Source organism: Leptonotus elevatus, chromosome 5 (assembly GCF_054856555.1).
Source record: "Leptonotus elevatus isolate MCC_2025b chromosome 5, RoL_Lele_1.0, whole genome shotgun sequence".
Lineage (NCBI taxonomy): Eukaryota > Metazoa > Chordata > Actinopteri > Syngnathiformes > Syngnathidae > Leptonotus > Leptonotus elevatus.
Genome location: NC_141243.1, coordinates 858,227 through 1,137,500, shown reverse-complemented (window position 1 = coordinate 1,137,500; position 279,274 = coordinate 858,227). Strand labels below are relative to the sequence as shown.

At 41.4% G+C, this 279,274-nt stretch overlaps 7 protein-coding genes and 1 long non-coding RNA gene across 10 annotated transcripts; 3 read left to right on the top strand and 5 right to left on the bottom strand.

Moving 5' to 3' along the window:
- Positions 1-35,831: 35,831 nt before the first annotated feature.
- LOC147173186 (transmembrane protein 132B) lies at positions 35,832-162,434 on the bottom strand. Of its 2 annotated transcripts, none has more exons than XM_086076949.1 (16): positions 161,839-162,434; positions 114,963-115,378; positions 113,839-114,407; positions 91,925-92,068; positions 63,745-63,940; positions 55,281-55,424; positions 45,190-45,407; positions 43,815-43,878; positions 43,313-43,444; positions 42,684-42,761; positions 42,409-42,471; positions 41,030-41,167; positions 38,580-38,708; positions 37,874-38,170; positions 37,379-37,656; positions 35,832-36,433 (listed from the first exon to the last, which is right to left on the bottom strand). In XM_086076949.1, exons 1-16 carry the CDS (start codon positions 161,921-161,923, stop codon positions 35,833-35,835), a joined length of 3,552 nt encoding a protein of 1,183 aa, XP_085933075.1. In that variant the 5' UTR covers positions 161,924-162,434; the 3' UTR covers position 35,832. The 2 variants fall into 2 exon arrangements, with proteins under 2 accessions (XP_085933075.1, XP_085933076.1); XM_086076950.1 differs by having other exon boundaries at positions 37,874-38,167.
- An 18,243-nt stretch (positions 162,435-180,677) lies between these two features.
- On the bottom strand, positions 180,678-210,730 carry aacs (acetoacetyl-CoA synthetase). Its single transcript, XM_086077073.1, has 18 exons — positions 210,461-210,730; positions 209,340-209,443; positions 208,978-209,098; positions 207,740-207,853; positions 205,827-205,924; positions 204,642-204,756; positions 204,402-204,483; positions 203,374-203,527; positions 202,604-202,684; positions 202,410-202,534; positions 196,611-196,675; positions 193,366-193,488; positions 186,271-186,384; positions 185,793-185,918; positions 184,552-184,621; positions 183,493-183,551; positions 182,976-183,178; positions 180,678-182,248 (listed from the first exon to the last, which is right to left on the bottom strand). Exons 1-18 carry the CDS (start codon positions 210,585-210,587, stop codon positions 182,111-182,113), a joined length of 2,019 nt encoding a protein of 672 aa, XP_085933199.1. The 5' UTR covers positions 210,588-210,730; the 3' UTR covers positions 180,678-182,110.
- A 3,640-nt stretch (positions 210,731-214,370) lies between these two features.
- gak (cyclin G associated kinase) lies at positions 214,371-241,964 on the top strand. The gene is made up of 29 exons (XM_086075829.1): positions 214,371-214,874; positions 216,427-216,488; positions 216,590-216,649; positions 216,739-216,853; positions 217,509-217,651; positions 218,267-218,392; positions 219,853-219,942; positions 221,693-221,828; positions 221,904-222,016; positions 223,866-223,980; positions 224,432-224,549; positions 228,084-228,133; positions 228,223-228,371; positions 229,225-229,347; positions 229,432-229,565; positions 229,665-229,859; positions 230,682-230,799; positions 231,073-231,152; positions 231,748-231,941; positions 232,081-232,248; positions 232,839-232,999; positions 233,620-233,818; positions 235,144-235,317; positions 235,391-235,528; positions 235,612-235,698; positions 237,609-237,881; positions 237,966-238,114; positions 239,005-239,181; positions 239,971-241,964. Exons 1-29 carry the CDS (start codon positions 214,733-214,735, stop codon positions 240,070-240,072), a joined length of 3,891 nt encoding a protein of 1,296 aa, XP_085931955.1. The 5' UTR covers positions 214,371-214,732; the 3' UTR covers positions 240,073-241,964.
- Positions 214,597-220,265, bottom strand: LOC147173184 (uncharacterized). Its single transcript, XR_015094823.1, has 2 exons — positions 220,144-220,265; positions 214,597-217,609 (listed from the first exon to the last, which is right to left on the bottom strand). It is a non-coding gene; the product is annotated as an uncharacterized LOC147173184 (long non-coding RNA).
- A 261-nt stretch (positions 241,965-242,225) lies between the features above and the next one.
- On the bottom strand, positions 242,226-248,859 carry LOC147173182 (uncharacterized). Of its 2 annotated transcripts, none has more exons than XM_086075832.1 (6): positions 248,685-248,859; positions 245,389-245,562; positions 243,304-244,293; positions 243,149-243,229; positions 242,981-243,065; positions 242,226-242,828 (listed from the first exon to the last, which is right to left on the bottom strand). In XM_086075832.1, exons 1-5 carry the CDS (start codon positions 248,727-248,729, stop codon positions 243,003-243,005), a joined length of 1,353 nt encoding a protein of 450 aa, XP_085931958.1. In that variant the 5' UTR covers positions 248,730-248,859; the 3' UTR covers positions 242,226-242,828; positions 242,981-243,002. The 2 variants fall into 2 exon arrangements, with proteins under 2 accessions (XP_085931958.1, XP_085931957.1); XM_086075831.1 differs by having other exon boundaries at positions 245,389-245,565; positions 248,685-248,857.
- Positions 248,860-251,512: 2,653 nt separating this feature from the next.
- Positions 251,513-253,212, top strand: selenoe (selenoprotein e). The gene is made up of 4 exons (XM_086076652.1): positions 251,513-251,651; positions 252,196-252,272; positions 252,694-252,772; positions 252,890-253,212. Exons 1-4 carry the CDS (start codon positions 251,535-251,537, stop codon positions 253,031-253,033), a joined length of 417 nt encoding a protein of 138 aa, XP_085932778.1. The 5' UTR covers positions 251,513-251,534; the 3' UTR covers positions 253,034-253,212.
- A 190-nt stretch (positions 253,213-253,402) lies between these two features.
- On the top strand, positions 253,403-256,705 carry LOC147173180 (transmembrane protein 17A). The gene is made up of 4 exons (XM_086076626.1): positions 253,403-253,880; positions 254,782-254,894; positions 254,977-255,090; positions 256,259-256,705. Exons 1-4 carry the CDS (start codon positions 253,760-253,762, stop codon positions 256,565-256,567), a joined length of 657 nt encoding a protein of 218 aa, XP_085932752.1. The 5' UTR covers positions 253,403-253,759; the 3' UTR covers positions 256,568-256,705.
- Positions 256,706-258,546: 1,841 nt separating this feature from the next.
- On the bottom strand, positions 258,547-271,234 carry cabp7a (calcium binding protein 7a). Its single transcript, XM_086076973.1, has 5 exons — positions 270,800-271,234; positions 262,144-262,287; positions 261,879-261,991; positions 261,605-261,755; positions 258,547-260,566 (listed from the first exon to the last, which is right to left on the bottom strand). The coding sequence occupies exons 1-5, from the start codon at positions 270,903-270,905 to the stop codon at positions 260,436-260,438; spliced, it is 645 nt and encodes a 214-aa protein (XP_085933099.1). The 5' UTR covers positions 270,906-271,234; the 3' UTR covers positions 258,547-260,435.
- Between the last annotated feature and the right edge of the window lie 8,040 nt (positions 271,235-279,274).

The following is a 279,274-nucleotide window of genomic DNA, read 5'->3' as shown; positions in this document are numbered from 1 at the left end:
ATGGAGGCCCACAAGAGAGAATGACAAAAGCGTGTTCAACGCAACAAATTCTTCCCATGGAAAACATTTTTTTTTCCATTCTCGGCTTCATTTGTTGCCCGTGTAAAAGCATCTGGCGGAATGGGAAGCTGTTTTCGCCAAGGGATGGACATTTGCAATTTTTTGATTGCTACATATTTCTTAATCACCAGTTCCTGTTATTAGCTTTGTTTTTGCCTTTTATTCTGTTTTCTTTCAGCTTTTAACTGTTTTTAATAACATGGCCCTGGTTGATCTCTTATACTCTGCTTGCCACCCGCTGGCCGTTTTTTGTAATAACTGCCATAGCTTCACCGGTTCTCTGCAGTTGAGAGGCTGCATCAAAGCCTTCTGTATGCTCTAGCGTAAATAAATAAAAAAACATGAAAACAAAATTGTGTTTTTGGGACACAAACATTTAAAATGCAACGTATTTATACGTAAAAAAGAAAAAAACAGGTTTATTGTGAAAAAAATATTAGTTTTTTTCACATGAAAATTTTTGATTATGTTTTAATAAGTTGCAGTTATGGGGGAAAAAAATAAGTGATTTGTTTATGGAAAAACTATTTAATTTTTGAAAAAGGTTATGATTCATTTTTTGAGATTTTTTTTCCAAGTAAAATATTGCCTGAAAAAAGATGTCTTTGTTAGATCACGTTTTTTTTTTTTTTTTGCACAGATTTGGTCTCATTTCACCTTGCTTGTGTAGTTGTGGGAAAATGAAGCTTCATGAAGCACTTGCAATATTTTTTTCTCCTCTAGATGGTGCTCTTGACTTCAAGATGCTGGAAATTTAATCGGTTTCCATGACACAAGCCTTAAGCTTTAAACCAAGAGCACCTTCCAGAGGAGTCAAATTTGTCACAAGTGCTTCATGAAGCTTCATTTTCCCATCACTGTTCGCTTCTCTGATTACAGCCCAAACTTGCGTTTTTCTTTGCAATTTTTTGTGGCGTTGTAAAGGTGCAGCTGTTGACTTTTTGGGTTGGGCAAATTGCGCAAAGGCGTTTGGTAGCGACGCAAGCGCGGGAAAAGGCAACAAGCCGCGAGATGTAAAGGCGGAGTCTGCTCGACTGCCGTCTTTTCATCAGCGCGGCGAGCGTGGGCGCCGGCGACGACGCCGGCGATGTCGACGCCGTTATTATTAATACAGTCACGCTTTTATTTATTTATTAGCACGCTCATATTTTATTCATCCTCTCTTGCCTTTTTTTTACGTTTATTTACGGCGAAGGATGCAAAGCTGAAAAAGTCGACACTGTCAATGACGGAGTTTGATCAAACCACGGAGATGGTTGGCGTGTGTGTTTGTGTGCGTGCGTGTGTGTGTGCGTGCGTGCGTGCGTACGTGCGAGCGTGCGTAGCAGTTGAAGGGATAAAACGAAAAGAGCAGTGACGAGAAATGTAAGCAAAAATCCTCCTTATTATGGACAAGTTGAGAGAAAAATCAGTGATACTTTAATTTATGAAGACCAAATGCATTCATACGCCGGAATAAATGAAAATAAAATATGACACGGATACATAAATGATGAAGGAAATGGATAAGATTACAAGAATATATATTCAGTAAATAACATTCATGAAACTAAATTGTGTAATTTTAAGTAGTACACTCACAATACATACGCTGGAATAAATGACTGTAAAATTTGACAAATGCTCGAGTAATTATACAAATACATGACAAATAAATGAATACAATTATGTAAAGGAGTGTAAAATACATAACCCGACGAAAATAAATTGTCTCGTAGCCTATGTCTATTATATGCAAAAGTTAAAATTTGTGAAGATAACATACTAAGTAAAATACATTATTAATGATAATGAATGAATATAATTATACATAAGGATAATACAATACGAAAAATAATACAAAGTAACTCCCACCTCATGTCAAATATGAACATAAACAATAATAATAATAAAAAATAAAATGAAGTGCTTAACTCCAACAGATACTAAAATAATTCTAAATCAATTTGAAGCCATTTTGACCCAAAAAATGCCAATAATCTCTTTAGGAACAACCAGAAAGTGACAAAAGCAAAGTCATGCGAGACCCCGTTTGCCATCATAGCGTCCCCAAATCACGTGACGTGGATTCAACCAATCAAAGGCTTTCCAGACTTTTTCTACAAATTTCTCAAACTGCCGAAAGGTGCTGTCGATTCCCCCCCCCCCATCTTTTACTCAAATAATACTCTATTTATTTATTTATTTAAAAAATAATAATAATAATTCTTTAACAATTTTTTTTTAAATGAACCATTTTGATTTTTTTTTAACTAATTAAAACATTTTTTTTTTTTTAAAGTCAAAACAAAATAAAAAGTATAACGAACAATCCCAAATGAATCGAACCCTGATTGGCACTGATACCAACACTACTTTGGTTATCTGCAACCCGACTCGTAGGAGACCCGCGACCACATCCCGTACACGTTACATGCACACGTACGTTCACATGTCCGAACCAACAACCACATGAACTTGTGTGAACCCGTTTCCACTTGATTACATTTGCACTTTTTCCTCCATTTGGACTCATTTTGGATGCACTCAATGAAAATGAGTAATGACTCCGCCGATAAAACATGAGCATTGATTGGATAAAGCGCGCGCGCACGCACTGACACACGCGCGCACGCACACGCGCAGATCAATGGCGTGCGAGCTAATGGGCTGTCATGACCCGTTCATCGAGCCGAGACCGCGAAGGCCTTGATGTGCGCCGAAAGCCTCGAGGGATCAAACCTTTGAGCAAAAGCCCAAGCGCGCATCGTTTGAGTCTCAACATTCCTGCTTCACGATTCCTGAGGAGTCTTAAAAATGGTGGCCATAAACCAAAATGGTCGACTTCCTCGGACCTTGGTTGAACAGCGCTATTTAATATGAACTTATTTACTTTAAAAAAAAAAAGTGTTTGGTTTTTATCAGTTTTAGTATTAGTCTTAGTTTTTTTTATTTTTTTTATTATTTTTTTTATTTTTTTTATTATTTTTTTTAATTATAAAAAATTAAGAAAAGTCGAGATGAAAACCTCAAAAGCTCTTCTATGAAATGAATTGACCAAGATGAACACTTTTTCATTTCTGTAATTTTAGTTAGTTCATTTTGTCAACAATGTAGTTTCAGTTATTGTTTTTTTTTTAATCATTCATTTGCTTTCATTCATGTAAATTTTGTTGGTTTTCATTAACTGAAATCAACTTTGTCCAAACAAGATGAGTGCTGTAGCTGTTCAATTTGATCAAGATCCTACAATCATTAGCTTTTCTAACTTTCTAGAGGGCGCTAGTGAGTGCGTTTTTGGGGGGCGTCATGTTCAGGACTCCTAAAGTGTCAACCGCAAAATTGGAGTTTTCAGCCATCACGAAATCCACAACTGTGACTTCCATTCACGAGAAGAAAAGCATCACTTGTTGCCAGGCAGAATTCATGGGGCTGAAGCGTATTTGCCCCGTCGGCCAATAGAAGAATAGAAATGTTCCATTTTCGGCATCCTTGCTGCTTGAATGACAAAAATGGGCTGAGAAAGAAGTGAAAAATAGGAATCACAACTCTGTATGAAATATGGAAGACATATCGGAAATAGGGGCCACGATTAAAATGTTTCCATTTCCTTTACTGGAAGCTTCCTTTTTTTTTCGTCTTTTTTTTTTACCTGCTTTGCACACGGCGCCGATTAAATTTAGTAGCCGTCAACAATCCGGATGAATAATGCAGTGTCATAATTGAGCTGCGGTGGTTGAAAAGCCCCCAAAATGCTGCTTGTGCCCTTTGGGAGGTTGCCCTTCTCCAGATAATTACCTCCACCAAGGAGCTTCTGTTTTTGTCACCTTGGCTTCAGGATCATCTTGGTGATTATTGTTGTACTTTTGGGGGAACGCAACGCGATGCCCGCTTAACCACCGAGTTGTGACGAGACGCTGGTGGTCTTTGCTTGAAAGGCGAGCGCCCCAGAAAAAAAAATATATAAATTAAAAATAAAAAAACAGCTGCATCTCATCTCTATTTTCTTTCAAAATTGTGCATCTGATGACTTTGGCCTTTTATTTAAAAAAGAAAACAACATTTCAAAAAAAGTTAGGCAAAGGTCACTGAAATTCTCCCATACTTTTATAAACACTTCTAATTAGGGCTGGGGTTATGTAATATTTTTTTAATCAGTTATTCTAACAATCGTTCCATCACTTATTCGAGTCATCGTATTCAAAAATGACTGCATAATAACAATGCAATGTCGCTGGAGGTCTCGTTTTTCAAAAGGGGGCCTTTTTCAGGTTTTGCACTGCAGCATCGGCGACTTTGATGATGTGCCACTTTAAAAAGGCGTGGCCCGACCTGGTGAGTGACATGGGTGTCAGCGAATGACAGTGCGGCGTTGGCTGGTCGAGTTGGTTAACGAGCTAACTCGTTAGCCAATTTTGTGTGTTGAGTGCACGTCGTTTGCGATCGTTGCAACGAGTGTAGGAACGAGCTTTCATTTATTAGCGCTTGTTCATGAAGAACTTTGGACATTCTGTCTTTAATAAGCAGTTCTGAAATGGACGGACGGATGAAATGATGTACAAAATTCGAATCTGAGGTGAGTAACGAATGTATCGGATTTCTTGTCAGTTTGTTGAAATTGGTGTTAGGAGTCCAATTTTTTTTTATTTTTGTTAACCTTCCGAGGAGCACTTGAGTAAATTTCTTCAAACTTGCATCCGAGACGCATTTAAAACAATTTTGCAATTATCATGTCGTGTGAAAATCAGGGGGGAATTTTTTTTTTTAATGAAACGTTTTTATTCATCTTAAGGGGCAGCCATTTTGCTCTGCTGTCTGCTGGCAACTGACATTGCAAACATTCCAAACCCAAACCCAGAATCGCAATGCGAGCCCGAGGACACTGATGCCAATTCCAGTCGACAGTAGGGGGCGGTAAACCCCAACCCACAAAATGGCAGCGTTCTGAAATGAATACAAACTAATGGACCAGCACAACGAAGACTATTTTAGGTGGGGTGCGGGTGTTTTGAACTACGGAGCCTCGAAGGTGACATTGTAGGTTGGGGGGGGGGGGATAATTAGTGTTCCCTCGCACTTTGCATTCTCTCACAAAGATTGTGTTCTCTTGCAAAGATCGCGAGATAACGCAAATGTTTTGTTTTTTTTGGGCGAGGGGACGCAATTTTTATATATATTTTTTTAAACAAGTTGATGTACTTCCGGGTCAACTTCTGTCAGACCGAAAGCGACGAGTGTGGAGCATCCACAGCAGTGGGAAAGCTTCATTGAATTTTATTTTGAAAAGCTACTGCCGTTAGCCATCTATGGTGCCGCTGCCTCTCACCCGAGGCAGTATCCAAACTGACCCGGAAGTACATAAACGCGCAAAAATAAATACATGTAAAAAAATAAAATAAAATAAAATAAAATAAATAAAATAAATAAAATAAATAAAATAAATAAAATAAATAAAATAAAATAAAATAAAATAAATAAAATAAATAAAATAAATAAATAAAAAGGCGTCCACTCACGGTAAACTTTGATTTACTTATCTCGCATTTATTGCGAAGGAATGCAAACTTTTTTTTGCAAAATAACGCAATCTTTGCGAGGGAACGCAAATTATTATTTTTCCCTACCGTGTCACCTTAGCGGCTTCGTATCTGAACCCATCTCAAGGCGCTGCCATTTTGTCCGCTATCGCCCCCTCTGCTGTGCAATGCGAACCCGAGGGCACGTTGATGTCACTTTTAGTCGACAGCAGCGTGCGCCCCCTACTGTAAGTGGACAAAATGGCGGCATCAGGAGATGAATGAAAACGGATGGATTGTTTACAATGTTAGCCTCGAGTTCCCCTAATAAAGGCTCAAAAGCAAGAATTTAACCGGCACAAGAACCTAAGACTATTTATTCCACGTGGGGGCGGGGCTGCTTTCCGAAATTGGAGATCATTTGATGTCCTGCTAATTGCAACGAGATCCCCGCGCAGGCCTCACTTAATGAAAATACGCGTCGCTTCACCGCCGTTCATGATGCCAAACATTGGACGACGGCTGCCCCATGTCAAAGGACGTTCGAGCGCCGCCGCGAGAATTAGGGACGGTTCGAGAGACACAAAAATAAAAAAATAAATCCTGAGCGCTCCTTTCTTTCTTTCTTCCTTTCTTTTCATTAGACGCGCTCGCCTCCGCCGCGCGTCTTCCTCCCGCCCACGTTTGTTACATCTCGCCAAGCAGGTGTGGAAACAATGAATAGAAAAAGCCAAGATGAAGAAACTCGCCGACATCCTGCAGCCGACCATGAAGACGCCTCTCAGCGCTTCTTCCCCATCCCGATCCAATTTAGCTTTGCGACGCCGTCCCCCCGCCCCTCCATTTTTTTCCTCTCTTTCTTATGACTTCCTCCCTTACCTCCATCTTCCCCTCACCTGCTATCTTTGGCTAGCAACATGAAAGGCGAAGCTTCGCGCCCATCGCCAGGGGAGGCGCGGGGGCGGAGAGTTAATTAACTTGCTATCCAGCGCTCGCTCTTAGTGCGAAATTGGAACGCTTAATATGAGTACACCAATATATTAGGGCACCGGTTATCAAACTGGGGGTCCTCGAACCCCCCCGGGGCTGTAAAAATAATTTGCGATATAGTGAAACCCTGCGAGTTATTGCCGCCCACCCAAGAAGGTTTGTAATTGCCTACACTTGTACTTTATTTCTGTGGCGCAACAAAATGAAACTCCTCCCCTCACTTAGCATATCTCCTCGGCCACAAGATGGCGGCGAAGAGATTTTTTTATATTAGAAACGCCTCTTCAGAGACTCGTAAGCGAGTTGCCAGAATATTATTTTCTCAAAAAGATAAGAGAGAATCAAAGAAATAAACTGCTTTTATAAATCGTAATGACTGTACGTTTACATGTTGCGGGTGTGCCTTTAAGGGGTGTGGCCTAATGCACGATGTCAGGAGTTTAAGGCAGTATGATTGGTAGCTTAATTATTTGAGTGGAAGCCTTTCACTTGTTCACTATTAGGCGAGTCTGTGGCCTGACTAAACAAAATTCCACAAGACGGCGCCAAAGTACTACATTTATTGCTTCGGCCCGAGTTATATACACACACACCGAAGCTACCAAATTAACGACGAGACTCTCTCCTTTTTACAATCAGCAGTACAACAACGTCAACCGTGGACTGACAAAGTGTGCTGATCTCGTATCTAAAACGGGGCAACGATGCCATCTACTGGTGGTTGTGCGTCCGTAAAGTCGTTTTAAGTTTGACATTTACAGTGGAGCAGGATCAGATGCTCATCCCTGTTGAAAAATGTGTAATTGACGAGTAAACTCGTCAGTGGCAGTGAATGTTAATGGTGTAAATTAAATATGATTTCATTAAATTTATCGTAATATTGACTTTTTTTCAAAATGGGGTAACGTTCGAATTCATACATACGTTTACGATTAACTGGTGTTATATGAAGACCCAAAGTTTGTGAAGCCCTTTATTAGGGAGCGCTTGCATTCAATAATCCTCTTGTTGGGGCTCGGTTAGAAAAAAGAAATGTGTGTTGGCGGGGGGGGGGGGGGCGGGGGGGGGCGGGGGGGGTGACAGCGGTAGCGCATCGGCAAGGTGTCAGGTGTAATTTCACGCGTTAGAAGCCGGAGCCCACCTCGTTCCGTCTGCCGTCCCTCTGGCCGTTTTCCTCCCCGCGCCGCCCAAACCCTTTGAAGCCAACTTTTTCTTATTAGCCTGGCACAAAAGGGAAGCGAGGGACGCGCTTTGGCGAACGCTCGCCGCCTCGCTTGTTCCTCCCGCAGGGGGGGCGGCGAAGGCGGAGGCTCGAATGGAAAAATCGTCAGATGCTTTTTTTGCGCCCCAACCTCGCTTAGCTTTTTCCGCTGACGAGAGGGCGCGCTCGATTCATCTCCGACTGTTTACATCTTGACGTCTCGTTCGGGAGGCCTGACAGACGCCCGGGAAGCGTTTGCCCTTTGAAGCGAAATTGGACGCCGGTAGGGGGGCTTGGCGTCGTAGTCGGGGGTGACCACGAGTGGCGGGGAAGCGCTCGAACGGAGGAAAAAGAGCGGCGGCGGCAACAAACAGCTGGCGAGAGCGCGGTTAAGCTGCTCGCGCCACGTTCCATTTGCGTTCCTCCACTTCATTAGAGCGGACGAGATGCATTTTTTTGCACCCACAATTTCCAACGGTTCCCAGGTGGCGTGGAGTGGCAGCCATTTTCAAGCATTGTGACTCATCTTTCATGTATGCACTGAAAGAAAGCCGACTTTTTATTATTTTCAGTAATCAGCGCACTCATTGGAAGGATTCTCCGATAACACTAGATTTGGACCTTTATTTATTCTTTTTATTTTTATTTTTATTTTTTACATATCATATTACAGCCAAAGGCAAAGATAAACTAGAGCCGTCAAAATGGAATTAATTGACAATTAATCGATCATTAAAATATATAAATCGGCAACTATCACGTCATCATTTTCAGCCATCGTTTAACCTGAATTTGTCCATATTGTCTGATTTCAGCCTCTCAACAGCAATGATCTGATTTCTGCAGTCCTTCATGAAAGCAGACTGATTATGTTTTGTGTTGAATCAAAATAAGACATTTGCAAACATCAGTTTCAAAAAGGCTGGTAACATCAAAACGTTTGATATTGCTGTCCGTCCATCTGTTTCCATTCTGCATTAACGAGCATGACACTATTGCTAACTTTAATCATTATTCACAAATCTGTTTACAACAGTGAAGAAAAGAGCTTTTTGCCACATGGCCCTGGTCGATCTCTTATACTCTGCTGCCACCTGATGGCCTGTTTTGTAATAACTACCACTGCTTCAAGCATTCTCTTCAGTTCAGAGGCTGCTTCAAAGCCTTCTGTATGCTCAAGCATAAAATTAAAAAAAAAAGAAAAAAAAGTTCTTTGGGAGTGTGGTAATATTTAAAATAGAACGTATTTATATGTTTTTGGGAGCAAATTAGTAAATTTTTTTTTTTTTTTTTTACATGCCCAAGTAATAACTAATAAATAATATATAGGGCCCTAATTCAACCATGCTCCCACAAAAAAAGGAAAGAAAAAAAACAAGGAGAAAAAAAAAGATTTATCTTTGTTTAGAACAAATAGACAGTAAAGGACAACGTAATGTCAAATAGTCAAACTTCCTAATTTTTTCATATCATTATTGGGACCAAATAAGTTGTTGTTCATATTATTGAAATTAATCATCAGATTGATTGGCTATCAGAATTTTATTCCGTCAAATATTGTAATCAGCATCGGCCTCAAAACAATCCATCTCAAACTTCACATTTGTATTATTGTAGTTTTGGTGATAGGTGAAGGAAAGACTTAAGATTCGAACCGAGAACCTGTGACGGCGAAGCAAACCGCTAGCGTGCAAATCCACTTTCCGGCTCCAGCCGAGGTACGAAGATTCGGTTCCCCGGCGCTCCTCGGTGGAGGAATTTCTTTTTCTATTTTCTCGCTGCTCCCACAGGAAGCGTGACCATAATCTGGTGTCGTCAGCTAGGAATTTGCCCCTCGTCGTGGTTTGGTTCGTGGCCCTCGTCCCACCCTTTGTCCTTTGCACTCCAATTGGATGATTTGTAATTGAGTCTCGACTCCCCAAGATGGCAAGACGAGGCAAGCCAGATAAAAGCAGCTCGGCTAAACGTTAACTTCATTTGCCAACAGAACTTGAGGATGTGGAATTACACGGAAAAAAGATCAGCCTACAAATCCCGGAATACGATTTCCAAGCGTTCCCCGGAAGAAGCGTTACATGAAAATTGGTGATTCATTGATTCTCGGATTCATTTGTATTTGAGTCATTTGACTCTCAAAAATACAAATATGAGTCAAGGGAGCTCAAAAGGAAAACATTGAAACGTTCAGGAAAAGAAAGCGGTCGGATGAATATGTGCAATAGGGGTGGGACCTTTGACTGTCTCGCGATTCGATTCCGATTCCGATTTTTGGGTCTGCGATTCAGAATCCAGAATCAATTTTTGATTCAGAACGATTTTTGATTCAAAATGATTTGATTGACAATAATTTCTGCTTCAATTTATAGATGTGCAAAGAATCGCCATGATCTACTTCCAGTCTGACTCGCCAATGACCTCAAAAGAACGGCTATTCACACAAAACGCTTCAGGAACGTATACCGAGAAGCATCTTAACATTACTCACCGGCATATTTTCTTCCTACGCTGCAAAAAAACAACTTTTATTGGGATAACTTGATCGTGACTTTTTCCTTCTACTTTCTAATTTGGCTACAACTTCGTGTATGAATGCACATGTATATAACCGACCATATGGTGCTCCACAGGGTTCAATTCTGGGGTCTCTGCTGTTTTCATTGTCTCTGCTGCCCCTGATGGTACGTAAAAGCGGAACCATTTAAAGTTGGAACGGTTTCAATCGGTGAAACAATGTAGAAATTAGAGTAGAAAAACAAGAAAGAAATTGGTCAATTTTGTTATGTGGGTATTTTAATGTTGATTTTTGCATTTTATTTTTTTTGTTAAGTGGGAATTTTTGGAATGTTGACCATCCTTCCCAAGTTGAATTGAATAAGCGGAATGTTTTAAATTTCTAATGGGAACAATGTAAATGTGTAATGTTGAATTTGCCATTGGGAATGAATGGGGAAATTTGGGGTTCAAACCAGGGAATTGTGGGTAAACCGTGACTTTCCGGAATGAGAAAAATGCAAGCCCTGTGAGCGTGAATTTTTGGAATATGTGGAAATTGGAATGGTGAGAATCGGACAAAAAAGGTGGACGAAGTAGCAGGAAAAGAAAAGGAGGAGTAAAACGGAAGAAAAAGAAGAAGAAATTGAATTGAATAACGTGGGAAGGCTTTCGCCTTCAGACAAAGAAGAAAAGGCCGAGCGGCACTTGTCATGACAGCAGCGTCGTCAGGGTGCGACACCATAAGGAAGAGGGCAACGCATTCGTTCCTCCATCAGCAGATTTGAGAAGCTCGGGGCGACCGAGGTCCATGTCCGCATCGATCGGCGATCAATGCTCCGGTGTCATCCATTACACGTTCCGTTTTCAACCTCACGCGCCCAACTTTCTTTTTTGCACTCGAAAAAACGACCCGCCGCCGTATATTTGATCTCGGAGAACTTTCCGCAATGGATGCGTAATGAGCCAGCGGGAAAAAGTCATCGAAAACACAGTCCTGCTCTCCAGTGCCGATGCGACATGATTTTGCGACATGATTTCCTCGGTGACTGCAAACGTAATCGCTGCTTTGGATCGGACGTTTTCTTAATGAAATATTTGCTTAGCGAGGACGATCAACGCAAAACCGCAGCGATCGGGAACGTAACATTCAACAGCAAGCGGGAAAGTCGGTCCAATCGACCAATCATCCGAGACGGGTCACCAACATGGGGACGGCGGACACCGCGTGGCTCCCCGAGGACCACACGAGGAGCCCGCACGCCTCTTCCAAAAATATAATATTTTTCTCAGAAAATTGTAAATAATCATTTGAAAATGCAAACAATGATAGTTGAAATTTCTACAAAAACTAAAATTGTTTCTACAATTTTTGACCAATTCATTCCAACATGTTCATGCTCATTGTATATCATTCAATATTATTCCACAATTTTTTATTCAGCCTTCACACGTAATTCGACACCATTCACCTTTTGAAAATATAAACACTGATAGTTTTTATAGTTTTACTTGTTGCATATTGATATTTGTTTCCTAGTCATCAACATAATTTGTGTCATCACACACATGAATATTATTAATCTGATGCAATGCAACTCCAACAATTACAACAAATGAGTTATTTCACATTTCTGTGGCCGTGGGTTTGAATCCGGGATTTCTCCTCTTTGTATGTTTTCCGCTAATATTGCCTTGCAACACAAAGCAAAAATTAAATAAATAAATAAATCAACTGAGCAATGGCTTTCAAATTTGCCAGAAAGTTGAAATGATAACAAAATGCATTTCTTGCATATTTAATATCTGGATTTAATCAGATCGATTTTCTGTGTGTGTTTTACGTTTTCACTTTCAAGGTGCTTCTGCATCAGCTGCCTTTCAACTACAAAAAAAATATATATCTATAATCTAATATCTATTCTGTTGAATCTCCTTGGAAGCAAAACTTCAGATAGCGGCGCTGTTCTCCTAATTCTACAACCGGGCGCCATTGTTACCGCCGCCCATCAAATATTCGCCGCTTTTGTCTTTGTGATGCGTCGTCAGCGTTTGAGGCAGACGGCGTGATGAATGAGAGTGATTAATGCGGACGACGGCGGCGACGGCGGCGACGACGGCGGCGACGACCCCCCCCCCCACCCTCAAAAAGACTTTTGTTCCTGTTAATTATTCAAGCAGCTCCTTGAATAACGATAATGTCATCAATTCTTTATCTTTGTGCTAGAAAAGTGAAAAAAAAAAAAGACAAATGCAAGGTGAACGTGCGGACAGAAACTTGGAAAGAAGCGCTCGTAAACTTTCTTGCCGGCAGTTCCCATCTTGGCAAATCCTTGGGTTTGGGGTTGTTGGTTACAATTATTGGGTTAGTATTAGCTGTGGGGTTTGGGTTATTGTGTTGGGTTATGAACGCACGTTTTCAAATGAGACCTCCCCAATCCCCACCAGCAAACACGTAGGATTCCAGACACATGCTGTCACTTTTTGGGGGGGGGGGGGGGGGGGGGGGGGCGTGGGGGGGGGCGCGGAAATCCATCCATGAAAAAAAAAAAAATCACATTATTAGGGCCACATACATATAAATACATTTCTTTTAGTGGGCGGGGGCAATATGCCGAGAAAAAAATAGCCAAATTTCCACTTTATAAAGTGGCAAATTTGCAAGAAAAAACTAATAAATTTGCCACTTTATAAAGGGGCAAATTTGGCAATTTTTTCCTCATTTTCAGCGTGATATTAAAGCAACGGGTTGAGGTGAGGACAGCGACTGTAAAGAGGAAAGTCAGGCCTCAAGCGCCGATTGATTCTGGCACGCCGGCCCGACGTCTTTGTTTAATGTCACCGTACTTTTTTGGAACGGCTCGCATCCTCTCTTGGCTCAGCACCGGTCCGCGGATCACAAGTTGGCAGGCGAGCGGAAAGAAGGATCTGAAAAGTGGGAAGCTGGTTGGCCGCGCTCGTCTTTCTCAACAAACTTTTGATTTGAGCTGTGATTGAACTACGATGGATGCTAAAAGCACTTCGACACAAGACACAAGCAATGATGATTGTTATTCTTTGTTTTGAAAGTTCTTAATCATGTTCAGTACGCATGAATTTTCCTTGTTCATTCATTGGTTAGCTCATTAGCGCCTTAAATGGACTTATTAGCTCATCCATTTAGCAGTTAAATACCATTAGTTGGTTAGTTTACTATTTTTTTAAGTCGTTCGAACAGAGAACTTCCTAACAAAATAGCGTTTAAAGTTAACAACCATAGTTTGTTAGATTGCTAGTTTATTTGTTATTTTTCTTAGCTAGTTCATGAGTTACAGTATTTAGCTAGTTTGTTAGTGGATCTTCATTTATTGGTTTTGATTAGCTAGTTTTTCAGTTTCATAAGTTTACTAAATTGGTTTAATAGTTCATTATTAAGTTTTTACAGTTCGTTAGCTATCTGGTTAGTCAGCTACTAGATAGGAAGTTCGCCAGTTTGTTAGCTAGCGACTGAGTAGCTGGCTTGTCCATTCGTCTCCACCTCCATCTCGTTCGATTGTTTGCACATTATTCATCGACTAGTTAGCTGCTTCACTTGTTAGCTTGTCAATTAGTTAAATGTATGTCTTGTTTGTATATTAGTTAACTCCTTAGGTTGTCAGTTGGCTAATTTCTCTTTTTTTACGACTACCATCATTTGTTAGATATATATATATATATATATATATATATATATATATATATATATATATATATATATATATATATATATATATATATATATATATATATATATATATATATATATATATATATATATCTTTGTTAGTGGAATGTTCATTTGTTATTTTAATTTGTCAGGTCATTTAATAGCCAGTTGATTTGTTAGATTCGTAAGCTATGCATTTATTGTTTTATTAGTTCATTAATTAACTGGTTTTGTAGTTCTTTGGTAGCATTGTCACGTCTTAGCAAGCTAGCTTGTTAGATTAGTTCATGAGCTAGCTGGTTGGACAGTTAGCGAGTTGTTCGTTATCTGCTTTGTTTGTTAGCCATTTCTTTTGCTTGTTAGTTAACTATTTCACAAGCTTGTGAGTTAGCTGGCTACTTGGTAGTTAGACCATAAATTAATGTCTATAATTTAGGTTAGTCACTTTTGTTAATTTGTTCGTTAGATAGATAATTAACTAACATGTTACTTCAAGTTAGCTAGTTCATTGGGTAGAACCACATGGCATGCGCTTTTATTGTTTGGCCTTGTTGAGTTTTATTTTTTGTCGTTTGAAATAGCAGACATACACATTAAATGATTAAGCTAAAAAATATATAATCTTCAAACAAAACTTGAACTTTTTCTGTCCTTTGTGTTGTTTGTTTTTACATAGAGGGACTTTTTTTTTTGGAATTTCCAAACAAACGCTAACGCTGTGAAGCTTAGAGTTATTCTCCTGAAGCAATGTCATAAAAAGCCGTCCCAAACTCTTACTGGAGTGATAAATGTAATCCTCCGTGTGCCTCCTAAGTGCTTTATCACAGATTACAGCAATTAACACTCAACAAGTCTTACATTCTCTAAGGCTTGATAATTATGTTTCAAGACAAATGACTGTTTTATGATGTGCGTGTGTTGGGGGGGGGGGGGGGGATGAGGTGAGAGAAAAAAAAGGAGTTGGTCTATTTATGAAATAGTAAATTTCATATTTTTGTTGACTTGGACAGTTAGTTTTTGTTGTAATTTTTTTTAAAGTATTTTGATGTATTTTTATAATTGTTATAGTATATTTTTCTATTAAGTTTGGTGCCACGTTTTCTGTTTTGTGATTTATTTTTTATTTTTTTTGTAATATTTTTTTAATTTGTGTTTTATTATTTATATATGTCTTCATACGTTTTTTTTATTTTATTTTTTTTTAATTGAGACTATAAAGCATCGTGATTAGTTGCTTCCAAGGTAATGCGCGTGCTGAAGTGAGCTTGCATCAAAGCCATAACGGAGCACATTTCTTCTTGGGGTCTAAAAATAAAAGCACTCAGTGCGCCGCGCGGAGTCGTTTTGGATCAAATTGTCTGCTAAATAGCATTTAGCATATTGTATGGCCGCCATTAGCGCCCAGCCTGCCATCTATCTGTCCGTTGAGCGCCATTTAGGCCCCAAGTCGTCAGGCCCGATGACGTTCGGACACTCAGCGGCTCGTTAGCCGGGCCAAGGGTGAGACGGCTGTGAAGGGGACACCAGCTTTGTGCTTTTACTTTGAAAGTATTGGAAAACTGCAAAAATCCAAATCGCATTGAACGCAACTGGCGGACAAAAAAAAACAACAAGAAAAGAGAAGTGAAAGGGCCGCTTCGACTTACTGCCCCCTTAAGGAGGCCCATTTTATCCAAGAGGAGACTGAGGGCAGAGTGCAGTAAAGTGGAGATTGTGGAGTACAAAATTGCATCTGAATATTTTTGTACTTTTGCACAAAAGGCAGTATTATCTTGCAAAAAAATAGGAAGAAATATTACAAGAAATGATATGCACATAATGGTAAAAACAATTGAAATACTTTTTACAATAGTAGGTATGTAATGATATCACAATATGAACATCACGATATGATAATTATCACGATATTGTGGTGAGGTCACAATATTGTAAAAAAAAAAAAAAAAAAAACACACACAATATTGTAGCTTTTGTACATATCAGCAATGCATATAAACCCACAATCTCTAATAACACTTAATATTAAGACACTTGCTAATCCACGCACACATTGAGTTCCTCCACAAATGGACTCAAAAGCAGATTACGTTCCCTTTCATCTCACCACTAGGGTGGATTTTAAACATAGTAGGGCCAAAACATGTCTTGTGAAAATTAAGCTACACAAAAAATAATAACCACCAGAGGGTGCTAGAACTGCACAAACGTAAATCGACTTGATGTTCTGCTTTTAAAATCGTGACGCACGCACGCACGCACATACACATACTCACCCACACACACACAAAACAAAACAAAACAAACAAAAAAAAAATATATATATATATATATATATATAAAAAAAGAATAATAAAAGAGCAATGATGATGACATTTTCGAATGAACAATACTGAGCTCTTAAAGAAAATAAAAAAAAATAAAAAAATTGTGACGATATTTCGCGATATCACCATATTGCCGTTATCGTTACATCCCTACAAAATAGACAGGTGTAAGTGAAAAGCAAACATATTGGAAGAAATAGTAGGGAAAAAAACAAGGATAAGAAAAAAACAACTTCTAAAAGTAAAATAAATTTGCTGCCATTGTTTAAACAGAAGGAATAGAAGAAACTGTTCAACTATAAAGTTTTTTCATTAAGAAGTGGATGTTGAGCTTTCTTAATCCTGACTGTCGCTTTTGAAGTTGTTGAAACGTTCAGGTGTCTCAGTCAAGTGGCCAAAAGCGCTGAAAGCATTTTTGATCATACTTTCTTTTCTTTCTTTCTCTTTTATATATACAAAGAGATGACAATCCAACACGGCTCACTGGCGATGGCGGAAAGTGCAGGTGAAAAACACACACGCACGCACACACGCACACGCACACACAGCCCGCAGGCACCTTAACACACGCACGTAGAAAATTGTCAAAAGATAAAATAATCAGCGGAATTTCACGTCTGGAGATGACTTGAGCTCCCCTTGTTTGATGTCTGCCTGCCTTGCAGCGGGTGCGCCTTCAAACTTTTGAATTGGGAAAAGATTTCAAAACGTCAGGAGACGTAGAAAATGGAAATCATATTTTGTTTCATTATTACTCGAATATTTACATTTTCTGCCGTGTTTGTTGTTGTCTTCGTTTAGCCACTTGAGGTGCTGAACATGCGCAGCAGCAGAAGAAGAAGCAGAAGAAGAAGAAGCAGCAGAAGAAGAAGAAGAAGCAGAAGAAGAAGAAGCAGAAGAAGAAGAAGCAGAAGAAGAAGAAGCAGCAGAAGAAGAAGCTTGAGTCGCGGGTGGCGACTCAAGCCTCCTCCCGCCCATTTGAGCGCCATCAGCATCAATTGACTGTCAGCTCCTCCCGCGGGACAATAAATCATCCAATTAACACTCAGCTAATGGGCAGCAATGTAATTAGAGCTGTCAGCGCCCCCTCATGGCCCGCCCACCCCCTTTTCATTATTCCAACGCGCGGACTCAACTTCTCGTTTAGCGCGACTCATTCCGTCCTGCTGATTGCAACTCCTCCGGGACGTGTGGAAACGCGCGCGCACACACTTTTGTGGGATTAGCATAAAGGAAGTAGCGACGGGGGAACACGGCGTTTAATGACCGCCGCTTGTAAACACGGCCATGTTGGCGTGTGTCTGACAGACAAGACACTTTACATGTCACGGGATTGCGTTTCTATTAAAAGAGAAACGACCATGAAAATATACTAACCAAAAAGGAGGGGAGGGTATGAAGGGGGGGGGGGGTGTTAAGAATGCTGAGGCTCAGCTGATTACAGGTGTGGTGACTCTCCCGAACGGCCGGTCAAACCCCGCCCAACCCCCCTGAAGAATAGTAATCGGCATTTCCAAGCCAAATTTTTGTCCCCGACTGATAATCGCGAGAAAAGCTGAATATGAAAAAATATATATATCCCTATCACGTACTATTATATAACATTTTGGTGTGCGTTTGGCTATTTTGGCTAGCATTTTTATAACAATATGTTGAAAACATTTTTAGACATGTGTGTACAGATTTTTCTAATACTTTTATATTTTTAAATAATTTTTTTAAGATGTATTTTTTTTTACATTTTCATATCAGTTTTTCCAATATTTTTGTTGTATTTTCAAATATTTTTGTTGAATTATACTCGTGTTTTAGATTTTTTTTCCTTTGCATTTTTTGTAATCCCTCCATTTGTCATAGCATTCTTTAGCTGTATTTGATTGACTTTAGCTGCTTTGTGATGCAGATGAGAATTCACCGATGTTGCACTATAGCGCCAACTACTGCCGAGGAGGACTTCCACAATGTTAGATTAGTTTTTTGCCTTAAGTATCGTAATACTTTTTTTTTTTTTATATATATATATATATATATATATATAATTTTGTGTATTTTTTTGTGTATCTTTTCCCTTTTGTCTGCGTTTACACCGAATGGAATCGCATTTGTACAAAAAGATTTGCGTCGTTTGTGGAGGTGCCACAATGCAAAAAGCCACCCAGGCGCTAACAACGATTAGCTGATAATCATCGAAGAAGAAAAAAAAACGAAGCCCCGGGTGAGAAAACTCAATTAACTGCATCGTGACTTTTTTTTAATCTCTTGATGTTACAAGCCTGAAACGTGTTGGAGGTGCTGCCAATCAATCTTAAACACTTCACATAAACCAAGAAACACATTTAACTCCTGTTTAGGAGTTGCTCGAGTTCCACCAAGGCCACAGAGCAAAAAAAGATCATGAAGTGTTTGTTGCTTAAATACTTTGTCGATAGTTTAGATTTTATTTACAGGTAGTCCACTATAAACATAATTTTTTTTTTTTGCTGGAAAATGTTCCCTCTTTTTAAAGTCTTCTTTTTTTTTTTTTTACATGAAAACCATTATTTTTTCCATGACACAAAAATGTATTGCTTCTTAATAAAAAAAAGTGTTTCATAAAAAAAATTACATTAAAAAGCTTTACTTTTTAATTTTCAGAGGGAAAAAAAATCTAGAATTTAATAATTTGTTTAATTTTTAAAATGAGATTTTTTTTAATTATAATTTTTTATTTTATTTTAAGGAAATTGGCTCTAAGAGTTTAATGTTTTTTGATTCCAGTGGAAGAGAGAATTTAAATGAAACATTGAATAATGAATATTTGAGTTATGATATTTATTTTAAATATGCCTTTTCTTTAAATTTTTTAATAAAACTATTTTTTCCCCAAGATATATTTAAAAAAGGGAGGGGGGGGGGGTTTCAAGCGGACTGGACTGTGACAACTGAATTGAATTGCTTGATATGTACTTTTATCCAAAGAGGCATGAACATTTGACGACTTCATCCCGAACATAAGAATATATACTTTTGAGTTTGTTTTTTTGCCTTGGTGGAGGCCTTGCGCTCGCCAGATTGTCCTGACAGTTCATTTCGGAGCCCGCACGAACCGCCGCCGTCGGAATCAACATTTGCGGCGAGTTGGGCCTCATTGTTTTGACAAAAACACACACCAGCAAAGATGTTTTATTCATCAAGTCGACTCACTTAAGCAAAACAAAAAAGTCATGAGAGCAATCGCTTGTGTCAGTCGCGCATGACAACATTTGGGCTGCGTAGAAAAACATACTCCCGCAAAATTAACAAGCGACACACGCCTGGGCTGGCGGCTGCACAAAAATGGCTTTTAAAAAAATACATAGAAATTCTGAGAAAAACAGTCGAATGATTTTTAAGATTTATTTTAGGGTGGGCAATTTTTAAAGATTTGTTCCTTTTTTTTTGTACAGAAAATATAACTATTTAGTGATGAAGCTTCATGGACCACTTTAGTTTATAATTATTATTATTTTTTTTACTCTTCTAGATGGTGCTCTTGGTGTAAAGATGCAATGGAAATGGATTCAATTTGGAAATTGATCCCATTTCTATTGCGTTTTTTAAGCCAAGAGCTCCCAAAAACAAATTCAAATGGTTCACGAAGCTTCATTTTCTCATCACTCGTCTGCATCGTGAATAATGAATTGTCATAAATGTTCTCGTTAAAAAACGTTTTTTTATAAACAAATGAGTAATTATTTAAAAGTGAAATAAGTTTTTTATTAAATTAAGTTAACAACAAGTCCGAATTGTGTCATTTGGCCTGCAGTCTTGCTTTAGCAAGCAAAAAGCTGTCATTTTTTTTATGTCTCAGCTTAAAGTCAGAACCAAAAAAATAAATAAATAAATAAATAAGAGTGTTATTCACGGGATTTTACACCGTCTTTTTTTTTTTTGTAATGAGATGTCTCCACCTAATATCTGATCAATTATCAGTGCTATTCTTCAAATAACTTCACTATTAACTCATTCACTGCCATTGACGGCTATAGACGTCAAAAGTACGAAATTTGAACTATTTCTATTAAACATTTTTTTCCACAATTTGTTAACACGAGTATGAAAACCTAGATTTTTTTTATTGTACTGTATTAGAACAGATATACAATTTGTGATTAATCGTGAGTTAACTAGTGAAGTCATGCAATTGAATTACGATTAAAAAAAATTAACGTCTGACGCCCCTAATTTTTTGTATTTACATTTTTTATTTGTAATTAATTGCATGACTTCAATAGTTAACTCATGATTAATCACAAATTGTATATCTGTTCTAATACAGTACAATAAAAAAAAAATCTAGGTTTTCATACTCTTGTTAACAAATTGTGGTAAAAAATGTTTAATAGAAATAGTTCAAATCTCGTACGTGACGTTTTTTAATTTTATATCTGTTCTAATTGCACAATATTTGTTTCTAGGTTTTCATATTCTTGTTAAGAAAAGTGGGGGGAAAAAATTGTTCAAATGAATTTTTTACGTCTATAGCCGTCAATGGCAGTGAATGAGTTAATGTAAGGTTGCGGTGAAGAATTTCAGCCATAAATATTTGCCGTTCCCTTTTAATAGGACACGCATGACTTTTTCCTTCACTGATATCCAAACGAAAGGCAATTTCTCATTTTCCTCTCACATCTGCTCGCTTGATTATGTTTGATCGTATGACGCAGGTGTTCAATTACGACGATCAATGTTGCAGCTTTTACCAGATCAAAAGAGTCGGGGGAAGTTTTTTTTTTTTCCCCCACAGACGTCGGCAATGAAACGAAAGGAAATGAGAGCTTTTGTGAACGCCAAAATCCTCATCAGTAAAGCCAAATACGAACTGAGTGTCAAAATAAAACGATAATCTCATCCATGCCAACATGAGCCAGGCTGGAAATGAGCTTTACTTTGAAAGAGCAATTCAGCAGGAAGTGATTGATTTCATGTTGCGTTTGTTCCCCAAATGCCACATTGATTTTTCTACACCTCATTATTCACAATTACGCTTGACGGCACTCGTTTTTCTCTCTCTCTCTCCCTCCAACACATTTTAATCGTAACGACTGATGAACTGCCGATACATATGAAGCAAAGATTACAGAAAATATATATATACACAAAGTGAAAAAAAGAAAATGTTGACTTTTATTTTGAAAACGGGAAGTGAGAAAATTCTTAATTTTGCGCTTTCATTTTGAAAATTTAAACACTAATATTTTGGAATAGTCAACAATGTTTGGAACTCCGAGATGAGATGCCCCGCAGCCTCGTCAGGGAAAAAGTATCCGCAATGGAATTCTTGTCATGTTTCGAGGTGATGTTGTATCCAATGAGCATTCGGATGCGCTCAACTTGTCTTTGAGGATTTAATATAAGAACAACAACGATCGTGTAGAAACAGCAGCACTGGGTCGTACATCCGTCTGCTGGGGGCTTGTACGGGAAATTGATCAATTGGTTGAAAGGGTTTGAAATGCAAGTTAAATTTGAATACCTTATTCAGTAAAAAGTATTTGGGCAATTTATTGGGTTTATTTGTATTTTTTTTTAAGACAAACCAGCTGAACAGAATAAAGTTGAAATGGGTTGAATCGGTCAAGCAATGCGGACATTTGAATGTATTTTTTATGAAAAAAATGGAGAGCTTTTATTTTGAAATTTTTGACAATTTCCAAAAGATGTATACCGTAAACTGAACAGGTTGAGGTTGGAATGGTCTGGATTGGTAAAATAAATAAATAAGTAAATAAGGAAGTGTGCGATGTGACGGTATATGAAAATAATTAATGGGGGGGGGGGGGGGGTGCTTTTATTTTAATTTTTGGGGAAAATTTTTTGGACTGAACTGAACAGTTTGAAGTTGGAAAACAGCTGAAACAAAATCTTTCATGCATACAAAATAAGGCTCTTTAATTGCAGTCGTGCCTCAAAAGCGCCTTTTGCTGCCACTATCACAAAATGCAAATAAAGAAAGAAATATTTCTTGATGACTTGATAGCATGACTGTATTTTCTTCTTGTGTATATATTTGTATAAGAATACATATTTGTTGTTCATTTGTGCAAATGCAAATACTCAGCTAAAAAATCTTGGAGTTGACGGATGATTTTTCATGTGCTGCTTTTAAAAGAAAATGATAACAATTATGAATATGGACCAGCTAAAAGCTTTTTCTTGAACATCTTCTGTATTTTTATTTGTATTTTTTTATGGAAAAAACAACAAAAGTTCGCTTTTTTTTCCACCGTCTGTCATGTTTTATTGGGCTCACTTTTGTTAACGAGAGACATAAATGATAAATGAAGGACTTGAAATGCACTTTTCTGCTCGCTCTCTTTTGCTGGCCCGACATTTTAGCGATGGCGGCAAACGATTTTGGCATGTCGGTGATAATTGATCAGCCGGGATTGGATTCACTTGAAAAAGGACAAAGCAGGATTTGGAGGATTTTGCATTGAAGCGGCCAGTTGACGCCAATAACTGCGCCCCTGGAAATGTTGTCCAACGGGTACCGATTTTAAACCGCAAGCACTCGACGACGCTAAATTGCGAAGAACTTGAACGTACGTTTTTTGCGTTTGTGGGCGGAGCATGACGGCAACGTTTGATCCCTCGTCATAAAAAGAAAAGAAACAAACCTCAGTTTCAGAGTAAAGTTCAAACCCCAAACGCTGGCTCAGCTTTGTAGCATGACATTTAATTCGCATGCATTAAAAGTTGTGCTACAAAAATCCAAAACGCCATTTTGGTCCGTGGCGCCATTTTAGGCTGATGACGAGACAAACTCTTCCTTGAGAGCTTTTGAATATTCAGCCCCCCGAATCCAGTTTCATTTTAGCAACAAATGAAATTTGGTTTGCGCGTCTATCAAGAGTAGAAACACAAACAAGTCATGCTGAGAAAGTCGACTATTTTGGTCCGAGGCAGCCATTTTGCAGTCGGTCGGTGCGACCATTTCAAGGGCTCCGTCAACGATAAACACTTTTTGACAGTTTTTGAAAATTCAGCCCGCAAAGCACCAATCACTGATCAAGATGAAATTTGGGAGACATGTCTATCATGAGCTGAGCATCGAATGGTCGCCGGAAGTCTGTCATTTTGGTTGAAAGTGGCCATTTAAAGGCTTATTTCTTGGGGTCATAACCAATTTGAAACAAAACAAAAAAAGCTCCTAAACCAAAATTTGACTTGGCAGGGCTGAAGTTTGGGTTTTTGGTGGACGACTTGTCAATGAAGAAAAGTCCCACAAAAAGTCTGAAGAAGCCGCCATGCCCCGAGAAGGCACAGGAAGTTTGAGGCAGCCATTTTGTAGGGGGTCATTTCCGGAGGTCCGACAACCAAGAACTCTTTTGGTTTTTGAAAAATAAATAAAATTCTAGTTTTTTTTCTTGAAAAAAAAAAAAAGCAACAATTTCGCTAATAGAGGCCGTTTAAAAATTTCTTCTTCAAAATGTTTTTCACAACAATTATGTAGCAGCAAAAAAATCCTTTCCTTCAATAATACTTTTGTAGGATTTTTCGTTTTGTTTTATTTGCACTGCATTGAGGTTCCCCCAAAAACGCCTCTCGGTACTTTCGGATTTCGCTTTTCCATCCAAAAATACATATGTATATACTGTACATACATATATGTAAATATATATTATTTATCAAACACTTTCTCGGCAAAGAATTACAATTTGATTATTTGCATGTTCCATATGTCGTTTGGAATCCTGGAATTTCACCTCTGGACAACAAAAAAGCCAGCAAAGCCAAGGAGTTCTTTTTTTCTTTTATTAAACTTACGTGTCCGCATGCTAAGCAACGATCGTGCTCGTAATTGTTGATACCAACGCAAGCGTTGCGAGAATGTCACCGGATGGTACGCGGACCTCTGCCAAGGCTTAATGATAATGTACATCGGAGGCGAGATATTTGACAGAAATAGTCAAACGCGAGACCATCGCGTAAGATGGAGAAACAACAAGATGAGCAAAAGGCAGTGAGACCATAAAGCGAGTACGCAACAACCAACAAACAACATCGCAATGAGACTTTGCTGTTTTGGGGGGAATAAAAAAAATCTTGATAAAATGTAACTTTTTATTTAATTAAAAAAATTTTTTTTTAAAGAAAATACAGGCTGAGTGGGGGTTTGAGTTTGCGTGAGGTGCTATTAAAAAAAATTGCGACTATCCAGATTTGACGTTACTTTTTAGCATTAACATATGAAGTCGGGATCGACCGAAAATCGGCATTGGGCTTTTTATTTTTTTTTTTTTTTTTAGAAAGAGCTCAGTATTGTTCATTCGGAAATGTCATCATCATTGCTCTTTATTATTTTTTATTTTTTATTTTTTATTTTTTATTTTATTTTTATTTTTTTTTGTGTGTGGGTGAGTATGTGTATGTGCGTGCGTGCGTGCGTGCGTGCGTGCGTGTATTTGTTAGCTCACCAAAAACCTATTAGAAAAAATCTCATACCGTTCACCTAAACCGAACATCGCCGTCAGGAGCCCCGAGGGGGCATCGGGCATTTTGTCGAATATCGGAATCTGCCTCTTTTTTTTTTTTTTTTAAGTTTGACGTCCGATAAAAGGTCAATCTAAAACCATTTTTGTCTCAGAGAACTATTTATTTAGATTTTCAGTTAACTTGATCCTACTGACCCTGGGAACAAACAAAAAACAATTAAACGAAAGAAATGTGAACGTTTAAGATTTCAGGTATTTTGAAGTTTTGGGAAAAAATATTTTCTGTAGAAGACTAAAGAGAAGTTTGGTTTTTACTTGTTTAAGTTTCCATTTAACTTTTTAAGATGTGCCTAACCTTGGAAGCTCCCTGAACATTTTGTTGGTAATTTTGCAATTCTATTGCCTAAGATAAAAAAAAAACTGGATTTTTTTATTTTTTTTTAAGTCTGAACAATTGCTCACTAAACTTTACAAAGTAAAGATTGGCATTTATATTTGAAAAAATGCTGATGCCAATATTTTTTTCCTTCTTTTTGCTGAAAAAGAAAATCGGCTCCAAATATTAGTTTTCGGTCTCATTGACTACAAATAGTCGGTATCGGTATCGGCCCTGAAAAAAACATTTTGGTCTATCTCTAATTGATAGCTATTGAAATGTGTTGGGAAAATTGGTCAAACCCTTTTTTTTTTTTTTTTTTGCCACTCAGCGCGGCCGCAGGCCATATGTGGCCCACGGGCCGTCGATTGGCCAACCATGAATTTTGGAAGATCCGACCCGACGTATTCATTTTGTGTTTAAACAGCAAAATGAAAGCGAGAACAACACATGACGGAATCTCCTGTAAGGGAAAAAGCCAATTAGCGATGCTTCCTTTCTTCTGCGAATACCAAGATTTTCTAGGTCAGGAATGAACTTAAAAAAAAAGAAAAAAGGTATTGAATATTTCTTGCGCTATTGTATAGCTCGGCAGTGCAGGATGATGCGATTTCAAGGTGACTGCGCGGTGATATGGAAAGCAACCTTTGAGTGGCTCAACCTTCCCTCCTCCGACCGCGTGCGTGCGTGTGCGCGCGCGCGCGCGTGCGTGCGTGCGTGGGCCTAAAAATAGGTGCCACCATAATCCAATAGAAAAGACACAAACACACCTCTCACTGTGTGTGAGAGAGAGAGAATGAAAGCAGCGACATACTGTAAACGCGGAGGAGGGAAAAAGTACAACGGGAGTCGCAAAGCAAACATTTGACCTCCTTCAAGGTCTCATCGCGGTCTTGACGGACAAAAAAAAGAGACCGGCGTGCAAAACGAGCGGGACAATTATTCATCTTATCGTTATTGGCGTTTTTATTTTACTAACGGCACCTGGATTTTCTGACGGTATTTACAAAGTATTTAAAAGCTACGGCGGCGTATAAGGGACACATATTATTATTATAATTTTTTTTTTTGAGGGGCAATATTCGGAGAAAAAAAACTTGCCACTTTAGAAAGAGAAAAAACTGGTAAATTAGCGATTTTTATTAAGTGATAAATAGAGTTTATAAAGTAGCAGATTTGCGAGAAAAAAAAAAAACTAAGGAGAAATACACGTAGCGTACGACTCGGATGTTTGTGCCAATGCTTTTCGGTCGGGTTCAAGGCTTTTTTATTTTTTTATTATTATTATTATTTTTAGAGCTCAGTATTGTTCATTCGGAAATGTCATCATCATTGCTCTTTATTTTTATTTTTATTATTTTTATTATTTTTTAACCATATGACGTTAAACATTCGCACGTTGAAGCGTTGGGTACGGCCTGCGACGAAGACGCCTCGCTTTGCGAAGGTCCACACACCCTGAGGATCAAGCATTCAACTTCATTCGTTCAAATGCATATTTACTCGTACATTTATGTTTCCAGAATTCTTATTTACACATTCATACATTTTGGTATTTTTTTTTTTGTACAAGTCGCTAAAAGTTGATGCGTCGAATCGGCTGCTCTCCGCCATTCACTTGCATTGACCGAAAGTATGCTCGCTTCTGATTGGTTAGTGTTTAGTCAGCTGATCAGGAAGTGTTGTCGCTCCAGCTGTCGCGGCTGACGAGCAAAGTTTATGCTTTGAAATTTCAGCCCTCAGAACCAATTGCACGTAGCAACATAAAATGTGTATGTTCATGATGAGCAGACACACAAAAATGTCTCAAGAAACCGTGGCTTAAAAGACGCGGGAAGTCGGCCATTTTGGCTTGAATCGGCCCGGAAATTTCCCTTCCAAGATTTCCATTTCTTTCTTATTTTTGGTGATTTATCCTTGTAAAGTTTTTTTTTCTTTTCTTGAGTGCAGCAGAATGTGCCACGATCGTAGAATGTTCTGTCTTCATTTGACGCTGTAAAGACGTTATGGTGGACATGCTGTCTTTTTGAGGAAGTTGAACTTCAGGAATTTGAGCCGCCATCTTTTGGGTTATTATCCTCAGAACCGTCATTTTGATAGCAAAAGTTTTCACACTCATCTGGTGGTGTAAGTTTCAATAAAGCTTCAGGATATGAAACCCATCAAACGTTATAAATTGTCTCTTTGAGACTTTCGCCGTCCCTTTGTCATCAGCATTTTCTTTACCTTTGCCGCGCTTCGTCATTTTAACAGAGACTTTTATGGCGGAGGGATGTTTCCTATGGAGGTAAATATGGTGCAAAACTAACTTGTGCAAAAAATTTGTACCTGTAGAAAAAAGTCTAAATTTGTATCTGTAAAAGTCGTGATTTGTATCTGTAAAAAAAATGTGTGCCTGTAAAAAAAAAAATTGTGTCTGTAAAATAAATTTGTACCTGTAAAAAAAAAATGTGTGTGTAAAACAAATTTGTATCTGCAAAAACAAATTTGTACCTGTAAAAGTCATGATTTGTATCGGTACAAAAATTTTTTTGTACCTGTACAAAAACTATAAATTTGTATCTGTAAAAGTTGTGATTTGTACCTGTAGAAATGACAACTTGTAGTCAAAGAAGTCGCCACTAGGAGTCACAAGTGGGTTTTCTGCTGCTGTTCAGTGACGTGAGTTTTGCCCCATTTGTCGCGCTACAAATGGAGCAAAACTCATTTGTACTTGTAGAGCGCCGTGATTTGTACTCGTAGAAGAAGGGGGCGGGCTCTGGTGTAATGAAGGGTTGTTTTGACCAATCAAGTGAGAAGGATTTGAGCGGATTGGAGCGCAACCTCATTGGTTTAGCGAACGACGGTGGCGGGACTCGCGGAAGGATACAAGCAGGACACATCGTCGCCAACCAACATACATATTAAGAATACTTCAGTCGACTGAAATTTGTTTTTACAGGTACAAATTTCTTTTACAGACAATTATTTATTTATTTTTTTACAGGCACAAATTTCTTTTACAGGTACAAATTTCTTTTACAGACAAATTTTTTTTTTTACAGGTACAAATTTCTTTTACAGACAAATTTTTTTTTTTACAGGTACAAATTTCTTTTACAGACAAATTTTTTTTTTTACAGGTACAAATTTCTTTTACAGACAATTTTTTTTTTTACAGGCACCCATTTTTTTACAGATACAAATCACGACTTTTACAGATACAAATTTAGACTTTTTTTCTACAGGTACAAATTTTTTGCACAAGTTAGTTTTGCACCATATTTACCTCCATAGTTTCCTCCTTTCCTCCTAAATCAACCTGTTTGACTGTCTCGGTTAAGTCCGTCCTCATCCCCGCTCAGTCTTTAAGTCAACCTTCCGCAATTTGCAAACACGTTCCGTTCAGTCGCTCGACACCATTTTGGATTTTACGCGCGCAGCTGTCGCGTTGCGCATACCTCGTTGGCCGGCGTCCGCGCGTCTTGATGTTCCAGTTCCAAACGGCAACAACATCCAACGCTGTCCTCAAGACGGCCGCAAAAACCGTCCGATCCGTTTTTGTCCTCAAGTGGTAGTGACCCCCTTGCCTTTTCCAAAGCGGGTCACCAGGAGTGGCGCGGTTCAGTGTGGTCATCTTGCAAGCCTGGAGGTTGTCGGTTCGATCCCGGGCTATTGCGATGCCGTTGAAATGTCCTCGAGCGTGATAGGAGGCGAGTGAGCAGTCAAAATGTAAAGCGCAATATAAAGAATAGCATTTAGCCTGCTTTGGTCTATTTTGACGCTAAATGTCCACTCGACTGGTTTCGACTTTACAATGGAGATTTATTTACTTCCGACTCATTTCACTTTTTGTTCACCGCTTCAAAATAAATGTTTCCGGTATAGACAAAAGAGCTGATTCCACAAACTCATCCCATGAGGTCCAAGACCACATTCGAAAACTATTGGCCTCCCCCCCCCACTGACAACAGCTGAGACTCATCATCTCATTGATTAGGTAGACTTTAGGGCAAATTGGCGCCATTGCTCCCCCAAGTGGTGGGAGGTTTAAATACACAACAATAACAAAATTCATTTGAATGCTTTGAAATTTCATCACTCGAAAAAAAACAGTTTCACATATCAACATTAAATTTGCTAAGTTTGGTCATCACGTGTAGACCCACAAAAAAGTGTCAAGAACAAGAAATTATTTTGGTTTGAAGTGGCAATGTTAGGCTAATTTTTGGCAAATGGCAAAAAAAAACATCTCCAGGTTTTGAAAATTCAGCCCTAGAAACCTATTTCTGTTAAGAACGTGACATTTTGCAGACATATCTACAGACGCACAAAAAGTCTCAAAAAAGACGTGTCTGAAAAGACAGGAAGTCTGCCATTTTGGCTGAAAGCGGCCATTTTAGGCTCCTTTCAGAGGTTTTGGAGACAATAATCTTTTTTTCGAGATGACTTGGCAATTTAGCCCCTGCAGCCAATTCCATTTAGCATCACGAAATTTGCCATCCATGTAGCTCACAAAAAAAAAGTCACCAAATGCTTGAAAACACACATGCAGTCTGCAATTTTGGCTTGAAGTGGCCATTTTAGGCTTTTTTTCCAGAGCGTAGAAAAACAAAACGATTACAGTTTTTCTTTATTTTCCTTTTTTTAAAATTTTGTCCAGCAAATGTCACTTAGCAATATGACATTTTTGTTGGCATGTTTATCACGAATTGACCCACAAAAAGTGTCAAGAAACTACGTTTGAAAAGTGGACCTTTTTTGTGCCATTCCAGTTCTTTCTGAGCCGTTTTCACCTTGACCTTTGCCATATTTTCTGTTGACGTAGTTGGAACGACTCACCATCAAACCGGAAACTTTAACAAGTCATCCCCGCAAGGTCAGATCTTGAGCGAGCGCAACGCGCAACAAATCTGCCAGGTTGCGGGTTAGCAACAGTTGGCGGCGGGCCCGTTTTGAAAACGGAGCCGTAAAAGCAAACCAGTGAAAGGATCGAGCCGATGGGTCCAATTCAAAGGAAGATGCCAATGGATTCAAATTAAAAAAAAGGTGGGATATAAAGGTAACAAATAGACGGGGGGCACGCAGAGGATGACTTGCTGTGACGATAAAAATCGGCGACAGGCGCACAAATCGACACACAAAAGCCGTGGCGACAATCCGCCCCATAAACCGCACACGCGAGTCCACTTTTTAACGCTAACCAGGCGGGAAAAAAACCAAAACACAACATTTCACCTCTTTCAGGAAAAAGTCTTAAATACAACCAAGACCCAACAGGATTTGTATTTGCAAAATGAAAAATGTAAATCAACAAAATGTCTGCATTCCTAACGTATTTCCTTGTCGTTTCTCTGCGATGTGGAAACTTCTGCGAGATATAAAAATTTTAACAATGAAATTGTTAAAATTTACAAGAATCCAATTCAAATGTATTTTTAGAAGTTGCAATATTGCTAAACAAACAACAAAAAACGTGACAAGAATCAACAAGATCAGATTTTTTTTTAATTATTTTTGGAAAAAAGTAGCAAAGAAATAAAAAGTCACATTTTGGGATTAAAAGGGATTATTTGGTCGTGGAAATAAAAATGTCTTGGTTCTTAATTTTTTTTTTGCACTTTAAGGGAAAATACTGAGTGGTTTATGAATTTTAACAATGAAATTGTTAAAATTTACAAGAATCCAATTCAAATGTATTTTTAGAAGTTGCAATATTACTAAACAAACAACAAAAAACGTGACAAGAATCAACAAGATCAGATTTTTTTTTAATTATTTTTGGAAAAAAGTAGCAAAGAAATAAAAAGTCACATTTTGGGATTAAAAGGGATTATTTGGTCGTGGAAATAAAAATGTCTTGGTTCTTAATTTTTTTTTTGCACTTTAAGGGAAAATACTGAGTGGTTTATGAATTTTAACAATGAAATTGTTAAAATTTACAAGAATCCAATTCAAATGTATTTTTAGAAGTTGCAATATTACTAAACAAACAACAAAAAACGTGACAAGAATCAACAAGATCAGAATTTTTTTAAATTATTTTTGGAAAAAAGTAGCAAAGAAATAAAAAGTCACATTTTGGGATTAAAAGGGATTATTTGGTCGTGGAAATAAAAATGTCTTGGTTCTTAATTTTTTTTTTGCACTTTAAGGGAAAATACTGAGTAGTTTATGAATTTTTTTAAAAAAAAAAATACTGTAAAAGCAGTGTGCCACATCCTTGATATCAATTTTAACCCTTTTTTTTTTCTTTTAAAGATGTCGTCGGATTATTTTGTGAGAAAAAAAGTTTTTGGGTGCATTTGTGATTTTTGGGGGAGATTCTTAATAGCATTTTATCAAGGAATCTTTTTTTGGGGGGTTGGTAAAAAAGTCATATTTTACGGAATCATATTTGTGTTCAATTTTTGATGCATTTACAAAAAAACGTCGTCCGTGGAGTGTTTCGTACTCCGAGGTTTGTAAAGTCCGTCATCGGCGTAAGCACGTTGCGCGCATGAGTAATTGGCCGCCTGCAATGTTAGCGCGCCCTTGGCGCCCTGACCCCGATCAATCTCAGCAGGAAGTGTTGGCTTTAGCCCCGCCCACCTGCCAGGGCCAAAGGAATAAATATTAATCAAGCATCGATTCCGCCCTGAAACACTGACCGCACGTTACTCACCATCTATTCATCCTTTTATGTGCTCCTCTTCCTCCTCTTTCCCATCCGCCGCAATTTCGCCCGTTTTTTCCCTCCTTTCTTTTAGCGCCATTATCCCATTATCCGTCATCAGCCGCCTCGCTTCTTCTTGTTCTGCATTTACCCTCTTTTCATTACGCTCCCGCGCTCCGTCGTTCGCTCCCTGCTTCATCCATTCGTCGGGCCTTCTTTACAGCCCGGCGCAGGAAAAAAGAGAGAGAATAAAGAAGGGAGGCGGATGAGGAGAAAGGCTCAATAAAGCACAATGGCCCATTGTTGTTGTGTCGTTCCATTAGTCACCTGGACGCCACCGTGGAGAGTGCCGGGACTTTGGGACTGAATCGGAACAAGAGTGAAAGAAAGAAAGAAAGAAAGAAAGAAAGAAGGAAAGAAAGAAAGAAAGAAAGAAAGAAAGAAAGAAAGAAAGAAAGAAAGAAAGAAAGAAAGAAAGAAAGAAAAAAAGAAAGAAAGAAAGAAAGAAAGAAAGAAAGATTTTGTCTTCTTTAAAAGCTGACCCGCCCGCTATGTTAGCGACGTGCTAATATCGCCAATTATGACTGGTGACAAACACGCTTGCGTGATATAAAAAACGATCATGTTCAGATTAGCGATGATCATCAACAGTCGACCTTCAACAAGGTCAAACGTAACCGCTAGTAGTTTTTTTTCCGGAATGGAAATAGAACGCACTTGTTAGCATCATGTAGCTTTTCATTCATTTTTTTTATATTTCGGAACGGACTCGGGGAAAAAAATGGGCTTATATCTCACGAAATAATCAGCTTTTAAATATTTGTGCGTGTTAAGTCGAAGTTACCAGCTACATAACAATGCTGCCTTTTTATAGTACTGTAAGTCAATAAAACCAAGTCAATGTGGAAGTCATACTTTTCACGTTTTAGTGTTAAAATGTGAAATTGATCACAAAATATTCAATTGATCGCATAACGTAAAACACACATATATATATTACGATATGAAACGTATCACGTTAAAATGTGAAACTTATCCAAGCCCGTTTATTCTTTTGCTTTTGACTCAACATTTTTCATTATTTTATTTACTTGATATTAATTGTATTTACTTATTCACTTACCTACTGCTTTATTAGTCTTAACTGCCTTCAAAAATCGGACTCACCCCAAAAAAATAATATTTTGTGGAAATGAGCAAGAATCGAAAAGCCTCCGCAGCGTAAAAGTACGTTTGTGTGTGTTGAACTGCAACTTGTTGTTCAGACAGACAAACACTTGACTCCATTTTGTTCCTGGTGGGTTGAACGCAACACGTCGGGTCACTTTGACCCGAACCGCGGCGGGCGAGTGCTCGCGTAAGGCGGCCCCCACCTGCGCACTTGTGCTGCAATTAGGTGCAAAAACAGCCGCAGTCCAAATGTCGCGTCTACAAAACAAAACGCGGTCGATGGCGCTGGTGTAGAAAGTCAAACAACTGAAGGGTGGGGGGGGGGGGGGGTGATGTCTCGTTGTGGGAGGGGGGGGGGGTTCCCATCAGTTCCAGTGCTTGCATCCAGAAAAGTACTTTGGCTGCTTTGAGACTGATTTTTTTCCTTCTTTTTCCAGGGACCGACACCAGCACAGCGGCAATTACCGGAACATCATTGCGCTGTCAGGCGGGGGTCTAAGGGTGCTCTTAAAGCGCCACGGCACTACTTTTTCACATTTTCTCTACCGCAGTTGGTGTACAGTCAACCACTATGTCGCACATTTAAAAAAAATAAAAGAATCATTTCAAGGCTTTTCAGGAGAATATGAAGTTTTGTTTTGAATGAAAAAAAAAGTCATTTTTGTCACACTAAAAAAAAATGTTTTCATACAGTTTTTTTTAATGGATGGGGAGGGAGAAACATAAATTTGGTGAAAAATAATCAGGTGGCAAAAATGTATCACATTTTCTTGTGATGTAATATTGATGGATATTATATATATATATATATATATATAAAAAAATAAATAAAAAAATAAAAAAAAATATATATAAAAAAATATATATATATATATACACACACACACGTGTGTATGCTTGTGTGTAAAAAGTAATGATGCTATTGCCAGTGGTACAAAATCCAATTCCAGCGTGTGTATGTATCGTTATCTAAAAGACATTACTGATAAACACATGCCAGAAAAAGGGAGTGAAAAAAAAAAAATCAAGTCTACATGTCCCTATGTCGGTCTTTACATTTAAATAATGTCAACAAAAAAGATGGGGGGGGGGGGGTATTTGTTGTCTTCAGGAAAAAGTGGAAAAATGATTAAATAGAAACGTTTTTCTTCGATAAAATTCTTATTCAATCAAAAAAATGAAGCATTACTTTATTTTTGTTAGAGAAAATGTTTTTGGTTAAAGAAGAAAATTATTTTTGAAGGTGTATTTAAAAAAACAAATATGAACAAAAAGTTTAAGAAAAGCTTTTAAGATCAAAACATTTACTAGAAGAAAAGTAACTGGGGGTGGGGCGGGGGGGGGGGGTCGATACTCAAGAGGACATTTTATTTTTTATCAACAAAACAAGTTCAGGGAGAAAAAGCGTTGGAGGAAAAAATATTTCATCTTTGTGAAAAAGTCCAGAGCCGAGATCCCTTGTTGTAGATGTTTATTTATTTACAATATTTGATTACATGGCACTCTGACTCACTAACGTTTACAAATAATAAATATTGTCGTCCTAACAATGTGGTCGTCTCTCTTCATCGTCGTCGTGCTCCGCGTCCTCACCTGAGCTTTTAACACAAAACAACGAAGGCGAGCCCCCCCCCCCAACCCCTTCGTGTGCCCCCCCCACCCCCAACCTCACCCCACTTCAGTGCTTAATTTAAATAAATAATCATAAATCGATTCTAAAATAAAAATCGATCACACTTGCAAAGAATACAGGAAAAAGCAGACTATATTTCAAAATAAAAGTGAAAGAATTGAATTTACTTTCCGTAAATGGTCCATTGTCTCCCTTGAGGAAGCGGAAAGTCATTTCACCCAATGGGAGGAGGGGGGAGGAGTCAACAGAGAGCCATCATTGGCTGGAAGTATTTTTTTGTTTCAAACAACAGGAAGTGACCTCACTTCCTGTTGTTGATTGTGCAAGTTTGAGTCCAGGCTCATTTCCTTCCGACTTCTGATGCCAAAGTCTTTTACTTTGTAGACAAAAGTGACTCCATTAAACAATTTCGCAGACAGGAAATGGCAAAAGCAACACTTTGAGATTATTAAAAATAGATCCTAAACCCAACCTCGTCTGTAACTGTAAATACAATTACAAAATAAGACATTTGAATGCGAGTGGCAACTCTTTTTCTGCCGACAAACTCGCCAACACTTCCCAGCACGCCCTACAAAGCGCTTAATGATTTTGTTTTATTTTCACTTCCTGTCACTACTTGTGCAAGTTTGTGTGCCTGTTGTGTCGCAATCTCCCAATTTTGACGCCAAAGGCTTTCACCTTCTAGACAGGAAATTACTATATTAAACAATTTTGTAGACAGAAATGGCAAAAAAAAAAGAGAATATTAAAAAATAGATCCCAAAAGTGACCTTTTGTATGTGAGAATAAATAAATCTACAACTTTTTTTTTTTTTAATGCAAATGACAACTCTTATTGTGAAAAGCACAATGGTTTCCTGGTAACGGCAACAAACGTGCCAACTTGGTCGCTTTGTACACTCATCTCGGCACGGCCTACAAATGACAAGCGCCAAATGTTTTTTTGTTTTTCTCCCTCATTTGGAATTCTTGTCTTTTATTGCATTAACTTCCTGTTAGTGTTGCGCAACATTCTTGGCCAGTGCTCGCCGTGCTTCCCTTTGCGTCCGTGCTCGCCACGCTGCCTACCATCCAAAAGGCATCACAGGTGAATTGTCTTCATGGGTTCACCCAGACCCACATGCCTGGTTCCAACCTCGGACCCCCACAACCGGACACCACTAAAGTAGTCTTCTCTCTGGCCACCGTGCGACTTTCTCTGATTTGGCCCACGTTCCAAATGGTGGCAGTCTTTCTTGGGCGAGCCCCTCCCCCCCGGCCCGCCCCGCCCCGCCCCGCCCCGCCCCGCCCCGCCCCGCCCCGCCCCGCCCCAAAGTCACAAATTGTCTTGCAGCCTCTCCATGTAGCTCCTGATTTCCGACTGGCCCATGTCCACGTCGTGGCAGACCCACTTGATGTCGTCCTCGCCACCTTTACCCAGCAGGACCGAGGGGTTGACGTAGGGCCCGCCGCCCCCGGCACCGCCCTGCTGATGGTCGTCGGGCAGCACAGTGGCAAACGAGGTGAATTTGACTCGCTTGCGTTTGGCGGACGCCCTGGGGGAGTTGTTGAGATGCTCGGCGTCACGTCGGGCGGCGGTGATGGCGGAAAGGCACTGGTGGGGGTCCGAGAGGGCCCGGGGTAAGGTCTGGCTGTGGGAGACCCCCCGGTGCCCGCCGCCGCCCCCGCCGGCCCTGTTGTTGGCGGCCACGGTCACGGTGGTACCCGCCCCGTTCAGGAGGTACTTGCTCTCCTCGTAGGCGTCCTCGCCGCGGTCGATGATGGTGGTGCACTCGTCGTGCAGCGCCCCCGGACACGGGTCGGCGTGCTCCGGGTGGTCCGCCAGCAGGTCGGCCTCGTTGCCCAGCCAAACCCAGTCGTGGGCGTGGTTCATGTTGCCGCCCGTCTCCAGCACGGGCACCTGCTTGTGGCGGTACCTGAGGATTACATGCAACACTTTGTCTTCTTGGACACCTTTAAGCAGGAATGACGTCGTTTTTAGCACCTTAACCACAACTTATTTTGTCTTTGGTACCTAAACAATGAGATGTGCATTCTATGGTACCCTGAACTGCAGAAGTGGCAAATCCAGGTCCAGAAAGAAAAAACCCTGCTGCAGTTTGGCTTTAGCCTCTAATGCTAGCTAGCTAGCTAGCTCCCTAGCAGGTAAACAAGCACCATGGGAGCTAGCTAGTGAGCTAGCTAACTAGCACCTGAGGCGAAAGCGAAAACTGTGGCAGAGTTTTTATTTTCTGGACCTGGATTTGGCACCTCTGCTGAAACGTTTTGGGTACCTTAAAGTTGTCTGGATTTTGGTAAATTCTCATCTTTGTTTTATGAAACAAACCTAGTTTAAACTCTACTTTGAAACGCTAATCCTAGTTTGAAAACCTGACCCTTGTTTCAAACCCTGCTTTGAACCCCTAGTCCGAGTTTGAAACCCTAGTTTGAAACACTAATCTTAGTTTGATTCCCTAATTGAACCTAAACTTTAATTTGAAACCCTACTTTGAAATACTACTACTTACCTACTTTCCAACCTTTGTTGAAAACCCTACTTTGAAATCCTAACCCTGGTTTTAAAGTCCCCAATTAAAACCTAACATTTGTTTCAAACCTCATTTTGAAACCGTAACCCCAATTTTTAAGCAGTACATCGTAAAACCTTAACCCTCGTTTCAAACCCTTTGAAACCCTAACGATAGTTTCGAACCCTGATTTGAAACCCAAACCATTGTTTAACACCTGAATTCAGTCTCAGAAATTGATTTGATAATTAATTCATCTCAGGAACCTTTTACAGTGAGTCGTGTCACCTTAGGAACGATCTTGTGTACCTCAACACCGACTTTTGTTTGGTTTTTGCTCGTGGAAAAAGTTACCTGAAGGCAAAGCTGACGCAGTTGATGAGGAAGACGAGGATGGCCAGACAGAAGACTCCCAGGAGGGCGTACATTCCGATCTCCAGGTCCGACAGTCCCCTGGCGCTTTGGGTCAGCTCGCCGTCCGAGGGTTCGGGCACCTCCACTTGCGCAGGGTAGCCGGCGTAGTCCCCCGCCCGGTTCGGACCCCCGCCGCCGACCCGGCCGCCGCCGCCGCCGCCGCCTGCTTTCCCGCCCGCCGCCCGATGGGTCACGGTGCTCTTGGTCGTTAAGCTCACCTGACGATTGGACGGATAATCGGCAAGTCCGCATTGATTATCGTTATTCAATACTACGACTCTTTGAGGTTGTTTTGACATTGTTGGCCATGTTGAGACATTTTCACGATTTTTTTTCCCCCCTTTTACTAACATCAAATCTGGTTCTTTCATTATTTCCCGCAAGCCTAAAATCCCATTTCATGTAAGGAGATTTGTGTTGTTCCCGTTGTCCCACCTTCCTCATGGCGCCTTCCTCGCGGTCCGCAGCCACCGCCACACTTTTGGACTCCCAATTATCTCCGTCTCCGGCTCTGAGCTGCTCGGTGTCGTTGTTTGCCCCGCCTCCTTCCTCGGGGACTCCGCCTCCGTCGCTCCGGGCCACGCCAAACTTGACGGCCACGTTGCCGACGCCTGATGCCAACACGCTCTTCCTCTTGGACTTCTGGCACGTCTCGGAGATGACCATCTCCACGCGCACTAGCGCCCCCTGGCCTTCACCTTCTGCCACTACCACGGGCCATTGTTGCTCCTGCTGGAGCAAACCAACAATCAGAGAACACACTCAGAATTGATTAACTTACTGACTAAACTGATAATTGACTGTTTGACTGACTAGCTAACTAACTATATGACTTGTTTTCTAACTAAGTGAATGACTAATATCGACTTGCTAACTAAATAATTAATTGGTTGACTTACTCCTTGACTAAGGAACTAGCCAGCTGCTAACGTAATACCCCGCAGACTGAACAAATTAACTAATGACCAAACAGCTAACTAACTAGTTAGCTTTCTAACTACCTCACTGACCTACTAATTAACTTGTGTGACTACCTCACTAAGTAACTCACTAACTAACTCGGCCACCCCATGTTGCTGCTGATTGCAACAATCATTCCAAGAGGAGGACAAAGTGCAAAAACGCAAATGGAAGCTCCCACCTGATTGGTTACCGAGATGACATTGTCGTCCAATGACACGGCAGACAGCAGAAAGTCTTTGGGGTTGTAGATGTCGAGCGGCGTAACGGAGCCGTCACTGTAGTGGATCCAGGCGCTGATGGCCGCTTCCTGAAACGGAATCACAAGCACTTTAAACACATTGACCTTTTTATCTCCTGGAGGTACCACTTCATGGCGCCACTTGGACCCAATGCAAGCAGACTGTAACAGTTCCAAGTGGACCACTATGCCACAAGTGTGTGTGGAAATTGGTCTTGTAGTTTAACTCTGACTAGTTACTAACTTAAAAATATCCCTGACTAACATATGGACTAAGTTACTAAGTCATTGACCAACTAACTGGCTGGTGGCATGATTAACCTCATAATTAAATGCCTAAATTAATGACCAGCCAATCCACTAACTAAAGAGCTGGCTGATGTTTTTAGTGTAACTAACTAACTAACTAACTAACTAACTAACTAACTAACTAACTAACTAACTAACTAACTAACTAATTAGTAATAACTGACCATCCAACTAATTCCATTTACAATTCTGAATGACTGACCAGTTAACTGAGAGACAAACTCATGGATGCAACTGTCAAACTATCAAACTAACTAACCAGCTCATTAACCAACTTACTGAGTAACTAACCAACCAACTGACTGACTATGAAACTAACTAGATAACCAACTAACTAACTGACTGACTAACCTACTGAGTGACTAACTAATTGGGCAATTGGCCAACTGGATGTCTAACTGTATGACTGACAGATTAAAGTAAAAAACAACAACTCAGTAACTCATTGACTGACTGCCTGACTATCTAACTATTGAACTAACTAATAGATAACTGACCGAGTCACTAACAGACCGACTATATGAGAAACAAACTAGATTAAGATAGATAAACACTGACTGACTAATTAATTGGATAACTAACTAATTAGCTGACTAACCATGTGACTGATGAAACAGCCAATTTAGTAACTCATTGACTGACTGACGGGCCATCTGAGTGCCTGATTGACGAGCAACTGACTTACCTACCAACACAATAAGTGCTTGACTGAGTAACAAACCTACCAAAATACTGACAAATCGTGACAAACTAAATAATTAACTAATTTAGCAGTAATAACCAAAACGTGTGTTTTGTCATGTCAACAAGTTCATCCCTGCCTCTAATTAAGGTAAGCGCACTTGCAGCCTCAAATCACAGCACAGGTGGGAACAAGATAGCAGCGCATATCTGGCTTTGCGTAAACACACACACACACGCGCGCGCACACACACACACACGAAATATGTACATACACGTTAGCGGAGTGTGTTAGCGGCTGCAGCTAATTAGGAAGTGATTATCATGTAAGGCAGATAAGCAGCGTGAGACGTTCACAGCCGGGGATTACTATTACGACCTCGGGCCTTCTTCATTCCACGCCGACCTGCCGTCGACTCGCGTGTGTGCGCGTGTGTGTGTGCGCGTGTGTGTGTGTGTTTCTCAAGTTTCCTTGGAAAGATATGAAGAGCCCCGCAGGACAAAGTCAACTCTCCCATTTCCGACTCGTCCCCACGTATGAAATCGCCGAAATAAAGCAATAAAGCCATCATGAGAATTTTAGCGAAGTGTACGCGCCACGTGCGGAGTCACATTTGGAAACGTTCGCGGTCGCGCCGATGGAAGTCCAACTTTTAAAAAGAATACGGCTAGCTTACTTTTTAAAAAGTGCTCAAATTATTTGACTTGTGATTGCCATGAAGACAATCCGTTTTTTTCATTTTACATAAAAGTGGTTCTATTTAAAAAAAAAAAAAAAATAAAAAAAAAATTGAAAAGAAACTCACTTTACATTTTTTACAGTCGGACTACTTTCTCGTTCTTGTCTTGATGAGAACATTTCTCATTTCATTTTCCTTGCATAAATACGTGACTGTGTTGCAATAAATACATACATAAATAAATAAATAAATAAATTATATATATATATATATATATATATATATATATATATATATAATTTGCCTTTCCAGAGAAATACACATTTCATTGCATGGGGAAAAAAAATATTGTTTTTGGTAAAAAAAAAAAATTATAAAAAAAAAAGATGAGGACATTTCTCATTTCACTTTCCTTGCATAAATACGTGACTGTGTTGCAATAAATACATAAATACATACATAAATAAATAAATAAATAATATATATAATTTGCCTTTCCAGAGAAATACACATTTCATTGCATGGGGAAAAAAAATGTTGTTTTTGGTAAAAAAAAAAAAAGTATAAAAAAAAAAAGATGAGAGCATTTCTCATTTCCCTTTCCTTGCATAAATACGTGACTGTTTTGCAATAAATAAATACATAAATCAACATTTGAAACGAATGTAAAAGAATAGCAGTGATGAAAAGGAAGTGATTGTGTGGTTTGTGTCCTGCTACCTGTTTGGCCGCGCGCAGGAGTTCGCTGGCGGTGGCGGTCATCAGGGCAGCTTGGTAATTTCCGGCAGTGCTTGCGGCGGGCGCCACGCTGAGCGACAGCGAGGCGACCAGCTGGACCCCCATGTCGACGATGGTCACCTGCGCACAGGAGGACCCGCCGCTTATTCGGACCGCCCTAAACAAAGCCTTCTATTTTTATTTCTGTCGACTGGAAGGTCACGCAGACGACTGGAAGGTCACGCAGGCGACTGGCCCGGCGCCGTTCTGACGGTGGCGTCCAGTTGACTTGTTGAGCACACCGCCGGCTTTTCCGCTGTCAATTAGTGGCAGACGGACGCCAGACCAGAAGTCGGTACGAGGTGAGGCATCGCGGCATATAATTTCTATTTCAACAATTAGAAAAATCGGATTATTAACTCATTGACTGGCAGCCATTTTCACTGAAGCGACCCCCTTCGCTTCCGGCTGTTTTACTGGATTTTGACTAATTTTGCAAGGCCCACAAAATATGGTGTTTTAGTGCTATAAAAACATAAAAACCTACCAAAAGAAAGATTAGAGTCTTTGTATCTGTTTCCGTTTTGCAGCAATTAGCATTAGAACATATTTAAGTTTCATCATAATTCACAAATCTGTTGAAAAAAAAAAAGCAGATCTCTTATACTCTGCTGTCACCTGCTGGCCGTTTTTTTGTAATAAATACAATTGCTTTAAACGATCTCAGAGGCTGCATCAAAGCCTTCTGTATGCGCTAGCATATAAAAACGTAGAACTACATTTTTGGGACAATGGCACTATTTAAAATTGAACGTTTTTATACGTTTTTGAGAGCAAATTAGTTAATAGTAATTTTGAGTTGTTTATAAATTTTAAATTTGGTTTCATCCAAAAGGGACTTGCATGATTATGGTTTCAAATAATTGTATTTGTCTGAATAAAATAAACTTTCTTGTTTTGTTCTCAAAAATATTTGGTTTGATTTGCACTGAATATAATTGACAACAAAATTCACGGCAGCAATGATTTGATATGAAATACAATTCACTATCACGATAACACTCCCATTACAACATGATTCAAGGAAGTTATAATTGAATCTGTAACGCAAATTACAATATGATTTATGGTAGTCACGATTCATTCTGATTCCAATAAGATTCACTGCAACTGCAATATAAATCACGATAGTTATGATTCAATATGATTCCACTCAATCTTCAATTTGGACATACCGCTAACGATACCATACATTCATGATGCGAGTGAGTTTTTTTTTTTTTTCAAAATTGAAATTGTTACTCAATATCAGAGATCCTGACCGATCACGGCTCATCGTGAACATTTCCGTTGCGATAAACGGCTTCGACTGTTTTCGTTACCTTGTCGTCCAACACGGTCACCGTCTTCTCCGCGAGGATGGAGTCGGACAGAGGCGACAACACCTGCCGAGCAAAAGACAGGAAAACTTTTTGGGGGGGGGGGGGGGACAGACGGGTGGCCTTTCCATTCACTTCCATTCAATCCCAAACGCCAAACGTCGACGAGCAACGAGTGACAGAAGAGCCGACGTGTGAATGGAAAAATTCACACAAACGCCGACCGGGACGTCCACAAGAAATACTTTTTGGTGTGTTTGTGCGCGTGTGTCACGTACTTGTATGGTGGTGATGCCGAGGTCACGTCCAATCAGAATGCGTCCGTCGACCAGCCTGGCGATGCGTTCATCTTCCACCTGTGTTCAACAATGGCCACTTTATTAGGTACATCCTGATGAGATAATAATAATTAATCAAGTGGGCAGTGAGTGTACGTTGACAGATTTTTATAAAAAAAAAAAAATATTCTCAGAAAGAAATTGTCGTTTAATAGCTACAATCTGTAAAATATATAATAAAATAATTTTTTGTAAATATCAATAAAAAATGCTACTTTTCATCATTAAAAATAAATAAACAAATTACGAAAAGGACACCAAAATAATACCAAACAATCTTACAAAACAAACATAATTTTAAAAAATCAACAATTAAATCAATAATTTTTCACAGTTTTTATGATGTTGACATATCGTATGTATACTGTATACTATATATATTGTGAAAATAAAATTACTTTTAAATCAAAAAATCGATTTGAAACTTTTTTTTCTGAATGAAACATAAAACTACACACAAATAAAGAATTAAAGAAAATATTATTAAATGTTTACGTGTGAATAAAAAAGTCAAATAGCAAAAAAAAAAGTGAACATTCATTAATACAATATTCAAAAGTGTCAGATACCTTCAGCTGATCCAAGACCAGGTGAGTGATGTCGGCCTGCCAGTCGGCGCCCAGCATGCGGACCACCTCCCCACCCGGGTCAGATGGCTCAGCCACAAAGTGCGTGAGGACCCTCACCAAGGCGTACTGGTACTGAGGGAGAAAAACGCACGCGTTAGCGCTTCACAAAGTTCAGAGGTGGCAAATCCAAGTCCAGAAAGTAAAAACCCTGCCACAGTTTGGCTTTAGCCCCTTGTGCTAGCTAGCTAGCTCGCGCCCTAGCAGGTAAACGAGCACCATGGGAGCTAGCTAGGGAGCTATCTAGCTAGGGAGCTATCTAGCTAGGGAGCTATCTAGCTAGGGAGCTAGCTAGGGAGCTAGCTAGGGAGCTATCTAGCTAGCACAAGGGGCTAAAGCCAAACTGTGGCAGGGTTTTTACTTTCTGGACTTGGATTTGCCACTTCTGTCAAAGTTCAAATTCTGTTCTCTTCATGTAACGCCAAACCCAAGCAAACAAAAGAACCTGCAGGGTGCAGCCTTTGCCCTTCTTCTCGTCGTCCTCGTCGTCTTCGCTGTCTCTCGTCGGTCTGACCAAAAACGACGCAGATGGAGTTCATGTTAAAAAATAAAAATAAAAAAATCATTGCAATTTCTGCGGTCCTGTAAGCTAACATGCTAACATACTTAATGGTTCAGCGATCAGTGACTGTTTTTAGCAACACTTAACGAATTTTATGTTAAGTGTTAAATTGTTCTCACATTTTTTTATGACAACTTGTAAAAAAAAATAAAAAATAAAAAATAAAAAGCAAAACGAATATTTTCGTTCAAACATTTATTGATGTGCAAAGATTGTGGGGAAAAAAAATTGACATGGATATTTTTTTCATTAAAGTTTTTTTTTATTGTATTTTTTTCAACAAAATAGTTTGCATTAATTATTTTTTAATGAAAAAATGTATTACAATTATGAACCAAAATTTAAGATTTTGTGTTGTGTTGCATTTTTCTCTCTCTCAGTAACATAATTTATTCTCATGAGCAAATTGTGGGGGAAAACAAATTACAAAAAAACGCCATTTCACTTTTTGGGAGAATATTACTTGGATAGTTAAAAAAATAATAATTCTTTCCAAAAATATTATTTTCTAAAGACATGAGATTTTTAACAAAACAGTTTGTAAAAAAAACAAAAATCAGGAGAAAAACATTTTTGCAAATATAGAAAAAACTATTTGTCATTATTTAAGATTTGGTGTTTAATTAGCAAGACTTTTTTTTAAAGAAACATAATATATTTCCATGAACAAATTATGAAGAAAATAAAGATGTTTCTCTGCTGTCTTAAGCGTCTTAGAATGTCTAAATAAGTGCTATACAAATTCAATGAATTATTATTGTTATTATTATTATTGAAGAGCCAATTTTGGGAGAAAAAAAAGTTGAATGAAAAACAAACAAAAAGGAATAAATAAATAAATAATAAATAAGCAATGTATTAATTCTTCACGAGTATAGGAAGAATATTTTTCCCACCCAGAAATATTTTTCACAAAAAAACTTTAGATTTTTCATGAAGACGAGGATTTTATTTTTTCCCCTCAAAGATCAAATTTTATTATAAACGACAAATGCATTTGTTGTCCATATACAAGTTGCTTCTGAAAAAAACCATGAAAAAAAAAATATTCTCACAAAACGGCAACTTTTATTTTTCCAGATTTGTTTCTCATGAAAATTGCAACTTTTAAAAACTGAGATTTGTATGAGCTTTGGACCAAAGTCAGAATTGGAATATTTTGACATTAAAAACAGCATCCACGGACCAGCCATTTTCGAATATTAAACATCTCCAGACGTGGACGTGCGCCGGCGAGGCGTGGTGGGCGGGCCCTCACCTCTTGCTGTTGGCGACGTTGGGGGCGATGGGCACGCGCCAGCCTTTGACCTGGCTGAGCTCGGTGTCGGACACGTGGATCTGCAGCGGCAGCTTGGGCACCCAAACGTTGATTGACAGGCTGGCCGTCAGGTGCATGTACGCGAAGGTCACCGACGCCTGCTGACGTCCGCGCATCTCCTTGCCGTTCACCAGGACCTCGTCGCAGTCCCGAGACACCTGAGACACCCGGGAAAGAAAAGAAAAGGCATTCATATTGTGTTTATGGAATGTGAATTCAGCAGAGTTTGGTTTGGGTTAAAAAGAAGTCGACTTTTAAAAAGTGAGCTAACAAATACACGCACGCACGCACGCACGCACGCACACACAAATTTTTTAAAAATAAATAAATAAATAAATAAAAAATAAAGAGCAATGATGATGACATTTCCGAATGAACAATACTGAGCTCTTTATAGAAAAAAAAGAAAAGAAAAGGCATTCATATTGTGTTTATGGAATGTGAATTCAGCAGAATTTGGTTTGGGTTAAAAAGAAGTCGACTTTTAAAAAGTGAGCTAACAAATACACGCACGCACGCACGCACGCACGCACGCACACACAAATTTTTTAAAAATAAATAAATAAATAAATAAAAAATAAAGAGCAATGATGATGACATTTCCGAATGAACAATACTGAGCTCTTTATAGAAAAAAAAAAAAGAAAAGGCATTCATATTGTGTTTATGGAATGTGAATTCAGCAGAATTTGGTTTGGGTTAAAAAGAAGTCGACTTTTAAAAAGTGAGCTAACAAATACACGCACGCACGAACGCACGCACACGCACGCACATACACATACTCACCCACACCCACACAAAAAATAAAAAAATAAATAAAATAAATAAATAAAAAATAAAGAGCAATGAACAATACTGAGCTCTTAAAAAAAAAAAAAAAAGGCCGACTGAAGATGATAAACATATACAAAGATAGTTACGAACAGACATACAAGACGATTGCTACCTAAACTCGTATCAGTACTTTTATACCAAGCAGGTGGAGTGACTTTTTTTGCTGAGTCAGCGTTAACAAAGTGAAAAGAAATCAACTTAAAACATCCGTCCAATAATAAACACGCACACACACACACACACAAAGTGAACAAGTGTATTGTGTGTGCGCGTGCGTGCGTGCGTGCGTGTGTGCGTGCGTTGCTGAGTGTGAGCTTTGAGGACACTGAAGAATGGATTTAATCTGGGTTGCTTTGCCACACCGACCACGACGACAAAAGCGAGACGCGAGGAATTGGGAGGCGAAAAGCGGCGGCCTCAGCACTTCAACAAGTGTGCGGCGGAGGAAGAAAGAAAAAAAAAAACACACACACAAAACTGTCAAACAAAAGCAATCACGGGAAACTTTCACCAAACTTTCTCAACCGCTCCAAAACAGCAACAATAGCTTTTGCTTCGTTCTCATTATTATTATTATTATTATTACTTTTATAGAAATGTTAATTTACTGTTATTGAGTTGAAATAGAAACGTCCAATCACGCGTGTGGGTTGGTCTTGAGGCACACTATACAATTAGCGCTAGATGCTAATTACACAGCTAATTCGGGCTAAATATGCTTACTGGGCGGGGGAGCCACTTCATTAGGCACACACGCACCACATCATAACACGTTAAAATGTACCTGATGACCAGTTTTCATAAGAACAATAATTCAACTAAATTTGAAAAAAAATAAGACTTTTATATATTTTTAAACATAGTATATAGGAATACAAGAAAAAAGTATAAAACATTTTTTTTTAATGAATCAAACTTATCGAAAAAAGAAAGTAAATAGGAAAACATCTGTCAAATACAACCAATTTGATTTATTAAATTTTTAAATTATGTTTCAAATGTGCATTTTGAGTTTCTTTTTGTTGTATTTATTTTTCCGTAAATTATATTTTCACATTTCTTCTTCTGTTCTTAGTTGTTGGTTTACGGGTTTTGCCTCGAGTTAAAGGTGATAAATCTTTTAACGTGAAAAGCTTCACGTTTTTTATAAAAACATGCTTGTTAAAAAAGCTTCTACATTTTATGTTTATGTTGTGTATCGTGTGACGATTTTCACATCGTCACACGATGTTTCGTGTTTAACGATACGGTAACGATACGGTAACGATACCGCATTCTAACCTGATAATGCATCATCTTAAAATGGGAACACATTTCAATTCAAAATGCGACATTATTACATGATCATTCATTTTCATGCTTCAACATGATCGTCTTCACATTTTACGTAAAGTTTCACGTTTAAACGTTTTCACGTTTTAACGCGATATCAGGTTAGGATTTGAGATTTGTGCAGAGCAAATCGTCAGTTTGACTTTCGGTGACCTGAAAATAGGTCAAAGTAAAAAACATGGAACTTAAGTTATTTGGTGAAATGTTTGATGTTAATTTCTAAAACTAGATATTGAACTTTTGTTTCTTTCTTTATGGTATGGCAACAACACGCTTCCGTTCGAGTCAAACATTGGTTGACTTTTCCCCGTGAAATGTTTCCAAAAAGTCGGCAAAAGCCGCTAAGGCAAAATCGGGCCGGCCCATTTCACCTCAACGTGGGCGTTTTATTGAAAAAAAAAATGGTTTGAAACCCCCACTTCTTTGACTCCGGTCCCCCCCACGAGGCCGCGCATCCGTCTGCATTTGCGCCGATGCATTTGGCTGCCGCTGGCGGGAAAGCCCATCCATCAGACTTTGGGGAGGCTCTCATCCAATCAGGGGGCTCCGTCGCTCGGCGGGGCGGTCCCCGAGGGGGCCGGATAACGGATCCCGCTAATGGGATTACGCCTCCCACCTGCCCGTCATTTGAGAGGGGCCTCGCCGGGGCCAATCGCCTCCGAGCCGTTGTGTCGTATTCAAAGAGAAGAATAGATCAGTCCTACTTCTGATACCAGATAGCTTGACCCTTGAGGCATGCACCACAAAATTGTCTTTTCTCACTCTGTTTTTCACATTAAAAACAGAACAAAACCGTGGTGTAAAATTTGAAACCCACTTCTGACACCAAATATCATTGAGGCAGCCATCACAAAAATGCCAAAACGTAATTGCTTTTTCATCGTTACACATTTAAAATTCAAACTGTGTGTGAAGTTTCAATCCCTCTTCTTACACCAAATTATTTCCTAAAACAAAACAAAAAGCACACACACAGAAAGAGAGCAATTTTTTTCTTTAATCGGTGGGCAAAACAGGACTAAATTATGATTCACACTTCTGACACCAAAGTTTGTAATATAAATGCTTAAAATTATAAATATCCCCCCCCCTCCCCCTTCCCCCTTCAGACACACAGGATTTTTTCCATGTGTTTTGTGTTTAGAAAATAAATAAATAAAAAGGTGTTGTGTAACTCCCACTTCTGTCACCAAAAATGTTTCCCTTTAGGACACCAGTCATGAAAGTGTGACTTTTCCATGAGCAAAATAAATGTTTTACAATAACAGAGTGTGGCTTTCAAGTGCCAAATGCCAAATTTTACCAAACTTTTTTTTCCAACAATAAATAAACAAACAAATAAATAAATAATTAACCCACTTCTCAAACAATGCATTTTTGTGTATTAACTAAAATGTAATATTTTATTATTTTTAATTATTTTATTATTTATTGTCATCATTATTATTAAACTTACTTACATTTTTCTGTGTCTCTTCTAAAAGGCTGTGTGGGGTTTGGAGCCCCACTTCTGACACAAAACACATATACCAGAATGCTCAAAACTAACTTTTTTTTTCAGAATAACAAAAAGGAAAAAAACACTGTTTTTATATTTGCATTGCATTAAAAAAAATATGGGACATGAATCCCATTTCTGACACCAGATGACAATGGCAATGCTTTAAAAAGGCCTTATATATATATATATTTATGTTCTTTGTTTCCAGAGCAACAAGAACCCAAAATTGTGTCATTAGTTTTGTATTTAGTTATATTATTTATGAGGTAGCAAAATCCCACTTCTGACACCAACCATTTCTGAGAAAGTTTTGGCCTGGAACATCAACTCTCATCCAAAGTTGACTGTGAGTGTGCTTGGTGGACTTGCTTGGGGATTGTGATGCACTGTTGCATTTTGGGAGAAAAAAAAAAAAAGAATCGCCTTCAACTCTCCTTCTTTTGTGTTGAAGTCGGCGAAAATACAATCTTCTTCTTGGTATTAGCTTCAAACACTTCCTCTCTTTTGGCTCTTTGTCAGGCCCGTCTGTTGGGCTTAAATAAAAAGGTGTGTGCGTGCGTGCGTGCGTGTGTGTGTGTGTGAATTAGCAGCCTTATTAGCATAGGGATATAAGTCAACGCTGGCCCCAATATGTCTGCTTGCGTGGCCTCAGAGTGTGTGTGCGTGTTCAATTTTAACTTTACACATTTGAGCGCGTGTGTGTGTGTGTGTTGATTTGTCACGCGGCGTTATTCAAATGAGACAAAGAGATCAAAGAATACCAAATATTATTTGGAGTTAAAGCGGACTTTCTCGTCGCACAAGTTGGGAAAGTTGAAGCGCGCGCTCTTGCGTGCACGGCGACTTGCTCGGGTAACACTCGCTCCCGCTTCCGATTCAAACTATGATTCACTTCAAATATGGTTTATGTATATATATATATATATATAAATATATGTCAAATGGTAACAAGTTCGACTGATCAACTCTACCAGCAAATGGAGTCCACTGTTATAGATGACAACGAGCTCGCCGCTAGCTTGAAGTGGGAAGCCGTTGTGCATCCTCACCTTATTAAATAATGGGGGGGGGGGGGGGGGAATAAGTAAAACACGAGGTGAGGCGAAATGTAAGAAAATCAAGTTCAATTAAAAACAAATTAGTGTAGGAAATGAAATGTAGAAAATTGAAAGAAAAACCCCCAAAACAAAGTTCCTTTCTAACGCCCGTGCTAGTCGTTGAAGTCACAGGGCGGCCATCTTGCTCCTCCCATCTCGCCAGCAGACTATAGTATAAACTATACGGTATACGTACAGATGAGACATATGAAGCTCGTAGGCAGTTAGTATTGGGGGGTGGGGGGGGGGGGTGGGGGGGGGTTTCAAGGTGGTCACTATTTTTTAACAGGTAAAAATAAAAATACTAAATTAACAAGTGGACGGTATGTGCTGCTTTGAAGACCCCCTTTTTCTTTTTATCACTCAGTTCCTTAGACCACAATATTAGATTAGGCAGAAGCATCGTTTGTTGAATTACAGTTATAATTGCTTAAAAAAATTAAGATACAAGTTTCCTTTAAGCGTATAATTTATACATGTATTTAAGGCAAGTTGTAAAATGTCTGAAGTCTTCTTGTTTACGTTGAACAAATTTCAAACATTATACAACATGCTGTTTCCATGAAGTACTGTCTGAAATATTCTCCAATTTCGATACTGTAAATGTATCGTATGCCGAGAAACGTTTCTTGGGAGGAGCAATATGGCGGCATCCAGTCACATACAGTAAGCTCTGGACTACAAGCCGCTACTTTTTTCACTTGCATTCCACCCCTGCAGCTAATACATCAGATCACAAGGGGGCGCACTATAACGGAAGCGTAAGAGCGCCAGGCAGAGCAAAACAAACCAAGTGAGCCCAAATACAGTCGACAGAACGGCAGCCAGACGATGTGCGCCCTCATTATGGAAAAGAAAGTCGCGGGAACCCGGTGCGCTAATTTTAAAACGCCTGCGGCTTATAGTCGGGTGCGGCTTATATGTGTAACAAATTCGAGTGCTGCCCAAATTTAGCTAGCGCGCCTTGTAGTCCAGAAATTACTGTCTTCAGATCAGTGAACACGATGCACTTGACTCGGTAAAATGTTGGCGTAAAATGACAATTTATACCAATTTTAAAGTACGGTAGTTCACATAAAAAGTGAAGAAAATATGTCTGAACTTAAAAATCTAAAGTAGAACAAATAAATTGTTGCATACATTAAAATAAGAAACAGTTAAAAGACTATTTCATTGTCCTTATGAATATTGAAACAGACAAAGTGGCTCGATGGAAGAAAATGTGCGCTCGTGTGTGTTCCAACGACTGCTGGTTGCGTATGTTAGCTTGCTAATTAGCGGCTAATTAGTTATCGACCCGCGCGGCCATGTTTTATGAAGGTATGACACGGGTCACACCCCGTGGCCAGAACTTCCTTCACACTCTCACACATTTACGGACATTGAAAACCTGTGATGTGCCGTGTTCACATCAATTTCATGGATGATCGGCGCAAACGTCGCGCAGACAGACATCGAGATTCACGATGGCTTGATCACTTCACGGTGCCTTATCGCTGGCTCTGAGTGCTCGCAAAAATGTTTTAAATAAATGCAAGGAAATACCAAAGAGTGACGGGAATCATTTTTCTTTGGAAGTCTGACTTGACAGCCATTTCCTATTGGCATCGCTGCTTTAGAGCGCCTCGTTGTAAGCTGCGAGTGTACGCATGTCATGAAGAGAGGGCAGAAGAGTGAGGAGGGGGGGTGGGGGGGGGGGAATCAATGTGAAAGCCAGCATGTTGGCGTCATGGTCACTTTAGAGCACCTCATCGTATGCCGCAAGTGCATGCACGTCACAGGAGAGGCCGCAGTATTTTGTGCCTCATTGTTTGCTCATACCAAAAAAGATGAAAGAGAAAAAAAATGGAGACTTTTTTTTGACAGCCAGCGTAAGAAATGAGGCTTCGCAATGGCGTGACCGCTTTAGAGCGCCTCGTTGTTGCGGTGTATGAAAGCCTTTGCGGCCCGTGTAGACGTAAAAAAGATGCGACGTGGGCGTGGTTTCAACGCGTCTTTGAGGACGGAGAAAACGGCGGGATTTTTTGCAAGCATCATCTTACTACAGTAAAAATACTTGATCATTTTGTTCATCATTCCAAAAAAGACATTTATTTTCATTTCAAATGGTCCCGTATAATGTTTATTATATTTTGTATTTCTATTCCACTGTGAGAACGGTGTGTGCGTGTGCGCGCACACGACAGCGCGGGACCATCGGGAGTGAAACTTTTGGGTCGCGGTGACAGTCGGCGACCAGCCTGACATTGCGTCCGTCCGCTCGGCGGCCTTAAAAGCCACGTTTGATGTGCGTTCTAAAAAGCTGTCAGCACGCACGCACGCACGCACGCACGCTCGCACGCTCGCTGAGGAGTTACGAGTTCAGACGGCGGCAGACAAAACAAAGTCAAAATGTTCAATTGGGGGACGGGCTGCAAAAGTCACGCGGGAACTTTTAGCCGGAGACGAAGGCGGGCCTAAGGCTGTGCTCACCTTGCGCAATAGAAAATATAACATCGGCATCTAGATTTGATCAGATTTTTTTTTTTCTTTCTTCTTTCTTTCTTAAGAGCTCAGTATTGTTCATTCGGAAATGTCATCATCATTGCTCTTTTATTTTTATTCTTTTTATTTTTTTATTTTTTTTGTGTGTGTGTGTGGGTGAGTATGTGTATGTGCGTGCGTGCGTGCGTGCGTGCGTGCGTGCGTGCGTGCGTGCGTGTATTTGTTAGCTCACCAGAAACTGGAAATTTTCATTAACCTCTCATGTAACGGAGTCTTTTACGACCCGCGCACAAAACAAAATGAAGTCAAAGATTCAGCAAAAACACACAAAAAGTGCAAGTCATAAAGGGATTATGATCAAGCTTCCTTTCAACTTCTACTTCACCTTTTTTTTTTTGGGGGGGGGGGGGTGGACATGCATATCAAATGATTAATACTGGACTAGTCAGCAAAGGTGTGCACACGCACACACTTCCCAAGGACGCTGCGCGTGCGTGTGTGTAAAGATCCCGCGTGTCAAAGCGGGCGAGTGCTTTATTAAATGTCGCTCAGATCAATTCTTAATCGGCCTTGCGTCCATCCGTGTACAAACAGCGCTCCCAAAACACGCACCAACTTCAGCCAATCAAATTAGTGGCCACGACGTGAGAGGAAGTACGAGTCAGCGAGTAATTAGCACAAGGACGCCCAAATGTCGCCGTGTTCGCGGCACAATTCAGTTTGACTTGCAAATAAACGAACCTGAGCGCCGTTTTTTTTAAAAATGCAAACGTCACACATTTTTGAAGAGCCCAAAAAACGAATGTGTAGATTTTTATTTTAAAAAACACACACAAATTAGAGCTTTCAGGGAAAAATGTACATGTTTTTGTATAAATCAAATATTTTCGAGTCTTAAAAAAATACTAGACTTTAAACCGATCTGATTGGTTGTATTGAGATCGATCGATATTTTGCATTGTACACAAAATTGGTGATGTAATGTCTTAATTTGCCTGATCAATCAATGACGTCATTGATCGGCTCAATGAAATATAACATTTTCATGTTATATTTAGCACTTTAACTGCCAAACATTATACAAAAAAACAACTCCGACAGTGCCAGCTGATTTTTCACTCATATTTCAAAGCAAATATTGTGTGCTATGACGACATAAACATGGTGGATACCATATGAAAGATTAGATATTAGATTTAGTAATAACCATTTGAAAACACAAAGATATACAATGCTGCCATCTGCTGGCCATAGTTAGTGGCTGTTTTTGATTTTTCAGCTTATTCATGAAACCAGAGCTGCTCATTGAAAAAAACAAAAAAAAAACGTAGTTGACGTCAATTAATGTTGATGGCGGTATTCGTTGGGATTTCCAATCACGTTATTTAACGTTGATGGCAGGAAAAGAGTTCATGTTTATTCACATTTTTTGATGATTTTTTTTTTCATGCATTTCAATTGATGTCAATGATATGAACGTGTGTTTTATTTTTCTCTATTTGTGAGCCAGGCCAGGCCTTCCCTGTCGCTTGCCAATTGCAGCCGTCAACTGTAAAGTAGAATTTTGAAAATTGATATTTGATCAAATTGGCGATCGGTTATCGTTTTCGTCAAACTTGATCGCTGATCAGTGATCGGCCAAATAATCCTGATCATGTAAAGCCTAAAAAAAAAAAAAGAGCAATGATGATGACATTTCCGAATGAACAATACTGAGCTCTTTATAGAAAAAAAATAAATAAATAAAAATAAAATAAAAAAAAATAAAAAAAATAAAAATAAAAATGCGTGTATGAAGGAAAAATTACAGGCATGTATATCTGTGACGGTTTGTCAAAATGAAAGACTATTTTGTTCCTTCAAATAAGCCGCCATCTAATTGGATTGGATGGATTTAGAGCGTGAGAAATGTTTTTGTGAGTGTTGAAAATGACGACACATTCTTGGGGCGACAAACACACCCTGAAAGACACGCTCAAAGACACGCACGCACACGCACGCGCACACATTAAAATGAGTACCCTCCGTTGTTGGTGTTATTGATCACGCTTAAGCAGCGTGGCTCCTGTCGGCCGGCGAAAGGAAATTGTTTCCGTATGGAAAGTGTCACAGCGAGGGTGCGTTTCATTTGCGCTTCCCGAGGATAAAGGCGACGCCGCGCCGGAGGAAATCAATCTTGCATCTTTGGCCGCGTGAGCACATTCCTCCGCTTGATTCATTTAGCGTTTCGGCAGCGGTGACGGCTAGCGCGCGCGTTAGCGTCGCACGCCGCTACTTTAAAAGTTTTTACAGCCGTCTGAATTTGCCACATTTGTGCGTCATAAACATTACGGCTTTATAGCCCGAATAGATTTAACTTTGTTGCACTTGTGCACGCTCTAATTCTTCATCTGATTTGTCATTAAATGGGGGACGGTGGGGAGCCACCGGCAAACAAAAATGAGCTGAAAACAAAACAACGCTGCTCGTAAATTTACAGCGTGTTTAAAAGTGACAACATATCAAAAGAGGCCGTTTTTTTTACTTGAGCCATCAATAAACTTAGCATAACTACCAAAGAAAATGTAGTCATCAAACGTAAAAGAAAATGTAGTGTTTGATGATCCTATCGTGGATTTTGGAAATCATCAAAGACCATTTGGAATATCAAAGAACCCAATATTCATTTTGTAAACATCACACAATTCATAATCAAAGAACTTTGTGCATCTTGCAAATATCATGAGATTTTTTTTTTTTTTACAAAGCTCATGTGCATATTGGTCGTCATCAAAGACACTTACTTTAAGCACGTGGACGTCGGCTGAGGTGCAGCTGAGCGAGTCGTCCACTTCCCTCACCTGGCCGTCCGTCCCCACCGTCACCAGCTTGACGGGCAGAGACACCCGGCGACCGGTCAGGATGGCCGTGTTCAGCACCTCCGTGTCCTGTCCGACACACACGACGAAACATCGCAATGACACGTTGCTCCTTGAGAGTGCGCTCATTTTGCACATTCGTGCTCCATATTTTTTTTCCACTCAACTCGAGCTGAAGCTGGGAAATTTAAAGCTCTGAATTTGGTTAGTGATCGCTCGTTAAGTCAAGGCACGACCCAAACTGACAACATTTCAAATAAATCAAAGACTAAATGAATAAATGAATAAATATAAATGGAAATAAAAACAAATATAAAACATACAATTCAAAAATGTAATACAAAAAAATAAATATAAATGGAAATATAAACAATATATATATATATATATATATATATATATATATATATCCCTAAATAAAAAAATAAAAGTAAAAAAAATAATAATAATAAAAAACGAGATTTAAAAAAATAAAAATAAATGTCGAAATAAATACAAAAATAAATACATAGATACAATTAAATATCAATCAAAAAATGAAAACGTTTTGCTTTTATTTATTTCATGCTGCAGACTTTCCGTCAGGTTGAAATGTTATTCAAATGAGGGGGCGGTCCTAAGCGTGTCTTGGGTTGGGCTCGAGTGAGCGGGTCGGCGAACAAGGAAGTCTCGCCGGCTTGCGTGGCGGACTTAATTCGAGCTGCAGCTAACTTTTTCTTCTTTTTTTCTATCTATTTTGCCCATTTGTTGTTGAATAGGGTGTTAAAGAAAATGGATTATGATTCAATTATCAAATTGGTGTAATATGTTCGCATTAATCAGCAAAAATGTTGCTATTTTTTTTCAGAGTAAAAGCAAATGTTTGCAAATGTTTTATTATGAAAAACAAAAGCTACAGAGAAAAAACCTGCTGACGTCCATCTTGATGAGATGGCGTGACGCTTGCAAAAGGGGGCATTTATCCACGCACGCACGCACGCACGCACGCACGCACGCACTTGTGATTATGGCTTATTGTTTGTGGATGGCAGCTTGGTGAGTGTTATTAGGCCCACCAGGCCAATTCAGGCATCATAAATAACCGTAACAATAAACAGAAAATTGACTGCGTTGCGCCCACAAAACGGGCCTGCTTCATTTCGTTTCGGGAGCAACAAGAACGTAGAAATCAAAGACCCCAAAGCATAGCATAGATATTTTTGAATTTTTTTTACAATTTTTGTATTCAAAGACCATGGAATTTTTTTTCCAACATTAAAAACAATTTAGTCTTCAAACACACTCGAGTATGTAAAGAACAACTCAAAGACCCCCCACATGTGTTTTTGTGGACTTCAAAGAGAATGCAGTCATTCAAAGACCCCAAAGTACACGACGGAAGACGTTTCCTGCATATCTGGAACGTCGAGGCAAGAAGCAGGTGGAGGGTGAGAAACAGGTGAGGAGGACGAGGAGGACGAGGAGGAGGAGGAGGACGAGGAGGAGGAAGAGGAGGAGGAGGAGGAGGACGAGGAGGAGGAGGAGGCGGCCAGGAGGGAATCCAGAGGATTAAAAGCATGACAAAGACAATAAAAAAAGCACACGGTGATGAAAGAAGATATCAAGGAAAAGATTCTGCCTGCAGGCCGAGTGGGAAGCGAGATGTTTACCCGCCTCGTGCGTGTGCGTGTGCATATATGTGTGTGTGTGTGTGTGTGTGTGTGTGTTTGCCATGTGATGAAATGTGTACAGTAGATAAGATCACATCCACATCGTCGCTATCTTGACTGCAGGCTGCAAGTGGATGTGACGTCAGACAGCGGCCACTAAAGTCTTCTTGTTGTTGTTGTCGTCGTCGTGTCCACGCACACACGCACACGCATGCACACGCACGCACACACAATTCTGCATTGTTGTATTGGGACAAAATCGCTGCTTGAAGTTGATATGATCTTTTTTTAAATATGCAAATCTCTCAACAGGTTTTCTCTGCCAGAACAGAATAAATGCAAAAGTATTGGGACACATTCCACTGGCAGGGAGTTGAAATCATCAAAATGGAGGATTAATGAACAGTATCACATAGACAAAAGTATTGGGACACCCGCACGGGAAGTTGTACCACTTCAAGATGTCAACTTCTTCCACAATATCACTTTTGTTTCTTCAGGAGAAACTCAAACAGGAAAAAGTATTGACACACATAAACAGGAAGTGGAACTCACTATTGTTTGCGTCCACAATGTCAACATTTCAGCCAATATTTTGTTTGTTTTTGGGGGGAAAATTGCAAGATAAGTTTGATATTGTGCCCAAAGAACAGATCAGACAAGATGCTTGGTCACCATGACGACCGAGGTTTGTTTATCAAGTATTTCAAGTATGAATGAACGAGTCGGTGTGTGTGTGCGCGTGTAGTGTGTGTGTGTGTGTGTGTGTGTGTACTTGAGTGAATCATAGAGAATGAAGACAGACAGCACACACACACGCATTAGCATGCACCGGTGTGTGTGCTCTGCTAGTAATGAGTGGAGCTTGATCGGTTGAGGGTAAAAATCTAAATGAATTTACTTCCAATTAAAAGACTTTCAAGGTCTCTCGTTAAGTGTACAAACCTCAGTCCGAATGGAAAGCAATTATTGGACGAAAGGTTCGATTGACCGCAGCTAAATTGGTCAAACAAAGAAAAACAAATGTTTAAAATACAATAACACCAAATAAAATGCTTTAAATATAAAATGAAGCCAATAAAATATTTTAATCAAAGTTTATAAAAATTGAAAACAAAACAAAAAACACAAACTTGGGTGAGGAAAATAAAAAACATTTTAAAGATAAAGATGTAACTAAACTAAAAATGTAACTTACAAATATTAGAAAATACTCAATAAAACAACAAAATGTTTTAAAATACATGACAATGAAAAATAAAAGAACTAAAAAGATTGAATCACAAAATACTATTTTGATTTTTAGCATGAGTCTACATTTTATTATAAAATTGTTTTTTGAACTGTTCATAATTTCCCCATTTATTACTGTCAGATTATTTTTTATTTTATTTTTTTAGCAGAGGACTGACAGTTTTGCACCAGCTGCTATTTGAACTTGTTCATAATTCCCCCTATTATTTATTTATTTATAGAAAAAAAAATTTTGCTTTCTAGCAGAAGCTTTGAGCTAACGCTGACTTCTATTTTGAACTGGTCATAATTTAAAAAATGTTTTCCAACAGAACAAACTTTTTTTTTTTTAACCATCTTGCACAAGCCTGAAGGTTTTTGCTAACCCTGACTGCTGTTTAGAACTGTTCATAATTCCCTTGTTATTTTCTTTTTCAGTCTCGATGTAAATCACAATACAAGTCACACGATCACGATTGGTCTCATTTTTTTTTCCTAATTAAAATTTTAAAAACCTGGAATTCGAACAGGGGTGTGTAGACTTTTGATATGCATAAACATTTAACTGCTTGGTCTTCCAGTAGTCCACATACAAAAGCATCTTATTAAACATTGTTTTATCACACAACCGTGAGACATTTCGCACCCGTCACGTCTCGCGGCCTTTTATCCCGTCGATTGGTTTGCGTGATTTACCGTCAATTTGCCGTACCGCGCTCTCTCGCTCCTCCTCTCTCATATTCGCCACTCAAACAAGTCGAGTCGCTCGTAAAAAGGACAATAATAAGAATCAAATCAAAAAGGCTTTAATTTGTGTGCGGCCATGCGGAGAGATGTGAAGCCATCTGAACATATGGCGCCTCACGCCTCCTCTTTCCGTGTGTGTGCGTGCGTGCGTGTGTTGTTTATGGCATGACACGGCATTAATAAGCAGTAAAGTCAGTGGAGGTGCACGCGTGTGCAAATCTGATGTGCAGCTTGTTAAAGGAGCAATTTTTTTATGAGCACGGAAATGTTGAGACGTCAAACAAGTGATTCATGTGCAGACACGCACACACACACACATTCGGCGGCCGCTTCATTAGGTACACCCGTTCAAGAGCTGTTCCCAAGAATGTTTTTCAGAGAGGTTAATTAACAGTATATTTTATGACCAGTGTGACCCCGATGCAGAAAGTAGCCAATCAACATGGAGGATTGTTATGTTCCTCATCTGACAGTTCTTGCGCTGGATTGGATCACATTTGGGTGAGAAAAATCGATTAAATAGGCTTGCTTTTTCTTTATGTGTACGATCTAATGTCATTTTATTGCTGGATGAAATGTCCTATTAACTAGAGCTTACATTGTTTTGTTAAAAAAAAAAAAAAAAGGTTAACAGTTCAAATCAATTTGTTAAATAGAAATTCATGCATCTAAATGAATTGATTTGGTCAAATAAAGGTTTCAAAAGAGTGATTTGACATTGATAAAGTGTTCAAGTAATGGCAGGCAATTATTTTTTAATGGGTTTTTAGGCTATATGAAAATTTAGGCAATTTATACACTTGCGGGCCTTCAGTGTAATACCACATTTTGCCACAACATGACCGGCAGTACTGAGCTCTACCGGAAGAGATGGAATATAATTAAGCACAAGAAGAAGATGCAGAGTCTTAGTCCAACAGAAGAAAATGAGCCTAATGGTGAAGTTTCCTAAGTCATGTTTGAACATTTACAGAAAACAAAGCAAAACAAACAAAAAACAGCAGACATCGCTAATGCTAAATGCTATCTTGTTGGAATCTTCAATCGTGCTAAACAAGTCAATGCAGTGCACTTACCATTAGCCAACCTTTTCTACAGTCATTTATGGACTATAAGCCGCACTAACTCGATTTGGGGAATACTGGAGTTTGTTCCTCATATAAGCCGCACCCGACTACGTTTTTAATGTTACCGCATCGGGTTCCCGCTACTTTTTTTTCCTTAATGAGGGCGCAAATTGTCTCGCTCCCGTTCTGTGTCTCGCTCCTGTATTTGGGCTCACGTGGTTTGTTTTGCGCTCTGCCTTGACGCTCTTGCGCTTCCTTTATAGTGCGCCCCCTTGTGATCTGATGTATAAGCCGCACCTTTGTATTAGCCGCAGGGTCGAATGCAAGTGAAAAAAGGAGCGGCTTGTCGTCCAGAAATGACTGTAATCAGTCCCAACTCTGTGATTTTACGCCCATGTGGTCAAATACGGAGACGTGCGTCACAGTGGGACAAAATGAGGTTGGCCAAATCTGCCAGGAAACCGAAACGGGATGTTGGAAACATGAAACTTCGGACTTGTCTGTGACTTAAAAAAAATAGTTTTTATATTGGTTAAAATTCGACAAAACAGCAGGATGATGAACGATAAACCACCCAAGAAACTGAAAATTGACATTTTGCGCAATTTCTTTGTTGGATTTTACATACACAACAACGACATAGCAGGAAAATGCCAGAAAATTCACAGCGTGCGTGCGTGCGTGCGTGCGTGCGTGATATGTCAGGGATAAATGCCTATTATCACGATGACAATGTTCATTACAGTCAGATTAATAAGCCCCGGGTTTGTTGAGTTGCCAGCGGTGCGTGCGTGCGTGCGTGCGTGTGTGAGCGTGTGTGCGCGCGCTGTCAACAAGTGTGTTGTCGGACAGAGTAATTACTTGGAGCAAACAGTGACACGCTGCCTGCTTGTGATCTGTCACACGCCAGATGAATCATCGCCACTTGGGCAAAAGTAATGGGACACTCACGAAGCCAAAAACGACTGGGAGGCGTTCGAGAACTTTTGTTGACAGTGTCACTCGAAGACATTGAGCGACCTTTTGTAAACAAATGATTTTGATCTCGTGGGACGAAGGTGGTGGCGGCGCATTGGCTACGTTAGCTTTGCGAGCTCGCCACTGATTTTCAATTGTGAACAAAAAGCTAGGCTGTAAGATGCGTGTGTTTTTTTATACATTGTAGTGGACGTTAGTAATTGATTTTATTGAGTGGCAACATTCCCAACACAATGTTTGTTACACCGTATTCAGCAATTTTTTTTGTAAGCAAAGTGCATGTTTGTGAGCGGTTGCTAGCTTCTCGCGGTCGCTACCGGGTACTTGACACTTGCTAAATGACCTTTTCGCACGAGTTAGCTAACGTTAACTAACCCACTTTTTGTGAACTCAGCTAATCTGAGACTTGTGAGTCCACCCGGCAGGTCAAAAAATGTCATGTCTCATTTGATAAATAAATCCAAAGCGGGACAAACGCTTCCCACTGTTTGATCCTCGGTCACTAGCGAACATCACCCACTCGGTTAACACTCCACACTACTTCTTCTGTGGTGCTGTTCTCCGGGACTAATTGGCGGCGGACATACGCCGGCGATGGAAATGAACGTGAGCAAGCGCATCTCCTTGACCCACATAGTCGCCCATGTGGATTAATTGGTAAAGGGGTCAGTGACGGGTAGCAAAGAAAAAGATGAAAAAAACAAGCATACTGAAATTAGCTAGCGGCTAGCATAAGAAACCCACGTCGAAGTCAAGTATCCCACGTAAATGGTAATGTATGGCGGCTAACAACGAGAGTCAAATGGAAATCCGAGTACAAGCTCTTTGTTGTAGCTAGCGCAAAAACAATAATAATGCTGTGGGCAACATTTTACCGCTACGTTCTGTGCTACGTCTCAACAGACATCACAAACAGATGGACTCGATTTCGCTACACGCGGTGCAGAAGACAAAGTCATTTCACAAAAAAAAAATTTTTTGTGCTAAATGCTAAATAACAAACATCTGAATCAAAGCGTTTTGCTCACAAAAAGTTGGATAAATGCCCTTACAAAACTTTTGTGGACAAAGACATGTTCGCATAATTCTAGCATGAAGTCAACCACGGATGTCTCGTAAAATGTTGAAACTACTTTTTGCTCACAAGTGACGAGCACATAGCGGCTAGCCAGACTCGTGCAAGAAGCTAATGAACCCGTCTTGACTTTGCGCTCCTTTTTTGTCATTCAGGACGTGTAAATTCCAGGCAAAAGCCCAATTTCACAAACTTGTGTATTAAGACAAAATTAGACTCCAACTTTTTGCGAGGGCACTTTTGTTTGAAGCGCAGCAAAGAAGCACGAACAAGTGCTAGATGACGTTGAATAAATAAAAGATGGCCGACAAGAACAGCATTTTATTCCTTCCCCCCTCAGACCCTGTGGGACGCTTGGGCTTTTACTCTTAGCGGCGGGGAGCGAGCGAGGACGCGTAATGGCGGCGGTCACAGACATCACAGAACATTATTACTGATCCAATTTATGCGCTGAAACATCGGCACATCCTTTTTCCTGACCTCCCTTGGCTTTGATGTAGCATAGCCCCCCCCCCCATCCCCCTCCTAACAAGCTAACAAGTGGGGAGCTCTTTATCTTGTTTTAGCTGTTTTAGCTTCAGTCACTGAGAGCGACCGTTGCTTTTACAGAAGATTTCCATTAGGCTAGTCTTATTTTGGCGATCTATTTCCTGTGGGGAAATGACGTCAAACCCCAAAATGGAAGACATATGGCGCTAAGATGAGACTAAACCGACAGACTGATCGACTGACGGAGAGGCCGACAAACCCGACCAACAGTCTGACCCGGCTGACCTGCAGATCGGCAGACAACCCTACTGACGGATCAGACTGACCGACAGCTCGGTCAAGAGACAGATGGACAAAATGAGGCAAACCAACGGACTGAACTCGTTTTTTTTTTTTTTACCAGCTGAAAAAAAACTCTCCAGATTGAAGACTCCCTCAAACAAGCTCTTTTGTTCTGAATGTTTAGCATATTAATCTACAGATGGATGATTCTTTTAATGACATAAAAAAGTAATAATGAATGATGAATGAGGGTGGGAGGACGGTCAGACGTTTGGACGGACGGCTGGACGAGTACCGTGATGAACATGATGATGATGATGATGATGTACGAATATACTTCCATTGTCGTTTGAAGTGGGATCACATTTTGGTATTCACATTTAAACAATAACTTTCAAAAAATAATGACATAAATAAATAAATAAATAAATAAATAGCAGCAAAACTGAGATGGATGTTCAGACGGCGGTCATGTTTTTGTTTGTCTGGTGTTTGGCGAAGGCAGAGATGCCCGACCACGCCAAATTGGCTTTTCTCACCAGGGCTTTTGCTTTCTGAAGGAGGGGCTATCAGACCAGATTAGCTCGCCGCTAATGGAGGCGAGAGAGCTTTCGAAAGCATCTGGAGCAGCTGGATGCTCCATTTTTTTTTTATTTTTTTTTTAGCTCTCCGTAACAATTTTTGCTTTGGGCAGACGGGAAACGTCTGTTTTAATTCATGAGAACTTAACGATGCATTTGATATGATTACAAATGTCACATCTTGTCATTTATTGAAATGCTGTTGCCAGATAACGAGGAAGAAGGGGATAACTAGCTATGGAAGAAGAAGGGAAAGGAAGAGCGAGGATGAGATGAGAATGATTTCACCTGCGCGAGTGGGACGATGCCCTGGATGTCGGTGTTGCTGACGTAGAGGTGCGACACCCTCTCGGCCGAGGCCGGCGACCCCGGCGACCCCGACGCGTACTCCATGCTCCAGTGGAAAGTTTGGGTGGGGGCCAAGGTGATCACGTTGTCCACCTCAAAGTCCAACTGCATCACCTCATAAGACGGACTCTCCAGCCTGGAGGACGGAAAATGGTATTGGTCCGATGAGCAATTAGCAACAACCTGGAAGCTAAAATCGCGATATTAATGCTGCCACAATATTGTCGTCTTCATGTCCCCATATAAAAACCAGTGCATCTATTTAAAAAAAAAAATAATAAGCCAGGGTGATTTTCATTTGTGTACTTCCAGCACCCTCTAGTGGCTAGTTTATTAATGCAGTTTACATTGAATTAGGCATGTTTTGGCCACCTATGTTTAAGACTCATCGCCATCATTATTGTATCATGAGTTTCATATCGTGCAAGCGTTAATCCTGCCCAATAATTAAGAAAAATACATTTAGAAATGAATAATAATTTTTTTTAAATCCAAACAACCAGGAAGTAGCCTACTAACAAACATATGAACAAACAAACACTAAGACACCTTCAGATCCAGGAAGTAGCCTGTTAGCTAACATCAAAACTAGCTAACAAGCCGTTAAACAGTTAAAGGTACAAACACAATTGCAATGTTCTACAATATGTCTTTTCACTTTTTCTCTTTGAAAGCATCAAAAATGCTGCAGTCAGTCCTGTCAATCAAAGTGACATCTTCCCCGACTTTTAACACTTTTTAGACATCTTGCAAACACTTTGCTCGACTTTTTCTCTTCTTGAGTCATTAAATCTGAGGAGGAAAATAAGGACAGTAAACTCTTTCATTGATTTGTTCTCGCAGCTGTGCCTCGGTGCGCCGCCGCCTCAAGTCAACTCAACTTATTCATAAAGTGACAAGAACATTGATGATAACACAGCTGGATATCCATATAGTGTGTGTGTGTGTGTGTGTGTGCGTGCGTGTGCGTGCGTGCACATGGCAGGAGTAGGAGTCCAATAACTTAACGGCACATTTTAACAGCTTCACGAGCGTAATCACAGCCTTTATTGTTACATCGATAGCACAAAACAAGCGGGATTGAAACATTCCGCTTTAACTGTCACTTTACGTCTTATTATTATCAGCTAAAATCCATGCCATAAATAGAGATGACTGCAATGCGAGACGCCGTGCCTGCCGCCAAACCACACAACCAACATATGTCCTTATCGTACTTTCATTAAAAAAAAAATTAAAAGTCTAATTTTAAAAAGTATATCCTATATTGGCTAGATTTTTAGACACGATGCCTAATTATAAGGAAATGTATAACATTAGTGAACATTTTTATGAATTCAATGCGGTTAAGAGGATGGATGGAAGAAGTATTATACAACCCCCCCCAATTTTTTTTTTTATATTTGATGCCGTAAGCTGCATTCATTTAGGCCCGATTATAAAAATAAGTCAGAATAGTATATTGCACCAATAGATAATTATGTATTCTAATAGTAATAAACTTAATTTAAAAAAATGCTCTGCCTACGCATAATAAAGAAAATTATATTACACAATTACAAATTATTTTGAATAAAATTACTTAAAAATACATATATTAAAAAATATATATATATAAAATAAAAAAATAAAATAAAATAAATATATATATATATATATATATATATATATATATATATATTTAAATAAACAGTTTAAAAAAACAAAAAAATTTTTTAAAAAATCCATCCATTTTGGCTTGAATATAAGAAGAAAATGACTGCACTTAAATGAAAGAAGGAAAATATATGACAAATGATCAAAAGAATAATACATGTATAGTTAAATAAAACGAAACAAAGGAAGATGGCTGATATTTGTCCCTGTCATTTCCACACAAACAGAGAGCCAGAGTGTTAAACGTGCATCTGAGGGAGGGGGGGGGGGGGGGGGGTGTAACCGCTGGAGCTGAAAAAGGAATGTGTCCACACTGACAGCTGCATCCAGGTGTTAGCCGTGTCTACAAAACAACACTTTTGCAAAAGAACAAAACCATTTCTTCAAGGAAACAACAGCTTTGTACACGGCTGTTAGCATAGCATCGTTAGCCCGCAGTTGCATCAAATGTAATGAGAAACGGAGTCTCGTACTTCATTGTTAGCATAGCATCGTTAGCCCGCAGTTGCATCAAATGTAATGAGAAACGGAGTCTCGTACTTCGTTGTTAGCATAGCATTGCTAGCTCACAGGTGGGCATACAATCCGCACTAATTGTATAGTACAGTTGTCCTTCGCTATATTTCACTTCACTTCACTTATTGCGGGCTCATTGCGTCACAGATTTTGTCTTTAGTAAAGTAAATGTTGGATAACGAAATAAAGCCTAGTTAGAAAAAAATACATAAACCATAACAAGCGATGTGGAGGGATGTGCTCTTTCTATTGCTTTATTAAACAATCTGCAACAAAATGCTGTACACCAAAGTCAAAAGTACATCATTAGCACACCTGCCAGTACTTTAATGTGATACCGTCAATGTTCAGCACAGCGGCTAACTAAGCTTTAGCTAGGAAATAGTCGGCCAATAGAATGTCATTACCTGAGCGATTACTGTCATCTGGTTTGGAAGCTAAATGTGTTGTTTACTAGACTGCGTGACAAAAGTGTGTTTGGCTCTAAGCTAAGCATGCTATGCTAACGTCTGTGTACTAGACCGCGAGCTAACAGTGCTACAACAAAAGTAATAGGGCTGCGTGCGCACTGTACGCCTGCAACGTTGCTATCAATGCTATGCTAACAACAGCGTACTAGCCTGTCTGCTCATAACTGTCAGTAGCGTACAATTGTTAGCACACGGTCCAGCATAGCATGCACATCTAAGCTTGTTATTCAGAAACAAAAATGATTGGCGTTTGTGCCCACGCGTTATGATAATTTGTGATTGAAAGCTCCGACGGCGGATGACAATTTACATTTTAATACCTTTTTCATGCCTTTAATTTACCTTTCCATCTCCATAATAACAAACGCGGCAGAATATATATATATTTGTTTAGCACGCAGAAACGTCACATTCCGACATAACGGCAACAAATATGCTCCATTAGCACGAATTTATATTTTTTGTAAGATGATTACGGCTCACATTGATGGAGGCAATTAGCCTTGACGATTAGGACTTTCCTCCCAAATGATCAGATGGCAGAAATATTCACTTTAATGTCAAATAAAATGTTGTTTTAATATATTGTCACGATAATGAGCAAAGGGCCTGATGGCATTTAGAAAACGTTAATTTTAATAGTTTTTCAGCATTTCCATCACTTGTTTAATGACTCAGAAAAGCATCCCGATGATTAAAAACTCACAAAATGGACTCTCAGAGGATAATGCTAGCTATTAAAAAACAAACAACAACAAAACTAGAAACTAAATGCACTCCTTCCCAATTTATGAGCATTTAATTAGCACGAACATTTAAATTATATTTATTGTTATTGTAATACAATACAAATAAGATATAGGAACACAAATAAAACTACATATGTATGCAACATTTGGCAAATACAGAAAACAAAAAGTAAAATTGAGAATTGTAAATAGATCAAAGTACCAATAAATAGTCAAATCTGAACAAGAAGAATGGAAATAAAAAATTAAATAGCAATCTGACAAGAAAAAAAAAAGATTTCAGAAACATAAAATTTGAAAATGAAATCTTAACAGATGATTTAAAATGATGTGGCACGCAAATAAAAAGATACAAGAATCACTACAAAAGAGCCGACACACACACACAAGCTCATATGCACACTGAGTAGCCTTGGGCGAGCAGGAGTTCGAACCAAGGACTTGTCCCTCTACCTGTCGCGCACACGCTTGCACACACACACGAGAACACACACGCGCACACACACGCACACACACGCACACACGCACGAGAACACACACACGCACACACACCGGGGCTGTCAGAAGTGTGTTGGTGACAAGAAAAAGACAAGAAGGTAAAACGACATCAAGCGGGACCACAAGTTGACACAACAATGTGCGTGTATGTGTGTGTTTGAGCGTGTGTGCGTGTGTTTGAGCGTGTGTGTGTGTGTGCGCGACACAGCTGGTTGCAGCCACGCCGGGCCTCCTGTCAGTTTGCGCTAACACAAGCGTGTCAGAGTGGAAGGACTCACATACAAAGTTGTGCGTTCTGCAACAACAGAATGGCTGACGTCATGTTGTGTTACTTCATACAGAGCGGAACGTCACAGGAAATGAAATGTATGGAAAACATATACATGCATACAGTACATTATTACACTGTGTACGAATGTAAGGGTGTGTGTGTGGGGGGGTGGGGGGGGGGCTAAGCTGTCAGTCAGCTCGGACATAAAGGACAATGTGGACGTGGACTTGGAATGATCTTGCAGAAAATGAAGGACACACACACACACACACACACCCACACACTAGAATATCACTGAGTAGAGCAAAACGACTCAGCAACTAGCTCATGACTTACTTTGCTACCGATCAGCGTAACTAATCAACTAACCTACTAACAGGCTACTGGCCGACCTAATTATCTACTAAATAATATACAAACCTACTAACCAAGTAATGTACGAAGCAATTTGGCACCCACCTACTTACCAACCTAACTAACCAACTACCCCATTAATCAACTCACACATTAACCACCTACCTTGTCAACCAGTTGAATAACCAGTTACCTACTATCAATCTAGCATGTACTAACCTACTAAGCAATTAATATTGGCTACTAACCTGTTTGCCACCCACCTACCAACCTAGCAAGAACTGCTCATCCACTAGCTAAGCAACTAACCAACTGGCTGCCTGCCTGCCTACCTTACCTATACCTGCCAACTAACCTCCTAACCAACTAATGTACTGAGCATCTTGTCACCTATCTACATGATTACCTATCTCATTGACCAACTAGCTAATCAACATAACTATCAACTACCCCATTAATCAACTCACACATTAACCACCTACCTTGTCAACTAGTTGAATAACCAATTACCTACTATCAATCTAGCATGTACTAACCTACTAAGCAATTAATATTGGCGACTAACCTGTTTGCCACCCACCTACCAACCTAGTAAGAACTGCTCATCCACTAGCTAAGCAACTAACCAACTGGCTGCCTGCCTACCTACCTTACCTGCACCTGCCAACTAACCTCCTAACCAAGTAATGTACTGAGCATCTAGTCACCTATCTACATGATTACCTATCTCATTGACCAACTAGCTAATCAACATAACTATCAACCTACCTGCCTACCATCGTATTAATGAACTATCGGGAAAAAAAAATGAAACAAATGTCTCGCAATTGCACTGGTTTGCAACGTGTGTTGTGTCGCCTTTGTTGCGTTTGCCGGCCTCCGCTCGCTGCTTCTTCTTCTTCTTCTTTTGTTGTTTGCGACGCACAAGAGGATGAGCGAGTCAATGTAGTAGCGGGAGGCCAACTAATGTCCTATTCAGCATCCACGCATGCACTTATTGCACATCAGACATGCTACGACATGCGCGCCCCCCCCGCGCCCCGCAGAGACCCCCAAACGCACGCACGCACGCACACACGCACGCGCGCGTTGTCTACTTGCATCATCCACCCCATGTACAAGCACCCCCCCCCCCCCTCACTCAATCACACATGAACACGCGCACACAGCCCCCCCGACATGCAACATGTAAATGCTTTTAGGGGGAGGCCGCTGTGTGCGTGCGTGCGTGCGTGCGTGCGCATGCATCAAACATCTCCCACTGCGGGGTTTTTTTTTTTATTCTTTTTCTTTAAATGCAGCCGAAAGCTTTCGCAGGCACGGCGGGGTGCCGGCATAGCTAAGATGAAAATGTCGGAGAAAAAAATGGCAGACAAAACAATGAAAGGAAATGGAGGACGCGTAAAAAAAAAAAAAAACATGCACGGGTTTACGTGTTAGGATTTCGAGCGGTGAAGAGAAAGGCAAGTTTTGTTCTGGAATTTTTTTAAACTTTTTTCATGACTTTTTCCTCTAAAGAAACGATTTGAATTACATTTTGAAAAAAGAAGAAGAAAAAAGATCTATTTCCAAGAAAATCGGAACTATTTCACTCTGACCTCCACTACAATTATTTTATTCTCAGAATTTTTGTCCTCATGGGGGGGGGGGGGGGGGGGCATTTATGGGAACAAAAATTAAGAATTATCTTCAATATTGTTTTAAACTGTATTTTTTCTTTGAATGTTGAAAATAATTCCCTAACATATTTTGACTTTAAAAATAAGAAACCATGCCTCGTTTTAAAATAAAATAAGTCTTTGTCTTGAAAAGAGGAAATTTCTTTTTTGGGGGGGATCTTTAAAAAAAAAAAAATCAGATTTTTATTCTTCCCTACCCCCTTCAAATCTTGAACATGTCAAGATTCTTTTTACAAGACCTTTTGAAAAAAAAAAAAAAACTTCAAAAACTTTTTTTCCCTTGTGCCTTTTCGATGCAATTTTTCCTTCATTTTTTTCCAAATGAAATAAAACCTAATACGGATTTGTGGCGTTTGTATTTGGAGGCAGTCTTGATGCTACATTAATTTCCTACAGAATAAAATTTGCAACGCGTCTTCGCAAGCGCGCTTCAGCGAGCCTACTTCCACACGCGACCTTTGGAACGCGAGGGTCAAAAGCCGCGGCGCTGGGCGAGTCGGGTCGGCTGCGAACTGGATATGACACCGCAGCGAGGCGGCGCGATGGCCCGGCCCGCCTCCCCGCGCGCCTTCTCGCCCGCCTCCAATAGACAAGCATTTTCCTTCCAGGAGAAACGGCCTTTGTTCAAATAAATTAAAGAAAGAAATCCCATTTTTGTCCCGACCAGAAGCCCATATCTCACGCTCTGCGTGTTTGTGTGTTTGTGTGTGTGTGTGTGTGTGTGTGTGCGTGCGTGCGCGTGCGCGTGCATGTAATATCATAAAAGCAGGGATGCATCAGAGAAGATGGAGGAAAAGCAGAGATGGATGTCACAGCGAATGGCGCATTAAATCAATATCTGATTACACGCACTGAGACGAGCTGGAAGGGGGTGCTGCAGTTTACCTGTGTGCGTGTGCGGGGGTGTGTGTGTGTGTGTGTGTGTGTGTGTGTGCTGGGGGATGCTAATGTGGATTTGCAATATATTTGCGCCACCACAGACAAGTTGCAGTGACGGCAAAGAGGAAAAGTCCCAAGGAGAGCGCAAGCGCTTCAAAAGGAACTTGCGCGGCAGAGGCGAGCGGATTTGGCTAGCAAACTGCGCCGTACGATGGACGTCGCTAAGTCATGTTTTTGCGACGATAGCGTCAGAATGTACACAAGTGTGGAACTGGTCCACATTTTTGACTGGGCTCGTACGTTCAAGCCAGTTGGGAAAGTTGTGTTGACAAAGTCGTTCCAAAAAAAATAGCGTTAAGCATACATTTTTCAAATTATTATAAGAAATAAAGTTGGTAATTGATCCAAATAAAGATGATTAATTCAACATTTTTGGAAAATAAAATGAACTTTTTTTTTTATCTAGGCAAAAATGTAAAACGATTATTTTATTTTTTTACAATATCAGATATTTTCTAGAAAACCATGCCTTATTGTTTGAAAAAGGTCATGAAGAAAAGTTTGATGCTTTTGTTGAAAATATTTTTTTTCTTCCTTCCTCAATTTTTGCTTAATGAAAAAGTCATGTGTTATATGTTATTTCCACAATATTGTTTTTAAATAGTCTAAAATCATTCTAGATTGAAGTATGCCCAGCCCCCCCCCCCCCCTCGCTGTTTCCGATTAATGTTCGTGTCCCAATCCACGCACTTCCGGCGAAAGTGACGTGGACACTACAGACCAGTTTCGCCGGAAGGACGTGGAATTTAGCCCGAGGGGCACACGGGTGGAAGTGCGAGTATTGGGACAGGCCCTATTTGATGCAAACAGCGTCGGTCGGTGTGTGACTTACGGAAGTCAAAAGTCCGTGGCTACATGACTAAATCTTTTCCCAGAGCACACGCTGACAAATAGCGTGGAGCTAAAAGCGTAATGGCTGAGGCTAGCATGAAAACGAACAAAAAAGGTTGCACCAAATGGCCGTGACGAACGCACCAAATCATTTCTCATGGAAAACATTTTTTTTCCCCGGTAGACTTTGGACGACAGGCGAGTTTTGTGTTTCAAAAGTTGTAAACAAATCAAAAAGTTGTGCGAGCTGTCTTTCCACTCCACCCAGTTCTCGTCTCTCCTTTTTTTTTGTTGAAATCTATTTTGGAGTGAGCGTCACAGATTCACGGCTACCGTCTGGAAAAAGAACAACAAAACAAGAAGACGCTTTCCAGGCCCTTTTTTTTTTTGTGTGTTTTGCCGTCTTTATCAACGTGTTCTTTCCAAGACACACACGGCGGGGACAGCGGGGACGGCGGGGACGGCGACACCTGCGAGCGGGGAAAAGGTCATTACGGTGAGATGAGAGCCAGCTTTTTACTGCTGCGCTTGTTCTCAGATGATTCCATTTCATTTTTATCATTTTTTTGTTTGCCTTGCTGCTGGGAAGACATTTACTTACCCTACCATTCCCTGTGAATGTACATTTTTTATTATCACCAATGTCCTCCAGCACCGGCACTGTCACGGATAGCTACACCGACTATTATTATATACAAGTTGAGTTTAGATCAAATTGGAGGCTCAGGACTCGGGTTCAAACGGTACCCGTGGAAATGGACAAACTCATCCCAGAATGTCTGCTTCAAACCAAAATGGCAGACTTCTTGTGTCTTTTTGAGAATAGCTTCTTGAGACTTTTTCGTTGGATTACTCATGATTGACATGTCTACCAAATATTGTGCTCCTGAGTCAAACTGGCATTGGGGGCGGGATTTTCAAAGAATTCAAACAACCCCTGCAAATGGCCAAATTGGACCCAAAATGTCCACCAAAATGGCTGACTTCCTGGGGGTTTTTAGGCAGTCTTTTGTGACTTTTTTGTTGGATTACTCAGGACGGCCATGTCTACCAAATCTTGTGCTTCTGAATCTAGAATTGGGGGCGGGATTTTCAAAGAATTCAAACAACCCCTGAAAATGGCCAAACAGATCCAAAAATGTCCACCAAAATGGCTGACTTCCTGGGGCTTTTTAGGCACAGACTCTTGAGACTTTTTTGTTGGATTACTCATGATTGACATGTCTACCAAATATTGTGCTCCTGAATCAAACTGGCATTGGGGGCGGGATTTTCAAAGAATTCAAACAACCCCTGCAAATGGCCAAATTGGACCCAAAATGTCCACCAAAATGGCTGACTTCCTGGGGTTTTTTAGGCACAGACTCTTGAGACTTTTTTGTTGGATTACTCAGGACGGACATGTCCTGAATGAAACTTGGATTGGGGGCGGGATTTTCAACGAATTCAAACAACCCCTGCAAATGGCCAAACTGGACCCAAAATGTCCACCAAAATGGCTGACTTCCTGGGGCTTTTTAGGCAGTCTTTTGTGACTTTTTTGTTGGATTACTCAGGACGGACATGTCTACCAAATCTTGTGCTTCTGAATCTAGAATTGGGGGCGGGATTTTCAAAGAATTCAAACAACCCCTGCAAATGGCCAAACTGGACCCAAAATGTCCACTTAAAACCAAAATGGCTGACTTCCTGTGTCCTTTAAGGCACAACCACTTGAAACTTTGTTGTTGGTCTACGCATGATGTTTACATTTGCTTCAAATCAAAATGGCAGACTTCCTTTATCTACTTCTTGAGACTTTTTTTTGTTGGTTTACTCCTTATGACACACGTCTACCAAATATTATTCTCCAAAATTAAAATTTTCAAACAAAACAAACATTTCTTTCAAATGGTCAAACTAATACCAAAATGTCCAAATGTTTTTTTTCTTTTTCCGTCTTGCCTCTTGAGACGTTTTCATGTCGCTGGCTTGGGACGCTCAATTTCCTTTAATTTTGAGCCAACCAACCCAGCAAATGTTGATTTTCACCAGGATGGACAACCTACAAAATTGTAAATTCGTCTCATTAGCATAATCAATTATTTGAGTTTTTCACTTTACTTTTGACCCGAGTTTACTATTGGATATATGCTTGGGGGGGGGGGGGGGGGGGGGATCACTTTCAGTATTTTTTTCTACCCCCACACACAGAATGATTCCAAAGGCGTCAAAAAAAGAAGGTAATAATGAATTATTAATCAGGCAGTCTAATTATGGTGTGTTTGGTGTGTGTGCGTGCGCGCGCGCGTGCGCGCTTCCCTGAGAGAGAGACGATCCTGGGGAAATTACATCTAACAGTCATTTATCACAACAAATAGAGTGAAAAACAGCAGTTAGCCAAGAAGCGGTTTGCACACAAAAGAGTCGACGGCAGCACATTATTGGAATAGAATTCAAATATGCTAAAGATGTGAAGACGAGCATCCACGGGAGACAATTAGGAGCTTCTCAAGGGGCCGCCTAACCGCTTTTAAGGCACCCTTCAAAAGCAACGAAAGGACACCATTATACGCTACACATATACGTGCGTAGGTGCAATTCCTACAACTTTAACTTTTGAAGCAAGATCATTTTTCATGCATCTGTAGATTTTTAATATCAATTAGACTTTCTTTTTTATTTTTTTATTTTTTTTTATTTTTTTTTAAGAGCTCAGTATTGTTCATTCGGAAATGTCATCATCATTGCTCTTTTTATTTTTTTTTATTTTTTTTAATATATATATATATATATATATATATATATATATTTTTTTTTTGTGTGTGTGTGTGTGGGTGAGTATGTGTATGTGCGTGCGTGCGTGCGTGCGTGCGTGCGTGCGTGTATTTGTTAGCTCACCAGAAAACCTATTAGAAAAAATCTCATACCGTTCACCTAAACCGAACACCAGGAGACCCGAGGGGACCGAAGAAAACCAAGGAAGGTTAGACTTTTAGACAATTAGACTTTCTTATGCAGGACATGTTTTGTCCCAACTTTACGATATATCCGGATCAATTTTTTTTTACGAGTGATGCAACGGATCATCATCCATCCGTGATCGGTTCCGACCAGGACCGATTGTTCAGATTGCGAAAAGATCCGCTGATTGGTTTTGGGAAAAAGGAAAAAAAAAAAAAATAATGTGCATTCACAGTCGACACCATGTCAAGGAAGCTGAAACGTACGCAACGTAAACGTCTACGCTGAGGCTAACTTCAAAATCAAAAATTTTTCTTTTCTTTTTTTTCTAATAAAGAGCTCAGTATTGTTCATTCGGAAATGTCATCATCATTGCTCTTTTTTTTTTTTTTTTTTTTTTTTTGTGTGGGTGAGTACGTGTATGTGCGTGCGTGCGTGCGTGCGTGTGTGCGTGCGTGCGTGCGTGTATTTGTTAGCTCACCAAAAAAACCTATTAGAAAAAATCTCATACCGTTCACCTAAACTGTGAACTTCAAAATCAATTTGACCAAATGATACATTGACGACAATGCAAATAGCCTTCGAGGACTTTTATTTGGAAGTTGCAGTCGTTGCGTGACGGCGAGCGTGACGGCGAGCGTGACGGCGAGCTTGACTTTGACGTTAAAGTTGCGCCCAACCTCAACACAACGTCATCCCAAACTCATTTAGGATGCTAAGAAAACGCTATTTAACGACGCCCTCGTTGTATGATACGGCAGAAGTATGCGACGCAAGTGGCTAGCGACGCAAGTGGCTAGCGGCTAGGTGTTAGCATTACCAACGAGTGCCCGACTGGTCGCTCGAAATGAGTTTGACAGCCGGCTTGAATTCTTTTTTTTCAATATTCTGGACCAAGGCTGCTTTGCAATTCGCTCGCCTTGTTTAAAAGAAGGGAATGTGCATTCAATTGCACTTTGAGGTCTTTTCAGTATTAAAAATAAATAAATAAACAAAAAATAAATAGAACTTTGTCTTCATTTATTTTATAAAACCCTTTTTGTCCATTCAAAAAGAAAAACATTCAACTCCAATTGTCAAAAGTAGCCGTTTTAGGAGCACAACTGGAAGCCATCAATAGTTATTTTACACATGGACCACAAAAAAAGAATCTTTCTGCCTCATATTGCGCTTCAAGTTGTGTTCCTAAATCCTACACGGCTTTATTAGACATTTTCAATGGATTTTTTTCCCCTTTAATTAAATGGGGGAAAACGTTTTACAAAAGAAATGAAGACACTAAATCGGCTATAATTGACTTTTTTAAAAATGTTATTGTTATTTAATGGGGAAAAGCGTTTTACAAAATAAACGAAAACAAAGTACTATTTATCTTCTTTTTTTTTTTGCTGATCCAAAACACGATCCAATCCGTGACTCAAACCCGTGATCCGATCCGAACCGTGACTTTTTGTGACCCGTTGCACCGGCAGTACGACGCTTCTGTAATATATCGACAGAATGTGAAAGTACAAACTTGTAAGTTGGGACACTTGTAAGTCAAGGTACCACTGTACATAGTTTTTGGTCTTTTGGATGTTTATAATATTCAAGTTTCATCGCCCGCGTAGCAACCTTTGAAGCGCCGGGACTCGGCCCGGCGTATATTTAGCCACTAATAGCGCAGTGCGCCGCGCTGGGCCGGGTCGGAGTGACTGAATCAGGCCAGGTATCAAGACCGGCCTGTCAGCCACACCGACCGACCGCCCGCCCGCCCGCCGTTAAAAAAGATAAATAAATCAAGTCCAACTCCCGCAAGGCTCGGCGCCGCCCGCCTCGATCGCTCGTTCGCTCGCCGGTCGACAGCGAGGAGGGAGGCGGAGTTTGGTACCTTTATGCTAATGCCTGGCTCCGGGGAGCTCGGGAGGAAAACATGGCAAGCTGGGAACACGCCCCCAAGATTCCCCCCCGCAAAGCCCCTCAAGAAGCGCTCGTGTCAAATGGTAAGTGGAGCGGTCGCGGCGTGAAGCGCCAGTGACCCCGTCAATCATGGCTATCGGGGGCGCGCGGCAAGAGGATTCAGACCAGAAAGAGCAAAAAAAAGAAGCAAAAAAAAGAAGCAAAAAAAAGAAAGAAAAAGAAAGTCCAAGTCAGTTTGAGGGCAAAACTTTAGCTGAGCGATGCAAAAGATGACAAAGACAAAAAACATGCATTTGTCAAATGGTAACAAAGTTTGTTGATTGAAAATCGTCAGAGACTTGAAACGATCGCGCGACTTTCATCTCAATCTTGTCAAATATCGATTTGAGCCGATCTCCCTTTGCGTCCGCCCGCCGGCTCCTTCCCTTTCGCTGAGGTCATAAACGTTACATTCGCCCGCCGCCGTAATGTCCCGCCATTTGCCCCGTTGTTGCCGATCCACAACATGACTCGTTTGCGCTTCCCTGAATGACGTCTTAAAGGGAGGAGTCGCCCTTCAACAACAACAACACGTCTGTTCTGCGGATCTCACGCGGCTTCGTCGATCCTTCCTTCCTTTTCTCGGTCTCTCCTTCGGTCTCTTGAGGCCTCCCTGATTTTATGTTTTTTGGATTTGTTGGGGTCTGGATGTTTCTTGGGCTGGGGAGGAGTTCTGGTGGGGGGGGTGTCTGGTCGGTGCTGGATTTCACCTTCCTTGGTTTTCTTTGGTCCTTCCTCGGGTCTCCTGACGGCGGTGTTCGGTTTAGGTGAACGGTATGAGATTTTTTCTAATAGGTTTTCTGGTGAGCTAACAAATACACGCACGCACGCACGCACGCACGCACGCACGCACGCACGCACGCACACACGCATAATCACCCACACACACACACACAAAAAAAATAATAATTAAAAAAAATAAAAAAAATAAAAAATAATAGAGCAATGATGATGACATTTCCGAATGAACAATACTGAGCTCTTAGAAAAAAAAAAACAACAACATTATTTTCCCAGTCTTTAAAAATGCAAAGAATCCCGGCGGCTAATGAATGCGTGCTCGCCGCATGTCCATAAAACTTTACTGTACGTCCTTTTACGAGGGCCAGCCGAGACCGTAAACGGGCTTTTAATACTGCCCGCCGCGGCCCGCCGGGATGTTTTCTACAACAAGACTGGAATTGTGATATGTGGGGGGGGTCGTGCCACGCGAGAGCGGCAGAAAGTGACGGGAATCCAAGATGAGAAACGACGCCAGGAGGACGGTGACGGCCAACCAGCGGACATCTTTTTGTTGTTTTTGTTTTGAAAAGGTGTTTACGAGTACAGCATGTGTTGCCGTTTTTGGAAAGTTTATAATCTCAAGTCTCTATAAGTGTACTTTTTTTTTTCTTTTTTTTTTACATAATGAGAATTAAAAATAATGTAAAGAATTGGTGCAGTTATTGCTATATTTTTTTGCTTCATTTCAACGGCCATTATGCTGCTCCTTGTGGTGTGTGCACTTTGGCCACCTGGGGGCAGTCTAACACACACAACACGGAACGTCACGACGGACTCCGTAAACTGAACGTTGAACGACTTTTCAAATATCCGTTGCCTAAAGCGTGATAAACTTTTACTGTCCGTAAACACGCCTCAGCGTTCCGCATTGTGTTAGCATTATGCTAGCCGATTATGCTAGCCGATTATGCTAGCCGATTATGCTAGCCGATTATGCTAGCCGATTAAGGCAAACATGTATGTTGTTTTGAATAAACAATGTCAACTTTTGTTAAATTGAGAGTAAGGCACCAAAATTCTAATCACTGATTTATCGACGATTATACATATTTATTCATCGTTTTAGGGAAAACATTCTTTTGCATTTTAAAAATGAATGGATTAGAATAAATGATAAGAAAAAAAAAAAAGCATTTCCAAGGGCTAACTGAATGAATCTGCTCGCATCTCACTCAGGCAGTAAGCACTTGTTCGCCCCCTGCTGTTTGGCTGACCACGTGTTGAGAAAGTGGTTGCATTTGAGATAAATAAGTAAATATCAGTGGCCAGCAGGTCAACTTCTGGAACATGTTGTTTCTATTTCGTGTAATTGCACAACTTATTTTTGATGTCACGCCAGGTGAGTCCAGGCTAATTCTTACATAATGTTCGCGCATCCCGGCTCGTCTGCGTTCCCAGAAAGTCGGAATGACGCCGCCGGCAATCACCAACGAAACGGGAACATTGGCACCGCTAATCACTTTGATTGAATTTTGACGACTCACAAAGATTAACTGCTTTAATTTTTTGAATAAAAATTGTTTAAAGACACATTACCAAGAAAATCAACTGTGTGTCATCTGACTCATCTGACTCATTGGGGAGGGAGAGGGGGGGGGGGGGGGCAAAAATGTTTTAGTTTGGAATGAAATAAAAAGACACACACACACGCACGCACGCACGCACGCACGCACGCACGCACGCACGCACGCACGCAGGCTATTAGTCGGTGATGAGAAATGAATGTCGGCGGGAAGCCAAAGCGGGGATGACGGCAAGAGAAAAATAAGTAGAAAAGGTCGAATGAGTTGCAGAAATTGCAAGGGATGCACCTGCTGCCCCACCGTTTGGCGCACCCCCCAACAGCAAACGCACCGTAAAAAAATATATATATTTTTTAGCCAGAAACCTTTTAATTTGGTGCAAATTGGTGGAAACTTTGATTCACGTAAAGATGAAATAAAGCAAAATGCCACATTTGAGTTTATTTTACTCACCCGGAGGTGTGCTCACTTTTGTACATTTTCACGACTTTATATTTTGTGAACACGATCCGATTAGTCACACACCGCCACCGTCTTCCTCGGTGAAGGGTTGACAGGTTGGCACGCCCCCCTCTCTCCCACACATATAGCCTAAAAAAAAATACATCTAATTGTAGCCATTTAAAGCCAATAAAAGCTTCACGTTGAGGCATGTCAAGATGCTAATTCAGATCACACGTCGTAAAAGTTTCACTGACGCGCCACGGTCATCAACAACACAGTTTACAAGGCAAAAAAGTGAAAAGTGGTGCAAATGCGAAGGTCATCCCCAGCCCGCGCACCCGTGACCTGGTCCCGTGCACTTCCTGTCCGACCTCGGGGCGCGCCTTGCTAAAAGCACATTATCGGCCACTTAGCAACGCTTAGCATCGCATTGATTTACGATGAGGCGGCACAAAGTGTCGCCAAGTGGCCCCCCCCCCCCCGCTCGATGGCCTTCTTCCGTTAGCTCCCATGCTAATGTCCCCGGCCGTTTGTCGGGACATGCTAATTTGCTAATCAGAGCGTAAGCAACGTTGAGCCTCGGGGTCTCGCTTTTTTGGCCCCGCGCTGACTAGCGGCAAGCTAGCACTGGTCGTACATTTTAATGGCCCTTCACACTCACAATGTCATCAAGGGGGAGGGGAGGGGCGGAGGGGGGAGGGGGGAGGGGGAGGCGGCTACAGTGAAGAACTCGACACCTCAAATTACACCAGGGTACAAAAATTGTCTTTGGATTTTGGGGGGAAATTCGACCCGGAAGCCAGAGTCACTTAGCAACATGAGATTGGGTAGACGGACCAAAAAGTCTCAAAGAGACATACCTGAAAAGGTACAAAAAGTCAGCCATTTTGGTGTGAAAGGGCCATGTCCAGTGCTTTGGAAAATGGAGCCCCTTTAGCACATTTATTTAGCAACGTGCAATTTTGTAGGCACAAACAAAAAAAATGTGTCATGACGCCTTGTTGAAAAGCCAGCAAATTTAGAAATAAGCATTTGAGCTTTATTTTCAGGCGTCCTACAAGGATAAAATTGTATTTAAAAAAAATAAATAATAATAATAATCAATTCAGCCCCTAAAGCCCATTTTGCTTTAGCATGAAAAAAAAGTCTCCATTTTAGGGGTCCAGAATGACAAATTCAGATTTCTTGAAAATTGAATTCCATTTCACTTACAATGTGAAAAACAACAACATTTTTGCTATTTTGATTGAAAACCATTTTAGGGTCATTTCCAAAGTGCTCCTTGAAAGGTTTTCTAAAAGCCTGAAAAACACAGTTTTGTTTTGAAGAGGCCAATTTCGAGTCAATTTGTCCATTTCCAGGTGAATGCCTCCTGTGGATGTTCTCCCATTTCGACCAAATTTAAATAAGCACACTCGACAGATGGTCAGAGCTTAATTGTGAGGAATATGATTTTCCATCAATTGAGCTGGGCGGGGAAATGGCGGCGAAGTTTGACGCCTCGCCATGAAACGCGAATCTCTAATAAGTCCATTTCATCAGGTCAGATCTTTGCCCGACATGTCGGCTGCGTTGATGGTTCGTCTTTGCAAAAATGATTCACGCGTATGTACGTGCACATCTGTGCACCAGAACATCTCGTGGGTCGCGTGCCTACACGCGCACGCACACGCACACGCACACGCACGCGCTGTGTTGCGACACGGAAGCGATGTGGACACCGGAGGGTTAACAATAAATGACCTCGTTGTTAAGATACTTGCGTTGCACATCTGGTTGCTCTCACGTAAACATTTGCGCGCAAGCAAAAATCAATGGAGCGCATGAAGTTTGATGGATGCGCGTTGTCATGCAAACAGGAAGCAGGAAATGCTTTATGTTCCCAGAGCACAACGCGAGGGCCGTCTGTGAACAAAATGATTCGGAAAGGTACCAAAAATATTGCAATATTAATTATATTATATATATATATATATTATATTAATAAAAACAAAATTAATTTAAAAAATAGTTAAGACACATGTATGAAAATAATTTCAAAAAGGAATGCAAAAATGATAACAGAAATATATAATAATAATGAATGCAAAATTAATTTAAAAAAAATGGAAAAAGACTAAACTGAAATAGATTATACGATGTATAAAATTGTAAATAGATATGTAAAATGTATTACAAAATCCTCATACGACGGCGTATTATGGCCAGGTATAAATATATTTATTAGAAGGTGAGGGTAATATTCAGAGGGAAAAAAACTCGCAAATGTGCCACAAAAAAACGTGTAAATTTGCTACTTTATAAAGTGGCAAATTTTTGAGAAAAACAAAAATCAGAAATTTACGGGAAATACTACTCGGATGTCTGCGCCATTGCTTTTTGGTCAGGTTTTCAAATAAGGAGATTGGAATGGCTGTTAAAAAACAAAAAAAAAGGAAAAAAACACACACACAAAATAGAAATTTACAATTAAAATACAAACTATAATAATAATGTTGAAGTGAAGAAAAAAATGATTAAAATGTGATTTTTAAAAAAAAATCGACCCAAAAAAACCTATAGGAAACAATTACAAAAACGTTAAGAAGAAGAGAATAAGACGAAGCTCACACGCGAGTTTGTCAGATGACGCGGTCGCCTAGCAACAAGCCGGGCCACGCGCGGCTTGTGGCGACTAAATCAAACGTTGAGGAGAAAGCCGCTTGACGCGGAACTTGTTGCTTATTCATGTTCCTCACGCCGCCCCTCGGCCTCTTTTTGTTTGCCGCAAACAAAACACCACCTTTGTGCCCTCCTCATCGGAATGCGCCGCGCCACCTCTTTGCAACTTGGCCACCCTCGGCCAGACGCTCCGCTCGATCGCTCGATCGCTCGATTGCTCGCACTTGCTCATCCGACGCCGTCGCCACACAAAAAAGATGGCAGACAGATGGCAAAACACAGAAAGGGGGGAAAAAAGAAAAGAAAAAAAAAGGCAGCGGAAACGCTTGTTAGCGCCCTAGCGGCCCAAATAAACGCAAGATGACACACCTGACGGATAATTAGTCTCGCGAGCATTTTGGCTGTCAACACACGCGCATGCAAAGTGCCACCTGTGTGTGTGTGTGTGTGTGTGTGTGTGTGTGTGCGTGCGCGCGTGTAAGCTAATGGGCATCCTGGCACACATAATCACGCCGTTAATCACCGACGGTTCGCGCCGCGCCCGCTTTAAAAAAAAAAAAGTCAATAGCGGTCCAAAAGGCTAAAATGGGACGCATCAGTCAGCGTGTTTAATGAGCGACCCACATGAACGCACCTCCCACACACACACACACACGCACACACACACACACACACACACGATGAGCCTCCTTGCCTCACACAAGACTTAAAAAAAAAAAAAAAAAAGAAAGAAGAGAAAAAAAAAGCTGGATTTTACGCGTCGTCAGCCGACATCACGTGGAATCTGCTTCTGGATGCTTTTGCCAATTTTTACACGCGGCTCCCAAGATCAATTTTATGACACCTTAAAGCCGCTCAAAGAAAAAAGATGCTAAAAGCCACAATGAGCTTGTTTTAAGAGCGCGGAAGAGCAAACAGCATAAAGTGCAAACTTTACAACACGGATGATTTTTCTTTAGCTTTTCGGCGTCACAAAACAACGAGCGATGGCAAACAGGGAAGACGTGAAAATAAAAGAACAAAGAAAGAAAAAGTGACTTTAGGGCTGCAAGTATCGATTCTAATTTCCTCAATCGATTCGATTTCGATTCACAAGAGTTCCGTTTCGATTCGATTTAGAGCTTCCCGATTCAATTTGATTCACTTCATTTCAATCCGAATCCGAGATTAATTATGGAACATCAATTATTTTTAAATGTCAAAGACATGATAAAAAAAATCTCCAAATATTAAGTTCCAATGTAAATTTTGCAGAGGCACTAATTGGTTGATTTAGTTTATTCATGAAAGTAACGTGTTACACAAATGTTGACATGAGATGAAAATAGTTTCCTAATTCTAATTTAATAATTGTAAATATAAACTTAAAATATTCTGAATTATCTTATGGCGCTATAAATCAGATCTTTCATACATTTAAGAAAATACTTTGAAATTCGTGTAAACAGTCAATTTCAAGACTGAGAAAAAATTGGCCTTTAAAATTCAAATTTCTTAGGAATTTATTGGGGGGTGGTGATTTAAATAATCGATTCATGGTTTTATGAATCGATATTGGACTCGAAAAGGAAAATCGATTCAATATCGATTATTCGATTCTTTAAACCCAGCCCTATTTCTTTGTATTTCGGTTAGCAAAAGTGTGACAACGACCAAACAGGAGTTAAAGCGACACCTCATGAGAGAATGATTTTTTTTCACTCGCATAAAATAGATATTAATACGATGGCACATCATAGCAGGCGACCGACTGCAAACAGTAGATATGCGACGAAGCCTCATCCATCTTGTTGCGCGTGCGCGCGCGCGTTTGTGAGGTAATTAGGTAATCAACAGATGCGGCAGACAGACACACAGGAAGCGGCTTGTTAGGAGAGCCAAGCGGAGATGGAAATAGATAATGAGAGAGACGGCGTATAAACGGCAAGAAATGAAATGGAAATGGAGGCATGGCGTCCTGGGAGGGGGGGGGGCGGAGGGGCGGCGACCAGGAGACGGCAGGAGAATCAGACATGAGCGCAGGTGTTGCCGACAGCCTCCGACGCCACATTTTACTGACGCCAGCCACCGACGAGTGACAGTTGCACGGGGCGGGCTTTTGTAGGCGGAGAAATAAGCGGCTGTAGTCAAGAAAGTGCATGAAATGCTGCCACTCTACTCAGGAAGACAAAAAAACAGACCGAAAATGCTTACAAATTTGCTGATAATGTGCTGGTGAGTGTGCATGATATGCTGCTGCTGCTGCTGCTGCTGCTGCTGCTGCTAAACCTCTAATAATACCAGTGTTCGTACGGGTTCGAGCAAACTGTCACTGAAATAATCATAAAAACTATTATAATAAAAATTGATATATATTTGTTTTAGTCAGGACAGTGCATGACATGCTGCACTGAAAAACAGGCAATATCCGGTGATATATCGCAAAAATGCGACCCGATACTGCTCTGATAGAGCAAATCATACTTGGATGCGACAAAAATGATCAAAGAAATAAATTTATGATAGTGCATGATATGCTGCTTGCAGCCATGGCAAGCTCATCTAAACAACATTGTACACAAAATGAGGTGATCGTATTATTAAAAAAATAAAATAAAAAAAAAATAAAAAAAGAAGAAAAAAAATGAGGTGATCGTGCATGATATGCTGCTATGCCTCCATTTGTTTTTTGTTTTTTTGCACTTCAGATTTGACCTGAAATTGTCAAGAGGTCGTCAAGAGAGTACATGATATGCTGCTCGTTGTCATGTGTCGATCAACAGCGGAGAGACAAAAATCTACATCATGCTCAAAATTTTCACAAATCTGCTAACAAACCGGGACGAGTGAAAGTGCATGTTATGCTTCTATGTAAACCACGACTGCTGTAATGGATCAAATCATCGATTTGTTGCTGCAGGAACAATCAGAGAAACAAGTTTTCATTGAGACCGATGCAATATGATTGTGCATGACATGCTGCTGCTACGGCGCCTTAAAAAAAAATGAGTTGGATACACTTTGTTGTCATGGAAATGACAACGCTGCAGTCACGATAGTGCGTGATATGCTGCTGTGCTTCACTCAACAGATTCATAAGAAATGAAACAATCACACATGAAACCAATTTTGCTGAATCGGGAGTGTTTTTTACTTGAAAATCAAACGATTGTGCATGGCATGCAAGATTGGGTAAAAAAAAAAGATGTATTCTCAGTCAAGACTGTTGTGCCTCACGAGACTTTGAAAGTTCAAAACAAAGAAAACTAAACAATGCAAATCTCACTTATGTGAATGTGCATGATATGCTGCTACTGATCGATTTCTTCTTCCTGTGACTCAGGAAAACGCCCAAAAAACATAAACATTTGCATAAGTGTGCCTACAAACACAGTCAGTGACGGCGCATGACATGAAAACCGGAATGGTCGCCGCACCCGCCGTCGCCGCCCTCTAGCCGCCCTCGAGTTTGCTTTTTCCGCTCTTTTTAACAGCGTTTCCCCTTTTTGCAGCCTTTTAGGCGGCCACCGTCCCGGGAGAGAACCCGGCCGGCTTGTTTGCCGCCGCTCATGCGTGTCGAGGCGCGCTCCACTCAAGGACGGACGAGCTCGGCTTTTTGATTAGCGCGATGAAAAGAATCAATTAAACAGCACTTGCGGGACTTCGCCGGCGAGAAAAGCCGGAGAACACAAAAAAAAGCACAAAAGAAGGATGAGCAAAAAAAGTGCTACGGGAAAACAGAAGAGGGGAATTTATTTGAGGGAGGCGTTGGTTTTAATAGTCCCGATGCACACGAGGGAAGACATTTGCATATTCTTTTGTTCTGGGTTCAGATCAACGTGGTCCGGTCAAAGGCGCAACGGATTACCCCCCTTTTCCATCCACGTTTTGATATTTGTGAGAGGCATTTATTTGAACAGCACAAAACGTGCAATTGAGACTATTTGAGTATCATTTTCTTCTCAGTTGTGATTATTAACGTTATCCAGTTATAAAGCATAACGCCTTTAATTTCTCACGGCAGCGTTTTGATATTTGAGGGAGACGCTGACATTAATAGAGACCGCCTGAGTACGATTTTATTCTTTGATTCCGTTTCTTTTAAAGGCGGCGTTTGTTTCCTTGTCATAAGGTTTGGATATTTGAGGGAGGCGTTTAGACGAATAGCGTAAATGCATGTGCGGGTTCGAGACTCATTTGAGTAGCGTTTTGTTCTCGGACCTTATCAGTTATGCCCGAGCACATCCAATGGACCCGTTTCTTTCCTTGTCATAAGGTTTGGATATTTGAGGGAGGCGTTTAGACGAATAGCGTAAATGCATGTGCGGGTTCGAGACTCATTTGAGTAGCGTTTTGTTCTCGGATCTTATCAGTTATGCCCGAGCACATCCAATGGACCCGTTTCTTTCCTTGTCATAAGGTTTGGATATTTGAGGGAGGCGTTTAGACGAATAGCGTAAATGCATGTGCGGGTTCGAGACTCATTTGAGTAGAGTTTTGTTCTCGGACCTTATCAGTTATGCCCGAGTACATCCAATGGACCGTTTCTTTCCTTGTCATAAGGTTTGGATATTTGAGGGAGGCGTTTAGACGAATAGCGTAAATGCATGTGCGGGTTCGAGACTCATTTGAGTAGCGTTTTGTTCTCGGACCTTATCAGTTATGCCCGAGCACATCCAATGGACCCGTTTCTTTCCTTGTCATAAGGTTTGGATATTTGAGGGAGGCGTTTAGACGAATAGCGTAAATGCATGTGCGGGTTCGAGACTCATTTGAGTAGCGTTTTGTTCTCGGACCTTATCAGTTATGCCCGAGTACATCCAATGGGACCCGTTTCTTTCCTTGTCGTAATACTTTGATATTTGAGGGAGGCATTTATTGTGATAGTTTGAATCCACATGTAAGCGTAACATTTGGTATTTCAAAGTGGAAGTCATTGACCGCAATAGAATTGGATAATTGAGGAGAGGCTTTCGGTCTGTATGAGGAAATAGGGACATATATTGTATATTCATATTTCATTCATACATTTCCAGGCTTACCAGGATTTCATTTGCTAACCCGGAAATGTACTCAGTCGGCATCCATTTGAACGAAGGTGCCTTATTGAAGGAGGCATTTATGACGCGCCTAAAATGACAACAAGGATATTGAATTCATTTCGTTAACGACGGCATCAGTCATGTGACGGCGTGACACAGCACAACTAATGACCTGCTGCTTCCCATGATTAGGTTTTGATACTTGGAGAGAGGCTTTTTTTTTTTTTTTTTCAACGTAGAAAATTGAAACATTACTAGCGTACATTTGGATATTTGGAGAGACGTGTCCCTCGGGAAGATGGCTGCTGTGTGAAAATGATGAAATAGACTTAAGCAACTACTCGAATACAAATGTCCTCTTGAGAGAAGTGTTTATTATGAGTACAACTTTATATATTTGGGGCGAGGCATTTATTGAAGTAAATGATTTCAACATGGCTGCCATTTGTCGACGTGAACATTTGCAGTAAATTGTTAGAAATTCCAAGCGTCTACTGAAAGGAGGTATTTAACATTGGCACGTTTGAATATTTAAGGAGAGGTGTTTATTTGTTTAAGTGGACGTGACCAAAAGGAAATATGAAAATAAGTACTCAATTTCCAAGCACAACCAAATGAATACATTTATTTAATGGAGGTATTTAATGATAGTACAAAAGCGCACAGTATGACGGTGCAATATAAAAGGAGGGCAGGCAAGGAGTGGAATCTCATTTTGACACCTTAAGCCCGCGCTGGGGGAGGGTCATATGGGGGGGGGGGGGCAAGAAATAGCGTTAGCTCGCTAGTCCTGTGAGGATGGTGGCGGCAACATGGCGGGTCCCGCGCAGGTCGCTTAATTACCCGCCACATGCTGCGACGCCTCGCTCCCGGGGGGTGTTTAACAGGGTGATGGACGTTGGGGGCGAGGCGTTGAGGAATGGGGCATTAGCGCCACGGGACCGGCCGGGGCATGAGGCTTATTTAAAGTGTGACCTAGAAAAAAAAAAAGACGAGTATGTTCGCCGTGTGGATATTTGCGTAGTGACTTTATCCCACGCGTGTGATGGAGTGCGCGCAGGTGGCCGAGGTCATTGCACGGAGCGACAGAATGATGCTAAGCTAGCGAACGCCTCGCCGACCGGAGAGCGGTAATTAGCCGGCGCGGGTCAGAGCGCGGGGCTAGCTTGGAGGGGGATCGGCTTGTATGGGGGAGGGGAGGGTGCGACTGTGACTTTGTATGTCGTGTATTCATTGACATAAATGTGTACATCGTTTAGTTGAGGGAGGCGTTTATTATTAGTAAAGCTTGAGAAAGACTGCTGAATGTATACTAGTAAGTAATAATATTAATGTGTCACAGTTGAAGGGGAACAAATTGCCCACGTTTCCGTGCCATTCAAATTTTTATATTTGGGGAGAGGCATTAAAAAAAAAAAATTGTGAAATAAAAAAAGTGAAATAAACCCAATAGTTCTACCGTAATGCCTGGTAGAACAAGACTATTGGGTTTATTTCATCTTTTAATAGTGCATGCAGCACAGTCATTGGCGGAACAAATGACCCGCTTGTTTCCTCACTGCCACATTTTGATATTTAGGCAGAGGCATTTATTTTTGCTCTAGTGAACAACGTACGTAGTTACTTATTGAGACATGGGAAATGCGAATGAATATATGTAGCAATTTTGGGGGAATTCCTGGCGGATGTCTCCTTAAATAAAGGTGTCCTCTTGAGGGAGGTGTTTTTTTTTTTCTTATTCTCATTTTGATCCTTAGGGAGAGGCATTAATTTATTCCGTCGGATGACACACTCCAACCGATTCAGACACAGCAACAATTTGAGGAACTACAGAAATATTGAATATGTTGCGTGTGAAGCTAGAACTCAAATATCGGGTTTATTTGATTAACTATCAATAATATGGCACATATTATAGTGGATCAAATGAGTCGATTGTTTCCTCACTGTCACATTTAGATATTTGCAGAGGAGTTTATTTTTTTCAATTGGACGACGGAACATGGTTACTAATTGAGACAAAGGTAATATTTCCCTACATGATGAAACATCAAAATGTGCACTTGATATGTTTTAAGTCATACCAGAATGAATTAAGGTATTTATTGGAGGGAGGCACTTTTCACACGATTGGGCAGATACGATTTGTGCAATCACTTCTTGTTGTTTCCTATCAATAATCGGATTTGTTAAAGGCTTAGCTAACTGCCCATTTGTTTCCTGGCAGACACATTTCGATATACGTGGAGAGGCATTTATTTGTTTAAATAGACGATGAATTGAGACTTTGTGGCTTTATGCGGAAATAAGGAGCTATTTGCTCAATCGGGAACTAATTCCCCCCCACGTTTCTCTGCCTCCACATTTGTATTTTTATTTGAATCGACGCCTGGGCGAATCTATTGGAGGGCGAGGCATTTATCGCATATCCCACAAAGTGGAGTGAACTTGAAACGAGGTGAAGGATGTCACTTAGAATGACAGGAAGTTGAAGGTGACGCGTCCCCGAAGAGGAATGTGTTTCCGGCCTCAGCATTTTTACTTCTTGGAGTCGAAGGCATTAACGCCGCACTCCCAAGAAATGCGCATTGGAACGCCTGGCGTACGTTGAGACAGAGGGATCAAGTGCTGCCTTCAAGGACCCTCCGGTCTGTCCCATTAGAATGACTTGATCAGTGCGTGGGTCTGAAAAAGTGCCGTCCACGTTTTCATAAAACGCGAAAAGTTGACGTGATCAAGCCACAGATTTGTTTGCGTTCTTTTTGTAAACCTGAATTAAAACATTATACGAGACATGTTTGGTAGCATTTTTTGAAATTGTTGGAGTGAACGCTTAAAAGAATGCGTGTCAAGTGTTAAGAATTAATCGGCATTGATTTAAAAAAAAAAAACTGTCTTTCATATTAATTAATGGTTCATTTATTTTAACTGAAAAGAACAAAACTTTTATCTATAGTACATCTAATATTGTTTATTGTAATACAGATGAATTTATTGCTTGTGCTTGTAAACGGCAAAAGAGGACCATGAAAAAAATGTAAATAAATTGCAACAAGATTTTTTTAAAGTTCATAAAATGTTACAATTAACAAAATAGAATACATTACATCCATACATTTTACAAGCACAAACAAATATTTTTCTAACACCAACATGACGTCTTCGGCTTACTCGTCACGTCCTCGTCAAACGAAATCTTGCGCGGATTTATCAGAACTAATTCACGTGACGGGAAAAACAAAAACTGTGGGTTTGCTTTATGTACATTTGTCAACTTTAAAGCAAATATTCATTCAATGTTGACAACATTTTGGTGACAAAAACAAAATCAATCAAGTTCACTTCAAACAATATCTTATCGTGTATATATTTATATATATATATATAAATATATAAATATATCTACATATATATATACATATATATATATATACATATATAAATATATATATATATATACATATATACATATATAAATATATATATACATATATACATATATATATGTATATATATATGTATATATATATATATATATATATATATAGCCTACACGCAAGAGTAATGAGCATGCGGTGGCTCCGTTGTGTGTCAACAAGTCATTGTGTAGCGAAGGATTTGTTCCGAGCGGGGACGGAGGCATGTGATCAATTCCCACGCTCATTCATAAAAAAATGTGCTAATATCTCATTAGAGATTAATACCCATCAGATCCTTTTAATTAGCCAGCCAGCCCACACTATCGCACTCGCTCAGGGTGTGTGTGTTCGCGCGTGTGTTCGCGCGTGTGCGTGCGTGTTTCACTCCCACCTCGTCGTCAAGCTCTCGTAATAATTGAGAATGTGTATCTGCTCTGTTGTGTGTGAGTGTGTGCGTATGTGTGCGTTCTTGTGCGAGTGTGCGCGTGTGCGCGTGTCGCACCCACCTTGTCATCAAGCTCTTCTTGTTCTATTGTGTTGCGAGTATGCGTCTATTTTCGATTGTCACGACTCACATCCATACCGAGAATGCGGATCGAGGATGATCTGGACGGAGACTCGATGTCGATCCGAAATGTATCGATCTCGAAGCCCTTGATCCACACTCGAATTGGCATCCAAGATCTCAGTTTCATCCCTGAATCGCGTTGTCCATCCAAAATCCTAGATTCACATCTAAGTCCAAGATCCAGATCCCGGATTTACATCGAGTCAAATCCTTCGTACCTTTAGATCTACATCCCAGATTTGTATTCTGGTCACAGCCTCAGTGTACACGCTAGATTCTAACCCGAGATCAACAGCTGAGATTCAGATCCTCGCTCCGCATTCGAGATCCACATTCCTTGATCAACATCTGAGATTTGCATGCAAGATCCAAATCCACGAGTCACATCTTAGATCTGCATACTAAAACTGCATAATTCATCTCGATCCTAGATCTCACGTCAACATTCTAGACCGAAATCCTAGATCCATACGCATCCCAACCCTCGCCGCAGCCTTGAACTTTGCTGAGATTCAGGTCAAAGCGTCCGAGACACATTTTTGATCAAAAACCGAGACCTCCATGCTCGAACCTCATCCTGATATCTCCATTCTAGATTTGCACCCGAGGTCCTCATCCGAGATTCACATCTTCGATCGATCTAAGTCACAACGAAGAACTATTTCCTAGATTCATGGATTCCCATTCTAGATCCCACATTCTACAGATTTGCACCCGACATCTTTAGTACACGTTCGAGCCACTGAGGTAAACATCTTCGGATTCTCTGCCGAAGATCCAAGCAACTCATTTACAACTTTTAGCGACAGCTTGTTTGAAAATAATGGAACGCGCCCGTCCGTCCGTCCGTCTCCTACCTGGCGGTGGCGGTAGAGGACGACTTCCTCTGGCACATGACGGCCAGCGATCCTCCGCCGGGCGCCATTTCCTGTTTGATCTCCCAGGCCACCAGGTCGCTGGGCTTCACCGTCAGGAAGCTGATGCCCGACTGGAACCACACCCTGAAAATGCCCACAAAACACACGCTGGTCAGCGCTAATGCTAATGCTAATGCTAACGCGGCAGGGTTTCAAGTTAGCATCGCAGGTCAGGGTTAGGCTTTCAAAGACAGGTTTTAAGGCATGATTGGGGTTTCAAAATAAGAGCATCGCAGGTCAGGGTTAGGCTTTCAAAGACAGGTTTTAAGGCGGGATTGGGGTTTCAAAATAAGAGCTTCGAGCACATATAAGCTTTCTAAATCAGGGTCAGGTTTGTAAGCTCGGGTTGGGGTTTCAAAGTAAGAGTTATGGTTCCAATCGAAGGTTTCAAACCCAGATTTAGATTTGTGGGCAGGCGGGTTTTGGGTTCCAAATGATGATTATAAAACAACAAACAAAGTGGAAGTTCCAAAATAAGGTTTCAAGAAGATTAGGGTTCCAAATTTTCAGCCAAGGTCGGAGTTTCAAGTCCAAGACAAGGACTCCTAAATTGGATAGGGTTTTAAGCAATGGTTACGGTTTCAAAGTAAGGTTTAAAGGGAGGGTTCGAGTTCCAAATGAGGATTTCAAGCAAGGGTTGGGTGACAAAGTAAGAATTCAAAATAAGGAAAAAGACATTTTCCATTGTGGGTTTCAAGACAATATAAAAGGTAAGGTTTTAACATCCAATTAGGGTTTCAAATTGGGGTTCAAATCAAGATGAAAGTATCTTTCTACAAAATATCTGCTTCAAACATATCGACTTGGACGTCGCACGTGCGTGCGTTGCCAAACTAAACGTCTCCCCGGATTCTCGAGTTGATTTAAATTCAAGACACAAGAAGAAGCAAAACAATGTCATCATTATTCTTCCGCTTGTTGTTATTTTTATGCGCGTGTTGATTCAAGTCTTGCCAAATGCATCACACGCGCACGCCTCCTCCTACTTCCACTTCCATCCCTTTCCTATACGGGTACGAATACCTACCATTCATTATCGCGCTCATATATGTCAATGAATGCTTTTCAAAAATGACTCATTAGTGCAAAGAAAACACACAATTTCTTTGATGGACAACCAAAAAAAAAAAACTTGCTCTTGAAGTGCTTAATCAACTTCCTGCAGCTTACAACACACACGAGCTCCTTCAAAAATGTCTTACAAAAGGAAAAAAAGAGGCTGTTTTGCTCACTTTGAAGGCCTTCAATGTAAAAAAAAAAAAATAATGAAAAAAAAAAAAAAAAAGAAAAAAAAGGAAAGCCCTCGAGATCATTCTTATCGGAACAAAAAAGGTACACAAGCTGGCAGGCGTATGTTTTATATATCGTATAACATGATTTATATTAACAGTATAACATTTGTTTTGCATGCGGTATGCTTTTAAAAAAAAAGTATAATGGGTGTTTATGTGTAGTATGTATTTTATACATAGCATAAGAGCATAATATGTATTATAAAATGTGGTTTATATACAGTTTAAAATAAATCTCATATTTAATATAACACATTTGTTATTTGGTTTGAAATGTGAATTATGAAGAATTAGACACGGTTTTTTTGTTTGGTCGCAGGTTCCAGGCTTCTCGCCAAAAGCTCTGGAAAAGCGTCCGCAAATTGCCACGCTTTTGTGGCCATTGTACTCAGGCCGAGCACGGCAAGGAGCTTTGGTGAATATCGTACCCGTCTCCGCTTTCGAATGACAAAGACTGAGCAGTTATGTCAACTTTACTACTGCGGTTGTAGATTATTCTCATGCGTCATACCAAGCAAGAGCTCACACCGTGGTATTAAAAGAAACAGAAAAAAAAATGATAAAAGCATGCGTCTTTGTGAGTTGCTCTGTATGCTAATAGCGCACGGCTAATCTAAAGCGCGGCTCAAAGGTTAAAACAGTCGCCTGCTGCGGGAAAAGATGCGGCGCATCGGGGTTTCCATTACTGTCATTTAAAAGAAAAAAAATGTGATAAAAAAAAAAGAAGCTCTGAATTCTCTCATCCGCTGGCTGTTTTTCAACAACACTTCAAACTTGCTTATGCGCTCGCACACACGTCGCCTGGCAGCTGCCGGCAATCCCGCTCTACGTGGGCAACACGTGTTGCGCGCGAGTGGCGCACTTCAAAAGGCCGCAAGAAGACGTATCCGTTGAAAGTAACACATGCGCGTTACCAGGCGAAGACAAAAAGCATCGCAACGCCAAGAACGCTCGTGAAAACAACATAACACGTCGTAGCGCTGCCCGGAAAGCGCGAAAGGCACGTGCGTGAGCTGAGAGCAATCCGATTGGATGCTCGCGTGAAAAATACACAACTGCTGAAACCATCAAGACATCAGGTTGAAAGCAAAATACTACATGAATACTAACAATGGAGCACAACCAGGTCTGAAGATTTATATCCAAAAGGAGATTAAGAGCAGTAGGACAAGCCATGGCAAAAAGGAGATCATATTGCAGCAAACGTTAGCATATATCGGCATGAGATAGCAACGTAAATGGCAAATACAAAACTAGACAAAAATCGACATGCGATTAAAAAAAAAAAAAAAAAAGAGCATCCCACAATGTTTTTATCCAAGTTGAGATTAAGGGCAGAACGCCAAGAAAATGGCATCATGAAAGTGGGGTATAATGCTACTGATAACAGGGTAAACAAAGTTGTTCATATATTGGCGAAAGATAACAACACCACTGGAGTATGAGGTTCCGCTCAGATTTATCCAGGAAGAGAATAAGGGCAGCAAAGAAATAGAGCACTTCAGCAAAACTGAAGAGACTGTGAAGTATAATATTGTATCTTAAAGCGGAAGCAATATAGATGCGTTAGCATTTATCGGCATGAGATAGCAACGCAAATGGCAAATACAAAACTAAACAAAAATCGACATGCGATTTGAAAAAAAAAAAAAAAAAGAGCATCCCACAATGTTTTTATCCAAGTTGAGATCAAGGGCAGAACGCCAAGAAAATGGCATCATGAAAGTGGGGTATAATGCTACTGCTAACAGGGTAAACAAAGTTGTTCATACATTGGCGAAAGAAAACAACACTGGAGTATGAGGTTCCTCTCAGATTTATCCAGGAAGAGAATAAGGGCAGCAAAGAAATAGAGCACTTCAGCAAAACTGAAGAGACTGTGAAGTATAATATTGTATCTTAAAGCGGAAGCAATAACAATAACAAAAATCCGCAGTTGGCAAGAAAGAGTTTATCCATGAGGAGACAACGGAGCGGTCGGTGCAGCAATGCTGAGAATGCACAATATAATAATGCAACTTATAACAACACGTCATAGCACTACATGAGGAGCCCTTAAGTTGTATCCAAGAGGAGACTGAGGGCAGGCCAACGGAGCGTCACAGAAAGCGGAGAATGACTACGAGCATCGTGAGACAGACGCAGTGACAATCAAGATTTGTTGAGCTTTAGCCAAAGAAGCAACAACATTAGCTTGCGTGCCATCGCATGCGCCCACGCCGCCGCCATCAAGCACTTTTTGAAGGAAAAAGTAGCCATCTTGAGTGAGGGCGTGAAGAGGGCGGCAAATGACAGCGAGACGAATGGAGACAGAAGAGAAACTGACAGGACGGCGGCGGCGACCTTTCCCAGATGCACGAGCGGCGGCTAAACAAATTGACTCGCTGCTTTTCTCTCTGCACGCCGCCGATTGTGTTTGATGGACAGGTCGGCCCCGCCTCCCGCCGTCTGTCCGTCCGTCTCCCGTTCCAGGTGCTGCGCCGTGATAACAAAACAAATGTTTCATTCTGTTACTCGAAGTATAGAATAGTAGTAGTAGACCGGTAGACCTAACCCAAACCCTGACCAGTCCGTTAACCACGCGTTCCGTACATGGTTGCAAAGCTAAATGCTAAATGCTAAATGCTAAATGCTAAATGCTGACCTGAATTGAGCCGACATTTGTTGTTTAAATGGATTCTCTAAAAACACCACATTCAAAAATAATCCCAACTCTAGCAAAGCGTAATCCTATCCTAAAGTCAAAAACAAGCACCAACCGTAACCTAACCTTAACTAAAACCCCAAACCCTAACTCCCTATCCAACACATAACCTTTACTCCAACAGTCACCCAAAACCCTTCACTCAAAATCGAACCCAAACCTAACTGCAATGCCAACCTTGACTCAAATTCTCATCATTTTTATTCCTCGACTTAACCCGTAATTTAACTCTATTTGTAACCACTACCCCTAAAAACTGTACTCAAACCCAAACCCATAACTTTAATCTTAACCTAACTAACCTGATCTCTAGCTCTCACCCTAAACCCGACTCCAACACTGTCAACAAGAAACTCCTAAACATGTTACCAAACCTTAACTCACAACGCTTACTCGACCCGTAATCCCAACTGCCGAATCCCAAATTGATTCTTTTGGATTAACACCAACTCTAATCCCAAATTCAACTCTAACGCTGAACCCATGACGCTATCATTAAACCTCAAACCATAAACCTAACCCCTGACCTTAACCCCATCCCAAATTCTAACCTCTACCCCTAAGACCTAACAAACCCCCAAACTCGGATCTTTAACCCCAACCCTAAAGGCAGACACAAACCCCTTTTTCTCCTTGATAAAGTGCCGAGGTATCAGATCGGGACTCGGAATCGTCCGACTCGGGTCCTAAAAAGTGTGATGGGGACATCCCAATAATAAACTGTCACCCGTAAAAAAAAGCCCTTCGGACGCCTCTTTCGAAAGTATTTTGGGACTGCAGCGACAATTGGCTTGAATTGACGTTCGAACCTGGCTCAGATCGGTTGTCATTTGTTGGACACGGTCCCAAAATCTGATCCTGTTCGTCGTCACATATCAAATTCAAGATGTCGCTGAAAAGACTTGAAGCAAACTGTTCTGTCTCCAGACATTGGCTCCGCCTCCTCCTGGAAGGTGCGCTTGGCGTCCCCTCGCCGCTTCCCCGGAATCCTTTCAACATACACCTACTCGCTGCTCTCATCCCGCTCGCGCCTTCTTTCTCTCGAACCGTCCTTCCGAGTCCCTCTCGTCTTCATCGTCTTCTTCTTCTTCTTCCCCCGTAACTCCGGCTTCCTCCCGCTGTGCCGCTCTTACGCAACCGCCGCACAAACGCTTCCTGACTTTGACGGCTGGCAAAGAAATTGACTTTCCTGATGCTGCATTCGGATGCTGAGCTGATACCAGGTTCTAAACTGTGCTCATTTTAACCATGAGACGTACTGAAAACAGCAACAGCAACGTGAGAATCTCCTGAGTTATCTGAGAGGAGACTAAGGACAGATAAGAACGCTGCAGCAAAGTGGAGACTGTGGAGTATAACACTCAACTGATTGGGTTAAACCAACATTAGCTTGTTTTGGAACAGAGGCGCATGATATGCTGCGGAGATTTATCCAAGAGGACACTAAGGGCAGCAAGGAGGAGACTGTGGAGTGAATACTGCAGGTAACAGGGTAGACCATCAGTGACACAGCCAAAACATGCCAACGTATGAACAACAATGGAGGGAAGAATGAGGGTCTCCTGAGTTTTACCAACAAGGAGACTTAGGGCAGTGAGGAGCACTACAGCATATTGCTACATCTGTAAGAAAACATTAGAACTAAATAAATAAATAAATAAAAAAAGAACTAAATAAAGTAGAAAAATATACTATGGAGGAGAATGAGGATATTCTAAATTTGATTTAAAAAAAAAAATGAGACTATGGGCAGCAAGGGAACAGAACGTGTCGACTGTGGTGCACAATATTGTTGATAACATTGCAAAATAACGCGAGCATGTATCCAAACAAGCCACCTCAGAGGAAGAGAACGAGGATCTCTTGAGTTTTACTAAAGAGGAGACTGAGGGCAAGAAGAAAAAGGGGAACTGCTGACAGAGTGAAGACTGTGGCGTATAAAATGCAGCAGTAAGTTAAGCGGACAAGAGACAATAGAACAAGTGTCTGCGGATTTTTTTTTTCCCCACGAGTGGAGACTAAGGGCAGTAATGCAGCAAAGTGGAGATTGTGGAGCACAATACTGCTGATGGCACGCTAAGCTAACATTAGCATGCATGGCAACAAATATGAACGGCGACGAGCCCCAAGAGGAGGCCCAGGGCAGGAAGGAAACGGGGCTCTGGAGCAAAGTGGAGACTCTGGAGTCTCATACTGCAGCTGTAAGCGAAGCTAATCACCGCTACATGTGCTTTTGAGCCCGGAAAAAAAGAAAGACACAAAAAACCCTCTCTCCTGTGGCTTGTGATTCAATGTCCCCGTTTAGGGCGTGCGATGTCGTCCGGCCGTGCGTTGCGGCCTCCCGCCATGCCGGACGGCTCGTTAATGCGGCCTGCCTCTTAGCGCGCTCCACTGGAGGACTCGTTAGCGCGTTCTTCTTCTTCTGCTTCTCCTTCTTCTTCAGCTCTAATCTCCGCCTCATAGCGCACACACTCGCACTCGCACCCGCACACACACTCGCACACACACGCGGCTGTACAGCGAGATCAAGCCTCCGTTTTGTCGTCTCGGCGGCCAAAAGTGAACATTTTGCGGACTCTGATTAGACGCGACGACAGCGTGACGACGCACCTGCTGGGCTGGAAGGACAACGAGTAGAAGTAGAAGAAGAAGAAGAAGAAGAAGAAGAAGAAGAAGAAGAAGAAGAAGAAGAAGAAGAAGAAGAAGAAGCAGAAGAAGAAGAAGAAGAGGCAGACTGATCGCTCACGAATATGTAATATAAGTAATGCATGCGTGTGCGGGTGTTTCTGTGGGCGCGTGATTGTGTAAGCGTTAATGTCAGAGACTGACATTCCCTACTTGAGTAAAAGTACAGTTACTTGTGGGGGAAAAAAAAAAGTACCTACTCAAATAATTACTCAAGTAAAAAAAATTTTTTTTATATAAAAAAAAAAAAAAGTACAGGCTCTGAAATGTACTTGACGAGTAGAAGTAAAAAGTATTTTTACCGGATCAGGCCTGAGATTTAGCCAGCCAGGCTGAGCCAGTCGGGCTCCCAACATGAGAAATTGAGGTAAGCCGGACAATTTTCCAGGTAGCCGCCCGACCCTTTGACCCCAATGCAGTTTAAAGGAACCCCGAATGTAATGACAAGTTTGCTCTATATGGTTTTTGCTACCATAACTATAAATTTCATTTTCAAAAAGCACTTCCAGTTCAATACATTTTGTAGGAACTTTATTTGGACGTACGCCGCCATTTTTATTTACGTGCGTGGTGACGCAGAATGGCGGCTGGCTCTCTGCCGCGCAATCTGAAACGCGTATAAAGAAAACGAGTTAAGCCTCGTAGCGTTCCGAAAGAAACGACATGCAATCGCGAGAGTCACCCCCAGAACCCCCCCCCCCAACGCACAACCTGTTGTGTCGCACTTTGAACACCGGGTGCCCCCCCCCCCCCCCCACGTAATGACGTACTTCACCGAGACAGCTGAAGAAGAAAGTCACGGATGATCAATGGATATTAGCATCGCGTGCTGACAGTTTAAATATGAATAGAAGACTGATTGCTAAGAACACTGCACAGACAATCGAACCCAACGTCCGCTACACGCACAGACAACGACCCCCTTGCAATTTAAGACTATTTACGGCTTTTTTATCTGCCGCGATTGAGTCGCCAAGAAGTTACATGCTATGCTAACGGCCGCAGCGAACGCAAGCTAATAGCGCACTCGTTGCACACTCGAATGGCAAAAAATGAAAAAAATGGAAGAAGTCTCGCGATACTCGCCAAGAAATCATGGAGTCAAATGAACGCGGTTTTTAGCATGACTCTTCCACTTGCAATCATTTTCAGGTCGAACGGTACCGTCGACGCACCGTTGAGTTGCCATTGGCGAGCTGGCGAACTCTGACCTCAACTTGAAAGATTTTAGCGAATGGAGCAAAGATGACCCTCAACGTTTACGGGTTGTTCTAATCGAGCCAAATTGCGAGTCATGTGATCGCGTGTCGCAGAGCCAATCACAGGCTGGGATGTATGGAACCGTGTGAAATGCTTCTTATGATTGGCCGAGACATTGACGGCTGATTTCTTCTTCCAGGTCAAGTAAAAAGGATAAAAGCAAAAAAAAAATAGTCTAAAAAATAAATAATCAGGAAAGTACAAAGTACCGAAAAAAAACGACTCAAGTAAAGTAACTAAGTACTTGTACTTTTTTCGTTCCCATCTCTGCTGTATGTGTACGTTTGTGTATTTGTGCTTGTATGTGATTGCGTGTGCATGTGCGCGTGTGCGTGTGCGTGTGCGTGTGCGTGTGCGCGTGCGTGTGCGTGCGCGTGCGCGTGCGCGTGCGCGTGTGTGTGTGTGTGTGTGTGTGTGTGTGTGTGTGTGTGTGTGTGTGTGTGTGTGTGTGTGTGTGTGTGTGTGTGTGTGTGTGTGTGTGTGTGTGTGTGCGTGTGCGTGTGTGAATAAGAATGTGTGCAGGGGTGTGTGTAAAGTATCCGGATTATGTTCTGTGGCGACGAGTCCTTCCTACTAATCACCAGATGACTACAGTGCACTACTTACTTTAGTGAATTAGCCGCTTGCCTAATAAATGCTAATCAGGCTAATTGGAAGGCGGGGCGGGGCGGGTGCGGGTGTGGGGCGGGTGCGGGGCGGGTGCGGGGCGGGTGCGGAGGAGGACCGCAGAAGCAAAGAGCGCGAGAAGCGAAATAAAGACGGAATAAATGAGCTTAGTGGCGCATATAGAACCCGGACAATAGCCACCAGCCATGTTCTTTCAACACAAAAGGACCACGAAGACGGCGTGAAAGGACTCGACGCGGGAATGTAAGATTAGCTCGCCAGAGGTAGGCGCGAGTGTTTCACGCCTGTAAACACGTGTTGGCCAAAACAAAAGCCGTCGCATCGGCGCATCAAACGGCGAGTTGTCATCATCCCCCGCCAACACAACCGTCACATGCTCTTCATGTTGCTCCGATGTTAGCGCGCCGCCATTTTATGCGCTTCGTTAGGTACGACCACCGTCACCATGTATGTTTGATGATAGATGAGCGCAATCAATATTTGACATACTGGAGTTAAGCTAGTAGCGAATAAGCCTAGCCTTAGCCTATTGTTCACATTTTGGCAGCAGACATCTGATAAAAAAGGTCGAAAATGAAAGAATGAAGACGAAACACAAACAAAGCGTAAGATTAAAAAAAGAAATTCTCGTCCAGGTCCATTAGTCAGTCATAACAGCCGAGCTAATGTCCTTGCCGGGCCCTAATGGGCAGATTAGCGCGGCTAATTAGCTTCAACGAAGCAGCCGGCGGGAATCGAGGTGGCCGGTCACTCGCTCGGTCGTGGAGGCGAGACGAGCGACTGCTTCAAATAAGCTTCTGGTTCAAGATCAACGGTTTTACGCCTCTCGTGGCGGAGGCAATAAAGGTGGTAATGAAAATAAATAGAAACATGAGCACCTGTGACAACTTGCAACCCCTGGAATGTCAGGCAAAAGATGTACAAGCTAACAATGTAGAGAGAGACCGATAACCGATATTCATTTTTACTGGAAGGGAAAATGTTAGCATCAAAATTTGAAAAAATACAAACTCCAGCTTTTTGGGGGGGAATTTTAAAGCACATTGCGGTTTATGTTTATTGAACATCTTTTAGGGTTTGTAAAATATTGGAGTTAAAAAATAATAATAATAATCTTAGTCAATAGAAATCTTTGTTTTAAAAATCTAACAAAAAGTTCTGGGGAGAAAAAAACTGAAGGTGCAGAGAGTTCCCAGGGGCAGAAGCATCTCTGAAAATAAAATAAAACATTTATAATAATATGAATGAATTCCCTGAAGTTAACACTTTTTTTTTTAAATGGATCTATTATCAGCCATATGAATCTTCAAATTGGCCGATGCTCGACAAAATGCTGAATATTGGCGCCCGGACGATAATCGGTCTATCCCTACAACGGTGTCCCTCAGGGATCTTTAGCGGGTACCCCATAAGGGCACTGTTTGTAAGGTTTGTAGGTTTTCCATCTCCTAAAAAGGCGCACAGGCCGAAAAAAACGGGAGCGCTTCAAAAGATTAACAATCCACGGATTCACTTTATTAAAACAAAAGGAAAAAAAAACAATGGGCTCGGCGCCACCACGCGTACACACTAGCAAAGAAGCGCCACCCTGTGGCGCGGTGCCACACTGCGATTGTACAACACGGAATGTGAGGAATGCGGGAGATGATATCGCTTTCCCGCCTCCGCGGCTTCACACCGACGCCTCGTTCACCTCCGCGGCTTCAGGATCTTGCCCGAGGACATTTCCCACATGGTCGTAATTCCCGCCATGGCGGAGGGCGAGCTCGTGTTTTATTGGAAAGGCAAGCCCAGCAAAAATTGTCACTGGTGTAGTGCAAGACGACGAGAAAGAACATCAAAACAAGCACAATCAACACCTCTTGACACGCTCTTTACACACCGTCTCAACACACGCACACACACGCACACGCACGCACACGCACACGCACACTTCACACCCCCCCAGGCACTCGCAGTCTTGTCTTCAACGCACTAATTAGCGTCACTCACGAAGGTTTGACTGCGATCCGCGCCGACGACGCGGACGACGAGCGGGATGGCGTTTGGCGGATGGCGAATTGTCGCCAAAGAACATCCGCGACGCGGCGAGACGCTCGCGCAGGAAGAAGAAGCAAAAACGGGCGAGCAAAAGTGCGTCGGGTGCCAGTGAAATACTTTTTGTCTCATTGTGATCATCGTTATTGATTTGAAGTCTTTTCTGACTTTTCCGGCTCCTCCTCCAGCCATCCTGCTGATTTCAGATGTAAGACAGCTGGTCGGGCTGATGTGCGGGACTTTTGAGGAGCGAGCAGAGGCACCGTTTGTCAATGGCGGGAATTACGACCATGTGGGAAATGTCCTCGGGCAAGATCCTGAAGCCGCAGTCGTTCCTGATGCTGCGTCATCAGGATGCGAACGAGGCGTCGGTGTGAAGCCGCGGAGGCGGGAAAAGCGATATCATCTCCCGCATTCCTCACATTCCGTGTTGTACAATCGCAGTGTGGCACCGCGCCACAGGGTGGCGCTTCTTTGCTAGTGTGTACGCGTGGTGGCGCCGAGCCCATTGTTTTTTTTTCCTTTTGTTTTAATAAAGTCAATCCGTGGATTGTTAATCTTTTGAAGCGCTCCCGTTTTTTTCGGCCTGCGCACCTTTTTAGGAGATGGAAAACCTACAAACCTCACAAACAATGCCCTTATGGGGTACCCGCTAAAGATCCCTGAGGGACACCGTTGTAGGGATAGACCGATTATCGTCCGGGCGCCAATATTCAGCATTTTGTCGAGCATCGGCCAATTTGAAGATTCATATGGCTGATAATAGATCCATTTAAAAAAAAGTGTTAACTTCAGGGAATTCATTCATATTATTATAAATGTTTTATTTTATTTTCAGAGATGCTTCTGCCCCTGGGAACTCTCTGCACCTTCAGTTTTTTTCTCCCCAGAACTTTTTGTTGGATTTTTAAAACAAAGATTTCTATTGGCTAAGATTTTTTTTTTTTTTAACTCCAATATTTTACGAACCCTAAAAGATGTTCAATAAACATAAACCGCAATGTGCTTTAAAATACCCCCACCCCCCCCCCCCCCCCCACCCCCACCAAAAAGCCGGAGTTTCAAAAGTTTTGATTTGCTTTTTGGTTTTAAAGTCAACCGCGGAGATGTTTTGTGAATAGAAAACCTTAGTTGATTATGAAAATATCCCCGCGAGTGCTTATTGTTTAAGTGAGTCGAAAACCTCCTCCCTGAAGCTCCCTCTTACGCTTTCGGATTATTTATTTATTTATTTATTTATTTTACGCAAGAGTAGCCACACCAGCATGATTTTAGAAAAGCGTTGTGTCTAAATAAAGGATAAAGAATATATTCCAATGATTGTTGACGTATCGTCTGCTGCTTTGTTTAAATGACGGGTTCCAACACAATGCTAGTTTCATTAGCCCGTCTATGGCATTTTGCCTTGTGCGTTAGCATGAAGCTAGTGGATGCTAAAACACAGCGTTGTTCTTTGTTTTTGTTGCGTCTTACTTCAAGTGGGAGGGGCAATAAACAGCATGCGAGCCGATTGGTCGCGCCACCCCACAGTGCCGCGCGCGTTGTGTGTCGTCACGCGCGTGTGCGCGCGTCGGGCCGGTGGCTGCCTCGTGCTTTTCGAGAATGCTTGCGCTTGTTTGGGCTGCTGCTTGAAATGCAAATGTGTGACCGCTTTTGATTGTGTGTGCGCGCCTGGCTGCTTGTAGCACTACAGAGGAGCGCTCCATTTAGACACAGGCGTGCCTCTGTGCCCCCCCCCCCCCCCCCCCCGTCCTTTTTTGTACCGGGAAGGCTGTGGCTGCTTGAAGCCGTGCCACGCTTTACTCTTTGCGTCGTCTGCGTGTTCTTTTATTTCCGCACTTACCTCCAAGTTACCCCAGCAGCGAGGAAACACACTTTGGGGATTTGGATATCCCCCCCCCCACCCCCCCAACATATCTCTGAAAATATGTTTCCAATCATTTCCCAGGTTACGTAGAAAAATTGGTTTAAAGAGATGAAATAATTACTGTATAAAGACTTATTAATTTTTGAATATAATGATGTATCAAATGTTTCATTCAAGTTAATAAATGTGTTCAAAGAATTTGATCAACTATTAGAAAATGTGTTTCTAATATTTTAAAATAATGTATCATCTTTAAATACTATTTTAAAAAATTGATAATTTTATTCAAAAAATATTTTCCCATGAAATTATTGAAGGTAATTTAATAAATAGGGTTCTTAAAAAAAAATCATATTAAAAAAAAAAAATACATCATATTTTGAAAACGTGAAAATGTTTCAAAATGTGTTCTAGTAATTTTATCATTCAAAAAATATATTACAAATGTTTAATATTTGTCATTGTTTATATGTATGGATAAAATATATTCATATGTTGCAATACATTTGAAATATTCAAGTAATGATTTTGTCAACATCTAATCTTTTTCCTTCCTAAACCGAGATTTATAGAATATTTGTTATGTTTTTAACATGGTCAAATATATATTATTTTGTAAAATATGTTGAAAAAAATGACTTTTGAAAACTCCACGTCTTCATAATCTTTCTACGGCATTTTTGCCGCTCGAGTCCCAATTTGGTCCCTTTCATGATCGGGATTCAGCCTGTGGAAATATTTCCGCCATTGTGCGGGCTGCAATTTACTGCTGACCCGCTCCGGCGCCGTCACATGCGTGCCTTCATCTTGCCCTTTTTTCTTTTATTGTTAAAAAAAGAAAGAAAAGCGAGCCAAGGCAGAGGGGTGACGCAAGGCTCGTCTTCAGTTCCCCCGCCGATTAAAGTCGTCTTGAAAGCGCCACAAAGGCCCAAAGCGGCTGAATGGAAGTTTGTTTAAAGCCGGGCCGCCATCTCAGTTTTTGTTTTTTTTTCTGTGCTGCGGTTGCCAGCGACATGCAAACTGAAATCACCTCACCAAGACGGTTCAACACACCCTGAACGGGTTGAACGGAGCAGCAAAAGCACCCTCAACACTGAGCCACATGCTGCGTCACCAAGCCAGGCAGGGATGGGAATAAGAGTTTAGCCACCATTCTCGTTCCATTATCCATAGCGCTTATTGATCAGATTCCTTATCAATTCTTAATTCTCATTAGATGAGGGAATGAAATATGTCAAATGTTAACATTGGTGTCAGTAGGGATCCAAATTATTGAATTATGTCATAACAATTTTCAGCAAAAAAGAAATGTCAAAGTTCAGACTATAAAATCAGCCCAAATTTGAAAGAAAAATACGGCATAGATTTGGCAAAAATGTTTGTCAAAAACACACATGTCGAAATTCTTACAAAAACTTCAAACGACCAAAACGGGTCCATATTTTTTGGAGCACAAGTCACACCAAAATTGGCAAAATCAACAAAGAACGAGCAAATCTGCCCAAGCAGTGCAATGCAAAGCCAAATTTTGCCAAATGTTTGAAAAAATGCACGGCATGTCACACAAAACCTTGGGTTCACACTACTGAATTATGCCAAAATGGTTTCTGAAAAAAAATTGTTTAAGTAAAAAAAAAAAAAAAGAGCAACAAATTTTGTCACACATTTCAGGAAAATAGGCCACTTAAGTCCTACAACACCAAGAGTTGGAACTGCCAATTTTTCTGCAAAAAAAAAAACACAAATCAGTAGAAAAATTTCCAAAATGTTTGAAAAAATTATGCCTTGAAATTCATTCAAAATGACTCCCAACTTTTGTCTACTCTTTCTTTCTTTTTTTTTGCAAAAAAAAATAAAGCCACAAAAAAATTCCATAAAATTGTTTAAAAGCAAATATGACCACGTTTTTAGGTTTTTAATACACTCAAGTCGGTGCCTTAAGTCTTAAGTCACAATAAACCTGGCGAAATGAAACGCTTAAATCAGACAAATTCTTCTTTTTTGAGCCTCTCAATGTAGCCAATGCGTTTGGCACAAACGGTCACCAAACCTCGGCATTGCCGCGACCGCGTCAGGTCCGAATTTTCAGGACGTGTGATCTTGAGCGTGTTGATGGTTGACGTATTGACGGCCCCTGCAGGATATAAAAAAAGAGCGCTTGAGGCTTCTGCTCATCTCCGTCAGCCGCGTTTCTATAAGTAGAGCTTTTTATCTGCTCGCAGGCTTCCGCATGTTTTTTTGCTCTTTTCTTTCCGTTCCATTTCTTCACAATGGCCTTTTTTACGCTTTAATTCACGGCAGAGAGGGAAAAAAGTCAATTTTCTCTTTTTGTGTATTTGCCGTTTGCCCGACATGACGCCCCCCCCCCCCCCACAAATAACAAACAATTCCAGGCTTCCATTCCAGCCTTCTAACACGTTGGATATAATCAGAACATGTCAAGTCAAACACATGAATACAAAATAAACATTTTTTTTTTTTCTAGCTTGCAAAGAATTTGAGTTTTTTTCAGTCATTGTGTGCGCGCGGCGCATCGTGGTGAAGTTTGCCGTCTGGCCGTCACAAGTAACCGTAATCATTTAAAAGTTTGAAAATTCAGCCCCAGCACTCATTATTATTATTATTATTATTATTATTATTATTATTATTATTATTATTATTATAGCTATTATGAGAAGCTTCACGAAAAAAAGTCTCAGGAATCTGACCCTCAAAAGATATCTTAAAACCAGGACCAGCAGGTACAGAGAAAGCTTGCTGGTTCACGCCGTTACCGTCATCAATCAAAGTAGGCTTGTTTGTCCAACCACCGCCTTTAAAAATAATTACCGTCAACAACAACAAATCCATGACCTCGCGGACGTGTGAATTACACTCGCTCAAATCTGAAGCTGGTGAACGAACGAAAGAACGAGATCCCGGATACAAGCGGCCGAAATGAGTTTCCTCCGCAGGGTGTCCGGGCTCTCCCTTCGAGAACGGGTGAGAAGCTCGGTCATTCGGGAGGGACTCGGCGTCGAGCCGCTACTCCTCCACGTTGAGAGGAACCAGTTGAGGTGGCTGGGGCATCTGGTTCGGATGCCTCCTGGGCGCCTCCCTGGGGGGGTGTTCCGGGCATGTCCTACCGGCAGGAGGCCCCGGGGACGAGCCAGGACACGCTGGAGAGACTACGTCTCACGGCTGGCCTGGGAACGCCTTGGGATCCCATCGGAGGAGCTGGCTGAAGTGGCTGGGGTCAGTTTCTTCAAATCAATCTTTTTTTTGTCATGTTTTACGTGAATTCAGAGTCGTACGTCTTCCCGTTGGCACATTTTGCTGTTCTGCTTGCGTTAAAGTAGCAGTTGATTAAAGTCTTGCTCATTTCTGTTAGCCCGTTAGCATTGAGCTAGCGGATTGTTGTAAAACAAAACCATCTGGTTGCGTTGAACATTTTTGCTTGAATGCTCGGTTTGTGTGCGTTTTGCTGCTCCGTGCGGAAAAAGGAGCAGCTGTTTGTCGACTTCCGATTACGTTAGCATCGACGCTAATGTCCGTTATTCGGTTGACGGCATTTCACGTTACAAAGTTCGAAAGCTCCGTTTTTTTGCGATGAATCCGTTTGACAAAATCTCAAACGAAATCATGTAAAAGGATCCATTTTACGCTGGAGTTCTTTCTTGCATTATTTTTGCATGACTCAGCGTCCGTCTTTTTATTGTTTTTCCTGCTTGTTTATCAAGTACGACGCCTCAACTTTAACGCCAAGAACGTGCGCAGACATTTTTCCACCAAATGATTCTCATATTCCCAAAAAAAAATAATGAACGCACATATTCAACATGTCTGCTAACTCAATCACGCAGCTATTAAAGAAAGGAAGCGGATAGGAAAAGTCTGCACACCCCTCTTCAAAAGGCCTGCTTTCTCAATTGTACTTTTAGTTATTTTGGTTAGTTTTGGTTAACTATTAACCTTTGGTCAGATGTCTGCACGGGAAAATCGCTGCCACTTGAAAGCGCACAAGCCGGACACATTTCAATTAATAATAAAAACTTGAGCGCAAACAGTAGAATATGCTCCCACGTGCACAAATACTACATAGCGCGTATGCCGGCTCCGACAGAAAAGTGAGTATTGATGAATTGGGGGGCGCGCGGGGGGGGGACGCCAGCCAGTCAAATCAATGCGGGGGGCTTTGGACAAATAAACGCGGGCAAAGTGGCCACCGGGGGACTCCACCGCTTCCTCACAAGTTGATCTCTTCTCTGATCCTGAGAAGAAGAAAAAATCGACTAAGCTCTTCCAACACACGCGCGCACGCACACGCACACGCGCACGCACACGCAATGAAAAGGTAAAGCGAGAAAGGCTAAACTCCACAAACAAACAAAAATACAGTTTTCTCTGTATGTTCTGGATTGTTGTTTCTGAATTTTCTATATTTCATTTATTTGTTTTCCTTTTTTTTTTTTGTATATCGTTTTTCAGAAAGTGTTTGTCTGAATTGACATTTCCGGGATGTTCTTATTGTCTGTATTTTTTCAGTATTTTCAATATTGTCAGTTTTTGTGTTGCATTTTCTGAATATATTTTTTATATTTTCTTTAATTTTTGTATACAAACTCTGTATTTTGTGCAATTTAGTATGTTGATCCTTTTTTATTTTCACAATTTTTGATTGAAAATTTGGTTTTCTTCTTTGCTTTTTTGTATTTGCTTATTTATCTCTATTTTTTTACATTTATGTTTTGGTATTTTCTGTTCTGTCTAAGGTATTATTTTTTCCTCCCCTATAATTTATTTTCAATGAGTATTTTTGTATTTGTTTTACTTTTTTCTACATTTTCCATTTTTGGTTTTCTTTTCTTTAGTTTTCTTAATTTCTAGTATGAATGTTATTTCTTTTTTTTTTTTGATGGTCGCCCATCTTAAAACATTTCCGTATTTCCCTTTATTTTTGTGTATTTCTATTTTGTTTCCCATTAATTCTGCATGCGTCCTGTATTTTCTACATTTTATTCGATTTATTAGTTTAATTTCTCTATTTTGTGTATTTCATAATATGTTATACCGAGCACAAACAATATTACCAAACAATATGATCTACTATTATAATCGTAAAAAAAGTTTTGTTTTTTTTAATTAATGGAACAAGTTTGTTTTGATCGAACAGATGAACATCAAACATCTTGGGGTGAAATTTCAAATGTCAACAATTTGATGTCATTTTGCAAGATTACAAAATCAAGTCTTGAACCTTGCGCACGTGTGTGACTGAAAGTGATAAAAACAAGAATCGGAGGTGTTGCTTTGTTGTTTTTGTCGTCTTTCATGGCCTTCCACTTCCCACAAACGTGCTCTTCCATCTCCTCAGCACTTTAGCATAATCACATCCACATCGCTGTGATGGAGCACACTTAGGCCTGATTAGGACACACCAACGCACGCGCGCGCACGCACACACACGCGCGCGCACGCACGCACGCACACACGCCGGGCTCCACTTAAGCTTTATTACATGTCCGACTGTGTTTCTAACATGCGCGATGATTATCCACTTGTGGAGCCGAAGCGGAACCGCGCGCGAAGCGCGAAGGCATCAGCCGGAAAGCGACGCGCTCCGCCCGACGACGACGACGACGACGACGGCGAGGGCGGCTTGCAATTACAACATTGTGACAAGGCTGGTTATTATCCAAGAGGAGACTGAGGGCAAAGGGGAGGCGGGTGCTCGGCGTCGCGTCCGATGCTAAGGCGCAGCTAAAGCTGGCGTGCGTGTTGACTTTTGTCACGTGTGGCCGTGCGCGGCAGAGTTGAGGTCGAAATGAAGTCAAAGCGCAGCAAAGCGGAGACTGCGGAGACTGCGGTGTCTCGTGGAGATGCGTTGATGTGTCGCTTGCTTTTTTACAGTTGATTCTTGAGGATTTTGTCTTTTGTTAAGTATTTTCATCTCGATTCATTTTTCTCTTCTTTTTTTCTGTTTTGTCTGCGTTCCTTTTTGTGTGTTTGATTCATTGATTTTGTAGATTTATTTTTTCAATATGTTTTCCTGTTGTTTATTGTCAATTTTTCTGATTTCATATTTATATGTATTTATAAATGAATTTTCTGGAGGTTGTTGTTTTTTTAAAACAATATTGTCTGTATGTTTATTTTAGTCTATAATTTTTTGGGGGGTATGATTGTTTATATTTTTGCAGTGTTTTTTCAACTTTTACTGTATTTTCTACCCCATCTATTTTTGTTTCTTGATTTGCTCTCTCAAAGATTTTCGTAATTCTTCTCCGGGAAAATGTATATTTTGTTCTTTTCGGTATATTTAATTTTTTTTGCTGAATTCAAAGAATTGTTTTTACTGTTTTTAACGTTTTTCTGCAATTATTTCTGTATTATTATTATATTTATTTATTTGTATCTGAATTGTCTGTGTGCTTTTCAGTCATTTCTATGTTTGTATTTCCGCCTATTGTACATTGAATGTCTTTTTTCCTTCCTTTTTCTTTTTTGCTGTATTATTTCTGTATGTTTTTTTTCTGTTTTCATAATCCGGAACTTTTTCTCACTTGTTTTTATTGAGTCAATATTTGATTGCATATTTGTCATAATTGTTTCAGTATTTTCCATGTTTTTGTACGTATTTGAAATGAAACAATGAATCGTTATACTTGGCAATTACCTTTTTGACATTAAAGTAAACTTCTTTCTGCCGAGCCCATCAAAAAAAAAAGTGCTCTGAAGGAACCGATTCCACTTGGATAATGATGTCGACCTCCCGTGACCCAAGCAGAAACTTTTCGACGGAGAACCACTAAAATTATGAAAAAAAAAAAAAAGCCCTCTCCTGCAAGAGACTTGATTGTTATGGAAATGCTCTTTGGTCGTTTGTTTGCACTCGATACGACAACGAGGCAGACACCAACGCACCGCCCAGAATGAATTCTTTTCAGCCGGCCAAGCGACAACACATTTGTTTGCGGGGATAATGGCGGGCGGGAAGCGCGGCGTCGAGCCCTCCAAAACACACCTGACAACCAATTTTGTGTAGCCTCCATTTGAGGCCTTTTTTTTTTTTTTTTTTTTACAAAATGGCACCCTTTCCAAAGGTCAGCTTACATGAGCACAAAGTCAGAAGAGGACACGTGGCATGTGCATGCCAGGCCACTAGTTGGGGATGTTTCTTCATCATATGGACGAGTTTAATTGGACTTATTTACATGAGTTTTTGTTTTGCTAATTTTCAAATGTTTTATTGAGTCCAATTTTTTTACTTTGTCTGTAGTTTGAATATTTTCTGTGTCTTTTTCCCTCACTATTTTATGTATACAAAGTATTTAAAATTCATTTCTTGACATTTTCAATTTTAATTCATTTTCATATTTTGGAGGTTTGCTTCTGCTTTGCTTTTATTTCATGTTCTGTTTCATTGTGTTTTTTTTTTATTTTCAATGTGTTAATTGTATTTTTAAATGAAACAATTGTTTTGTTTGTTTTTGGATTTATTTTCTGCTTTGTCTTTCTTTTCTGTATTTATTTGCAATATTTTCTTCATTAAGTTTTTCCAGTATTTTATGTTTTTTATGGTATTTGCTATATATTTTTTCCATTTCAGTATGTGTACTTTTAAGTCGTTACTCCATTTATATTTATACATTTGAAAGTCAATTTTGTTTTTCTCATCTGCTTTACTTTGACATATTCTACACGTTTCCTTATATTTGCTGCATTCCTTTTTTCCTGTATTTTTCCTGACGTCAATATTTGCTGTATGGAAAATGCAGCAAAAAAAAAACAGCTGAAAAAATAAGTCTGTCATTACTTTGTGAGTTTCTGCGCGGTTTTGTTGTTGTTTTTCCGTCTATTTCCATGACATACTGTAAAACAAACTTCCCATCCAGCGCAGTCGGCATTTTCCGACATTTCCAACAGTGGCGGTCCACAAAGTAGCGTTTCTGAGCAGTCCTCGGGTCTCCGTGAACCAAAACCGGACCGCTATTTGAGATGGCTTTTTTAAATGTTTGCATTGTCCCCGTAGGAGCCGCCGTTCCTGTCGTGAACGTTCCCGGTGTCAGCGACATCTCATTTTGTGTTTTCCCACACACCCGGCATGCCGCATGCATATTCATGAGCGTGTTATTTGCATTGCTGGCTCCTGAAAAGAGGCCGAGTACACAAAGGTGACAGCCGTCAAGCTCGGGAGGCGGCGGCGGCGCCGTTGAGCGATGACAGGAAAGAGGTGGATGGGGGAGTCAAGCAAAGAAGTCAAAACAACGGGAGGGAAAAAAAAAAAACGAGCGGAGATGCGGGATTTGCATTCCTTCCTCAGGTTGAACTCAATTTTCTCCTTTTGAAGAACCCTTGAAAAAAAACGAAATGAACTCGATGAAAAATGCGCTTTGAACCAAAACTGCGGACATTCGGTTTCTTTGCAGGTAAGGTAGCAATAATTGTTGTTGTTCTTGTAAGAGAAATCTGAAGGACGCCTGAAATGAGCCAAAATCATCAGAAAACGGCCACTCAAACAAAACGGTGAATTTCCTTCCTGCGTTTTTTTCGGGCCGAATTTCTTCGGTGCGTCTTTTGGTGATAGACGTGGCGACTAAATGTTAACTTTAAATTCTGCCGGTATTTGTGAGTTCACAAACTCCACCGACGGTTGGGACCAATCACAGAGCGACATTGTGTTTGGGGGCGTGATATGCAGCTCAGCTGTGACGAAACCAGGAACCCTCACCGTTTCCTTGTTGAATGTTGAACAGCGAGAGGAGCTTCGTGCATTTTTAGCTGCTAAGGTGAAGATGTTCATGCCCCCCCCCCCCCTCGACGAAAACGAAGACGACAATTTCATCCGTGGCCGTGATTGGTCAAAACAAATGTGCACAATACCGCACCGTCCAATCAGCTGGAAGTATTGTCCAGAATGTCCCGCCTTTCCCGAGCAAATCAAGGCGGAGCAGATTGATATTGTGGAGAACACAATATTTTTTTAAATTGCCAGTTTAACTAAAAGTCAAATTGGCTCATGGTGCTGTATTCCCAAACATTTTGAGCGGCCCGTTATTGACCCAAACGGTCCTAAAATGGCTACTTCAAAGCTAATTGGCCGACTTCCTGTTTCCTTTTCGGGCGTGGCTTCCATAGATTTTTTTTTGTGGGTCTACTCATGATAGACGTGGCGCCTAAATTTGAAGTTGGCTTCGGATGCTGAATTTTTAAGACAAAAAACCTCCGAAGGACGCTGAAAATAGCCAAAATGATCCGATTTTGGCCGCTTCAAAAGCAAAATGGCTTCCTTTGTCTTTTCAGGCTTGACTTGACTTTTTGTGGGTCGACTCATGAGAGACGCGTCGAGCAAACGTCATGTTCGTTAAATCCAAAAACAAAATGGAAGACTTTGCAAACCTACCTCAGGATGAACTGCTCAACGTGCGACTCTGTCTTCATGTAGACAGCGAACGCCACCGTCTTCCCCAGCCGGACCGGACTGGGGGGCACCAGGAGGTCCACGTTGCGGTCCAGAGTCAGCATCTCCCCTTTGGGCGCCACCGGGCCCACGCTCATGGCCACCGAGCCGGCTTTCTGCATGTCCCGAAGTCCTCCTTCCACCAGGGGGCTCCACGGGCTCATGCCCGGACCTCCGAGAGGCCCGGTGTTCACATTCGGACCCTTCCACGGTTCATTCACAAAAGAAGGACACTCCAGTCCTGCTCCCTCCACTGGAATAATGGAGTAGTACACATCCAGGGAGGGCAGCACGCCCTCCGCCGGCCGTCTTTTGGCCTGCAAGGGTACGAACCAGGCGGGGGGGATTTCCAAGCGGACCACGCAGATGCCCGACGGTCCCACCAGTCGGCAGCCGGCCGAAGGGGCCGCCTCGCTGGGGTCTCGCACCGCCAGGGCTCGGACGCACGGGAGGAGGCCCGGAGGAGGTGGGTCGGGTTCGTCCCAACGGCGGCCCGCCAAGTAAAACAGAACCTGCAAAAAATGGAGAGACGTCATGAAAAATAATTGCACCTGCGAGGCTGGAACATGATTTGAAGACAATCATGAGTCATGCGTGTAGCGTACACGGTTCGAATGTGGCAGCAATCGGACAAACGTTGCATTTGAAGGACCCTCGGAAAGGAGGAGGAGGATGACCCCAAAATGGCCACATCAAATGAAAATGGCAGACTTCCTGTGTCTTCTCAGGTATGGCGTCTATCGACTCATTTGTGTTGCTAAGCAAAACGGGCTTGGGTGCTGAATTTGTCCATAGAATTTGTTTTTGTTGGTTCCCCGACTGGAAAACAGTTTGAAAGCCAACTATCGCATTTCCTGTTTGAATGTCGACTCGTGATTGGCATGCCTGCCAAGTTTTATGTTGCCAAGTAGCTTTGGGGAATTAATAAAAAAAAAAAAGAATCAAAGGTCCAGTAAATAGTACCAAGTCGAACCCAAAAAGACTGCTTGGAACCAAAATGGCCGACCCACTATTTGTTTTGGTCAGACGTCCTTAAGACTTTTCTCAAATTTTAGAACGCTAAATACCTGAATCCAGGGCTGCGCGGATCCCACTTTGGGCACCACCACGTGACCTTTGACCTTCCAATTGAGGGTGACGTGCCTGGCGACGGGCTGCAAACCGGGCGGCGGCCCCTGCAGCAGCTCCACGGGGATCCGCCGCTCGGCGCTCAGGTTGCCGTAGCCGCACGCCGCCGCGGGCAGCGCGTGCGGCGCGGCCGCGCCCGCTTCCAGCCGGCGCAGCAAGAACGGCTCGGTGCGAGACGCCAGACTCCAGTTGCGCATCCCGTCCCGGTTGGCGTCGCGCAGGAAGAAAGCCGAGTCCACGCCGCTCAGCTGGCACCGCACCGGCAGGTAGGTGGGCAGGGAGGCGGAGAAATGAGGCTGGGCCGAGTCCGGTCCCGCCTGACTGGCGCCGGGTGATCCGGAGTGGCCGCCGCATACTGAAAAGAAGAAGAAAAAAAAAAGAGCAATGATGATGACATTTCCGAATGAACAATACTGAGCTCTAAAAAAATAAAAAAAAAATAAAAAAAAAATAAAAATAAAAATAAATAAAAAATAAAAATGAAAAGAAGAAGAAGAAGAAAATCAGCTCAGGGACTTCGGAGCGCAAAGAACACAAATACAGGAAGTCCAACGTTAGCAAATAGTTTGACATCAAATTTGCTAGGCGTGTTTTTCTTGAGTTGGCCAATAAAAAAAAGTTACGCCTGAAAGGAAATCAGGAAGTCTTGCAATTTGATTTGAAGTGGCCATCTTGTGCTCATTTAGCCTTTTACAATACACATTTTTGGACAATTCAGCCATAAAAACCTTCACTTTGCAATATGAAATTTGGTAGACATGTTTATCATGACTAGACATGCAAAAAAAAAAGTCTCTAGAAGCAAAGTCTGGAAAGACGCCCAAAGTCTTCCATTTTGGTTTGAATTGGCCATTTTAGGATCACTTTGGTCATTTCCAGAGATCGTTGGAATGAATTGAAAATTCTGACCCCAAAAAACCTGCTTCACTTTGCAAGACGAAATTTGGTAGACGCGCTTATTAGGAGTAGATCTACAAAAATAAGAAGCTTGCCCGAGACGCAAGGACGATGCGAAGATTCTGAGAAATTTGACGACTCATCATAAAGGCCAAAACTCAAATAATCAAACAAAATCGTTTAAAAAATGGTGACTTTAAAGCCATCTGCATCATAAGTAGACCAACAAAAACAAGCGATGACACAGCAAGGCAGACATTTTGGTTCAGGATGGCAAATTTAGGATCATTTTCCAGATGTCCTACAAAAAGAAATGCGTCCGAGAGAATTTTGCTGCAAAAATTGTATTTGCATATACGAGTAAGATATTTGTGACAAAGTTGCAAAAAATGGGCGGTGCCAGTTGTGGGCAGTTGACGGCGGCAAAATTTGATGAGTCATCGAACAATTTATCACGCCACGAGATCAGATTTGGACCAAATGTTGAAATTCAGAAACGCCAAACGCTCGTACACGCAAGCAGTGTGACGAGGCGCATCAGCAATCCGCTTGAAAGGACGACTTTGAATTCAACGTATCGAAATGGAAGACATTTTGTATTTGCTATTTCCAGGCGTCGTAACAAGACACGCGCTTTTCCAAAAAGCTTTTTAAAAATGAAACCCCCGAAGCTCGTTTCATGTCGCAAAATAGAATTTGGTGGGCGTGGCCTAACATGAGTATTTTCCACAATGAAAACAAACAGGAAGTCAGCCATTTTGGTTTGAAACTGCGACGCTAACTTAGCCATAGCAATATCCTAGCTCATTTGAGCTTCAACGATGCCATGTTTTCGCCCCTCCTGTGTTTATTTATTGGCAATATTGTGCAAAAAAACGGCAGATTCCGAAAGAACCTCGCTCATGTTGAGTGACGGGCAAAGACAAAAAAAAACATGAATTTTTAATGCAGATCCGCCACTCGGTAAAATTGTCACATTGTCCTTTTTAGCGCTGTTTGCGCTCGTCGTGGAATAATGCATGAATCCGCACACATTCCGCGCCATTTAGCCGCGTCACGCCACATCCCGGGGAATTATTCACATTTGGACACGAGCGCGTCGGCGCCCGGCATCGGCGCTCGGCGTCGGCGCATCGGCATCGCGCGGCTTCTTCCATCCCCAATTCCAAAAGGATTTACAGCAGCGCGCGGCCAAAATGACACACAGTGCTCGCGCACAATATATTCCCGCGCACTTTATTATCCAATTCCAGCAGTATTTACGATACAATTCAGGGAGGTTGCGAGGGAGGATTACTGCGGCTTTTTTCTGGCCTATTTCTTATCAAAAGAAGACAAGGTGACAGCGTTCCCCGCCAGGAGAGCAACTGGGGATCTTTTCTGGAGTATCGTTCCAATAAGCAGATGTGTTCCGCGCTCTTACAAAATATGTGGAATTACTGCTTGACCACGTTGGACTATTTTATTTTATTTATTTCCATTTGTTGGTTTTTATGAGGGTTCACACTTTGAACACTCCAAATAATGCACATTTATGTATGCACTCATATTTTATTCAATCTATGTTGTAAGATACACATTGGAAACCCTTTCATAAAATAAACGGGACATTTTTCATTTTCAATTATTTAGCAAGCGAATTTTGTTGTGCATGTTTTGGATTAGATGTTTTTTTTTTTTTTAATTATGTTCAATGTATTAAATGCAGTTCAAATGTTAGCATTTTTTTTTAATCTAGTACAAATAAAATCAGTGCATTATTATTTAATAGACTAATTGATGTCAATCAATCTATCGACATTTTTTCAACATGATTTGAATCCTACAAAGAAAGCTTTTGAAAATCATTGTTCAATATTTTTACTTACATTATTTTACAAATGTTTCTTTTGTTATCAATATGCAAATTTTCTACTATTATTATTATTAAATGATGATTTTATTAGCGCCCCAAACGAACTCAGTCACTCCACCTGGAAAATCAGGGGAGGCCAAAACGGCGCCCTCGCTTCCGAATCGACAGCAAAAACGAGAGCAAATGTTGATCAGAAGTTAGTACACACAAAAAAAGTCATGGCCACAGAAAGTCGGCCATTTTGGCTTGAAGCCGAATGTGAATTGGTCCAAAGGAGCCCAAAATGATGGATTGCTGGATGTAATTAGCGTGTCCGCAAAATGATCGATTGATACGTCCATTCCGTGTTATTGGTAGTAAAAATCCGTCTTTGCCATTCAAGTCAGACGCGCTTGCATATCGCAGCGGGCTTTTTTGCAGGAGCGGTTCTGGCGCCAATGACGGCGCTTGGTGCCAGTTTTCAATGGCGGCCAATCACGCTGCCAGCTTGCAAAGATGTGACATCAGGCGTAGCGCCACCTGCTGAGGTGACGCCAATCTGCTCCGCCACGCGCTCAAAAGCCCCCAAAATAAGTTCATATTTACGCACGTCACTAAACGACAGCGTAGTCAAAATGTTGGGGTTTCTCGTAGCTAGCTTGCGCTAACGCTAACGCTTCCGCCAAGGGTCACAGTGCGTGCGCGTGTGCGTCATCTGCTCTCCTTCCCCGTACGGGAGGACGACATATGCTTCATGAAATTCCTGCCGACGCACGCACGCACAAGCGCGCGTGCGCACACACATGGCAAGCTTTTGGTTTGAAGCGGCCATTTTAGCCGTTTCTTGGGGCCCTTCAAAGACAAACTCCTCTTTTTCTGATTCCTACATCCCACAACACAAGACTCTTCAAATTCAAATGAAATTTGCCAGACATGTCAATCACGAGTAGACCAACAAAAAAGACGGAAGAAGCCATGACCACAAATGTACAGGAGGTCGGCCATTTTGGTTTGAAACGGCCAAGTCAGTGTTTTTATTTGTTTGGGAAATACAGAACCGAAATACTTTTTGAAAATTCATCCCCCAAAGCTTGTTTCACTCGGCAACATGAAAGTTGCCAGACATGTCAGCCATGAATAGGCCAACAAAAAAGTCTCAAGAAGCCATGACCACAAATGTACAGGAGGTCGGCCATTTTGGTTTTCGGAGCGGTCATGTCAGAGTGCTTGTGACCATCTCCGGTGGACTGTCAAGGACAGCAAGTTTTTGAAAATGTCTTTGACTTAATCGCGCAATATGAAATGTGGCGGTCACGTCAATCGCGAGTCGACCCACAAAAAAGACACATGGCCGTCCGCCATTTTGGTCCAAAGCGGCCATCCTCGGGTCAATTTTGGCTTCTTCAGGCGTCCTTCGAAGCCAAAATTGTCCTGGAGATTTTGCGGTCTTGCTCGCAAATTTCAAGCACGCATACGAGAGCAACTCTTTTGAGTGTCATTTGTATTCAGCCGCATTGGATGTCATGAAAAAACATCCGAATCTTCTCCCGGCTTGTTTCTCATCTTACGCTGTCAATACAACTCACCCCCCCCACCCCCCCCGCCCTCGTCCCCGTGCACCATCCGTGCCCGTGCGCCCGCCCTGCGCCGCTCTGAGGTATCACTGCTATTATTATTATTATTTGTGTGCATGCACGCGTGTGTGCGATGCGTCGGAATGGCTCGCCCCAGACAGCGCCGCACCGTCCCACCCTCATTATATTTTCACACTCTGCTACACTGGCACATTGCAAAGGAAGCGCACGCACGCACGCACGCACGCACGCACGCAGATGTTCGCGTGTGTGCGTGCGTGCATTCGTGGTTTGGATCCACCAGTGCGGAAAGGTGTCCTTTTTTTCCGACGGGTTTTTGGTGGCATTTGGAAACAAGTCGCTTGCTCACATTTTGTAAATTGTTCTTTGCGGGGGGCTCGGCGGGGGGTTTGACACTCAAAACTCGGACCATGTGCACGGGTCGCACGCGTTGAAACGTACGGGACGGAATATGAGGCGCTAATATCATCTCATCTCTTTTTTGAGGCTGCATAGCTAGCAAAGATGGCGACAAATGTTGTTCACTTTGGCGGCCATGGGAAGGACGGATTAGCCACACAAATGCTTTTGGCTTTGTCGAGGATTTTGGGGGGTTTTCTTTCATCTCTTTTTTTTTTGGTAACTTTTGGGGTTTTATTTGATCTTTTTTTGGTGGACAAGCAACGGCCAAAAAAAAAAAATAGGAAAGCACAAGATTTGCTTTTCCTTTCTTCCATCTTTTGTGTTTTTGTTGATTTGAAATCATTTCGCTATTTTTTAGCATCTTTCTTTGCTTTGGGTCGGTGACGTTACGTTGTCGTCGGGTAGAACTTCCACCTGCATAACGAAGCATCCATCCAATCGCAGATTCCAGAAGCGGCCGGCGACGCGCCCGAACAAGTAAACAAAGTGCTGAGCGAGAACGCGTTTTCTGAATCCGAAGCAAAACGAGTCGAAGAACGGTTGCTATCAATCCATTCCCGGAGGCAGATGATTGCTTTGGATGCGCAAGATGGCGTCTGCTGCATCGGGGCCTACTTTCCCGCCAAAAAAACAACAACAGGAAAAAACCAAGCGCGAGGACGTCGGCAGATGGCGGCTGTTGATTGTTGGCGTGCAAAAAAAAAAAAAGAAAAAGAAAAAAAATCAACGAATCTAATATTCCTTCTGCTTTTCCTGTCACTTGTATATTATTAGCGCGTGTATGTAAAAAAAAACGAACATACCTCCCCCAAGGCTTGCTTGTGTTTGCGTCTAATGTAATGTAAAAGAACCAAGTGTCAATATTTAACCAACACAGCATCGAGTATCACTTTGTGCTTTCTCTCGCTATCGGCTGCTCGTGCGCGTGTGCGTGTGCGTGTGCGTGTGTGTGTATCCTTGGAAAATGGAACAGAATGGACATTTGTGCGTGTGTTGGGGGTGTAGAGAAGAAGAGAAGAATGGCAGATGGGCCTCGTCGTATCTGTACATCTGGCTGTGTTCCTGTCCAATTTTGCGCGCGCGCGCACACACGCGCGCACGCACACGCACACACACTCGCCCTATCTATCTAATGAGATCCATTTAACAACATGTTTATCAGTCTTTGATCTACATTGACTTCTATTCAGATGCTTGGTTGGAATCTGGTGCCGAATTCAGGTAATACTGGAAGGGAGAGATTTTTAAAGGTGTAAACAAAAATAAATAAATAAACATGTTGTGTGTGCGTGCATTGCAGGTCTGGTGCCAAATTCTGACATTTGTATACGTTTAGTCATGGAGGGAAAATTTCCTATCATAAAGTATATTTGTTAACTTGGTTGATTTGGTGCCAAATTCAGGAAAAGTGGGAAGTCTGAGATTTCACAGTAAAATGAAAGTGCAATATTTCCAAGTTTCGTTGGGATCGTGTGCCGGGTTCGAGTAAACTGGTGGTCGAAGTATTCGTAGGCGTTATTGTTACAAAACAGGATCAAATGAAACGTTACCATTTGAAATGATATTGTGCATGAATTTGTATTTATGACTCAGATTTTGCTGGGACCCTGTGCCAGATTGAGAAAAATTGGAAGTCTGGAATTTTATAGATAAAACTAAAAATAACATGAATTTGAATTTATTTCCATGGTTTGGGGGATCTTGTGGTTGATAAAACTGGCAATTTTTATGTGTTGTTGGATGGTTACAGGATGTAAAAAAAAATATATATTTTTTTTTAATCACACATATAGATAAACATCTATTTTAATGGCTTTATGCTGGATTCAGGAAAATCGAGGATTATTTCCAAAATCACAAAATTGCAATAATTTTATTTAAAAAAAAGAAAACATTCCTCCCCAATTTTACATTAATTTCCTTTTTGATGTTTGGTTACGATGGTGTGCCGGATTTTGAGAAAAGGTAAAGTCTGAGATTTCTGAAGTCTGATCAAGTGGGAATCGAAAAAAAAACAAGCAACAGTTTTAAATTGTATATCAAGCCACAATATTGTGGAAAATGTTACATACTTACAACAAACATTTACTTCTACTTTCTATTCTAGTTTGGTCTGAATCTGGTGCTGGAGGAAACCTTTGCAAGCGGCAAATGGATTCAGTTTCCTCTCAGTGATTGATTGTATTATTATTATTATTGAAAATAAACATCTCAGAGGCGCTTTCGGAGGGCGAAAAAGGAAAAACAACAGCAACAATTTAAAGAAAATTAGATTCTCAAATCATTCGGTTCCCTTCTTTCCAATTGTTGGGTTCGGTATCTGCTTCCGGATTCGGGTAAATGAACAAGTCGGCAATATGAAACACAAGTTTACCTTCTCAAATTGCTCTCATTTTTCAGATGTATTTTATTTCAACGGTTGGTTGTCGCGTCAGACGAAGGGATGACGGAAATGTCGTGTAAAGATGCGGCGGAAAAAGGCGGGTTTTTTGGGGTCAAAGATGGCCCACAATAGAGCGAGAAGAGCGACGCGCCGCGGCCCAAGCGTCGCCTTGGCCCGGGAAATAAGAGTTTGCGCTGCACTGGGAACGGCCAATGAGAAGATCCATCACGGCCCAATGTTCTTTGAAAGAATGAACTCCATTGATCACGCAGATGGCGCGCTGTCTGCAAAACTTCCAACCGCGGCGGTGGCGGCGGCGGCGGCGGCGGCGTTCCACGTGAGAGGAAGGCAAAAAAGATAATAGAGCGATGGAGAGAAGGATGGACTTTCTATTTCGGAGCCCGGCATTTATCAGGGGGTTTATTTTGGCCGTCTCCTTTGCCGTCCTCTTTCTCTCTTTACGCTCGCCACTCGCGTGAAAGATGGCAAAACGTCAAAGAGGAAGCTAAATGTTATCCTGCGGAAGATCGGAAATAAGACCTTACATTAGGAGGGTTCACGTGGAGTCGCCGGAAGAATCGGCTTGGATGCAAATACTCCATAGAGACGCACGGTGTCGGGGCAGAACGTGACCGGTTGAGGGGGGGGGGGACCGAAATGCGTTGAGACGGGAATCAAGTGCAATGCGGGCTATTTTATTAACCATAGCAGACAGACAGAAAAGTGACAACCAGGACTGGAACGGAGCATGACGTGACTGGACTTGGCTGTGACCAGGACGACTTGGTTAGCTGTGACATTAAAGGCTTGGTTAGCTGTGACGCTGACGACTTGGTTAGCAGCGACGTTGACGACTTGGTTAGCTGTGACGAGGACGACTTGGTTAGCTGTGACGTTAAAGACTTGGTTAGCTGTGACGTTAAAGACTTGGTTAGCTGTGACGAGGACGACTTGGTTAGCTGTGACGAGGACGACTTGGTTAGCTGTGACGTGGACGACTTGGTTAGCTGTGACATTAAAGGCTTGGTTAGCTGTGACTTGGTTAGCTGTGACGTTGACAACCTGGTTAGCTGTGACTTGGTTAGCTATGACGAGGACGACTTGGTTAGCTGTGACGTTAAAGACTTGGTTATCTGTGACGAGGACGACTTGGTTAGCTGTGACGTTAAAGACTTGGTTAGCTGTGACGAGGACGACTTGGTTAGCTGTGACGTGGACGACTTGGTTAGCTGTGACAATAAAGGCTTGGTTAGCTGTGATGCTGACTATTTGGTTAGCTGTGACAATAACGACTTGGTTAGCTGTGACTTGGGTAGCTGTGACGCTGACGACTTGGTTAGCTGTGACGTTTGACGACTTGGTTAGCTGTGATGATGACGACTTGGTTAGCTGTGATGTTGACGACTTGGTTAGCTGTGACATTAAAGGCTTGGTTAGCTGTGATGCTGACGATTTGGTTAGCTGTGACAATAAAGGCTTGGTTAGCTGTGATGCTGACAATTTGGTTAGCTGTGACAATAACGACTTGGTTAGCTGTGACTTGGTTAGCTGTGACGCTGACAACTTGGTTAGCTGTGATGATGACGACTTGGTTAGCTGTGATGTTGACGACTTAGTTAGCTGTGACAATAACGACTCGGTTAGCTGTGATGATGACGACTTGGTTAGCTGTGATGTTGACGACTTGGTTAGCGGTGACAATAACGACTTGGTTAGCTGTGACGATGACAACCTGATTAGCTGTGATGTTGACGACTTGGTTAGCTGTGACAATAACGACTTGGTTAGCTGTGACCTGGTTAGCTGTGATGTTGACGACTTGGTTAGCTGTGACGATGACCACTATAAAATGCCATTTTTAACTAAAACCCAAAGATGAGAGTGTGAGAGACGGAGTGGGCAACATGTCAACAATTAAAATGCAGCGCGAGCGTCCGACCCGAGTCGTTTATGTTTATCTACTTGCTGCGTGAACACACTACATTTGTTGATTGATGCGCCTGTCAGTGGGTCAGGGCAGTCACATTTCCCCAGACACGGTCCGGCTACCGACACACGCACACACGCACGCACGCTCCTTTACATGGATGCGCTTTAACGCGTGTGCGCGGGAAGCGGGTGTGAGGTGTCATCAGCAATCACACGAGCCATCACTTAAGTGTCATGTCGGCGACTCGCTCGCCATACGAGAGCGAGAGACGGCGCGCGGCCGGCCGAAGGGCGTCAACACGGGTGTCGCCCAAGAGTCAGCGAGACACAAAATACCCCCAAAATCGGAGTTTGATCAAAGCGACTGCACAAAATCATCACAGGTTTCTTGTGTATTATGTATATTTATTGTATAACGTGAGCAATAGAGCACTATTCGTTTTGAGATGTCATTACTTTGTTTTAATGAATAGAGCGGTGACAACTTTGAACATTTATCATTATTGTGTTTTTTTTTGTTTACAAGATTGAATTAACCACATTTTGGACAAATGATTGTGAATAGGGTTGAGTTTTAAAAAATCGAATAATCGATATCGAATCGATTTTCCTTTCGAGCCTGATATTGATTCATAAAACCATGAATTGATTCTTTTAATATCTCTTTTTCCCATAAATTTAGAAGAAAATAGAATCTTAAAGGCCAAGTTTTTTTTTCTCCTGTATTTTCTTACATTTATGAAAGACATGACTTTCCATTCAGAATCTTTTGAATTTATATTTACAATTATTGAATTAGAATTATGAAAATATTTCATCTCATCCTTGCTGTTTGTGTCATACTTAAATGATTATAACACTAAATCGCTTAACCAGTTACTTCCTCTGCAAAATTTAATTTGGAATGAAATGTTTGTGGACTTTTGATCATGTCTTTTTATCCACTCTTTTGAACTTCATCACAAGCGTGTCATTACTTTGTTTTAACAAACCAATTGCTGCTCAACATTTTCAAGTATCACCAAAGACCAAATGTAAATGAATTAAGTTATTGTTTTGATCTGTGGTCTTAACTTCATTCAAAGACAGATGTTACTTTGTATTAGTAAACCAAGTGCTGACAATGTTGGGTAACATATGATCAACATGCCAACCCGAACAACCCGTGCCAACCAAATCTCAACGTAACTCACAATTCTCTGCTTTCCTCATTTCGCTGACAAAACAGTCATTACTTTGTATTATTAAACCAAGTGCTGACAATGTTGGGTAACATATGACCAACATGCCAACCCGAACAACCCGTGCCGACCAAATCTCAATGCAACTCACAATTCTCTGCTTTCCTCATTTCGCTGACAAAACAGTCATTACTTTGTTTTAATAAACCAAGTGCTGATAACCTCTCCATGTCAAAAAATGACCTAAAATGGCTTCGCCTCAAACCAAAACGTCAGGCTTCCCGCGTCATGTCGAGCACGGCTTCTCGAGGCTTTTTTGGTGTGCGTGCACGTGACAGACATGCTTACCAGCTGTCACGTTGCCACGTCAGAAAGGCTTGAGGGGCTTCATTTTGGAAAAACATGCTCACTGACATGCTCGGGAGGATTTCCGCCGCCGTGGGAGAAAGCGTAATAAATGGAGCCAACAGCGTCTCGGGCTCAACAAACATGGCAGCCGACGCGGCGGCTCAAGAGAGAACCTCTCAAGCTGAGCAAAGCGGGTCAGGCCCGGGATCACCTGGCTGGCTGTGAATCACATGGAAGCGCCACAAAAAAACAGAAAACAAACAAAAAAGCCACCCGGCCGGCCTTCCTCTCGACGGGCGAGCGAGAGCCAACTTGTAAAAGTCGCTTGTTTAAAAAAATGAAAAATAAAAAGCTTCCCGCAGCCTGGACCTGCTTAATGGACCAGCAGGAAGCGAGCCAGGCAGCGCAGGAAGCGATGGCCGCCACTCACGCATTCACGACCACCAAGATGTTGAATCGACAAAATTCTTGCCAGCGTTATGCAAATTGCAGGCCGTAATCCCGCATTTATTGTATTACAAGCCTAATCTGCTCACAATAATCCAATTAATGTACCACAATCACATTCAGATGAACGATAGCAGGAAAGCGATGAAGGGTGCAAATTCTTAGCAATTTATTTTTGGCCTTCTGTCTTCTTTGATAGCAATTCAGACAAAATTTTCAGTTTGTCTCTGAAGCACCAGAGAAAAGACCAGAAAATGGAATGCGGAAGACTTCCCGTCTTTTTTCAGTTTTTTTGTGGGTCTCCTCATTTAAAGATACGTCTACCAAGTTTCATGTTGCTAAAGGAAAACTGCATTTTCAAAAACTCTCTTACAGGACTCTCTCATTGTCGGACCCCTGGAAAATAAGGGCCACAACATTCAACCAAAAATTGCACACTTCCTGTGTCTTTTTTGACAATTTTTGGTGAGTCTACTTATAATAAACATGTCTACCAAATTTCATCTCGCCAAGTTAAACTGGCTAAATGGGCTGAATTCTCAAACTTGGTCTTCCAAGGACTCTTTGGAGCCAGAAAGACGGACGTCCTGTGCGTTTTGGTGCATAGCATGTCTCGCTAAAGACATGTCTGCCAAGTTTGACGTGACGTGAAAAAAATAGGAGTCCCCTGGAAATAACCCCGAAAGGGCCACTTTGAACCAAAATTGCAGATTTTCGGTGTCTTTTTGGTCACGGCTTCCTGAGGCTTTTTTTGTGGATTTGCTTATAACAGACAAGCCCACCAAATGTCATGTTCATATATCACAATGGCTAAAGGGGCTGAATTTTCAAACACTGCCAAGGAGGAATTCATTTGGCAACTCCTGGAAAAAAAAATGTGAAAGTGTCTCTTTGAGCATTTTCATGCGTGGCATCCCGCAACTTTTTTGTGGGTCTACTTATGAGAGACGCGTCTGCCAACGTTGCCGAGTGAATCTGGCTCGCAGGGCTGAATTTTCAAGGACAATCCACAAGATGCTGCCGAAGGAATTTGCGTTCCTGCATGTTTTGGCAACCCGTCTAAGCGGGTGCACCGTACGCAAGTAAGCGTAGCAAAACGCGTCCGTTTGATTGACAAATCAAGCCTTATTGCTCCGTTGCCGTTTTCAGGTGGCGGCAACGCACATGAAAGGCAGACCGACCGTCTTAAGCTCGGACAACGTTTAAAATATGAACTTCACATTTGCTTGGCAAAACATGTCCGTTAGATTGAAAAATTGCAACGTGCTTTAGCAGGTGACGCTAATGTGCATTAAACGCACCCCGTCTAAGCGCGTATGTCAGTTAAGATGTCAAATTTTTATCATCACTGCTAAATATGTCAGTTGGCCTTGTTTGATGAACAAAAATAATGTAAGCAATACCGTTCCACTTGTTTCCTGCAGGGAGCAGTTATGTGCATCAAACGCAGCCCGTCTAAGTGGTTACATCCCTTAAAATGTCAGCTTAGCGTCCGCTTACCAAAACCCGGCCATTTGATTGACAAATCACGCCGTGGAAGACAACGCGTTCCCATTACAGTCTTGCAGGTAGTGATAACTCTGATTAATTGCAGCCCGTCTAAGCGTGCGTGTCACTTAAAATGCCATCTTAGCTAAACATGTCTGCCGGATTGTGTTCCAGTCCACTTTGGCAGGTGGCAGTAACGTGCATCAGAGGCAGCCCGTCTAAGCAGAAATGCCACTTAAATGGTCACCTTTTTTGCAAAACGCACCCGTTTGTTTGACAAACCATGCGATACTCATCATTTCCATTCATGTTGGTGCAGTAGCAGTAAATCAGACTTAACGCAGTCCATCTAAGCGGGTAGATTATATTTATGTTCCGGTTAGCTATACATCCGTTGGATTTGTTTGACTGACAAATCATAACATAGCGGGCGATACAGTTCCATTCCAGCCCTCTAGGTGGCTGTCAAATATATTGCACGCAGCCCGACACTTCGACTTAGCATGTAACTCGCTCAAAATGTCACCTGGGTTTCTGCTCAACATAACATGTCTGCTTGATTTGACCAATCATGAAGCAGCAGCTGATACTTCCTGTTCCGCTGGCGTCCTGTCGGTGGCGGTGACGTGCGTTCCACGCAGCCCGTCTAAGCAAGGGAGTCTATTTGACTCACAATTGCTAGTCATGCCCTTTTTTGTCAGCGTATTTGCAAAAGCACACGGAGGACCTTGCATTGACTTCCACAGGTTGACATTTGCCCCGACAACACCAGTCATACCCGATCAATCATAACCTTTACCTCATCCAAAAGAAATCTGCAGCATCGATTTAACGATTTCACATAGCCTGGGAAAAAAAAAAAGACATATTTGTATGCATCGCAATGACATCAGTGGCCCGAGGGTGATCTCAACACATGAGGTGCGAGCTAACACGTCACATTAGCCACGGTGCGCGTTGATTTGTTTGCCTCCCCTTCAAGCGTCACGGCGACTAAACGGACATGATAGGACGCACTTATAATTAGCCTGCTGATGGACAGTGTGAGCAGAAATGCAAGTTGGACGTGTGATGTAGTTCAGCTCGACTTATTTAGGTGGAATCACACCCCGAAAATATCAAATGAGCATTAAAACTGATCAAAAGAATTGTTTAAAATCGGCTTCTTGTTGCTAGGCAGAATTAATACCATGTCTCCAAGTTACCACTCTGTATTAAATATAAAACGAGTAACCAAGACAACCGCTCAAATTATTATCAGGGTCACTTGTTGCAAGGCAGAAATCATACCAAGGAAATTATTATTATTATTATTTAAAAAAAAAGATAATTAGACAAGTCCACATTAAAAATCACTTCTTTGTATGAGTAAAAAATAAATATAGTCTTCAACGCAAACCAACAGAATTGCTGAATAACTTAGCAAATGTGTTTTTGTTTTGTTTTTAATCACAATAAAGGTGATTTGACACATCGGAATCACTACTTTGTATTAAATGGAAATGATTCATCAACCTCGTCCAACAGAATCGCTCAAATTTTGATTAGAGTCATGTGTTGCTAGGTAGAAATCATATCAAGGAAATCATTCCAAATAAATCACAATTCAGATGAGACAAGTTTTATAAACGGAGTCCTCATTTGAACCACCACTTTGTATTAATGCAAAACAATAAAATTTAAAAAAAAATCACAGTCACTTGTTGCTGGGCAGAAATCCTACCAAGGTAAAGATTAAAATCAAACAATCTTGTCGAATCACTTGTTGCCAGGCATACAAATAATAAAGAAATAAAAAAAAAAATAATAAAAAAAGTGAAATAAAGATCATTTCATAACGTAATCACTACTCTGTATTAAATACAAAATATACATTGTATTGAAGTCCATTTATTTTTGGTGGGGGGGGTCTTCAAGTGTTTGCGAAGTAGAAACAGAGGTTGTGATTTGTAGTCACACAGTCGCGTCACACTTGTGAATGCACAGCAATGACTATGTCGGTGTGTGCGTGCGCGTGCGCGTACTCGCACGCTCGCGCGCTAATGTTCGACTAATCCCTCAAAATGGCCGAGACGTGACGACAGGCAGCGCTGATGTTGATGGATGATTTCAACCACGGCAGGAACGTTAATTAGCGTCAGAGTCAGCGAGTCCCTAAAGAGATGCTATGATGTGGTGCGATTTGTCGTTTTCTGAAAGCAAAAAAATAAATAATAATAAATAAATAAATCATCCAAATTCAGCATGCGTCAAAGGGCTCTGTTGTTTTGTTTGAAAATTGCGACCGAGCCCGTTTAACTTAAGTGCATGACATTTTGTAAGAATGTCCATCTTGAGTACACCCACAAAAAGACTCATCAAGCCATGCCAGACATTTTGTGGGGGGGGGGGGGGGTAATTTACATTTCCTGAGGTTGGACAAAGACAAACTCCTCCTCCAGTTTCTGAATACACCTAACGTCACCAGGTCATCTCAAATTGGGTGGGGCTGTCTATCATGAGGAGACCAATGGAGGTCTCAAGAAGTGATGAGCTCCAAAATCAGAAAGGAAGACCGCCATTTTGGTTTGAAAAATCCATTTGAATTTGAACAAACTTCACCTGATTGAAATTCAACCGCAACTTGCAACATGTTTTCCATTTTGCTTTGAAGCAGACATTTTGGGCTCAGTTCTCCCCAAAGATCAACTTCACTATGAGACTTTTTGAAATTTCAATTTGGTAGATGTGTTTTTAATGAGGAGACCCACAAAAAAAGTCACCAAACCTGAAAAGATACAGGAAGGCTACCATTTTGGTTTAAAGTGGCGGTTTTAGGGTCATTTTTGTTAGAATAAATGTAAATAAGTTTTATTTTATTTGTATTTATATATTTACTCTTATAGTTTTGCAAAGCTCTTGCAGCCGCAAAACAGGAACTGTGACATTATTGCAAGATAGCGGCTGGAGCATTTTGCGGGTAAACTGTTGAACTTCAGACCGGGTAGGAGATTGTAATCCGTGCACATCTCTGTCCGTTCTCCTCGCGAGCAAAAATAATCGAAGTCTTTTGTCTTCCTTCTTTGTCTGTTTATTAAATGTTCAGGGTTGACTAAACCTGATCATTTTAGTCTCTCACGCGCAAATTGTTATTATTATTATTATTTATTTTTTAATTCAGCACCCATGGCCTGTTTCACTGAACAACATTAAATTTGGGAGGCAAATTTATCACGAGAAGACGCACAAAAAAGTCTTATGCCCAAAATCAGTCCGCCATTTTGGCTTGAAGAGGACATTTGATTCTCTTGGCACCAAGATGAAGAATTTGTTTGTTGAAAATGCAGCCCCAAAAGCCGGTTTGACTTACAAACATGAAATGTGGTAGACATGTTTAACACGAGTAGACCCACAAAAACGTCTTAATAGGTCATGCGAGAAAAGACACAGGAAGTGACTATTTAAAGGTTATTTCTCCTCCATGAGAGTTTTCAGCCCCGTATAGCTCAACTGTGTGAAGTTTCATAACCAGGAAACCCACAAAAAAAAGCCATGCGAGAAAAGACACAGCATGTCTACCATTGCCCATTTTGGGGTCAATCTGCTCCTTCCCAAGGGGTCCTTCAAAGACAAAAGTGCCCGATTGCTTATTCTCATCTACTAAACAGATGGACCATGCCAAATAAAAAAATAAAAAAAATTAAAAAGCGCTTTTCGTCACTGCGAGTAATCGGAGCACAGCGGCAAAAAATGTGATGATTCACCGTAAAGCAGGAAACTCCAATAACTCATATTACAACATAATCCCAGCGGTCTTGAGTGCAGCATAGATGGCGGCTTCTCCGCAATTTTTCAGCCAAGGTACAAGGGAAATCAAGGTTCGTGTCTCTGCCGCACCGGCTTGTAAGTAATAGCGGCTTGAAAGTGCAAAGCAGGTGAGCATCTTTCGCTTGGATGGGAAAAAAAACACACACAAAAAAAAAGTGCATCCGTCCGACCTGGTGCTCATTAAACTTCATTAGCGGGACAGTTAGTGCTTACGCAGAAGTGTGTGTGCGTGCGCGCGCGCGCGTAGGGTGGGGGTCGGTGTGAAAGATGGAGGTGCCGCTTGGACTTTACGGTCGTCAGCACACGGCCTCACATAAAGGCTGTTGAAAATACACGCGTGTGCCTTTAAACGGGGCAGGATGGTGCGAGGATGCAAGGTTGCCACGGTAATAAAGCGTCCCACCTTTTACAGGCGATACACGCTTTGAAAAAAAAATGTCTCGCGAAAGCGGATTTCTATTCGAAAAATATATTTATTGGGTGCTTTCAGCCTTGAAGTTGTGAAATATGAAGTTTTACAACGCAGGCTTGTGTTGTCACAGAATGGAAAGGTCAGACAAAATGGCCGGCAGTGAATGTGTTAAACATCGGAAGTTGTGACGTGCTGTGATACATTCTTTACATTTCATACAGAGCAGTGACCCAATGTCAAAAACAAATGATTCCGTCCCATCTTGCTGCTTCCGGACTCATTTCCAATTTCTATTATTTCCTAGGGGGGGGGGGGGGGGTGAGGGGGGGGGGTATCGCATTCCAATTCCAAACAATGCATAAACAGTGAACACGCACACGCACACAAACACTTTTAGTCACACGTTGCTCTTTTTGTTTTTTCCCAAATCTCACCTTTCCCAAAGTGCAACACATCACTCGCTTGTCACGTCTGCGTCTCACCTGCAGGTGTAACGTGTGTGTGTGACTGTGCGTATATCTTAATTCCCCCACCTTCCCCCCCCCCAAAAAAAACACGCAATGACACACTGGTGCTGTTAAATTTGGTGCGTGTGAAATGCTAACGCTTCATTGTTGCCATGGTTACGGTAAAAACACAAACGAGGTGACAGGATCGTCACGTTAAAAACAAGGAATCAGTCACGCAATTGAACGAGATGAGCTTTGGTCGTCGTTGTCGCTCAAATGGCAACAAAAGGAAAAAATCAACATTAAAATGTATCATTTTATCTTTCATTGGAATGTGACGCGACTTCATAAAGTCTTGAAAATCAACAAATAACTCCCCAAATTGCTGAACAATAACCAACTCATTTCCAGACTATCTATTCAAACAAACAAAGCAAGCAACTGCCTAACAACTCCGACAACTGACTCACGCTAACTCACTGATTGGCTAACCTAACAACCACACTACCAACCAACCAACCAACCAACTCAGAAACAAGCTTAGCATGATCTATCCAACCAAATGACCAGCCAGAAAAGTCAACCAATCAACTAATAATTTCACTGGCAGGCTGACTAACCAACCCGTCAATCAAGCAAGCCAGGCAACCAATTCACAGAGTTGTTTTTACTAACCAACTAACCAGCTAACAAACCAGCCAACTAGCTAACCCAATACCAAACCTACTAACTTACTCAATGACTGACTATCTTAAAATCCCACCAAACAACAAACAAACGGATCATCTCGACAACCGTCATCTAACAAACCAACCGACTGACTAACTGACCTAGCAAACTACATACCAACCAATGAGCTGACTAAACAAACATTAAGGTTAAAAGAAAGGCTCAAAACACAGACATTGTCATTAGTGAAACATCAAACTGTAAAAACAATATCAGTATTTAATACTCATAACTGTTGTGACTTTTTAATACGTTGTATAAACATGTTGATTATTGGTGATTATTTGAGTTCCTGCGGAATGTGAAAAAAAAGTGTACGTTTTTGGATGACATTGAACAGCCAGTGTGTGTGCGTGTGCGTGTGCGTGTGCGTGTGCGTGTGCGTGTGCGTGTGCGTGCGCGCGCGCGTATTAGCATAGCAGCGTGGCGACCCGCGGCGCACCTTTAGCGCCTGGCTCCGCATTCGTGTCACTTTGCAGCCAAATATAAACAAACATTAATAAGAAGCTGCAGGCTGCCTCATTTTCATAATGACGTCGTTTGCGGGGAAGCTTCCGTCTGCCGCAAGACGGCAAACGTCCCGTGGACTCGCACAAATGCTAAACTTGTCCACTCACCGTCTAACTAGCCGACTCATCGACCAACTTATTCACTACCAACTCACCGGACGACTAACTGAACAATCAATGAGGATATACATTAGCAATAATTAAGTGAACAGCCAATCAACCAGCTAACTAGCCGATGTCTAACTAACCAATCGACCGGAGAAACTTACAAAACCTGCTTGGATCTTTACTTATGATTAATTGTGATAAAAATCGGAGAACTAACCAAGCAACCACATAATTAACCAACAGTATAACAAACAATATAACTAATTAACTCGCTAACTATCCAAGCAACAAAACCAATCAACCAACCAGCCAGAGATTCATGCAAAACCTCCTTCTGCAAAATCTCTTGGATAACTACCAAGCTAACCAACCAAACAACAATCTTAAAAAAGAAAACGAAAAAAAACAACTAGAAAACGAGCTAACTACCAACCAAAACTCTCCTCTTTGCTCTTGACTACCGATGATTACAGTCGGAAAGAAGTCAAACCAACTTCCAAACCAAGAAACCGACTAGCTAACGAAGCAACCATCTAACCAACGAATCACAGATCTGCTTTGATCTTGGCTTGCAATAACCTGGAAAAAGTCATTCAAATTAACTGACTAGGTAACCAACCAACCAACCCACCATAAAGTAGCCTGACTATTTTCAAGTGTGTGTAATTTACAGAAAGCAAGATGGCGCGTTTGCGCTCTTTGCGATCCGACTCGTCGGTGTTTTGGTCTTGAAGACGACTCGGACGTCCTCCGCCGACCTCATCTTGTCGTCCTTTCACTCGCACCTCGCATCTCCGCTTCCTCTCTGTGTGTGTGCGTGTGCGTGCGTGCGTGTGCGTGTGCGTATCGCTTGTGTCACACCTCCCGCCTCCTTCCTGTGTGTCTTTCCCCTCGCGTAATCCAAGCCTATCTCACAACAACAAGACGGTAATCCTACCTTTCCTACGCACACACACACACACACAAACATGCAAACAAAAGCATGCTGAGGCAAACACACACACACACATGCACACGCACACGCACACACGTGCAACAATAGCAAATGGAGCCTATTGAAGTGAATGGCGGATATTTTGAGGCTTTTAATGAGCTCTTGAAATGTTGAAAGATGACGAAGAAAGGCCGATGTCGCTTGTTGCGGATGACGAATATTAACACCCGAGAGGATTCGACCTCCAGCAACAAACAGTGGGTTAACTGCGTTATTGTCGTTTTCAAGCCAGGGGAAGAAATGGCGGGAGAAAAAAAAAAAATCGAATCTTTGGTGTGAATACTGGTGCGCTAAGCGAGAAGGCAATGCAAGATGGCCGCCACTGGCTTCACTTCTCGCTACGGCGAGTCAGAGGCATCGTCAGTCCGTTCATATTTTTTATAACGTTGCGATGCGTTCGTCATCGTCGATACGTTTGGAGCCCGACGACTGCGTTTGATCTTTGACGCCAAACCCAAAGAAGATCACGCACACGCGCTGGCGGTACTGAATTATTGAGAGTGAGGCTGCGAGAAAAGGACGCTTAGCCTTGGTTTGGCCTAAATGATTCAAAAGCTTGCTTATTTGTCTTCCTTGCTACAAATCAAAAAGCGCTTTTTTAAAAGTAGACCTTGGATTTTTATTTTTTATTTTTTTAAGAAGGAAAAAAAAATATGCTCGTAGGCCAAACTGACTCTGGCTCAGTGCGTATTTTTTGGGGTGGGGGGGGGGGGACGGGGGGCCTCCCGCAACGTTGATATTGGCCGTCCTCTACGCCGCTAACCTCGCATCAACACGCGCATGAACACACACGTGCGCACGCACACACACACACACAAACAGTTGCTGACCTGGCAGACGAGCGTTGGCAGGACAAACAAGTCATCAGATGGAAAAAAAAGTTTGCAGAGCAAAGTCGGCTTCAGCAACTGCGAGGTCGAAAATCCGCTTCAAAATTTCCAAAGACCAAATGCAACATTTTCACTGCACGCGTCACGGTGGACGCGAGTGGTTGCGGGATGAGGGACTCAAATGCGGGGAAGCAAGGCAGTGAGACAGGAATGGCGTGCGATATGAGGAACTTGTAGGGGGAAAGGTGAGCAGACAATCGTGACTGGATGGGACGTAACCGGACTGGTCGCCATGACGGGACGGGACGGGACCTGACTTGGCTGAGGCTTTGGCTTCTTGTCTGTGAGGAGGACGACTTGGTTAGCTGTGACGATGATGACTTTGCTAGCTGGACGGGTCGCCATGACTGGAGAGGACGTGAGTAGACTGGTCGCCATGACTGGAACGAGCGTGACGTGACAGGACCTGATTTGCCTTGACTTGCTGTGGAGTGACTTGACTTGGCTGTGTGACGACTTGGCTAACTGTGGCGATGATGACTTGGTTGTGGCGATGACTGGACGGGACTCGACTTTTTTTTTCTAACTTTATTGCAATCTATAGAACAAACATGGCTTTGCATGTATCGAAACAACATGAAAAGGCACCGCTTGTTGATCGTGGGAATAAAAAAGCTAAATATTTTGCGCAAAATGACTACGACACGGCTATCCGCCATCGTTGACAGACTGACGGTTCACGCGAGAATCGGCGCATACGTCATCAAACTGCGACAACGCGGCGTCGCGGAGCTGCGACCGTTACGTCATCTCCTGCATATGGCGTCCAGACGGACGCGTTTGGAAAAGTGATCGCTTTCAAGCTTTGAAACGGCGCCATCGTGTGGACGAACGGCCTAAACGCTAAGAAACTTGTGAGGATGCGTTGAAACTGGCTTCGGTGTGGGCGGGGCCGCAATACGCCAACACTAATGAGACACACCTGGGGAACACACACGCACACGCACACGCACACACACACAGGTGGACGTGGTTCGACGTAACGAGACGGGACGAAACCAGCAACACAAGACAAAAAAAACCACCAAACATGACAGCAGAAAAATGCATTTGATTTCTGATCAATATCTCGAGTCGTTCATGTTGGTTTTAACAAAATGCCAAATTGTTCTCCAATGGGCTCATCTTTCTGGCGAAAGATCTTTGGCTGCCAACGTTGCTCTTAAGAGCAAAAAATGGCCGCCCGCGACAACACGGGCGCGTGTGCGTAACGTCTTGTTTGCGGGCGTCGGCTCAATAATTCAGCAACTTTCTTTCGGCCTGGAGGCGAACGGCGTTGCGTCTTTCTGTCTCTCGAACACACACAGATTTCAAATTGCAATTTTTGGGGCCGCTGGCTCTCATTTCACAGCCGATCACAAAAAATCACAAATCTCGTCATCCGATCGGCTGCGTCGCAAGTGCGCTTGTGTGTAATGAGTGTTTGTTGTTTTTGTGTATATGTGTGTACTTGTGTGTTTAAATGGGTGTGCATTTAATGTACCTAAATGTCGTTGTGTGTACTTATACAGGTACATGTGTGTAGTTTTGTTCGTGCGTGTGCATAAATCGTGCGTCTGCATAGCCGCGTGTGTACTTGCATTAGTGTGTTCAAGTGTGCGCGCCCTCCGTTGTGTGCGTGCACGCGCGCCGACGTGCACGTTTGTGCGGTAGCAGCCGTTGGAACAATGCGATGCTAATTTCCATTAGCCTGTCGATGAGGTTTCAAAATATATGTTAGCATTAAGCTACAGGACTTTATTGGTTGCATGGATTGGTTGGACACTTTGTGTGTGCGTGTGCGTGTGCGTGTGCGTGTGCGTGTGTGTGTGTGTGTGTGTGTGTGTGTGTGTGTGTGTGTGTGTGTGTGTGTGTGTGTGTGTGTGTATGCGTGCGTGTGTGCGTGTGTGTGTGCGCGTCTCACATCACTTCAGGCTTAATTACAAGAGAGGAGCAAATGTGACAGGCAGCGACCTAATCCTTCATTCAAGCACCACACTTTTTACAACTCCAAATAAACTGTATGTGTGTGCGTGTGTGTGCGTGTGCGTGCGTGTGCAAGTGTGCGTGTGCGCGCGCTTATACAGCTTTTTGAAATTGTATAGTCAGTGTGCTGCTTTAATTGTGCAGAATGACACATCTATTACGCTGGTGTTATTATCAACATCAAGCAGCCTTTCACACGCACACGCACACTCGCGCGCGCACACACAGTGTGTGTGTGTGATTAAAACTGCGCGCGTGTGCGGTTATGAGAGAGTATTAAAGCTGCCACTCGGCTTTCCAAGGCGCTCGCTAATATGCCTTTTAAAAGACTCCCCACTACTGAATACACAAACACGCGCACACACGCAAATAAGGCCAGCGACTGTCGTTAGCTAAACTTCCCCTCGTTAGCTTCCTTTAATTGCTCAAGCTGGATCTATTTATAGACACACACACACGCACGCATATTATAACCAGATAGGACCATGCCGAGTTGCCAGAGTGCAACGATGCTGTCGAGATATATATATATATATATATATATATATTTTTTTTTTTTGCAATATAGTTTGCAAGCTCCTGGTTGGTTCGTGCTGGTCAGCTGATGATTGGTCGCCGCCGCAGCTGCGCGCGTGACGAGCAAACGACGTCCTGCTTTCTCATTTTATAAAGAGCGTTCCATGAACCACCAACGAACGCTCTCGTTACAGACACATATTATTATTATTATTATTATTATGCTGCTTATAAATTAGGGCTGTCGGTCGGTTACAATGATCGGAATTAATCGCATGACTTCCATAGTCAATTTGTCTTTTGTATGTGCAATAAATAAATACTTTTGTTTTTCATACTCGTGTTACCAAATACAAATTCTGTTTGTATCGTGTCGTTCATCGACAATAATTTTGTGGCGTTCGTGAAGTTACAGTTTACGGTTCAAAGGAGTGTTGAAACATTGAGACACAGATTTGTGTTGAGGTCATTTTCAGCCACTAGGTGGCGTTTGTCTCTTGTTGAACGTTGGTGACGGGAACATAACATTTTTCTTTTCAAATTCAGAGCAATTGGGAACGTGAAGCAACTGGTGGCCATTTTGAAATTTACAACAAGTCACCAGAAGCCTCAAATGCAAATTTGAATCCCATCAATTCATGCTAATTTGTGTCATAACGACACAACATTCTAAACAAAATCAAGCATGAGCAAGTATTTGAATGTTTTTATTGAACGCTTCTTTCTGCCATTTAAGGTCTTAATTTGAGTAAAAATCCATATCAGGACTTTTAATGACCCGCGGGAAAGCCTGCGAAGCACAAAATATGATGCGGAAACGCAAACGCACGTCGGTAAGATGGAGACGGAGAAACCGAGAGACAACGTTGGAAAGATGCTGAGATACAGTTGACGAAGAAGCTGAGGTGCGAACGTCCCGCTTCAGAGATACAAACATGCCGAGATGCGGAAAAGCCGGAAACACGGTTAAGATTCAACGATGCTACGATGCGGAGATACAACGATGTTGCGTAACGACGCCGAGGCACACGAACGCTCAAATTCAAAGTCGCCGAGACGCGGAAAAGTCGCTGCTGAGACGTCGAAGCTCTCAATGCGGAAGAATGCTGAGACGCGTCGTCTTCATTGTGCTCTCGTTTTGCTCCTTCCTTTCCTTCACTTCCTGTTTGAGACGCGCAAAGCCCGGTGGTCTCGAACACACACACGTCATCTGCTGCTGTTTGCTCCTGCAGCCTGACCCCGCTCACGCGCTTCCGCTCCGGCGTTGTTTGCTTCACATCTGAGTTGCATGAACTTGAAGCAAATCCTCAAACCTCGTTCCAACGTCGGGACGTGCTAGCAAAACTAGCATCAATGTTGCCCTAATTGTCAACGGCGGCGCGCATGTCGAAAAAGGTCCCGCTTTGCGTCGCACCTTGCGCTCGCCGCGCGCAAACGCGCAAGCTAATCCAAGGATGTTTTTTGCCTCGACTCAGTTACTTTCTCTCGCGCCCGCTGAGGGAAACCCGGCGCGCCGCCACTTGACTCTTTTGCGCCGTTTGAAGTGCTCCACCGAGCGCGTGCACAAAAACGTACCAGCGGCCATTGATCAGTAACGCCGCGCAATCAAAGGCGGGATTTGGAGGAAGGCAATCGATCAAAGGGACTTTGTCGCATGCGGCGGGAAAAGATGTTTGTTTAAGAAAAAGAAGACGACGGAGAGGCTTTTTATCAAACCTGACAGCCACGAGCGCACGCACGCACGTGCACACGCACGCACACGCGCACGCACGCACGCACGCACACACAGCAGGGCTTTGACAGGATGGTGCCCACGCAGCCAAAACACAGACATGCCGACACGCAAGCTGCAAAGGGAGGCGGAGGTGGCAAAACCAGGACGGGAAAAAAAAAAAAAAGAAAAAAAACAGAAACCAAGAATGCAGAGCAAGAAAGAAAAAATGTTCTTAAACGACCTCAGCGACGGTTTGATTGACAGCCACGCATTTCTTCAACATGGCTGCCGAGGAAGGAAGTCAATCTATCCTTGTCACTTCCTGTTTGGTGGCTGTTAGCTGGTCATGCTAACTGTGCTATATTTAGTGCGGCCATTGACGACGTGGACTTTTTTTTTTTTTTTTTTACTATAATTTGATCCGAAATGAGAACGAATCCTTTTTTTTTTTTTTTCTCTCTGAAAATAACATCACATTTGAGCAAATGTAAATCGAAAGGACTTTTTCCAAAGTTGTGCTGTTGATGTTCACAAAAAGATTGAATTCAAAATGTCAACCATTTTACAAAATACAAAAAAACAAATTTATCCTATGAGAAAGAAAAGTGACATTTGACTACAAAGCTTGTGAATTTGACTTTGTTCTACAATAATTTTATATATATTTACTTTCATTTTGCAAAAAATCTCATGAAAAGATTTAAAGGATCTTTGTGCAAATTGTGACTTTTTTTTACTCGCGACTGCCCCCTCTGGCCCAAAGCGTAACTGCAGCATCCGTTGTCAGGCTCGTTCGTGGCGCGCATGCGAGTACGGGCGCCATCTTGAAAGCGACAGCCACAGATGACAAACGAAGGCATGACTTCAAATGAGGTAAGAAAAACTCCGCCCCTTTCCCTCCCCAAAGAAACTGTGGAGTGTGAGGGTTGCGCACTCCACCATAAAGGGAAGATTTCAGCTGATAGGTGCAGTCAGAGTAAAACAGTCAGGGCTCTTCGTACTCATCTGGCATTGGTGGAGCATGCATGATGTCGAAAAAGCGACAAGATGACCTTTTTAAACTGCACAATGCACCTTTAAATAATTGGGTTGGGGGTACAATTTGATGACTAAAAGTGGGATTTTTTTTATCACAAAAACAGAAATTATTAAAAGACAATGAGCTAAATATACGGCAAACATTTTTTTTCCCCAAAATTCAGTTGACATTTTTTTACTGAACATTTAAAGCTGCAGAAAATTTAATTTCGAATCGCTACTGCCACCTGTGGCTGAAAAACGAAACTGCACACACACATACATGATGCAAGAATGAAGGTGGGAAATTCGAACCCGAATCCAGTCTGAACACTTTTAGCCAGAGGCTTGCGGGAGTACCCATTGTGATCGGCTAATAGCGAACAGCAAAATATTTTCTTCTTCTTGGAGGCAGAAAAAATAATTGAGTACTTTTTCAGTTGAGGAGAAAACTTCACTTCCTGTTTTGTTCAAGTGCAAACAGCCTATAAAGCTTGTGCGAAGGAAATCAGGTTACAAAATCCAATCAGCATCATCACAAAGTTTTCTCTGCTGTCAATCACGGCAACAAATCCGGAAAAATAGAACAGGGAGGAGAAGACGCCACAAATTTCTTGTTATTGTTTAAAAAAAAAAAAAAAACGACAGCTGCTTCTTCGGCGCTAACAAGTTGGAGTCGGCGGCGTGCGCTTTCAAAACCACTTCCTGTGAACTACTCCTCGTCTTATTTTTATCACATCCGACGCTGACAACTTTTGCCGACACTTTCTGGCGGGAAAGTTCAGCCGGAGTTGAGGCGGCGGCGGCGGCGGCGGCGGCGGGAAGACATCCAAATGAACAACAAGCACACAAAAAATGCCAATTGAGCGAAATGACGAGATGCTTTGCCGTTTTATTGTTGGACGCGTTTCGAGTGCGCTCGGCTCAGGGTGCGCGTGCGCGTGGCCTCCCTCGGGCCGGGGGTACCAGATGCGCCGGGCTCGGTCGCCACAGCTAAAAATAGCCACGCACACGCGTGGCCGTAATCACGAGACATGCTAAGAACACGCCTCACCGGTGGCGACCTCGCATTTACAACACGCCACTTGCACAAAATGGATTATTTCACAAATAGATATTTGACAAAAATAGAGCGTTTATTTTACTTACTTACGTACAAAAAAAGGTACTTTCAATTTTAGGGAAAAGGACATTTAAAGCTACAGTGTGAAGAATTTAAGGCCACCTAGTGGTGAACTAACAGAACGCAACGACCTAAATGGGAAGCATGCGCTTCGGACAGACCACATTTGTCAATTATTACGTTCACTAAATTTGTCTCCTTCGGGCATCTGTAGCAGGAAGACGGCGGCCAAACATGGCAGCCTCCTGCGAGGTGCGGCGCGAACGACGTAATACAATTAGCGATTACTAGACCTACGATGACGTAAAGCAAATGTGCATTCATCTGGTAACACTTTTTTTACATTTATTATTAATGTATTGAAATTAATAGTGGGTTATCAAAACGAATGACTTTTTAGTTCACCACTAGATGGCACTAAAGTCTACAGTCTCTTTAACAAATCTTAACACAATTTTAAAAATAATTAGCAATAATAATTTTATTTTATTTTTTCAGAAGTTTTGTTTTCACCAAAAATATGTCATTTTATAGAGGGAAAGGATTTGACAATGTTTGTCTTTAAGAAAAAAAATTATAATAATTTTTGAAAAATATGACAATATTTTAGTTTAATTTGGCAACAACTTTGTTTTTATCATTTTGTTTTTGAGAACATCTTTTAGTAAATGAAATAGCATTCTACTAAATTTCTTCAATTGTTTAAAAAAAAAAAAAAAAAAAAGTTCATTCAACTTGATGTTCAATTTGTTCATCTTTTTGACATTTTGATAGCAAATCAGTAACATAAAAAAATGGATATGTAACAATGCATCAAATATGAAGACAATTATAATTTTTTTCTGCACAAACTCGAAGCCTGTTTTTTTATATATATATTTATCTTAGCTGACACGACAGGCAAATTGCCGTTTGGCCGGCCGAGCAGGCGCACGCGGCGTCGGCTAACAAGCTAGCATTTGGCTAAGTGACGGAGCAGACGCGGCGTCACAGATGCCGTTTTTTTCACAAACATCCTCCACCTTCTTTTGTTCCCTTTCGCCGCTCGGGAGCCAAAAAAGCCGAGCCCGTCGCCACAATAACACGAGGAAATGAGAGTCAATGAAGGCGAGGCGGCCGGTCGGCCGCCAGAGGAAATGAGGAAGAAATGAAGAAAGCCGGGAGCTTTGATAAGGGACAACGGCGCCCAGCAGGTGGAAGACGCTGTCCTTTCATCTTCCTCCTCGTCTTCCTCGCCCACGAGCTGCAAAAAAACGCCAAACATCGCAATCGACCCGCAATTTGTTCCACGGTGCTGCAATAAACGCCGGGAAACAGCAAGAGGCGACGTTGCCGTAAGACGCACGGAATGCAGTACGCAATGTCTCGTGGATGTTATGCCGCGTTGAGACTTCGACAATGAGCTCACGAAAACGTCACAATTGATGGAGATTTTTTTTTTTTGAAATGCAAAGAGGAGAAAAATTGAGAATTTTGTGAGACGAGGGTGGCTAACGTTGAGCCACATGCTGCTTACAAAGATGTCAGATTTTTTTTTTAATTGACATGACCATTTTTAATTCATCTCAAATAAAACATATCAGGCACAATTATATATATATATATACATAAATAATTTGATTAGAACTGCAAAAATAATTTGACAACCAAAAATTGACAGGATTTAAATTTATTTTCTAAATCAACATAATGCTAACTTTCGTGAGCCCGTCTATGGCATTCTTCATCATGTTAGCATTAAGCTAAAGGAGTTTTGTGAGACAAAAATGTGGGTAATGACGAATCGTGCTGCGTAGAAAAATTTACATTTGACCATTTTTAATTAATATTTAATTTTAATTATTAATTTACATTTTTTTATAAATGTCTTTTTTATTTTTTTTAAACATAGGTGCTAATTTCTGTTAGCTCGTCTATGGCATTTTGCAATATGTGTTAGCATTAAGCTAGCGGCAGCTTATTTGGTGAAACAAGTTGTTTATATATTTTCGGGTTGTACGTAGACTTGGGAACGCTCCAACAACTTTTTCCAGCATTCATTCGGACACTTTTTTATTTTTTTTTGGTGGGTAAATATTGGAGTTACGAGCACTATATGGTGTCGTTTGTATGTGTTGCTGCTCTGCGCGAATGAAAGTCGCAGTTGTTTGACGGTTTGGAATTACCGAAGCGTCGATGCTCGTTTCTGGCATTTCGCATGACGCGTTCCCATCGAGCTGGCAGGCAACCGTTGGGCAAGACACAACCATTTGGTGCAACGTTTTGCTGTTTAAATGAACTGAATTGTCTTTTTTTTTTGGATGAGTCCGTTTCACAGGAAGGTCACACGGAGGTCACGGGAAAGCAAGATGGCCTCCAAGGCGCCTCGCCACCTGCTCACTTTTTCTTTTTCTTTCTCGTGACTTTCACCTCGAACGTGTTGCGTCTGCACGCTCAGCAGGGTGTCAGGGCGTGTGCGCAACACGCGTGTGTGCGTGCACACACGCGTGTTGCACAGCTGTCGAGGGAGGGGAGTAATGATGCCAATGTATCATTGTGTGTGTGTGTGTATGTGCGCGTGTGCGAACATCCCGTCTGTCAGAGAAGTTTCCTAATTGTGGATAAAAGATGGCAGCGCACAGTTGGCCAACTCATCACTGGAAAAAAATGCACACCAAAACACACCCACACACTCAAACTCCTCTTTCAAAGTGCCTAAAAGTGTATACAAACATGCACGCGCGCACGCACGCACGCACGCACACACACACCATAATCTGGGTATACTGTAAACTTGTTGAAGACATTTTGTCAAATGTCCATTTTTATTTTTGTTGTGTTTTTTTAAAATGCAGCGTAATGTTGTCTTTTGCAAAAACAAACAAACAAAAACTTTAAAATTATATTTACACAAATGATTTTCAAATGTCACCTTTTGACGCCCCAAAAAAAAATAATTTTATTTTAAAAATGCTAAAAAAGAAGCATAAGGAATAATAAATAAAAAAAAATGTGATAATGAAAGAAATTTTGTTTTTGTACTGCACAATATTATAGCATGTAAACAGAAAAGAACATTTTCAAATGTCACTTTTTTTTGCAAAAAAACAAAAACATTTTGTTGTCATTTAGCAGAATTTCGTAAAAACAAAATAAAAAAAAATTAAAAAAGTATTGACGAGCGAGTATGATACCAGGTCATTGCATTTGGCCTATAACTGGCCTTATTTCAAGGTATCAGGACTTGCGCCTCCTTGTGGCCGTTTTACAATCAGGAACCAGAAATTAGAGCAAAAAAATAAATAAAAATGCCATTAATTTCATGCAATTTTAAGAGATAAATGGGTCTCGCCTTCAAATTTTCATTTGTCATTGCTTTTTTTGGGGAAAATTCATGTAGCAAAAGTATGAGTGGTATCAGTACTTGGTATCGAGAGTTGAGTTGTACTGAAATCTGTCTGGAAAAAAAAAAGTTGCATCAAACAACCCGAGTAAAAAGTTTGAAGGTGGTCAAGTTTTATTAAATATAAAATTTGGATTCAATGTAATTTCGTTATCCCAACGATCTGACGTGGACGTCTTTGACACACAGATTCATATTGGCAAACGAGTGCGTGTGCGTGCGTGCGCGTGCGAGTGCGCGTGCGTGCGTGTGTACTTTGCTTGACAGTTCGGAATGTCTGCTCGTGGACTGTGTTGTACTTTGCCACAGGAGGAACTGTGCGTGCGTGTGCGCGTGCGTGTGCGCGCGCGTGCGTGCGTGTGCGCGCGCGAGCATTTGAGAGACAGGCAGCACTGTAGGGCATCACCTTGGCAGAGGTATTAAATCTATTTCATCCTCTCCCCGGGCTGTCGGCAAGAAGCGGGAAGACAGATTTACTTTCTCTCTCTCACTCGGACTTACACACACACACGCGCGCGCACGCACACACACGCACACACAGAGAGTGCATCTCGACATGTTCCTAGTAAAGTGTCAGCGTCTGACAGCAGGCGGAACAATTCAGCCCGGCAGCTGCTGAATGCGCAGAAAAAAAAAAATCGCCGTCAAACGTGCTACAAAAAGGTAAAAGTAGTGACGCGCTTCCCGAGCAGAAACCACTCGCAGGTGTCCGAATACTTTTGTCCGTGTTGTCGATGATGTCATGTTAGCCACTTTTTTTGTAAACAAAGAGTTATGGTGCAATTTGAGTTCATCCGTTAGCACACTTAGCTCGTCGTGCTAGCTGCCGCGTGCTTGTCATTTGTTAACAAAAAGGAAGGAGAGTTTTGATTAAAATTTGATCGCGTGTGTGTTTATTTGACACGAATGGTCCTACGAGTCCGCGACGCAATTTTTATGAGTATGAACTTTTTTTTTTGCTCTCACAAAGTGGTCGCGATGTCTCACACAAGCGTCATTGTCATCTTTCTACCAGTTGCGACTGTCAACAGATGTCCTGGCGATGATGTCATGCCACACTTTTTTTAACGATTGGAATCAAAGCCAGCGTCGCGGCTCCAGCTTTTTTACTAGCTAGCGCGTGCGCGTGTTAAGTGTGTGTGTGCGTGTGTGTGTGTGTGTGTGTGAAGGTTGCGCAAGTCATTTCAAGGAGCACTTTGCAAAAGCGCCACGCCGCATTAGCGGTCCGACGGTTGCTAAAAGGATTACGGCGGCCGCAAAAAGCCGCCGACGGTCCTCTTGAAAATTTGGGCACATGAAGAATTCATGACGCGTCATAAACGGGTCGTCGGGAACCGCCAGCGACGAGCCGCGCCAGATGTTTGCTGTCCAAACGCGCGCACACTCGTGGCGACAACGTGCCTTGATGTTGATCCGTTTCAGCAAATGCACTTTTCTTCTTGTGCTCACGCGCCATGATAGCTTTTTTTTCTCCAGCTCAACAAGAATTTAATATTTGATATCGCTGAAATTGCCGAGGAAAATGTATTTTAATTGAAACTAGAATTCGATTATTATTTTTTATTCAATCCCCACAAAATATTTTTATTTTATTTACATTTTTTGCTTTTAGGAGATATTGTTACATCTTATTCTGTCTAAAAATTAATCATTTAAAAAAGAAAATATGCAGTACAGAATTGTTATTTACACTTTATTATATTTTTTCTAATTTTAGCTTTATGTATTTTGTTTTACTGCTATTTTCATTTGAACAATGATCTAATATTGTTACATGCCACTGAATTTTTTTAAATGTTTTTCATAATTGGATTGTGGATTGTTTTAATATACATTTTGTTCATTTTTAATGTAAACTTTTAAATAAAGTAATCACTTTCCTAACTAGAAGAAATTTGATTTGAATAGGATTTTTTAAATAATTAAATTTCCTTCAGTTTGTTATTATTTTTCCAAGTTATTTTAGCATATTGTTGTATTTAGTGGGGTTTTTTTTCAATTAATTTGTTATATTTATATTTCATATACAATTTTATCATTTGGTGATTTAATATATATTTTTTCAATGAATTTGATTTTATTGTTGTATTTCATTTAACTTTAAATTAATAATCAATGTAAAAAATAAAATAAAAAAGCACTGCCTGATTATATAAAATGAGCCAAACATTTCAAATTATAGAATACATTTGATTCCCTTTTTTCATGTCATCGCTTCAAATGATTCATTAGAAACAAATCGGTGACTTTTCGTACGTAATAAAGCGCGAATCAGTCGTGACTTGAACTGAGATCCAAGTTGGCCAAAAGTCACCAAATCAGATTATCTTGGATTTGAATCCAAAACGAATCAAAGAAGAACAAACTGCTTCCTCTCCTCTGAAACTTCAACTGAGCTCTTGGCAAAATGACGCAATAACTTTTGTTGTTGACAAATGAGTCCAATCCAGTCGCGCGGATCCAAAAGACCATTTTCTTCCTTGTGGCTTGCATTACACGATGAACCTTCCAAGCGGGTTAAGCCGCCGCTTTGTCTTACACACGCGGAATGCTAATCAACAGATGTCATCACGCGGGAGGATTAGCTAGCGCAGGTGCTTTTAAAGGCTAACGCTAACACAACCAATGAAGAGGAGGACAAAATAAAAAAAAGACGAGCGGCGACGCAGCCTGCCAAGGCGGCAACAGAAGTGCGGATAGAAAAAAAAGAAAAGAAATGAAGAAGCGCTTGTCCTCGCGCTCACCCCGGCTAATATCGCTGGCGCCATTCTTCTTGTTAGCCGTTTAATTTCTCCAATCTGCACAGCGACAACAACTGGCACCTCGCGGCTCATCCGGTCTTGGTGGGGGAAGCGAACTCGGCGCTCGACTGTAGCGGCGAGGCTTTGCTGGATTCACGTGAGCGACGTTGAGATGAGAGAAGACGGACGGCAACATTGCAATCAACCGTTTACGATCCGTTTACGATCCGTTTACGATCCGTTTACGGTCCGTTTACGATCCGTTTACGGTCCGTTTACGATCCGTTTACGGTCCGTTTACGATCCGTTTACGATCCGTAGCATCCGCTGCGCAGCGCCATCTCCGGCCAGACACGCTGAAACTCTCCACGACGACGAGACTCTCTCGGACCAAGACTCGACCGAGACCAGAACTCAGCAAGACCAAGGTAACATCAAGAGTTTTGGGACTCGAGATGGTAGTGTTGTACTTTGAGACTGGTCTCCAGACGGCTTTTTAAAGGTCGCAGTTTCTCCGAATCAAAGGCATTTTTACTGGCTCTCGGACAGGGTGGATTTTTGAGGTCAAGTCCGGTCGAGACCCGGCCAGTACTAATGTGATCAGTGAGAAACACAGAATGCCGATGCTGTGCTGCCTTCCCGTCATCGGCTGGAGTGTTGATTTCAAGTTTGTTTTGTTTCCCTATTTCAAAAACAACATACCAGAATTTTTTATTTTTATTTTTTTTGCAAATGTAATGAGAGAAAAAAAGATCCTCGTCTTTGTGTTCTTTGATATGCACAATTTGGGTCTCGTCTCGGTCTTGCTCAGAATATTTATTTATCGTCATCGTCACAAAGGAAGAACGAACACTCCAGTCCCGATGATGTCTTGGTCTCGATTGCTGTGGTTTTGTATACAACACTATGAAAAACTAAGACTGAGCGTTGGATGTACTGTCGGTAGGTTAGTAGCTAAGAAGATGGCTAGATAGCAAGCTAGGTAGCTCGGTGGGATGCTAACTGGGTAAATCAGTAGATAGCTTTCTAGCTCGCTAAGTAGCTAGGAAGAAGATGGCCATAGAGGCATTCAGATAGCAAAGTGGTTAGCTAGGTGGGGTGGCAACTGGATATATTGGTAAATCAGTAGTTAGCTTTCTAGCTAGCTAAGTAGCTAGGAAGAAGATGGCCATAGAGGCATTCAGATAGCAAAGTGGTTAGCTAGGTGGGGTGGCAACTGGATATATTGGTATGTCAGTAGATAGCTTTCTAGCTAGCTAACTAGCCAGGTGGATAACTAGCTAGGTACCAAGCTGTATAGGTAGGTAGGTAAGAAGGGAACGCTGGTAATTCTGGATACTCTGTACTCAGCTGCGCATAAATTAAGTTCATGTCACATGGTCTACGGACGCCATGTTGTTTGTTTCTATTCCCAGCATTGCCTGGCGTTTTGGGCATTTTGTGATACATGGTGTTTTTTTGCAGGCTGCTGCACTCATCTTGAATGCGTCGTTTCCCAAAAATAAGCCAAATTACTAATAATACAACTAAATCGAGCGATGGAGAAGAAAATACTTGATTTGGGGGGTAAAAATACACACACTGTGCCAGATAACACTGTATTCTGATCAATATTGCGTTCGTGGAACAAGAATTAAACATATCAATTCAACAATTTCATATATCTGAGGCGGCGGCCATGTTGGGAAATATCGCCCTCTGCTGTCAACTGACATTAACACAAGTGATTTCGCACTTGCGTTGAGAACACAAATTTTCGGAGTTTAATTATAAAGAGAGATAAATAATGAACTTTTGTGTCAAAAATTATTAGGTTTTATTTGTTAAACATTTTAGTTTTTCTTAATAAATCAGAGCCAATTGATCATCTCAGATGAACATACATACATACATTGTCGCTGTTTGGCATTCACAGATTTATATTTTCGCTGATTTTTTTCATTGTTTTTTGGAATTTGTGAGTCAACCCTCATTTTTTTTTTTGTGGAAAACGCTTATTGGTCGCATCTTCCTGCTAATACAAGAATTCTAATCGTCACTTTTTTGCGTGCCGACCTTCTTTCTAACTGCATTTTGATCTTTCTTTGGAAAGGAAAGCCTTGCAAAGTGACATTAACCAACAAAGTGCTGTTCAAATAAAAACAAAAGAGGAATGCTAAGTTGCTAATGCGAGCATAAGAGATTGTCTCTTTTTGGTTTTTTTTTTTTTTTGCTTTCTCATCTCGGCACAACAAACCGTAGCAGCAGCAGGAGAACAGATGAAAAGACAATCACGCACGCGCGCGCACGCACGCGCACGCACACACACGCCTGTGATGGATGAGCGTCGGCGTCGGCGTGGCTGGAACACAACTAATGACAACAACAAGCGTGGCGGCAGGCGGACAAGACAAGAAGCAATTGTGCCATGTGATCAAGACCTCTTTGAGCGTCTTGGATAACGGCGACGCAACAAAGTCGTTAACCTCAACGCACGGCAAAAAAAAAATAAAAAAAGGGAACGAGAAGAACACACGTGTGCATGAGTCAGGCTTTAATTACCTCTCCCAGGAACATCAGATGACAAACAGCTCTTAAAAAAGCCAGCTGGGAGGAAGAGGAGGATGAGGAGGGATGCGGGAAGGAAGGAACGGAGAGAAAGCTTAAAAATGGAAAGTAAAGTAGGATAGAAGATAGTGTGGACTTCGTATCCCCTCTGCAGTTGAGTAGAGCAGTAATCTCTGAGCTCAACAATTATATTAGGAGTCGTGATGAATACAAATATTAGTATGTGTATTTTTAAAAAAAAGTACTGTATTTATATTGAAATAAAATAAAACTACTAACTACATTAATTTAAAAAAAATCATTGAGTTTTATGCTAAAAATACATTTTTGCATAATTTTTTATCAAAAGCATAAAATGAAATTACAGAATTAAAATTTGTCTGACATGGTAAAAATTGTATTGTTTAAAAAATGATGGATTATTTTATTATAAATATAGTGTAATTTTCAGTTATCATAATAAATTTAACTAATGTATAACCTTTATAACAAATTATTATTATTTATTAAATTATATTGACTACATTATTTAAACAAACAATTTTTTCCACAAAAAAAAATAATCTTTAAATATGATACTAAATGCTAATATAAATTAATTTAACTTTCATTCATTATTTATATTTTTTTTATTTGTAAGTTTTTTTCAATAACATTTTATTTCATGTGTATTGTGTTTGTGTGAACAAAATAATAATAATAAAAATATAAAAAATAATAAATAATAATAATAGAATTTAAACCCCCAAAAGTTTGATTTAAAAAAATTAATAAGCAATTATTAAACATTTTTAAATATTTAAGTAAAATTTAAAAAAGATTTGATATTGAACAGGAACTCATACTAATAAAAAAAACTAAAACGTAATTAAAAAAGGAAAAAGCAAATGGCGGCGGGTGAAGACGAGGAAGACGAAGGAGGGAAGAACACCGACGTGATGAAGAGGTGGAGGTGGGAGTCCTTATCGGAAAAAAGCAGACACCTTTATCTGCCTGCCCTCCAGTCACACGTGCACGCAGGCGCGCGCGCACACACACACACACACGCGCGCACACACACACAAATTCATCAGCATGACGCTATTGAGCGTTAGCCCTTAGCTACATAATAACATAACAAACATCCCTAAACCCAAGACAAAAGTATTGGGACATGTACAAGCCTTCAGCGCAGTACCGCTATGTGCCACGACATGTGGGGCAGCGCTGAGCACACACGTAGAAGAAGCCTGCAGCGTTTGCGTGTCGATGCGCCACGTGAAAAGTAGCAGCTGCTAAAAGTAACGTCTAAAATCATTTCCTTTAGCCTGTCTATGGCACGTTTTTAGCATTAAGCTAGCAGACTTTCATTCACAAAAATGTGTTTAGAAATAAAAAAAATTATGTCTTTTTCCATTCATGCTGTTTGTATGTGTTGCTGTTCCATGTGTGTGTAAAGTAGCAAATGTTTGAAGGTTTAACGATTTAAATACATTTCTGTTAGCATGTCTGCCCCCCCCCCAAAAAAAATCTGTTGAATTTAATTGTTTGTACAAGAAAACAAAATGGTCGAATTTCCTTTTTTTGTAAACAAAAATATTTTCAAATTTAAGCTTATGACAAAAACAATATTTGTTTGCAAAAAATAATAATCCAAGTACAGTATAATTAAATTTCCATTTTGTGAGTATAAAAAAAACAAAACATGAATGTCCTTGTGTCATTTCTTGTAAAACATAAATAAACCAAATCAAAGAAAAGTTGTCATGTGTTTTTTTTTTGTTGAATCATTCTTATAAATGCAGAACAATCAAATTCAGTCAAGTTACAAACAAATGCAATTTGTAAAATCATGTCAAATGTTGGGGAAATGCAGATTAAAAAACAAACAAACTGTGAAATATTATTTTTGTCGACCAAAAATACTCGCTCCGCCCACCTGCGCCGTCAACAGACAGCAAAACAAACGCACACACACACACAGGTGAGCAACAGGTGCCATTTTGAGGCATTTGAATAAACATTTGCAGCCAACAAAATGTCAGCTGGTGAGGAGGACCGCTGCCCAAACGCACACGCACGTGTGAAAATGTCAGAGGTCAGTAATGCATCTGATGGAGGGAGGGGGCAAAGGTCAGCTGTTCGTCAAAATGGCAGCCATGACACCAAACGCCTTTGAGCAACACTTTCTTGCTTTCTTCTGCTTACCTTTTTTTTTTTCCACTACTGGCAACGAAAGACTTTTTACATTTCACAACTTCTTTATTCATTTTCAACACATTCCTTCTTTAACTTGACAATGAAAACTCGATACCGTCTTCCCTTATACAATTTGATCTTCCTCCCTTCCACATTCCTTCCCTCCTTCCTTCCTTTTATAAGATCCTTCCTTCCATCTCTCTCTCCTCCCTTCACTCTTTCCCTACGTCCTTGCGTCTTTCCTTCCTTCCTTCCTTCCTTCCTTCACACCATCTCTTTTCTACTTCCGTGAATATTTTTTGTCTTCTTTTATTCCTTCCTTCCTCGCATCCTTGTTTCCTTCCTTTCGTTCCTTCCTTCAGGAGGTGGCGAATCCAAGTCCAGAAAGCGAAAACCTGCCTTTAGCTCCAAGTGCTAGCTCGGGAGCTAGCTCTCATGGTTGTCGTCTACCTGCTGGGGCGCGAGCTAGCATCGATGGCTAAAGTCAAACTGCGGCAGGGTTTTTACTTTCCGGACCCGGATTTGCCACCTCTGCCTTCAATTTCATCCTTTCTCACCCTTCTTTTCTTCTCATCTCCTTCTTTGGTCATCCTTGTTCCCTTCCTTCATTCCTCCCTCATCCTTTCTTCTGTCCTTCCTTCTTTGCTTCCTCCCTTTTTTCCATCCTTTCATTCTATCCTTGATTCCTTCCTTCCGTTCTCACCATCTTTGTTCGTCTCCCTCCTTCGTTCATTTAAAAAAAAAAGAAAGTGTACAATTTGCCCACTTCAGGAACGCACGCACCGTCCAACGCGCACGTGCAGTACATCTCGTGCGTGTTTGTGTGTGTGTGTGTTCGCGTGCGCGGTGGAGAGAGAGCACGGCGATCCATCAGGTGCCACGGCGAGGTCAAAACCATCAAACTCAGCCGGTGCTGCCAGGACCGCACACGCACACACGCGCGCACGCGCACTTGACAAACGAACCTCTGGACGACCCGCCAAAGTCCACTTTGTTTATTTTTAGCCGGCGCGCTAAGCGCTCGAACTTGCCGGCTCAGGTGAAGCCGCCGGCGTTTTTGCATAACGAGCTCCCTCCCCTATTTGCATAACGAGCTCCCCTATTTGCGCATCTAATTAGGAGGCCGCCGCCGCCGTGCCCTCGGGCTTCATTAATTGGTTAAGGAGGACGTGCGCACGGTTAGCGGGGTGCTAATCACTTTCCGGCTTCCTTGACAAACGAGCGCAGGAAGAAAACAGCCCATGGGTACGCATTTCTGTTGTGCACAGTCATCATTATCATTCACAACTGGCTGTGCATTTCCACTGTGTAAGGCAGCCATTGTCATTTTGGAATTGGAAAGCATTTCAATTGTGCAAGTTAGCTTAGTAAAAACTGGGTTGGAATTTCTCATGTAAAAATGTGGTGTGCGGAGTCAGAATTTCGATTGTACAAATTGGCGGTAATCAAAACTAAGCACATTTCTATTGTGCACGGCAGTCACTACTAATACATGGGTATGCATTACTATTATGCAAGAGTGCAGTTATTGGAAACAGGATGAGAATCTCTATTGTGCAAGGCGGTGGCTATCATTATTCACTGGGAGATTTATTTGTTTTATTGTGAAGCTGGTGATTGTCATTTCTATTGTGTACAGTGATGGCTATCAGTTACTAGGGATGCATTTCTACTGTGCAATGTTGGGGGCATTAGTAGCTGGGTGTGCAAGGTGGGAGTTATTCATAACTTATTTCTATTGTGCATGATCATGGTTATTGATAAATGAGTATTGAATAAATGGATATTTTCTATTGTGCAAGGTGATGGGTCTTAGTAACTGTGTAATCATTTCTATTGTGCAGGACGGTGATTATTAATAGGTGGGTACGCATTTCTATTGTGCAAGATCATTATTATCAGTTGGGTATGCATTTCTATTGTGCACAGTGGTGGTTATCATTGTTAACTTTGTATGCATTTCTTCTGTACATCATTGGTGGTATTAATAGCTGAGTATGCATTTCTATTGTGCAAGGTGGGAGTTAGTAGCTGGGCAGTGGGAACTTATTTCTATTGTGCATAATGCTAATTATTGATAACTGACTACATATTTTCGTTGTACAGGGTGGTAGGTATTGTTAGTTGTTAGTAACAGATCATTTCCTTTGTGCAAGGTGGTGAGTGTTCATAGCAGTGTCATGTTTTCTAAAGGTGGGTTTCATTTCTAATGTGCAAGACTATAATTAACAGCTGGGCACTCATTTATTTTGTGCAAAGTGGCTGTTATCAGATTTTGAACTGTACGGTGGTTACTAATAGCGGGCGATGCATTTCTATTGTGAGGGTGGTGTTTTTGATGAAATGTTAGGTCGTCATTTCTATTGTGCAAGACAACCGTTGCCATTCATAGCGAAGCGCGCGTTTCTCCCGAGCAAGCTGCTGACCTAATGCATCGCAGCAATCCCGAAACTTTCCTGACTTTGTGGCTCATTTCAAGTCTTCTTTCATCCCGTCCCGCCACCGTGCGCGTGCACGTGCGCGTGCGCGTGCGCCTCGTTGTCCGCAAGGCGAGCGTGTGTAAACGGCGGAGATGACGTGTGTTTAAACACGCGGCCTGCGGGCGGCTGCTCTCACTGCTTTTGTTTTTACACATCCTCCTCGCTTCTCATTCAGTCCTCCTCCTCAATCGTCTTTCCTTTTTTTCTCTCTCTCTCTCTTTTTGGCTGGTCTCCTCCGCCGCCCAATTCTCATTTCACGCCACAACATCATCTCGCTTCATCCCGTTTTTTTCCTTCTTGCTCTCGTTGGCCTCGTCTGGCCTTTTAATGTCCCCCGCACACTCTCCTTCTTCTCCTCCCTCGCCGCTGTGGGAATGTGGCGGATGCCGTCGAGTGTTGTCCTCTGTCCCCCGGCAACAGCCCCCCCCCCCAGCCCCCCACCCTCCCCCTCTTCGCTTAAATACAAGGAGCTGAATGACATCACGCACACACATCCGTACCACAGCGTGGACACTTCCCCAAATGGGATTAGATTTTGCCACCCTTGCGCCTTTTTCACATTGGCAGACGCGCGCTGACCCCGGGGACGAGGCCGGCGCACGTTTGGCAACGGCAGAAGCGTCATTCGTGACTTCCGGCGAGGAAAACGAGACTTCCGGGAGGGTGGGGGACAATGGCGTGCTTGTTAAGGGACACTTGTGTCTTTTCCATCAGTGTTTATTATTTTTTGTCGTTTTGCCATTTTGTTTTACTTTTTTTTTTTTTTGTGTGTTGAAAATATTTATGTTGAAAATTTGTTTTTTTAAAAAAAATTATTTTTGTGTAAAATGGAATAATATTGCAGAAACGTTTTTTGTATAAATAGTTTTTATTATGTTAATTTTCCCAACATTTTTGTACTTGTTTTTCTTGTCATTTTTAAGCCAATAAATTTTGTATTTCAGGCTAACATTGTGTCTTATTTGTTCTTCTTTTTTTATTATTTAAGTAGTTTTGTAAATTATTTTTGTATTGAATTTATTTTTGGAATTTTTTCAATTTGTCTCAAATGCATTTTTGGGGGGGGGGGGGGCACTAACACCTGTGAGCAGATAGTGTTGCACCTTTTGTTTACTTGGATGCTAACGTTTGTGGAGGAAAAGGTTATCCGTGTTTATCTTGCGCTTTTTGTCATCTCGTCTTTTATCTTCATGTTTTTCTCATCAGATGGAAAAAAAAAAAAAGCCTTCATCCCGCCTTTTCTCATCCATCCATTTTGTGTCCGCCTCTCGCAGGCATTCGTCCCCCTCTGGCGGAAAAACATTCTGAGATCTAAATGATTTTCTATTAGCGCCTGCGTCTGTTAACAGCGCTGCGTTTGATCACGCTAATCAAATTGAAAACCTTCATCTCGCCATGAAAGCGCTTCTCGTTTTTATGCGAGCGTTCGCGTACGCGTGCGTAAAAATCAATAGTCTGCCGTTTTGTGGTCATCGTAAGCAAGTGTCCAATCTGAGGCGCTCCGATTTCTTCCCATAGCAGATAAAAAGTGCAGCGATTGACGGGGATGTTCGGGACCGGGTCGGACCGGGTCGCAAACAAACCCTCCATGAAGAATTGACGTCCCTACAGAAGCATATCGCCACCACGCCAGTAATGCCCCCCCGTGGTCGGAGGAACGCAACATTTCAGAAATTCCTGAGCTGGATTTGGGGCCCACGACATCTCCTGCCTGCTGCAAAACGATTGGCTGCTCAATCGCATCGCAAAGCGTGGGAATCCGAAAAACATCTCAACTCCTCTCCAGCACATCAGTACGGCACTAATAAAAAAAAATCGGTGAATAATTGTGCCAATTGAAATACATACGGTGAGGGAAAAAAATTTAAATGATAATATCCATACATTTTCTTAATATATACATATACATACATATATATATATATAATTAACCCCCATGCCCCCAAAACATATTTTAAACATTTAAAAATAAATATCAATAAATTATTAAATTAATCCCCAAAAATCTTTTTTAAAAATACTTTAAAATTCTGATTTAAAAAAAACGATAAAATTAACCCTGAAACAATCTTTTAAAACACTTTAAAATTATAATTAAAAAAAAAATAAAAATTTAATTAACCCCCAAAACTCTTCAAACTATAAAATAAATCCCCCAAACATCTTTATATATATTAAAAAAAAAAAAAAAAAACAGTTTAAAATCATAATTTAAAACAATTACAAAATGAACCCTCAAAAAATGTTTAAAAAAACAAAAAACTGATCAACATTGACAATAAGTCTTTTGTGGCAATGAGAAGAAAGTTTTTGGTGTGCCAGACGACACCGACGTACGCACACACACTATGTCTCACACACACTTTATTATCCCCGCCCCTTTTGTTGACAGTTCAGGTGTGCTGTGGACCCCCCCCCCCCTCCCCTCCCCCCCACACACACACACCTTCCTTCCTCATCTCTGAAATCAAGGCGCCATTTAGTGATTTACAAACATATGCCAACCTGCAATTGCCAATGTGCAGGGTTCGACGTGCAAGTTGTTGCTGCCCCGTTTGTGTTCCATGCTCGCGATAAACGACGGCGACATTCAAACGTACCAGGACGTCGTTCCAAACGTCACGTCGGAATTCTTTCGTAGACGCTTTTTGTTGTTGTTGTTCTCACAAACAAACGCATTAAAATGGAGATCGTGCGGCGTTTAACGTTTAATCAACGCAGCTTTTAAATCACTAAAACACGCGCGCGCGCACACACACACACACACACACACACATACGTGCACACGCATGGTCATTACTCGCACACGCTGATAAATGATGTCGGATTAAAATTCAATGTTAATCCATTATGAGTCCCGTCTGAGTCATCTTGTCGAGATAATGATCCACCGTGCGCACGCACGCGGGCACGCGCGCACGCACACACACACTCACTCATCCAAGTGAAGCTAATGTAAAAGGAAATGTGTTACTGATTAATGCAACCTTAAACCCCAAAGACACGACAAACTACACGCACACACAACAGGAGGTGACAACACCACAAGACCCCCCCCTCCCCCCCCCTCCCCCAAACACCCTCTGCTATGTTACTGATTCTGAACCCAATTCCAACCCGGGAAAGAAGTAGAAGTAAAATTGCTGCTTGCCAAATGCGTAATCCAGATCAGAACCGAATTCAAATTTTGCACGCATTTATAGCGCACAAAAAATGTACAGATTGGTCGCCTGTGAAATCCTTTACCATACCAGAATTAGCTTGTGGCTAATAGGATGCTACATAAACACTAGAAATCAATGAAATGCAAATGAGGGTTGAAGTGTGTAAAGCTGCGAAATCGGTTGTCACGTTCGCACGCCTGTCAAAAGCCAATCTGGTTCCAAACTGGATTCAACTTGATTCGATCCGAATTACTTGTCATGTTTACACTGCTGTCCAAAATGAATCTTGTTCAGAACTGGATTCAGCTTATGTTTGAAGTTACTTACATGCCATGTTGACATTGCTGCACAAAGCGAATCTGCTTCCAAACTGGATTCAACTCGACATTATCGCACGTCGTGTTTACACTGCAAACAAGGCACAATCATGTCGATCGAAACCAAATTGAAAAATATTCCTTTTTAACCCACCGAGAATTTTTTGAAACTGTAAAAACTGTAAAGATTACAAAGCAAAGCAAAGGTTCAAGTCAATGAGACGAAGACAAATTAGCCGGAATTCAAACGAGCAGCAAAGACAAAATGGACCTCAGATGTTCCTGATTTTATATTTGGTGACTCAACTTAATTTTTTTGTGCCAACTCAGCCCCAGCTGTTCAGTGACACCCCCCCCCCCCCCTTACTAAACCTCAGTGCCCACAGACACGCCCCCTCCCCCTCCCCCTCCCCCGTGTAATGGCTGCACTCTTTTCCTGTCTCGAGCCAGCGAACATCAGCACGTCCCGTTAAGTCTCCGCCGGACCGTGAGCCGGGTTTGATTAACACGCTCGCACATGTGCACACACAACAACAGAGGTGGCGGAAACGGTCACACTCTGTATTTAAGTGCGCGAGTAAAAAAGAAGAAGTACCGATTCAATTCCTTTGCTGAATTAAAAGTAAAACGTGCACACCTTGAAATGTACTAAAAGGACAGCGGAATTTTTATTGTCAATTACAGATGTGGCAAAAATACAAATATTTGTGACTAAAACAATCAGGTAAAAATATTGCCGTTGATTTAACTCTTATGCTTAAAAAGGTAGCAAATGCAAGTTAGCGAGTTTTTGCAAATTTGCGACCCCTCTGGCGAAAAGCAGAATGGAAGCCAGTTAGTGGTAGGTTTATTATTATTTTGACTTTTTGGGGGGAAATTCGAGAGGTAGAAAAAGTACTCTCGCTCTCTCTGGACTCTACTTACATGAACTCATTTTCTCCCAAAAACGTAGAAATACGTTCTATTTTAATGTGTTAAGTGTCCCAAAGACGTATTTATATGTTTGTTAATGCTAGAGCGCACAGAAGGCTTTGTTGCAGCCTCTCAACTGTACAAAACGGATGAAGCAATGGTAATGATGTCTTTTTTAAACGGCCAGCAGGTGGTAGCAGAGTATAAGAAATCAACCAAGGCCATGTTGCAACAAACAAACAAACACTTTTGCCAGTGTTTTCAACAGGAATGTGAATAACTATGAAACTTGGTTATATTCTAATGCTAATTTGTGCAAAATGGAAACCGATAAAAACGTACATTTTGTACTTCAGTAAAAGCTTTTAAGATTGAAATGTACATAAGCGCAAAAATAAAACGGAACTTTTACTGTCAGTTATGAGGGGTGGCAAAAGTAGTCGTTGTATCGAAGTAAAAAAAAAATAAAAAATTGGGCTGATCTCTCGCCACTCGCAGGATATCGAGTCGAGATCGAACAAAATGAGCATCAAAACGACAAGAAAGAAAAAGACCAGAAAACAAACATTTGCTTGGAGCTTTTTCTTGTCGTTTAGTAATCAGCAGTCCAACGTGGGTTCGTTAGTTTCACCGCAAAAAAAACACTCGTTTTGGACCCAAAAATAAAGAACAGTGACTTGGATTGAAACATTTTGCTTTTGGGACACCTCGAACAATGAAAGGACAAAAACAAGACTTTTGACGTCCAAGCCGTCATCTTTCACGAGGAAACGCCGTTTAACGTCAGACGGTTCTTCGCCGGTGGGAGCAAACGCTCCGATTGATCAATAGAAACGTCCACAGCTGCCAAGGACTTAAGTCTTTTGGGGTTTTTACTCCCAAATGTATAAAATCTCCATTTTCAAGATAAATTTTAAAAAAAAACACTGGACAAAGTATATATATATATTTCCATATTTTTTATATTTTCAAATGCAGGGAGCAAAAGTAAAAAATTTATATTCAAGTACGAGAAAGAAAGCTGAAAAATTGTATGCAAGTACAATAACAAAGTAAATGTACTTGATTACTTGCCACAATTGACGCACAAACAGCACGTGCAAAATCTCCGACAAACGCACACAAACGCACACAAATACACACAAATGTGTCAGTGGCACGAGCTCGTACACATTTGCCGTAATCGTGCTTTTCAATCACTGACATAATAAAACCTTGTGTGGTACGTTGTGGGTCGGTCAAAATGACCCACTTCCAAGTTACAGAACAAATGTTAGCTTTTAGCCATCAAACTTGGCACCAACAGAGAATGAAGAAAAAAAACGCTGAATTTCGACACATTTGCAATGAAAGCAGTTCAGATGCTTTCAAAACATTGAGAAAAAAAATTGACCCAACATTATTATTATTATTTTTGCTATAAAACCTCAGATTAACAGAATAAGAGATTGTTACATTTGATTTATGTGTCATGAAAATGCTTAACAATATGTATTGGGGTTGGTTTTGGAATATTAAACATTCCAGGTCAAATGGACCCATTTGGTGAGTGGAACTGTATAAATATTAATATGAGACGTCTCATTGATGGACAAATTAAATGTTTTATGTTTGACATATTTTCGATTAAACGGTAAATGTTTATTGTAATACTTTTAGAAAATGGAACAGAGCGTGGGTCAATTTGACCCATTTAAAATTTGAAAGATACAAAAATGAGGAGTCGTTTTTTTTTGCTGTGAAACTTCTCAGCAATTAAAATGGTTCACTTTTGGCATATTCTCAATTAAAAATGGTTACTATTGTTTATTGGAATGCTTTTGGAACATTTAACATAGCCTGGGTCAATTTGACCCGAGCTACTCATGGGATATTGCAAGAAGTATAAATAGTAGCGTTTCCTGGTTATCTATTTTACTAAAATTTTTCAAGGTCCATTTGAAATATTTGCCATGTGTTTTCATCATGAAACCCCTTCGGGTCAAATTGACCCGGGAACATCCTTGTTGTTCCTGAGAAACAGCAGAGTCAAAGTGAACGCCGGCATTTTGCGGCATTTACTAAATTGTGACATTTGAAGTAAAAGCTTTTTTTCTGCTCGATTTTGCACACAAACGACTCTCGCCAAAGGGTCACGTGGTGGCGTAAAAAGTGCCTTGCGCGTGCACGAGTGACTTTCCAAAAGGCAGCAAAAGCCCACAGATGACTCGACAGAACTTGCGAAATTCATCCCAAAAGTGGCACGTGTTGCAAAAGGCAGGCTTCACTTCGATGCAACGACTCGCTAAGCATTCAAACGCACAACAATAAAGAGCTTTTTGTTTTTTTTAAAGAAGAAGAAGAAAAAGTTTTCGCACCTTCCCACAGGACGAGCAGGAACGTCCTCCAGAAGCGCGCGCGTCCTCCGGCTGCTGCCGCTCCAGTCGCCCGGGGAGCCGCCATCCTTCCTCGGACCGAGGCCACTCGATTCCCCCCCCCCCCGGCGAGGGCGCCTGATTCCGGGTTGAGGGATGGAAACACGCCTCGCCTCGCCTCGTCTCGCCTCGCCTCGCCTCGCCTCGCCTCGCCTCGTTGCTGGCACGAGCGGAGTGACCCGAGCCGCGACTACGGCGAGCTGCAGGGCGACGTCAGCGACCTCATGGCGGACTCGAGTGCAAGTGATTAGGATCCGAATTCGGGGGGGGGGGGGGCGGGGAAAGTGGACCGGAACCGGATCCAAAAGGGGAAGACGCGTCAATTGCTCATTCTTTGCTCTTACGATCCCAAGTTTCAACACCTGCGAGCAAGTTGAGATGACAAATAATAATAATAATAATACATAAATAAAGCAAGTCCAGTCTTCAACTCCCGCAAAAAAAAAAGTGAGCCACAAATCCGAAGGGGTTCTCGGTGATGATGATGATGAAGGTGATGAAGATGATGCGCTCCTCGTCGCCACCCAGCAGACACTGAGCTGCTCCGGCGCGGGGCTCTGACTATAACTCTGTGCGCGCGTGTAAGAGGGAGAGAGCGTGTGCGTGCGTGTGCGTGTGTGAGTGTGTTGGGGGGGGGGAGATCAAGTTGAGAGTGGATCGGACGAGCGAAGCAGGAGGAGGAAGAGGAAGGAGGGCGCATGTGGTGATGAGGGGGGCGGGATTAGGCAATTTGACTGACATTTAAGGCGGGGGGGGGGGCGGGGGGGGTACTTGCTTACTCAGCAATAGTTCATATTTTTCATTCCATAGTAATAGTATATGCAGCATGCTTATTGTTTAATATTCAAGAATTGTGATTAGTATACTTTACAGTATTTTGAATAACGTTTGGCTTCTGTATTATATTTAATTAACGTTCAATTATCTTCATCATTCTTTTATTGCATTCTCTGTCATTTATGCTTAATTGCACTCATATTTATGTAATGGTCCTAAATAGTTCTCTATATTATTATGAATATACAGCATGGGTTTTATCTCTATAATTTTGATTGGTAGTTTTTAACATGTATGTTATATTTAGGTATTTAATTTCAAAATGAAAAACATGTTATTTGTTTTTGAATACTATTTAGTTAAAATTATTTTTAAAACGATTTTAATTTGTGTATTTTTTATTATTATTTTCTCATTTATTTTACTTGTATTTTAATTGACAATTTAATTTTATCATAGATGCAGCAATTTTATTTTACATTTATTTTAAAACATATTTTTATTTTAACATTCTTTTTTTCTATTGGTAGTATAGGGCCTATAGTTTTTTTCATATTTTAAAAATCATTCTTTAATTATAGCAAAGCTATGTGTTACATTTCTATTTTTATATTTTTAACAAAAACATGTAATTAGTGGTCATATTTTTGGAAGATCTTTTTAAATCTTTCATTTGAAAAGTCTGAACACGTCCCAAGTCACGTGTCCATTAAAGATCAATCAGACAACCGAGTCTTCAGGAATGCGTGCGCGTGCACGAGTGGCGTGCGTGCCCTCCGTGTATTATTCATCCGCTGACACGCGCGACACCTGTTCTCCGTGTAATCGATCGACTCCCCTGCCGCGCGCGCACGCGCACCACGTGGCCGCGCCTCGGAGAGAACCACTTTGTAATAAAACGCGTCCACTTTCAATTGACTCGCACTCGTGTGTGCACGCGTGTGCGCGCGCGCGCTTTTGAGTTGACTCTGGGGAATCTTTTTGAGAGGAGCGAGCGCGCCCCCTGGTGGCCATCGGGTGTGCAAGCAATCTTCGTCTTGTTTAATTAGTCACAGAAGGAAAGTGTTTGTTTTTTTGTTTTGTGTTTTTTTTTGGGGGGGGGGGATTAACAACCTACTGTAGTATCCACGTGTTTGACTTGGGCCTTTAAGGGGCGTGGCCAAGTGAGCCACGTCACAATCAGAAGTCAGTCCAGTTGGCCGGCCATCGAAATGAGAGGTTCTTCTTCTTTTTTCAAGTCTTCCTTCTCATTTTTATGAATAAAGACAAAAAAAAACTTGAAAGGTGTATTTTAATGAGTTTAAAAGTGTTGTAAGCATGTGGGAGGAGAGCAAACATTTTAAAAATGTTTTTCTTTATGGTCTCAGAGGCTGAATGGGAAAAAAAAAAAAGACGCCTGCGAATGGCTAAAATGGCCGACTTGATGTGTGTTTGGTTTATTGAAACTTTTTTGTGGGTCTGCTCATGATTGGCTTGTCAACCGCATTTCATAATTGAAACGGGTTTCAGGGGCAGAATTTTCAAAAACTCTCTGGAAAGACTTTGTTATTGTATAGAACCGCGCAAGAATGGACCCAAATGACCTTAAAATGGCCACGTCAAACCAAAATGGCTGACTGCAATGTGTATTTTCAGCGGCGGCTTCTCGAGCCTTTTTTTGTGGGTCAACTCACGTTTGACAAGTTGACCAAATTTCCTGTAGCAAAGCAAAACATCTATTCAAATTGTGACCATGACGAACGGCCCGTTTTATTATTTGAGATGTTTTATTATTGGATCCGTTACCATAGCAACCGGAACGCCCCCCCAAACGACCGGCAGGACCGAGATCGAGCATCTGTCATTCAAATAAAAACTTGGACCCTGGGCGGAGGCTTCTGCCACCATTCATTTAATTTCAAGGGCCGCCATTTTGAGCGGGTTCAGACGCGGAGTTTGGCTCACGGGCGACTTGAAAAGCGCGCCGTCATCGCTTATCACAAATCTATGCCGGGTTACGACCAAAGACGGTGACGGACGACTTCTGCTTCCGATGCGTAATGAACGAGCATTATGCAAATGAGATCAAGTACCCGGATTGATCACCGCTGTTGATGTTTTGATGTTTAATGATGTCATTCATTTGTTTTTATATAAATAAACGACCTATTCGAGCGATGACGACGAGTGAATTTGGCACCGTTTTTAATCATTCGGTAGGACTTAGAAAGATGACATTTGGTCGACCGACAAAAAAAAAAGTCTCAAGAAGTCACACACAAAATGGCAGCACGTCAGCCATCGTGGTTTCATTTCGTCAGGTCCGAAAAAAAGGCTGATTACAGAGTTTTTGAAAATGCAGCCCCCAAAACCAGTTTCGCATCGAAACTTACAACTTGGTCGACTCATCGAGCAAGAGCAGACCCACCAAAAAGTCGTCAACAACCAAAGCCAAAAGACATGTGAAGTCCGCCATTTTGGTTTGAAAAGGTCCTTTTAGGTTTGATGTCGGTGATTGCCGAGGTTGTCCTGAAGATTGTGTCGGATTGCTACCAAAATTTGTCCCGCACAAACAAGACACCAAATTGCAAAAAAAATAAAAAAGAAGAAAATAAATCAAGTTGTTATTGTTTCTTCTGGGCTGAGCAAGTTGGTGAATTTTGACGCCACGTCCAAGTCGGACACAATCGCAACATTTTCGTCTTTTTCTTGATTTAATTCAGCGCTTTTGCTCCTCGTCAATTTATTTTTTGGTGGGTCTACTCATGAAAAAAGATCGTTCCAGTTCACGTGGTTGACATTTGCTTGCAATTCAACAACATCTCTGGGATAAATTCGCCTTCGAGGGACTCCAGGAAAATGTCAATAAAATGGTGACTTGAAAAGCAAAATGGCGGATTTTGTGTCCCTTTTCAGGCATGGCTTCTTGAGACTTTTTTTTGTGGCTCTACTTAAAAGAGACATGCTAGCAGTTTTTCTTTTTTTTTCAACAGAACTGGCCTCGGGGGCTGAATTTGGAGAAAAAAAAACTCCAGAAGGCGTTCGTCCACTGGAAACGACCAAAACAACTGGAAAATGGCGACTTCCAACAAAAATGGCTGACTACCTTCGTAAACTCTTTTTGTCGGTCCACTCGCGATGGACACGCTGATCAAATTTCACGCCGCTCAGTGGAAGCGACTTGAGGGTCGGGAATTGTGCAAAAACGACGGTCGTCGAGTTGTGATCGTTTCTCGATTTGTCTTCCGATTTTGCCGCTCCGCCAAAACGCGCAAGCGCGAAAAGTCGACTTCTTCCCCATTTGGCCTTTTTGCAATCCGTCGAGCACGCGGGCTTCAAATTTGGTGGCGATGGGACGAAATCTGTTCCAAGTATTCCAAAATGGCCGCTCTGCCCCGGCAGGATTCTTCCGTCGCGTTAAACGTACTCGCATGCGGGCTGAAGAGAGAAACGGCGCACTGGAAGGTTGAAAGGGGACGTTCACAGCCGGCGGCTGCTCCGTGTCGTGTCGCTTGTTTGTGCGATGTTTGTGCAGCTCAAACTCGCGGAGACAAATTATTTTGCTGTTTTAAATACGAGGCCAATGAAGTTGATTGATTCGGATTCAAGATGATACGATGCAGCCATTTTGTTGTCAATACTGCAAATGTCTTTTCTTTCTTTCTTTCTTTTTTGCAACTCGCTGTTCTAAAGCAAGAAACAGCATCCACTTCTATGCCTTTCTGTGACTCTTCCAGTCCCTCTGGATCTTTTTTATTACAACCCGCTGATGACACGCTACGATCGGCGCCCGCGTCTTGTCCGAAAGCTCGTACCGTTCATCCCTTGTTATGCGTCGTCCCGGCGTCGTGATGTCAAAACGTGACGGAGACCAATGAAATGAATCGACACCTTCACCGCCATCGCGGAAATTGCGTCAAATTCCTAGCGGCAAACTGCGTTGACACGATGTGCGTCAACATCACTCTGGACGCACGAGCGGCGGGCAGCCATGTTGGACAAGGCGCGCTCGTCGTCCAGATCGACCCCGCGTCCGCCGGAGATCAATGACGGAGACGCTGGCCGCCGCCGCCGCCGCCGCACGTCGCGCGATTTACTGGGCCGCTCGGAAATCAATGCAAACAAGTGGGGCTAATTTGGACCATTTCGCGTCAATTTGGCATCGACTCCTTCGCCAAACGCCGACACGGCAACACTTAATGATCGGACGCACGTCACTTTACTACACGCGGGCGAGGAATCTGAGGGAGAGGCAACACGCACACGCACGCGCACGCACACACAAAGTGGCAGCGTTGGCCATAAGTCTCGCCCCCACTGATGCAGATTTCCATATTGGTTGTGTCAGAGGCCATTTTGTCTACAGGAGCGCGTGGATGAAATAACAGAAGCGCAGGCTATCAATTACAAGAGCCTTTCACATTCATGGGGGGGGGGGATGCTGCGTGGGGGGGGGATGCTGCGGTTCGGGGGGGCGACGGTGGAAGAGATTGGATTGAGAACAAGCTTGACAAAAATGATGGACAGCAGATGTGGAAATAGAGAACGGAAAGTAAACACGATAGCAACAAATCTTAGAAAATTGTATAGTGGGCCGACATGAAAATCCAACCAAAATGGCCGACTTCCTCAGGTCATCATCACAAGGCGGGGGCGGGGGGGTGCTTCTCGCACAGGTGGAGGCTCGGTTTGAGCTGCCCCGCGAGGTTTTTGCCGGGAATGTCAAACGTGGCTGAGAGGCTGCGAGCTGTGAAAAGGGGAATCTGCGGGGATTGTGGCGTCGCGTGCATGAGAGACCGCAAGGCAAACAAACGTCCGCCAGGAGAAGCGCCACCAAGTATTTATTTGCGGTCACACCAACATCTGTTGGCCTTAAACACCAAAATTGCAATATTCGAAATTGAACTGATATTCATTCATGTCGTCCCAAATTGTTTGTTTGGTGACTGCATTCCTTCGATTTCAAGCGAAGGACGCCATTTTTTTCTTCGTCCAATCACATTTCAGCCTCAAAGTGTTGCCAAATCAAATGAATCTGCCGATGTGGAGTAAACAATACGTCGGTTCAAATGTGTTTGTGAAGACATTCAAACCAATATGGAGGCTCAATTTTTAAAAAAAAATTGAAAATTTTCCCCCATAATTAGGATTTAGCCGACATCCTACGTGTGATGGTCTGGCTGAAAGGTACTTGCAGGTTTTGGAGAAACTTCGTAGGAAGGGTACGAGACTGGCCTGCCTGCAGTCCTGACCTGCTGCCATTCAAAATGCGTGAAGCAGAAAATACTTGGCGTTCGGGATGGCTACCTTTCACATTTGAACTGTTCCAATACTCGATACCTGGGAATCGATACCGGTCCTCAACCGGCCGCGTTCTTCGCACGTGAAATCCTGTGCGAGGGTGCGACGTCAGTACGCGGGCGGAAAATCCTCAACTCTTCCACTCCCGCACGGTCACAGCTTTGAAAGTCGAGCTTCGGAACCAAAACACGGCACCGTTTAATTTGACGTGAATCGGTGCTCGGAAGTACCGACCCAAATCGGTCCATACCACAAAAAGTACCGTCTTCGGTATCCATTCCGACTTGTCGTATTGACGAGAAATCCTCAACAATTCGTGTCCTCACTTTCCAAATGTTGTTCAACGAAAAAATGACATACACAAGACCTCTTTTTTGGAATCGTCTTCGTCGTGTATTCAAATAAATTTAGACTGAAGATCATTTTCAAATCATTGTATTGTGTTTTTATTTCTCTTTAACACAATTTGATTGGACTCGGGTTTGTACGTTAGGTACGCAATTCATCCTTTTTTTTTCTTTTTTTTTTACATCCCCGTGTGGTGACTTTCTGATGGCCAAGCAAAATTCGGAGGTGAAAACGGAGGCTCCTCCCCCTGCTGGTGGAAAAGCTCGTTTCGGAAAGTTTGCCAACATGTGGCCGAGTCCATTTCCGCTCCTAAATGTTCACCCGGAAGACTGATTTGATTTCGGCGTGTTGTTTCCTGATAGCTTCTTGAATCGATAAACAAATCCAAATAAACATAATCGACTCCGCGATGACATTAAATAAACACTTTATGCATCGGGTGCCGTTTTCTTCCCGACGCGTTCGCCTGTAAAAGTAAAACTAATCACCAAAGAGCGTTCGTCAATCTGTCTTTATTACCGACGCGCACGCACACAAAGCGTCCCGGGCCGGATAACGATTCCAACAAACATCCAATTTGCCGCGACGATTACCCGCGAGGCCTCGCCGGGAGGCGACTCATCAGCGAGATGCTAATAAAAAATAAATAAAACAATTTACGCGCACACACGCGTGCGCGCGCCGCCGCCGTAAATATGAATTCTCCACAGAAGCCCGTCGCGACTGGCAACTTAATTACACTAATTTCAATGTGATTGCGCCCCACAGGAGCGCAAAAACCACAAACGCCAGCGCGAGCGCACACGCATTGACGCGCACACGCCAGCGCGCGCATAATAAGCGTTCTTTGGCCCAAATGCTGAATTAAGGATATTGTCATGGCGGATCATTTTCCCCCCCGTTAGGACCAAAGGCGGCAATTAGTCGTTGCAGCTAATCATTGAGTCGCTGTTGCAGATGTCATCTTTTGCATTTGCAATTTTGCGCTCCTCCGACCTCAAACATTAGGTCCGCCCACAGACGCAATTTGAAAACAATTCTTCAAAAACAAAAAAGAGGCTTCAAAAGTCATCTATTGCAAGTTCCTGTTGATGGTAAATGCCCCCCCCCTCCCCCCCACACACACCCAAAAAAAACAACGTGGATTTAAAAAGCACCACATTTTGCCTTGAAGTCTGCTAGCTAAATGCTAACTCATAATAAGAAACGCCATAGACAGGCTAATGTGTAGCTCCGGTGTTGTCACAGTATAACGCTTTTTAGTCTTTGAAGATTTTGTGATTGTAAATACTCTCAAATGTCAAAATAAATCAACAATCTTTAAAACAAAACAAAAAAAAAAATTACAGAATGACTTTTGCAGTGCTATCATGCAATTGCGATAGCATAACAGTCATTTTAGTCGGGACTCTTAAGAGCACTGTAGCAACTTTGGACAAGATGGTCTTAAATAAAAAAAAAATCACATTAAGAAGTCTTAAATGTAAGCCTTAAACTGCAGGGACTCTGTATATATTCTTTATCCTCTGCCAAGAATGACTACAATTACAGTGTCATACTTGAGAACCGAAACCCCCTGCTGGCCAAGGCCCATACTGCAAGAAGCAGCACAACGTCCATAAAACAAAAGCAAAAACTGTTTGCAGGTTAGACAAAAAGAAAATGTTCATCGAGTGTTTTTTGTTTTTGCAGTACAGTAAATGTGGAATTTTTGAACACTATTAAAATAAAAAAATATTGAAAAATTGAATCAAGTAATAATATATATTTTTTAAATTAACTACAAATAAATCAATACTAAAATATATTGTGAAAAATATAAAAGAAAGGAAGGTGAGCATCTAAATGAAGGAAGCTCAAGCTCGTTCTTAAAACAAAATATGAAAAATATTAGAAAAACTTTATGAATAAGAGGATAACAATTACAAAAACAAATACTACTAATCTAAATTACTACTAAATTACTCATTAGAGTTAGTCCACTTTTGTGATTTTCTCTGCAACAAAAAAAAAATTCTAACACAAATACATTAAATTCCAAGTATTAAAAAAAACACACACAAACTGGTAACAAAAATGTTTTTTTTTTTATGTGGAAATAAAATACAATAAACAATAAAAAAAAAATATATAAAAATACTATAACATTCAAGTAAATGAAAACATACAGTACATGTAAGAACAATAAATAAATAAAAAACTATTTTATAAACGCAATCAGATTAAAAATGTGGAAAAATATGAAAAAAAACCAGACTAAAAACATATTTAAAAAAAAAGAGTAAATTATTTGACAAAATACAACAATAAAAATAACGTCAAAATAATACAATTTTGAAATTAATTAATAATAATATATAAAAACAAATAAACATTACAAAAATAGTACTAATAAAATGAATAATACATCAAAATAAAATAAAAATATATTTCTGAATAATGTTTTAAAAACTACATCTAAATAAGAACAAGAAAATCATAAAAAATGTGCAAAGGCGGCACACAGATGGCAATAAAAAGTGAGGTGTTCGTGTAAAAAAAAAAAGGTAAAAGATGGCGGCGCATGTGCTTGTAAACAGAGGCAGACGGGCAGATGGAGACGACGAGAGCGAGCGAGCGAGTGAGCGAACAGCAAATAGCGTCGCGTCGGCGTCGCGGATGATGGCGGCGAAGCGAGCGGGACGGCGTTTGTTTGGACAGATGGCTGCTGTGTGCTAATTACAGACTGAGCGCTTGACACTGTGAACACAATCAAAGTGGAAACTGACGTTCGTGCACACACGCACGCACGCACCATCGCAGAGTGCGCGTGCGCGCGCAAATAATGCTGAAGGACAACAAAGTCACGCAGGCCGTTAGCGCGCACGTTCGCCATTGTGGCGGCTAACAAGCTTTGCGGTGCTATTAAATCCTCCTTTGCGGATTTATTTACATCCGAGCTCACACGTCAACGACAAGTTGAGGGTCCATTGCGCTCGCTTGCCCCCCCCCCCCCCCAAAAAAAAGACGGATATATTTCGGTAGCCTGCTAGCGTAGTCGGCTAGGCTGTTTTTTCTAAACGTTATTCGGAAAATAGAAAGAAAAAAAAAAGTTGATAGCAAAAGCAGATGACTGAGTGTCCAGTTATTTTTAATATTGTGACAGTAAATTGAAATTGAAATAAAAGGCAATTATGCTAGCTGGTCAGCTATGCTAGGCTAACACATTTATTTTAACATTCCACCAACAGAAAAGCGAAAAGTGGGAAGAGAAATGTCTCATTACTGTTCAGCATTTACACTTTTTTGAATTGTTTCTGTTTGTTGTATATTATTTCCACGTTTATTTTATTTTACTATTCCCACACAATCCTATTATTTTATTATTATTATTATTTTTATTACTGTGGCAAGTGGCTAAGCTATGATGTCATGCTAGTTACTGTATTTGCGAACGCAGCTAGCGGCAGAGGTTGGCAAAAAAGTTTGCAGTTAAGACTTGGCGTTTGTGAACAACTCTCGGGTTCTTTTTTTTTGGGTCTTGTTTTTGGGGGGCTGATTATTTGCCGTCATCTGCCTGCTGCCGTCAAGTCGCCGCTAATCCTCCGGCAAAGAACGGCTAAACCGCCGCAGCTGTGGCCGTCAAGCTGCCGCCTCGAAGAACACGCGGAACAAAGACAGACAAAAAAAAAAAAAAAAGACTGACGGTTCGTGTCTGCTTGAAAAAAAAAACATATACAAAAATGAAATGAAATATATTTCAGGATGAATGGAAATAAAAACAAAATAAAATGAATGGCATTAGTGGTACACAGATTTTTTTTTTTAGTGCTGAACTTTTTTGGGTGGAGAAAAACCGCCCAAAAAAATTCAAAGGAAATAGCATTAGCATTGTTAGCACAGTTGCCATTTTGTTATTGCAGAACAACAATTTTGACAAGGATTAAAAATGACATTTAATCAAACGAGATATAAAACATCCTTCCATTTTTATGCTAGCATGACAGTTGAATATCAACAATATGATCTCTTTCAACATTTAAATATGACGACACGTTTAAGGGATACTTGACTCCGCAGTAAAAAGTTAATATTTTGTGACTTACTTTACTTGAATCCGTCTTTAAAAACACATTTTGCCGACTGAAGACGAAATCGCCGTTGCTGAGGAAATATGATGCCCGTGACCTCTTTTGTCGGCACAGGTGAGGTCATCTTCGGTCGGCAGAAAATGCAAACATTTGTTTTGAAAGGAATGAAAAATACTGAAGCGATCAAATTCATTCTGGACAAAATATGAACTTAAACGTGTTGTTGTATTTTAATAGTATTCCTTTTAAACATACAGTGACTCTTAGCAGGTTAGCATGGTTAGCTAAATAGCAACAAGTTCATCTTGCAGTGAAAATAAGTTGAAAAAACTAAATGTACTTTTAAATCTAGATCTTCTGGTGACATCATCGCTTTTCAGTCCAACGATTGCACATTTTGGTCTTTTTCTTTTGGTGGGGAAAAAGTCCAATGTTTTGGGTTGACAACATTTCAACGGTAAAATTCACAGCATTTGCCCCGTTAAGCGTTTGTCATTTCACAATTCCAAATTTGAAAATGGCAACACGCAAATGACGTCAAGGCTTGGCACTTATTATGTTAGCATGTTAGCATGTCAGCTAAATTATCAACACTACGTGTTTATTTCTTGTCGTATACTTTTTTTTAACGTTGCTTGGGGCGCCATGGCAGGACATTTCCCCCCAAAATAAAGTCTCATTTGACAACTTTTTGCTCAGATGCATGCAGTGTGTGTTCAAGCTGCGAGACACACACACGCACGCACACACACACACACACACACCTGTAAGGCATTTGTCTTGTAGCAGCTTGTCAAAAACAAAAGACAATAACTGAGGGGACGTGCTAACACATACACGATGATTTCCAAGTGTGTGCGTGCGTGCGTGCGTGCGTGCGTGCGTGCGTGCGTGCGTGCAAGTGTTATGATGCTACACTCATTTCCTGCTTAATTCCCATCCTTGCGTGTCCCTGAGGCTCATACAAACGCACACACACGGCAAACAAAATGTCCCGTCCCAGGAGTGTATGTTTCCTGTTGAGTAGGATTACACAAATGGAAAGACACACACACATATGCACACGCACACACCTTCTCTGAATATTCATAGCAAGCTGTTGCACTCCTGGCCTGGATCAAACCGTGTGTGTGTGTGTGTGTGTGTGTGTGTGTGTGTGTGTGTGTGTGTGTGTGTGTGTGTGTGTGTGTGTGTGTGTGTGTGTGTGTGTGTGTGTGTGAGACATAAATTAGAAAATAAACAGCAAAGTCATTATTCTGCTTTAATCTCACCACTCACTGGACACACGCACACGCACGCACACGCACGCACGCGCGCGCGCGCACCGATGCTAAGCGAATGAAGTTAAAGCAAACAAAAAATTGTATTTAATTAAATTTTAAAAATCCAGAGACGTGTGCAAGACAGATCAAATCAAATCTGGCGAGTTAACTTTAAAAGTTGATTTACTGCAAGATGTTTTTTTTTTAATGTTAAAAAAAAACATCTTAAAAATGTAATGTGTTTTAATTATAAGAATATATTTCATGATTTAATTGATCAAAAAATTAAAATGTGATCAATTAAATACAGACATGGATTTGATTTTTCATTTCTATAACGAGATTTCATTGACATTCTAAATCGCATCAATTAGTTTTACTGCCAAAAAACAAAACGACTGCTAACAGCATCAACATTTGTCAATTCCACAACCTTCTGACAGAAAAAAAATTCCGCTGATGCGTCAATCTGCCGCAGTTTAGTTCTAAGGAGAACTTACTCTATGTCAGATTATTTTTTTTTTGCTTGGTATCAGCAGCCTCAATGATTGCTCGATACCTTAAAATAAAAGTTGATATCGGCCCGATACCGTTACCTGGAATCGGTACTGGACCATCCCCTCATGCTAAAATGAAAAATAACAATAAATGCATTCGAAGCAACTCTCATCTTGACCTTGTGTGGTGTCAATTTGTTCATCTGAAATGAAAACTGTGAAGAGCGCTAACAATGCTAACACTTTGACCAATGGGAGAACTCGTGCTAATGCTAACAACGCAGCAGCAGCACAATTCAAAAACAATTGTGACCAATGCCAACATTCATAATAGCACAGCCGATAATAAGAATTATTACACATCCATTTTCCGAACCGCTTATACTCACCAGGGTGGCGGGCATGCTGGAGCCTATCCTAGTTGTCAATGGGCAAGAGCAATGGGCGAGAGGCGGGTTCACCAAGGTTATTTTAGTTCACGAAAACTAACAAAAAAACTCAAATTCAAAAAACAATTTCGTTATTCGTAAATAAAAACAAACAAAAAAATAAACAAAAACTAAAACTAAATTTTGCTATAATTATAGCAAAGTTGTCCTTCATTTGAGTCTTTGGTAATTAATTTAATGCACGTGCCTTCGGGGTTGATTTGAAATGTGATTTTAAGTATTTTTATTTCAATATTAACCGGAATAAGAACATTTGAAAGTGTGTTTCACGGAAGTGACATCATCGAGCAGCAGCCAATAGAAAAGCACCTTCAGATGACGTCACTCCGAGGCGACAAATTTGCCTGCCAATGGCTCGGCTCAGAAATGTGGTACTTTTTTCATTTGACCCTGGTGTTTATTAAATATTACACACAAGTAATCCGCTTTATAACAATTTTAAAAAACGGGGGGGAAAACAAAAACTTTTACTAAACTAAAACTAAGCATTTTTTTTAAATAACTAAAACTAATAAAAACCAACAGAACCACCCTGAAAACAAACTAAATAATCATTTTAAAAAGACTCCAAACGAAATAAAAACTAACCAACATGAAAATTCCAAAACTACAATAAACCTGCCCTGAACTGGTCGCAGTGATTATTATTATCATAACAATAAAAATATTAGAACCAACTCAATCCACAGTTGTTCAGATAGCGTTGTTGTTCGCGCTGTTGTTAGCATTAGCGTGGTCTGAACACGACATCCTCCTTCCTGCTCCTGTAAAAAAAAAAATCCCGGCCCAATTAAAGGGACATCCTAACATCCGGAAGTCTTTGTGGACGCGTCCAATCGGAGCGTACGGCCGCAGGTCTGACCCGACGAGGACGAGAATGAGGAAATGAGTCCAGGTGCGATTACTGATTTTATATAGTGGCGCCAACGTGTCCGATGGACAGCAAACTGTGATGTCATCATCAGTCGACGGCATGCAGCAAAATGGCCGCCCCTTGAGACGACGGCTGGATTGTTCTTGCTTAATTCATACTTCGCAAACGCACTTTTCATCAGAATAGCAATGGTTCGAGTTAGCCTAACCGGGGCAATTATAACATATTATCTTTGCCTTGACATCCCCGTGAAAGATAGCAATAAGAATGCACAGACTCATTTGGCCAAATTAAAACTCAAGTTGAGCGGCGTCGCTGCAGTCGTTTATTGTGCGTTATTGTTAATAAGTTTGAGAAGGAAAAGCTCGGTAGGCAAAAGGTCCCGGGAGAGGTGACGCGCACTCCTTTCGCAGACGGTCGATGGGCCAGTTGAAAATCTTCCCACAATGCCGAGCGGATTAATATGGCCGACATATTTAGCCGCGCGCGTGCGCTAATGATTTCTGCGTCTCGTTTGGGAAAAAACTCCCACAAGAGGGATCACGATGTTATTATCACGTATGGATTCAATTCTTATTACCAGACTGTCTGCTTTCAAATGGCAAGCAGATTCTCTGGTGCATGCTCACAAAAGTGTGCACACCCCATCACACTTTTGGAAATATTTGATTCTATATTTTCACAGAAGAAACCAACCTTTGCTACAATGTCATGACAATGACGTCGTTGACAAATGGGGCCCAAGTTGGACATTTTCACCAAGGGGTGTACGCACTTTTGTTGCCATTCATTTCGTGTCGCCGCATAAAAAGACCAAATAAAATATTTAGTGAGATTCTGTACTTTTTAAATATGAACGTTCAAATGGAAAACAAATTGAAAAATGCTGTTTTGTCAATCAATTCATGATATCTTTGTAATACGCGGTTTTTCCTCTGTAAAATAAACCAATTATAATAACTTGAAATGTAATCAAATGTTTTAAATCAAATTAAATATATGGTAAATCTCAACGTACAGTTTACATCATATATTATCTAAATCACATATTAAACATGTTTAAGTCTATATTAAACGAGTGTATTATTTAACTAGATGGATTTGTTCTAATATACATATTACATAAAATACATTTTAATGAAAAAAAATTTCAAATACAACAAAATATTGAATTATATGAAGAATAAATCTGCCACAACAAAGATGCTCAGTTTTGATTGACATTGTTGTAGATATTTAAATTTCCTTAAATAACAAAGTCAATGTTTTTTTTAAATTATTTTCACAAACACAGAAATAAAATTGAGAAGAAATGAAACAAACGCAATTCCAATCGTTTCCCAATTTTATCTTCAGCAAAACTTCGTTTGATGAGGATGTGTACCTAATGAAGTGGCCAGTGAGCGCACGCAAGCGGACAAAATCAGAGGTCGCGCAAGGACACATCACACAAGCGTGTGTGTGCGTGTTTGTGTGTTTGTGTGTGTGTGTGTGCGTGCGTAGATATAAACTGGCCACTCTGTATTTGTTTGTGTGTGCGTGTGTACACAGTAGCAAGCAAATTTGGAGTGCGTGTCTGTTTAGTTTAGTCAGTGGGTCAATAGCAAGAGTGGAAGCCCGGCTTCCGCGTATATATATCCGCGTGTGTGTTTGTGCGGATCGATGCGTTAGCGCGCTAATGGGGCGCGAGCGTGGGAAAGATTGAAATAAGCAAGAAGAAGTCATAAGAAGTAAATAGAGCGAGGAGGAGGATTTGATTTTGTCAAGGGCGCACGTCTTGTTTGAATAAACACGCCGGAAAGGCGACCGGCCGTCCAGAATCAATCAAGTTCTCGCGCTAGCAAACTGCAACAGTGCAGAAAAGTGTTGACCAGCTGCAGATTAAAAACGTGTTAGCGAACGTACACCGTTTGACATTTCAAGTGAAAAGAGTTGTCGTCGGAATTCGAATGGCTTTTGACCAAGTGACAATGTTGATCTTCGAGGCTCATCAATTAGCAATGCCAATATTGAACCAAGTAGTGTTAGCCAATTCTTCCCAGGTCAGCTAGCTAGCTAATTAACTAACTAATTAATTCCTAAAAATATAATTACATATTGGATTTCTAAGCACTTTTAAAGCTGTTATTGTTACTAAATGTTTTTTGGGGTTGCTACACTTGTTAGCTTGAGGCACTTGTAATGTTGTTTTTGTTGCATTTTATTAACTAACTAACTAACTAGCACCCTTCTTAAAATGTCAATAAATATTGAGTTTCTAAGCATTTCTTAAGCGAACAAAGAACTTGGAACTTTCTTTTTATTAAAACAGCATTACATAATGAATTTATTGGCACTTGTAAAGTTGTTATTCTTGTATTTTGCTAACTAACTTACTAACTAATTAAGCAAGCAACCTCCTACAAAGTTTGCATAAAATGTCAGTGAATACTTCATTTCTTGTTATTGTTATATTTTGTTAACTAAGCAAGCAAGCAACCATCATCCTCCGGAGAACTTTACGTAAAAATAACTATTGAATTTCTTGCCACTCGTAAAACTATTGTTGTGGTTAACCCCTGCTAGCGCTAGCTAGCTAACAACTTTCCTTTAAAGAGCCATAAATATTGATTTTCTTTTTCCCCCCCCACTGAAGCTGTTCATTGACTGACTAAGAGGCAAACTTACTAATTAAGCAATTCTGAACTTATGTCATCCATGTTTTTCTCCGTATTCTGAAACTGCTCCTCTTGTTAGCATTTCATTTCAACTGGATTCGGTATTTCAATCCCTGAAAGAGTGCGAATGAAAGAAGTTTCTTTTGGATGCCGTTTTTGTCGGCAAGAGTCAACTTTGAGGTTGGCAGAGGAAGAACGCAAACAGGACACAAATCAAGCTGTGACGGTGGAAGTGCGAGATGGCGCCTCCTGCTGAGACATGATCCACAAAAAGAAAGATGTGATTGACACATTGAAATGGTAAATTTAAAAAAAAAAGTGTTGATGAAATGTTTTTATTTATACATTTGACATTTCCGCTCCACTCCAATGCCAGAAACTGTTGCACCATTCGCAGTTTGAAACGAATGCAACTGAATCTTAAGCTGTGAAATTTGCACTGCAGTCCAGTAGGGGGCAGTAAAGTGCGTGTTAACGCTCCTGCTGTCATGATCATATCTTCTTTTGCTAACTACAGCAACTCGCTAGCAAACCAACATCCCAATTCAACTCTCAAGCAAGCAAGCTCGTTAGGAAACGGATTAAACATAACAAAGAAAACCACAAGAACGAGCAAGTTTGTAAAAAAGTCAAATGTACAAACTAGCGAGCCATCTGACACGCAAAGTAGAGAACTAATTCCCCTAAAAAAAAATGTTTTGTTAAACAGTACAAACTGTTCACTACAGCAAACATACTAGTTTAAAAAAGAAAAATTTTACTCCGATAATTGTCAACTTTGTGAAAACTGACAAAACTTAAAAACACACACAATTTAGTGACAAGAACACACGAGCTAATTTACTGCAACAACTTCGTAATGAACTAACGAGACTAGTTCGTACCAACAAATAGCTAGACAGAGTAGCACAGCGATTGACTAGTTAGTCAACCTATTTCACTAATTTGCTACAGAAACTGACTGACTGGCTAATTAATTAGAGAGCTATATGGGAATTTTTTTATTTTTTATTGTGGACTATATAATGTACCGTACTCGAGGGTAGAAATGATTCATCGAATACTCCCTAATTAGTACAAAGGGATTTTACAATAGTGGACTTTAGTTGAGTCTCGGGTAGAAACAATTCATTGAATACTCATTAAATGCGATAAAGATGTGTATGTATATAATATTAATTGTATACCTGCACTCTTGAATATGGATTTTAATATTGCAGATTATATCGTTGACTTTACGGTTAAAACGATGGGTTATATAGTTGAGTCAAGGGCGGAAACCATTCCTTAAATTTTTTACATCTTGGAAGACGTAAATGTGCTCGTCTATAAGCTTGACTGACTTCCCAGTCCAAAAGCACAAGAAAATGTGCACCTCACTATTTAGCAATTCCCAAAACAATCTATGGGCAAAAGTGCTACCGAAGGAATTTGTCGTAATGAAGGCGCTTAAACGAGCCTCTCGATTCCCAACGCACAACCGGGATGTCATTAGCGATTATTGTATAATTTAATACGCTCAGTCTCATAAAGTGCTTATTGTTTTAAAAGCATTGCACTCGAGAAGAACTTTGAGCTCCTCAACAAAAATGCAAACAATTTCAAGTACACTCACAACTTTTTTTTGTTTCGTTTTTTTGGAGTGGAAGTCGTACTTGCCTCGTTGATTGACAGGTGCGAGCGCCCGCACTCCGAAAGGTTAGTGGGAGTTTCTCGGAGCCCGATAGAAGGCAAACCAAACCGCGTGTCCATCAAAATGACAGGCTGGCACGCGCACGCACACAAAATGTCTTCTTCCGATACATTTGTTTGTGCTGTTTTTATTTTAATGCAAAATGATCTGTCCAAACAAAACTAAATATGCATTTTAATTAGGCATGTTCGTCGATTCAATGTTCTCATTGCGATTAATCACAAATCAATCACACACACTTTGAATCTGTTCTAAATGTACAATAACTGCATATGTATAAAAATCCTATTTTAATAAAATGATTGATCCCATTATTTCCTATTTTAATATCATAACGTGATATAGATCTTGATAGGATTTGAATAGGATCAATGTCATTTTTCTTCAATGCATTCTACTGAAAAGTTTTTTTTGTTTTTTTAATAAATCCAATACATATTCAATGTATGAAAATGGAATTGACATGAATCATAATAGTTAATGTAGGCAAAATCCAATCAATTCAAAGGAATGAAACCATTTTAAAAAATATTACAAAAATAAAAAAATACTAATTATGACATTACTATTATAAATATTACATATTTGAATAATATAATCATTATTTATTACAAATTTCATAGACTGAAGTAAATGAATTCTTTAAATGACTATGCACGTCTACTATTATGTAACTACATTATAAATGTCATATTTGAACTGTATACTTAAATCTTATTAATTTAAAACAATCAAATAAATCAAATGAATGCTAAATTGTGTGTTTTAAATTTAATAAATTGGTCAAATGGTAATGAACAAAAACAAACAATTTCTATGAATAAGCATGTTATAAATCAAATACATTAAAATAAACACACTGTCATTAAATGTAATGATTGTCCCCCATATTTTGTTTTATTTTGGACATTGACATATCGTGAGGTCAATATAAATATTTTTTCCACTTTGACAACATGCAAAAGGACAACATTCATAATCCAGATTTAAGAAAATGGAGTTTGTCCCAAGCCTTTTAACAAATATACAACATCAATATACAAGAAATGTCTGACGTTTGGACTTGACTGACATGTCTGCATGGAATGGACCCCCCCAAAAAATTATATAGGTTTATGCTCATATTTTCACATTTTGGGACACAAATATGTACACACTTTTAGTTTGGTTGACACGAACTGGGTACTTGTCTGGTTCATGGAACCAAAAGACCAAAGTCACACTACCTTTCACTTATCATGTTGTTAAAAAAAAATGTTATTTAAAAAAATTGACATTTAAATGTCCAAACCTTTCTTTACACCATATTGACAAAAGTAGTATGAATTAAAGTTCAAAGCCACTCACTCTATTGCTGGTAGCCGTTACAATGTTAAATTCGAGTTTTCTTATCCAGCAATTAATAGAAAAAAGAAAGAAAAAAAAGTGGACGCTGTCCCAATACTTTGTGTCTAAATAGCCTATTTCTAAAGCGCAATAATAAGAATTCAAGTTAAAAGCCACGCATCCATTGTTGTTAACTGCTACAATGTAAATCAACAAGTACTACAAGATTGGAAGCTGTCCCAATACTTTGAGTCCCAATAATGTATTTATGAGGCGCATTAGTAAGAATTAAAGTTCAAAGCCAATTGTCCCTCACTGTAAATCATCAGCATGTGAAACGAGATTTTTGTTTACCTGGCATTTCACAGTATAGAAGCCGTACCAATAACTTTATTCATAGACTCACCAGACTGTAATAATAAGTATTAAAGCACAAAGCCAGCTGCTGTATCATCCATTGTAGCCAAATCTTAATCAAATATGATTGAACATGTCTCCCACCCCAAGAAGTTGTAGTTGTTCCAATACTTTAGTCAACTTCATCTCATGGGACAGCAATAATAAGAATTAAAGTTCAAAGCCAGTGCAATATTACCCATTAAAATGTTAAGCATTCAGTTTTTCTCCAGCATTTCCCAGAAGAGTGAAAGATATCCCAATACTTCTGTGCATTCAGTCTATAGAAAATACAAACTGTCCAAATACTTTTGTCCATCTTGTCTTATCAGACCACAACAATAAGAATTAAAGTTCATCGTCAACTGCTGTACCGTCAATCGAGAATGTTTAGCGTGATTCTTGCGTTCTGCGGTTTTGTAAGTTCAGAGCGGGTGAAAAAATGGCCGCTGATGTCGAACCAAAGTGCTAATGCTAATGTCAAAGCTAAGAGTACCTCCTTTGCTGGTTGGCGGCAGCGGTCGTTCGCGGCTCTCCGCTTAATTGAGCAGCTGAACGGAATTGTCTTTTGCGACTTCCTCGTGGCTCAGAAGTTTTGCAGTTCCGGAATGTTCTTGTAGAGGTCCAGAGAGCCGGGGTTGGAGAAAGCCCCTCGCTGGGAAACCTCGCGGCCCGCCAGGACCTGCTTGACCGCCACCTCCACCTTCTTACCGCTCAGCGTGTACTAAACAACAACAAGATGGAGAAGAACGCAGATAACAAGATGGCTGCGTTGTCACCAATTCTGATAACAGTTTTCAATGTTGTTTGATTTTGGTTTGTTTTGACAAATGTTTTGTTCATTTAATATGATTTTTTTTAAATGCATATTTTTATGTATTTGTCAAGTTCAAGACAAAAAAAAAAAAAAAGGTCACTAACTATTGCAGTGCTTCTTAACGTTTGGTTCCGTGAGTCAGCCTCAGTAATTTATTGCTTGGCAAATTTGGTGCTGCAGGAAATTTGGTGCGCTCACTTGTCGATTTGTGGCTGTTGTGACGGTAATTCGTCGTGTGATTTCTTTATGATTGTAATCCCCTCATATGAACTTGTAAAAATAAAAAGTGGTGGGACAAGTATGCGCAATATGAATTGACCTGTATATCGGAGCGTGTGGTGTTCCACAGGGTTCAATTTTTAACATTTCGTCAAATTTAATTAAATAAAGATTGCAGTGCCGTTTTATTTACCATTTAAGTCCAAAACGCATGCATTTCATCACGGTCATTTTTTTCCTTTTACATTCAATATATGTTAACTTAATTGTGACATTGGTAACATTCCAATTGGTTTTCTCCATTTCGGCATCGTGTTAATGTTCAAACGGTGCATAAACGTTGCAGCGACTGACGGCAAAATGTAGTCAAGCTTTTCAGGACTGACGCAGTCAACGCGTCTGCTTTTTGACTTACGGGAATGTCGGCGGTCTGGAGCAGGACGGCGGGCACGTGGCGAGCGGACAGCGCCTTCCGAACGGCCGCCTTCACGTCGGCCGCCAGCCGACCGGTGAAGGGCTTCCCGGGCGCCATCTTGAGGAAGAGGACCACCCTCTCCTCACCATCGGCGTTGTACTGAGGCACGCACAGGCTGTCCGAGACCTCCTCGAAGGCCTCCACTGACAGACACGCAAAAGTCAGGCGACACTGGCTAGGAAAAGTCTACACACCCCTCTTGACTTGTCCCCAAAAATGTGCACACACTGGCGACCATGTAAAAGTACCCCAAACTAAGTCCTGCTCTTCTTGTCGGCAACAACTCACTGACATTTGGAAGTGCTCATAATTCCTGCAGTTTTCTCACATTGCACTTTTTTTTTTGCACTTTTTGTGTTTAACTTTCAGGAAGCAACCACCTGCCAAAGGACTGCTTTTTTTTTCTTCCTTTTTTCTTTTTTAATCAACTTCAAAGTTGATTCTCCTTGAGGCTCACCGATGTTGTAGATCTCCGAGCTGCCGAAACGAACGCCGTTGGGGTTCAACGTTCCGTCACTGCGGGGCAAATACGGCACAAAAAAGATGATTAGTTTGTTTGGAGGAGGAGTTAAAAATACTGTCAAGACAAGCCGCCATTGTTTTCTTGATCAAAGAAGTTCATTCTTTTTTCCAATAGGTGACAATTGAGTCTTTTTTTTGTCCATTATTATTTTTATTTTATTTTTTTATATTTATATCTAATAAATGTGTGTTTGTGTAATCATTTGCAATGTTTGTAGGCCCTAATTTACCTTTTGGCTTGTTTTTTCAATTATTTAGAAATATTTAAAAAATATTTTCTTTTTAAGTCTACCATCTTAGTAACATGTACCTTATAGTATAATACAAAATGTATGTTAATATTAAATTGTTCTTAGTACATTATTATTTTCTCTCTTTGTTTTTGAATGTTATTATGCATTTATGAAATTATTTATTTTAATAGTTTTCCATTTCTTCTAATATTTGAGTAATTTTAATACTTCTAAGGAGTTCATCATCTATGTGTAATATTAACAAAATTTCAAAAATATTATATTATTGTTGCATTTCCCCAAATTTTTTTTTGGTAGTTTCTGTAAGCCTTTGTATATATTTATCCTTGATTTTTGTACTATTTTCTAACAATGATACAAGATTTTTCTTTTCTTTTTCCCTTTAAAAAAAAAATAAAAATTGTTACCATTGTACCTTCATTTCGTGTGTACAAGACACGACTTTCCTAAAACGAAAAAACCTCAACTTAAACCTTCACTTTTTTGTGGCGAGCATTTTTTGATTTAATTTTAGGGCTGCAAAAAATTGTCTCTAGCACGTTTTGAACTAAAAATTCAGTGGAGGTTCTTTTCAGGTTAGTGACCTTACAAGTGTGGTTTCTAACATAGTGCTGAGTAAGAAAACACCAAAAAGTCCACGTGTGGCGCTGGACATCGGTTCAAAGTGGAAAGAAGCATAAATGCTTCCGTGAACCGGTCCCTTTAAAAACGGGGACGAGCGGCCGGCGCACTCCACTGACCTTCTGCCGAGCATGACGATGCCTCCCGTCTTGGGATTGATTTTGCAGTAGTCGCCGTGAGCCCAAACGCCTACAAACACCAACACAAGCACACAAAATGGTATTCTTGCAAATGGACCAGTCAGGCAGTTGAATGAGCCCGCCAGGACCAGAGTGGGCAAACCTCTTCTTTTTTTCTTTTTTTTTCTCAATTCAGTTCAGATATTTGTTCAATATTGGTCAAAATCAATATTTAGTTCCAATTTGGCAGCCCTTTTTCCTGATTCTGCAGCGTGACACTGGACCAGCGCCGACAACCCTCCCGCACCCTTCAAAAAACAAAACAAAAAAATACATAAAAAACATATATTTTCCTCCTTGTGGCCCCAAAGCTAATATGAGTTTAACACCCCTGCAATGAACACTTTTCTTACAGGCAACTTAATTCCGTAGAAATAATTGAAATTATATTCCCTAATGACGTTGTATTTCTCGAATAATTAGTTTATTCTTTATTTTGTATTTTCTAATATTTTCATAATATTTTTCGAGATTTTCTAATATTTTGTTTTTTTATATTGTTTTCACATCTAATGTTTGTTTTTGTTTTTTAATATTACAGAATTTTTCAGCAAATGTTTACAATATTTGGGTATTTTTCTAATATGAATCTATTTACATGTAATATATCAAGCATATTAATATTGTTGTATTTTTCTAATATTTGCCTTGTTTAATTACTTTGCTTTTTTCTAATATGTACATATTTTTTTTCAGGTAATGCTTTTCTTTTTTACCCTTAATATTGTGTTATTTTGATATTAGTGTATTTTGCAAATAACACATTCTATTTTGCTACTAATACTTTGGTATTGTTTTCTAACATTTTTATTCATTGTATTAGAATTCATTATGTTTAGATGTTTTTAATATTAGTGTGTCTTCTTTAGACATTTTTATACTTGGACAACTCTATTTTTGTAATATTAGTGAACATATTTCTAATATTAGTGCATTTTTTAATGTTTTTTGTATTTAAAAAAAAATGTTTTTTAGTCTGGTATTTAGCATTTTTCCTAATATCCATGTTTGTTTCCATTTCATATTTGCCAACGTTACGACTCGCGGCAAATAATTTGCACAGCAGCGAGCAAACTCATGACGTGTGCGTCATTCCTACCCTTCGTGCCACTTTTCCAAAAACCAAAACGAGCTGTGGAATTTCAAAGTGTGAAAATGACGCGTGTCGACTTCCTACTGACCCGGGAAAGTGGAGAAGTAGGCTTTGTGGTACTTGCTGCAGTTGTCGTCGTTCCAGAAATGCGTGGGCTGGCACGGGATGGCTTTCAAACACACCAGCTCGCCGCTTTCTCCCCAAACAGGCTTACCTGCGCCGCACACGCACACACATTCAACACACACCTGGTGGCATATCCCGCACTTCTTCTCCCTCGGGACGGTGTGAAAGGGGCTTAGTGAGCGCTTTCCTTTCACAAAGTGTCTTTAAAAAGATTCACTGGCCAGCAGGAAGGGCTTTAAAGCGAGATAAAAACTCTTATTAAAAAATTGGCTTATGTTTTTTTTTTCCCGCCGCGTTTACCCTGCGAATGTTCCGCCTAATTACTCTTGGATTAAAAAGTCCACTCAGGAGAACAAGTGTGCGATGTTGTGACAGCTCCTTGCCCAAGGTTAATTTTTCATGCCGGCCCCCCCGAAAACAACCCACTCCCGACTGCTCACCCTCGAAATTCCACGCTTCCACGGCCATGCCCAGGTTTCTGGTCTGGATCTCGCCCCGATACACCGGAACTGTTGGGTTCTGACCCATGAAACATGACACGATGTCTGTGCCGCCTGTGGACAGACAACACAAAAGTGAGTTTTGACAGTAAATTGTTCATTAAGATGGACGGTTCAGAGAAAATCTCTCGAAGTTTGGCAAATGGATCCTAAGTTGCCCGTTTTTAAAGCAAAATGGGACACTTCCTGTGTTTTAGGGCGTGGCTTCTGGAGACTTCCTGTGTTTTAGGGCGTGGCTTCTGGAGACTTCCTGTGTTTTAGGGCGTGGCTTCTGGAGACTTCCTGTGTTTTAGGGCGTGGCTTCTGGAGACTTCCTGTGTTTTAGGGCGTGGCTTCTGGAGACTTCCTGTGTTTTAGGGCGTGGCTTCTGGAGACTTCCTGTGTTTTAGGGCGTGGCTTCTGGAGACTTTTTGTGGGTCGCCTTATGACAGACATTGACCACATTTCATTCCAAATAATCTAGATCTTCGTGAGTTGCCGAGAAAACCTAACGCTGCCAAGTGAAACTGGTTCCAGGGAACTTCCGGAAGGTCCAAATAAAATCTGGTTGCGTTAGTTGAGTTTCAGGTTTTATGGCAAGTCGTCCAACTTGACCGCCATGTTAACTTTTTTTGCAACAAAACTGTCTTCTGTTTCCCCATTAAGGCCGGGAGAGCGGAATACGTCATTTTGTTTTCTTTTGACTCATTCTCGGCCTCTTAGCCGATGAAACGCATCCGAATATTCACGAGAGGCCGACGTGGGTTTCGTAGCGCGTCCTGGAATTTTATTTGAGCATTTTGATTTGCAACGGAATGGACGAGGAATAATTACCACTCGATTCCCCGAGGTTATTGCAACTATGCGCTCCAGTGTTAAAAGTAAATATATTTGGAGTTATATACTCGCAGATGCGACATTTGTTTGTTGATATTTTTTTTTATATTGAAGGTAAACTTATGTTTGTGTGAACGCCACAGGGGCAAGCTCAGAAATGTTTTGGGAATTATTTGATTTATTATTTTTCGGGGGTGACTGAAGATTTTTCCGAGACGTGTTCTGCCAGGCGCTTTAGGCCTTGACGGGTTAAATCTCTTTGCCGTGTTTGTCATTGGAGACCTCTTGGAAACTGGCTTTAAAATGGCAACATCAAAACAAAATGGCAGATTTCCCGTGACTTTTCGGGCATGACAAGGCTACTAAATTTCATGTTACTAAGTGGAAGTGGCTTCAAAATCTCAAAGCTAATGGTCGTGTTTCTATAGTCAGGAACCCGGCTGCTGCCAGCGGGATCGAGCGGATTCACCTCCGATGGGCGCCAGGGGTTGATATTCGGATTCACGGCATGCCAGTCATTGAATCGGTGGAGGCTGGCTGGTGTCTGCGGATCTCACGCGGCTTCGTCTGTCCTTCCTTCCTTTTCTCGGTCTCTCCGTTGGTCTCTTGAGGCCTCCCTGATTTTATGTTTTTTGGATTTGTTGGGGTCTGGATGTTTCTTGGGCTGGGGAGGAGTTCTGGTGGGGGGTGTCTGGTCGGTGCTGGATTTCACCTTCCTTGGTTTTCTTTGGTCCTTCCTCGGGTCTCCTGACGGCGGTGTTCGGTTTAGGTGAACGGTATGAGATTTTTTCTAATAGGTTTTCTGGTGAGCTAACAAATACACGCACGCACGCACGCACAAAAAAAATAAAAAATAAAAATAAATAAAAAATAAAATAAAAGAGCAATGATGATGACATTTCCGAATGAACAATACTGAGCTCTTAGAAAAAAAAAGGAAAAAAAAAAAAGAAAAGAAAAAAAACCTCAAAGCCAAAAATGACCCTTAAAAATGGTCACTAGCAAATGGAATGAGTCTTTGGACGTTTTTGTGGGTCTCCTCGTGGTAGCAACATGACATTTGGTCAGCAGGTGGAAGTGAAGCAGTCATCCGGGGCTTAACCTTAAAACGCTTCACCAAGTTTGTGTTTGTCTGACCTCTTGGAAATGATCCCGGTGACCCCAAAATAGGCGACTGCAAACTCAAATGACAGAAATCCTGTGTCTTTTTTCAGGTGTGGCTTCTTGAGACTTTTTTTTTTTTTTTGCGGGTCTTCTGATGCCCACCAAATTTCATGCTGCTGAGTGGAAATGGCTTCGGGGCAGAATTTTTTCCCCATTTGTCTCTTTGTACTTTCCAATAATGTGCTGTTCCCGACGTCTCCCATTCATCTCCTTTCTCGCCATTGTTCGGCGTCTACCTGGTATGCATGGCAGCCGCCGTCATCCATCTTGTTTGCTGCTCTCTGCCCTTCCTTGCTTCCTTTCTATCTCTTCCTCCTCTTCTCATCAATCCCTGGGCCTCACTTTTATGATATCAGGCTCTCATAGAGAGCTTTAATGAGATCCCACGGGGGTCCAACCGAACCAAGTTCTGATTAAACGCGAAGGCTCACGAGTGGGAAGATGCGCAATTATTTCATTATTGTGCTGACTTGCATGGGCGGACACGCGGAGACTATTTTAGGCACTGTTGCTTCTCTGGTGTCGTGCGCAGGTGAGAGTTGAGAATGTGGCAGATGCTCGCATTGTGTGTACTGCATTTATCTCAATGTTTCTCATGTGAGAGAACTTTTCACAACCTGTGGCAAGAGTTGGCGGTCATGTCCCGAGGCAGAGGCTTCATTTGAATTACTGAAGATCTAAAAAAAAAAAAAATCTAAATGAAAAACTGAAAATGGACAAAATCCATGGGATTCTTCATTTTTATTTAATGTTTTTTGTACTGCCCATTTGTCGAGTATGTAGTGCTGTCACTGTGGACTATTTTTAGAATCAATTAATCTACTGATTAGTTAACCGATTAATCGGATTCATTTAGATTTTGCACTGACGTGTATTAAAAAAAGCTTCTTCTTTTTTTTAAAACAGATGTTTGCAAATGTCTTATTTTGATTAAACACAGAAGATAATCAGTCTTGTTTCATGAAGCACTACAGAAATCAGTGATTGCTCTATTATTAAATTAGTTGATTCATTTAATAATCGATGACTTGTCGACAGCTCTACTAGTACGCATAGTCCAAATCGGTAGCAGTTGGATAAAATCTCTAAAGAGGCAGTCCTCTATGAAAGACTGCTGAAATGACCATTAAATGGCCACTTCATCCAAAATGGCAGCCAATCAAAATCAGTGACAACTGATCACCGACAAGTTGGAGCAAAATGTCCAAATAAAATGTTTAATTACTGCATATACTTGTTGCAGTGTTTGCTTATAAACAGAAGTGCTCTTGAGCATTTTCAATGTTTAGTCATTTTTGAAATGCCGCAAGGAATGGAAAGAAGGTGGGGGGGGGGGAAAAAACGAGTGTCACTTGAATGTAAAACATTTTGTCATTAACACATGAACAGAACTTGATTTTTAGTCACAGTATAGCTGCTTTCAAAACATGGAATCGAGAGAAAAAATACTACTAAAGACTTGAGTTGGAACCTTTTTCAAAAGTATTTTAACAAAGAACTTACAGTAACTTGTGGATTTATGAGTCGTGCTTGTGACTGGTTTGCTTCACAAAACGTAATTCCAAACTCAGAATATCCCGGCAAATATTTGAGTTGTTTTTTCCCAGCAAAAAAACAAAACAAATGTGCTGTGACGGTGACGAGGAGACGGCCATTACGCCTGCTCGAGTGGCGTGGATGGATGGAAAAACGATTTGCGCTGTGGATGCCTCTGATCCCACCAAGATCGATTCTCAACCTTGTATCATGATACTTTTGATATTCCGTCATTTAAGGTACCGCATTTGCAGTATCTTACCACAAAGCAAAGCGCTACTGGCATCAATTGGCAGAGGCACGCAAAGAGCACGCGAGGAGCAGAATAGCTTCTCCGTGCAACGATTCAAGTTAAGAAATTAAAAATCGAAGAAAGTCCCAAAACCTGTCGGTGGCTGCCAAGATACGTTTGTGATGTCTATTTCAAATGGATCGGGTCGGCGAATCAGAACATTACAGCCGATAATAAGATGTGCCCAAAACACAAAGTACGGAACGATCTGAGCAGTACAGTGTAAAGTCTACTCTTCAGCCATTTTGTGGGTCATGGTAGACCCGTCTACCAAATTTCAGGTTTAACTGGAATTGGAGCCTGCATTTTCAAAACCCCTTGAATTGGCAAAATTCTGCCTAAAACGGCCACTATGAACTCAAATGTCAGACTTCCTGTGTGTTTGCAGGCATGCGTGCATGAGACTTTTTTGTAGGTCTGCTCGTGACGAACATGCCTACCAAATGTCATGTTTCTATGTCAAACCGGCTTTGGGGGCTGAATTTTCAGAGATGACAAAGCGTCAAAAGGAGCAGTCGTGTTTCTGATCGAAACTGGCCACTTCCATCTAACGTGGCAGACTTCCTGTTGCTTTTCCGACATGGATTCTTGAGACTCTTTTGTGGGTCGACTCATGATGAACATGTCTACCAAATTTCATTTTGCCAACTCAAACCGGCTTTGGGGGCTGAATTTTCAGAGATGACAAAGCGTCAAAAGGAGCAGTCGTGTTTCTGATCGAAACTGGCCACTTCCATCTAACGTGGCAGACTTCCTGTTGCTTTTCCGACATGGATTCTTGAGACTCTTTTGTGGGTCGACTCGTGATGAACATGTCTACCAAATTTCATTTTGCCAACTTAAATGGGCTTTGGGGGCTGAATTTTCAGAGATGACAAAGCGTCAAAGGAGCAGTCGTGTTTCTGATCGAAACTGGCCACTTCCATCTAACGTGGCAGACTTCCTGTTGCTTTTCCGACATGGATTCTTGAGACTCTTTTGTGGGTCAACTCGTGATGAACATGTCTACCAAATTTCATTTTGCCAACTCAAACCGGCTTTGGGGACTGAATTTTCAGAGATGACAAAGCGTCAAAAGGAGCAGTCGTGTTTCTGATCGAAACTGGCCACTTCCATCTAACGTGGCAGACTTCCTGTTGCTTTTCCGACATGGATTCTTGAGACTCTTTTGTGGGTCGACTCGTGATGAACATGTCTACCAAATTTCATTTTGCCAACTTAAATGGGCTTTGGGGGCTGAATTTTCAGAGATGACAAAGCGTCAAAGGAGCAGTCGTGTTTCTGATCGAAACTGGCCACTTCCATCTAACGTGGCAGACTTCCTGTTGCTTTTCCGACATGGATTCTTGAGACTCTTTTGTGGGTCAACTCGTGATGAACATGTCTACCAAATTTCATTTTGCCAACTCAAACCGGCTTTGGGGACTGAATTTTCAGAGATGACAAAGCGTCAAAAGGAGCAGTCGTGTTTCTGATCGAAACTGGCCACTTCCATCTAACGTGGCAGACTTCCTGTTGCTTTTCCGACATGGATTCTTGAGACTCTTTTGTGGGTCGACTCATGATGAACATGTCTACCAAATTTCATTTTGCCAACTTAAATGGGCTTTGGGGGCTGAATTTTCAGAGATGACAAAGCGTCAAAAGGAGCAGTCGTGTTTCTGATCGAAACTGGCCACTTCCATCTAACGTGGCAGACTTCCTGTTGCTTTTCCGACATGGATTCTTGAGACTCTTTTGTGGGTCGACTCGTGATGAACATGTCTACCAAATTTCATTTTGCCAACTTAAATGGGCTTTGGGGGCTGAATTTCCCAAAGCAAGACGAAAGCAGAGTGAGCGAGTGACATATGGCAAGTCAAACAATCTGAAATCAGGATGGGGTGAACCCAGCAGTCAGTGTTAAAATCCCCCAATGAGAAGCCATGGGGGTCTCACATCACCTGCTGAAATGATTTCTCTCCCTCTCCCAGGCACACAGTGCGACACGCACACACTTATGCAGAGAGGGTGTGCTGTCAGGGTGAAATGGGCAAAAGGGGTCCCGTCGCATATGTCACAGTGACCACCGGTCGGCAACATATGCTGGGATAAATCCTGACACGCATACACAGTCATGGCCTCGGGGGTCAAGGTTAGGTGGGCCGGCAGCCAATAGCATCGCAGCCCTGCTGTTGCCCTTGACAACGAGGAGGAAAAGCAAACGGGGTGCGGCTCACTGTTGAAATGGGTACAAATGAGCATGTACATGAGTGGGTCGCTACAAAATTGGGCAAAATGAAGTTGGGCAAAAAATTGACCCTAAAAAATCGAGGGAGCCTTGGAAATAGCAAAAATGGCGCTGAAATGGTTGCTGCGAACCAAAATAGTGGACTTCCTGTATTTTTAGTTCATATTTGAGGGCTTGAAGGAAGCTTGGGTGCGGCCTTGAAATTGTCTTTTCATACCAAAATGGCAGACTTGTTTTGTCTTCAGGCTTGGTTTGTTGAGATTTTTTTTTTATCTGCTCATGATAAGACAGAGCAACCAAATTCCATGTCGTTAAGTGAGAAAGACTTCTGAGGGACCTTTGGAAATGGCAAAAAAAAAAAAAGGTCCTGAAGTGACAAATATAGTAGACTTTCTGTAACTTTTCAGGAAACGCTTCTTGAGAATTGTCTATTCTAATAATAGACATGACTACCAAACTTCACGCTTCAACAATTGGAGGGACCCGTGGAAATGGCAAACATGGCAAAAAAATGGTCCTGAAATGGCTGCTTCAATTTTTTTGCGAGCCTACCGATTATCAACAAGTTTACCAAATTCCACGTTGCTAAGTGAAACTCACTTTCGGGGCTGAATGCTTGTTAAAAAAAAAACAGTAAACAGCACATCAAAAATGGCTCGGTGTAGTATTTGGTCCAAGGGAAAATCTATTTATGGACGTGTAAGAGCCTTTCACTCTTTTCACGTCTACCGCCATTCAGTGTGTGTGCGTGCGCGCGTAACGTGCCAGTCAGTAAATGTTAAACGTTTCAGAGCTCACGCCGGGAGACAGATAGCATTCTGCCGCCCTGTCAACACAACAATGGGCTGAAAGGGCCTCGGTGGGTGCGTGGGTGCAAAAATGTACATCTCCATACATCTTCCCCTTTTTATGTGTCAATCCTTTTTGTAAGCTTGTGTGTGGGGGAACCACTCGTAGGGGAATAAAAGAGATTTAAAGAGAAAAAAAAAAAAATCACCCGAGATGGAGCCCAGCAGCACGTCGCTCTTGATGCAGCGGTACACGTAGTCGTAGGTTTGAGGCTTGAGGGGCGAGCCCGTGGACAGGATGGTGTGCAGAGACTGAAGGTTGTGGCTTTCCACTGCAGATGGGGGGGAAAAAAGATGACAAAATATTCTTATTAAATTGAGAAATGAAGACGGATAGGTGTAGGAAATCTATCTATCTATCAGAGCTGTCAAACGATTCCATTTTTTTATCAGATTAATTAAACTGTTCAGCTCATTGAAATGTTACTTAAAATCAAATGTGTGTGCGTGAATGTGCATGTTTCTTAAAGGGGCAGTAACATACTGTTGATTATGGTTAACTTTTACATTTCTTGAGCGATTTCAATGGTTTAAATTTTAAACTGTTCAGCTCATTGAAATGTTGGTTAAAATCAAATGTGTGTGCGTGAATGTGCATATTTCTTAAAGGGACAGTAAGATACTTTATTTGATCTTGATTATGGTTAACTTCCACATTTCTTGACCGATTTCAATAGTTGAAAGTTTAAACTGTTCAGCTCATTGAAAAGAGTTAGCAGGCCCATTCAAAATTTCCGCGGTAATTTTTCTAGTTACATATTAGAATTTGGATCAATCACTTTAATTTTTCATCAACATGTTTTGCCCGCCAATGTTGACGAGCTTCTGTTATATGTTAATTCTGGCGACATTTAATGTTATGAGGACATCTTCAACATTTTTTAGGATTCACTGCACGCTCTCATCTTCCTCTTTTTCTAATCAGTTACTTGCATCATTCAGAATATTTTGACATGAACAAATATTCTGAAAGTCATACACAAACATTTATTAAAATGCTTTACTTCAATGCACAACTTGTACTACCTTTAAAACGTAACCATCCGCTGTCAGCTAAAGAATTATCTGCAGTCAAAATGAACAGCGTTAAATAACTGAAAACATGTTTTATATTATAGCTTTCTCAAAATAGCCATCCTTTGCTCTGGTTACTTTTTTGTCATTCTTACGTCTGGGAACGCCTTAAAAAAACGGTTGGGAAAGTGCAAAAAAGTGATCAGAGAAAAGGGTGGCTATTTATTTATGTATTTATTTTCACCTTTTTTTTGTTAAGTACATAACTCCAAATGTGTTCGATAGTTGTCGTCTTAGTTTTGATGCCTTCGGTGAGAATCTACAATGTACATAGTCATGAAAAAATAAAGCAAATGTATTGAATGAGAAGGTGTGTCCAAACTTTTGGCCTGTACTGTATATTTAAAAAAAAAAAAATACATTTTATACTAAATAAATATTGGACAGAAAAAAATCTAGAACACTGGCAACGTGCACAGAGAGGTTGTGCTGTCCAGCAAAGAGGAACCTCAAACCTGCTAAGCAACACAAACATACACAAATACACAAAAGTACACACTGACCCACTCCTGAATACGCGCCCACACGCAGCAGTTGACGGCAGTCGGCAGTAAATGTGCGCTCGTACCAAAAGAGCAGATGGGCACGATAACGCTAACGATGGCGACGGCGAGGGGGCCACGGCCGGCTAATGTCATTTCGGCCGTTTAGGCGGCGAAAGCAACAGTTAGCCGCGCTTGACACTAAATCACCGCCATAAAAGGGCCCGTTACGCTTCTTCACACGAGTCACCGGGAGCGCCGGCTAATTGCTTTTAGTGTTGCGGCTCTCTCGAGATGGAAAAACGGGCCGGCGCTCGTAATGGGAGCACTGTCGCTGCTTATTAGCCGCCCCGCTAATCTTACGACCTCCTCCCCCCCCCCCCCCCCCCCACTTGCCTAGCCTGACGTGCAGTCCTCGTTCTCCGCCAACGGCCGCGTCGTTGCCCTTGTTTTCGACAGCAAAAATTTTTTTTAAATCAGCATAAATGCGGCAAATTGGTTACATAAACCGTCAGGGGCGTAATGATTCACCGGCGCCTCTTAACGAGGCGGTTTGAGTTGCGCTTGATTAAAACAGATGAACAAAATGACGTGCTCCAGGTTGGAAGTCAAAAGTGGGATAAACTGCCCAACTGCCACCACGGGTGTGAGCTACTCAAAGCGGTGTCAGAAGTTGGATGCTCATTGAATGGATTGGGAAATTGGCTCCAGTGTGGGACGTGGGTGGAAACAATCAATTTGTGGTTGTGGCGACGACTGCAAGGATTTGTGGTGTCAGAAAACCACTACACACACACACATTTGCCTTTGTATCATCGTGGGGACATCTCATTGACACGATGCATTTCCTAACCCCAACCATGAAAAATGATTGCCTGCCCTCATTCCTTACCCTAAGCTCAACCATAACCCAATTCAAACCTAAACTCTAAAACCAAGTCTTGGCCCTCAAAAAGAGGTCTGAACTTTTTGGGAAGCACCAAAATGTCCCCCAATTTCAAGTCTGTCCCCACAATGGTAGTTAAACCTGGAAAAAAACGTGTATGGGCCCCACAATGAAGCAAAGACATAGGCACACACACACACACACGCACACACACGCACACGCACACACACAACACACACCCACACACAGTGGGAGAGAAGCGCAGAGCGGGAAGACTTGCTCCTCCCCCCCACGGTGCCACCAGGTGTCCAGTCCAAATGTCAGCCCGGGGAAAAGGGCCCCTCCGTTGGGGCGGCCAGGAAACAAGCTCCGCCTTCCTCATTGCACAAGAGATTTGAGACAGGCTAGTCGTGTCCCACTTCGCACAACCAAAAATTTCATTCATTCTTTCATTTTCATTTGACGCTGATGAGGAAATGACAATGCTCTTTTTTTGAGGAACTGGTCACAACATGGATGAGGAGCGGTAGCGGGTTTTTTTGGGGGGGGGATTAAAGTCGTCAGGTTTCGTACACTTAACTGTAGCAACTCCATGATCATAACTAACCGAAACTGAACTTCCAACTTCTGACACCAGGAGGCTGAGCGTGAGTAACCTCAGCACGCTCCTTCAGGCGGGCCCCTTGCCTATGCCAAACACCTTGTATCTATCTGATCATGGAAACAATGCATCCCACTTCTTACACCAATTGCCAGAGACATCTGTGAAGTAGTACGTACAACCGAGAACAAAACCTGGCTCTATAGATGACGACGCCAAAAAGGCCAGGCTCTTTCGCACAATAGGTTGATCATCACATCTTTCCCTTACGGCCCACCGTCCCACTTCTGACACCAGGAGTCTGGGGTGTACAAACAACTTTACTTGTGTGCGTGCGTGCGTGAAACTGACCAGGTTTGAGGTTCCTCTCCTGCAGCACCGACAGCCACTTGGCTCCAGTGCCGAAGATGCTGATGCTGAATAATAAGAGGACAGAAAAAAAGACAGAAAAGATTCAATTAGGTGCCGTTTTCTAATATTGGTCACGCAGTAAAAACACGAACTGAAAGCGTCCCACTTGTGACACCAACTGTCAACAGTCTCCACCTGGATTTGAAAGCATGACATGCCTTAACCCAGTTTTGATTTGTAACAATACATTTCAAAGCTTGGGTTTTCATAACCTGGGCTTAAACCACCTGAAAACCTTATCCCTAATTTGGAAAACTACTTGAAACCCTAAACCTTATTTGAAACCCTTATTTGTCTTGAAACCTGATTTTGGAACCTTCAAGCTTGCTTCAATCCCTAACCCTGGCATGAAGCCCAAATTTGGAACTCTAATCCTGTCTTTAAATGCGGTTTTGAAAGACGAACCCGGCCTTTAAAGCCTATTTTGAAACTCTGACTAACTAACTAACTAACTAACCCTGGTTTGAAACACGACTTTTAAAACCCGATTCTTGTGTGTAATCACAACATGCCTTGACACTCTTAACTGGAAAACCAATCCTTTATTTGAAACCCTAACCCTGGCTTGAAAGCCCATTTTAACTCATTCAAAGCCAAAAACGTATAAATACGTTTTTAGTACTTAATCCTTCCCTTTTCAAAAACGTATTTTGTATTTATACGTTTTTTATGTTTTTTTTCTAGATGCAGCTTTTGACCTGAAGAGGTCGCTTAAAGCAATGGTAGTTATTACACCAAAAAAACGGCCAACAGGTGGCAGCAGAGTATAAGAGATCAGCCAGGGCCAAAGCACCGTTTCCCTAATGCTGATTGGTGTAAAACGCTTGCTTGAGTGAAAATAGCTGAAAATGAGATAAAAGGCGAGAATGTACGCAACCAAATGAAATGGTTTTGTCAGGAAGAAAATGTGAAATGTAATAACATGAAATGAAATGAAAAGTTCCTCTACCGCTTTTTCTGCACCTGATCTGCCATTTTGTCTCTTGAAATCTCCCAAACGTGAACCTCACATCAACGAAAGCAGCAAACGAGGCGTTAAAAGCTGACATTGATGTTGCCGATATCAGCCTTTTCAAAGCATCGCGACGACACTTTCAACTTTTTCACTTGGATTGACTCTTTAACATTTAAGACAAATAATCCCTCCCAGGATGTTTATCAGTTTCCTTAACACTTATCAGAAGATTCAAACGCGACAATGATGTTCCAAATGCGCCTTTTCTTTTTTTGCTGCTCTTGAAAGTTCAGGGTGGATTCCGTCAGCGCCTCAATCTTCCGAGGTGCCCCTTTTCCAACTCATCGGGGTTGAGCCTCGTCAGAGTTTGTCGTTTAAGAAACCCTGCAAACCGCTTCAATCAGCCGGAAATAATTGGTCGTAATCATCATCAAAATGGCTGCCTTCCTGTCTGTTTGCAGGCATGGATGGCTTGGGGAAGTTTTTGTGGGTCTGCTCATGATTGACATGCCGAGCAAATCTCATACTGCTCAGTGGCTGAATTTTCAAAAGATTCTCGCGGCATCTTTGTCTGGAAACGACTTCGAACGGTCACTTCGAACCAGAATGGCCGACGTCATGTGACTTTTTAGACAAAGACTTTTTTTGCCAACTGAAAGTGCCTTCACGCGTTGGATTTTCAAAATGACGACTTAAAACCAACCTCCCGTGTCTTCTTAGGCTGAGGCTTTTTTCTTTCGGGATCTCCTCATGATAGACAAATTTCACATTGCTAAGCGAAACGGGATGAATTCTGAAAACACTTCAAAAGGAGTTAATTAATTAAAAATAAGCATAAAATGGCGACTTCAAACTTCCTGTGTCTTTTCTGGCAGAGCATCTTGAGACTTCTTGGGGATAACCGTTTCAGGAGCTGAATTTTTTTTAAATCTTTATTTAACTCATTCACGCCCAGCTATTTTCACTGAAGCAAGCCCCTTCGCACCTCGCTGTTTTACTGGATTTTGTCTAATTTTGCAAGGCCCATAGAATGTTGTGTCCTATTGCTATAAAACATGGAACCGACTAAAAGAAAGATTAGATTCTCTTCTTTCATCAGGGAAAAAAAGTATATTTCTATTTGTTTCTGTTTTGCACCAAGTTTTTCAACACTTATAAGATTTAAAAAAATAAATTCCGCTCTTATTTAGGGGGGGGGGAGGGATACTATTGAGGATTGTGTCACGTCAGCTTCCGAATCCCGACTAAAATGCGCGCTGCGGTCAGCAAAAGTGTGACGATTTAAGGTGGCGCGCTCCAAATGGCACCTTGCCGTCAGCAAAAGAACGTCGGTGTCAAAAAGGACGGCAAACTGTGGCGGGAGACGTGTTAAGTAAAAAAAAAAAAAAAAAGAAGAAAATTGCTGACTAATGAGCTCCTTTCACATCTCACCAGGAAATATGAATTTCGGGATTTATTGGATCTTGATAAGATAGCAAGCGACTTGTTCAAAAAGCTGCTGCTGCTTTAATTGATTACGACGATGACAGAACTTTTAACTTCACGGGAGGTGAAGGTGCGAGTACTTTTTGGGCTTTTCGGCCACGGAGAGAAGCTGCTGCCGTGGCACCAAGACAGATAGGAGCTTTTAAAGCGGGAGAGACATTTTTTTTTTTTTAACCAATTAGGGCGCAGACACATTTCCCACATCGCAGTGCCGCCACGGGGGGGGGGGGGGGGGGGGGGGGTAAAGCCCTGTGGGAGCGGCTGACAAGAACATTTTTTTACACCCCGGTCCTGCGAAGGGAGGTTGGAGCGTTTAATTGGGGCTAAATCTGTCAGAGTCTCCGAGAGGCTTAAACTCACAGTGAAGCTTCCTGGCTTTTGATTTGGACTTCCACCGGCCCACTCGCCTTATTACGTCCTATAATTGGCATTTGCAGCTACTCGCCGTTTCTTTTTGCCACACATGTAGATGGGAATCTCTTAACGTAAACATACCGCGATCTTCATCACACAAGAAATGTTTGGTCGAGATCTGTTTTATGGCCAGTCGTCAACTTTGGCCGCCAACGCCCGGCCGGCCGTGATCGGGAATTTGATGTCATCCATCTGGAAATGGCCAAGATGGTTCTACTGGTTGCTTAAAACCAAAATGAAAGACTCTCTTGGCGGGTCGACTCATGATACAATTCCAATGAAACGGCTGGCTTCTTCTTGTACATTTTCTGGCAGGGCTTCTTGAGACTTTTTGCGAGGCCTGCTCATGATGAAGGGTTTCTATTGCTTGAGTTAAGTGAGGGCTGAATTTTTCATGAAAAGGAGGAGTTCAACTTCGTAAGACGCCTGGAAATTACTTTAAAATGGCCACTTCAAACCAGAACGGCGAATTTCCTGTGCATTTTAAGCCTGGATTATTGAAACTTTGGGGGGGGGGGGGGGGGGTCGACTCATGATAAAAAAAATAATAATTAAAACATATCTAGCAAATTTCATGTTGGCCACATTTTTCGAACAATTCAAAGGACCCGTTGAAATGTCCCAAATTGTTCTAAAGTGGTCACTTTGGACTAAAATGGCTGACTTCCTGTGTGTTTTCAGGCTTGTTGAGACCTTTTGGTTAGTAGACTCATGAAAGATTTACCGTACTTACAAAATGACATGGTGTAAACTGGAACTGGCTTCAGGGGTTGAAATTGAAAAATGTTTGTCTTTGAATAACCGCTGGAAATAACTCTGAAATGGCTGCCAAAAATTTAATGGCTGACTTGCTGTTGGAAATTTTCATGTTGCCAAGTGGAACTGGCCACATTTTTCAAAATGATTCTAAAATGCTCACATTGAACTAAAAATGGCTGACATCCCGTCCGTTTTCAGGCATGGCTTCTAGAGACTTTCTACTCTTAATCGACATGCCTACCAAATCTCATGCTGCCGAGCAAAACCTCCTTGAGGGTCTGAATTTTCAAATGATTCCTCAAGAAAATCAATTTGTAGGACTCACCTGGGATAAATGGAGCAATTTTCCACACCTGAAAAATGGATGCTTGATCCAGCGCCCCTGACCAGATTGTGTTCACAGTTCGACTGTATTTCACTTTGTGATGTAACTCGTGGCGACCTTTGCACTCTCACCCCATCAACAGCTCAGATGAGAATGGATCGATTTGAACCTACAGAGTATATCTCATCACTCCGTGTCCACACTGCTGTTTGCCTCCCCCCAAGGGGACGCATGTCTCGTCTTTTTTTTTTTTGAAGGACGGGGGGGGGCATTCGCGGTTACCATAGCGATCGAAGCTGCTCCGGATGATCAGAGGAGACATTACGCAAGCGCGAGCGGCATTATCTTTGACTTTACATTGTTTGCTTGGCGCCACAGCCGATGGCCCCGATTGGCTTTTTTGTTTTCTTTTGGTCTTTCTCCGCCCGACGCTCCAGTGAGCGCGTCCCGGTCACGCCTCAGCTCGTATTTAAACAGGTGCACTGAGCAGACACCCGCCCCTGAGTGGGCCCAAGTACAAAGAAATACTTTGTTACTAAGCTCAAGTACATTTTTCAGGTTTCTGTACCATATTTATTTTTCTGTTGATTTTTTACTTTTATTTTCTGCATGTTAAAACAGATATGAGCTTTCTGTTCCTTAATTTGTCAAAATGTGACTGTTAATTTATTCAGCAACAACAGTCAGACTAGGGAAGTCAACCTTAAACATTTCTTGACAATAATACGGTATATGTTACCTCACTAGTCTAAACATGACGTAAGTGGAATATGAGTTAAGCAGCAAAATCCAGCAGTTTTTATCAGTATCAGAAGGATTTTGCTGCTTAACTCATATTCCACTTACGCAATAATAACCAGAATACCATATTTAGACTGCATAGAACATATTTTTGTCAAGAAATTTTGACATCTTGATTGTGATGTTGTGGTCTAAAAAGGTGGAAAAAAACACTGATCACAGAAATCGGAAAAAATTAGGGCCCGACTGATATGCATTTTTATAGGCCGATGCCGATTTTCGGCAGAAAAAAATACAAATTATACCAATTATAATCTGTTGATTATTTTAAAACATATATTTGATGTATAAAATTATGTTCTAACAGCATTTGTGTGTGAATATTCGTTATTTGAAAGAAAAACAGTCGATGCTAACTTCCTGTTAGCATTTAAATGGAATCTTCCCTTCGCTTTTAGCATTAGCGCTAGGCTAGCGATGTTTTAAAAACTAAGCCTGTTTTGTATTTCAATATACGGTGGATGTAATTCTTATCGTCATGTGTTTAGCTTTACTCCAACAGCTTTAAGGACGCTTAGGAACAACAGAATAACCAGCACAAGATATGCTACACACTTGCTAGTTGCTAATGCAACGCAAGCAAAATGGTGCATTCAGGGTCATTTCACAGCATCGGAAACTTCGTCTTTCTTCTACGTTTTAACGGGAAAATAGGGCAATAGTTGGCCGATTAATAGGTCAGGCCCTAAAAAAATGTAGGAAAGTAGAACCACCCCCCCCCCCCATATCGCCTGCTGTTCTAAAAGCATTTTGACCCACTTAGTATTCAAGTTTCAGTGAGACTATAAACACTCAACACAACAAAGTAGAATGTTTTCCTTCAATAAAAAAAAAAAAGCTGGTTTCTACTTCCATCTTTTGTTGGTTAATCTGTGACATCATTTCATTTCAACTGACGAAGCAAACCACCCTTTCTCATTGGCCCCGCCCACATGACTCCATGTCTTCCAGTCACACCCCGAAAGTCAAAGCGAGGTGGCTGGATTGCGCACTCACTCACCCCAGAGTCTCGGTCAGGTTCCACAGGACGTTGGGGGTCGGCATGAGGGGCGAGCCGTCATACAGGACCACCGAGGCGCCCACCGCCAGGGACGACACCAGCCAGTTCCACATCATCCAGCCCGTCTGATGACACACATGCACTCATTTAAAAACACGACATGGCAATGAGGCCCCGTCGTCGTGGCAACCTACGGTGGTGTAGTAGATGATGACATCACTGCTGCACATGTTGCCGTGCAGAATGTGTTCTTTAAGGTGCTGGATGAGGGTGCCCTGCACGCAGAAACGGAAACACACACACCAAATGTCATAATCAGGTTTGTTTGATAAACACTTTTTTCAGGCTGATACCAAGATGTGTATTCACTCTGAGTGCTCACTGATACCGCATACCGATACCGCTTGTACTTTGAAGTAATCCAATTTTACAACACAAAACGTAGCCACAAAATGAACTTTGTGGGCCGTTTCAAATAAGTGGTTTTTTTTTTTTAATGTGTGTGTGTGTGGCTAAGCTAGGCTACGTAGTCACTTATTCAACCCTCCTCCCATGTGCTGATAGAACTCTGCTGCCCTCTGGTGGAAAATGTCAGAATGACAGTAAAATTCCACACAGACGCTCCAACACCATAAAGCTTGGTTTACAGCAGAGGTGGGCAATCTGGGTCCTCGAGGGCCGGAGTTCTGCAGGTTTTGGAGGTTTCTCACTTCCAACACAAGCTGAGTCCAATCAACAGGATCGTTATCAGGCTTAAGCAGAGCTTGCTGATGAGCCGTTCATATATCAGCTGTGTTGGAGAAGGGCAACATGCAAAACCTGCAGGACTCCGGCCCTCGATGCCCACCTCTGGTTTAGAGTGTCAAAGTAGGGTTTGAAGCCATAGTTGGGGTGTCAAGACAATGGATCTTTTTTCTCTCCATATAGTATTGATGTTTAAAATGCCCAATTGTGTTTTTCTCACCCCGGCCGAGTGGACCATACACTTGGGAGCTCCTGTGGTTCCTGATGAGTACATAATAAAAAGCGGGTGGCTGAAGGGCAGCTGCTCAAACTCCAGCTGGGGGAGCTGATCACCATCGCCGCGACCGGACACCAGGAAGTCGCCGATGAACACACTGGACCGAACAATACAAATAAATGCATCCAAAATAGATACAGCTTAGTGATTATTGAAACAAACTTCAGCTTATTATTTAACCAAACCATGTCTCAAAACAAAAGCTCACTGGCTAAATGCTAACATATAATGTGAAGTGCCATCGACAGGCTAAAGGAAACTAGCCTACACACGGAGCAGCAATAAATGCAAAAAGTAAACTGTACAACAAAAGAGAATTTCTCAAACACCAAAAAGTTCAACCAAACTATCCCTTTAAAAGTCTGCTAGCTTAATGCAAGCTACAATGCTAAACACCATGGAGAGGGCTCATGGAAGTTTGCATAAGTGTCACGATAATTCGGAACCTTCAAACAACTGCTACTTTACCCACTAGCTTAATGCTAACATATAATGCTGTTTTAGCCGCTAAGGGAATTAGCATCAATGTGACAGTCGATATAAACCTTCAAACTGCTACTTTACATACACAGGTGTATACAAACACCAAAATATTCACTCGAAGTCCATTAGCTTAATGCTAACATGTACTGTAGCATCCCCACATATGTTATTGTAATTTTTATTCTCCCCAATTTTTTGCCGTGAAACAACTCCCACATGATACTTATGATTTACACCAGTCAAAACTTCAACTTGCTTCAAAAATTCACGCCTCCCGGGTTCAAATGTTCTTCTTATTCATTTATCTTTCAACTACAATTAATACTTTGCAATTTTCACAAAATGTATCTTTCAATTTGCTTCATAAGCATTTAGCTTAGCATTCAGCTATTAGCATTCCCACGCAATTTATGCCGAAATTGCACTTAGTCTAGTAGAAATTAGCATTGACGTTACAACGTGTATTTTGCGACTATATGTGAGCAAACCTGTTGGGGATCTTGGAGAGGTCGACGTCTTGTTGGTCACGAGCGTATGGAATTACCACCACCTTCTGCAGGTCAGGAAGACCTACGGGACACACACGCGCACAACTTTTTGTTATTTTTCACGCAGCATTGCGTGCGAGGCATTTTTTTTACTTTTTAACTATAAGACAGGGTTTGGGTTTCAAAGCAGGAACTGAAAGGTGAGAGTCAGGATTAGGGCTTCAAATTGGTGTTCCAAACCTTTAACGACGCAGGTGAGCTTTTCCAGGTGGTCGTGAGTTTTCCCGTTATAAACCACAGCGGCGACAGACAGCAAGAGCTTGGGCTGGATTTGCGAGAACCGGTCCAGAACGCCCTGACAACACCACAAAGAGTAGGGTAGGGTGTGTTGGGGTTCAGACGTGCCAAATACAGGACCAGAAAGTAACAAATCCTGCCCCAGTTTGGCTTTAGCCTCAGGTGCTAGTTAGCTAGCTCCCATGGTGCTCGTTAAAATGCTATGGCGCTAGCTAGCTAGCACTAGGGGCTAAAGCCAAACTGTGGAAGGGTTTTTACTTTCTGGACCTGGATTTGCCACCTCTGTTGGGGTTTCAAATGATAGTTTCAATCCAGGGTTAGGGCTTTAAAAGGAGGGTCTCGAGCCACGTTTAGAATTGTGAGTATGGAGAAGTATTACAAATTAGGAATTGAGAGTTGGTTTTAGAGGAGGGCTGAATTCACAGGTTCAAGCCAGGGTTAGGGTTTTTCATTAGGGTTTCAGATGAGGGATGCTTGTCTGGGTTGAGGTTTTAAAATTAGTGTTTGAAGTCAGGGATAAGGTTATAAACAAATGTTAGGGTTTTAAATTAAGGTTTAGCGTCAGGATGAGGATTTCAAAGTAGGGTTTTAAGCAAAGGTAGGCAAAAAATGTCATCAAGTAGGACTACTGTTACTTTAGAATACTACAACTCAAGTAAAAGTAATACTGAAAATAATTACTCAAGTGTAATTCTTATTTACATCAGAGCAAAAAAATAAAAGGAAAGAAAATCTCAATGTGCAAATTGAAATTTTGTTCTGACAAGAAACTAACGTAGTCACCAGTTATAATTATTAACTCGTACTCAAGTCATTATTAGTACGATTACTAGTTTTTACTTGAGTCGTGTTATTCTATAGTAACAGGACATTACTTGAGTCCAGGGCTCTTTGCGTGTATATTGAATTTACTGTGCCACTATTACTCCAGAGGGGGCGCTGCAACACCACAAAAAAGCGGTTGCATTTTTAAAGCTCAGAAAACCAGCAGGCACATGCAGTACAAGCTCTCATTTGGCCATGTAGTGTTCTGTACTTTGTTATCAATCACATTTCCATATGATTATATCTGGACAATTTTTGTTTGTTAAAAAATAAATGATTTTTCAAAAAATTATACTTGCTTACATTGACTCCAAAGTCGACAGAGGTGGAGCTCCAAATGGCTCCGATGCTGGCAGCTGCCAACATGGCTTCCACCGCGTGGACGCCGTTGGGAAGGTAACCTACAAGCACACATGCACATTAACACAAATTCAGACCGAGTAAAAACAAGAGCAACGTTATTTGCACTTCATACAAAGCAGTTGATGTTTCAAAACATAAGTTTTGCTTCGGGGTTTCATCGATGTTGCATATTTTAAACAAGGTTTCTTTCTTTTTTTTATAAGCCTGCCTCTTTATCTTTTATTTTCCATTTTGTTTTGTTTTTTGTGCTTGGCGGATGTAACCAAAAAGGGTGAATCAGTTGGGTCCATCTAACAGAAGCAGCTTAGCTTCTGTTCCGTGGCGTCTATCTTATCTTACTTGATTTTATCTACATTGACAAACAACCGTTTAGTAGTTTCTGGGGTGTCCGAACGTCAGACGTAACACCATGCGAGCGAAGTGCTACTGCATGGAATGAAAATGCCACCATTCTGCTAGGTGGAGTCATAAATGATTTACTGACACAATTAATAGCGCAAGCACCCTCGTGTGTGTGCGCGCTAGCTTATCAGCTAAGTGCTCATATATATCGTCTCCATAGTAACCAGGAAGGACAAGGACATTGCAGACAACGCTTCCTACATGAGCACATTTTTCCGTCCTGTTATTCAGAGGATTCGATTCCATCACTGCATAAAATCATAAAGATAAACACTCAAGATTTTTTTATTTCTTATACCTTTACACAACTTTTTTAACACCTTTTGTGTCCTTCTCCTGTTCTAATTCTTGCTTTTGCTTTGATGTCACGTTTATGGTATTTGCTCCCCGTCCGAGCAGTGCAGGATGCAACTTTCGTTTTGTACCGGATGCTTCAAGCCAGCCAGAGAAATCCCACCCAACACAAATATTAGCGGCCACGTCGAGAAGTGCGCTGAAACGTGTGCCAACGACAAAACGGACTCACAACACAGAGCCACATTTTTATTAGCATTGTTTTTAGCATTAGCAGTTCAAATCTGCTTCTTTATTATTTGTTTGTTGTCTCTGACGTGATCGCGTCGTCTGAAATATTTGCGTGTCAGACATTTTGTTAACCACAAAATTGTTTTCGTTTAGTTTTTTGCATTAGCCTTCTGAGGTGACTGCTCATTGATATGTCGTGCACAATTTAGCATGTCATATATTTAGTCAATCTCATCATCAACACTGATGGGTTTGTTTTTAGCATTAGCATTAGCATAACGAATCGTCACCCTAATTTGTTTGGATGTTTGTCGTTTCACATGAGAGCTCAGAGAACTTCCGGATATATTTCTACTGTGTTGGACATTGTGTTTTGCGTTTAGCATTAGCATTAGCAGTAGCATTCTGAGTCAGCTCCATCTTAATGTGTTTGTTTTTCAGATGACCCCTCGTAGATCTGTCGGATACATTTTGAGTGTGTCCGACATTTTTTCAAGGACAGCACTGTTTTTGCTTGTTTTTTTTTTTGAACATTAGCATACAAAGTCATCTTCTTTGTTGTTTCAAATGGCCCCTCGTTCATTTGACGGTTTTTGTTTTGTCAATTTTGTCTGCATTGATTCTTTTTACTAGTATTATTAGCATTCAGAGTTAGATTCTTCTCAATGTATTTGAAGATCAACCTCAAACATGGCGGACATTTTGTCAAAAATTCAATTGATTGTTTTCGTTTTGTTTTTAGCATTAGCATGAAAAGTTAGCTTCTTCTCAACTTATTTGAACCTCGGGATCAATTGACCCCACGCGTAGGCTATATCTGCCGGACACGTTTTTAGCACTTTTAACACATTTTGTCAATGACAGCATCAATTGTTCTTTTTGTTTGTGTTGTTTTTCGCGTCAGCATTAGCATTCTGGAAACTCACCCACAACTCGGTCTCCCGTCTGGACACCCATCTTCCTCATGGCTGCGGCAAACAACGCCACATCACGCCTCAGTTCCCGGAAGGTGACTTTCACAATCTCTTCGTTCGCCTCGGCTGGAAAAAAAAAAAAATCCCCATCAATCATTCAGTTAGGGCAAGGACAGGCAAGTTCGGACCTAGAGAGCCGCAGCAGTCCTGCATGTTTTCAGTGTCTCCTGCCTCCAACGCAGGTGTTTCAAATCATCAGCTCATAATTATGTTCTGCAGGAGCCTCTCAGCTGTGTTCGAGGAGGGAGACATCAAAAACATGCAGGACTGCGGCTCTCTAGGACCGAACTTGCCTACCCCTGAGTTAGGGTGACCAAAAGTTCTCCTTTGGGAGGACAGTTTGAAGGACAGATAATTTTCTTACGTCCTGTTCGGGCGTCCAGGGGTTTTATAAATTCATGAAAATGTCAGGTTGGCATTGTGTGACTAATAGGAGGTGAAGTGCACTGCGTACCACAATTTCAAGACCGGGGGCAAGTGTCCTCTTTTTTGGTAGAATATGGTCACCCTAATTCAGTTAGCTTAGAATTTTCCAACACGAAGCCCATCAGTTCTACATCAGTTTGGGTTGTTAGTTAAAAATTGGTTGTTAGTTAAAAATTCATATTTGCAGATACAGTATTTGATGAAACGTGCAGACGAGAGAGTAGCTGACGCAAAAGCATCAACCATTAAAACACTGTTTATACAGGCCCAGTATTGCCGGCAACAACACAAGCAGACAGCAAGCAAGTGCAGCAGGACAACACTGGTGGGTAACAGCGGCCAATTGATGGAACCATAATTACATTAGAGCTTCACAGGGCGAGTGCTAGCTATCTTTAGTCAGCCCGCACACACATGCACTCACGCATATTCATTCCAGAGTGCGGTCATGTAATAAAGGTGACGCACATCGATCGCGTAGCCTAAAAGCACTGGCAGATAATACAAATGAATAATTACTTTTATTTTTTAATCCACAATAGAAAAGCGATGGTAAAATGTGAAACACTAGAAAAAACAGATAATGAAAAATGCTAAATCATTAAAAAAATATATTTAAAAAAATTCTGCAATTTAAATAAATAAATAAATTGTGTTCCTCGGACCGAGTCGTGATGCATGAATATTAAAAATCACACCACCCAGCCAAAAAAAATACAAAATTCTAATGAAATCTGTCTCTCCGGTGTGTGTCGTATACTCACTTGCGGCATAAAGGGCAACTTTGTCCTGCTCGGCGTGTTTGAGCAGGTTCTCCGCGTAGTTCAGGCGGGCACCCGAAAACCACTCGGGGACGTCCGAAATACGCTTGGACACGTCCACTACCTGGAATACACAAGCACAAACACATACAACAAAAACAGACGTAAACACATGGACACACACGCACACACATACACTGATCATTTGAAAGCAACAGTACAAAACTTGATTGCCCACAACGGTTGTTTTAAGTAAATATGGTAAGTCGCGATGGCACACACAGTTGCGATATAATACAAATATTGTCATATCCTTTTTCAAAATGAGGATTTTTTTTTTTTAAGGGAGAGTTAGCGCCACTCACCTGGTGGTAGGGTTGGGAGCTCACCACGCCGCAGAAGCTCCACACATGAGACCAGAAGTCAGCGTGTCTGTCCACCGACCACTGGTACAAGTCCCCGTAGTTGACTTGCGGTAAGAGACACAAACAACACGGGTCAAACGGTAAAAATCACAACTGCATAATATCGCTACACAGTTCACACTTGTAAAGGTTTTGTGAAGGCTAATGATGCTACATGCTAACGGCTACCGTGCACTTCTGGTCTGCGCTTCTATCAAATGGGAAAAGATTCAAACATAATAGTGACACAGTACTTGCTGTTGATGCCACAAAATGGTGGCAAAGCACTTTTTTAATTCCTTGGCAACCCAAATGCCAAAAGTTGTAATATACAGTGAGTGGACCGTGCTTTTCGCGGGGGCAGCCTCCGAATCGGGAAAATCTGCATATAATTGATGCACATCATAATTGCAGTGCGGTGATATAAAAAAAAAAAAAATGTAGGATTTTTTTTGTTAGCCCCAAAAATTATTGAAAAAGCAGGTATATGCTGACAAGTGTACGGATAGACTGGTGATCGGCCAGGCTAATTATCGGCGCCAATATTCAGCATTTTGACGAATATCGGCATCGGCCTTTTTGAAGAATCATTTGGTCGATAACAGATTAATTTAAAAAAGTGTTAACTTCAGGGAAATATGTATTGAAATGTTCAGTTGACTTGAGCTAAGAGATACTGCTGACTCTGGGAACTCTGCACAAATTACAACTAAGAAAAGTAAAAGATGAACATTTTCAGACATTTTTGAAAACTGGGTGTCCCGTGGCTTTGACCGGAGTACAAATTCATGCACGTTTTTATGATAACGGCTCATTCCCTGATATATAATGTTCTCTAATTATTATCACTATTATTATTATTATTATTTATAAAAGGAAGTTATTATAAACCGCAAGCAATGAATGCTTGTCTGTTTGTGCTGGGGTGGTGGAAAAACCTGTTAACCTTAATATTGCCACTGGCCGGCCATGGCAGAGGCACAGAGCGCTCACTTGTCCTGCATGCTTCATTCCGGCCAGTAATCCCACAACGATGAGAGCGAAGTTAAAGCCACTTAAGACAATTCGAGCGAGCGACTCACCCAGTTCGATCCCGTGCTCGCGGTTCACCTGCCGCCTAAATTGGTCCATCCGCGTGTCCCTCTTGGAGTCCGGGTACCATAGCACCTTGTTGGTCTCCATGATCGTGTCGCTCTTGTCTTTGGACATGTTGGCGTCTTTTCACTTCACTCGCTCGTTCGTTCGTTCGCGCTAAATGCTACAAAGCTAAGCTAACAGTCAGCTGGCCGCCTCGTCCGTGCAACTCCAGTAGGAACCTCGAGCTTGTGCGAGGCTGTCAAGGAAGTGTGTCCGCCGGGGCGGGGCCTGGAAGGAATCGACAGCTGCGGGTGATGTGACGTCACGAAATACGGCATCTTCAAGAGCAGCACCTGTTTTAGCAACGTTTCCATTCTTGCAACGCTAATCCGTGTTTTATTAATTTATACTACGTTGCAATTAATTTATTTAGCTCTACTCATAATCGTACTCGTTATAAATAATAGCATGTACAATTCTGTAGATGTTTCCAAATATTTACTATTTTCGCTTTTTTTTTTTATTCATGTATTTATTTATTCTTCGGAACAATGTTGAACAGCGCTGCTCGACCGGACCGAATCATTTGTTGTGCGCTCTTCACATTCACATGTATTGACAATTGCATTATTTGTCACATGGTTTAAGCTACATCATGAGATTTTGCAGCATTTCCACATAGACATAAATTAGCACTGCGAGTGCATAAAAGACAGAGAATGTCCAAAGTTTGGGCTCATTTCACACAGATGTGGAACGTGTCAACCCACAACACTCACCAGACCAGGCACCGCCTTTTCAAGCCAGACACATTCAAACTACAATAGACAAAAAAACATGCACCTGAAATGCATATTGTGTATTTATGCATAAGACTATATATATATAATTGTTGAAGGTAAATACCTCCTTTAGATGTTTCCAAAAAATGACTTGTTGCAAATTAAACACATACAATTGATTGGCTTTACTTTCTAAAATATTAACTTGTTTTAGATATATAGTAAATTAAAAAAGTAGCAACACAGTATGAACGTATTTTTTTTTATTTTATACATGTATTGTTTCTAGGCAGATGCACTGATTTGAAATGTTCACTAATCCTACAGCTTGATGTCTTGAATGTCTCCCCAACGTGCATGCGCACGACAGCCTTGACGCGCACGCCGCCCAAACTGCTTGTCAGAAGAGAGCCGGGCTCGGATTGGCCCTCGGGGCTCTGGTTCCACATCAGCCGACAGATGGCTTCATTTCTCGGGGAGGAGAGGGAGACTTTGGGTTTGTGGGGGCGGAGCCGGGGGCGGGAGGTCTTCCAGCTCGGGCATGTTTCCCCGGCGGCAGCCAATCGGAGAACGAGTAGAACGTGACGCTGAGGGGGTGTGCCCTATCAGGAGGCAGGGGGACGAAGCCGCCTCATGTGGCCTGCTGTATGCAGCTCTCTCCATATTTAACAGCCAGACTGGATATTTGTTGCCATCTGAAATTCACTTTTGCCACATCAAAAAGAACATTTGAGATCATCTTAGATCCCTTGATACTCAATCATAGCTGGTGTCGGCCGGTCGGACCTAAACTAAAGCACATTGTCACTTTTCAGGAGACCCCAAAAACAGCGTGTTTGTTCAGCCATTAACGTTGCATCACCCAAGACAACAAGCCATTTTCAGCACTTTAGCTTGGCAAATAATTTGTAGAAACACGTGTGGACTGAACAATAGTATATGTAAAAAAATTAGCATTTGAGCTCAATAGCTTCAGGGTCATGTGACCTATGGACTCAAGATTCGTGTGGGAGAGTAGTGCTGGGCCTCTCGCCTGAGACATGCCGCTTGTTTTTCAATTTCACATACATTTTTATACATAAAATTTGAATTTTACCTCAATAGCTTCCAGGTCATGTGACCTGTGGACTCAAAATCAGTGTGGGAGAGTAGTGCTGCGCCTCTTGCATGAGATACGCCTCTTGTTTTTCAATTTCACATCTTTCAATATTTTTTATGAATTTTTATACATAAAATATAGCATTTTAGCTCAATAGCTTCCGAGCTATGTGATATGTGGGCTAAAAATTGGTGTGAGATAGTAGTGCTGGGCCTCCCGCATGAAAAATGCCTCTTGTTTTTCAATTTCACACTTCTCTGTATTTTCTATGGATTTGTATACGTACAAATGAGCATTTTAGCTCAATAGCTTCCAGGTTACCAATTTACACAAAATCAGTGTGGGAGAGTAGTGCTGGGCCTGCCATGTGAGATACGCCGCTTTTCAATTGCACATCTCTCAATATTTTCTATGAATTTTTACATGTAAAAATTAGCATTTTAGCTCAATAGCTTCAGGGGCATGTGACCAATTTATTCAAAATCCGTGTAAAAGAGTAGTGTTGGGCCTCCCGCATGAGGTACGTCTCTTGTTTTTCAATTTCACGTCTCAATATTTTCTATGAATTTTTATTTGTAAAAAAAATTGGTCATGTGACCCGTGGACTTAAAATGGGTGTGGGAGAGTATTGCTGGGCCTGCTGCATGAGATATAACTCTTGTTTTTCAATTTCACACTTTCCAATATTTTCTATGAATTTTATGCATACAAATTAGCATTTTAGCTCAATAGCTTCCAGATCATGTGACCTGTGGACTTAAAATCAGTGTGGGAGAGTATTGCTGGGCCTGCTGCATGACATACGCCTCCTGTTTTTCAATTGCACATCTTTCAAAAATTTTAATGAATTTTTATACATAAAAATGTGCATTCTAGCTCAATAGCTTCCAGGCCATGTGACCTGTGGGCTCAACATTGGTGTGGGATAGTAGTGCTGGGCCTCCCGCATGAAATACGCCTCTTGTTTTTAAATTTCACATCTTTCAATATTTTTTATGAATTTTTACATGACGTAAAAAAATGAGCATTTTAGCTCAACACCTTGCAGGTCATGTGACCTGTGGACTCAAAATCAGTGTGGACTGGATGGCGCTGTACCTTCCCTGTGAGATATAACTTATTTTTATTGCAATATGATAGCACAATGATAACTAGTTGACACACATCTCATATTCTTTTATTTCCATGTGACTAAATTACACAAAAATGTGCCAGATTTTAATGAGGCATACTTCCAGTTTCCTATCGATGACACATCTGTGTTGCGATCCGGCTGACTGTTATCTGGTGGACTCCATAGCGATCAGCAAGATCTCAGGGCTTGGTTGGATCCAAGGGCCAGTTCAGAAGCATAAAGTCATAACCTAGCTATTGTCAATCTGCTATAGACAGGCAGTTAAGAAAATAAATGGATGGATTATTTGTCCTACTTTCGGTCACATCACTTTGACGCCACAGTCTGTCCCAGAAACCAGTGCCGGATCCCGTTTTTGTTTTTTTTTACTTTTATAAACCACTCAGATAAAGAAAACACCGCAACAGTTGTTGTTTTTTGTAATCACAATTTCAATATACAGTACAAACATAAGGCACACGTTTTCATACAACATTGCACTGTTGAAACAGCTTAAAATAATAAGGAAGAAAATAAAATATAAGGAAAGAAAAAGTATATCAAATAAAATAAAATTGCTAGAATGTCTTTTCTAAAAGAGCAAAAAGGTCAATTAAAGAAAATAGTCTCTGGGCATTTTTGCATGTCATGAAATACAAGCATGATTATTTATTTATTTTGTACAGTTTGAGATTATTCTTCCAACTGTTGATGTGTGGCTTCGCCTTGAGGTATTTGCATCTTGAAATCATTAAAACACTTTGAAATCATTTCTGTTAGCACCGGCGTCTCGACAAAAACAGCATAGCCGTCAGAGTAGCATACCTTGCACTTCCGTACATGCGCTGTAGAGAACAGGTCACGCGGAGTAAGAACAGGTTGGGTGTTAGGTTGAGTTTATGTTGTGGCGTGTTTACAAATAGATAGAGCTCAGTTTACTATACGGGTATGCTAATCTGAAAGAACACCGGCTCCTTTTTTTTAAATATTTGTATTTATTTTGTATTGCGCCGGCTCCTCTCACGTGATCGGCTGGTGCCGTGACGTCACCACACACCTCGGAAGTAGGCACTCGCTAGCTGGAATGAAGTGATGGTTGCGGCCTCTCGTCGTCATCCCGACAACAGGAAGAAAATGTTAGTACATTTGCAACTCTTCTAAGCGAACTACCAACGAGTCCACTCGGATCCCGGTCGGAGCTGCCAACGTCCGCTAGGCCAGGCTAGAAGGAAGAAGAAGCAAGTAAAAAAAAAAAAACACACACACACAAAAACAGACAAAAATGTCACTGTTCCAATCGGCGCTGGATTTCCTCGCCGGGCCCGGTTCTGTCGGAGCGGCAAGCCGGGACCAGAACGACTTTGTGGGGCAGATGGTCGAGCTGGGCGACATGAAACTGCGGATCAAGAGGGTGATTGCGGAAGGTAAAAGGGCGATAGATTCATGTTCGGTGACAAGGAGCTGGTGCTAACTAGCAGCGGGGAAGCTAACCTGCTAACAGTTATCCAATGACAGAAACACTAACACGATATTTATCAATCAATTACATCCTGGTGCAATTACACTGCTTTCACTATATTTTCAAACAGGAGTGCGACTGGATGGCTACGTTAATCTCCAAACTAAAAATAATGTTGCGCTTTGCAAGAAAATGAATTCATCTGTATTTCGGTGCAAAACTCAAGCAGTCGCTGCTTTTGTGGTTAGCCTAGATTAAAGTATTGCTTTTGACACCATCTCGTGGAATCTTGTGCCAAGGAACTGTGTTGAATTAAGTTGCAGTTTCTTTAAGATTAAAGTTGTGTTTTGCCAACATCTGTATCTGTAGACAGGCAGTTGACATAAATGTCAAACTGCGAAGATGACCTAGATTAGGGATGGGAAACCGGCAGCTCGCCCATTCAACAGGTTGGGAAGGAATAAAGAAGAAATAGCAAGAAGTAATGAAGCAGAAAGAAGAAGAAATCAGTAAGAAAGAAGGGCAGCAAAGTAGAAGCTGAAATTCCGAGCAGTTGGACAATTTTAAATAAAAATGACTATCTAAACAATTAATTAGTTATTAAGCATAACAAGCCATCAATTTGATAATTAATTGGCGATTAAGCGTTGCACCTGTAATATAAACTAAAGCAACAACGGAGAAGAAAGAGCATCAAACAAGTTTTTTCGACTGTATTTATTCCTTGCAGGGCAAACGCGACTGAGTAACGAAAGATAAGAAATAAAGCAGTAAAGAAAAAAGGGCGCAAAGTCAACAGTATTTATGAGAAATAAAGTGACAAACTAACAGAGACCAAAAGTTTCTCGACTGGTCCTTTACTTGCAAGACAAACAAGGAGACAGCGATGAAGCTCTCCTTACAGGGCAAAAAAAACAAAAACTATAGGAAATAAAACAACAAGGTTGTAAACATCTTTTGAGTAATTATCCCCTCTTGGGCAACCATAGGTCGAGTAGCAATAAGAATTAAAACAACAAAGAAGATAGAGGGGAGAAACAAATATAACCAATAACCAAAAATACAAAGAAAGTTGAAAAAAAATAAGTCAGCGACACCGTTTTTAGGGTGTAATATGTCCTTGCACAAATGCAATAGGAAAGGTAAGAATTAAAGCAATAGTGAAGAAGAAGATGGGAGAAACAAACACTCAGGTAACGATAAGAATTAGAGCAACTAAAAAGAAGAGAGTGGCGCGAAACAACCAGAATTCAAGCAGGAAAAAGGGCGGATTTTTATCCTTGAGGAACAAGCAGAGTAATGGTAAGAATTAAAGTGATAATAAAGATGAAGTTAGAGTGTTGAGAAACAGCCAGTTGATAAGAATTAAAGCAATAAAGAAGAGAGAGATTTAGCAAGAGCAACCTTTTTTGACTGGATTTCTCCCTCGCAGAACAAATGTAACTGAGAAATGATAAGAATTAAAGTGACAAATAAGAAGAACGTGGGAAGAATGGTTAACGTTGTGTTTACCTCAGGTGGCTTTGCCTTTGTCTACGAAGCCCAGGACATCAGCAATGGAAAAGATTACGCCCTCAAGGTAAGAGGAAACTTGTTTAATTGGATGCTTTAATTATTACTCCTTCAGCTTTTGTGTGTGAGCACAACACATCAAATTCTGCTCTTTTGGTTTGCTTCCAGCGACTTTTGTCCAACGAGGATGAGAAGAACAAGGAAATAATCCAGGAAGTTTGCTTGATGGTACATTTTGCCCGTTTTCATTTGACACCATCTTTCTGTGTTAATTTGGTATTTTTTCAAAAACGTGCGCCCTCATGCCACCTGTGCAGAAAAAGCTGTCGGGACATCCCAACGTGGTCCAGTTCTGCTCGGCCGCCTCCATCGGCAAAGAGGAGTCGGACACGGGACAGGCCGAGTTCCTCATCCTCACGGAACTCTGCAAAGGTACGTTCATGGCGGCGGCGCGTAGTTAGCGCTGAGTCGTGCCTTTTTGGCAACGGTGACAAAACCATTTCCTGTCCGTCTACGGACTCGCTGAACCTTCACCCACTTCCTGTCTGCTCACTCAGGCGTTTTACTACGACTGCTTTCAAGGCTTGTACTAGGGCAACTTATTCTTTTTTTTTTCTGTTTGAAATGAATGGACACACCACGAATATATAGCAGCGCCCACATTGTGCTTGTTTGCCGATTAATCGGTCGGGCCCTACTTAACACATCCAACAATAATGTTGTCAATTATAGGCAACACATTTACTTTGTCTTCTAGTATTTGTTTACAACAGAGAGAAAAATCTGCAAAAATGGTCCCTTTGTCTTCAGATTGTTTATAATGGTTGTTTGAATGTTGTCATTTTTGTCTTGGTAATGTGTAAAAAAAAAAAAAAATGTCATTGGCAAAATAATCTGTTGATTTTTGCTGATGTGAAAAGGGTTGATATTGTCCAATTAAATCAAGCAAGCGATTAGCTGGTTGTTTTTTTTTGCAGAGGATAAGGAATACATGCCTGCGGACTATCTCGACGTTATAAGGCAGTTTTGAATACGGGTTGTGGTGGGGACGATGCGGACCCCTGCAAACGTTTCCTCTCACCCTCAGGTCAGCTGGTGGACTTCGTGCGGCGGGTGGAGCAGCGCGCCCTCGTGTCCTGCGACACGGTGCTGAAGGTTTTCTACCAGACGTGCCGCGCCGTGCAGCACCTGCACAAGCAGAAGCCACACATCATTCACAGAGACCTCAAGGTGGGCCACACTTTTTCATTTCTTTTTTTTTTTTTTTTACAAGAACCACATCATGTTTGACTCGTTTTCGGGAAATCCCAAAAATGTAAACATGGCACTTGATTATTAAAATGCCAATCTGCTGTGTGTTTTAATGTCGCTGAATTAGCGGCATAAACACCAACAAGGATCACGGGCGATGTAGTTTAAAAATGTGAGAATAAAGTAAGAATTCTGTGATTAAAAGCAGAATTCTCACTTTATGTCGGAATTCGGACTTTAAAGGGAGAATTCTGAGAATAAAGTCAGAATCCTGCTTACCTTTTTTCTCTCTCTTCACTGGCCCTAATCCTCTTCCGTACGATAGTGACAGCTCAAATTAAATACCTTTTTTTTTTCGCCTCAAAATTGTACACACTATGCCTCCATATTGACAACATGAAAAAATGTTTTCTTAATTTCTGCAAACGTATTCATGAAAGAAAAAGTACGAAATCACATGCACACAGTCAAGTAGTCACCATTTTTTGCTCAATGCAGCCAATCCGTGGGTTTTGACAGCTTTGCATTATACGTAATTGTGGTGGTGCGGCAAAAAAGCTGAGCTGGCGCTGTGCCGCGATCTCTGGCTTACAGATTGAGAACCTGCTGATTAGCAACCAAGGCACCATCAAACTGTGCGACTTTGGCAGCGCCACCACCGTGGCTCATTACCCCGATTACAGCTGGTCGGCACAGAAGAGGTCCATGGTGGAGGACGAGGTACGTGCGCAACGTCACGTTCCTTACGCGCAAAAGGGGCCTTTTCACAATTGACACAAATGAATTCCAAAGAAGAAAAAAGTCCAATTGAAATGCCTTCCGAGATCAAAGAAAAGGCTCAAGCAGCAGGTGGCGCTAGAAGCAAACAGAAAAAGGCATCAATGACAACATATATAAAATATATATATATTGTTTAATTCAGAATTCATTACATAATTATGAATATTGACTATGTCTACTTTGTATTTTATCATGTTTTATTATAGGTGTATTGTATTTCCTTCAAAATTCCTAATACTTTAAATATGATTTTATTTTAGTAATCAAAATCTAATTATGTCATGATTATAATGAAGATACCTTTGATTTTATTATTTGAAATTCAAGCTATGCATTCAAATTTCTCACTGTATTTTTATTTGATTTGATTCCATTTCTTAGTGTTGTAATCTTAAGTATTAATATTTGAATATACATAACAAGCAATGTAACAAAAAGGATCTAAATGTATTTCCCCCCCGATTTATAGTGTTGAAATCTATACGACAAGATAAGGCCTTCGTTCCCATTAAAAGGCCATTAAGCCTTTTTTTCTTCTTCTTCCTTTTTCATGACTGCATCCGGTTGAGAAATGACTTTGACAGACACCAGACGCTTTTGATGAAATAATCACGCGGCAGTCCAGGATGTTTTGTTTCGGCTTTGCCTCCAAATGAGATGCGCCCGAGAGATTGGCCTTGTGAACCCGTTAACATCCGTCACGCTAATGACCACCACGTGTATTACGCCGCCTATTTTCTTGGATGATCACGTGCCCATTCTGCCTATCCTAAAAGTGTCACCGTTTATTGTGGGGATGCTGAAGAGCATTCAAAAAAAAAAAAACTACTTTTACTCTTTCTCAACATTTCCATGAAAAATATCCCAATAAAAAAAACGACCTCATCCTTCCACATTTCTCATCTCGTTCAAATCATTCCAACTTCAGGCTCTTCAGTTCATTCAAGAAATGATTCTCACATTCCAAAACTTTGCGCAACCAAATTGGCAAATTAATACAAAAATGTATACATTTTTACCTAATCTATCCACAATTCTTGACCGATTCAAACCATTCCACATTTTAAAGTCATCTTTTTCAGAACACCTATAAAACCTTTTTTTTTTTACATTCCCTGAATTGTCACATTTCCAAATTTGCCAAGACGAAATTCCCAAATTAGGTCAATTATTATTATTATTTTTTTTTTACTGTTGCTATTCTGTCCACATTTAGCTCATTAACGACATCGAGCTATTATTTTTCCACATCCCCCAAATGATCACGTTCAGATTTTCCAAGACCAAATTCACCAAACTAATGCCTTATCTACATGTTATGATTTATGTGATGGCATCGCTACTGTTAGCATTGTAGAAATCACTCTGTCTCTGTCTGCCCCCCCCCCCCCCCCCCATAGATCACAAGGAACACCACTCCAGCATACCGGACCCCGGAAATGATCGACCTCTACTCCAACTATCCGATCAATGAGAAGCAAGACATCTGGGTTAGACCTCCGCTTTACTGTACTATGTAGTGTCTAATTAGCTTAGCTTAGCACAATACTAGTAGATGCTGATGTTTGGATGGATATCCATATTTGGCACGCTAAACTCAAAATGTTTGGTCTGTATGTGGCCATATGTTGTGTCGATTTCATGAATGAAAATTAGGACGAACGAAATGATTATTGCTCGTCATTACTCACCGCCATTTAGGAGCCGCTGTCGTAGTCCACATGTATTGTAGCGTTGGTGAACTAATCAGGCCAAGCGGCGAACAAGCAACAACTCTTTCATGACAATTTGCAAGTAACTGTCGGCCAGAACACAATAGCTTCAAATCCGCTTAGACAAAAGTCTGTGTTGCGTTCACGGACCGTCCAGACCATGGGAAACTACGCACCCACAACGATTGCTACCGAATGCTAGTAGTTTTTTTTAATCAACTCGTCATATAAGCAGGTATCATTTTACTTGCTACGTTTTATTTTTTTGATATGTATATTGAATGTCTTTATTGATATCGTGTTTACATGCCATGTTTCATGCGACATGAAAAGTTGGATATGTTGAAGTGGTAAATTGTAACTATAACTGTAATTGTAGTAGAAAAAAACTGTGATATATATATATATATATATATATAGGGTTATATATATATATATAGGGTTATATATATATATAGGGTTATATATATATATATAGGGTTATATAGGGTTATATATATATATATAGGGTTATATATATATATATAGGGTTATATAGGGTTATATATATATATATAGGGTTATATAGGGTTATATATATATATATAGGGTTATATATATATATATAGGGTTATATATATATATATATATATATATATATATATATATATATATATATATATATAGGGTTATATATATATATAGGGTTATATATATATAGGGTTATATATATATAGGGTTATATATATATATATATAGGGTTATATATATATATAGGGTTATATATATATATATATAGGGTTATATATATATATATATATATAGGGTTATATATATATATATATATAGGGTTATATATATATATATATAGGGTTATATATATATATATATATAGGGTTATATATATATATATATATATATATATATATATAGTTATATATATATATATAGTTATATATATATATATATAGTTATATATATATATATATAGTTATATATATATATATATATATAGTTATATATATATATATAGTTATATATATATATATATATAGTTATATATATATATATATATATATAGTTATATATATATATATATATATAGTTATATATATATATATATATATAGTTATATATATATATAGTTATATAGTTATATATATATATATATATATAGTTATATATATATATATATATAGTTATATATATATATATATATATATATATATATATATATATGGCTTCATTCGCCTTTATCTTAAGGTCCTGTAATCTATAATAGATCTGATCTTGTTTATTATATTTAACTTTTTGTTGGGTAAAAAATTCATTGAAAAGGACCTTGAAAAAATGAATCGCATATGATATCACAATCGCAATTTTGGGGGGGGGATCGCAATTGGATTATAATCCATAATTGTTCAGCCCTAATATTAACGCATACAAACCCGTCCGTGTTACTTTTATATCCTCACCCAATAAAAATGGTTGCGGAATCGGCTTGATGAGCCGTCAATGAATTCCCTAAATCCGTCCTGTCCCCCCGCAGGCCCTGGGCTGCATCCTCTACCTGCTGTGTTTCAAGCAGCACCCTTTTGAGGAAGGCGCCAAGCTGCAGATCGTCAACGGGAAGTACTCCATGCCACAGAACGACACCAAGTACACGGTCTACCACGATCTCATCCGTAAGCGCGGCACGTCTGCAGCCAATACCGCCAATGCGTGGGCGTATTGTGCTCGTCATCCTTCCGTCTTCGCAGGCGCCATGTTGAAGGTGAACCCCGTGGAGCGTCTCTCCATCACAGAGTTGGTCAACCAGCTTCAGGAAATAGCGGCGGCGCGCAACGTCAACCCCAAGTCTCCCATCACTGAGGTAGTGTCACCTTTTGCATTCTCCGCCCTGTGAGCGGACATCGGACCCACCATCGGACGATACTTTTAAATTGATCTGAATTGGGATGTCCAATCCGAGACCGCATCGTATCACGTGACCGTTCACAACGCAAAAATGAACATTTGCACGTATAAATCGAGATCTCGTGGAATACAGAATACACATACGGCTCTTTTTTTTTTTTCGTAAAGACCTCACGTCGCTCGGCGTCAAAACTGGCACATTTGGATTTTTGCGCTGGGGGCAAATGTAGTTTAGCATGTTTGGATTGATTGGTTTTGTCACGTTATGGCGCTGCACTCGCATGTGAGCGGAGTCATTTGTCACCAACCTGGAATTATTGACTTAACCGCGTTAGCCAGACAGACCGAAATGAAAGCAAATCACCACTTGAGCCCCCCGCCTTCGCGCCCCCCCCCCCCCCCCCCCTGGCGCGGCGCCTCACAATTTAGCAGTTAAGTCACAATCCTTATCCCCAATAATGCCACTAATGAGCAAATCTTCCACCGAAGTTGCGAGTTATTCAAAGCTGATTTCAAGGTCAAAAAGCTGCCATTTTGTAGCCATTATATCCACATTCGTCTGCTTGGATGGTGCCATCAAAATAAATTACTTTACGGCAGTGGCTCGCATGATCAATGCAAATCAGCAAATGAGAGAGCCCAGAATTAATTTGGTATTCCGCATGCTTTAAACACAGTTTAACTCATTAAAACACATTTAAACGTGTTGAATGGTTTTATTGGGTCAGCGATTCCAAGTGTATGCACTTTTTAATACACTCATCAAAATTGTCTTATCTCAAATCATCTTTGCCCGTTGAAATGAATGCAAATGTAATCAACCCGTTTCAGCCACCCTCCCACAAATAAATAAATGACACTTTTAAATAAGAGAAATATTACTTATTACTCTAATAGACAGTGTTACTTTATTAAAGTATGCACTAATTAAGGAATTAACTAGGATGTAAAGAATTAAGCCGTTTTCCCCACATTTTTTGCTGTGATTCTATGGACATAGGGCATCTCCTTCTGATGTGTGCACATTGTGTACTACAGACAAACAGATATACATGGAGATGGTCAATACTTCTCAGTCAGTCAGCTACAGTAGTTGTGTTTTTCTTCATAGAAGATAAAGAATATATGCTTTGTGTGTATTGTAAAATTGTCTCTCTACATGTGCTACTCAACATATTGTGTTCCAATATCAGCTCCCTGAAGAGGTACCATAATAACATAAGACCGATGCTATTGCTTAGCCCGTCTATGGCGTTTTGCATTGTTTGTTAGCATTAAGCTAAAGAGATTTACCTAAAGCAAAGCTATGGGGTTGTTTTAAATATACGAGTGAGTTTGAGTTTGTTTGAGGGTCAACGTCAGCTGGGAAGTCGAAAGTCCAAGCAAAAAATGAGCCAAACGACAGTTATGAATTGGGCTCGCTTGTATCTCAAGACACACCGCATTGTTTTGAGGAATCCCCAAGCGGAGGCTCCCCAGTTTGAACAGCGACTGCTTTCCAGCAGACGAACGACTCTTTCCATAATCAGGGCGGCGAGTGCGTGTCGAGGGGAAGAAGGCTAATCTGATTAGCATTAAGAAGGGGTTTCCCTGCTGGCCGTAAGAAGATTATTGTCCTCCGCCTCCTTATGAACTTCCGCCGCAGACGTCCACCGACCACAGGCATGACCGGGCGGAAAACCGAGTAGATAACGCGGGGGTCATCTTTTTGGGATTTTGTTATTTGAAAAACATTTTTGAAGGGAATGATGTTGACCGCGTACTACTGCTGGCGTCCCGTGTATGACGGGTATGAATGTCTGCAGCTCCTGGAGCAGAACGGAGGCTTCGGAAGTAACGGGGCGGTGGCGGCGGCGGCGACAACCGCGGCGGTGGCGGCGGCGCCTGCGCAGGTTCAACACAATGTTCACAGCAATGCCGGTGAGTGATCTTTTTTTGTTGTTGTCTATGAACCGAGTACCATATTTAAAAAAAAAAAAGGTTTCCATGTTCCCAAATGACGGCTGATCATGACGAGGATGGTCCGTCTGCTGTTAGGCGTGGCCCTATTTTGGTTTAATGGGGGGGCTTGCTAGGTTTTGCGCTACAACTGCTCATTTCTAAAATACTTAAAACAATATTACTTGTTTACTTGAATTAATTTAAAATAAATGGTCAAAATCTATATATATTTTTTATTGACTGTTAATTGATTTAAAAATAAAACCAACCTCAATGAAATGTGTACGTATTTAATGAAAAAATGAAAAAACATTTATAAAGTAAAACTAAATGTAAACCATTTCCATATTAACGGTAACAAAAGATTTTTTTTATTTGCAAAAATATATTTTTCCTCACTATTTTTTCTTAAAAAAATCATATTCTAAAGGCATCTACGACCCCGAGCAGTCAGGCAGCGGCTTCCTGGACATCCTGAAGGGAGGAACGGAGCGGTTCCTGACCAACATCAAGGATACCTCCTCCAAGGTCATCCAGTCTGTAGCCAGGTAAGATGCTTGTTTTCCGCATAGTATGCAGTTCCGTCTGTTTTCCGTCAGTCCTAATTAAGTTTTATATCGACCAACATTAACACTCTGGTCACTGTCTTGTACTGTGTTATGATCTCTTTTGTATTTAATTGTCGGCCGTTATCTTTTGATTGCAATTGCGTTGTGAGCCATTTGAAAAGGACCGGGGTTCCAAATGAATGGAGCGTTGTCGATAAATTAACTGGATCTGGGGAATTTTGATAATATTGCCCAATTGGTAACGTTCTTTGGGAATTAGTTGGAATTACCTGAGAAGCGAGGGTAATTAATGGGCAGGTGTCACATTCAAGCATTATTATTTAACTTTAAGATCACCTTGTCTACATGGAAGACCATTACTGTATTTTAACGAGTTCGCTGTTGCGGAATCCAACCGTTGACTGCCGTTGACGCAGAGGTGGGTAGAGTAGCCAACATGTTTTGCTCAAGTAAGAGTAGCATTACTTCAAAAATAATATTACTCAAGTAAAATAAATAGTAATTAAAAAAAATCACTCAAGTACAAGTAAAAAAAAAAGTCTGATTTATTTTTTAAGGACATTGTCATCAGATAGAAAAAAAACATAAAATTATGTGCAAATGCTTGCATCTTCAAATCCTAAAATAAAAAAAAACAAGCTTTTTGAGCTCATGTTCTAACTTCTGCCATTGTGCAGGCATGCGCAATGCAGTGTTTGTTTTTCTTTTTTTGCTTGTTTCAGAGCTTAACGACCCACTTACAAGTTCATTGTTTGATTGACGCTAATATGCCACGATGGCGCTCCCTCCAAAAGCCGAACGGTGGCGTGCGGGGGGGACGGGTCTCTTTATAAAGACTCGGTTCCCATCGACACATTGAAGAGCCGTTCAAAAGACTCGATTCGTTTGGTGAACGTAACAATCACTCGTGTCCGCGGAAATGCTGCCACACAGTCAGTCAAGCGGAGCGCTTACGTGGAAATGCGCAAAATCGAATGTATGAACGGGCCTGCGGGTAACGACTCTAGTGTAGCCCAATACAGCGGAGGAAGAGTAGCGGGACTTATTCACTCATCAAAAGTATTGTGTGGTAAAACTACTCTTCGAAATACTTTTTTTTTTCCTCAAGTAAATGTAACGGAGTAAATGTAACGCGTTACGACCCACCTCTGCGTTGACGTAGCTGTCCTTCCAGTGTGTTTTTTAACTGGACCCTCTTCTGTTAGAAGAGACTCTCAGCAATTCAATTCCTCTGAATCCATTCCCATCCTGGTCAGTGACAAGCGTGTTTTGCATTGTATATGACGAAGCTCACACTTGACCAACGCTAAACAAAATGTCAGCGTGAAGCAACTTCGACTAAATCTGCAATTGGGATTGCCCTGGAAAAGTAAGATCGTTTATACGCTGTGCCGGGTACAATTTGTATTTTCATTTCAATTTACAGGAAGACAGAAATATTATTTGACATTACATGCAGTTTTTTTTGTGTTTGAACAGGACTGACTTTCTTTTTCTTTTTGTAATTCATAAGCACAAGTGGGTTATTATTGTAGATTTTTTGTAGATGTTTTAGTCCAAAAATGTGACATAACATTATATATACCTCATGTTCACATGGGCATGGAAATAAATTCATCTTCCTGAATTGATATCAAAGCATTTAAATCAATGTCAAATCAAATCACAACCTAAATAGTCCAAATTAAATTATATTGCAATGTAAAGAATCGGAATGAAATCAAATTGTGAGGTTCTTCACGTTGCCTTGTACAACATGTTTCGCAATCGTGAGAGAGGTTCAGAGTGAATGATGAGCGCCATGTAAATAAATAAAGCCGCCGACATTCAATTGGAGCCATGCGGTCAGTCTGTTGCAAATTTCCTGGTTCATTCCCATAAATTCTTGGTAATTCCCATTGATGATTTCTACCTAAAAAAAAAAGTCTAAAAATGACAGTGGAGGTGTTGGAGTCTTCCATTTGTTTCCATCTGTTTGGGTGTATTCATTGTTTTGGTCATTTTGTTTATTTGTTTTTCTTTTCTCCCCCGTTTCCAATCCCTCACTTTGTCTCCATCTCCTAGCAACCCAAGGTAAACAATGAGCCTCGGCCAAGCTCCTGTAGTTTCTGTGTTTTGATTTAGAGGAGTTCAACTCTGCTGCGTTTGTTTTGTCTGCAAAATAACTTCTGATTTTGTGCTAACATCACGTGTTCCATCCTCGCTTGAATTCCCACACGAGCATAATCGCATACACGTCATTTAATAAGCTTGTTTTCAATATGGCACCTGCCATTGAATTAAAGGGGACATATTATGGAAAGCTGCCTGGTCGAAGGTGTGCTATTCTTTCAAAAAGCCAAAGCGAGCAGTGATCTCCGCTTTACCATCAGATACATCAACACTTGCAATAAGTTGGTGAAACATTACAAGTACCGTAGTTATTTTTTTCCAAAAGCAAGTTCTCACACAGGACTTATTACATAAAGGACAGGAAGATTCCTGACACACTTTCCGATAAAGAATTTTAAAAAGACAAACTGCAACGGTTGCATTTTTTAAACCGTGAATTTTAACCTTTGATAAAAAGGTAACTGCTGCTGTTGCATTTTACTGAAGGTGAGGACAAACTCTTACTAACTTGACCTTTCCTAAAAAGAAAGAAAGAAGCTGTTAATGTAACTAATCTATTAATAAGCAAGTGTGTACAGTGAACCCATTCCATGTTATTTGCAGTCATTTTTTTGCTGATTCCCAACTTCATTTTTTTTTTATTGAATCCACTGCAAAAGTATCTTGTTGTTTTTCAAAGATTGAATATTTCGGAAAAAATAAAATCATGGCAATCATAATAATGAGCGCCAATCATTTCAATTCTGTGTTTGAAATGAAACGTCATAATGTGTCCCCTTTTAAAAACGAATCAGAGACGTTTGTCATTGCATGACTGATTGCTAACTAAGCAGCGTTCTAACCAGCGTCACATGCTCCCTAACAGAGCATCAATTAGTTTAGCGGATTATATAGAAGCTTGTTAAAACTTTTGAGCATGAAAAAAATAAAACACACACCTTCTTTCTACACAGCACTTATCTTCTGGGTCAAATCATTCGACCCAAAGGAAACCAAGACAATATTGTGGATTTGTAGGATTTACATGAACTGTTTTCAATTCTAATGTTGATTGCACATATTAAGCATTTTGTCAGTCTAAAACCTCGGCTTACCATAATTAGTGAAGTCAGCTCAGACAATGACAACATGTCATTTCATATCTTTGCAGCTTCAAATAATGATAATAACTGTAGGAAATAAACTGTAGTTATTTGGATTGTTTCTTTAGGAAACAGATTGAAATATGATTTTTTTTTTCTACTCTTGAGAAAACATAACAGGAGGTTTCTGATATACACATTCCTCATTTTTATGCTTTCAAACAGGTCCATCTGACCAGCAACATATCGGCAGGGTTATTAAATATGCTTGCCGTCATATGTACAGCATGTTTTTCTGACCCTGCAATTTATTTTGCAGCTACGCCAAAGGTGACCTGGATTTATCCTACATCACGTCCAGAATAGCAGGTGAGCATCTGAACCGCAACTGTCCACCATTTTGTTCTGTCCTTCACAAGTGCCGTCAATGTAAGATGCGAATGCGTTTTTGTGTGCAGTCATGTCATTCCCGGCGGAAGGGGTGGAGTCGGCCATTAAGAACAATATCGAGGACGTGCGCCTATTTCTGGATTCGCGTCACCCGGGACACTACGCCGTCTACAACCTCTCCAGACGCTCCTACAGGCCGTCCCGCTTCCACAACCGGGTACGAGTGATTGTGGGCAGCTTGATGACTCAGACTTGCTAGTGTCCTTTTTTTTCTTTTTTCTTTTTTTTTTTCTTAAGAGCTCAGTATTGTTCATTCGGAAATGTCATCATCATTGCTCTTTTTTTTTTTCTTTTTTTTTTTTATATATATATATATATATATATATATATATTTATTTATTTTTTTATTTTATTATTTTTTTTTGTGTGTGGGTGAGTATGTGTATGTGCGTGCGTGCTAGTATCTAATATGACTCATCAACGTGCACTGTGGTGCTTAAGCATATTCTCTGACTCTGAAAACATACATTGTGACTCACATCCTTTGACTCACGAACGTCCACCGCTCGCTTGCGGACTTTTTTGGGTCATTGCGACCGAAGATCTCTGGTCAACCATGCAATGTTATGTGACCGATTCCAATCTGGTGCTTTACAACAGCAATTTTACGGGACATGGGAAAGATGGATGTAAACATGATATGATTCGTCAAGATGACGTTCAGTTGACAGTAGTTGCTTTTACACTTTTATTAAAGTGATTGTGTTAAAAACGAGCGCAAACGTCATAGGCCAGTTGTGTGTGTGGTGTTTGAAAACCGCCACGTAAAAAATCACTAGATAGTGTTTTTATCACCCCAAAAAATACACCGGTAATATCGTAGAAGGTATGATATGGAACACCCGTACTTGATTCAAATTGGCGTATTCGGATCCACGTGAAGCAGGCTTGTAACTTTGTCAGGCAAACATCTGCTTGCTCTCGCTCGCCTCCGTTGCCTCTCACGAACATCCGCTGTGACTCGCTAACATCGCCGCCCGTGTTTGCTGCGCTGTTTCTTCCGTGCCCAGGTGTCCGAATGCAACTGGCAGGTGCGTCGTTCTCCCAACCTGCGCAGTCTCTACAGCGTGTGCAAGAACATGCACCAGTGGCTCAAGCAGGACCAGAGGAACATCTGCGTGGTCCACTGCCTGGTACGAAAGCGGACGAGTGTGGCGACACCGCGCGCGCTCAGTTTGACCGTGCGCGGCTTCACGTTTGTCTGTTTTTTGCCGCAGGACGGCAGAGCGGCGTCCGCGGTGGCCGTTTGCTCCTTCCTGTGCTTCTGCCGCCTTTTCACCACGGCCGAAGCGGCGGTCTACATGTTCTCCATGAAACGATGCCCGCCTGGCATAGCCCCGTCGCACAAGAGGTGCCAACGCCTCCCCCGCATTTGTGTCTCTTTTAAATCACACCGCAGTCACTTTCTCATCTGTGTGTGATTTTATTTTTTTATTTTTTTTAAATGCAGGTACATCGAGTACATGTGTGACATGATGGCGGAGGAACCCATCACCCCGCACTGCAAGCCCGTGGTCATCCGCGCCATCACCATGACGCCTGTGCCGCTGTTTAACAAGCAGCGCAACGGCTGCCGTCCCTTCTGCGAGGTCTACGTCGGCGACGAGCGAGTCCTGACGACCTCGCAGGAGTACGATAGGATGAAGTAGGCTTGCTTTTCTTTTCAGAACTTCTGGCAACTTCCTCTTGATTCAAAAATTGTCAAGATACAAAACACGTTATAAATGTCAATGTTAGGGATAGGCATTTTTGACGAATATCAGTATTGGCCCTTTTTTTTTTATTATCTGACAGCCAATAAAATATAAATCTAAAAAATGTTAATCTCGGAGAACTATTTACTTACATTTTCAGTTAACTTTATGAGAGATGACTCTGGGACCCTTCTGAAACATTTTTTTTCTTCAACATTAAAACAAAGAAATGTGAACGTTTAAAGGTCCATGTCGCAAGTTACAGAGAGTTTTTGTGGATTTGCGACCCCTCTGGCGAAAAGCGGAATGGAAGCCAGCGACGTGCACGCGCCCAGAGTGCCGAGACGTTAGTTCGTGGAATTGTGCATTGCTTATCATAAATAGACCCTCTTGCATTTTGGTGACGAGGTCTTACCTTTTTAGCAAGAAGAAAGCAAGCTGTGGGTCCCGTTTCATCCTCTTAGGTTTTACCACCTGCTCCAATATTAACGCTGCTCCAATTAATATTTAATATTAATATATAATTAATATTGCTATCCATTGATCCATGTCCTCCTGCGAAGCTTGTGTGACTTCAGTTTTGCTGGGGACATTGTTCTCCTTTCCTGCAGTGTTCCGGAGAAGTTTTAAGAGTGGTGCTCTTTTGAAAGGGCACTTTTTGAGCATTTCCATTGTTAAGCTCTGTTTATTAAATATAATTATAATGAAATATTGTAGTAGTGCATACCTACTTTTTGGCCCACGCTGTATATGGCTTTGTCTTCCGTCTGCAGGGATTTCAAGATGGAGGACGGAAGAGCAGAGATTCCCCTGAACGTCACCGTCCAAGGAGATGTGCTGGTTGTCATCTACCACGCCAGGTCTACACTGGGAGGTCGTCTGCAGGCCAAGGTTTATTATGATACGCAAACTATTAAAGAAAATGAGGAAAGAAAAGTTGACAATGTTTTCTCAAGCTCTTCTGAGAGTTAAATGTCCCTAAAATGTGCACATCCAAGCAATGATATATTTTTTGTGTGCGTCTACTCATGATAGACTTGCCTACTAATTGTAATGTCGAACCTTCACAACAACCTTCCAGGCGCTGAATTTCTGAAGAATTCAGTCTTCCTTTCCTTGGTGGAGTAACACATTGACGACTCTGCTCTCTCTTTGCTGTTTCAGATGGCCTCCATGAAAATGTTTCAGATCCAGTTCCACACAGGCTTCGTTCCCAGAAACGCCACCACTGTGAAGTTTGCCAAGTAAGTATTCAACGATAAAGAATTCGCTCTCGGCTTAGAAGCAAAAATCGTTGGTTGCAAAATGCTATCGAGCTTAGTTTATTATTATTATTATTATTATTATTTTTGCATGCATATAAGGTTACCTAAAATACAAGAATATATTGCTTTTCAAAGTCACAAAATTCGACAAAAGTATCAATTTGCGGCAATTTTGTACCCGGAAACATTTCCATATTCTCCCAAAAGTTTTTTTCTCTTTTTTTTCTTCTTTTTTATCTTAACAAAATTTGATTTTTACGCTTATAAAGAATTTGATTTTTTTTTCTTGAAAATACACTACAGTACTTTAATTTCTGCAATTTAAAACTTTTTTCCATTTAAAAAAAAAAAAAAAAGTTTCATTTTTCCTAGCATCATATATTTACGTCTTATTTTTTGGGAAAATAGTTTACTTTTGGCTTCCTGTGGCATTCGGGCTACACAAAAAATAATAATAATAAATCAGATTTATACAGCACTTTTCCCATTACTTGTGCTGGTTATGTTTAGTTTTGTATTAAGTAGTCTTTCGGAAAATGTCTCAAAAACCACTGCTCTAAATTCTTATGGGCAGGTATGACCTGGACGCCTGCGACATCCAGGAGAAATACCCGGACTTGTTCCAGGCCAACCTGGACATCGACGTGGAGCCTCGGGACCGACCCAGCGCCAAAACTCCGCCGTGGGACGGCTTCCAAACCAAGGGCCTCAACCCCAAGATCCTCTTTTCGTCTCGCGACGAGCAGCAGGAGATCCTCAGCAAGTTTGGTAGGCGGCACCACTTGCACATTTTAGGAGCAATCTCCATTTTCAACTCTGCCGGCCATTTTTGAACCCATTTTTAAAACATCTAAAGTTTGAAAGTAGAAGAAGGCCTGATGGTTCGTTGACCTTTTCTGACCTCTAGGTAAACCGGAACTGCCTCGTCAACCGGGGTCGTCAGCATTCTATGACTCCAGTTTACCGCCGCAGCAGCCAGCGCAAACGTCGGAAAGCTCGACCGCCTCGGACACGGAATCTCCCGTGAGCAGCGATGCCAATGCAAACAACTTCTTCCAGACACTGGATTGGGAAGGTACAAATTCATTCAGTCCTGACTGATTTTGTGCGACCCACAAAAATCAACAAAATCTATTTCTCTGTTCCTACATAGGCAGATTTATTGAAATAGCGAATTTCATACACCTGGTAGCTCAACGTGCTTCACATAATTCACTTTTTTTTTTTTTTTAAAGTTCAGCATTTAAAAGCATTTGAAAACCAAAGAGTAAAAGAAATTTTAAAGCAAAGTAATGAAATAAAAAGTACATAAACGGTTACTAAAATTACTAACAGAACTTTCAGTGCAAGTTCAAGATTTTGGAGAATATGACCCAGATTTCCACTTCCAGTTGTTTCCAACCCTGAATTTCGCTGATAAGTTTGGCGAGACTCTCTTCCACATGACCCTTTGAAAAACCAGCCAGTGGAATAAAACAGCTGGATTCTGTAGGCAAAGAAAAAGTCATCCGTTTTGCATGGTTGACTTTGTATTACCAGTTAAATTACATCAATTTGGAATCTTTCCAAAATTCCCAAACTTCACTTCCAATGGAAACTGAACCCTTTCAAGAACCGATGACATGGATTCCATGGAGCCTCTTGTCTTTTTTTTTTTGTTTTCAGTTGTCGGCGGGCCTCAGGACGCTGTCCATACGGGAGGCTCCTCGAATGAACAGGAAGAACTGAGCGACCAGTCGGAAGGAGAATCCTACTCGTACTCGGCCCCCAGCGGGGAGCCTCTGTCGCGGGACACCAGCGAGCAACTCTTTGACGCCGACTTCCAGGTATGTAAAGAATAACATGTGGCTGTTTCCTCGCCAGGCAGATTTACCATTGAGCTTGTGCCCAAGTCATTTGAAACCCGTTGCCATTTCTAGATTGATTTTGTTTTTTTAACACTTTACGGTTAACGCTTGGCATGGAGCCAGTTTAGGTTAACCATTTTGTCCCCCCCACGTTTCCCTCTGAACTACGCTGATGGGACTGTCTAGATTGAGGGTGGACTCAGGCTGTCAGACTGTGACGTGTTCAAGAATTTGAATCTGTGAATCTACTGGCAGCATGAATCTTGTCACTAAAAATTCTTAATTCATGGGATGTGTCACCATCGAAAAGTGAGGAAGCACTGTACACTCTAAAATGAAGGTGCAGCCGTTGTTTTCTGTAGGCGTAGAAAGCAGGATCGCAGTGGATTTAACATTTAATAATCTTCAGCCTGAAATACTGAATTTCCTATTTTTAGCCTCAAGGTCAAACTAAATAGTGTGCTGCCATCTAGAGGTCCACAGTGGAATTACACCCAAAATAAACAGGAGCCCAGAACAAAATAGTTCTGAACTGTACATAGCCGCATATGCATATTTGCTGTCTCACGCAAACACCGTCCCCCTCTCCCTCCAACAAGACTCCGCCCCCCTCCGCCGAGGATTCCCCCGCCGACAACACAGCCGATCTGTTAGGTTTGAACTCGGAACCCCAAGCGTCGTCCTCCGCTGGCCTGAAGGCGTCGTCCAGCCACAGCGACCTCCTCAACGACCTGTTTGCCCCACCTGCCGGACCCGCGCCGGCGACCCAGGAGGACTTATTCTTTGGCGGCTCCAAACGTAAGCAAGAAGATTTGTGTTGAAGTGTGATTCCAACTCCAGTTTTATGGGTCTTGAAATGTGTATTTTCCCGAAAATGTGGGTTAAACTCTGAATTGTGCAACTCAAAGGCCATTTTACTCCTGATGCTCACTGGTTGGAGATCTAGAGCCGCACAATGATATTAAGCAAAACATCATGTGTTCAAAGTCATTTTAATTGACTTACATGACAGTGGTTGGAAATATTTTTGCAATTTTTCGTCAAAATTTACAGTTTAAATTTTGTGATATTTGACTTCGGAGTTGATATCTTCTCACTAAACTGCGGACTTGTTTCATGCAACTTTCAAGGTAAAATGCGGGAATGTGCAAGAATTGATACCAGCTATTAGTACTGGGCTGATATCGGCCTCATTTCCAATGTATCAGTTTCTTGTGAAGGCTGTTGATTCCAGTCACGATACTTCAGCCTTCCTGTTATGTTTTGGGTCAAAATGATCCACTTTCAATTTAAAGAACAAATGTTAGCTTTTCGCCATCAAACGTGTCACCAACAGTCAATTGAAAAAACTTTTGTAGATATTTCAAAGGAACATTAAGCATGTAATGGGGTCAAGCTGACCCAACATTCAAATCAAGAGACTATTAATTTGCATGTATGAAAGTGGTTAATAATTAGCTGGTTTAACACGTTTTTTTATTATTATTTTTTTTTATGTTAAACATTTTGGGTGAAATTGACCCATTATATAATAAATAGTTTTTTTGCTATGAAATGTCTTTTTTTTTTCTTTTTTTCTGGCAATTAAAAAAAAAATTCGTTGAAGATACAAATGAGTATTTTTTTTCCTATGAAACTTCTCGTCAATTAAAATGGTTCATTTTGACATATTTGCCTTCAAAACTATAATTCATTATTAGGGCACTATTGGAACACTAAACATAGCCCGGGTCAAAATGATCTGCTTTAAAGTTAAAGAACTACAAACAGTATTATTTTAAGATGAAACTTTTAAAAAAAGATTAACTTGAAATATTTGCAATGAAAGCTGTTAATAACGTTTATTGAGATGCGTTTTTATCATTAAATATAGCCTGGGTCAAATTGACCCGCGAACATAATTCTTGAGAAGCCAACCTAACAGGAGGGTAAAGGTGAGCAATTTGAAAATAAAAGAAGAAAGTTAAGTCCTCCTTACCGCAGCATTTGCTGCAGCGGTTTGACAGACTGGCCAATAAATTTGTGCGTCAGAAAGAACGAAAGCTTGTTCGCAGTTTCTGGTCGTTATGTTTGTAGAAATTGTACTCGATGTTTGACAAAATTTTTTTTTTTGGGTGGGGCAGCCATTAGCGACCCATTCGACCCATTCGGGATGGGCTCCAGCTCCGGCGTGGGCTCCAGCGTGGGCTCGTCCCGGCAGGCCTCCGGGCCCGACCTGTTCGGAGATTTGATGGGGTCCGAGAATTCGGCGCCGGGCAAAGCCGCTCCGACTTCCAACGCCAGCCTTTTTAACCTCAGTGAGTTGCACCTCTTGCCGCGGTTGCATCATTGCGCTGATGCGGCCGTGTTCATATTTGTTGTCGCTATCAGATAAGTTAGTGAACAACGCTCCCAAGATGACATCGTCGGCCAGTCACCCGGACCTCCTGGGCGGGTGGGACAGCTGGGCGCCGAGCACGTCCGCGGGTATGAACGCCGCTGCCAGCAGGCCCACATACATCAGCACAGGTAACAATGGGATTCCATATTTCAAAAATACTGTAACGCCATTGTTTGTTTTCTGGCTCACGATCGTATTTGTGTACTCGTAGCTTCTAGCATGTCATCAATGTCCAAGGCAAAGTCTCAGAACTTTGATCCCTTCGCTGATTTGGGAAACTTGGGCTCAAATTTACCAAGTAAGTGTTAACGTGTCCGCTTGAATTTAATACTGATGATGTCTGAAGTTCTGAACTGCGGTGCGATGCAGTTCACACCAATTTAAATAGGATTAACTCCGAATTGGCACAATTTACTCGTGTTACCGTACTGTATGATTCAGTTGAACAGCGTTTGATTCACTTCAGTTGTTTAATATTTCAATTACACGATGTTCCCATATGATTCACAATAATTACGATACAATTTTAATCACTCACAAAATGCGATTCACAATTATGATGCAATTTAATTTCAAATCAATGTGATTCACTACAATTATGATTCAAAGTAATTCATTCCAATTCATATTCAATACTATTAACTCATTCACTCAAAGCCATTTTTACTGAAGCAACCCCCTTTGCTCCCGGTTATTGGATTTGGACTGATTTTGCAAGTCCCACAGAATATTGTGTTCTATTGTTCTAAAAACATGTAATTTACCAAAAGAAAGATTAGAGTCTCTTCTTTCATCAGGAAAAAATGTATATTTCCATCTGTTTCCGTTTTGCGGCAATTATAGAATAAGTTTCATCATTATTAAAAAATCTGTTTAAAACAGTTGATCTCTTATATTCTACTGCCACCTGCTGGCCGTAGCTAACATTGCTTCAAGCATTCTCTTCAATTCTGAGGCTGCATCAAAGCCTTCTGTATGCTCTAGCATATAAAAAAATATTTAAAAAACGTACAAATATGTTTTTGGAAACATGGTAATATTTATAATAGAACGTATTGATATGTTTTTGGGAGCAAATGAGTTCATCATGATTTTGTATGTTTCAATTTAATTTGTAAAGAATATGATTCACTCCAATTTCAATGCTAAAACTCCGTTTTGCGGCAATTATAGAATAAGTTTCATCATTATTAAAAAATCTGTTTAAAACGGTTGATCTCTTATACTCTACTGCCACCTGCTGGCCGTAGCTACCATTGCTCCAAGCATTCTCTTCAATTCTGAGGCTGCATCAAAGCCTTCTGTATGCTCTAGCATATAAAAAAAATATTTAAAAAACGTACAAATATGTTTTTGGAAACATGATAATATTTATAATAGAACGTATTGATATGTTTTTGGGAGCAAATGAGTTCATCATGATTTTGTATGGTTCAATTTAATTTGTAAAGAATATGATTCACTCCAATTTCAATGCTAAAACTCCGTTTTGCGGCAATTATAGAATAAGTTTCATCATTATTAAAAAATCTGTTTAAAACGGTTGATCTCTTATACTCTACTGCCACCTGCTGGCCGTAGCTACCATTGCTTCAAGCATTCTCTTCAATTCTGAGGCTGCATCAAAGCCTTCTGTATGCTCTAGCATATAAAAAAAATATTTAAAAAACGTACAAATATGTTTTTGGAAACATGATAATATTTATAATAGAACGTATTGATATGTTTTTGGGAGCAAATGAGTTCATCATGATTTTGTATGTTTCAATTTAATTTGTAAAGAATATGATTCACTCCAATTTCAATGCTAAAACTCCGTTTTGCGGCAATTATAGAATAAGTTTCATCATTATTAAAAAATCTGTTTAAAACAGTTGGTCTCTTATACTCTACTGCCACCTGCTGGCCGTAGCTACCATTGCTTCAAGCATTCTCTTCAATTCTGAGGCTGCATCAAAGCCTTCTGTATGCTCTAGCATATAAAAAAAATATTTAAAAAACGTACAAATATGATTTTGGAAACATGGTAATATTTATAATAGAACGTATTGATATGTTTTTGGGAGCAAATGAGTTCATCATGATTTTGTATGTTTTAATTTAATTTGTAAAGAATATGATTCACTCCAATTTCAATGCTAAAACTGAATCTCAATATGAGTTGTTTCCTTCAAATGAAGCTAAAGTGCTCCAACTTGTTTGTTGCAGGTTCTGCCAGCACGAACGTCTCCGGGCCTACCAAGGCTCCACCGTCGTCCTCTTCTTCCTCTTCGTGTTCGGCTAAGCCTCAATGCCCGTCGTCCTGGCAATCCGGCAAAGCCCCCCAGGGCCACAACAAGCCCTGGCAGTCCGGACCCGCGCCCAAAGCGTCGTCGGCCCCCCAGTCCGCCGGCGCTCAGGCCACCAAGCCCAACTACAACCTCAACTTCCCCAGCGTCATCGGAGGCCGCGAGGAAAGAGGCGTTCGACCTCCAGGATTCGGTATTTCCCCGAAAGTCACGTTTATGTGTCGCAAATGTCGTTTGGAAATGTTTGTTTCTCACGCTTTGGGTTGTCTCGACGCAGGCCCCAAGCCCAAAGTCAAGGAGGACGACTTTGGGGACCTGCTGTCCACGCAGGGCTTTTCCTCCAAGACGGATAAAAAAGGGCAGAGGACCATTGCAGAAATGAGGAGGCAGGAGATCACGAAGGAAATGGATCCCCTAAAACTGCAGGTATGCGACCCAGCCGGGATGCGCTCGGTTGACTCATTCACTCGTGGATGTTTTTATTTTGCCACCAAATCCCTTTCTCGGTCTTGCTTCTGTGGTTTTATAGTTTGAGGTGAACAAAACAATACAGTATGCCTCAAACGGCTCGTTTTCATCTCTTTTAGTAAAAAAAAAAAAAACGGTGCTTTTCATGAAACAAGCCCATGTTCTACTGATTACTTTAAAAACTAGAAATAAATTTGGCTGTCAATGAGTTAAAAAATATTATTTATTTATTTTGGAAAATATCACATTTTCTACTGGTGATCTCTTTTTTTTCCTCCAAGTGACTTTTGTTCGAAAAGAGGCATGAAAGCAAAAATGTACTGATCCTGTCACCAATGTCCAGCATGAAACACTAATGCCATCGAGTGGCAGAAAAATGATCTCAACACAAATGCGTGACTTAAAAGTTTTACACTCCAATGTCTTTTTAACTTCAAATAACTATGAATGACTTACTATAAATTTACTCTAACAGTGTTTGAAAAGATACAACCACATTTTCATTTGGTAACCAAATGTGTCCACTTTAATGTTAATTAACAAGAGTGTGAAAAAAAAATTCTGTACATTCAAAACATATTAATTTGCGATTAATCGCACGTTAAGTATGAAAATCATGCACTTATTTACGGTTAAAAATTTTAATCAACTGACAACCCTAATATATAAGCATGTATGTACAATACATGCGTGTGTGTGTATAAAGTACGACGTGGGCATTGCATTTGTTGCATTCAATTAGACTTGCTGATACCTGCAGAAATGCTGTTGTCGCCGTAGTAGCTTGTAACTCCGAATTAGCTTTGGCCACGCGCATCCAGATAGCATTTTGTCCTCCGTCCCGTTAGATCTTTGACTGGATCGAGGGCAAGGAGAGGAACATCCGCGCGCTGCTGTCGACGCTGCACACGGTGCTGTGGGAGGGCGAGAGCCGCTGGAGGCCGGTGGGCATGGCCGACTTGGTGACGCCGGAGCAGGTCAAGAAGTTCTACAGAAAGGCCGCCCTGGTGGTCCATCCAGATAAGGTGCGCTTGGGACACGCTTGCTTTATGCTACTTTGCCAACCGCGTGCACATCACACAGTGGCCTCAATAAGGTAGCATAATGCTAACCAGACTAAATAATGATGATGTTTGTGAACATCTTATTTAAAAAAAAAAAAAAACATCAGTCTGCTTTAATGGAGGACTACAAATCTATGAAATCTATGAATATTTACTTTTGAAAAGCTGAGAATCTGAGGATTTGGACCATTTTAAATGTAATAAGGCCGATTCATCTTAATTTCAACAGTTAATTTCATGTATGATTAGTTGTCTGACAGCCACTCTTTAAACGTATTCACTCGCAGCCATTTTCACTAAAGCAACCCCCTTTGCTCCCGGCTGTTTTTTTACCACGGAATATTGTGTTCTATTCCTATAAAAACATGGAACCTACCAAAAGAAAGATTAGAGTCTCTTCTTTCATCAGGGAAAAGGAATATTTCTATCTGTTTCCATTTTGCAGCAATTATTCACAAATCTGTTTAAAACACTGGGAGAAAGAGCTTTTTTGCAACATGGCCCTGGTTGATCTCTCCATGCTGCCACCTGCTGGCCGTTTTTGTAATAACTACCATTGCTTCAAGCAATCCCCTGAGTTCAGAGGCTGCATCAAAGCCTTCTGTATGCGCTAGCATCAAAACAAAACATTAAAAATGTATAAATACGTCTTTGGGAGCATGGTACTATTTAAAATAGAACGTATTTATCCGTTTTTGGGAGCAAATGAGTTCAGTTACGTTTTTGTCTCCTCCCTGTTTTCGACTTCAGGCAACAGGGAAGCCTTACGAGGACTACGCAAAGATGATCTTCATGGAGCTGAACGACGCCTGGTCAGAGTTTGAGAATCAGGGATCCAAAGCGCTCTTTTAGTAGGACAAGCAACAACAATGACACACACACACACACACACACACACACAAAAAGAGACGGTCTGGATCTGGGCTGCATTTGAACTAATATCGAGCTCCCTGGGGCCTGATTGGACAGGACGGAGCCCACATTGGGCCTTGTTTTCTTTTGGGTGGGGGGGAGGATGGACGGCGTTGCACACCTCTGGGAGGTGTCCCCTCTTTCACTCCCTTCACTGTCGTTCCACGTCCTTGCTACGTTCGTGAAAGGAAAAAACAAAAACTCTACTGTTGACACTGCAAACGTTCAAGGAGTGACAATCGAGGAGAGAACGAAGAATTGTCAAATACTGAGAAATTGTAATGGATTTTACAAACAAAAAAAAAGTCTCAAATGCTGTCAGTATTGCAGACAAGCATACAAAATGGCTGCCAAACGTTTAATGTGATGCGTCTGTCGGGTACTGTTGTGACATTCACACTCGCGCATGTGCCGAGATGGGGAATCCAGGACCAGAATGTAAAAACCCTGAAACCGTTTTAGCTTTGAGCCGCGGGTGCCTCAACTCAGCAGGTGTCGTCGACCAGCTCGTTTAGCTGCCATTTGAGTCGAAGCGCCTTTTGGCTTAAAGCCAAACCGTTTCAGGGTTTTTACATTCTGGTCCTGGATTCCCCATCCCTGTGCATGCCCTTTTTAGCCTTGTGCTAACTTCTGACAAAAAAAAGCAACTCCCACATAAGCAAAAGTGCTCTTTTTTTTATTATTATTGTTATTATTATGGCCGTCCACTCGTGCTGTAATACGTGTCTAACCGCAAACAATAAGGCTCTTAAAGAAGGAGGATGGCAATCCATGCTAATTACTTAGGGGGGTGTGCATGCGGTTAGCATCATGCTATGCTAGCTCGCTAACATCGTGCACCCCAACAATTTAGCCTCATGCTACGCTCTGTCGCTAACTCGATGCACTCCGACTATGAAGCAGTTGATGTTGAAGGGAGCGTTTTCAGTTAGCGTTATGCTGTGCTAACTCGCCAACCGCGTCCACCCTATAACAGTCAGGCTAGTTTTGATGAGGCAAAGCATTGAGTTAGGCTAATGCTACGCTATGACGCTAACCACCCGACGAAGACCGTGTGAAGTTGGCAAGCTAGCATAGTTTAATGCTAACCGCACAAACACTGAAGGTCGGCACGAGCTCACACTTGTTAGTATCGCTTGCTAACTTGCGAGTGGGTGTGGCTAATGTTTTTTTTTTTGATTGACATTTATTAACCGGAACAGGGTGCGTGATTGATTGGCTTTTCGTATATTTCAGGAAGGCGGGGTCCATTCATTGTGTGCGTAATTCTTGTAAATACAAAACATCCATCAAGTGACTTTGTGACGATGACATTTGAGTAACAGGTCCTTGTGTGTGTGCGTGCGCGCGTGCGCGCGTGCGCGCGTGCGTGCGTGTGTTTTCTAAGAATAACATCACGCGCTGCTGTTAATTGACGTCATTTTAGTTCACATTTTTACCTCATGGGCCAATCCAATCATCATCTTCTTATTTATTATTATCAGTTTTTCTTTTTTTCTTTGACATTCCCTTCATGCCTGATTCCAAACAATATAGAATTTGAAGGAAAAAAATAAGTAAAATTTTCACATAATATATTGTGCGTGTGGGGGGGGGGGGCCTCTTTGATTTCATTCCAAAGGTCGTTATTAATATGAATGTGCTTTTTACAAATATATAAATATATATATCCTTCTATCTTGTTATACATATTTGTGTTTTTTTTTTTTACTTGCTTTTTTGTGCTATTTCCTAATTTGAGTTGACAGTACGATCATAAGGATGGAAAACAAATTGTCATAACTAATGAATATGAATGTAGAAAAAGCACCATTAAAAGTTCTGAGGGGAAATATGTCTTTTTTTTTCTTCTTCATTTTTTTTACTGAGATTACAAAGATTTTCAGGCACGTGGCCTTAGCTTCATGCTATATCGCTAATTCGCTAACAGACTGCACTTCCTGAACCTATTAATGAAATAGTGAGCGCATTCGGTTAGCGACCTCGTGTAAGATGAAGCTAATTGGACGCGGTACTGTCCAAAAGTCATGACCTCTTAATAATCAGCTCCGAGTGAGCGTGTTGTGTGTGCATCCCGAAAAAGAAAGCACGTGCACATTTTTACAGCTTTATTTAATACGAGGTGCCTCGGGTGCACTCAAGGCCTCGCCCTCAAGGACAGAACACGTCACGTGATACAAAAGGAAGTAGAAAAGGTGGAGAAAGAAATGGGATCTTCGAACATCAAAGTGATCCCCGTTAGCTTCGTTCCCGCCAATCGGTCCGGTTGAGATCGGCGCACATCGGTAAATCTTGACGAAGCTTGCGTTTCCATCGGTGGATGTTGATTGCTGGTGCGTTTGAACACCTCAAAATTGTAAGCGCGTACCGAGCCGTAATGCTCGGTCGAACCCAGGCTTGAATGTCCCTCAAGAGTCTTTAGCGGACACGCCCGAGCAGCGTGTTTGTCATGCCAGAAGATCCGCAATGTGGTTCTACTTGGGTGCACGTGGCCTTTGGCGCTTTTGGAGGGTGCGTACTGAAACGGGGACGGGGGAGGGGGGGAGGGTTCGGGGGAGTCTGGACAGGAACCAAGGCACTTTAACATGTGGATGTCCCTTCCATTTCCTGCTCTAAGCCCTGAATATAAAACTAAAGAAAAGTCATCCGGTTCATCTGCAGCAAGTCCTCCAGGCCACCAAATGACGGCGAAGTATCTGAAGGAAGACAAAAAGAGGAGATGAGACGGTGCAAAGTATCGGCGGAGGCAAAGTTCACCCAGGAAGTGAAGTCGATAGAAAGATTGGAGGGAGGAAAGTTGAGGAAACCAGAAAGTGAAGACGGCTCAAGATGGATGAAGAAAATGTACCAAGACGAGGAGTGTTGAAAGTCTATCCCTCGATGGAGACCTCGGGTACGACGTGACCTTTCATCGCTGGCGCCAACGCGGTTTCCTGACCACACACACAAAGTCTTGAATCTACGTACAAGGAAACAAAAGTGTTTTTTCACACGTGGACCGCGTGTTCCTCCTCACCTTCGTTGGACCCGCGTGCATCTGCCGCGACGGCGCGCTGCTTCCTTCCGAGGGACATTTCAGATTGCCGGAGACGCCGTCCTGGGGGGGGGGGACAAAAAACATTTGTCTTCCTACGAAGATCGTAGACGGACCTCAACGTGTGTGGTACGCACCTCTTGGATTTCAACTAGCTGCTCTACTGATTCGGATTCTACCGGAACAGCAACAGGTTCTGCTGCGGCCTTCGGTTGTGGTTCTGCTTGAGGTGTACAAGAAGCAACCTCAGGTTCTGGTTTCTGTACCAGGACAACCTGCACCGCGTCAGCTGCTACAGCTACCGGTTCTGGATTGAGGGAGCAGCCGACTATCTGTTCTGCCACGGGTTGGACTGTCTGTTCTCCTCCAGCAACTGGTTCTGGTTCTGGTTCAGGTTTCTCCTTGGGTTCTGCTTCAGGAATCTTCTTGGGTTTCACATGTTCTTTTTCAGTTGCAGCAGATGGTTCTTGCCGTTCTGGGTCACACGTGCAACTGATCAGTTTTGGTAAACTTGCGACAACCGGTCCAACCGACTCCGATTCCACCTTCACGACCAGTTCTGCTTCGATTACTGGTTGTGGGTCAAAGGTGCTACAGACGACCTCCTCTACCACCTTTTGGATTGCCACTTGTGCTGGTTCTGCGTCGATGGTGCACTTGACGAGTTCTGGTCCGCTGGTTGCGACCCGTTCAATTGATTGTGGTCCCACCCGAACAACCGGTTCTGCTTTAATTACTGGTTCTGGGTCACACGTGCAACTGATCAGTTTTGGTAAACTGGCGACAACCGGTCCAACCGACTCCGATTCCACCTTCACGACCAGTTCTGCTTCGATTACTGGTTGTGGGTCGAAGGTGCTACAGACGACCTCCTCTACCACCTTTTGGATTGCCACTTGCGCTGGTTCTGGGTCGAAGGTGCAGCTGACCAGTTCTGGTACGCTAGTGGCAACTTGCTCTTCTGACTTTCTTTCCTTCGTTACGGTTTCTGGTTCTGGTGCATTGGAAACCACTTGCTGCATTGATTTGGGTTCTACTTTCTTTCTGGCAGCCGGTTTTGGTTTTGGTTCAGGTGCAGTGGCAGAAACGGGCTCACTTGCTTCCGGTGCCAAGACTTTGGCCTTGACCTGTAGAGAGGACGACAAATGTGAGAAACTTGGATGTCTTGGGTTCCAGTTGGGAACCAAACCTCTGACTTGCATCGCGGATTAGTGTGTTGGTCAGATCGGTACGAAAAAAGGTTCGATGCCAGGGAGGTCGATGAGTGGCAAAAAAAATCCGTTTGTTGGTAGACAAGACACCCAAAATGAAGGTTGTTAACTGGGAAATGAGAAAGTTGGATTTAACTCAAACCAAAGAAGGATACTTGCTACTTGGGTAGGACCCCCCCCCCCCCATCCCCCCCCCCATGTTTGAGGCCACATGAATAATTGCAAGCCTCGCACAGTCTGACATTCAATAATTCATCCATTTTACTGCCATTCATCTTTAATTCAGGCGAGCTAAGCTTTACGTCCCAAAATGGATGCCGAAAAAGCAGAGCGGGTGGGGGAGGGGTGGTGGAGGAGGGGGGGGGGTGCTCCACTTGAAAGGAAGAAACTGCTTTACAAAAAAATATATATATTCCATTATATATGACCAGTTGGGAATTTTGTGGGGTCTCTGTGTGAAAACAGAAATGTACCCCTTCTGCTGCGAAAAAAAGAAAAGAAAAAGAACTTCTGTGTGAATGTTGGACTAATGATGGGTCTTCTGATTTTTCACATCTTTCTACGATGCTAGAATTTTCTGTAGGGAATTTACCCCTGTCGCTGGGTTCTGTTTAAAAGTTATAAAATGCTGGACTTCAATGTTGACTCTAATGCTGTAGTTTTGCAGGATCTTTGCGGGAAAATGGCATTAAACATTTCCTGGGCTCTGTAAATAATTGCGCAATGCTGGATCTTCTACTTTGATTCTGTGGTAATTTTGCAGGATCTCTGTGTAAGAGTGAAGATTTCCTGATTTGACCGATTTCTCTGACAAATGCAAGGTCTCCTGACTTTTTTTTCCTTTCTTTCAGTTTTTTTGTTGGGGTGTGTCTTTGTATGTAAGTAGAGATTTACCGCCTTTGCGGGGTTTTGTGTGAAAAGTATGAGAAATGACAGATTGTCTCTGATGCTGCTGTTTGTGCAGACGCGCTGCGTGAAGTTGGAAATACGTCACCTGTGCTGGTTTCTGACCTGACTTGTTGCTTTTCCATGCGTCTTCTCAGTGGGGGCCGGTTCCGGTAACGCCGGGCCGACCCGGGCCGGCGGTTCGGGTTGGACCCTGGCGCTCCTTTTGGTCTGTTGTTCTTTGGGCGCTTTTGCGGGCGAGCCGCAGATGTTGTTTTCCTCCAGCGCTCGCCGCAGCTTCTGCTGGAAATGGAACAACAAACGCAAATGTGAAATCGGCAACATTGTTTGCAAAAACTTGTACGATAGCTTCGTTGCTGGCTCGATCGTCTACGATGTTGACAAAATGTGTACAGTATAATCGCTCTGCGACTGACTGACTCTTCAACAATAACAAAATGTACTTTACTGAAACGTTTTTTTTTAACTCCTTTTGACTGAAGCAACCCCCTTCGCTCCCAGCTGTTTTACTGGATTTGGACAGATTTTGCAAGGCCCACAGAATATTGTGCTCTATTGCCATAAACATGGAACCTACCAAAAGAAAGATTAGAGTCTCTTCAGGGGGAAAAAAAGTATTGTTTTATATCAGTTTCCGTTTTGCAGCAATTAGCATTAGAATATTATATATTATATTATATTATATTAGAATATAGCTAAGTTTCATCATTATTCACGAATCTATTTAGAATTGTGAGTAATTGAGCTTTTTTTCTACATGGCCCTGGTTGATCTCTTTGGCTCTGCCGTTTTTGTAATAACTACCATTTCGTCAACCGTTCTTTGCAGTTGAGAGGCTGCATCAAAACCTTCATTTAAAATAGAACGTATTTATATGTTTTTGGGAGCAAGCGAGTTCCTATTTATTTGGTGCGTCCATCTATAAAAATATGATTGTATAAACCGATTTTCCCATTCAAATCAGTTTGTTACACACCTTATATTTGCCAACGCGTACGTTCGCAGTGCCAAAATTTTTTGTTAACATTGCCTGTTTACAAAAAAATACTTTGCAAAGTTTTTCACCCCCAAATGGCTAGTTTGTCCAAGACAATTTTTGTTGTTTACAAAAGCGCATTTTTTGACTGCATTGTTTTCCAATTATGAAAAAGAAAAAGAAAAAATAGGCTAAATCGTATTTTCCGAAAACCCACACATTCATCGTAAAGCGTGCTGGAAGTCGTCACATCGTCCCCCGCGCTGGTTATCCATCAGATGTCTGAGAAAAACATCAACAGAGCCCGCCAGTTACGTAACTGGAGCAACGGCAGCGGTCGGTGCCCGAAGCGTCGTGACGGGTGCGACGAGCGTGAAAGCGTGACCGTCAGCAGAAGCCGCACAGACGCCGGCCCGCCGCCCGCCGTCCGCCAGCCCGCAGCCCGCCAGCCTAATCGCATCAGCGCCGCGTGCTGACCGCAACACAATCGCGGGTGGCAAAAATGCTTTTGTTGGCCGCCGTCCAAACAAAACCTTCGCTCACCAAAACGTACAAACGTGGCTCGACCTCGCCAGATGGATCGCAACGTACGACTTCAAACTGTCTTTAATGTTGAGCCGAACTTGTGACTCAAAACGGGTAATAATGTTTAGGAAAAACAACAACAAGTTGATGCCGATGTTTACAAAAAGACCGTTTTTGCTGCGCTAAAGACCAACTTGTGTTATGTCAGACAAAAACACATTCATTAGCTCTGACAAAGGCTAAATTGTTTGTGATGTTTACAAAAACATGTACATTAGTTTTGTCAATATTCACAAAAATAATATTTAGTGTTAAAAAAAAAAATGGTATGTTTGTCTTGTTGAAGTCCAAATTCACAATGCTTCCAAAACGCGTTAGCTTTAGCAACGTCTGTCGTAAATTGTCTTGAATGTTAGCAAAAAAAAACGTACGTTAGTTTACAATCCATTAAATTGTTTAAATGTTTACAAAAAATGTACTTTTGGTTTGTTGACAACCAAAACGTTTACACGTTCGCTAGCTATGGCAGACTAAATGTTAAATGTAGGTTAAGTTTGTCGGAGACTAAATAGTTTAGATGTTTATAAAAACGCAATGCTAGCTTTGTACGTTGCCCAAGTCTCTAAATTGTCTTTGTTTACAAAAAATGTAAACGAGGTCTGTTGAAGACCGACTTGTTTGCAAAACACGTACTATAGTTCAATCGAAGTGTCTAAATCGTTTTTTTACTGTTTTCTAAACGTACGCTAGTTAAATCGAATCGAGAATTGTTTTCTCTGAATCGTCTTTATTGAATTTGGCAACCGTTTTTTTTGTCAACGGCCTTCAACAACATCCCAGCGCGGCGTCCGGCGCCGGCTGATAACTTCACAAGACTTTTTTTTTTTTTAGCCCCTCTGAAGCGCGAGTAGAAGACGGCGACGTTGTGCAGACGTCCGATCCGTTTGGACATACGACCATATTTGGTCGTGTTCACCACGGGGGAGGTATGTGGTCCAAAAGTATTGGGACACCCAGAGAAATCACAAAGACCTCTTGTTGGATTGACAAAATCAGTTATGGAAAACACGAACGTCGGCTTTGGTGAAGACTCGTTTGTATTTTTAATGTTTGTAAAGCGAAGTTTGTCAGAAACTAAATTTGTAATCCACGAAATGTCTGCGTTGAGTTCATCCATCGTTCGTCACGGGTCAATTGCTGGCGTCTGATTTGGCGTCGTGACTCAGCGTGGAAGCTCTCGTATGGCAGGAATTCACACCGGGGGTTTTGGGGGGGGGGGGGGGGGTTGTGGGGGGGGGCGTTGCCTGGCAAGCCTCCTGAATGTCAGGCTATTTAAACCTCGCTCAAAATCTCCACTTAATCCAACACTTTTTGTTTTTTCTTCACGATCAAAATAGAAAGTCGGCTTCTTGCTTGTACGCGTCTCCTTAAAAATGAAAAGAAACGTATTATGGTCACACAAATGCTATTTTTAGGTGTGACATCACGCATGTTTGGACTGCCATGACGTTTCGAAACTATTTATAAGATTGAATCTCTCCTTTTTCTTCTACGACGCGGCATCAAATTTGCGTAGCAAAGAAAGAAACAAAAACATTTGTTGCTTTGTTATGATGGTTTTTGTTCATGTTTTGATGAAAGCGCTTTGACCGCCGCGACAGACGACTTGACTTAAGCGCAAACGTTCTTTCATAGAATTTTCACAAATATTTTTGAAATATGAAAACTATACGGGGGGGGGTCGGCTTTGGAGGAAAGTGACGTTGCGCAATTTGCATGAAAGCATCCAACGAGCAGCTGAAAACAAATTTTTCTTTCCCGCATCACAACTGCCAAATCATCGTCAACGTCGGCGCCGCCGATTGTTGAGCGCCGACCCGCCGCGCTCGTCGTCACTCACCACTCTCCTCCTGCGGCGTTGGTTCTTCTTCCTCTTGCTGGGCATGTTGTTGGCGTGCGACGATCACCGAAGATGATGAAGGAGAGATGACGGAGTGAAACGAGCGCCTCAGAGAGCAGACTCTTTATACAATGACCCCGCCCCCCCCCCTTCCCCGGCCCCCCTTTCCCCAACGCGCACACACATTCTCCGCTTCTTACATAGGGCCCAAATGTGTGTGCGTGTGTGAAAGTGGCACACGCTCTTTCTCTCTCTCGGGCAGCGGGCGCTCGATTGCACGCGGCGACAACAAAGCATGTGATTTTTCTTGACGTTTTTGGAAAAAAACGAAATTGTATTCTGAAAACACAAATAAGTCGCATGATTTACCCCCAAAAAAGTAGGTTAGTCTAAATGGTGTATGCTGTTTACTAAAATGCTATTCGGTGTTTACGCGAAATAACGTAAATTGTCTTCAAAATCGTCTTGGCTGCTTTGAAAGAGCGCTCTTGGCTTTGTTGCTGCTGACCTCACCTGTCCCGGTTTTGGGGGGGGCTTTATGATCTTTGCTGCCACACGTTTTACCCAAAAACAACCTTGACAGTGCCAGCGCGTTCCATTCTTTCATTAGAAAAAAAAAGTACGTTTCTACCTTTTTCTGTTCTTTACTAATTACATTTGAAAGTAGGTCATTTGAGTGACATTGAGCGAAAATTGAAAAGATAAGAAAAAAAAACAAGCTGTTTTCTGCACAACAGGGACTTTGACACGAATATTTTTTGTTCAATAAAACTCAGTGAATTCGATCATTCACGTCATCCTTGAAAACGTTCGATTTCATCGGATTCGTCATGTTTCATTGTCATTTCATACCACCAGGAGCCCATTGAAAAGAGATACAATACTGCCATCTGCTGGCCACAGCTGGTGGCTGTTTGTGATTTCACAAGCCCATTACCCGGCAGTGTTGCGCAACACGTTGCACTGACCATTGAGGGGGGGGGGGAAATTTAGTAAACGTCAATTCACATTTTATTATATAGTCATGAACCGTTTTTGGCGGGAAAATAGTTATTTAGCGGTGAAGGTCAATGACACCCAATCTGCATGAAATTTTGTGAGAAGGTCGGTGCAAATATTTCCTTTCCTACATAAATGTTGAAAGCTAGAAACCGTTTGAATAATATTGGCTTATTTCAGTGCCAATTCCAGTTTTGTCTTGAACATCATTTGGGAATAAGAAACTGGACTCTGCATCTTTTTGGTGCGTTTCCGGTAGGGATGTAAGAATAACGGCAATATCGCGATATTAAAACTGCCACAATATTATTATTATTATTATATTTTTTTTCTTCCTTTTTTTTTTTTTCTCTTTTTTCTTCCTTCTTTTTTTAACTGCCACAATATTAAAAGCAGCACATCTGTTAAAAAAGTCACGTTGATTTCCATTTGTGCAGATCTAGCACCCTCTGGTGGCTATTATTTTTAGTGCAGTTTCATTTTCATAAGCCATGTTTATGTTTCAAATCCACTTTTCCTGGTCAGATGACGGAGAACGTCATATGCTCGTGAAGCCAGTCAAGATGTGGAAGAAATTAATATGTGCGTGCAATAATAGCAAGTTAAGCGCCTCAATATTAAGTCTTATTAGAGAATGTCGATGGTTTGAATATGCATTGCTGTTATGTACAAAAGCACAATATTGTGCTTTTTTTTTTAGTATGAGTTATTTTTTTTACAATATTGTAACCTTTTTTTTAATATCGCCAACCTCCCCGCAATATCGTGATAATTATCGTATTGTGACGTTTGGATATCGTTACTTTCCGAGTTTCCAGTCATCAAGTAAGTCGGCAAGATTTATTTCTCAAAAGTACCAAATGAGAAGTTTCAATCGAAATAATCGTCATGTTCGTTTTGAGCCAAATGTTTCCAAATCAAACAATCCAAGAAGAAGAAGAACCCGAATTCCTAATGATGATGTCGAGTGGTTTGCATTTCTGCCTCACCGTCCTGAGGTTAGAGTTCAAATCTGCGTTCATTCAATGATTCAATTGTCCACGAAGAAAATATAAAGACTCCGAAATAATCATTACAGACTTTTCTAATAAAAATGTCATTTCCCTTTTTAAAGAGACACATTTTGTCCTTTTATAAAGCAAACTTCACATTGTCCACTCGTTTAATGGCCACCTTGCTTTACTCGATGTTTACGAAAACACGTTTGGTTCTTGGATGACTGGAAGCCATCTTTGATGTTTTTAGGAAAACTTCAGTGTTTGCAAAAACACGTTTGTGTCCCGGAAGGATCCATTTTTGCTTGAATTCAGAAGTGCAACGTTTGCATTGATGTTTACAAAGTGTGACTCAATTGAAAACTGGACAAAAACACAAAGTTGAGGTTCTTAGCAACCTGATTTTAATGAGAGAGAGAAAAAAGTGCACTTCTTTACAGAAGGAATTAGCATTGATGGTTATGACGAAAAAATCTTACATTTTCTTTGTGTTTTACAAAAACACGTGTAGCTTTCCGATGTGGGAAAAAGTGATAAGAACGCAGATGTCACCTGTGACGTGACCAAATGTGGACCGTACCACAAGCTCGGGCGCGACGGGTGACTTTTAAATGGATGACAATGAAATCCATCCAAAGATAGAGAAGCAAAGTCGAGTCAAGAAGACCTTCGCCGACGCGGATGTTTTCCAAAATGCTTTCCACGAATCTCATTATTGGCATTTCCTTGATTGGAAGAAATCCCCCCCCCCCCCCCCCTCAAATAGTGCCAGGTGGTCTCGTCCCATGCGAACCAAGTCCAGGTGGAAGCGCCGGCGTGGGTCAAAGCGACTCGGGGAAGGTTCGGAGACGTCACCATGTTGTCCACCTTCTTGACGCTAACCCTCGGCGCCGTCGTGGCGGCGACGGCGAGCCGCGACGGAACCGCGCCGGCACCGGACGGCCTGATTGTCATCGCGCGGGGGAAACTTCTGGTCAGTCTTTTTTTGCGTCTTCGGCGTCCAACATTCTATTACATCAATATGTATTGTTAATTAATTCTTGTTAATTAATTCTTGTTAATTAATTCTTGTTAATTAATTCTTGTTAATTAATTCTTGTTAATTAATGCTGGTTAATTAAGGCTTGTTAATTAATTATTGTTAATTAATTCTTGTTAATTAATTCTTGTTCATTAATGCTTGTTAATTAATTATTGTTAATTAATTCTTGTTAATTAATTATTGGAGAAAAAGACAATATATCATATGAGTAATTTACTGACCTCTGATGGGAACGTCAAATTGTTCCGTTATTTTCTTGTGTGTTGTATTTTTAAATTCACAATCATTTAATAGACCCAATTATTTAACAAGGTAAATGAATACAAATCATTACATTTAAAAATGAGATTGACATGCGGTTCGAGCGATGGATGGATGATTGTAGTAGTTGTGTTCATTTTTAGTGACGACCATTCACGCTCATTTATTACTTTGTGCGTGTTTACATTTTGTTAACCGTTTTTTTGTTTTTCAGGCTCCCAGCGTAGTCGGATGAGGCATCAAGAAAATGCCCGAGCTGCATCACTTCCTGTTGGAGCGTTGGGCTTTGTAGTATCCTTTTCCATTGACGCCTTTTCACGCCAACTTAACTCACAACTTTATGAAAACGTCTACGTTTACAAACCGTGTTTATAAAAACATGGACGTGAGCGTCCGTGACAACAAAATCCGCAATGTTTGCAAAAACGTATGTCGTTGTGCCAAACACGTTTAAACGATCTTTGATTTGAACGGAAACGTTCGCGTTGTCAAAGACACGATCATCCTCGCTGCCAATTAAAGTTTCAGTGTTCGCTGGATGAAAGCCAAATAATTGAGTTTGTTGTCAAATGTAGATTTTCTTTGTTGAAGGCTGCATTTTCAATGTTTAAAAAATGTGTTAGCGTCCTCAAAGACTTATCATGTAAAAAAAACACGTCGGTTTGATATTTGTTTGGGACAAATTTCCTTAACTTGAGATTTCCTCGCCCAGTCACAACCTGGAGTACGATTCCTCGGAGGAAGTGGAACCCAGGCTCATTTTTTACAATGGCAAGGATGAGGTCGTAAAGGTGACCTACTGACCTTCTACATCCCGACTACAGACCTATTTTCCTTTTCTCTGATTATTTTCAGCTAAAAAGCCCAACAAAATATGCCGTTTTTCCAAACAATGTTTTTCTTTGTAGACAGTCGGTGTGAAAGGCATGAAGGCGTTGGAGATCGCCGCCCTGCTGGACTCCCTGGGCTTCTACAAGCGCTCTCAGAAGGGCGAAGCGGTGCCAGAGGAGTTCCAGAACTTTCCCCTGCGCGCTCCCCGCGATGAGCTGTGATGCCCCCTATGGCCGAACGCCGCCACTGCGTCCCGCGCACGCCATTGATGACGAACGGAGCCTCAAGGTGTTTCCAAAAAACAAAATCCCGGCTCCGTTCTGACGGCTCGCTGGGCCCGACGCAGTGCGCGTCTGTCGTACGCTTGTCTGATGCAATAAAAAAAAATGATTACGAAAAGCAAGAATATGATTGCTTTTTTTAATTGCACATAGAAGCAGGATGTGAGCGGAATCCAGAAACTTATATCGTTACATGTACAAGAAGACATTTCATTTTTAATTTAAACGAAGATGAAAGTAATGTATTTTGAGGAAAAAATTATCTTAATTGTGAGACAAATGGACTTTTGAGTGATTTAAAACAAACTGTTAAGTCTGTTTTTTAATTGATTTCAAGAAAATTCACATATTTTTACAAAAAAATTCAAGAGAAGTAATCACCTTCCCAAATCCTGCGGATTGCTCCACAGCGCCGCTCACTGGCGCTGTGACGCAATTGCAGCCAATTGCGGAAAACAAAAAAAGTCCTTTTGACAGCGACTGTTGAAGGCGCGAAGAATGAATGACCTTGGCGCAATTGTGCCACTTGAGCCAGTTGGCGGGTCAATTGCGCATGCGCGCCAGCACATTGTTATTGTGGGAGAAGATTGCGCCTCGTCCGCAAAACGCCCCGCCTCCTGCCTGCTAATCTGATTAGCGGCCAGCGCGCAAGCGAGCGCGTGCACGATGCCGGTGTTCTACTCGCCGGTTCCCGACGACGTCGGCGCGGGTCGGGCCTGCGCGGGAGTTTTGCACGTCCGCACAGAGCGCCGTGACCTTTCACCTTCGCCTTCAGTTTCCCGTTCAGGTTTGTCCTCATTCTTGCCTTGAACACGCTTTTTTTTTCAAGGCTTCCTGCCAGACGAGGATTAGCGACACTGAAAAGCCAAAAGCAACACGTGGACATTTTGCACGACCAGGAAAAAAAAAAAGGCTTTTAAAAGGGGACAATTTAAGAAAAACAAAGGACAAATAAAATCATGCTTGTATTTAAATGACAGGTTGTATTTTTACCAAAAAAAAAGTGTTTTTGTTTGTTTTTATAGAGAAATGTATGAAATGTAATTAGGACTTGTAAATAAATAAATAAAATAAAATGGACAGATGTATTATTTGGGGTCAGGGTGGATAATACTATTGCAAATAAATCCTAATTTTCAAATTAAGGATTTTTTAGATGAATGAGAATAAGGTCAAACATTTTTCTAAGTTTAAAACTTTTGATGTATTTCTTTTATTTTATTTTTTTTAATCACATTTTCTTGAGAAAAAAAATGGAATGTTGCATTTTGGGGAGAATATTTAAAATTTATAGTATTTTGTTATTGTGAAATGTGTTTAATATTGTGAACATTAGGGAAGATCAGACCAAAACCAGTACGAGTAAAAAAAAAAAAAAAAAAAGATAATTTTAAAGACCTGTATTTCCCAATATTGCATTTTCAGTCAAATTGAATCGAAATAATAGAGATTTTCTATTCTTCTCATTTCTTATTTGTCGAGCCTAATACTTGCCCATCCTTACTGAACATAGTTATATTGTTTTATTTCATTTTTTAATTATATTGTTAATTCCGAGATTTAAATTGCTTTTAAAAAAAAATAAAAAAGGTTAAATGCATGCAAATATTTGATGTGAAAAAAAAATCCAAATTTTAGCCCAAAACGTTTACCAATCAGAATAAAAGCATCCCTGTTGTTGTTTCCAGGGTGCGCGTGCAACGAGGTTGCGTGCAGCGTCGCTCTGCAGATGTTGATTTACTTCAACATGTTTTATTTCCCCTGCTGGTGCTTTTCGTCCGTCTGCATGCTGGAAGTCAAGGTCACGTGTCCCACTTGTTGTCAAACGTGGACGGCGGCCGGGTTGGCCTTGGATTGAAAGCCGCTGTGTTTTGTTTTTCCAGTTTGCGTACCTTCCAGGATACTATCAAGGCCTGGAGGTCAGCGGAATCGTACTCATCACCGTCGTGGAAATTCTCCGACTTTACCTGGGCTACCTTGGAAACCTCCGCGAGAACGTAAGCGCGGTCCTTCCTGTTTATTTACGTCCTCAGCACATTCATGGACCTCTCAAATACTTGATGTCATATATTTTAAGTAGAAGTCGACCTGAAACATTTTGTGACAATAATATGTGACCTCACTAATCGAAACATGACATTCTGATTAAAATGACATAAACAATATGATCTGTGCAGCTTCATTAGTCTAAATTTGGTATTCTGGTAATTATTGCATTCGTGAAATATGAGTCATGCAGCAAAATCCTGCCATTTTTTATCCATCTCGGGGGGGCGGCCATTTTCCTGCTGTTGGCTGAAGATGACATCACAGTTGCTCGGGCAACGACCAATCACAGCTCACCTGTTTTTCGGAAGCTGCGCTGTGATTGGATGTTACCTGAGGTGGATACAAACAGCTGGAGTTTGCTGCCGAACTCATATTCCACGAATGCAATAATTACCAGCGACCTATAATACACATTTTTCGACTTGCTGTCGACTGATGATGACCTCACCTGTGCTGAGGACGTCGGTAACCACCAATCATGGCTCACCTGTTTTCTGGGTTTGGTCAGCATACTGAGCCATGATTGGTGGCACAGGTGAGGTCATCTTCAGTTGACAGCAAGTCGAAAATTTGTTTTTAAAGGTATTAATTGTACATAAAAAAAAAAAAATAATAATAATGTAATAATTCATTTTGGACAAAATACAAACTTTTTATGCATATTTAGGCACATGCAAATTTTCTGTTTTTTATATCCGTTTGAAAGAAAGGTTAAAATGTCACATGATTTCGTGTCCCACTTGGTGTTGATTGGTCACAAGAAAAATTCATTTGCATATCTTTGTTTGAAGTCTGAAAGGGGGCTAATACTTTCGCAAGGCACTTAGGTATACTTAGCCATTTTTGTTTTTGTTGACAGTACTTGAAGTCTGCGATCTGTTTTATGTTCTTTATCGAATTATTTTCTGAAGTAGTTCCAATCGTATTTGCGAGTGCGCTTAAACGACGCGATGCACTTGAAAAGGCGTCATCGAGCACGCGCGTCATCAAATAACACCTCGGATGGACAACGTGCCTCCGCGGTGCATTTTTTTCCAATTTCCGACCTGGTTGAGTTGCGTTTTCCATCTGAGACGGCAGCCGTTGCGTTGCGCTCCCCTTTTTTTTCTCGCGCAGGTGTCGCGGCTGTGCTGCTTCTGCGTGCTGACGCTGTCGTTCCAGCTGCCGCCGTTGCTGTTCCTGGTGACGGACGAGGGGGCGCTCATCCTCCCGCTGGAGCGCGCCGTCCACTTCCTGCTGCTGGCCTTGGCGCTGGCCCAGATGGCGGCGGCCGCCTTGGCGCTGCGCACCATGACCAGGAAGCTGACGCTGCTCTTCCACCTGCGCCAGCTGGCCAAGGTGGACAGCTTCGGCCACGGCGCCGCGCCCGCCCTCGGCCTGGGCGGGGCCGTGGGCGTGGCGTACCGCCGGGTTACAGTTGCTTAAGTAGTTACTCGTTCAATTTCAGCATTCCGCTTCATATTTTGTGTTTGTGGAATATGAATTGCGCCGTCAAATCCTGCCCTTTCTCTCCATTTCTGGGGGCGGCCATTTTGCCTGGCATCACAGTGCGGCAGGCGCAGCTTGCGAACGTCACGTGACCAAGACTAAAAACAGGTGAGCCGTGATTGGTTGTTACTTGAGCCGACCTGGTACTGTGATGTCATCTCCAGTGGACAGCAAGTGGCAAAATGGCCGCCCCTTGAGATGGGTAAAAAAAAAAAAACGGGTGGATTTTTCTTCTTCATATCCCACAAACACAATATTTATCAGAATGCCGTATTTAGATTATTGTCAAGATTTTTTTCTTCCCCTTAAATATGTCAAGAATAAAAATACATTTGTATTTTTAAACTGTCTAAATGTTGCCACAAATAAGTCTTCATTTTTAACAAACATCTTTTTTAACAATTTTGAGTTCCACAAGAATTATTTCGTATTTAGTAAAATAGCTAAACAGTTTAAAAAAAAAACAACTAATAAAAGAAGTCAGCCCTTTTCAAGTCGTACTGGTTGTTACCCCGCCCCCCCCCCCCCTTTTTTTGTATTTCATCACAGCAAAAGATCGGTGATATAAATGATTAGCTTTTTCTTGTTTGTTGGTCTTTTTTTAAACACAATTTTTCTCATTCATATAAACATTGTTATTGCGCTGGAGTGAAAATGCGTTGAGCATTTGCAACCACCAGAGGGCAGTGTAGGACTAGGAATAATCTCCAACATCTGCATCATTTTACACTTGAAATACGGCTAAAAGTTCTATTTTTCTTCACAAGTCCAAGTAGTACAATGTTTTTTATTTACTTTTACGTGAATAAAGTTGATATTTTGAGAATATTCCTTTATTTTTTTATTTTATTTTTTTTGCCAGAAGAATTTTTTTTTTTTTTTTTTTACTAATAGTGTTGCAAGTATTTAATTTTTTTTAATTAAAATGAATATGCGTGTTGCAGGCTATTGTTCACTTTTCAACTCTTGGTTTGTCACCATGACAACCAAAGCGTACGCCATCTTTTTTTTTTCTTTTCTTTTTGTTGCTGCTGGGTATCGTCACGGCGACGTTGGCCTCCATTTTCAAATATATTTTTATCTGTATTTGTGTGTGACGTGCAGGCGGATTGACGCACACCAAGCAGGCGATGTTTCCTTTATGCCAAGAACGCATCCACACCTCTGCAGCCCCCACCTCCGTATCCTCCATCCCATCCATCCTGTTGCCATTAGCAACCGTGTAGATAAAAAAAGAAAGGAAAAAAAAGAAGCTTGCCGGGATGGGACGCTCGGCACTGATCGGGTTCTGCAGGCTGACATCACCATTTGCCGTATGACTGATGGTGGCCCGTTTTTTTGTTGTTGCCAATTTCGCCGGCCGCCGTCTCAAATGGACTACTTTTGAATTTTGAGCGACGCGCCGCGGGAACGTTTCGGCAGCTGCGACGGGAAATTCGACTCGCAGGCGAAATTTGAAACGAAAACCCCCCGAAAATGTGTTTTTTAGCAAGACACAAGGAAGCCGGTGGGTTCGTTTATGTTGGTCGATTAGCTCAGTTGGTCGGCCAGTTATCGACTTAGTCAGTTAGTTAGTCAGTCAGTCAGCTGGTTGGTTGAATTATGTTGGATTTTTGCCGCACTGTAACTTTAATACATTACAAAACATGACACAAAAATGAAAGTTGATTTGCTTTGGAAAGTGCCTATCAAAATATTCAAATCTATTCCCAAAACGCTTCACTCGCCAACTCGTGAATATTCCTTTCGTTGACCACCGCTCCACTTCAACGCAATTGCAAGTCATCCGAGTCTTTTTTTTTTGTGGCACATGTTTGTGAATGAATGTCATTTCACGCTCGTGCATTTTTAGCATGTGTTAGCGCGTTAGCATGTGTAGGCTAGGCCTAAAAAAAAAAAGAGAGGTGAGCGCTATGTAACGTGGTGTTTGACATTTTATTTGGTTTTCTTTTGGGGGCGAAAAACACCACATTCCACAGACACAAAGAGTCAAACGCTAACAAGACGGCCATTAAGACAGCAAAAGTCACGTCCACTGAGAAACATGAAAACACTTTGAGAACGCTCACGCCGTCAACACGTTTTGCTGTTGTTGTATTTCAACAAGTATCAAGAAAATAATAAGGCAATAAATGAACTATTTATTACTAATTTATCACATAGTAAATGAGGGACAATCACGGCGGTCACTTGTTGTTTTTGTTGTTTTTTGTTGTGCGCTGCAGCGATTTGTAAAGTGCAAAATGGAATTGTGTGTTGGAGCTCGTTGAAGATTGGAGATTGTTTGTTATTACAATTTGGTACGTTCCAGCGTGAGCACACTCGCAGGTTAGCATGTGTTAGCTCATGTTAGCCCATGTTAGTGCTTGTGATCATTTCTTACAACGCGAGCTCATGCTATCGCCAGCATTTTTAAAGGCATTAGCATGTGAGCAAATGTTTGAATTGTTCTCCCATCACATGAGCTCATATTGACGCGTGTGCGTATCTGAATGTTAGCACATGTGTCAGTATATGCTATCACATGTTGGCGTGTGCTAGCATATGACCGCTAGGTGGCCTGCGTCTAGCGTGTTTGGGAATTTTAGCATATGTTAGCACATGTTGGCATATGATTTAACGTTTTAGTGCATGTTAGCACATGTTAGCCCGGTTTAGAATTAGCTTGATGGCATGTGACCATTAGCACATTAGCCATTTTAGCATTGGTTCGTACAGGCTAGCATGGTATTTACAGCTTGTGTTTTATATCACATGTTAGCATATGCTAGCCAATTTGAATCAGGTCCATTTCAAAGATGTTTGTGATTTATTGCCACATTTGTATTGCCAAAATGTTTTTTTTTTTTTAAAAAGAAGTGCTTTTTGAAATGTGGTTGCTATGTTGCCGGACGCCATCTTTGTTTATTGCTTCATCGCAACTCATTCTGACACACATGCGCGCGCGCGCACACACTTCAAACAGTTTGTTGACCTTCTCCAATTTGAGACAACCTCAAAGTAAAGCAGTCCTTCCTTTTCAAACACACACACACACACGCACGTGCGCGCGCACGCACACACACACACACACACACACACACAAGCACACTGGCTCACAGTTTAGCATTAATACACAGTTGGTGTGATCATGATGTAAACGTGGATATACAAAAACACGGTCGCTGTCCATGCATATCATGCATAGATGAGGTTATCGCAGTTTGTTGCTCTGTTTGTCCACCAACGGCGCCCCCTGCAGCCGCAGTACAGTGAACCCCGTTAGATTGTGGATTTTTAAACAGTCCTTTTTCATGATTATTATTTGTTTTTAGAGCACACACACACACGTCGCAATTTTGAGTTCTAAGTGTAGTACCACAATGTGCCACAACATGCCAAGGCAGCACTGAAAAAGATGGAGGAGAATTCACTTATTTCATTGATTGTTCCCAAAGTGAAAACACATGTGATTCCACTTTTGTGTGGAATGTAGCAGTGCCATGACATCAATGCTAATTACGTTTGCCTGTCTATGGCATTTCCCATTATAGGTTAGCATTAAGCTAAAAAAATAAATAATAATCCCACGCTATTTGTATCTTGTGGATTTTTACTTTTTGGCTGTTGGGAACGTATCTCCGCAATAAACGGGGGTTCACTTTACTGTATTACACACACACACACACACGCGCACACACACACACAAACTCGCACGACGACGACGAGTTGGAGCGATATGCGGTCCGTGCGTCTTTGGACGGCAGCTCCGCGGGAAAAAACGTCGGTGTTGTTTTTTGTCGTCCGTTCGCCGACAGTTTGTCGACTACTTCATGCCGCTGCGCAGCACCTGATTGGCGGCGATCAGCATGACGCTGATGATGAAGGCGATGGCGAAGGCGCAGATCAGGCTTTTGCGCACGCACGTCTGCTTGACCTGCTGCGTTGGGCTGGAACCTCCACATTGCAAACACCGCCAAAAACAACAACAACAACAAAAACATTAAAGCCAAAAAAAGCTCATCTTAACATCACTAACATTAACATTAACATTCCTGAAAAAGTTTTTTTTTGGGGGGGGGGGGGGTGAAAATTGTTCAGTTAAAAAAAGTCTTTCCACTCTAAAAAGAAAGAAAATAAGAAGTCAATTATAAATTTAGCAATTCATCATCATATTTGTATTCTTTTGTCATGAAAAGTTGTAATTGTAGTGAAAAAATCATGAGAAAGTTGTGTGTTTTTGCTCAATCAATATTCCTTTCTGGTTTTGGTTAGAAATAAACTTTTGGTCATATTTCATTTGAAAGATTTTTTTTTTCATCTGTAATTTTTTTTGAAAAAAGTTGTATTGAAATAAAATTTCCCTCAACATTTGTTTCCATCATTTTGAAATCCTTTTTTCATTAAATATTTTGTAACATAAATAAAAAATAAGTTGTATTTTTGTTGTTCAAACCTCTTTTTTTTTAAAGTTGTATTTTTAAAAATAATAATAAATAAATAAATGCTGTAAATAAAAAAGTTACTTTTTTGTAGTAAGCTGTCTTTATCGTGAAAGTTTGTCTTTTTTGTGTTGTTTTTCTTTGTAAAAAAAAAAAAAGTTGCCTTTTCAGTTGAAGTTTTCTTTATCTTAAAAACGTATTTTTGTGATTTATGACTGAAAATTGTGAAATGACAAAATTGGATTCATTTTTTTTTTTTTAAGAAAAAAAGGTTGACCATTAAAAAGAAAACGAGAACGTTTTCCCATTTGAGTCAGAAACTTTCTCATGAGGATGAGAAATAACTTTACCTGCAAGCGGACATTTTAGAAAGTCCAGTTGAAAACTCTGGTTCAAATGATAATGACCCCCCCCCCCCCATGTCACTTTAGGGGCCCGATTTATTTCTGTAATTTTGTGAAAAAGTTTTTTTTTAGTTTTTTTGAAAAAGCGTCCGTTTGTCTCCACGACAACGGACGGCAACTCGGTGGTTTTGGGCAACGCGCCGACTTACTGTCGATATCCACCTGGCAGTCCTCGGGGTTCTCGATGTGGTTCTCCTCGGTCATGATGATGTTCTCGATGTCCTTCATGGACAGGTGGTCGCAGAAGGTGTCGTACAGCAGACGCTTCAGCTCGTCCACCGTCAGCTTTTGCATGTCGCACTGATCCAACGAGACAAGCCAGCAAAAATGGCGACATCAATCATTTGATCTTTTGGGGCCCGGGCGGGGATATTTCATCTTTTTCAGCAAAATTCGTGCCATGGGAAAAAAAAAATGGTTGACCTTCCAGAAAACGGAGTCAAAGTCGGTTCCGTTGAACTTGTCGGGCATGGCGGCCGCCGTCAGCTTGGGACCGAGCAGCGTGACAAACTCCTCAAAGTCCACCTGGCCGTCACCTGACCAACAACCCCCCCCCCCCCCAACAAAAAAAAGAAAAGGAAAATAATGTTGATTTTTTTGCATGAGTTAAGTTTTGATTCTCCAAAAGTTTTGTGCGTGCGTGCGTGCGTGCGTGCGTGCGTGCGTGCGTGCGTGCGTGCGTGTTCACCGTCCATGTCGAGCCGCTGTATGATGACCTCGAGTTCGACCTCGTTGGGCATGTAGCCGAGGGAGCGCATGGCCATGCCCAGCTCCTGCTTGGAGATGAAGCCGTTGCCGTCGCGGTCGAACACTTTGAACGCCTCGCGGATCTCTGCACGCACACGCACACACGCGCACGCACACGCACACACATGCAAGGATTCATTGTGGGCACATTTTCAAAGTCATTGGGTTGAAACCGAGCTTGAGATATGTTGAGACTTGATTTGAAACCTTAACTCTTGTTCGACTCTCACCCTCATCTTACTTTGAAATCAAAATCCCTCCTTTGAAACCCCGACCCTCGTTTAACGCTCCACTTTGAACCCGTTTCCCTCTCTTGAAAACCCTAATCCTGGCTTGAAACCCTACTTTGAAATATTAAGCCTCTGAAATCGTAAACCAGACTGGAGACGCGTTTTTCATCACGGCACGCCACACGTGACCTCAGTTCAGCGAGCATCAAAGGAGAGGTCGGATAGGAGTAATGAAATCTTCTTTTGTTAGGATTATTTCTGATATTTGAAAAAAAGTGAAAAGAAAGACCGCATTGTTTTAGATGCCGATGTTGAGTTCATTGAAATATCTTTGTCTCGTCTTCCAGCATCGAGCCGCACGTTAGCATTCTCTGACAAATCAACGGCGGAGAAGCTTTCGCTTTATATCTGCAGCTTCTTCTCCGAAGATTTGGCAGCAGGCGGGATTTTCTTTCTTGACTTTTCTTTCTCGCTGGCTGAGGTTCGAGCAGCGTCAATTTGCAAATGGAGTCTTTCTTTTCTTTCTATGAGGCAATCCTCCCGAGGCTTGTTAGCGCCGTGTTATGCTAACATCCAAAACGTAGCTGGCAAACCGGATTAGGCGTTTGTTTGTTGAAAAAAAAAATGGCGGCGTATTTCAGTTAGTTTCATAGAAGTAAAATGGAGCTTCTGTTAGTTTTTGTTTTTTTTAAGCATTTTCGTTGTTATTTAGTTCTTTAACATTTTTTTCAATTGTATTTGTATTTTTTTCACGAGTATTTGTTAAATATGATGCCCTTTGTAAGTACAATAAGCAATGAATATTTTGCTTAACGACCAAAACGATTTAGTTTAAAAGAAAAAGTCGACTTGTGAACATCAAAGACAAAAAGCGGGAAAATCCGTCCCGCTTGAAATCTTCCTCCGCCGATTGAAGTCGGCCAAAAAGGTCGACCGAGGATTCGTTTCTCGGCTTCTCCGCCATTGATTTTTTTTTCTTTCTCGCAGCTGCCGGATTTCATCACGAGACGAACGCCTCAGACAGAAAAAAAGCCGCCGATCGTTAGCGGCCGTCTGAAAAGCGCTTCGACCTCATCCCGTTTGTCAAAAGAGGTCGGACGCATTTTTGTCCACATTAAAAAAACAGAAGACGGATTTTGCAAACATCCAAGACAATTTCACAACCGCAAAGACGGCAATTTGATAAACAAAGTCAATTTAACCGCACGCGACGTCTTTAAAACATCAAACACAATTTAGCCACGTGTTTTTGTGAAGACAACTTGGACTCACGGAACGCTCGTCTTATAAACGCCAAAGACAACGAAACATTCTGTAAAGCTAACATTTTCATTTAAATCATTTATTTCATTCATTTATAAAAGAAAAAAAGAGAAGATAAAACAATATTCCTCATCATCGAATGAAAAGGAGCAGAAAGAAGTCTTATTGGATGAACGCGCCACTTTGACACGCGCTCGTCCCCCCGACGAGCGTCTCATTGTCGCCCTTTCTCTCGTCTTGCTCGTGTCAAGTTGAGCTTCGAAGGCGCCGGATCGCGTCTTCGGGTTTTTCTTGGCTTCGAACGTAACGATTTCAAAGCAAGAACGAGACGACTTGTTTCGGGTCATTGTCTCGTCCTTTGATGAACTTTTTCAACATTCTGATGATCATTTGTCCGAATTTCAGATTTCCCACCTTTGGATGGAGGTGGAGCGGAGACACCATGACAGCAAATGGAACGCATCTCGTGACAACATCTTTCACGCCGCGCCAAATTCATTTTCGTAACGGGCCAGACTCGTTATGGACGTGAAAGACAAATAAAACAAATACACAAGAATTGAATGAATAACTACTTTGGCTACGTTTGTTCAAATATTATTAGATTTGTTTAAAAAGAGGGATTGGTAACAAAAAAAAAGCATCATACATTTTATTTTGTTTTTTAAATAAAATTTCATGCTATGTGAAATATTAAATAAATATGTGCATAAGTTCTGCCCGTTTTTGTTGTCGAACAACGGACGTCACAGTATCTAAATGTGTCTCGTGCTCACGCGGCTGTTTGAACAAATCCAAAAAGAATCGCCCAAATATTTGCTCTCGCGCACACAAATGAAGACGAGCGTCACCAAAGATGGCACGAAAACTGCCCCGAAGCAAACGGAAATTTATTGCAAGAATTCATTTTGTGTATTTAAAAAAAAAAAAATCAACTCATGTCAATATTATTCAATCTACTCACGTTGTAATTTAGGCAAGTAGCCCTTGATAAAAAATTGGAGGCGTGCCTCCACGTGGGTGGATTTAAACGTTTGACTCCGCCCACACGGATTTTGCAAATTGGTTTCAACAAATTTCCCCCCAAAATTTGCAGATTTAATGAAGCAACTTCCTAAGATGTAAAGTTATTTTTTTTAACACATAACGGAGCGCTGAAAATGACAAACACTCAACCCTCACTCAGCCGGAGGGGCGGAGCTAACTCAACGGTTTGACGGAAGAGGCCAAAAATGCAGTACTGCACGTCCCCAGCAGATGGCGCTTCCCTGGACGGTTGAGGCTAGCATTTGGGTTTCGGTCAGTTTTGAATTTCCGTTGTTCAATAAAGTGTTTAAACAATACTGTACTCGTGATGTGGTAGAGTTATAAGATGTTACAAGAAGTGACACAACGCAGCCGAGGCGCTTGGAGGTCAAAAATGCGTGTGGGCGGGGACAAACGTTCGGGTCCACCCGACCTGGTGGCACGCCTCCAAATCTGCATTCAGTTCAGGGCTGAAGAAGATCCAGCGCGAGCGCAACTAAGCCACACCTGCCATCTAGTGGTGAATGGTGATATTACAACTTCAGACAGACGACAGAAGAGGAAACATGTTTAGAATTGTTTCTTGTTCTTTTCGCTAATAAATTCACGGCCCATTTATTGCGCCGCCAGCCGCCCAATCACGGTCGACACTTTTTGTTTGCATCTTACATGACACTCGATGTCACTCGTTACAATTTCCACATCGTTTCCATTTCACCAGAAGTTGCCAACCTTTTTTTTTTTTTTTTAAATAAAATAATTAAAAAATAAATAAATAAATAAATAAATAAATAAAAAAATAAAAAAAATAAAATAATTTAAAAAAAAAAAAATAATAATAATAATAAAAAAAAAATAAAGTTGCCAACCTTTTTGACGTTCCCGGCTACTTCTTCAGTGCTAATCAATGCAAAGGGCAACCCGAATTTATGAAAATGGCAAATGTGTTCGATTGACCTTTTTATTAGCAATTAATCGTATTTATCTCTGTGACGAAAGTTTTGTCATTATAATGAGATATTGCGAGCAATGAGATCAATAATAATGCAGCATTTTATTTCTACGCACAAATTGCAGCAAATGATCACTTGTAACATTCCTGGGAAATCCCAATATCCCAATCGCGGTGAGCTATTTTTAGAAGGGGCCCGCAGGCGTGCGACCCCCCGCTTTTCCACGCTTTTAATGGCCCCCATTTGCATTCGCGGCGCCGTGTTTCTCACGCCTCCACTTCGCGGCCAAAGCGAGGATGAGTCAACGTTGGCGCCGCAGTAGGAGTGCAGCACAAACATCAAAGGCGGCCGAGCCAGCCTGCGAGGGGCGGCGCTCGCAGACCGCACCGCTTCGCCAAACGTCTCGTAAACGCCGCGCCGCGGCTGTTTTGCAGTCTCTCTCGTGCGCTTTTGCAAGCCGGCAGAAGTTCGAAAAAAAATCGGAAGCATCAAAGACAGAGGACAGCGAACCTATCGTAAGTGCTGTGACAATTTCGTCTTTGTCGAAACTACGTTCTGTGAATATCCCAAAGAGCCTCCTATGAACCTAACTGACATCTTTGTAAACATCAAAGACACGTTTGTCTCCACTCAACCATTTGATAGTCAGTAACAAACCAAATGTTGCGTAAGACGAGCGAGAGCATTTTAAGCACCCAGCATGTTATTTGTAAAAAATCAAAGACGATTTTCAGACTTCAATGAACCTAAGACAAATTTTTCATCCAAGACAAGTTACGAGCGCCAACATTCGTATTCCAAGACGACTTGGTGTCTTCAATCTAATGTGCATTTTGATGAACGTCAAAGACAAACGGTCTCCAACAAAGCTAATATGCATATTTATTGTAAAACATCAAAGAGTTCAGTCTGCCTAACATACGGTTGGTGTTGTGTAAAAACGACAGACGGTTTACTTTTCCACTAAACTGTTTTGACACTATAGACACACTTCATTAAACCTACAGTTGGAGTCTTGAAAAAAAACATCCAAGAGAACTTCGAGCCTTTTAAGAACCGAACACATTTGTGTCAAAATCAAGACAATTTACAGACTTCGATGAAGCCAATGCTTAAATTTAGCCGACAAAGAATTGAAGGTTTTGAAAACGTCCAAACATCAAAGACACGTTTTGGTTTCCAATGATCTTGTCTGTCTTGAAAACATCAAAGACGCAACCGTCTTCATCAAAATACTTTCTGTCTGTTTGTGTAATTCATCGGAATTCATTGAACCAACCGGGTAACGAACAACGAACCCGAGTGAGGTTTTCTTCTTGCTTTAGCTGCTCCGGCCTTTGTGTGTACGGGATGTTTCGGACACACGCGCACGCACGCACGCACACAGCAGGTGGAATAAAGTGGGCAGCCCGTTTCCTTGCTGCCCAACAGCAGCCCTGCAAGTCCACGTCGATATGAGTCCCAGTGCTCAGCTTCAATTCTTGGTGTGTGCGCGTGTGCGCGCGCGCGCGCGTTTGTTGCTATCTATATCCAACTGCAGTCATTTGACCATCTATGTTCTTTCATCCCGCAAGTGTAGGAGGTGAAATGGAGAATATGGAGTCCGCATCCATTGTTTTTTTTTCTTTAACACTCTCATCAAGGTACATTAAGCAGCGCACTGCCGCCCCCTCCATGAGCACGCGCACGCACGCACGCACGCGCACGCACACACGTATCGAGCGTTCGGAAAATAGTATCGTAATTGTTGGCAACATTCGCTGGAATTCAACTCCTATGATTGAGTGCACGCACGCGCACGCGCGCACGCACATTAATGGCCACGCCGCAAGTATGACAGCACTTGAAATTGAAAATCAGCTTCTCATGCTGCCTGCCGCGCGTGCCAGTTACGCATGCACGCACACCAATGCATACACGCACGCACGCACGCACGCACGCACGCACGCGGCAAGCATGAGAAAATGGTTCCAATTCAAGCTCGGGCGGCCATGACACCAGCCCGGCGGGCCTCCAGGCTGGTAATTGAAAATCAACTCCTTGTGCTGCCAGGCGTGCCAATTGAGCAGCACACACGCACGCGCGCGCGCGCTAATACGCAATTTTACTTCTTGACGTGCTCCCCCCCCCCCCCCCAGGGAGGAATGTGTCGATGCGCACGTCATTCAGGTTGTCACCTTTGTTGATTGACAGCTGCCTAAAATTGTCCACAAAGGAGTGCTCGTTTCATTTTGCTTTTATCGGACCATCCGTCCATCCGTCCGTCCGTCCGTCCGTCCGTCCGTCCGTCCGTCCGTCCGTGTCCAACCTTTGTGCCACATCAATTCTGACTAGCAACAAGTGACCTCAAAAAAAGTGCAACATGGAATAAATATTGCACCTCATAAATCCTACCTTGCAACAAATGCTCGCAAAATGTTGAAGACATCCCATAATTGTGCCACAAAAATTCTGCCTAGCAACAGAAGGTTAGCAAAATGCGTAACGTGACCAACGATTGTGTGCCACGAATTCTGCCTAGCAACAAAATAACTACGCAAACGTGCATAAGAGGGACAATGGTTGCGCCACATGAATCATGCCGAGCAACATTTGGTCAGACAAATTTGTTGACACAAATGCATACGTAACCCACGAATGTGCCGCACAAATTCTACCTGGCAACAAGTGATCTCATAAATGTGGATTTTGACTCATGGTGCGTAGAAACAAGTGCTCATGAAAATATCTAACATGACAACTGCCCAACTGTATCTTCCGAGCAACAATGGGTCGCTAAAATTCAAACGAGTGCCCCGTGGACTCTGCCTAGCAACAAGTGCCCACACAAATCCATAAATGACCAATGATTGCACCCCAAGAGGTCAGACAATATGTAACAAGATTCTCCCTAGCAACTCGAGCTCACATTAATACGTAAAATAGCGAACTATTGTGCCCAATTACATCTTTCTTTCATTTATTGGCCACTTGTTGCTGGGCAGATGTAATTGTCTTCCGAGCAACAATTGGTCACTAAAATTCAAACGAGTGCCCCGTGGACTCTGCCTAGCAACAAGTGCCATTAAAATGCCTCACAACTTAGAATTGGTGGATGTGTTAATGTGTCATGTGACTTTCAGTTGTGCCACATCAATTCTGCCTAGCAACAAGTGGAATTTTTGTATCCCACAAATTCTGCCTAGCAACAAGTGGATGTGCAAATGAATTATGTGGCCAATTATGTCACATCCATTTTACCCGGCAAAAGCCAAATTTGACAAATGAACGTGCCCACAAATTTTGCATAGCAACCAGAGCTTCAAAAATGACACGAGCTAATGCGATGCCCCATAAATTAGACGGAGCAACAAATGGTCCGAAAAACACGTATCATGATCAACTATTGTGCCACGCGCATTTTGCCCGGCAGCATAAAGTCACTTGAATTGTGAGCGTGACTAATGATTGCGACCCACAAATCGGGGCGTCGGAGGAGGTCCGCCCTTTAAAAGTCAACCAGGTTCTCGTGTGCCGTCACTTGCGCTAAGCAGCCGACAAAAGAAGCCCGTGCAGAGTTCACAGCTCCCTCGCAGGGGATCACTCACGGCGCCGCCGCCGCCGCCGCCGCCGCCGTTAAATGTGCATTAGTGCCAAGCATCCCGCCGCTGTGAGAAGTGACACCGCAGCGCCCGCCACAAAAAGGCCCAGATGGAGTCCGGCTTTTAGCAGCTGACCACAAAAGCGTCGTTGCACTAATTGTTTATTGTACTTTGACTCAACGGGCAATCACAGGCTTCAAATCAAAAGCTTTGCACGCAGTTACACTCTCAAAACAGGACCAATGGAGATGGTGATGCTAAGCTAGTGCTAATTTCATACATGAATGAGAAATTGCAATGAAATTTTGTTCCTGACGGCCGAAGGACGAACAAAAAGACGGACTGTCGCGCTGATGACGACGTCGCGGCACATCACAACGAGGCCCCGCCCTCTTTTGGATGTTTAGAGCAACAGTGGCAAAAAGTGTTTTTCGACATGTTGCAGTGATGACGCTAAATGTAAATACGCAAAAAAAAAAAAAAAACGACACATCACCTACCGTATGAATTGTACAAATCTTAATCACGTTAGCTAGTTAGCTAGTTAGCGAGTTAGTTCACCTGCCAACAAAACTGAACGTTCACACATTTGTGACTTTAAGCTTCCACATATTCAAACCCTCATTTCAGACTTCCCGCATCTTTCCGGGCCAATCGTCTTGAGATGGGTCGACTTACAAAAGACAAAAAGAAGATCCATTCCACAAAATTCCACGTTTCGCACTGAAACGGGCTTTTGAGGCTGTTTTTCAAACTTTCTTGGAGTTGGAGGCAGCGGGTACGTAATTAACCCCTTGAATCTTGAATTTTGTTTTGGTGGTGTGCCGTGAGAGAACGCTTGCAAATAAAGCCTGTACCAGCATTGTTTGGACCTTATCAGAACCACATGCATGAAGTGAGGGACCGAGTTCAGAATCGCAAACGTGCGTTTACACTCACGCGTTACACGTCAAACCATCAGTTGCGCTTCCGCAGTGAACAAAATAAAGAAAATAAAGAATGATGCATTGCTTACTTAAACAACAACACGTCCAACCGGAACATGTGAACAAAGTTCTGCTAGCTTAATGCTAACAAATCATGGGAGACACCACAGACGAGAACATGCAAATTAGCATCGACGTCTTTTGCGAGCATTAAAACAACTGCTACAATTCCCGCGCACAAAAGCAGCGCCGCGTTCAACTCGTGGCAAAACTTTCTTGTGATCAATGAAGTCGCACCCGTTCCAGTCCAGGTCCACGCAAACCAGCAGGTTGCGGCTCAACGGGCTCGTACACCAAATTGACACTCTGGAAACCCGTACACAAAACGTACCGTATAAATCTGGCAAATCACAAATTGTATCGCTAAGTTGCTTTATTAACCAGTAATGTTGTTGTTTTTTTTAATTCAAACTGAGCGTAGCTAGAACAACAACACTGTGGGAAAAAAAACAAAAAAAACATTCTGTGCATAGAGCTCATCAGGTGTACCTAATGTTTTGTCTTGCACCGACCCCGGGGGGGGGGGGGGGGGGGGGGCTTGTGTGGGGAGCGTCTCACCTTCCACCTCGTCTTCGGGCAGGTTGACCGGGGCGTAGTTGAGGATGTCCGGGATGGTGCACATCCCGCGGTACATGAGCGTGGAGGTGATCGGGCGCATCGGCATGGCTGCGGGTGCGAGTCCAAGCGGGGCGACTGAGGCTGGAAATCTAGCGACCGGAGCCCGACTCGCCTCGACGGCCACCGTAGGAGCGCAGCAGCGGCAGCGGCGACGGCGGCAGCGAGTCCATGGGGCAGGATGGAGGCAAAATCATGCCTTGCTCACTGGCATGCATTGAAGAAGGATGAGGAGAAAAGTCCAGGGTGCGCGCACAGGCTGCGGCAGCGTGGTTGTGCGTGGCGGGGGAGACACTTGTTGGGCGCGCGCGCACTCGCACACGCACACGCTCTCCCTTTCTCCCTTCCTTCCTTCCTTCTCCCACCGCCCCCCCCACCCCCCCCCCCGGGGGGTCTGCTTACAGCACCCACGCGCACGCCGCGCAATCACGCACGCGTGCGCCAGGAGCAACTCCTCTTCCCGGTCGTCTCTCTATCGCGACCGCCGCCGCTTTTTACGCAATGTTTGCGTCGTCACGCATCGTGTCACTTGGACACTCGCGCGGTCACTTCATTAGGGACACCTGCAGCAGCCAATGACAGCCGCTTATTGATGACTCGGAATGAAGACAAAGTTGTTTTCGAATCGAAAGGAACCGACGGGAAATGATTCAAACGGACTGTTTTGTCATTTTATTGTGAACCGAATCATTTTCTAAACGGGCCAAATATCGCTTTTGAATCTGATCAGAAACACGGGGGGGGGGGGGGGGGGTTGATCTAGTAACGTTTTTTTTCACATCAGAAATTCTAGTTCTTCTTGTAAAATGGACTTTGATTTTCTGAGTGCTTCAACCTTTACTTTTTCAAGTAAATATCGCTCCCCACTTTTATCGTGATGATTCTCATCTATCGTTTCACAGCAATTGAATCCAATCGTATCGTTCTTGAACAGCCGCATCTTTTTTTTAATGATATCACAACAATGGAAAATGACACAAATCAACTGAGTTATGAAATTGAAAAGCTTTTTATTTTTTTCCTTGACTGAACCAAATAAGATTGCACCGTTTTAGAACAAGCAAATATTTTGCAAAACAATCTCATTTATTTTCTCCGTATTGTTTTCGGCTCCATGAATCGGAACGCGTCGCTCTTGAAGCGCCAATTATTGTTCTTGAAAACATCCGAGCGAGGCAAATGGATTCAAATCCACTCTTGGTCATTGATTCGAACCAAAGGGTGCCAAAATATCATGTACTTGAATTGAATCTGAATCTTGCCAAATATAGAGGACAACCTGTATTATTGTTTTCATATTTAAATTTTTTACGAAATTGTTTTCCTAAACATTAAAAACTGGTAAAAGAAAAAAAAAGTGCATTTAACGCCGTTTCCTCATTTGACCGACTGACGAGCACGCGGCGGGCCGCCATCTTGCTCAAAGGGCACTTCGGCATGGTCACAATGGCCGGGGATCGAACCCGCAACGGCTGGGTTGGGAGATGACCACTCTACCGCCGAGCCATGCCACCCGCAAGCAACACGAGTTGGGATGTTTTTTTTGGGGGGGGGGGGGGGGGGTCTTGTGTAACGATTCATACGATTGGCGGAGCCCCGAGACGCTGACGCCGCTCTTTCTTCCGTTTCAAGCATTTGAATCATTTTCGCGCATTTAAAAAACAAAGCAAGTAACGACCTTGTTTTGAGAATTTATCGACTAAAAAGTACAGATACTCATGTTAAAATGTAACGCATAAAATCGAAAAGTAGTCTAAAAAATAAACACTGAGGAAATGACAAAGTATTGAAAAAACGACTCAAGCACGGTAACAAAGTTACTTCCCATCTCTGTTAAAAGGCCAACAAAAAGATGTTGTTGGCGCGATCACACGTCGCGATAAAGCGCTAAAGCGCTCAAGGGCAAAAAGACGGAAAGGCAAAAGCAAAAGGTGACCCATCGGCAAGACAAAACAAAGAGGCGCCACCTTGTGGCGCGGTGCCATACTACGGACTGGAAACTTTCTGCCTTCGAAGGCGACATCAGAAACCCCTTTTTCCACAGCATGTTCATTTCGTGTGTATTTCTGTCCGTCTCCTGGAAGCGCCCCCCCCCCAAACCCCCCCCCCCCCCCCCCCGGGAAGGTACTCAGCGGGAATCCTGAGGGTAATCCAGCTTTACCTTATCTGCTTTCACTGAACAGATGCTTTTTTTTATTTTTTTATTATTTTTTTGCAGTGCGGCTGAGGGCTGATAAGGAGCAACAGTGCTGTGTGTGCACTTCCTTGCCGTCAAGATAACGCAGTGTGTGTGTGTGTGTGTGTGCAATGCAGGTCATTAAAGCAGCAGTGATGTTCATTAAAGCCCCCCCGGCGCACCCCCCCACCCCCCCGACAACCCTTTGATGAGACTTAATGTTCTATTAGGTGAGCATCACTCGGATGCTACATGATATGGATGCTCGTTAGTGCTCAAAGAGGAGACGATTCCCACGGCTGGGATTACAAAATCTGAGGTGCGCCCTCTTGGCGGTGCGCTTTTCCCACCAGGTATGATTTGTTTGTTTTTTAATCACATCAATCACAACATTGCACATGATTGTCTCTGATGACAGCTTTCCAACAAACTTTTGAAATGTTGATCAAGTTGGTGCGCCTCCTCACCCCCTCGAAAAATCTCTAAAATTGTCCCAAAACACAGCATTGCATTTCTAATCTGGCACACCCCCAAAAATGTACACACCGCACGCACAGTTTTGGGAATCCCTGCCATGATAAAAATGGATCATGTTTACTATTGCTTCCTGTCTTTGTTTATTTTCGGGTGCGCACGGGATAGAAGGGGTGCTTTTTTCGAAGGGCGTGTGTGGATTAAAGCATTTGAGGAATGCTGCACAAAAAAACAATAGTAATTATTATTACATTACATTATTACAGTCATTATTATTATTACATGTTTTAAATATAGCGCACCCCCATTAGTAAAAATGCCCCTTTTTTTTCTATTTAGTTGGTGTGCACCCCTATTATTAAACAGGATTCCTTTGTTTTATAAAAAAAATAAAAAAAAACATTTGAGGGTATGCGTTGTTTAGAGGAGGTGCGCCAACCTTGTTGGAATGTTAAAGGGGCCTCAAAACTCAAGGGGCAAAAACTTTCCTACAGACGCAATTATTACAGTAAATGAGATTGCTATTGGCGTTTAAATCTTGCGCGTCCACAAGGGTGCGCGTAATAAACAGTTTTGGGAACGGCGGCTCTCGAGACACCACTAATTAGGATATCAGCGCGCTCGTAACTTATTTTGTATTCTCGCGCACCCCCTGGAAGGCAAAATGCCCCCCGGTAGAGCATGGTGTCTTGCTTGGCGGCACATCAGAAGAACAGCAGGCTGCTTAACGGTGCGCGCGCGCACCTCATTTCTTTATTTGACATGGTAAAATGTTGCGGCACATCAAAAACGCCTCGTGACCCAGAAACGGCGAGGAACCGCGGCGAGGAGATTTCAAGCCTTTTGAGAGGGAAAAAAAAACGTTTCCAAGCAGGAAAGAGGCACTTTAGTCGCCAGCGGAGCCCCACTTCACGCGCCATATCCTTCCTTAACTTTCCCTAAAAGTTGCCGGATAAACGCGGCTATTGAATCACCTCCTCGGCGCGAGAAAAAAAATCCATTATTCACGCTTCTCTCCCGGGAAAGTTCACCCGAGTTGACGCAAAGTGCGATCCGGAACGTTCCGGCTGGCAGCTCCGGCACAATGACAGCGGCCTCCTTTTCCGACACCCCTTGTTCGCTTCCAATCCTAAAAGCCTTCAAACGCAGTTCAAGTCAAGTCAAAATACTCCAAATGTCAACATGAGTTTCATTTCCTCGCTTTGCCGTCACTTGCTAACGACGTGGTCCGATTTTGTGGTAGCTAACTGCTTTTCGGCCCACGGCAATTCCTAACGTACTTATTTTCAGCCATTTTTTTTGTTTGCTTGGCAGCTCATAGCAACCGTTCAAATGAGTTTTGAATGACTTTTCTTTAACACAATGTTTACAAAATATCCGTTTTCCTTCTCTGAATTGTGCTAATGCATCACACTTAACTCATTCACTGGCAGCCATTTTCAGTGAAGCAACCCCCTTCGCTCACAGTTGTTTTACTGGATTTGGACCGATTTTGCAAGGCCCACACAATATTGTGTTCTATTGCTATAAAAAGGGAAGCTACCAAAAGAAAAGATTAGAGTCTCTTCTTTCATCAGGAAAAAAAAACATATTTGTACCTTTTTCCGTTTTGCAGCAATTAGCAATTAGAATATAGCTAAGTTTCATCATTATTCACATTTGGGTTGAAATTGTCCATCACGGCTGCCAACTCCCGACAGACAAGATCCCGGCGAGGGTTCGGTGGTCGGATGTTTCTGATTGATTCTCGTCTGGGTCGCCCGTTGACTGACAGTTCGGAACCCATTTGGGCAGCGCCGGCCGGCAAGGCGGCGTTATTATTGACGGGCCGCCTGTCGGGCAGATCAATCAGGATCACTTTGGCACGAGCGGCCCGCCCGACGTTTGGCGCCGTGCGGCCACGTCGTCTATCGCGCGTATTTTCGTACCCGGGCTCTCTGACGGAGGCGCATTTAACACAGATGCCAATCCACTTCATTCAGGATCGCTAAAGCTACGCTAAGTTGACGCGCATGCACACGCTAACGCATTGGTTTGAAATGACAAATGTTTCACGCAAAAAAAAATGTCAATTATAAAATGTAAAAAAATGTATACTGTAATTAGTAGTTACAGAAAGATCGCTAAGGCTGCGTTAAGCTGACTTGTGTGAACTCATTTTAGACGCTCGTCAAAGCTTATCAATGCTAACCTTACTTGTTTGAGACAAAACTACTAATGTTTTTTTTTTTTTTTTAAAGATGGTTAGCAAATAACTGCTAAGGCTAAAGCTAAGCTAAATTGACTCGTGTGCCCACGCCAGTTAATTTGCGATGTTAGTCAACATAAAAAAAACGGAAACAGTGACTGAAGTCGGGCCAAAATTGTTCTCATTGAACGAGAGAGATTAGCAAGCAACTGTCAACTGGACCGGAAATGTACTTGTGTGATATTATTGGATATTGTTGGAAATTGATTTGGTCTTTTACATCCGCCCAAGGGACTGCCAATGAAAATTAGCATGACTTAGCTAACTTGGGCACATTTACATTGTAAAATTATGTTGAATGTACATTGTCCCTTTTAAATAAATAAATTCAAATTCAAATTCAACCTTGTCAATGTTATACTTTATATAGTTGATAATAGTTGTAGCCAAGCTAAGGCTACGCTAAGTCGACTGATGGATGTCAAAAAATCATTTTCTTCTTCTTTTGTAAATATACCTTTTCCCACCCAAAATTCATATTTATTTGTCAAATTAATTAATTACCTTAAAAAAAGTTGACCTTTATATTCCTGGTAAAATGATGACTTAATTCTCATTCAATGAATGAATCAAAATATTAGGAACTTTAGCATCATTGACATCATTTGAATGTTTTTTTAAACTTAAATTTTTTTTAAATGTAGTTATCACATTATTATCATAACGTCATTGTTTTTCTATAGAAATGTAACTTTGTATTTGCAAAATGACTACTAAATTTATTGGGAACATGTTTTTAGGGTTAGTGTTTATAATGTAAAAAGTGACGTCTTGTGAAATTGATTTTGATTCATCAATCAAGAAAAACTTTTGCAGGTTAAAAATGACTCAATAAAAAAAGTGGACAAATAAATACATTAAAATTAACTCATGAAAAATAATGAAAGCAGTAAAGAAGTAAAGAGATAAATGACAATACTAGACTGTATTTTAAAATAATGTACACGGTTTTAGAACTTCACTCCTGGAAAAAAAACTTATTCCCACCATTCATATGTAATTTATCTAAAAAAAATTTTTTTTTTTAAATCCAATTAGAATGCTTTTGCATTTGATTTGCTGTTTGCTTGAGGACCAAAAATGCTGCGGAAATTCTTCCAACTCGCAGGAATCCCCAAAGTACAACCGTGTTGATTTTGTGTGAGATTGATTTTGCGTGATTGATCTGGCGTGATATTGATTGGCGCGCTAATGTGGCGGATGTCGAGATCAAGCGCAGCTAACAGCGGACCAAACGGCGAGTATTTGATTTCTCTCTTTTTTTTTTCTGAGCAACCAGGGATGATTTAGTGACCGTTTTGTGTTGTGCACACCATCGGCGTGTTTGTATGCGCACACACAAATACTGTACGTGCATGTGTGTAAGTGTGTGTGTGTGTGTGTGTGTGTTGCAGCTGAAATTGATGACACATAAACAGATAAAAACGGTACTGTTTTGTCTCACCTTTCCAGCATTACTTCTTAGCTGTTTAGACTTTTCTCCCCCAAACACAACTTTTTTCTTGAATATAAAACCTCATTCTAAATTTCTAAATAAATACTTATTTTTAACAAAAAGGATATAAAAAAAAAGTTTTAAAAAAAGTTGAGCTTTTTCTTTTTTTGGGTAAATTTTATATGAAAACTACTACCAGTACTTTTTTTATTTTTATTTTTTTTATCCAAAATATTCTCATCCATGGCAAAATCATGACTTTTTGTCCAATGTTCTTCCCTAGAATTCTTCTTTTCCAAAAACATTATTTCTCTTTTTTTCCATCAGAAACAAGCATTGTTTTGTTTTGTTTGTTTGTTTGGTTGTTTTTACCCCCAAAAAGATTTTTTTGTTTTCCCTTTACAAAAAATACTAGTTTATAAATGTATTTATTTATTTTCAAACAAAAGCCTCGATCTTTTTCCTTCCATTTGACACAAATGTCGACCAGACTGCTCGTTCCTCTGAAGGCGGAAACTCGTTTGGTCGAAAATTGTGCAAATGCAGAACATTGTGACAAATGTGCGCACTTTCCAGAGATGCGATACACGAGTCACACGACTTGACTCGAGTTGACTTGACTCGAGTTGACTTGACTCGAGTTGACTCGACTTGGTAGATTCGAACGACGTGACTTGACAAGTCCTTTTATTTCAAGTTGGAAATCTGCATTTGAACTCTGGTTGAAGTCGCATTTAATTGACGAGGCAATAAAGTCACAGATAAAACACGGAGAGTTGAGTCTTGACATTTTATTTATGGTAAAGTTTCAAGACTGCATTTACCATTAAAACAGCAATCGTTACATACTTGTCGAGTCTCCGTATCTTTTTGCGGCCGTGAGCGTGTTTGCCATTTTTATTGCGGCAGGGCCACGTCAACTAACGCACATCAACTTTACGCAACTTTAAAAATTTGAATGAAGATCGACATCTGGTAGAAATTGAAGCTAACGAGCTCGGACCCTCGACGGACCACCTGCGCCGGGCCGCGGCTTCGCGTTTATTCCGCCAACGCTCATTACAGGAAATGCTTGGCGGAAGGTGACACGGACCGACCACCAGATGGTTGTCGCCGTAACGCAGATTGCCAACGTGCTTCTGAGGCTTGCTTTTGCTAAGCCACACCCCCCCAAAACACAGAACGGCCAATCACAGGCAAGCAAACCGCAACAGTTCAGAATTCAGTAATCATGTTAAAATCTTACATTAGATTGGACTTTTTTGTACGGCTTCGTCTGTCCTTCCTTCCTTCCTTTTCTCGGTCTCTCCTTCGGTCTCTTGAGGCCTCCCTGATTTGATGTTTTTTGGATTTGTTGGGGTCTGGATGTTTCTTGGGCTGGGGAGGAGTTCTGGTGGGGGGTGTCTGGTCGGTGCTGGATTTCACCTTCCTTGGTTTTCTTTGGTCCCCTCGGGTCTCCTGGTGTTCGGTTTAGGTGAACGGTATGAGATTTTTTCTAATAGGTTTTCTGGTGAGCTAACAAATACACGCACGCATGCACGCACGCACGCACGCACGCACGCACGCACGCACGCACGCACATACACATACTCACCCACACACACACACACAAAAAAAAAAATATATATATATATAAAAAAAATAATAATAATAAAATAAAAGAGCAATGATGATGACATTTCCGAATGAACAATACTGAGCTCTTAAAAAAAATAAAAAAATAAAAAAAATAAAAAATAAAATAAAATAAAATAAAGATTGTACTTTTTTGAAATGCATCAATTTAACAGTCAAATTAATTACAAATTAATGAGATTAAAAAATATATATATATATTCAATCCTTCACGGAAATAAAATCTATCGGAGTAAATCAACTTGGTTTGATGAAGCCAAAGGTTTGCGGCAATATGAAATATGACATAAGCCTACGTGGAGATTGCAGACGTGGCAGCTGGATTTGGACGGACGCTGATGATGATGAGATATCGATCGGGCGACTCGATTCAAACTGGCGGCGACGCTCCCGCTCAGGTTTGCCGCCGCAGGGGAAATTGCTCGGCGGTCGAGCGCCACAACGCGTCTG

What these genes read in the sequence shown, in the direction of transcription:
- LOC147173186 (XM_086076949.1), bottom strand. Translation starts at nt 161,923, where the DNA reads ATGGCGGCTCCCCGGGCGACTGGAGCGGCAGCAGCCGGAGGACGCGCG. An exon ending in TCGGCATCACCACCATACAA is followed by an intron (nt 42,472 to 42,683) that starts GTACGTGACACA and finishes TTTGCTCGGCAG; the next exon opens with GTGTTGTCGCCTCTGTCCGA. An exon ending in TCATCTCGGTAACCAATCAG is followed by an intron (nt 38,171 to 38,579) that starts GTGGGAGCTTCC and finishes GGTTTGCTCCAG; the next exon opens with CAGGAGCAACAATGGCCCGT.
- aacs (XM_086077073.1), bottom strand. Translation starts at nt 210,587, where the DNA reads ATGTCCAAAGACAAGAGCGACACGATCATGGAGACCAACAAGGTGCTA. An exon ending in GCTCCCAACCCTACCACCAG is followed by an intron (nt 209,099 to 209,339) that starts GTGAGTGGCGCT and finishes TGTGTATTCCAG; the next exon opens with GTAGTGGACGTGTCCAAGCG. An exon ending in GGAAGCGTGGAATTTCGAGG is followed by an intron (nt 185,919 to 186,270) that starts GTGAGCAGTCGG and finishes TGTGCGGCGCAG; the next exon opens with GTAAGCCTGTTTGGGGAGAA.
- gak (XM_086075829.1), top strand. Translation starts at nt 214,733, where the DNA reads ATGTCACTGTTCCAATCGGCGCTGGATTTCCTCGCCGGGCCCGGTTCT. An exon ending in TCTTTGACGCCGACTTCCAG is followed by an intron (nt 233,000 to 233,619) that starts GTATGTAAAGAA and finishes CCCTCCAACAAG; the next exon opens with ACTCCGCCCCCCTCCGCCGA. An exon ending in ATTCTTTGGCGGCTCCAAAC is followed by an intron (nt 233,819 to 235,143) that starts GTAAGCAAGAAG and finishes TGGGTGGGGCAG; the next exon opens with CCATTAGCGACCCATTCGAC.
- LOC147173182 (XM_086075831.1), bottom strand. Translation starts at nt 248,729, where the DNA reads ATGCCCAGCAAGAGGAAGAAGAACCAACGCCGCAGGAGGAGAGTG. An exon ending in AACGCCGCAGGAGGAGAGTG is followed by an intron (nt 245,566 to 248,684) that starts GTGAGTGACGAC and finishes TTCCATTTCCAG; the next exon opens with CAGAAGCTGCGGCGAGCGCT. An exon ending in ATGGAAAAGCAACAAGTCAG is followed by an intron (nt 244,294 to 245,388) that starts GTCAGAAACCAG and finishes TCCTCTCTACAG; the next exon opens with GTCAAGGCCAAAGTCTTGGC.
- LOC147173180 (XM_086076626.1), top strand. Translation starts at nt 253,760, where the DNA reads ATGCCGGTGTTCTACTCGCCGGTTCCCGACGACGTCGGCGCGGGTCGG. An exon ending in TCTGCATGCTGGAAGTCAAG is followed by an intron (nt 254,895 to 254,976) that starts GTCACGTGTCCC and finishes TTGTTTTTCCAG; the next exon opens with TTTGCGTACCTTCCAGGATA. An exon ending in TTGGAAACCTCCGCGAGAAC is followed by an intron (nt 255,091 to 256,258) that starts GTAAGCGCGGTC and finishes TTTCTCGCGCAG; the next exon opens with GTGTCGCGGCTGTGCTGCTT.
- cabp7a (XM_086076973.1), bottom strand. Translation starts at nt 270,905, where the DNA reads ATGCCGATGCGCCCGATCACCTCCACGCTCATGTACCGCGGGATGTGC. An exon ending in GCCCGAAGACGAGGTGGAAG is followed by an intron (nt 262,288 to 270,799) that starts GTGAGACGCTCC and finishes GTGTGCGTGCAG; the next exon opens with AGATCCGCGAGGCGTTCAAA. An exon ending in TTGACTCCGTTTTCTGGAAG is followed by an intron (nt 261,756 to 261,878) that starts GTCAACCATTTT and finishes TCGTTGGATCAG; the next exon opens with TGCGACATGCAAAAGCTGAC.